General features: G+C 39.0%; 7 protein-coding genes across 11 annotated transcripts; 5 read left to right on the top strand and 2 right to left on the bottom strand.

Annotated features, from left to right (window-relative positions):
- The first annotated feature begins 10,354 nt into the window (after nt 1–10,354).
- On the top strand, nt 10,355–110,517 carry RIPOR2 (RHO family interacting cell polarization regulator 2). Of its 3 annotated transcripts, XM_087930962.1 has the most exons (23): nt 10,355–10,764; nt 74,820–74,946; nt 76,283–76,438; nt 77,315–77,393; nt 78,275–78,298; nt 78,910–78,963; nt 81,623–81,772; nt 83,073–83,136; nt 88,568–88,611; nt 89,381–89,506; nt 91,408–91,556; nt 91,919–92,048; nt 92,472–92,618; nt 93,489–94,160; nt 97,164–97,345; nt 98,365–98,533; nt 100,439–100,574; nt 101,408–101,569; nt 102,644–102,802; nt 103,748–103,953; nt 105,319–105,402; nt 108,104–108,194; nt 108,736–110,514. In XM_087930962.1, the coding sequence occupies exons 1-23, from the start codon at nt 10,413–10,415 to the stop codon at nt 108,834–108,836; spliced, it is 3,564 nt and encodes a 1,187-aa protein (XP_087787088.1). In that variant the 5' UTR covers nt 10,355–10,412; the 3' UTR covers nt 108,837–110,514. The 3 variants fall into 3 exon arrangements, with proteins under 3 accessions (XP_087787088.1, XP_087787087.1, XP_026555289.1); XM_087930961.1 differs by lacking the exon at nt 92,472–92,618 and having other exon boundaries at nt 10,358–10,764; nt 108,736–110,517; XM_026699504.2 differs by lacking the exons at nt 10,355–10,764; nt 92,472–92,618 and adding an exon at nt 47,616–47,732 and having other exon boundaries at nt 108,736–110,517.
- Nucleotides 110,518–111,396: 879 nt separating this feature from the next.
- On the top strand, nt 111,397–114,383 carry ARMH2 (armadillo like helical domain containing 2). The gene is made up of 2 exons (XM_026699617.2): nt 111,397–111,592; nt 113,898–114,383. Exons 1-2 carry the CDS (start codon nt 111,397–111,399, stop codon nt 114,335–114,337), a joined length of 636 nt encoding a protein of 211 aa, XP_026555402.2. The 3' UTR covers nt 114,338–114,383.
- A 1,902-nt stretch (nt 114,384–116,285) lies between these two features.
- GMNN (geminin DNA replication inhibitor) lies at nt 116,286–126,098 on the bottom strand. 2 transcript variants are annotated; one of them, XM_026699508.2, is made up of 7 exons: nt 125,845–126,098; nt 124,740–124,816; nt 120,507–120,605; nt 119,874–120,009; nt 117,892–117,974; nt 117,708–117,818; nt 116,286–116,722 (listed from the first exon to the last, which is right to left on the bottom strand). In XM_026699508.2, the coding sequence occupies exons 1-7, from the start codon at nt 126,062–126,064 to the stop codon at nt 116,546–116,548; spliced, it is 903 nt and encodes a 300-aa protein (XP_026555293.2). In that variant the 5' UTR covers nt 126,065–126,098; the 3' UTR covers nt 116,286–116,545. The 2 variants fall into 2 exon arrangements, with proteins under 2 accessions (XP_026555293.2, XP_087787094.1); XM_087930968.1 differs by having other exon boundaries at nt 120,507–120,602; nt 125,845–126,083.
- Nucleotides 126,099–135,889: 9,791 nt separating this feature from the next.
- C3H6orf62 (chromosome 3 C6orf62 homolog) lies at nt 135,890–144,022 on the top strand. The gene is made up of 5 exons (XM_026699509.2): nt 135,890–138,061; nt 138,591–138,767; nt 140,847–140,972; nt 142,070–142,204; nt 142,761–144,022. Exons 1-5 carry the CDS (start codon nt 137,933–137,935, stop codon nt 142,884–142,886), a joined length of 693 nt encoding a protein of 230 aa, XP_026555294.1. The 5' UTR covers nt 135,890–137,932; the 3' UTR covers nt 142,887–144,022.
- Nucleotides 144,023–149,213: 5,191 nt separating this feature from the next.
- ACOT13 (acyl-CoA thioesterase 13) lies at nt 149,214–152,486 on the bottom strand. Its single transcript, XM_026699511.2, has 3 exons — nt 152,176–152,486; nt 151,750–151,934; nt 149,214–150,193 (listed from the first exon to the last, which is right to left on the bottom strand). The coding sequence occupies exons 1-3, from the start codon at nt 152,257–152,259 to the stop codon at nt 150,031–150,033; spliced, it is 432 nt and encodes a 143-aa protein (XP_026555296.1). The 5' UTR covers nt 152,260–152,486; the 3' UTR covers nt 149,214–150,030.
- A 145-nt stretch (nt 152,487–152,631) lies between these two features.
- Nucleotides 152,632–166,878, top strand: TDP2 (tyrosyl-DNA phosphodiesterase 2). The gene is made up of 7 exons (XM_087930967.1): nt 152,632–152,913; nt 153,452–153,534; nt 157,083–157,256; nt 159,236–159,327; nt 160,021–160,139; nt 161,818–161,988; nt 164,522–166,878. The coding sequence occupies exons 1-7, from the start codon at nt 152,707–152,709 to the stop codon at nt 164,801–164,803; spliced, it is 1,128 nt and encodes a 375-aa protein (XP_087787093.1). The 5' UTR covers nt 152,632–152,706; the 3' UTR covers nt 164,804–166,878.
- A 1,649-nt stretch (nt 166,879–168,527) lies between these two features.
- Nucleotides 168,528–201,712, top strand: KIAA0319 (KIAA0319 ortholog). Of its 2 annotated transcripts, none has more exons than XM_087930964.1 (20): nt 168,528–168,646; nt 173,290–173,458; nt 174,459–175,201; nt 178,529–178,721; nt 181,823–181,920; nt 183,613–183,700; nt 184,723–184,770; nt 185,742–185,874; nt 186,657–186,885; nt 188,089–188,212; nt 188,729–188,861; nt 190,821–190,969; nt 195,516–195,667; nt 196,649–196,787; nt 197,763–197,922; nt 198,549–198,691; nt 198,826–198,948; nt 199,364–199,454; nt 200,436–200,527; nt 201,138–201,712. In XM_087930964.1, the coding sequence occupies exons 2-20, from the start codon at nt 173,404–173,406 to the stop codon at nt 201,314–201,316; spliced, it is 3,072 nt and encodes a 1,023-aa protein (XP_087787090.1). In that variant the 5' UTR covers nt 168,528–168,646; nt 173,290–173,403; the 3' UTR covers nt 201,317–201,712. The 2 variants fall into 2 exon arrangements, with proteins under 2 accessions (XP_087787090.1, XP_087787089.1); XM_087930963.1 differs by having other exon boundaries at nt 184,678–184,770.
- Nucleotides 201,713–202,307: the final 595 nt, after the last annotated feature.

The following is a 202,307-nucleotide window of genomic DNA, read 5'->3' as shown; positions in this document are numbered from 1 at the left end:
TACATGACAGAAAATTATAAAAGTATATCAACTTATTTTAATATGCACCAAAATGATATACAGGGTTCAACTAAAGTCAAATGTCAATATGATTATTGCACAAAATAATATTATATCATACTGTACATTGTGAGTCCTCATCTCCCTTTAACACAATGACATATATTCAATAAAAGGCAGGAAACTGAGTAAGTTGAATAAATAAAATATAGAGACCGAACAATGCTGGATGACAAAGTAGTATAAATCAGAACACAATATTTAAACATAAAAACTATCTCAATAATTTCTGCAAAGATAAATATTTGTTTCTCTTAAATCTAATATGGTAGTAAGTAACTCAAGCAATCAAGTTCCCATAATATATAGAAGGAGGTAAGTTATAAAAATTGTTAGGAAAATCAATACAAAAACATAACTAGTGCATGGAATTATGGAAAATGAAACATAATTAGTTCAAATAATGGTTCTCCTCCATGAAGAACCTGTCCGAAGAGGAGCAAATAAGAGGAACTTGAAAACCATTCATTTAAAAACTTTGCAGGTTTTTGAAGGTTCGACCATCATGTGGAAGAATTAGAAATGTTTCTGCAGTTACTAGAATAACTTTAAATTTCTTCCTAAACAGATTGGTTACTGAATATATACAGTACATAGAGAAGGCAAGTAAATAAAATTTGGATCTTTGAAGACTTAGAAAAAGGCTCAAGAAAGTTAACACTCATTAACATTTGGCGATTGTAATGGTTGCCTTAGTTTCACATCTAAGTAGCTACCTCCATAACTACACCCACAAATATCAGCTATGGATTAACTATGCCATTTGCCAGTTCTCTGCTGCTGGGTTAATTGTACAAAGTACTGTGAGATACAGCTCATTCCTTTGTTCCTGTATTTATAGAAATGAAGGGTGGCAAGTACCTTTTTAATGAATCCAAGCTAAGAATGTAATAGGCACTTCTTTGACCTCTATTTTATATATATATTGTGTGATAATGACAAATTGATAATGACACAACCCAACTTGGACACTGTCATTTTCTAAACCTCAAAATACTTTATTTATCTGTTTGATATCAAACATGAGTTTATTTTAGAATAAGCAACAATTAGGATTATTTTAGACTAAAATTCAAGTTGAAGTGATGTACTGATTTATTTACTCAGGGTTATCCCAAACAGTGAGATGGGCAGCAAATAAATTTAATAATAATGAGTATATATATATATATATAATACTATACAAATATATAATAATATTATTGCAAAAAGATTAGTATTAACAGTTTTAACATGGTATCAAAAATATAGAAACTGGTCGCTAGGTGGCAAAAGAACACCATAGTATGGTTAGATAAAATCCATGTCAAGAGAGATCTGACTTCTTTCAAACTTGTTTTATTTTAGGTATTATGTTATTTTACATGTCAGACACCTCATATTCAAAATGTTATCTTGCATTTCTATGCCATACAATATTTTCTGGTAGTTCTGCTATTTCTACTCCCCCTTACATTCAGCTTTCAACTTTGAGATTTTTTTGCTTGAAGTCCCTGCATCTACTACCTCTGCATAACCAGCCTTTAGAGAGAAGAGATACAAAACAGACCTTTGCTGTCAAAGCTGTTTTCAAGCTAGAGGAGGAGAAAAGGGTGAAGGAGGAAAAAGTGCTATGCTGTACCTTAGGCAAACTGTTTTCGTTCATGATGAAAGCAAAATGATAGAAGAATGGGGAAAAAGCTGAACAAAACTCTCAATAAAACAATCAATTAGGATTGATACATTGCGTTAAAGCTAGTTTATTTATTCTTACTGAATAAGCCAACATTTACTGAGTTCAAATAGAGTGCTGGACCACAAGCCATGGTTTACAAACTTGAATGTCTGAATTTAAACAACATATTAAACCATTAAGTAGAAAATGTGTTATGGTTTAGATCAGGCTTGTCCAACCTGCGGCCCAAGGGCCGCATGCGGCCCAGGTCACCTTGTAATGCGGCCCAGTGCCCACCCCAACCTTCGTGCCAGAGCCAGCGAGGAGGAGGAGGAGAAGCAGGCGCGAGGCAGGGTGAGGCGAGCACCAGGCCAAGCAGGAACAGAAAAAGCAGGCGCCGTCAGAGCGCCACCTCCTGCTGTTGCCACCACCGCCATTGCCGCCGCTTCTGCCCCTGCCGCTTCTGCCCCCGCTGCCACTTCTGTCCCTGCCGTCGCTGCCGCTTCTGCCCCCGCCGCCTCCGCTTCTGCCCCCGCCACCGCTGCTGCCTCTGCCCCCGCCGCCACTGCCCCCGCCGCTGCTTCTGCCCCCGCCGCTGCTGCTGCTTCTGCCTTCCAGTCCTGCCTCATCCAGCTGGGCCATTTGCAGGAGGAGAGGTAGGCGCGAGGCGGGCGAGCTTTCCCCCGCAAAATTTGGCCAGAAAATAAACCGTGATAAAAAATGTGATAAAAATAAGTAATTTTTAATAAATAATTAATAATAAAAACATCTCACTAACTTCATTTCCAAATAAATTTAATATGTTAACTATGTTTTCTATGGTTTTTTTGGATGATCAGGTATCGTTACTGTTATTTTATTTTATGTGCGGCCCAAACCAAATTTTCATCTTCTAATGTGGCCTAGGGAAGGTGAAAGGTTGGACACCCCTGGTTTAGATGCAACATATATAGGCCAAATAGCTAATGAAGTGCCATTGAACTACACTCAATTCCTGGTAACTACGTAGTCAAATGCTCATCCTTATGAACTGAACCTAACCACAATTCGTAGTTGTTCCAATAACTTTTTAGCTATGTCTTTGATCCCACACATCAGTCTTCTATCTATACCATCTTCTTCTATTTCCTCTCAACTGTACTTTTCATATATATTTTTTCTAATTCGTCATTCAGTTGCATTCCACATGCAAAGTATATGAGTTTCTACTTGTATTCATTGCTTAAAAATGCAGTCCAATTTAATTTGGTTCTGGATCGATTGATGGCTCTTGCAGACCATGGTACTCTTAGTAAAACATAGAAATATAATAAACTTCAGATCCATAATTCAGAGACATCAGTGATGATCCTTACATTTCTCTTCTTCAAGTTTTCCAATGCTCAGTGTTCAGCTTCCATATGGTAGTTTATTAACTTTCACTATTCTTCCAGCCTCAAATTAGAGAGAAGAGCATCATAGCTATATAGCTTCAATGGCCCACTCCCCATATTTTTTCAAGAATCCTCCCCATATATCTTCCCTTTATGTGTTTTGGTTGCCCTCACCTTCCCTTCATATGTTCTCCTCTGCCTACTCTCAGTTACACCACCTTACATCATCTCCATTCTTAACTGAGACAGCCACACTACGTATTTCATCCTCCTTCTCCATGCAATCTGAATACATGACACCAGGGAGTAAACACAGGAAGACCACAACAGGGTTGTGAGCAACAATTGTGATTGCTACAAAAATTGAGAAAGCAAGAGAATTAGGCAGCACACAACCATACTACCACTCTACTGCCAACGGAGGGCCTGAGAAGATGTGATCTTAGAGCCTCCTAGAATTCTTCACAACTGGTGCGACACTAGGCCTCACTATATGAAAGTCCACCAGCAACAGCATTTGCAGCAAGACAAATTCCACTTTTCTCTATTTTGTTTACTGCCTACCATGCCTGGACATTATTTGAGTCTATAAAAGGACATAAAAGCAGAGGTGGTCCAGTTGACCTTTGGTCAAGTCCCTTACCAAACGCTCTTTAGTAACCTTAGATGTGGATTTAAGAGTGCTTTCTGTATTGGTAGCTAGTGAAAGGACAAGAAACATAAGGCAGAAATAAACGGATACCAAGATATAATTTGTAGAAGTAGCAATTCAGACAAGACCCTTCCTTCAAAAATTCTGTTAGTATAACCTTGTCATAAAAGTAACATTAGCATGCATAATTTCCTAGCCTGTTTACCTTGAAGGATCGATCTCAAATCTTGGAAATCTGAATGCATTGCTTCCCTCCCTAGTGAGGGTTTTGTCTGAGATGCTTTCTCATATTACAGCTCTCGCCTGGACGTAGATTTCTTTGGTCAGACCATTGTCTTGGTTGCGGCTCTTCCACCTGTTTCTCAAGGTTATTCCTTCTGCCAATTGCTTTGGATGGGTGGATATTGTTTCCTTTTGTAATTTAAATTGAAACAATCTAGAAATTTAGATGGTAAAAAGCACTAAAGACTACTAGTAACTATTAAAACTAAACCTGAGGTGGGCAGAATCTTAGCTGTTTTTATTCACAGCTTATTCATTTTGCTTAAAATGGCAATAAGGCTATTTTTATTGGATCTGACCAGAATCAAACCTAAATAAGAAGCTATAATGCTATTATTTTCATAAATATTAATTATAATATACTTGCTTTTGATAACTGCCTTTGGCAGAATGCAACCATGTTTCTGTGTATTTCAGCTTATCTATTACTCTTTTCTACTACTATCTGCCATTTCCCACAGTTTCTGCATTGTGACCTCCAGCTTTTTATGGAGTCTGCTGAGCCACCCCATTTTGTCAGTTGGAAGATTGGCAGACTTGTGCATTTATCCAGGTGTCCATGAAGTCAATTTAACTAAAAATCCAGGTATATTTATGGGCACTTGCACATAATTTATCCTTTTTTTAAAAAATACTTCAAATCTTTATAGTCTGCCTATTCTTAAAAGAGTTCTTGAAAGAGATTAGAAAAAAAGTTGCTGGCAGTGACTTCAGTTGTTCTGATAACTGTCATAGTCAAGAATATAAGGATTAGAAGGATCCACGACTTACTCTGGTCTTATAAATATCAGAAATAAAAATGTAATGAGTATTAAATCTATATATATAAAAGTGAAAAAGCACTCATGCGTCATCACAAAATCTCCAGAACCCTAAAGCCTACAAACTTGAAATTTGGCACGTATGTTCCTCTTGGCTTCTAGGTACCTGCTAAGAAAGGATTTTTCGAAATGACTATCAGATCATTAGTATTTCTTATACAGAAATTCATTAACACTGATGATAAGGAGTTCTACTTCCCCTCCCTACCTGAAAGGAATTCTGTTCTAACTGCCAGTTGCCTTATATTAACACACTCCGATGCTAAGGAGTTCTACTTCCCCTCCCCATCTGAAAAGAAATCTCTTCCAATTTAATTGAGCTAAGCCATGCCCAGGCTCCTTGTTGTCTCCTTCTTGCTTACACAGCAAATACTGTTTCAGTTTCCAAACAGCCCTCATCTCTCTCATACGCTGACAGGACGCTAGCTAGATGAATAGCGATGGATGCTGGTAGACAGATGCAGCTTTTTTTCCCCTTATTTTCCTCCCCAAAACTTGCCCAATCACATAGTTTTGTAGCGAAGCACGGGTCCCCTGCTAGTAAGAACATAAAGAATCAAAAATTAGATTGAGAGATCTGAGTATTAGAGATAAAAAACCCCATAGATGACTCACATATATAGTATTTTAAAAAACAAAAATATGAAGGTAACATGTAGTACAAGAAAGAATTACTTTTCACATGTGTAGCAGTAATTGATTTTCTTGCTATTTTCTTCTGATAGACATTTCAGTGTGGTAAAATTTTAAAAGATGGGGTTTGAAAAGTACCACCATTAGATGACTCAGTTTTCTAGTGTTTTCTTATGTTTCACAATAACCTAAATGAGTATAACTTGTCTCAGCAGTTTGAATTTTCACTCTGTGACTGGAGGTCTCATTTGCCACATATTTTAAAGTAAAATTGTAATAAATGAACATGATGGTATTTCTAACCTTTTTTTCCCCTTTATATGTATATTATATTATGGAAAAATGAGTTGGTGGAAATAAAATAAAATTGAAAAAATTGAATGATATAACTAAGCTTTTCTGAAATTCCATTTTCAATCTGGAACTTAAATATTTAATACATGTATCAAATATTTTACATCATAAAAGTATGGTTTAGTCAATTATGTATAGAATACGTAACTTCTGCCAATACAAAACTAAGTATTCCTTAGCATGATTAACATCTATTACAAGAACAAAAATAGAGAACAACTAAAACAGTTATCAAGAAAACCTTTTTGCAAGCTGCATAGAGGGATACATCAATATACACACACATATTCTCTAATTTTTACTCACTGTGACTGTGAAATTTGTCGGAGATTGTCTATTCCCTTCTGATTTGGTGAAATAATTTATTATACTTATAGTGTCCAGCATAGGAACTGAGACATATTTACAGATTTAAGATGCTCTATAGATGCAAATTGCAGTTACATAAACCTATGTCTACAATTTCTTCAAATAGGAGCACAGCTTTTTTATATGCTTAATAGTAAGCGTTAACACCACATTAATGTGGCAAGATTAACAAGGTTACCTATCCGGTGATTGTTAACAAGTTTTTTTCAAGTGTGAATTTACTGAAGGCACTGGGGAGATATGTAAATTTGATAATGATCATGAATAAATTTACTTTACACGTTACAAGAATTACTCCTTACAAATGTTGTACTCAAATGATTTTTCCCTTAGTAAAAAGGAAAATTCTTTCTAAAACTTCACATAGAACTTCAGATTTATCTTGCTCATGAAAATCTTTGCAAAACTTTAAAAGCTTAAGACAGGACAACTGAATATTTTGACTCTTTAGGATATAAGGATCATAGAAAACTGCTTCATACAGTAACAGAGTATGAGTTGGAGGGGACCTGGGTGGTCTTCTTGTCCAACCCCCTGCACAGTACTATGTCTAATTATTCCATTTAGCTTAGCATATGGAGGGAGTAATCTTTCTACCAAAAGCTATGTTCAAAGTAAGCTTACAGGTAGATTTATTGCCCAAAGGGATGATTGTTTGGTGCATGTTAAATTCTAATTCTGCTGACTGCTAGCAGTTTGATTCTAGTCAGTTCAAGATTGACTCAGCCTTCAAGGTTGTTAAAATGAGAACCCAGATTGTTGGGGCAATATGCTGACTCCGTAAACCGCTTAGGACTGTAAAGCACTATGAGGCGGTATATGAGTCTAAGTGCTATGGCTATAGTGATCCAAATGTCTGTATTTAGTCTATCCATCTCACAGGTGGATGCTTTTTGTATTGCTACAAAACAAAGTTACATGTCCGCCATTATGTCACCTATTGGGTTCATCTGTTGTAATACATGTACATGTATGTCTATGATATGTCTTGCACATTCATATATGCTATTTTTTTTACCACTTCAATACCTTCTTCCATATTGGTTCTATGGCACTTTTCTGCATTAGATTTGGTCTCCGAGCAAGACTATTACTACTCATCTCTCCATTGCATGTAATTGAAAGCTTCTCCTTCTGATTTCTCCATCTTGATTTATTCAGGTTACACACTTTATAGCCGTAGATCTCTGCTGGTAAAACTATGGCATTGAAAGTATGTACTTTTACTTTAGTTTTCTCATCTATTATAAAATTGGTTTTCTGCAGTTAAAGCTGAGCCATACCACTTTTCTCTTGGCAAGTAGACGTAGGAATTGGCATCTTCTCTCATCTCATCTAGTTTCATGTCATGGTATGGGTGCTTCACAGATAAAATCACAGAGAATAATAAAATGATATAACATTGAAAGCAAACTTTTAAAAAGATGCCAAAAAAAGGAGCCAAACAGCAGGAAGGAGGGGGAGGGGTTCAATTACCTTTGCTAAAGACTTGGGTGAAGAGCTAAGTCTTCAAGACCCTTCAAAACACTAGCAGAGTGGGGCCATCGGGATTCTGGGGACAATCTCAATCCAGAGGGAAGGCTCTGCAGAAGAGAAGGCACAATTCCAGTGTCCTGACAGCTGGCATTATTTAATCAAAGGAAGCTAGAGTGCATCAACCAGCTGGCTCAAATCAGCCATGCAAACATTGTGGGAGATACACTAAGTCGTTCCTGAAATAACTTGGTTCTATGCTACATAGGCTTTATAGGTAGCAACTAGCACCTTGAGTTGCACTTAGAAACAAATTGGGAATTGGTGCAATTGTGGAGCAGAGGTGTTACATGGACATACCAAGGCATGGCTATCAGGGCCTGTGCCAACACTCTGGACCACGTGAATCTACCAGGTGGTCTTCAAGGGAAGTCCTATGGATTGCAGAAGTTAAGGTAATCAGGGCATGAGTAACTGATCTAGGAGACTGCAGCTGGCACAACACATGAAGTTGCAAACAGAAAGGCCTTTCCAGCTTCTCACTGAGCAAAGACTGTGAAGCCAGGAAGACCCTCAGATGCTTACCATTTTTGAAAGAGGAAGTGGAAAATCTGATCTGGGGAGGGGCAGACTTGGTAGGATTAAATCAGACACAGTTCTTTCCCATCCACATCTGCATAGCCTCCAGTATTAAAAAAGACACGAAAGAAAAAGAAGACATCGAAAGAGAGCCCAAATAGTAAGGAAATTGAGGAATTTATGGTCATATACATGTAAAAGCATTGTTTTCAAATACTGTTTGAAAACAACTGCAAAGGCCAGGAGTCAACAGGATCATTAGAAATGTTGGCAGAAAAGACAAATAGGATCAAAATGTGAACACTATAAATAAATTAAGATGAAGCTAAAACTGGCAGGAAGGCACATAAACAAAAACAAGAAAACACAGATATGGGTGAGTCAAAGAATGAAACAATGGAACAACCTACAGATTTAGTGAAGAAATGGAAACCAATAAAAAGACTGCAATAATGGATGCATACTATCTAGGTATATCAAAATTGAAAAAAAGCAACTGCAATTAAGAATGAAGAGAGCTGCTGGTCTCCAAGACTAAAGCCATTTAGAAAGCCAGATTTTCAGTCTGTTCTTCAACTTTGACAATAATGCTAGTGAGCTGTCCTGTCTAAAGAGGGCTTGCCAAGCACTCCAGTTGGTAGATTCTCCCACGATTTACTTACCCATGTGTGCTAGAACAAGCACCAATCACTTTCCTCTCTATGTCTTTGAGGACATGTAGTCTATATTGACAGATCTTCTCTATCCCATGTGTATGTGACACATTCCCATCCATCAATGGAATCCTGAAAAACAAAAACAGTTTTAGTGTTCTTCTTGTTGCTTGATTTAAAAGGGAAAACTGATTTCTTGCCTGTTCCACAAGTGAACTCAGGGAAAAACTCAGAACAACCTTCCCAACTCGCAGCTTTTACAGAGCTCCACTGGTGAATTTCTAAAAAGTGTGGAGTGCAGATAGCCCATCATATAACAGCTACAAAGAGCAGCGTGAGGGCCACACTGTATCAACAATATGGGCTCTATGGTATGGTTATACTTGCAAGGAGGATAGCACAGTAGCTAACTGGCATAGGCTGATTACACAGAAGCAGGGAAGAATTGCTTTTGATGTGGAACAAGAAAAAACAAGTGGAGATTCCTGTTTGTTATGAAGTACCTATTTATTAAACTTTCTTGCATTCTGGTCTTCAAGAGACAGTGTGGGGGGCATCCTGGCACTAGGGCAAGCGGAATGTCTCTGAAGAACTGTATGTGCTCTTCTCTAACCTCATTGCTATTTTGTCTTCCAGTCTCTCCACTACTTTCCTCTGGCAATTTTCCTCCCTGATTTCATTCAGGCTTTGCAAAAAGAAAAAGGAAGTGGGCCAGGAAGTAATAGGCTCTTTTCACCAGCTGAGAAGTCTTTTTAAAAAAGGCACTGCACAATAACCCCAAGCCATTCCCAATCCAAAACTAGAAACATTAGATGGCGTCCATTAACCATCAGAGTGGGTGGTTACTTGTTCCTTTTCGGGCTATTAACTGGAGGGGGGGATTAAATGTGTCTTTTGCTTTGGCACTAAACCTGAACTTTTCTCTTGCAGAAACGGATATATGTAATAACAAGGAGCATTTGTAACCATGGCATTGCAAACTATGAGGCATAGGAAATAAAGGACGGGGGAGATGCTCTTAACAAAATAAATCAGGATCAGTCTCGGATAGGCCTCTGTAAGTCGCTGTCTTGGCTAAATCATTTGTCTCAGCTCACCAGAGAAAGAAACCTTGAGATCTGACCTTGGGGCTCCGTCATCCGGCCCTCGACCTTGATCACTGCTGTTTTTAAAACCTATTTTAACGAACATTTCCAAAACACTGCTCGCAGCGTACCACCAGGGGACAAGTCGCCTGCAAACGGCAACTAGCCAGAAAGGTGTGCTTAGGCATATGCTATACAGCACCCGCCATTCACTGAGGAGAAAAACGCGCTCTCCCTGGAACGACTTAAGAGCCCGTTTCAGAAGGCCGGGAGTGGGGGGGGTTAAACACATCCCTTCCCCCAGAAACGTCTTCTTTGAATGGGCGGCCGCTTTCAGATGGTGTGACCCACCAGGCGAAACCTGAAAACAGCGCTCGCGGGCCGGGCTTCTGAAGATGGATGAAATTACGCGCCTCTCGCCCTCATGCATAAAACATGGCGCCGGAGGCGCTGGAAGCTGGGCTTCCGGAGAGTAGAGTCAAGTAACCAGGACCGATCACTCTTGTGTTTCCTCGGAGCTGTCCGCGGCGGGCTGTGCGCTCCGCCGTCGGAGAGGAAACTGGGGGCCAAAACTTCTCGCTGGGCGCCGGCCTCCTCCTTCTCCTCCTTCACGGCACGTGCAACCTCGCCGCGCCTTCCGCGCGACTTTTGGCGCCGCCGCTGCCGCTTTAGACCCTCCGCGCTTTTTTCCATGGAGCTCCGGACGGGCCAACGCTGTCGATGCTTTCTAAGGAACAGACCTGGGAGGCGCAGAACCGAGCGCCGGCGTTTCTGCAGTAAGTGGCCCTCGAGGCGGACATTTCGTTGCCCCTCGGAGAAGGCGGGAATTGCTTTTCCGCGCGCCCCTCCTTTCCTCACAGGGCTCGGTTGCGAGCTTTTGGGGGAGTTGCTTTCCGCTTCTCAATAGTCCTGGTTGTGAAGAAAAATGTAGCCTCGCCCTAGACGCCCATCTAAGATTTAATTCGCCTTAGGACCCCTCGGAGCTTTAAAGTAATTTAAAAGAAGGGTACAGATATTGGGTTCCCTCTCTGAAACAGAAACGGGGTCCATACTTCGTGGGAATCCTTACTGCCAATTATCCTCCTGTGCTACTCTGCTGTTTATCTGTAATGAGATAGTAAAGGGACGTGGCTCTGTGCCCAGTCTCCGTTCCCATGGCCTTATTTATTTATAAATAAATTTTATAAGCCGTCCATCTTACCTCATGATAAGCTACACCTCTTAAGCGTCTCTCCTGTGGGTTTTTTGGGAAGGAGATGCAGTGGCAGTGGCTGAAACTGGGCCTATTAGCAAATCTAATTTTTTTTTCTAGAGAGTAGTTGTATTGTTGCTAGAGAGTAGAAGACACACAAAAGTAGGGCCTGGGATCATTGTCTATGCCGATGTTTCTATGTGGGAAAGTCACCAGGTTGAGAAACCCGGGTCTATGCAACCGTCTAGGACTCTAGGCCTAGGGAGATTCTCAATCATCCAGGTTCTGGTTGTCCCAAAGGTGCTTTAATAAAGGAGCTTCTCAGATGAGAAGCAAAACGTTTTCAAAGAAAAAAACACCCAAGAAAATTCAATTGCCTTGTGGAAAAAGCCTTTTAGTCTATGCAGCTTAACACTATGATGGCTAAGCAACCCACAAACTACAACTCCCAGAATTCCTTCACATTGCTGAAGCTGACAGGGCCTATGGAAAGAAAGTTCAACTCATTTGGTTGGTACCACTTAGGTTTGAATTGCAACTGTGGTTAGTCATAGCATTGATTTCTGAATAATGCAGTGAAATTACCCCCACCAGTCCAGCAGCCAAAAATACCACATTGTATTTATAGAACCTATTAATCCAAAAAGTCAGGTTAAGAAGTATGCTCTTTCTGTCATGTGCAGCTCTTTTATCAAAAATTTAAATGTAATGCCCTTTAAACCCAGAGTAGCTATGAATTTAGGTTTATTGCTTTTAAGTTCCAAATATCAAAAGATCATTGATATTTCAAATATGGCAAGTTTTGCAACCTCTGCTTTCTGTAAATTTCAGGTGGTAGCTGCTTTGAGTTTATGTGATATGGTAAGTTAGGACTTTGAATAAAAAGCCTAAGGAAAAGGCAGTAAGTTGGCAATGCATACTAGTTAATAAATTTGTTGACTTAGATGTATTGGATAAACTAGGCAAGAAGTTAGAGGCAGCAGCCAGTTCTTGTGGCTATGATATTTCTTTAATCTCATGGACAATGAGATAGTTAACAGATAACAGATAATCAGAGTTGGAAGGGACCTTGTAGGTCATCTAGTCCAACCCCCCACCCAAGCGGGAGACCCTACACCATTTCTGACGAATGGCAGTCCAGTCTCTTTTTGAAAGTCTCAAGTGATAGCGCTCCTACAACTTCCGAGGGCAAGCTGTTCCATTGGTTAATTGTTTTCACTGTCAGAAAGTTTCTCCTTATTTCCAGGTTAAATCTGTCCTTGTTCAATTTCCATCCATTATTCCTTGTCTGGCGTACAGACGCTTTAGAAAACAGCTTGACCTCTTCCTCCCCGTGGCAGCCTCTCAAATATTAGAAGACCTCTATCATGTCTCCCCATGTCCTTCTCTTTACTACACAAGCGAAGCCCAGTTCCTGCAACCGTTCATTGTATGTTTTAGTCTCCAGTCCCCTAATCATCCCGGTTGCTCTTCTCTGTACTTTTTCTAGAGTCTCAACATCTTTTTTATGATGTGGTGAGCAAAATTGATGCAGTACTCTAGGTGTGGTCTTACTAAGGCTTTATAGAGTGGTATTAGTACTTCCCTTGATCTTGATTGTATCCCTCTGTTAATACAACTTAGGTTTGCATTAGCTTTTTTGGCTCATATTTAGCTGGTTGTCCATTAAGACTCCAAGATCCCTCTCACAGCGACTGCTATTGAGCCTGGTTTCACCTAGTCTATATGTGTACTTTTGGTTTTTCTTGCTTAAGTGTAGGGCTTTACTTTTCTCTACACTGAATTTCATTTTGTTAGATATGGCCCAATGTTCTAGTCTATCAAGATCCATCTGGATCTTGACCCTATCTTCTTGGGTGTTAGCTATTCCTGATAGCTTAGTATCATCTGCAAATTTGTTAAGTTCCCCTTCTATTCCCTCATCTAAGTCGTTAATGAAGATATATTGAAGAGTACTGGACGGAACCTTGTGGCACCCCACTGCTTACTTCCCTCCATGTAGACTTAGACCCATTAAGGACTACTTGTTGAGTATGGTTTGCCAGCCAGTTGCAAGTCTATCTAGTCGTGGTGCTATCTATTCCATGTTTTTCTACCTTACTAAGAAGTAGGTTATGGTCTACTATATCCACAGTATTTTGCTGGCCTACTAATTTAGTCACTGTGTTGAAGAATGAAATAAGATTGGTTTGGCATGATCTGTTCTTAACAAACCCATGCTGACTGCTAATTATTACTTTATTTGTTTCTAGATGTTGGCAGAACTGTTTTTTTTTACTATCTTTTCCAGTATCTTCGCGGGTATTGATGTTAGGCTGATTGGTCTATAGTTTCCTGGGTCTGTTTTTTTTCCCTTTTTTGAAGATGGGAACCACATCAGCTCTTTTCCAGTCCTCTGGTAGTTCTTCGGTGCTCCAGGATTTTTGAAAGATATGGTGCAGTGGTTCTGAGATTACCTCTGCCAGATCCTTTAAAACTCTGGGATGTAATCCATCAGGCCTCAGTGATTTTTTTTTTTCATCAAGATCAGACAGGTGTTCTCTTACTATTTTTTTTGCTTATTTTAACTTTTATTTCTGGTCTGTTTTTTACAGTTATGTTTTTGGTGGGTTGAGCTATAGTTTCTTTTTGCATGAAGACAGATGCAAAGAATGATTTAAGCAGTTCTGATTTCTTTCTGTTGCCTGTTACTTCCTTGCCGTCTTCTCTCTTTAGTGTACCAACTGTTTCCTTGATTTTTTTCTTGTTATTTATATGTTGGAAGAAACTTTTTTTATTATCTTTGACTTTTGTTGCAAGTCTTTGTTCATTCTGAGCCTTTACTATCCTGACTTCGTCTTTGCAGATTCTGGCTATCTGTTGATATTCTGCCTTAGTTGTACGTCCTTTCCATTTTTTGTACTTGTCCTTTTTTTCTTTCAATTTGCCAGAGATCCTTGTGCAGCCATGCTGGTTTCTTCTTGGATTTCTTGTTTTTCTTTCTCAGTGGTATTGTGCTGGTCTGGGCTTCTATGATCATACTTTTTAGAGTTTCCCAAGATTCTTGAGTTATTTTCCCCTTTAGGATTTTCATCCATGGAATCTTTCCCAAGTTCTCTCTGAGTTTATTGAAATCAGCTCTTTTAAAATCCAAGACTCTGGTGTCATTATATTCTGTTGCTTGTGTTTGTGTTATGTTGAATTCTAGTATGACATGGTCACTCTCACCCAAGGTTCCTGCAGTTTGAACTCCCTCTATCACTTCTTCTCTGTTTGTAAGAATTAAGTCCAGTATGGCTGTCCCTCTAGTTTCACCCTCTACCTTTTGGACAACAAAGTTGTCAGCTAGGTGGTTAGGAACTTATTTGATTTCTCACTTGGTGCAGAATTAGTTTTCCAATTGATATCAGGATAATTGAAGTCTCCCATTACTATTGTTGTGTGTTTCCTGCATATGTTTGTTAGTTGGCTGGCAAAAAGGACATCTATTTTTTCTGCTTGATTGGGTGGCCTATAATATACACCTATGGCCATGTCATTCTTTTTTTCTTTTATATTGACCCATATGCATTCTAGGAGGTTTTCATCTTTGGTTTCATGCATTTCTGTAGCAATATAGTGCTTTACAATATAGTCCTTTACATACAGTGCAACTCTACCTCCTCTCTTATGGGGTTTGGTTTTTTTGAATAGTTTGTATCCTTCTACCAGTATGTTCCAGTTTCACGGGTTTCATCCCACCAAGTTTCTGTTATTCCAACTATATCATATTTACCTTCATGTATTCTTAGTTCGAGTTCACCCTGTTAGTTCCCCAGACTTTGTGCATTTGTACAGTATATAGGCACTTGAGATCTTTATGTCTGACACTGTGTTTACTGTCTCCATAACCTGTGTTGTGCCTGCCTGCCCCTACTTTCTTGCCACTTGTTTGATTAATGCACTTGATATGGCACTCACTATTAAATACTTGGTTTTGGTTGGCATCAAGGTTGATAATCTTACCTGCACAAACATTTATTTTGCATGCACTGGTATCCTTATTAGTTTTAGGTAGGACAAGGCTGAAATGCAGAAGTGGTATTCAGCAGATTCTGACCAGTTCTAAAGAACCGGTAGCGGAAATTTTGAGTAGTTTGGAGAACTGGTAGCAGAAATTTTGAATAGTTAAGAATGCCACTTCTGACTGGCCCTGCTCCCATCTATTCTCTGCCTCCTGAGTCCCAGCTGATTGGCTGGGTCTTCTTTTGTTGCCCTGCACAGGAGAACGGAGCTGGAAAGCAGGTTAGCCGGGGTGGGAAAGAAATGGAAATTTTACAGTATCCTTCCCCTGCCACACTCACTAAGCCATGCCATGCCCACAGAACTGGTAGTAAAAATTTTTGAATCCCACCATTGCTGAAATGGAAAATTTATAATAAAAATGCCAGCATGCTTCTGTTTCCCTCTAAATGTTTTCCATAGATTATGATAACGAACATGAGAGAAAGAGACATAGCTCCTAGCTGCAAAGATTCCAGTCCTTTGTTACATTGATAAACCTTTTCTGAGATTTGAAATAGTATGGTTTTGCAGCCAGACATATTTCCCAGGATTTATTAAACATGATTTTAAATTGCTGCTGTGATTGGGATTGGGAAGACTATTTAGAATGCCTCCAGGCAGGTATCTGGAACAGAACACTGAAGGTTCTATGACAGGGGTCCTTGGGCCATGGTCTAGTCCATGACCTGGACAACCAAGGAAAACCATCACCACCCCGCCCCAGTCCATGGAAGAATTATCTTCCATGAAACCAGTTCCTGGTGCCAAAAAAGGTTGGGAACTGCTGCTCTATGAAATGAAGGAGAGATTAATGTTTGCTGAAGTCCAGAAGCCTGTGAGCTCAATTAGGTAGACCAGATTAAGAAATCAGCTCCATATGAAGACTAAAATTACTTTTATTGAAGTAGGCTACAATAATAGAATCTTGCAAGTCTTGATTGTGCCTATAGCTCATCCCCTTTTTATACATGAGTGAATGAGGGAGGTATCTGTCTGAATCAATTCTGAATGTTATTGGTCTGTTGTGACCTTAAAATATGTTTCACCCCTCACTGCGTTAGCAAAGCTCTTGCACATCTCTGTCAAGGTCATCTCCCTTACTTTCTATGAAGTCAGGAAGAAGCATATAGTTAGATTTTCCATCAATGGAAGATGACCTGCCTACAAACTGCAGAGTTTTAGTTTTGCAAACAGAAAAAAATGCCTTTGCAATTATTCTAAATCCACCACTGATTTGCCAAACACAGATGATAGTGGGAGATCGTGAAGATAGGGGCATTTTTTGGAGCAAAAACCCAACATCGAGGTGCCCTCTGTTCCATTATCGGTTTTTTTCTACAGAAACATTCCATTCTTAACAAAGCTACTTATATTCATTGACAGGCTTTGTTCTGGATTGCCATGCACCTCAAAGGATTGCATATGCTAGTTGCTATGGTAGCTCAGTCTAACTGTTCTCAACAGTCCTTGGGTGGTTAATAGGATGAATGCATGTGTATCTAAAAAGAAACTCATTTGCAAAAGCAGCCACACAATAACTTTCTTCCACCAACATAAGCTTGTCTGAAAGAACATTCATTTAACAGATGTGTTTGAGACATATCTAGATAAATGGTGCTACCTAAATTATAGTAGAATCTTCTTAGTTAATTTCTCTTTCCCTTGCAGTTTGCTTTTTCTCGGTTGCTTGTTCTTTTTTATTTCTTATACACTTGCCTATATGCCAGGTAAGGTAGATACATATATTTCAAATATGTTGCTCCCCTGATGTTTTTGTAATTGTAGTGTTGAGTCAGAGAAAGAAAATGGTGAATGAGAAACGTTCAATTGTTCCATTGAGAGAGAAAGGGGGCGGGGCGGTTAGTGCATAAGGCTTTGGCACTGTTGTGTTTGTTTCCTGCTTTGTAAGGGATTGGAGCTGGAATTCCAAAAAGAAGGTAAGGCCTGGGCTAAAAGAGCAAGCAGAATATATTTTTGTTTTAATCCCTGATATGTTCTATCGCTAATCATGATGTTGGCAGGAAGAAGCTTGGCCAAAGGTGGTGCCAAAGGACCATTCGTTAGCATCTGTTCAACTATGTGGAATGTTTTGCTTTTGTTTTCCCTTTTTGGACTTCCCTTTTTGGACTTTCGCTGTATTCAAAGTTTTTAGTCTGCTCGCTCGAAATATTTACTTGGAAAATCTTTTTGTTGGCATGTTTTCTAAACTGAATGTTTTGAGAATGTTTTGAGGAGATATGAGACTGTTTTGTAAATTTATGGTTCAGTGATCACTTCCAACATTCACTTCAAAGAAAGTGCAGGATATAATAAGTTTAAAGAAATCTTATTATAGAACAACTCAGTGATAGAGGATATAACTTGCATGCAAGAGATTCCAGTTTTGATATTTGGTACCTCTAGATTTTCAGCCATCTTATGACTGGAAAAGGTTTGCCATGCTTGAAATGCTAAAGATGCTTTCCCTATTCTGGTATCCTTTCAATGTATTGCTTCTAAGTATTCTTAGAAATCTATGGTTTTCAGTGTTCATGCAGTGTTCCAAGTTACAAATGATCAAACTTCATTGCAAGTTAACATTTATTATTTATTCGTTATATTTGTTTGCTGCCTATATTGCAATAGGGCTACTCTAGGTGGCTTACAATAATGTAATGGAGGAGCCATCTGATTGGGTACCCTCCTCTCTCTTTTTTCATTATTAAATTTGGTATGAAATGAGGTAGCCACACAAACTGGAGATTGTGGTAAAATAGCATCCATCAGATTTAAACAGAAGCAGATAGGACATTATAGTATTGGTATCAAATGAAGACGAAATGAACTAGAGATGCAAAACAATATTTGAATTTGGATCTTGAGGGATTGCATAGGAATGTTGGAGATGAGATGAGAAAAAAGGAAGAAGAAAGTGTATCAAACTCAACTCTGGGAATAGTGTTTGAATTCAAAAATGGAATGGTATTTAAATACCTGTACCTTATTTAAATTGTTTTTGTTATCAAATTTTATTACATATATATGCATGTGTTTGTAGGATTACAAACATATGTACATTACACAATTTCCAAAGCATAATTCAGACTATTCAGCAGGTTGCCTAGCTGCTGCATCATTACTTCTGTTGCTGTCACAACCTTTATGGAGTGTCCAATGGCCTTTTAAGTTTGACAAGCAAAAAACACAGTAAATATTTCTCACAAATATTTTCCCTCTTCCATTTTGTGGTTCGATGTTTAACATACAAAATTATGTGCTATGTTACTATTCAGGCAGTTTGCAAACTTGAGTTTTTGTTATTGGAAGGCAACTCTTTAATTTGAAGATGTTGGTAAATTCTTGGTAATAAAATGGCAAGTAGAAAGGCTCACTTCTATTTGCCATTTAGAAGGGTTAGAAAGAACGAAAAAGTTAACCTTTGCTTTGTTTCAAATCTCCTTTTCTTGACTTGGTTTTCATAAAAAGTAGCTTTGGAATTGTGTTAAAGTATGCCATATATGTTAAAATAAAATTCTTTCTGTTTAAGTACAAGTATGCAAAAAGTTTCAAGATTAATCCAAGATGTTTAATGGCTTTAAATATCTGGGTGTTGTACTAAGGTTTAAGTCAGGTTTAACTCCAGCTGGCTGGAGAATTCTGGGAGTTGAAGTCCACAAGTCTTAAAGTTGCCAAGTTTGGGGACCCCTGGGTTAAGTAGAAAGAGGTTCCAGGTGAAAATATACCATGAATAGCATAGAGATGCTTGCTTGCTTGCTTTCTCTTAAAAGGAAGAAAAAGAAAGAGGGAGGGGTGGGAGAAAGAAAGAAAGGGAGGGAAGGGAGAAAGAGGGAAGGGAAAGGAATGTGAATGAGATATGGCTGGACGGATGGATAGAGGGAGGAAGGGAAAGAAAAAGGAGAGGAAGGAAGGACCACAACTCTGGCACTAGATGCAGCTTTAGAAGATGCTTAGAAACAGCGCGGCAATCCAGGGCTGGAAGGGACCTCAGAGGTCATCTAGTCCAACTCCGCACCAAGAACATTGTTAAAGTGAGTATCTTTTGACCCACCGAGTCATGTGACCACCAAGCCATGCCCAGCCAGTCATATGACCAGTAAGCCACACCCACAAATTAGGCTATGCCCATAGAACCAATTGTTAAGAAATTTGAATCCCACCCCTGCTGAATATATATCTGCTACATATATCAGATGTTTAGATACATTAAGCAGAGATTAATAGCAAAGCTGTCAATTGGAAAAATTTTGCCCAGCTACATCTGTGACAATAAGCATCTGGATAATGTATATATCCTGCAATTCAACTAGCAAAATCAATGCAAATAGTAATTCAGTTTGAAATAAGATATAACATTACCCAGTAGTTCCACGAAGACCATGATAGAATTATTGACACTATCTTCTCCCCATATTAGTGATGTGCAGAAGGAGGTCAGGGATCATGTGACAGGATGATGAATGAGTGGTTCTCATCAACCTCAATAGATGATACTCAATCTTGGATGCTCTGAGTTGAATGAGTGAGTGGCTGAGAGGTAATACTTCCCCTCAGAAAGTGGTTCAGTTTCCACCTTGACCATTTCCTCCATTACTAATTTTGATACCTGCATTTTGGAATATTCTTCATCTGTGGTAAGTGGGGTGTGTGTGTGTGGTGGCCGACCAGTTAAGACAGTGGATTTGTCAACTGGAAGGTCGGCAATTCAAGACCCAAGCACCATGTGATGGGATGAGCTTCTGTTCTTTTCTCCAGCTCTTCCCCACCTAGTAGTTCACATTGTAAACTGGTACAGTAATTAGAATTAGCTATGACCCTTATTCACAATTTTTTATCACACCCAGAAATAAACTGTGCAGCTGTCCTTTCTCCTTAGCATTCTGCATTTGTTCTCCATTGAACCTAAGGGAGAATCCAGGCTGGGCTGTCTCAAGTCTCGTAGCTCTGCAGATCGAGCTGAATTTTGAGGACACGCCCCGGCAACACCCCCAGTTCTTCATTTGTTCTCAGTGTGTTGAGACCACCCTAAAAGGGCTCTGACATATTGGACTTTATTGAAGAATAATTCTATTCCCTGGATTCCTCTCTTCAGTAGCTTAATAAAAAGGTTTGATAGCTGGCTGACTTTGTCGGTTCAGCTGCTTTTTGTTTTTTTGCACCTTTTTCCTTTCATGCCATTTTCTTTTTTCCCCTATTTTATTTTGATTTTTTTTTATTGTGTATTGTGTTTTTTGCTATTTTTGGAGTGAATTGTGGACTGTGATTGCCCCAGGAGCCTGTGTGGCCTGGGCTGGGGGCCAATTCTTCGGTCTGTCTCTGAATTTTTTTCCCTTTGTATTTGACAGCTGCGGCAGCCACGAGTTGCGTTAGACAGTCAAATTTACAAGCGGCTATTCCAGTCCTTCGCGGCAAGTCCTGCTTTCGGCCAGGCTTGCCTAGTTTGGGAGAATTTGGGACCTGGACATTAGGTCCAGTTCGCTTGACAGCCCCCAGAGCACCGGGACAGCAGCAAGATGCTTAAGCCTGCCTCTCTCTAATTGTGGTGGTTCCAGCGCTTTGGGTCACGAGTCGCTGATCCGTCAGGGCTTGTTGTGGGTTTAAAAGGGTCCACTTTTTTTCTTTTGGCTCTTTTGAACTGCCTCACTTGAGGAGCTGCACTGGAATAATCAACAGCTTTTTGGTTGCATTTGCCTCCTGAAGTGGTGGACTGCTGATTCAGCCAGAGCAGCCAGCCGTGGGCTAAAGGATTTTATTTTTGATTTTTCAAATATCTTAATTTTTTTCCTTATGTCATTGACAGTAGATTTTGATGGGCTCAAAATGGCAGCCGGGGAGCTGATCATGATTTGTCAGCTCCTCAGCAGAGTAGAGAGAGAGCTGCCAGAGGATCAGCTAAGCCCAGGTCTGCTGGTTCAGAGATAGCAGCCAGAATTAGAGCTAGGGTCCTAGCACCTAAAAGACTTTCTAGGACAGAGGAAAGACAGGCCAGGTGCAGACAGAAGGGCTTGGATAAAGAATTCGACAAGGCTCTGAGGGAATACAAGATGGCTGACATCAATGCCATATCTACTCAGATTCCCCAGGAAAGCATGCAGCAAGACCAATTGGCAAATAATAGACAATATTTGACAGCCTGGTCACCAAGTGGTTCAGTTAATCAAGATTTCCAAATTATGGCAGAGGCTGCTTATCCTGGTTCTGAGCAGTCAGAAGGGCTTATGGCTACTAGACTGGGAGGCCAATCCTCCAGTAGAACAAGATCTGTGCCAGAGGCCACTTTTACACAGCAGCAGGACTTCTCCCAGAGGAAGTTCAGGTGCAAGAGATGCCAGCCTTCATGAGAGCCTGGTTCTCTCAAGCAATTAGACAAGAAGTTTGAGCAGAATTCAACCAACAGCACTAGTTGTCATCTTTGGATGTTGGCACATTGAAGGCAGTGGACTGGAAGGAAGAGATGGCGCTCCTTCGGGCACATCAAGCCGACGCCTGGGCCATCAGAACCTCCACAACTGCTTCATTTGTACACAAGCCTCTCTGCAGTGGCTGAGGCAGTTGCAGGGCAGAATTCCACCTGAGGACTTTAGGGGCATCAGGATCTAAATAAGATAATAGCCACAGCACAATTGACAACAGATGCCATGCTCACCGCAGCCACATTTTCATCCAGAGCCTCCTCTGTAACAGCTCGTAGACTTCTCTGGCTATGAAATTGGCAAATGGACTCCAGAAACAAATGGAAGCTGGCGTCTGCCCCCTTTAAAGGCTCTGAACCCCTTTTTAATGGAGACCAGAGGCAAGCGAAAAATCCTCCTGTCTTGGGAGGCGTTTTGATTACTGGCCTTCGCCCTATTTCAGGAGGCCCTCCTTTAGACAGGGGGATGCTGTGGCAAGCTTTCCCCATCAAAATAGGCCCTTCTTCCAGAGATCTTTTTCTCAGGCAGGCAGGCAGGCCTTTATTGCCAGAGGACATCAGAGGCCAAGAGGTCTTTCCGGGGCTCCAGTAGACCTTTTAGATGCAACAGGTGATGCCATAGTCAGCTCTCCCATAGGGGGCCGTCTGGGTCTCTTCTTGCAGAAGTGGGAAGAGACCATGACAGATGCTTGGATCCTAGCGACCTTATGATCAGGGCTCTCCCTGGAGTTTCTTTCTTTCCCCTAAAAGCTTTTGTATGCTGCCCTGTCTCCAGGTTCCCGACAAAGAGGGCTCTCATGGAATTGGCGATCCAGCATTTGCTGGATGTCCATGCCATCCAGTTGGTTCCAGGGAACCTGAGGAGATGTGGGTTTTATTCAAGTTTGTTATCCCAAAGGCCTCGGGGGGTATGTGGGTGGGAGTGGCGAGCAATCATCAACTTGAAAGGGCTCAACAGGCACCTGATATACCGAAGATTCAAGATGCACTCCCTTCACTCAATCCTTGAGGGAATTTGAGAGGGAGACTTTTTGGCTTTGGTAGACCTAACGGAGGTCTACCTCCATGTGCCCATCCACCCAGACCACACCAGTTCCTGAGGTATTGCTATGGCGGCTGCCACTTTCAATTCAGAGCTCTTCTGTTCAGCCTGGTATCAGCTCCATGGACATTTACCAAGCTCTTGGTGGCTGTAGTGGCATACCTTATGTCCATACCCATAAGGATCCAGTGTTATCTGGACTACATCCTTGATAGCATCCTCTTCCTGACCCCAGATGGAGGAGGATCTGATAACAACAATCAGGATACTTCGTTAGCACTGGTTCTCGATAAACCTGGACACATGCCATCTAATCCCATCGACTCATCTCTTGCATTTGGGGGCAATCATAGACACTTTGCCGGGGCAGGTCTTCCTCTCTCAGGAGTGTCGGGACATCATAAAGACCGTGACAACACAGATCCTATCTTCCAGAAAGGTTCTTATCATCTTGCTGTCTCAACTTCTGGGCAAGATGATCTCGTGTATTGGCATTGCTTCCTGGGCCCGCTTCCATGCCCGGACTCTGCAGTGGTTCCTGCTCCCCTATCAGAGGGCAGGCTGGGGCAATTTAGCAATGAGGGTTCGAGTGCCTATAGCGGTACTTTGCTCGTTCCATTGGTGCCAGTCCCGGGCCATGGATCAGGGGTGTTTGTACAGGGAGCCCCAGAGAATTTCCATCACCACCAGCGCTCTCAAGGGGCTAAGGCAGGAAGTGCAGGAAAGCATGTCCTTCTCCTCACGAACAATGTGGCCACCAAGGCCCACATAAATCACCAGGGGGTCATCCGCTCCAGATCCCAGATGCAGGAGGTGACTCAAATGTGCTGGTGGGTGGAGAGACACCTGTTATCAATACAAGCGGAGCACATCTCAGGGGTCTCCAATGTGCAGGCAGACTGGTTGAGCAGGGCACAGTTGACCAGTCAGAGTGGCGCCTGCATTCCAGTCTGTTCCAGGAGATGTCAGAATGGTTCGGCTGACCGATTCTGGATCTCTTTGCCTCCCCAGAGGACTCACAACTCCTGAGGTTTTTTTTTTGCAAGGTTTCCGGTACTGGGGGCGGAAGGGGGCAATGCTCTCTGGTGCAGGTGGCCCCAGGGGCTATTGTATGCTTTCCTCCCCTCCCCCTAATCCCAGGGACAATCCAAAAAGTATTGTTGGAGAGGGAAGAAGTTTTGTTGGTAGCCCCTTACTGTTCCAGGAGATCATGGTTTGCCGATCTGGTAGGCCTATTGGTCGCCAGATCTTGGAGAATTCCCCCAGAAAATGTCTCCCTCAGCCAGGGTCCAATTGAGCACTCAGAGCCAGAATGCTTCCGGTTGACCGTCTGGCGCTTGAGCAAGGGTTCCTGAAATGGGAGAAGCTTCCAAAAAGGTCATCCAGACAATCCAGGCTGCCAGGCAACCTTCCATAACCAGAATATATGATGCCACATGGAAGATTTTCTGCAGTTGGTGTACCAGCCACTGATTGGAGCCTACTTCGGTGTCAGTGGCAGATGTGTTGGAGTTTCTGCAAAACGGTTTGGACAGAGGGCTATCCCCCAATACCTTAAAGAGACAGGTGGCCATGTTGGTCTTGGTGCTTTTATTTGGGAACTCAAATACTCTTGCCCAGGGAGAGAGCCTTCCTTTGGGGAGCCACAAATTTGAAGCCATTGGTGGTTACCCCACCTGGGACTTGCCGAAGGTCTTGCAGGCGCTGACTTCTTCCCCATTAGAACCTTTGCGGGAAGCCAGCCTGTGTCTACTCATGTGCAAGGTGTCATTCCTAGTGGCCATTGCATCAGCCAGGCATATCTCAGAGTTGGCGGCCTTATCAGTTAGAAAGGACCTTTGTGTTTTTCATTTGGGCAGGATGGTTCTGCGGTTGGACCCTACCTTTCTGCCCAAGGTGAACTCCTTATTCCATCGTTCCCAGGAGTTGATTTTGCCTGACTTTTGCCCAGAGCCTAGACATGCTCTGGAGTGCAAATGGCACATCTTGGACGTAAGAAGGGTCCTCCACATTTACATCAAGCAAATCTCTTCCTCCAGGAAGACTGAGTCCCTGTTCATCTCCTTTCAGCTGTCAACTTTGGGGCGCAGGGTGACACCTTCCACAGTGGGCCGCTGGCTCAGAGCCTATATTGCTAAAGCCTATGAGTTGCAGGCTCTTCCTGTGCCCAGGAGAATCACCACACACTTTACCAGAAGTGCGGCAATTACTGTGGCCTGGGCAACGCAGGCATCGGTTCTGGACATTTGTTGAGCTGCAACCTGGTCGTCTCTGACCCCATTCATCAGACATTACTGGATTGATTCTTTTGCCTCAGCGGAGGCGGCCTTTGGCAGGCGAGTCCAGCAGGGCATACATTTAGAGGCGGGGACTTCAGACCAGACCTTTTACCACCCATAGGACAGCCAGCTTTGGTATGTCCCAGCCTGGATTTTCCCTTCGGCTCAGTGAAGAAGGGGCATTGGTCCTACCTGACATGCTTCTTCTCAGGGAGGGAGGGAGGGAGGGAGAATCCAGTCCCACCCTGGCCTTCCCCGGCTCGGGAGGGAGAGGGTTTTTCCCACAACAATAATTTTTGGGAGGGGAGGGGGAACAAACCCCCCCCCCCCCCCGGCCCGGGCCCCACTAGCCGGCCCCCCCCCCCCCTCCCCCCCCCCCTCCCCCCCCCCGGCGCAAAAAAAAACCCCACCCCCCCCCCCCCCCCCCCCCCAGGGCCCCGGGAAGGAAAAATACCCCCCCCCCCTCCCCCCCCTTTCCCCTTCGTTTATTCCCCCCCCTAAACCCCACCCCCCCCCCCCCCCCCCCCTCAAATAAAAAAAATAAAAAAAAAAAAAAAGGGAAAAGGGGGGAGGGGGGGGAGGGACAAGACCAAAACCCCCCCCCCCCCCCCCCCCCCCCTATCCCCCTCCCCCCTCCCCCCCTCCCCCCCCCCCCCCCCCCCCCCCATATTCTCCCAAACCCAAAATATAATTAAAACAAAAAAAAAAAATATTAATAATAATAACACACAACCACCGACAATGATTCACGATTAGGCAAATCTACATATTGGAAAATTAAATGATGTATTTACATTTTTTTGTCTTTTTGGAGTAAATTATGTTTAAGGAAAAGCTTGCTCCAGAATTTTATTTATTTATTAAACTTGTATGCCGCCCAACTTGACAGAGGTTATTAGGTGGCTTACATCTATCCAATTAAATGTATTATAAAACATTGAAACAATAAATAAGGATCATAAACTTAAATTTCAATTAAAATAAAACTAATCAAGGTGGAGAGGGAGCGAGTAAAGTGTGCACAGGAAGGATGTGGTGTTACCTACTCCTTTAACCACCTCTAAAGTGCCACACCTCCACTGTATCAATGTATTTTAAGGGATTAGATTATATTTTTATCATTAGATTACTAGATTGCATTCTTATCACTCTCCTATTGACTAACTACATTATTTACTGAGTCCATAATGTAATTTTTATTCAAAGTAAAGTATGAATTCAAACATTCTAATTTGTAGATCATGAATTAATAGTTTTGCATTTTGTTTTAATATTATAATCTAAATCCCAAGTTATTATTGGTGGATAGCTTGTAGCCATGTCGCTTGGGAGAGCAGCCACCAGGTGTATTTGTAGCTAACCTGTGGTTGGTGATAGATATGCCAGGTAAACATACTTACTGATTGACATTACCTTTTTTAGGTTAGTTATGACTAGATTTCAGAATGAAATGAACATGCTAGTAGAATTTCAGTGTAAAATAAAGGAAACGGCATGCATTTTTAAGAACTCAAAGTAGCAGGTACTGAGAGATGAACCTGACAAGATGATCTCTATTGGACAGCAATAGCAATAGCACTTAGACTTATAAACTGCTTTATAGTGCTTTACAACCCTCTCTAAGTGGTTTACAGATTCAGCATTTTGCCAACAGCAATCTGGGTCCTCATTTTGCCCACCTTGGAAGAATGGAAGGCTGAGTCAATATTGAGCCTGGTGAGATTTGAACTACCAAATTGCCAGCTGGCAGCTGGCAGCAGAAGTAACCTGCAGTACTGCACTCTAACCACTGCACCACCACGGATCATAAAGCATCAGTTGTGATGAAAATGGATGACTTGTTCCTGGTACTTGGGAGATGATTTGAGAAACACCAATCTACTCAGCACTTAATATGGGGTGTTCATGCTTAGTATGGGTATATCACTATACTGTGATGAAAATGACCTGATGATTCTTCTCTCAGTACTAATGCTAGCAAGATTTTATAATTTTATTTTGAGAAGTGCATTAAGTTTTTGAAAATAATTAGAGGTATCTGATTAGAGCCCCAGCTCTAGTCTTAAGTGCTGTATGGGAGTATCCTGTGGAAGAACAAGAATTTTCCTAAGAAAATTATTTTGAGCTATTTCTAAGTGAGTAACCATTTGTTATTTCATGCTCAATCAATCCCTTGGTCCATGCAGAATCTGTGTTTTATTCTCTGAAACCATTTAAAAGTAGGGTTCTATTAACTCATACCTTTTAGAAAAAGAAAGAAAGAAAAGCGAATGACTTTCTTACTCTAAGACAAGCAATGAACCTGTGTTAAGATGTGCTTTCCAAGCTGAAGAGTCCTGGAATGAAACAGCAGATATTTAGAAGTCCCTATCATCTGTTTTCCATTTCACAATAATTAGGTATCAATCTAACAATCTCAGCATAATGTAGGAATATCATGATGTAGGGAAATATGTGTGAACCAAATTGACGCATTTGAGGAGCAGTTTAATCAACGGTGAGTTGCAGTCCCTGAAGTCAAAAAACATCTGTGGTTCACCCTTTGATACATCTGTAAAGGCAGTTGACTCAGATGGAAATTGTTGTGGTATCAAGCATTTTAAAATGTTTTTGCTTTACAGTATATTTACAAAAACAAAATGAAAGATGGTTGTGTTTACATTCAGCATTTCCCAGTGAAAATATATTGTATATACTAAATCTGGGTCATCTTAATTAGTTCCCTTTGTTATTTCAGCTCTAGTTGCTATTACAAACAAATTAATCAAATTTCTTTGGTGAAGTGAATATTGATAAAAATCTATTGTGATAGTTCCGTTCAGAAGCAGATGAGATTTCTAGTTAGAAAAACCAGAGGTTCCTCTTTTTCTGTCTTGGATAATTTATTGGGAAAATGAATGCTTTGCCTGGAAAATATATTTTACACGGTTCTGTGTTTCATACTGAACCAATTAATTTAGTAGTTAAGGCACTGGGCTGGAAACTGGGAGACTGTGAATCCTAGTTCTGCCTTAGGCATAAAGCCAGCTGGGTGACCTTGTGTCAGCCATTCACTCATAAAAAGGAGGCAATGGCACACTACTTCTGAAAAATATTTCCAAAGCAATTTAAGGGATTAATTCAGGCAGTCATCAGAGTCAATGTGGACTTGAAGCACATATCAAACTAGTAACTTTTTATTTATACTAGTTAAAATACCATGTTACATTTTTGTGCTCACACAGTAGTTTTATTTTCCTACTTCAAGGTAAGTTGTCAATTAGCAAAGATTACAGAATTTGGAATTTGCTGTAGTGTATATTTCTAAAAGAACCTGTTGCATTTTTTGGAGTATATATATTATACAGTGAATATTTGAAGTTGATATGATACCCATTTTTTCAAGGGCAGAAATACCTTACATTCCAAGTTGATGGTTTGACATTTCAGCTTCCATTCTTATAAACCTTCAGCAGTTTTTAGCTGTGCTATATACAGCATGTGTGTGGGAGCCTAAGAGTTTCAGATTCCTGAGGGAAACAAAAGTTGCTGTGCTGTAGTTTCACGTAAGCCTTTGTTCTTCATGTATGATTTAGGATTTATATCTATAAATATTTTATATAAATAGAATAAAACTGATATAATTTAAATTTTTTAGTTAAAGATACTTGTTCTTGTGGTTTGATTTTTAACAAATTTGACTTTTAACAAATTTGAGAAAGTTGAAAAATACCGATTAATTTTTTATTGATTTTTTAAAAAGGCCTTAGATTGTGTCAATCAAGTCAAGCTGTGCAATATGCTCAGGAAAATGGGAATCCTGAAATTTGATCATGTGATGGGGCATTGAAATGTCTGGAACTTCAAGGATGGGTCATAACTATCATTCATTCAGTGCCACTATAGCCTGGAACAATCACTGAATGAATGGTAATTAAGCATATGTATAAACCCATTGGAAAAGACCCGGATGCTGGGAGTGCAGACAAAGGAAAAGAGGATGGCAGAGGATGAGATAGTTAAAATGGTGTCATTGACATAATGAACATGAATTTGGGCAAACTCCAGGAGACTAGGGCCTGATGTGCTGTGATCCATGGGGTCATAAAGAGTTGGACATGATTTAGTGACTGAACAACAACAACCTGTATAAACCTTATAGTTAGGTTTAGTCTGCCATGTTGCATAAAATATGGTGGTTAATTTATGTTGTCTAATCGGAATCTGTCTGTCCTATATAGTACTTAACTTTATTGCCCAACCTCTGCCAATATGGTGTTAAATTGTTGTCTTCTTGTTTTTCCTAGGACAGGAAATCATTACATTCTCCGTTATACTGCTGTGAGAGTCCAGGACAATGACAGGAAAAACTCTGCCTCCTTCATCTTGGGACTGAGTCTGCCAAGCTGTTTAGACCCACCTCTGTTGCCATGATTACCCAGCTTTCAACTCAGTCCCTTGGCGGAGCTGGATGTGTCTGAGCTCTCACAGAGCATAACAAGGAATTCAAACCTTGATTCAAACTTCTGGTCAGTTTATTGGTGCTAGTCTTTGAATCCTGCTCACGGGCACCCGGTAGAGCAAGCACATTGGCAAAAGGGGGTTGGGAAGGGCTGGAGCTTCGGCTCCTGGCGCTGAGGGCACTCGAGCCACCATCAGAGACATTGTAAGTGATCCCGGCAAGCCCAGGCGGCTGGCAATTGGGTCATATTGCCTGCAGGCAAGCTAATTCCCAGATTAACGGCACAAGGAACCCTGTCTCGCTGGAAAGCCTCACTGCGGCTTTGCACCAACCAGTTGGCCATTTTCGGCGACAAAGCAGCACAAAGTACGGTTATTTACAGTCTCCTGCCCTTCAGTAAGGACTAATTTCAAGGCCTCACAACGGGATTGTTCCACTTGCCCGGCCATATTCAGGGGAGATGAAGATAGGGAGGCAGCCCAATTCAATCAGCTTCCTTGAGACAGTATAATTCAAAATGGAGGGTGCGAGAGACCTGTCGGTCGAATCAAGTCGCAAAGAAGCCCTGTTCCCTACCGTAGCACTGGCCTCATCTAAAAACAGGAGACGGGCCAAGGCCCAATCAACAGCTCAGGAGGCGGCAGCCAAGATTAAAGCCAGGGCTGTCGCAAAGAAGAAAAAGGCCAAAGCTGAGGAGAAAGTGGAAAAGAGAAGACATGAGGCCCTGGAAAAGCAGTTTGCCAAGGGCCTGGAACGAAGAGGGGAGGGGCCCACCGTTACCCCCTTCTGATGGTTTGCAGGACTTTCGCCATAATGTTGCCAGATCAAAATCAGAACTGGCTACATTCCAACTGCCACAGACTTGGTCTCCAGATGGGGCTGGTGAACCAAATTCCTCTATGACACAGAATCTTAATAGAACAGGCCCTAGCAACAGGCCTGCTGCTTGGGCAGAACCTTCTGCTTCTTGCTGGAATCAGCCAAATATATGGCAGAGGCCATCAGTTGAGGCCATTTTTACCCTAACTGCTGCAGGCCTGGGGGTTACCCAGGACAGATGTCCCAGATCATATGAGAAACATGATCTCTGTAGCTATTAGGCAGGGGATTGTCAATGGTATTCAACAGATCTTGGGTCCTACTGGGTTAGCACCTGGACTATTCAGAGCCGCTGTGCAAGCCTTGCCTCAGGAGGGACTTCCACTTGGGAGGGTGGTTATACTAGAACCCCTGTGCAGGCCTTAAACCCTTCCCACGATGAAGGGCTGGAATACCAGGAGACATGTTCCATGGGTCAATCCACAGCCATTCTTCTGGTTCTGAAGAGGAGGAAGGGGAAGTAAGGGATTCTAATTTGTCTGAAGATGAAGGTGTGAAGCCTGAACAACCAGTGTTCATGGGTTTATTTAAGCCCACATTGTTTAAATCTCTTTGTATAAGGCCAAGAACACTGCCCATCTAGCCCCAGATGAGGCTACTATAGAACCTCCTCCAGACTTGCAGTCCCAGGGAGACTCCTTTTTCCTGCAGCCTACTATACAAAAAGAGGTGTTACCATCATCCAAACTTTTTCTTGATGTGGTGCTTAAATAATGCACCTCTCCAGGCACTGGTTCTAGCCCTACCAACAATGACAAGAGTTTTATAATGTGGGCCCAGATTTGGCCAAGGCCTTACAAATGCCCACTGTAGATCCCCCTGTAGCTATTTCATCATCGACTTCAGGAACTCCTACAGAGCCAGAGGATGTGCTGAAAGGAGATGACATGTGGTCTGAGCAGACCCTGCAGAGGACTTAACAGGTGGCTACCTGGGTGGTCCAGGCCTCGACCGGGGCCTCGTTCTTCACACGGGCTTTGCTTCACTGGCTAAGACAATTACAAGAGTGCATACTGGGAGGGGATATCCGAGCGTACCAAGATTTAAATAAAGTCATTGTTTCCACTGAATTCACGGCAGATGCAACACTTAATTCTGCAAAGTTTGCTACCAAAGCAATGGCATCCTCAGTGATAGCACGGAGATTGTTATGGCTCTGCAACTGGCAGGTGGACTCTAAGAGGAAATGGAAGGTCGCTTCAGCCCTGCTCAAGGTGGACAAGCTCTTCAGAGATTCTCTGGAGCCCTTCTCGGTAGAGACCAGGGACAAGAGGGAGATACTCCCTTCCCTCTTCAAAAGATCTGAGACTACACTGTCTCCATACTTTTGTCCCTCTTCCTTCAGACAAGATTCTGGATCCAGATTTTTACACATTCAGAGGGCCTTTCCAGCCTGATAAGAGCAGCAGCCAGAGAGTTCAGGTAGACAACTACCACCATCTCAGGGCAAGTGGCCCTTTCAAGGTGGAGGGGGTCGTTCTTTCCAATGTTCCAAGTGACTGCATGTCTATCCCCCCCCATCAGAGGCTGCCTGTCCATTTTTATTTCTCAATGGGAGAATATAACATCTGACAGCTAGGTTTTGCAGACTGTGAGGTCAGGCCTTCACCTCGAATTCCTTTCCTCTCCTCCAAGGTTCTTTATACGCTGTCCCATCTCTCGGGACAATGCCAGGAGGGTCCTCATGGAAACCACCATTCAACACTTAGTGGATATCCAAGCTATCCACGCAGCACCAGAGGATCAGCAAGAGCAGGGATTCTATTCCTGGCTATTTGTCATCCCAAAGACCTCAGGAGGGTTGGAGAGCAATCCTGGACCTCAAACGTCTGAACAACTATATCTTTTACCGGCGTTTCAAAATGCAGTCACTCCAGACCATCCTAGAGAGTGTTCGGGAGGGCGACTTCCTCATGTCAATAGATCTGATGGAGGCTTACCTCCATGTGCCAATTTATGCCTTACCATCACAAATTTCTCTGGTTCCATTACAATCGACAGCATTAACACTATCGGGCCCTGCCATTCTGGCTTTCTTCAGCCCCTAGGGTATTTACAAAAATACTGGCTGCTCTGGCAGCCCTTGTATATCCATCCTCCCATGGGCTTGATTCCATGCCTGGTCGTCAACAATTGTTCCTTCCCTATTAGATGTCAGGCAGGAGCCATTCATCAATCAAGGTCCTGGTCCCTCTTTCGGTTATCCGATTCTTCCGGTAGTGGCAGCCCCAAGCCATCAGCAGGGGACAACTTTTCAAGGAGTCCAGCCGCATGGTTATCACCACCGATGCCAGCCTTTATGGTTGGGGAGCATATCTACAATCAGAGATGGTGCAGTGTCGGTGGTCTCAGTTGGACTGCACTCGACCAATCAATTGGCTGGCGCTCAGAGCCATTCACTTGGCCCTCAGGCAGTTTCGGGACAGAGAGCAGGGACTCATGTCCTAATATTGATGGACAATATGGCCACCCAGGCCCACATCATCCATCAAGGGGGAACCAGATCCAAGAATCTCATGCAGGAGGCAGAGAAGTTAGGTCTTTGGGCAGAGAGATACTTGCTATCCCTCAGGGTGCAACACATTTCGGGGGTCGACAACATACAAGCCAATTGGCTAAGTGGAGCCAAAATAGACCACTCAGAATGGTGGTCCGGTCTCCATCCGGACTTATTTAGGTAGATGACAGATTTTTGGAACACTGGCCATGGACTTGTTTGCTTCTCCAATCAATGCCCAACTGCCCAGGTACTTCACCAGGTTCACCACACCAGGAGTGGAAGGGATCAGTGCCCTTCGGAGCTAGTGGCCACAGGGTCTCCTGTACACCTTTCCGCCTCTTTTCATTCCAGCTGTAATCAGGAAGATGTCAAAAAAGGTGGAGATTTTGCTCCTGGACTCCCAGACATCCCTGACCCAGACATCCCTGGTTCACGGATCTGGTGAACCTATCAAGGACAATCTTGGAGGTTTCCCCCCAACAAGATCTCCCTCAGCCAGGGGCCCTGGTTCATCTGGAGCCCCAGTGGCTCCAGCTGGCCACCTGGCAATTGAGAGGGGATCTTTAGCGAAGGACAGTTTATCTTCCAAAGTAATTGCTATGATCCAGGCCTCTAGGAGACCATCAATTAACCGCATATATGATGCCACTTAGAGGACCTTTTGCCTATGGTGTACTAAGACTAAACATTTGGCCACTTCTTGCTTCTATAAGCGATGTTCTGGAGTTCCTCTAGGACGGACTGGACAGAGGACTCTTGCCCAACACTCTTCGCAGGCAGGTGGTGGCTTTGTCCTCAGTTTTATCTGCTGGTACTTTGGAATCTCTTTCCCACCATCCCTTGGTTCATAGGTTCCTCAAGGGAGCTACGAACTTGCGACCACCTGTAGTCCACAGGTATCCTATAAGGGACCTATCAAAAGTCCTACAGGCTGTTATGGGGATTCTCTTTGAACCATTGAGATCCATTGGCCTGAGGTTCCTCACAATCAAGGTGGCCTTCTTGGTAGCTATCACGTCGGCTAGAATGGTTTCAGAGCTGTCAGCACTCTCTGTTGGGGCAGACTTGTGCATTTTCCACCATAACAGCGTGATACTGAGGTTAGACCCCAAAAGCTGGTATTGCCGGACTTTTGTCTGAACTCTAGCCACGTACTTGAAAAGAAGTGACATACTCTCAATGTTTGCAGAGTGCTATGCTTCTCTGTAAAAAGGACATCTTCTTTCTGGAAAATGGAATCACTATTTGAGTCTTTCCAACCAGCCACATTAGGCAACAGGTTCTCTCCATCTACAATGGGCAGGTGGATTTGGTCCTGCATATCTATGGCTTATGAGACTCATGGTCTTCCTGTACCCAGTAGACTTACCACTCACTCCACAAGGAATGCAGCTGCAACAGCAGCTTGGGCTACTCAGGCCTTTATAGAGGAGACCTGCTGGGCTGCCATTTGGTCATTGCCTTCCCCGTTCACCTGTCACTACCGTCTGGACACTTTCGCTTCTGCAGATGCAGCCTTTGGCAGACAGGTGCTCCAGAGGGTTCTCTCGGAGCAGACAGATTTGGACCAGACTTAGCCCTCCCAGGGATATGCAAGCTTTGGTAAATCCCTGTCCTGGACTCTCGCAGCAGTATAACAGAGAAAGGGCGTTGGCTCACCTGAGACGCCCATTCTTGTTAGACTGCAAGAGAGTCAAGCCCCACCCTAGGGAGGTCTGGTAGGTCTCTGAGGCGGAGGTAAATCTTATTTTTTCACAGAAGTCACATCACGTCAAGATCACTTCGCCGAAAGCTGGGTAATCATGGCAACAGAGGCGGGCAGGCTCAGTCCCAAGACGAAGGAGGCAGAGTTTTCTCTGTCCCTATGCTGGACTCTCTCGCAGTCTAACAAGAATGGGCGTCTCAGGTAAGCCAATACCCTTTCCTTGAATTTGGCTACTTTTACTTTATTAATACATTTTAAAGTAAATTGAATCACTGTATAAACATTGTCTGAATAAAGTATATTTTCCAGTTTTACACACCAAAATACTTCCTGAGAAAAGTCTATTGCTTATGTTGCAGTCCCATCCTCCTATCTTATGTATGTATGTTCTAAAAACACAGATAAAGTGGCTAGAGGCTATGTACAACTAACTATGACTAGAAGATTTTGCTCCTAGTGACTTTTTAAGACTTCAAATGAGATTGTATGGTTCAAAATTGAGTTGACTCCCAATGGTTATAAGCCTTTCTAAACCACATGTTCCTAGTCTTTTGCTTTGCATGAACTAGAGGTCATGATAGCTAATATTTATGGGAACTGTAATAATCATATATCGGAATGCGCCTCTGGAAAAATCGATTGAAACATTTAAATTAATCTGTAATCAGGGGTGGGATGCCAGCGGTTCTGCCTGGTTCTATAGAGCCGGTAGCTCTGAAGAGCATCAGACACAGAACTGGCCCACCCACCTGCCTGGGCTCTTACCTGTCCTTTATTTCCTGCTTTTTCAACCTCAGCTGCTTTGGAGGCACAGCTGAGTTTTAAAAAGCAGGGAAAAAGAGGCTTTTAGAATGTCCGGACGGCACTTTTCAGCTGTCCGGACGGCACAGCCTAAGGTTATTTTACACGTGCACATTGGGCGCACATGTGCACCAAGCCGCATGTGCACGCAAAACGTAATCACCAAACCGGTAGTAAAGCCGGTTGAATCCCACCCCTATCTATAATGTGATATAAACATATGCATACAGAGCTGATGATTTTGGGGTAGATAAGAAAATGTTTGGTGCCTGATTGCCATTGGAAAAGAAGAAATTAAGTATTGTCAATTGAACTCCTATTATAAAATCCATATGATATTCGTGTCAATTTGCAAATCTGGTTATCAATTTTATAAAGTCTGGAAAGATTGCTATAATATTTTTATCATTTCAATGCTTTGTACATATTCTCAGTGATCTAGACTTAACTGGAAACAGCTTTGCAATTCAAAATATATTATAAGCATTGTTCCTATATTTTAGCAAGGTAGCCTTCCTAAGATGGTAGCATGTCATAGAATAACAGAGTTCTTCTGGAGACAATTTCAGATAATTCTATTTGTCTCCAGAATTATTCAGAATTATTCAAAACCATTGCCTTCCTGACGATTTGGACTCCACTCACAGAGTTTCTTGCTATTGGCCTTCTGGCTGCATTTGATGGAAAGTGAAGCACAAAAAATTATACTGTATTTAGTTTTCAAATGTGAATCCACATGCTCCGGGCAAAGCCAGCTCTTGCATTTTACATTATTGCATAATAATAAGATAACATAAAACAAATAGACCCATTGTAGATAAATAATATGCAAAAAACCTAATCATGTTTAAATCAGTCAGTCAATAAATAACAATAAAAGTAATCATATAACAATTTAATAGATCTATTCATAAAAGTAGTTCGGGGAACACTAGTTATAAAATATTTCAGATTACATTTTGAAGGTACTGCAAGAGGAAAATAATCTGTAATTGTAATAATCTTATTACATTAATGGAACCCTTCCAGGATGTTGGAGATCAGCAGATGCCCAGTGGTGGCCTTTACATACAACTTCATCCAGCTCTTTAAACCAAACATGTCTTTTTCAAGGCCAAGAGGACTTCAAGGAATTGGCCAAAATTATGTGAACACAGAGCTCCTAACCCCATACTCAAAATACCTATTAAACCAAAATGCTGTATGCTAAATGCTATGCTCTGTGTAGAGGCTGGATAAGTTTTATAGTCTTCTAAATGTCCTATGTGTGGACCGTCCACAGGATCTGATGCCAGAGGCAAAGTACTCATTGACTTCTACTGGCATCAAATACTTCTACATTGTAGAATGCCCTTCCCGTAAACATTTTCTGTGCCTATTGAATTCTTCACTTCAGAAAGTTGGATGATTCCAACAGTTCTGCTATTATTGTTTTAATATTTGGGGGGGATGGATTATTATGTTAGTTATTGCTATTTGATGCTTAACCTTACCTTGAATTTATATATAATAAATAAAACTAGCATTTTGGCCTGTTGTTCAAACATTTCAAGATTTTAGAATAACTTGTTATGGATGCTTTGCTTTCTATTTTTTTTTGTACACCTTAATTTTCACATGTTTTAGGTATATAATAACAAGGGACATCAAATCTGATTAGAGAGACCATAGTAACTTTATTCACACATTACATTAAGCCATAATAAGATTTGTCTGTTTTGGCTTAGTATAATTTGTGAAATCAGCTCCACAAGGTATGACCAACAAGCTGTTGTTTGTGTAGCTTGATGTATAATGCCACACAGCCCATTAGTAGAATGGTCCGGCTAGACTAGGCTAGGCTACAATTAGGTTAGGCTGTGCAAAGGCATTGTAATCTTCCTTTAAATCAGTTTCAGTCTCTGTTTATGTCACTTTGGCATAATTTAAAGTGTTTACCCCTTGGAATTAAAGGGAGACTTTAGTTCAATATGGATTCTCCCATTGTTATACAGTATTTTATCAATGGCAATGTTTCTCCGTCTTGGCAACCTTAAGACACTGGCTGAGGAATTGTGTGATTTGAAGTCGACACATTTTAAAATTGCCAAAGTTGAGAAACATTGATCTATAATAATTTAACACAATATAAAATTTCTTTTCCTTCACATTTCTAAAGAGCCTTGTAATATAAGAATCAGTTTTTCTGTTCAACCACTTGAGTCTGAAGCAATCTAGCTTTAGGATTGCAGTAGTTCCTAAAGTTCAAGTTTCTTTTTTTGCACATTTGTTACATTCAGAGGTGGGGGGGGGGGTTTGTCAGAATGGAAATTGTGCAGGGGGGGACATTACTTGTGGTTGGGTTCCCTTACCACAGGTTCCGTTCTCATGTGTATTCCTTATTTTGTGGTTCATAAAAAAAGGAAACAACAGCGCTGTTGAAATTATTCAGAAGATTCTGTGGACATTTGATGTAGCAACCATTGGTAAGTACAGAGAAAGGACATTTTGCATCACAACCATTTTGAAGTTTGTTACAAACACTAAGGAAAGTGTTTAAAACATTTATTCCCAAGTTACTGCTATGGAAGTAATGGAACTATTGCAAAGATTTAGAGAAATGTATATGTAAAATTTGCATTTACCTAGCCATTACATAGAGAAAAAACGTTGTTTAAGATTTTAAGGCTTGGCTATAGTGCAGAGTTTTGTTTATGTCTTATGAAACTTCTTCAAATGTACAAAATGTGAGGCAGTTTCTCATTTTCAACCAGAGTATCCATATAACAATAGTAAGGGAAAGTGCCAGTTAATTTGAAATATATTATAATAGATAATCATTCTGCATCTCACAATCTGATTGATTTAAAGTATTTATATAGCCATCCATGTCATGACAGGAACTCTGGGTTGTGGACAGAGTATTAAAAAGAAAAGATAATACAAAAATTAACTTAGTAATAATAAAAAAGAGAGTCTTCTCTTTTTTTACCTTGCTGACCATCTCCATTTTACATTCTTGTGATTTCACAGCTTTACTGTCACCCAAGTTTTCATATAAGATCTATTCTTGCTTGCTTAAATATATTATATCCACCTGTCAATTCTTATACGATGCAAATTATTTCATTTTAGTTTCTTTCTGTGGGAAGGAAGGAAGGAAGGAAGGAAGGAAGGAAGGAAGGAAGGAAGGAAGGAAGGAAGGAAGGGGAGCTCAAAAATTCCCTATTAATTCCGGCAAGAATTTCCAGAATTCCTCTGAGAGAATGCTGGGTGGGAAATCATTCAGTAAGCTTTGTACCTGAATTGGAATTTGAACAACTGTATCATCTCAACCATAACATCTAACTCTTAATAGATTTGACTTGATTGATACAGCATCCTCCTGGGAGTCACTGCCTAAATGGCAGGGTGGGAAACCTAGTTCTTCTCCATCGAGCTGCTCCGAGCATCCAGAGTGGGAGGTGCTCCAGTCTCTGCACTCACAGGCTGAGCTTTAATTGAGGAACGCTCCTCCCTGTCCATGTGACTCCCTCGGAGCGTTCCCCAGTTTTTAGCTCAGCCTCGCAAGAGACAGGCAGCATTTAGCAGACTTCCTTGGCCGATTCAGGAATCTAGCAAATTGTGTTCAGGTTTGAATTTTCCCTTTAGTCCTTGGCCCCTGCGCAACTGGGTTATTTGCTCATTGTAAGAGGAGCGTTTTTCTCGCCCTTGGGGGATAGAAACGGGGGAAGAACAGCACCTTCACGCCCCCCCATCCTCCTTCTACCTGCCGTTGCCTTGAAGCCGTGCTGCTTGCAAGCAGCAGCTTCCTTATAACGTGTTTCTTCGCGCGCTGTTGCTCCTTTCCCCCCACGAACGCCTTATGTAAAAGGAGAATGATTCCTCCTCTCTGCCCCTCGTTCCGCTGCGTTTTAAGCTGCTTTTTTTTCCTGAGGAGGCAAACTTTCCGTCCCTGAGCCTTCACGCCGGCCATCGGCAGCCATTTTGGGCATTGCCTCATGGCGGCCGCCATTTTCTTTTAACTAATTCGCTGCGGTGACTTTTCTGAGGCCCAAAGCAGGACCGGAGGCCTGTTTAGTGCCCCTTTGATCAATTAGGCATTGTGGCTCCTAGCCCTATTGCCTGTCATTGTAACTTGTTGGCTATCCCGCAGCCGGCTCAGAGGCGAAGTAGAGGCAGTACCAATACCTCCCATTTTGGCTGGGAGGCAACTGCACGAGGCCCACCCTTCTCTTTTATTTTTCTCTTGGCCTCAGCGTTCATTTGGCTAATTTGACTGCTTTCTCTAATTTATTTAGTGTGTTTTTCTGTCCATCTGGAATTAAATACTATAGTACTCCGGTACTCTAGTCCTTAATTGTTCATATTCCCATTTCCTTTTTTATTGTTATTATTTAATAATAATAATAATAATAATAATAATAATAATAATAATAATAATAATGACAAAAAAATTTTTTTTCCAAAAGGGGGACGTGGACCAACTGAGACATCCGGCCTTGTTGTAGGTCAAACTCCTAGGGGAGCCAACCGCCTTCTTTGGTTACTATCATACATTACTTTCGCTCTTTGTTATGGCAGAGGACAACCCCAGAGGACCTTCCTTGAAGGCCAAATCAAAGGCACACCATTTGCGCAGGCAGGCCAAGGGAACACCTAAGTCTCTCAGAGAGAGGCGTTAAAGCACCGCGTCCAAGCGGCGGCCTAGAGGTGGAGCTCTCACCTGACAATCAGGAGGCTCGTGAGTTCGATCCTAGGTAGAGGCTAATATTGAGAATATTGGGCTCCCCTGCTGCAGCAGGAGGTTGGACTAGATGACCTCCAAGGCTCCTTCCTTTTTTATTGAGAAGGAATTTGATGGACATTCAAGGGGCTCAAGCTCCATAATCCCAGTACTTACTTCTTCTCCAGGCCAGGTTTTCTCCTCACCCAGAGCCGTCCATCCGCTGTCACCAGCCACCCGGACATCCGGGGCTACCTTTAATCCATCAGCCACTGGCCTACAGCATGATGAACCATCTGCAGACCCGGTTCCAGACAAGATCGGAGAATGGATGCAGCTGGCTACCTGCCAAGGTATCGCAGAAGGTCTCCAGCAGATGACCAGACCAGGTCTACCATCAATGGTTCCTAATATCGAAGCTGTTTCTGGCAGAGCTTTCCCCAGACAGAAACCTCACTGGGGTCAGATACTCCCCAGGGGGATATCCCACCCCCTGAAGGGGAGAAGGCGGAGGAAGAGGAAGCAGGCCTGGGTCACTCAGGCAAGTGGAAAAGGTTAATATGGGGTCCTTACACTACTCTGAACTTTTTCAGAGGTGGACCCAATGGAATTAGGAATATCGGAGGATGTGGGTATTACCCCCTCCCAGCCCACATTCATGGGTTTGTTCAAACCCCACCTGTTCAAGCCCTTTTTGTTTAAGGCAAAGATATTCTGGTCTGGGGTCACAACCCTCTTACTGCCCCAGCAACCTCTGGTAATCCAGAGAAGTCCATTTTCAGACTACCGGTTGTGGAGGCTGAAGTGATTCCTACTCCACCCATTCTTCTAACCTGGTAGCAAAACAATTGGCTTCTGTAGGGGCGCCTCCCGCCCCCTCCAATCGGGATAGGAGATTTTTTAATCTCGATGCAGAGTTTCCACCCTGTTAGAGACTCCCAACGTTGACGGGTCCATAGGGGGGTTCGGACCATCCCCTATCCCAAGTGATGCTCTGGAAGCCTTAAAGCCAGAGGACAATTGGGCCAAATTGGCGTTTTGCCGGACGCATCAATCTAATGCTTGGCCCACTTGAGCAGCCACCGCTGCTTCCTTCTTTACACGGTCCTCCATTAGAAGGCTCCATCAATCAAAGCAGCATGTCCCCCCATCCAGTACTAGGCCACACCAGGACATTGCCAAGCTTACGGCAGCAGCAGATTTCTCAGCCGTCGCTACTCCATGCCGTTAAGTTTCCACCGGGGCTATTCATCCCAGGTCACAGCCGGCGTCGGTCTTGGCTTCAACGTTGGCAAGCAGACGTATATATATAAAAAAATAATAATTCAAAAGAAAACAAATTAAATTGGCTTCTGCTCCCATCTCGGGGGGCAATCTCTTCGATCCAGCCCTTGGCCCTTATTAATGGAAAACTGATATATTAAATAAAATAAATAAATTAATTTCTTATGTCTCTCTTTCGCAGACCTGAAGGCAGAGTATCCCAGCCCTTTCGGAGGGGACCCCTTCGAACGTCCTATCAGACAGCTTTCTCTCCCAGGTTTCAGAGAAGCCCTGCCTCCCGGCGGGCCCAACTCCAGGATCGAACCGACTCCCGGTTCCAACTCCAAGAAACCCCTTCGGGGCACAGGCAGTAAACCTCCCGGCACCCCAGATAAGTCCCTCACTTCTCATCCCATTGGCGAACGCCTCAAACTCCTTGCCGAGGATGCCTGGGTTAGGGACACTATCAATTCAGCCTTTTTTCTCCTGAATTTCAATCCCCTCCCCCCGAGCATTTCAGGATACCCCCTCTCCCAAGATCGCACCAAACGTGGACTAGTAGATGCCGCTATCCAGCATCTTATTGAATCAAGGCCTACCGCCCGTCCCACCCTTAAACACTCCGGAGAGTAGAGGCCCATTTTTGATTTGAAAAGGATCAACCGGTTCATTCTCCAGCATAAATTTAGGATGCACTCGCTACAACCTATTCGTCAGGGTACCAGGAAGGGAGATTGGCTCACTTCCATTGACCCCTCTAAGGCATACCTACATATCGTTATTTGACCCTCCTGTTTCAAAATTCTCCAATTCGCTACCACAGTCAACACTTTCTATACGGGACCCTTCCCCTTGGCTTGACCTCGGCCTCGAGAACCTTCATCAAGAGCCTCGTGGCTCTGATGGCTCTCCTTAGAGTCTTCCCCATCCGCATTCACTATTTCTGGATGACACTCTTATCCTGTCCCCTTCCAAACTCCAAGCAGAAAGGGACACCAGAACCTCACAACGCCTTACGTTGTCAACCTCCCTGCTCTCCAGATGCATGGGTCCTCGTTTATTGGCTAAAAAGCCGGTTATCTCCATCCACCCAAATAGCATCCAGAAATCGGTCAGGGAGACCAGGCGGGCACAATAAAGGTAGCATTACTGGACTTAGTAAATTGCTTGGCTTCATGTATTCCATGAATTGGTTTCATGCATTTCATTTTTCCTTGGGACTGTCTGCATCCCAGATCCCTTCAGTGGTTCCTGCTTCCAAGCAGCGATCGAGAGGTAGCAACCCAAACTCCATGGCGAAGGCACTTCAGAGGTCCTCGTGTCCCTCCTCTGGTGGACCAGACCTGCCATCGACAGAGAGCATTACTTCAGGGAACCCCGGTGGGTCTCCCTCGCCACAGACGCCAGCCTTCTGGATAGGGCGTTACCTCCACTCGTTCTCAGCTCAGGGCACATGGTCAGCAGCCAAGCTATGGTGCAGCATAAATTGGCTGGAGCTTCACGCCGTATACCTGGCCCTACGCAGCTTCCTCCCCCAGGTACGCGGACGCCACATCTTCATTCTGACAGGCGCACGTCATCAGACGGGGACACACACCCATTTGGCTCATGAGGGAGGCTAAGCGTCTCTGTCGCTGGGCAGAGACCAACCTCCTTCCACCAGGGCAGCTTACATCGGGGGCCTCAAACATTCAGGCAGACTGGCTGAGCAGGACCACTATAGTCCAGTCAGAGTGGCGCCTGCTCCTCTCCCTGTTCAGGGAAGCCTCAGCAATATCAGGCCAACCACTAGTGGTACCATTTGCATCATGTTCAATGCCCAGCTCACGAGACTTTTCTCGAGGTACCCCGCTCTGGGGGCGGAGAACCACACCGCCTTACGTTGTCCCTGGCCCTCAGGGCTGCTTACGCATTCCCCCACTTCCGTTGATCCCCAGGGTGATCCTAAGGCTGATTCGCGAGAGGGCGGAACTCTCTCGGCTACCCCACACTGGCCCAGGAGACTGTGGTACACAGACTTCGCACCCCGTCAGTGGCCCTTCCCTGGAGAATCCCACTGGGCAGAGTCTCGTTATCCCAGGGACCCCTCCTGCATCCTAACCCGCAGGGGCCTCATCTGGCTATCGGAAGGTTGAGCAGGACCGCTTAAGGAAAGAAGGGCCTGCCAGCCAGGCCATCTATACCATTCTGACAGCAACTCGGTCCTCAACCACCCGTACGTATATATAATGCCACATGGGACATTTTTTTGGTAGATGATGCCGCGATCACATAGTGATCCACTCTCTCCATCTATTGCACAAATATTAGCCTTCATGCAAGGCGAACTGGATAAAGGGCTAGCTCCTAACTCCTTGAGACGACATGTTGCAACCTTATCAACCGTCATCTCCTGTGGCAATATTGGCTCGCTTCCACCACCCTCGCATCCGAGCATTCCTTAGAGGAACTGCCAGCTGGCATCCTCCAGTGGTACACCGATACCCAACTTGGGATCTTAATGGGGTTCTCCTGTTACTGCTAATCCTCCCTTCGAGCCCTTAAGGGAGACATCACTTCAATGCCTAACGTTCAAACTAGTGTTTCTAGTGGCAGTCTCATTTGCTTGTCGGATATCTGAAATCGCAGCTCTATCCGCCAGAAGGATCTCGGCGTTTTTCACGCTGATCGGGTGGTCCTACGACTGGACCCTTCCTTCCTTGCCCAAGGTTAACTCAGCCTTTCACGGATCGCAGGAACTTTTTCCTTCCTAACGGTTGTCCCAGTCCCTCTCGAGAGAGAGGGAAAGACACTGGCATTCTTCATTGTCAGGTATGCGCTTTGTATTATATCAGCCGCACTCAGCCTTTCAGGTGGTCGGAATCATTATGCTGTTCGTTTCAACCTAAGACGCTGGGTATCAAAGTATCCCCGTCGACTGTAGGCCATTGGATTAGAGCTACACTCTCCAAGGCCGACTTGGTTCAAGCACTCCTGTTCCCAGAGGAATAACCGCACATTCCACAAGGAGTGCGGCTACCTCAGCAGTTTGGGCAACTCAGACATTGATCAATGACACCTGTCGAGCGGCCATCTGGTTGTCCCTGTCAACTTTTCATTCCTCTTTACAAGATTGATGGTTTGCTTCAGTCGAAGTGTCCTCTGTCAGTCGAGCCCTACAACAAGTTGTTTAGAAACCAGAGGAGATTCCGACCCAGACGGAGTCCCTCCCATAGGACAAGCCACGCTTTGGTATGTTCCACTCTGGATGCTCGGAGCAGCTCGATGGAGAATGGGCATTGGTGCTTACCTGATACGCCCTTTCTCGTCGAGCTGCGTAGAGCATCCAGCCCCACCCTAATTTAGCCGTCTGGTGGGGAATCCTGTTTCGGCCAATGAATCAAGGAGTCAGAGATTAATGTTTTACAATGGTCAGGATGAGATGATAGTGTTTGTCTTCTCGTCTTCGTAAAACTGGGGAATGCTCCGAGGGAGTCACATGGACAGGGAGGAGCGTTCCTCAATTAAAGCTCAGCTTGTGAGTGCAGAGACTGGAGCACCTCCCACTCTGGATGCTCTACGCAGCTCGACGAGAAAGGGCGTATCAGGTAAGCACCAACGCCCATTTTGGTACTAGGTACTAGTTTGGTATTTTGGTATTAACTGCAAAATTCTAGAATTCATTGCTGTTCTTTAATACTGGGTACAATACCCATGTACTTTATTCACTTTCACACTTCAAATTTTATTATTCTATTCATCTGGATAAAGTTGATATCCAAAGTGATTGCTTGTAACGATATTTATATTTGTTCAGTTTTTTTGCTGCGGTGATCCAGTTGGGGTTAAGATATTTTTGTTGTCCATCTCCATCATCTGAGAGTTTATCCAATTGGGCATATGTAATTATACGGTCATCACTGTATTGCACTTGTGTCAAATTGATGTCAGATGAATGTACAATGCATTCCACCAATTTATATATCCATGTTAATGCTATTATTATAACATTTTTGAAGTTAGTTTGTCATCAGGTTTCTTCTGATAAAACTTTAGCATTCATCTTTCACGTCATGTTGTAGTTTTTGATGGTTGTAAGTTGTTGAGAATAACACAAATTGTACAGTATTAGTTGCTGATTTTCCCGCTTTGACAAGCTGCACTAGGAAAGTCCCCCTATTTGAAATATTCTCTAATAATTTCTGTTAGACTAGAAATATATTCTGACCTACTGTGTGGCAACTTTTTATGTTCTTTGAATAAGAAAAAGAAATGCAGAAGATTTTTCCAAACAAAACTTAAGGTATAAAAGCTTGAAAATAGAAAAATCTTAGAGCAGTGTGCAAAAGAGAAATTGACAATCAGCTCAAAAAAGAGACAGATTTAAACAATCTGTAGATAATTACAATTGGGAAACATTTTTTTTCCCTACAATGTCATCATCTTTTCTCTGTGTCTGTCCTCCTTTTGGGTCTTTGTGTGTGTGGGGGGGAGGTTTGTTATATTGTAGATTAGATTGCCATTTAAGAAAGGAACAGAGAGACTTCTTAAGGGTCTTTTGAATAAAGAACTTGAGTCAGGGCATTCGTCACCAGGGTTGTGTGTGTGTTTATGTAGGTGACCGTTTGTTTTCCCCAAAGAAAACAGCCTTTTGATGCTTTTTTTAAGTTGTGAAAAAATAGCAACGAAGTCTGTCAAGAGAATAGACCTCCGGTGCTTTGAAAGTGATGTATGTAGAAAACTGGTCCAAATTCAAGGGAGACCTAGTGTAATAACAAGAAAAGAACTTCTAGGAGTTGATTCATTCTTTAACATTTTAGAAACAGTGTAAAATGTGTAAACATTTCTGTGCTGTATTTGAAAATGATGCATAGTGACTTCTGCAACAGAACAAAGAAATCAAGTTTAAGAATTAAATAAATCAGAAATACAAAAGCTAAAATTTGTCTTTGAAGAAAATATATTTCAAAAGGAGGATACTGGAAGTCATCTAGAATTTTGAATGCCTCTGGACTTTTCTGTGTCATGCTATGACATAATGTTGCTGCTTTGCCTTTGATCTAACTTGTTGCACTAACCCACACATGAATAGTTTTAAATTGTATTATATAGTTTGCCATTCAACTAGAGTTCATTCAGTAGATGACTAACCATAGCTCAATGGATGTCCTTGATGTTCTCTGAGCTGGTTATTTGCTTATAGGCTTTTCATTGTCTGATTAGCTGAAGACCATATTGGAAAAAACCTCTTAGAGTCTAGTTGGCTGGCAAAACTGACTAAAATGGCAGATCACATCTCCATAGATCAGATTTTGATTACTGTTTGGTAGGAAGAAATAAAATTAATTGCCTTCATATCCTGTTTGTGGGCCTCAATTTTTTTTTTAAAAAAGAGGCTCCCAACCAAATAAAATTACATATAGTCATCATTTTATTGTTCTAATCAGTATCATAAACGTTATTATTAAGCAACCCAGTTGTATGTCGAAAAACCACGACTGCACCACTTAGTGACAGCAGTACTGATTGCCTTCATTAAACAAGGATCACATAGGTCATTAAGCGAGGAACTCATGTGTCTTCTGATTTCCTCCTAGTTTCCTCATTGACTCTGCTTGTGGGAAGCCAGCAGGGAAAGTTGCTAATCACAATCATGACTGCTGGATGCTATGAAAACCATAAGTACAAGGTCAAATTTTAACTAACACTTGTTCAGCACTGTCATAAGTTTGAACAATCATCAAACAAGTGGCTATTAAACAAGAACTGTTACCAAATATTCACTAGCTTTCTGAACATTCATATTAGATTTCTTCAATGAGAATGTGATTAAGAAAGAACTTGAGAAAACATTGATTGCCATAAGTCGATCATGGTAAATTTGTTTGATATTGACTTCCCAACTTATGCACAAACCATAAATTGCATGCTGTTTATACATGAAGGTTTACATGTAGATTGCAAGTTATATCTCAGGTTGCAATCTCTTCTATGCAGTATAACAATATTAAGTTATGACGCAGTAATATATGATTATATATCTGATACATGTGTGAACATTCAAACTTTACAGAATTTGTTGGGTGAAATACTCCTAATTTAAAAGAAACAGCAAATTAATACAACCAGGTTTTCTCTTTTTAACAATGTGCTACTTATGTAACACAGTTCTTTAGAGTCTTTTAGAAACGGATTAACAGTGAAATTGATTCATTCTTCATTCTGAATCCTTGAGTTTATATTCTTAGCCTTAGAGGAAATAAGTCACTTCAAGTCTCAAAAGTTACAGAAAAGGGGAAAAGAAAGCAGAAACTACCATATGTATGTAAATGAGACTGCTCTAATAGTGCAGATGAGGAAGTTGTTACAACCAACAGCAGAGACGAAGCTCATGCAAGGAAGTAGATCTGTTGTAGTATTGAAAGCAACCCTAACATTCAGTAGCTGTTCAGCTTACTCATGATCATGATGCATTTGGAAGAAGATCTATTTGTGCTTGATGAAGCGGATGATACCATCTGTGAAGGTAAATTACATTCCATAACACTGTTTTTTAGCTGTTACATGCTGGTTGTAGGTTAATGGCACATTACTGATTTCTTAAAGGTCCAAATGTTGAGTATAAGAAAGCTAAGGATAAACCTTTCACAAAGATAAGTTGTCTCGGTTAAATAAAGTGCTAGAAGAATATGCAAAACAATAAATTAGATTTATAATAAGTAGAGAAATGAGTTCTAAAAGTATTTTTGCAAAGAAGTTTTCGCTCAGAAGTAGGACTCAATAGGGGAGTTACTCTATTAAATCTACACAAGATTGCAGCTTAATTTGTAATCCAAATTCAATTATAATTACATTCCATAGTAATTATATTAACATGAGCTATCTGTGATTGCAATCAACAAACTATTCCAGCAACTATAGTTGTAACTCCTGCACTAATACAGTTTTCATTTTCAGCAGACAGGTAAAAAAATTGCAATACTGGTAGTTTCAGTACAGTTATTATGTCTCTTCAGTTTCAGAATGAAAGATCAATTTTCAGATTTTTTTTTAAAAAAAGACAATGGATATAGTATTGATAGTTTATCGGCTTTTGCTCTCTGAATTGTCAACATATATAAAATTTAATGTTCACTTCCCAGTTGAAATTTTAGCTTGGTCATAAGCAGTTTGTGGGGGTCAACAATCATACTGGTATCTTTTAACATCAGTTCCTCATTTATTTTATTGAGCTCATACCACTCAACTACCTTGTTTATATATTTCCCCTTAGAGAAAAAAATGTATGTAGATAATGCCTGGCTTTCTTTGTATGGATGTTAAACATTTGTGTTAGATAAATTAAGTTTAATTAAATTTAAAATGCATTTTAATTTAAAAAGTGACATCCTGGAAACTATTACGAAAAGCAAAATTGTATGAAGCATATGGGTGAATAAAGTAAGTGCAGGAATAATGCAGTTGTGGGTTTCCCAGACTTTCAAGAGAACATGCATTAAAAAGTGGCAAAGAGTGTTTAGACTGCTGCAGTGTTTTGTTCAAGTACGTTAGAAAGTCAGAGGCAATATGCACATTATTGTCATGTCTTCATTGATGAATATTACAATCAGCAGGACAATTGTACACCTCCTTTAGCATTGAATTTCTGGGCTCTTAACAGCAAACTTACTAGAAGGCCAAGGGGTGTCAACTGGAATCATGAGCATGGATGGAGATTTCTATTTACAATATGTTTATAATAATAATAAAGATAACATATTTATAAACTATATACAGTATATTACTTCACTGTACAGGTTGGACTTTGGTTAACAATAGTAGTTGGGACCAGAATTTCTGTTTCTAAACAATGCAGTCATAAAGTGAAATGTCACATAACTACATCACTTAGGGCAGCGGTCCCCAACCTTTCCAGCTTGGCGACCTAGCCTGGTGCAGCAGGGTGTATGTGAGTGGTAGGCACATACACATGCACATAGCTCCATTGTTGCGAGTGGCAGCTGGGTATGGCCTCCACTCACGCCAATGGAGCTTCATGTAAAAGCAGACATTTGCTCACAAGCACAAGTGCTCTCCGCTTAAATGCTCTCTGCTGATGCAAGTGGAGCTTCGTGTGTGAGCGCAAGGACCCACTGCTCCCATGAGTAGCACTTCGTGCACACACTTGCCTGCCACTTGCCCATCTCACATGCAGACCGGTTTCGAACAGGTCATGGCCCCGTAGTGGGCCACAGCATTGGGGTTGGGGACCCCTGACTTAGGGAGAGCAATTCTGGCAATCCTGGTTTCTGCTGTTAACCAAATCCCATCTGATTATTAGGTGAGGACTCATCTTGATGGAAGCCATTCCTGGGTAGTTCTCTCCCTCCCCAAGCCTCAGACTGCCTTCTTTGCATCTCTATCCCCCCATCTCTGCCCTTTTGGCCATACCATACTCAGCTGCCTTTGCCAGCCCTGGTCTCTCCACCTGATTTTTGCCATCATTTTCCTCCTCCTGCTGACAAGGGGCACCTTTGCAAGGTAATTTCTGGATGTGCCATGCCTTCTTTTTGAAGCTGCATGTGCCTTTATCCAAATTATGTGTGATCTTCAAACAGCGGCAAATGGCAGAGATGCAAATACTTGCACATCAGGAGTTAAAGAAACTGCAGAAGATAACTTGCTGAATTTATTTACTTTGACAGAATGAGGTTACTAAATAATGTTCTACTTTTAAGAGCAGTAGTATTTTAATTCTTATTGTAAACACTTCTGTATTTTTCTGCTATCATGTAAGTAATTTGCACCTTTTCAACTCAGAGCACCTTCCATATCCATGAAAATGTGTTGACAAAATTTGCATTTATTCCTTCTTCAAAGCATCAGATTTTTATATACATTATTTTACTTTTTGTAGCTGGAAGTTTTGTGGAGATACTATTTTTCAGTATAATATACTACAGGTGAAACTCAAAAAATTAGAATATCATGCAAAAGTTCATTTATTTCAGTAATGCAACTTAAAAGGTGAACCTAATATATGAGATAGACTCATTACATGCAAAGCACGATAGTTCAAGCTGTGATTTGTCATAATAGAGATGATGATGACTTACAGCTCATGAAAACCCCAAATCCACAATCTCAGAAAATTAGAATATTGTGAAAAGGTTCAATATTCTTGGCTCAAAGTGTCCCACTCTAATCAGCTAATTAAGCCATAACACCTGCAAAGGGTTCCTGAGCCTTTAAATCAGGGGTGTCCAACCTTTCACCTTCCCTGGGCCACATTAGAAGATGAAAATTTGGTTTGGGCCGCACATAAAATAACAGTAACGATACCTGACCATCCAAAAAAAACATAGAAAACATAGTTAACATATTAAATTTATTTGGAAATGAAGTTAGTGAGATGTTTTTATTATTTATTATTTATTAAAAATTATTTATTTTTTATCACGGTTTTGTTATCATGGTTTTTTTATCATGGTTTATTTTCCAGCCAAATTTTGCGGGGGCGGAGCTCGACCGCCTTGCGCCTACCTCTCCTCCTGCAAATGGCCCGGCTGGATGAGGCAGGACTGGAAGGCAGAAGCAGCAGCGGCGGCGGGGACAAAAGCGGTGGCGGTGGTGGGGGAAGAAGCAGTGGTGGCGGGGGCAGCGGCAGCAGAAGTGGCAGCGGGGGCAGAAGCAGCAGCGGGGGCAGAAGCGGTGGCGGGGGAAGAAGCGGCGACGATGGTGGGGGCAAAAGTCGCAGCGGGGGCAGAAGCGGTGGCGGGGGCAGAAGTGGTGGCGGTGGCGGCGGCAGCAAAAGCAGGAGGTGGCGCTCTGACGGCGCCCGCCTTTTCTGTTGCTGCTTGGCCTGGCGCTCGCCTCGCCCCGCCCCGCCCCGCACCTGCCTCTCCTCCTCCTCGCTGGCTCCGGCACGAAGGTTGGGGTGGGCACTGGGCCGCATTACGAGGCGACTTGGGCCGCATGCGGCCCCTGGGCCGCGGGTTGGACAAGCCTGCTTTAAATGGTCTCTCAGTCTGGTTCAGTAGGAATCACAATCATGGGAAAGACTGCTGACCTGACTGTTGTGCAGAAAACCATCATTGACACCCTCCATAAGGAGGGAAAGCCTCAAAAGGTAATTGCAAAAGAAGTTGGATGTTCCCAAAGTGCTGTATCAAAGCACATTAATAGAAAGTTATGTGGAAGGGGAAAGTGTGGAAGAAAAAGGTGCACAAGCAGCAGGGATGACCGCAGCCTGGAGAGGATTGTCAGGAAAGGCCATTCAAAAGGGTTGGGGACTTCCACAAGGAGTGGACTGAGGCTGGAGTCAGTGCATCAAGAGCCACCACACACAGACGGATCCTGGACATGGGCTTCAAATGTCGTAATCCTCTTGTCAAGCTGCTCCTGAATAACAAACAATGTCAGAAGCGTCTTACCTGGGCTAAAGAAAATCAGACCTGGTCTGTTGCTCAGTGGTCCAAAGTCCTCTTTTCTGATGAGAGCAACTTTTGCATCTCATTTGGAAACCAAGGACCCAGAGTCTGGAGGAAGAATGGAGGAGCACACACTGCAAGATGCTTGAAGTCCACAGTCTGTGTTGATTTGGGGAGCCATGTCATCTGCTGGTGTTGGTCCACTGTGCTTCATTAAGTCCAGGGTCAACACAGCTGTCTAGCAGGAGATTTTGGAGCACTTCATGCTTTCTTCCGCAGACCAGCCTTATGGGGATGCTGACTTGATTTTCCAGCAGGACTTGGCACCTGCCCACACTGCCAAAAGCACCAAAACCTGGTTCAATGACCGTGGGATTTCTATGCTTGATTGGCCAGCAAACTCGCCTGACCTGAACCCCATAGAGAATCTATGGGGCATTGCCAAGAGAAAGATGAGAGACATGGGACCGAACAGTGCAGAAGAGCTGAAGGACACTATTGAAGCATCCTGGTCTTCCATAACACCTCAGCAGTGCCACAGGCTGATAGCTTCCATGCCACGCCGCACTGAGGCAGTAATTGCTGCAAAAGGGGCCCAAACCAAGTACTGAGTACATATGCATGCTTATACTTTTCAGAGGTCCAATATTGTTCTACGTACAATACTTGTTTTATTGAATGCACGTAATATTCTAATTTTCTGAGAATGTGGATTTGGGGTTTTCATGAGCTGTAAGCCATACTCATCTCAATTATGACAAATCACAGCTTGAATTATCTTGCTTTGCATGTAATGAGTCTATCTCATATATTAGTTTCACTTTTTAAGTTGCATTACTGAAATAAATGAACTTTTGTACAATATTCTAATTTTTCGAGTTTTACCTGTAGTTCAGTGTAGTGTTGTAACACAGCTATTTTATATGTTTTTCACTGCATATACTTAAGCAAATACTGAGTGTGCAGTTTGTTACCGTGTTTCTCATATAATAAGGCTGGGTCTTTTTTTTTTTTGAGCCCCGAAAAAATGGCTAGGCCGTCTTTTGGGGGGGTGACTTATTTCCCCCCCTTGCATCTTCGGGCGGGCGGCGATGGCTTGGATGTTGACCTCAGCGTTGGTGGGGCACTTCGTATCGGGGTCAACGCAGGCAGCACCATATCCGGGTGTGCAACAAAAGTACTTCCTAATGGCAAGCCCCCCCACTATTCCCCCCCATTTTGTATGTTTTAATATAGGCCTTAATTTTGGGGGGAGGGGCTTAATTTCATTTCATGCCTATAAAACATGCTGGGACTTCCTATTGGGGGAGGCCGTATTGTTGGAGAAACAGGGTATTAACCGAAAGGTTCCAATAATTTGTTTAATAGAAGTAATTCATGCCTTTGAAAATTAATGTAAATAAGTTTTCAGTATTTCTTCACTAGAATTACAGAAACGCGCAATTTAAACAACAATACAATTTTCTTCCTCCCTACCAGGATTTTGTGGTGAACGTGTTAACCAAACTGCTGCTTGCCAGAATAAAGCATCTGATTCATTTTGATATTCCTAAAGCTCATCCCATTAACCAAAACAAAAAACCACATTTGTATGTGAACCAATTTACAATATTGATGAGTACTGTTTTCAAGAGGGAGATGAAGAGTAACAGGCAGAGAATAATAGAAAGGTATAAAAATGGAAAAGGAAGTTCAGAAGAGGGTTTGGCTCAAGAGAGTTACTAGAAATGAACATAACAATGTATATAAATAACACTATCAATATTCAACCAGTTAAATTTGTGTCTTCATGCTTCAAACAATGCCTATTAAAATTCATTTGTTCAAATGCTAACTTAAAACTCTTTAAAGTTGGAAAATTTATATCATTTCTGAATGTTTGGATTTCAGTATTGATGGATCCACAATGGGAAAGAGTGATAGACTACCTCTGTCTCTAATCTATGCAAGTAATTTTTTGCCATTGGATTTTTGGATCAATGCAGCCAAATTTTGTTTTGCTTTCAGTTAAATAGTGTACGTCAGAAATGAAATGAAATGAAATTCCATTGAATTTCAATTTATCCAGTTACATTGATAATGTAATTTTTTTCTCCTTTATTAGATATTATGACTTAATTATTTGAAGTTTTCTAGGTACTTCAGGAGCCTGAAATGTCTTTTTAACCAGAAAATTATATTTGACTTAATGGCTTTTTCTCACTCACAAAAGATTATGGGTGAAAAAGAACAGGATCTTAGATATCTCACAGGTAAAAACGAGGGAATCCAAGAGTTCAAGACCTTGGAAACTATTATATCTCAGAAGACATGGCATCTAAATAAGTGTGGATGATAGAAACACTTAAAAACACTGCAAAATGTTGCAAGTGCATTCTGAACATGAAAAGACAAAGAAGAAATGGTGCCAAGGGAACTACTTAAACTAACAGAAGCATTAAAAAAATATAAAAATGGAAAAGTTAAAATATTTCATAAAATATATTCTGAATTTGGCTTACCAGATATTTAAACTTTTATACTTAAATTTCTCTATATTGTCAGCCGAATAGAGTTATTATTAGGTGTTGCTACCTCCTCAGTTTCAGTGGTTCATAGTTCTTACAAATATTCTATCTTTATAAGTTCTTGTAACCTAAAAAGGTTACAAAAAGGTGCTGCATTTCCACTCTGCCTGCTCTAGTACACATTTTTTCTTTTAATCTGAAGTGCTCGACAGCACAGCCTTTACCACTTAAAGAAGGCTGCCTGTTCTTCAATTATTCCATTCCAAATAGTAAATGGTGAAAATGGAAGAACTTTTATGAAATTACTAACTACTATGTACATAACTATGTACATAAAAATATTATTCTATTGAATCTGGGGTAAGAGATGGAGAGTGTCTTCAAATATTTTGTATATCCCCTAAAAGATAAGTGCAATATATTTTACTTAAATTGCAATGATGTTCCCATATTCAGTTGCATCATTTGGTGCTTCTTCCTTTCTATGTTCTTCCTGTATGCAAGAGGAAGTAAGGAGGTGGCAAATTTCTGCAACTAAGTTAGTGCCAGAACAAATTCTAGTAAAGTGCTTTTGCAATTCATTCTTCCCATCTAACCTCCACTAAACCATTGCATTCTGTCGTAATAGGAACGCTCAGTGCAAATAGAAATCTTGCTGTATAGGATTATTTGAACAAATTTCTGAATATTAATTAGCATTTCATTAGAATTGCAGTGTTCCTGCACATTCCATTTTCATCACTCAAATCTATTTTACTAGTCACTAGAAATTAAAACGGATTTCATGAAGAACTCATATCTTGCTCCTAAACAGTACCTGCTTCTTGAATCACCAGCACCATACATTGACACAGCATATTTTCAGCTATTGCTAATGACTTCAAAAATATTTGAAACTTTGGATTCTGAGAAAATAATAGTTGAATTGATGATAAAATATTAGGGGGAAAAGGTTCATAAGAAAATACATTATTGTGTTGTCACTTTTCCGCTTTTGTAATATATACAATATATTCAGTTCAAACAAACTGGTCTGTTAGTTTAACAAGCCATATTGAATACAGTGTTTTGTATATTGCTCTGGAGCAATGTGTGCTTCAAGACAAAGGATGCTGTAGCATACAGTAAGTGATTTAAGAAAAGGTTTGTTCCAAATCTGACAATTATGAAGAAACTAGGAAAATAGCATGTGATAAGATCTAAATATTTTATTGTTCAGAACTGCCTACTTTTTGACAAAAAGGCAAAGCAATATTGGTACAGGTGTTTTTGCATAATTTTTCAGTAACATTGGGAAGTTTTTTCCATCTTATCCAGGACAGTTTGAAAAACAACTGAGATTGCCTGAAGTACAAGGTTTAAGAATTGGCCTGGACATTCTATTCTAAGAATAACTGAACTTTATCAACTTAAAATAATGAGAATAGGAAGTAGCTCTTTTGAGTATGAGATTTTGGGTCAATAATGATTTGTATCATGTATGCATAATATTTTAAAGTTAATGATTTTATTCAAGCATTTTTAAATTAGCTTTTGTAACAAATGCCTAAAGCAGATCAAGGCTATGAACATCATGTACTACGTATCGTGTGGTTCCTTTTGGGATAAGCAATACTACACAGTGCAGAGAAAACGTGTATAACAAGTTGTGAGCTTAAAAAATTACTGGCAGGGAAGGTAAGGGAAAAAAATTTCAATAAACCTTGTTTACATGAATCTCAATCACTATACGTCTACTTTTTTATTGAAAACTATTCTTGCTTCTACAACATCCATTCTATGAATTTATGGTCTACAATTAAACTTACATTTCTCTTATGCAACATGTCATCAGTTGTTCAGCCTCAATTCCTTTCTATCTATTTACTCTTTTTCTTATATTTGCTTTTCAATAAGATTCTCATTAATTCTCTTTACCTAACTAAAACACTTAAAACATTAATTCATAGTCATATTTCATCTTTTTTTTTATCATGCTTCTTCAATAATCTATTACTGCTACATACAGATTAACATTTCCAGGTCTTATTTCAATATGACAGTAGTAGAACAAATTATTATACAATATCATTTTTGCTTCCTTCAACAAAGAGACCACTATTATTACATATCTACCAACTTATATACTATAAGCATTTTCAAGTTTTATAACTTATAATCCATATTCTTATTTTCAAATCTACCAAGATACTCAGATGCTTTTTCATTATTTCTGTAAAATTTGCGTTTATTCACTTTATTCTCCTTCAACTCTACTAATTTGGTTGTCAGTACTTTTTGAACTATGTTAATGTCCTGGAAACACGGCATTCAGACAAATATGCAATAGGCATCAATAGACACATAGAGATAAATCACATTTATACACCATTCAAGAGACAATAAAGCTAAGAAGAAAACAAAGACAAGGAAACAATGCATCCTCTCCAGCAGCCAGGTAAGAAGAAATTAACACTAGAGAAATGAAGCAGATGCCCTAATCAAGGAACTACAAATAAACCCCACCCCACCAAAACTGGAAGATACTGGAAGAACAGTGTCCATTGGGGGAAAGTATTAAAGGCAGATGTAAACTTGACCACACAATAAGAGCCCCACTGTGTTGCACATGTATCAGTGTTGCACAATTATGTAGCTCCCATTGCCTGGATTAGGGAAATTGGGCATTTTTTTTAAAGATACGATTACTTTTTGGAAAATTTTCCCCATATTTAATAATCTTTTTCTTTAGAAATGAATGAATTTAACAGAATGTACTTAATATCACTGTTTCACTGTTTTAATTTCTTCCATAAAAAAAAAAAAACTTTCTGGATTTATGGAAGTTTAATTGTAAATATATTAAGTTGTACATTTATAGTTATGCCTTTATATTATGCCTCGTACATTATAACCCAACAACTAAAATAGCTTTCATAGTTAGATTTTATTTTGCCACATAACAGTTCCTATTGCAGAGACTTAATTAATGCAGCTGAAATGACAGAAAGTGTTTCCCATCAACTTTGCTTTTCTTTGGGAGCAAAATAATTGCAGTTTGCAAATGACTTGCACCTTAATAACAGTATAGGAACAATTGATAAAACTTCACACTGTTCGTGTGTTCATAAAAATCCCAGGGTACTATCTGATCTGTCAGATTTTATGATACTTGAAGGACTACAAAGATCTGCAAACCTGTTCATTAGACGTGACATTGGAATGAATGCACACACCATGAGGATATTTCATATCTTCTTCAACTGTCTGCAAATCTGCTTCCTGTCTCCAATCCCTATTTATCCTCCCACACTAATATTTCCAGACATATATATATTGATAAAAAAAGTCACCTCGTACATACCAGCTTAGCCAGAGAAAATGTTCTGGCCTTACTTTATATAGCTTAGACAGATCACAGGGAGGGTATTATTTTACTAAGCATTTTTCATAATCTCTGTTTAAGAGTATTGGCTTTGGTGGTTACATTATACATGTTGCTTTAGTTATCCAGGTCTGACAATCTTTCCATTTGTTTTCTAATAATAACGCCAGCCTTATAAAGTAAGTTAAGTTTCTGCACATTCAGTTATATTTTGTTTAAGCAAGACTCCAGATTTGCCAGTGGTAAAATTAGCAGTGCTGTATTAGTATTGTTTCTATTTACCTATTTACATGTTTGTTTGCTGTATATTCTTGCAAAAGCTAGATAATTAACAATAAAGACATATGAATACCCCATGAAACTACATGCACATATAAGTATAACATTTAAACAAACAAACAAAAACCCACAAATGCTATAGGGCATGAATTACACTTTCAAGTCAGACTACCTTTCTGCAATGTAGAACTGACAGAACTACAAAACTTTTGCCAAAGCCTAGGAGGAATAAGGCTGACTCAATTCCTACTGGGAGAAAGTTCCAAAGAATAGAGAGAGCCATTAAGAATGCCTACCTCCAAGGTGATACTCCCATTATGGGCGTAATTCCCAAAGGGAATTGTCCCTTTTTGATCTAGTTGGATAGGCATTTGGATACAGAAACAGGTGGATCTTCAGATAACCATGTCTGGAGTTACGTAGGACCTTAAAGGTAACATCTAGCACCTTGAATTGCACTTGGCAGTTGACTAATAACAAGCGCAGTTCCCAAAGCACTGGGGGTTACCCAGACACCCAAGTATATTGTATATCTATCATTGTCCAAACCATTGCATTCTGCACTAGCCGTATTACTCAAATGTTCTTTGAAAATACATAGAGTACATTGCAGTAATCCAGTTGGAAGGTGACTAGAACAGGAGTCACTAATGAGCACCTCTCTTAATTGGCACACAGGATGTAACACTGTAAACCTTTTTAGCCATAGCTTCCATGTGCTCCCACAGCACGTGCTGTGATTTAGAAGGACTCCCCAATAGTGGAAGGTGTCTATAAACAGGGGAGCCAACCTCTATTCATGGCATTTTCCTGGAATCATTCTGGCCACAAATCCAAAGCCCATTCTTCAAATGAACAGCAAAAGGAGGATTAGAATGTTGATTTTTGAACATTATAGATGGACTAATGGATTTGAAATAAGATTTTAAAAGTAATTGTGATAATCTTCCTGTGGGAAAATGTTACTATTTCAGTACTTAAAAAAAAAATAAGATGGGATTTTGCAGGTGGGCTACTAGAGGAAACCAGAAGGTGAATTAAAGATTACAATTAAATGAGAAGAGTACTTAAATTTGACTAGCTAATGACAGAATAGAACAAAATACTTTAACGTTGGACATAAGTTAATTTTAAAGTGTCTGCCATTATAGATAGAGTGTGTTTGGAAGATGATGTGGAAAAGAAGCAAGTTTTACTGGAAAGGAATGAGTCTGATTTGAAAGTGGATCTAAAAATGATGAGCTATGTGGAAGAAGATGCTACCCTAACTAGACAAATGCAACTGATTGATTTTTTTACCAAACAAAAAAAAGTAAACTTTCTTATATTAGATTTTTAAAAGGGATCTATTAAAGTTGTGAAGAATCTTGTGAGAAGGGGAAAAGAAAGAAAATGAAAAGAAATGCGATAAGCTTTATTATTTGTAAGTGGATAAAACATGAGATATAGAATGAATAGAGTTTTGGTTGAAATATTAGAGAAGATGTCAGGCTGTTGAAAATGTATTTGTTTTGATGAAAGGGGAAGTTCTTTCTATTCCTTTGTTTAGTTTCTTTTTTTGTATGTGTTTCCTCCTTTCCCCACTCCTCCTTCCTCCCAATCATACTTCCATTTTTTTCTGCTTGTTTATATTTTCCTTGTTTGTATTAGTTTTTTTACCTTTGTAATTTTAAAATTCAATACAAATTATTATTTAGAAAAAGAGTAAATGAGATGAAATCAAGCTGCAGGACTTTATTTGAGGGGATTAAAGGTCAAGATTGTTAAAAGTAAATAAAAGAAGTATAAAAATATTACAATTGTTAAAAGTAAAAGGGAGGAATATAAAGTTGGTTTATTTGATCAAGGTAAAAATAAACATGTTATTATCTGTGGACTTTTGCTGACCTGAGCAAAACAACGATACTTTAAAGATTTGTTTAAACATAAGAGATTATGGGAAGAAGAGATCATTTGTTGATAAGTTACTAATTTGGTTGTGACGTGTTATGAAAGGGAAGTTATTTCTTTAAATTTTTTCCTTTCCATTTTTTTCCTTCTCTTCTGCAATTTCTAATTTTTATTCATTATTTTTACAGTTTGTATTAGTTATTTTAACCGTAATGCTTAATAAAATTATAAAAAAGAATTTATCACTGCACATGAGCAAAGAAAATGAAGCTAGTTATTTCAGAACAGTAAAAGTGAATGATGCTATTTCATATTATATAATCAGGTTTTTCACCTCAGTTTTAAATATTTGTTCTTCATTAAGAACTTAGGGATTTTTAAAATCTATTTTACCAATGGTTGGAAAAAAGGGGATGGAGATTAAGAATGTAAATTTGTATTGTTAAGCACATGAAATACACAGACAACATGATGTTTGTTAAACACTAAGAAATGTATTTAATAGAAAATCAATTAAAAAAAAGAACTTAGGGATTTTTAAGTCAATTTCTTTATGACAGGATTCTATTTCAGAATGCTGGTTTTGATGTGTAAAGCTCTTTATGGGTTTACTTTAGGAAATGTTAGCGACTATCACCTCCTAGTGGATTCTGTCTTTCTGGATTGTTTCCAGAGAGATGCTTAGGATCCACCTGACCACTGAAATCAAGACAATTTTTCTCTGGTGATCCCTTTGTGGTAGAACACCTTGTCCTTGGTCATCCTCCTGCAAGGTTCTTTCTTGGCCTTTTAAAGGGCCATCATCAAAATGATTTGATGTGATCTTAGTTTTTGGAAGGAATTTTGGATTTGTAGGATTTTTTTTCTTTTTCTTTTAGACTTTTACAGTTAAACCAGGCTGCCATTGATATTTTTATTAAAATTTTGTATTTTGATATAACTATTTCATAAGAGATTTGAGGTGATGGATTGTGAAGCTTAGATTCCATTTTAAGAATCTTATAAACTACACAGGAGTCTTGTGAACTGGGCTCATAAAAATAGAGTATGTAAATAAGTAAATATCTGTAAACGTTTACCAAATTTTGTTTCAGAAGACCAATAGTTTCCAGACAAAATTTCCAAATGACAAAATGAAAATTTGCACTATTAGAGGAGTTATAATTTTACATTTGAGAAGCAACAGATTGAAGTAGTAACCTGTAATATTATTTACTATGCTTTGAATATGTGATTAAGATACACATGGCCCCGACTTATAATTTCACTTATGCTGAGAGTTGCTTACGTCTCCATCCAAAATTGCCTTGTATGTTGCCTTGTAAACACAGGAGAACAGGGAAAACAAAACCTAAGAATATGTTTATAAATAGATCTCATGAGTATGGTTGCATAGATCATCTTTGGACATCTCTCATTTTTTAATTTTAGAATATAACTGGTTTCCAGAAATCATTCATGTGCATTCATTATACTAGTACAGCTCCCCCCCTCTCCCTCCCCCCCCCCTCACAGAGAGAGAGAGAGAGAGAGAGAGAGGGAACGCCCAAAGAATCCTCTTGCCTGCTCTGGTTGCTAAGCGTTAGGAGAAATGGGAATGTGCAGTTCTGTGAAGCCCTCTTGTGAATTCTTTCCTTCTGCCATAAAAAGGGGTGGGGGAAGGGAGACAGAGTATTACAAATGACTGCCATCATAAATGCATTATTTGCAAGGCCACAGAGCTGGAAAACCAATGCCTAGGGGGCATAGAAAAGTAAGGTTGCCTTTTCCATCAGAAGGATCATGTTTTGATCAACTGCAGTCCATGTTCCTGTATTTTAAAATATATCTTATTCTAGATGACAGTAATAGAAATCAGAACTGATTTTAAAGAACATGATGTTTTGGGTAGTGAGCTTGTCAGATGTGTGGCCAAGATAGATGTACAAGGAGAAATTGCGCTCTCCATAATGGCCTGCTAGCTTGGCTCATTAATACTCTAGTCTAGACTAGAGAGAAGCCATACATCAATATAGCTAATAACATACTGATAGCATTTTCTAATAAATACAAAGCATTTAGTAAAGCAAAATTAATTTAAATTTAAAGCAACTCCCCCCTTTTTAAAAAAAAGTCATTAAAGTCATTTTTAAGTCATTTAAGACATTTGATAGTATTGTTAATGACCTGGTTTTTATGGAGTAGGAAATTACTCCTCAGTAGAGGATATAATTTAATAAGGATAGAAGAACAGTGGAGTATGTAGGGCAGACAGAATTGACAAGATGGTGAGTGGAACCTTGCAACGAAAGCTTTGCCCTACATTTTCATAAAAAACCAGATCATAGATCACAATTCTCCGTCCACCATCTTGCCAGTTTTGTCCCAAACCCCTGGGGATGCTGCTGGCAGCATGATCCTAGTAGCTCTGCAAGACATATTTTAATGTGGGTTGTTGTAAGGACAAACCTTCTCCAGTATTGAAGAGATAATGTAAAATAACTTTCTTCAAACACAAGGCAAACAAATGCAATAAAACCTTCATTTAGTGGATTAGTTTGGAGAAAGAGTATCTGTTGCATTTCTCTATATTCATTAAATGGTATGTAATTGGCATGATTTTTATCATTTGTGTAGTAGGGTAATTATCATTTTTATGTCATTTCCAAGTGGAACACTAGGGATGACAGAAAGAAGCAAAAGACTCTACATTTGGTACTAGAAAATCTACCCAGGAACAGCTTAGATGGCACAAAGATAAGCAAGCATTAGCAGTACCATTATAGAATTTATCTCACAATATGCACTTCATGAAAAGTTTGTGCACATTGCAGAATTTACAGCCCAGATGTACAAGATAAGCCAATCAAATAACAAATTAAAAATAGGTTTTGTTTTCTTGTTGGATCAATCAAAATTCTGATTGTATGGGATTGCTTCCACCAACAAAGTTCAACACAATGACCATCACCCCAAATCAATAATATACTATCACACACACACACACACACACACACACACACACACACACACAGGTTTGGGTTAACTGCTATATCACCTCTGGCACTGTGTAAAAAATAAACTCCAGGCTCCAGTGAGGAATGGAGGACTTGCATTACATAAATATTTTTAGAGGAAACAAGAATGTTAGAGTGATCAAATGAAGGGATAAGGAGAAGATCTTCTCCCCATACAGTAGCTAGTTAAGTCTCTGACAAACAGCTGTTTCACTGATCCTTGAACTCTCAGCACAGATGATGCTGGAGTCAGACTGTGCAACAGCCTCACGCTCCACACACACACACACACACACAAACACACACATTCTTTCTTCTCTGTACTGTAACTTTACCAGGGAAACAGAACTGATGCTTCTGCTGGCAGCAGAGTGAGTCAGAGCAGCTACTGATTGAGCACAAGCTGGTGGCTGCTGTTGCGGTCGTTCCCCCACCCTCTTCTCCCTCCATCCCCCTTCCACTGTACGGTAGTCTTTTTCTTCCTTTAAATGAGGACCACTCAGCTAGGATTAGCTGCATAGGAGAGACAGCTGTGCAAGCTAAACTAGTCTTCTGTGATTTTACGACAGCCAAATGTAGAAGACAAAATTTGGGTTTGCAATCCATTGTTTTCAACCACCATACTATGAGAGTGGATCAGTACATTTAGGTGAGTGACGTTTCCCCTTTTGTTTAATTTTTCTCTTGTCACGTGGACTATTTCTCGTTCCTTTGAAATATTGTAGTGCTAGGTGTACAGCTATACTGTCATGGCATGTTGTGTCAAAGTTATTTCCGCGTGTTTTGGCATGGTATTCATTTTTGTGATGTTCAGATGTGAATTTCTGTTAATAAAATATTTACCTGTGAAAATATTGTGATTATTGAAGAATGTTCAAATGGCATTTCACATTAACAGCACTGTGTTTTGCAGATTGAGAAATTGTTCAGTTAATTGCAAAACAAATGATAAGGTTACCTATCAAATGCAGCATAATTGTAAGTGTTTGAATAGCATTATGTCTCTATTTTTATATAATAACTGCTGTTTAAAACATTTATAATTTAAGTAGTCAGTGATGTGAAAAGACATACTGAATATAGTAAAGTTACTTTTTCATATTAAATGCTAGGTAGCCTATCTCTGTCTTGTGCCTGAAAAGGCACATGTACCAACCACATAGGGGAAAATATTTGAAATTCGTTTCATGGGTATTGATTGAAATAATATTTTCAGTTTTGATTTTATTTTTTCCAATAGCAAAATTAGTAACTGCATTTATAAAATCAGTTGATGTTTTAGCCTGCAATGCACCTTGTTTAAGAGGAAATCTTAACTGAATAGACTTGCTCCAACTTTAGAATAAATGTGACTGATAGATTCTAATTTTTTATTTTCTGAAGTTCATAGAATAGACATATGAGATCCTGTTGTTATTAACAGAACACCCATAGGATATGAAAGAAGGTAAAGTAATACATTGCAGCGTTGCAATTTTTAGCACAATTTGCCAAAACAGTTTCTAAGTCAAGCTTCCATTTTCAAGAAAATATCATAATTAATTAATTATGTTCTACTTGATCTTTGAAAAAGCTGTTTCGATGCATTATACTTCCTCTACAAGCAGACTGCTTATTTAGAGAACAATATTTGAATTATGAATCCTTCAGTGGAGCTTGTTCATCATACCTTCACTAATTAGTTTTAGATTTTCTTATGCTCTGGCCCTTCAAATTCAGGATATGGATAAAATCCTTTCATACACTCATAGTAATTTCTAACATAAAATCATATAAGTATGTGAGTTTTATCATTCTTCTACTCTGACAAAGAAGAAATATGTGATCTTATTATACTAGTTATAGTCCTATGTCTATCGTTCCATTTTCCACCATTTTTTCATAATGTGTATCTCGAAGCACTTTGTATTATTTAATTATTGCTATTTATTTATTTATTGTTTGTGTGTATATATGTACGTGTGTGTTTATGGAAATGGACAGAACCATTGGAAACATTATCATTTGCCTTTGCCCATTGCCAAGTGGAGTTCAGATGCAGATTTTCTAAGGAAACAAAGCAGAGATAGCTTTCAGTGAGGATGGTTTTCCAAAGTTTGAGGAAAACACAGTGGCTAAAGGAAAGAAATGTGTTGTGTGAGCAAGTCAATGGTATTAAGCTGTGATGGCTAGATAAGCATAACGTGTTTAGTTAAAATTCAATAAAACTAAGGAGTTTAATGTTCCTCATAAAAATATTACTGATGAAAGTAAAGGAACTTTGAATTAAACATAAAATATTATGTTATACCTACATAAATTTGTAACTCTTCTGTTGAAATTATTTCATCGTTTTCTCCGTGAAGGAATAAGTATTCTGAAAGATATTTGAGAAACATGGACTTGGCCATAATACATGCCAACAGATTACCATATTACAGCAAAAAGAATGGAAGAGCTAACATTATGCATGTGCATTACATTGTTAACTATTGTACTGAATTTTCAAAACAAGCAGTTTTTATGAGGTAAAGTAAAATAATTGATTGTCATAAAGGATTACCTATACCTGAGAAATTGTGTGGATTGAAATAAAAAAATAAAATAAAATAGATGTTTTACTTGCCTTTTGTTCCAAAATTATGAATAAGGAAGTTAATTTTAATAATTACTTCCAAATATAGGGAAGTTAGGGATTGCTCCCATTTGCTTGTCTAAGCCATTCTATTCTTGTGTTCATGAGTATTCAGTGAATAAAGAACTATAGCTGACAAGAGACAACAAAGCAATTGAGTACTGTAGTGCCTTCCAAGATGCTGTCATATATATAGTAGCAGAGGCATTCCTTAAAGTCGATTGGGAGACTGCTTTCATTAGACAATTCTCTTAATGAACAGGAAGGCATTCTGAGTACATAGTACTTTGAAAACGCCAAGGAGCTAGAGATTTTGGTTACATTCGCTTTGTTTCATTACTTAAAAAATTATCCAGCAAAAACCAGAATTTTCCTTTTGTAATTTAAGCCCATTACAAATGCATGTTGTTATGGGCTGTATTTTTTTAGGTACAGAAGAGGTCTGGGCGGGTGATGGAGTGCAGTAAATGGGCTGTTCCTTATTTTTTTGATTAGGAGAGACATTCTTACTAAATATCTCAAAGTGTGGAAGTGATTAATTGGCTGAGAAGTTATCAGTGGGAAAAAAGGTTGTCCATATTTGGCTCTGCCCTGATTGCTCAACTTAACAATAGTTCATTTGGTGACTGTTCAAAGTTACAGTGGCATTGAAAAGTATTTGTATTTTTTCTTTTTTCAAAACAGTCAAAAAATGAAGCCAACCCTCGCCCCCCAAGTCAGAACTCAAGAAATTTTCTACATGTTTACCTACTTGCAATTATAAGACACTGTCAAGAAAATAACCAAAGTGTTAAGTTACTACAGAATAGTTGTACCATTGCAGGCCCTGGTTAGAAACAAAATGAGGATTTTAGCAGGATAATAGAGTTAGAAAGGACATTGGAGATGGGAACCTTCCTTTATTTCCTTGCACAAAATTGGCATAATAGAGAAAGGGGATTTATGTAAAGCTTTTTTTTCTTACGCTGTAACAATGCTCACACTTTGCTGCTCTTCATCCTTTATATAGGCTGTTATCTGTGTTTGGCTAGATTAATTATTCATCTTCTTCCATTAGGTGTTCTTAGGCATTTGATCTCCTGAACTTGTTCTGAAAACCAAGAGACTCTCCAGAATCCACAGATAGGGAGAGGACATATAAGAGCAATCCAATCCTAGTCTATTTTCATACTCTCAATCCAAGTGACAATGAAGGTCTTAGCCAAATTGCGCACCAGACCCTCAGAAAAACCTTTGCAACTCTACATGGTCTATCAGATACTAAAGGTGGATCAGTCAAATGAGTCCTACCTCCCTCAGCAGGGAGAAACTGTAGTAAAACAGTAAGGTAATGTGACAAAGAACTGACCTTAGCATCTCTCGCATCACTGTTCCAAGACAAAAGGAGATCTAAATGCTATGTGCTTGATGACTTGGGTGAAATCCATGGTGGCTGTGGTACAATTAACCCTCAGGATGCCTCTGGCCACACACCCAGAGGAAGTATCTTAAAGTCTCCCGGTATCATAAGTTTGGGAAACTCTGCCCCTAGCCAGGCCACAGAATTGAGCAGTTAAAATAGGGAAGCCCGGAAGTTGGTACAATAGCAGCAATCAGAGGGCTTCCATTCAACTACTTGGATGGCAACAAAAACAAACAAGCCCAACCAGATGGCTGGTCTGGCTCTTCAAGTCACTTCTAAACTGAGTCCAGAATTCCACAATCTTTAGTCCCACTTATCTAGCCCTTCCCCCCCCCAACATGCCATCCTTCACTTTAGCAATAAAGCAAATTCAAGATAAAGACTGCAACATTCAGTGATCAGGAATACTATCAGATTTGGTTAATCCATATGTTGCTTATCCTCATGTCCCTGTATTGAAATGATTTTTTTGTTACTAATCCTGTGGCATATGCAGATTACACTACCATACCTTACATTTGAAAATGTATGTGTATCTGCAAATCAGAGTACTGCTACAAGCACACACTGATTTTTTTCCCTATTTAAACTGTATGTTAATCATCTTTGTTTTATACATGCAGTGATGCTAAATCTGCTAAATTCACATATTTTAGCACTTACAGTGAAGTATTCCTCCTGAGGTTTTCACCCCTTTTATGTTTGCACCCATTTTCTGCATCACGGTTAATTCTCACCTATTGTTTCCATATTAATTTTCCTTTAGTATCTATGTGAAAGAAATTCTTAAAGAGTTAAGAAATGATGGATAGGATTCCAAAATCTAACAAAGCAGTAAAATTCACAAGATCAGTTACAATATTAAGGCAAAACAAACAAGAGTATTTGACATGCATTTGAAGCTGGTACCCATTGATATTTTGGGCTGTCATAATTTCACCGTAGCAAAGAAGTATGAGATATTCTGTATAGTTTTTAAAAATGAACTTTTAGAGTCAAAATATTTCCACTTGTTTGATAAATATTGCGATTCTTAATTGGCAATAGCATGTTCTTACCTAAACAAATGTAGTGGACAAATTCATTGAAATATCCTTTTCCAGCAATAATACAATTATTACTCACTATATTTGCATCTTTCATAGGTAGCAATTGTCTTCTTGAATGCAAGTTACTACGGTAACCCACATGCATTCCCTCAGTGCCTGCCATTGCTGTATTTCTTCATTATAAGAGCAGATTGATTTGCCTCAATTAGCTAATTTCTCCTGGTCCTAAGCAACTGGTAGCCTTAAGCTAATCCTTAAAAATACTGCAAAAATGTACAAAATTTGATGTGTATGCTCCATTTTACATGCTGGTCAAAGAGTTAGTAGTTGCATTTTGGATCAGTTGAAATTTTCATAGGTACTTAAAGGCAATCTTATGTACAATGTATTATCGTAATGTGACCTTGGCATGAATAAAAATGGCTAATTGTAATTTCTAGAAGAAGTTATATTTAGCACACTAGCTTGTTAAAATATTTCCTTTAAAAATGTAATTATGTATACCGTAAAGAACAATTGCAGATTGGGATTATCTCTTTTTTAGGAATGTAGTCTTTCAGGAAAGAGAAAGTCCTTTAATACCGGTAAATCTACAGTTATAAAATTGAGGGATTCCTAAAATATTTCCATTTTACTTTAATTAAACCTTTGTTCTTCCAGTCAAGTAACTACAGTTCAAGATCTTTGCTATTTCTCCAAGTTCAAGATAGAAATCAAAGAGAAATTTGATTCCAGACTTTGAGATGATCTTACCAGCAGCTTCATTGGAAATCTAGAGGCACCCAAGCCATAGAAAAAAGCATAAATCTCATCTTCTGGGATCACCTTCCTAGGCATGGCCTAGAGAAATTTCAAAAGCTTGACTTTCAGATCTAATATGGAATCAGTCTCAACCAACACTTTTTATTTGCAGATTCACGTACAGACATCCTCAGTCATCTATGCAGTAAGGTTTTGTTGAAGATGTATTGTGCGTACAGAGATCAGTCACAGTAATTTGGATAGATTGTTTTTCCTGGATGGGATAGTAAACAGGAGAACTTGAAAGAAAGTCTAGTCAATGGGAGTCAGATCTCTCTATCTTTATCCAAGAATGCCAGTCTTATTAAATACAGCTAATGAAATTGAAAGAAAAAGGACAAAGTGTGCTAGCTTCCAGCAATAACTTTATTTCTAGTTATGTAGTATCAATCCTAATAGTAATCATCTTGAATTTGTGCAGCAGTTGTTAAAGTAATCATGGGAGCCATATACTTAAGTTATAGAAACTCAGAGTCGCTCTAAAGTCAGATTGAGAGCATTCCTGATACATAAAAGGCTGTAGTGGAAAAATTCAAGTGATCTTCTCCAAGATCTCTTCTACTTCTTAAAACATTTATTGAAAAGAACACTGATTTGTTAATTTGCATAGCAATATGTCTATGACATTAGTCATAATATGTCTATGACATTAGTTATGTTGCTTCTCTTTCAAAAAAGTGTATAAAAACTTCTTGAAGTTTTTGGCTTCAAGCAAATGATAAGTGTGTGTGTCAGAGACAGAGACAGAGAAAGATCTATAACTCTGGAAGATCAATGTTCTCTTCCTCCTCTTTTTCTTCTTCAAGCATGTACTGTGTCACTTTTTTATTATAGCTCTGCAGTTTTAGAATTCTTGGGGTCCTTTATAATAAGAATATTTTGTGAACTTAATCCAGTGTCTCATAGAAATTGTATTATATGATCCATCTAAACCAAAGCTCTGAAAAGATGCCATCATGCATTTACAGGTATTTACCTAATTGCTTCACTTGAATTAGCCAGTCTGCTCAAACATCCTGTTTCACATGTGAAATTAACTTCTCCTCAGATCACTAATGTTTTTGTTCATAAGGGATTCAAGGATTAGAGCAATTATTGAGCCCTCTTTAGTCATTTAACAGATTGTATGGTGGCAAACTGGGCAAAAGAAAGGCAAACAGGTGTACATATCCCCTCCAGCAACCTGATTGGTAGCTGGGATGGGAGGGTTTCAGTGGCCTGTGCAGTTTTAATTCTCCATGTGTTTATCTGAATATCTCAAGGTGGTTTATTAAAATGTAGTTAGATTAAATTTGGCGCAATTCTATCATAATTATAATAATCAAGGGTTTCGTAGTAACTTAGATGTTGTATATTTACAACTACTGCAATTTCTGATCATCATTGTGTTACATAGTATAGAATTATAGATGAGAACGTACGACTAAGAGCTTCTAAGGCTTCTTTGCTAAGCTGTACAAGAATATTCATTTCTAGTAAATGAATTTAAGTGTATGTAATATTTTCAGTTCTTCAAATCCTTCAGAAGGATTTTATAGCTTTGACTTTTAGAGTTGTAATTCTATTAATTAGCCATAATCAACAGAATATAAACATCATCATAATTGATAGGACAGAACAGTTCAGCCTCTTCAATTTATTACTTGCAAACTCTCCAAGGGAAGAAATAGAATTAAACCTTTTATTCAGAGTCTTCATTAAATAGATGCACTAGTGTAGGAATAACAAAGAATTAAGAATGAATGCATGTGATTATTTCGGGGAGTTTCATACTCATACTAAAAACAGGATCAACTACAGCCATAAAAATGCATCATCAGAAGGAAATTAAACAGCCATATATTAGAATATCATCTGTAAATGAAAAATGGTGGTATTAATTAATTATAGTCATGAATCCTTTCCTGGTGTTTCTGATTTTTGTACTGAATTAATACTGTATTTTGCACTTATGGCCATATAGGATACAGTGTTCTATTAGCATGAATGCTTCTATCCTTGCAGATTTCAGTAGATGTTATGGTTGAGAACTTGAAGGTAATGTCGAAGTAGATGTACAGTGTGCTCCCAGAAGGCTTTCCTGGGGCCCAGGAAGGCAAAAAACAGAGCGCGGGGAAGCAGCACCCCTCCTGCACGCCTCTTTTGGCCTCCTGGGCCTCGGGGAAGCCTCCTGGGTAAAGCAGTAAGACAGCGAGGGGGATCCCAGCACAGCTGATCATCGGAGCAGCTGATCGTCGGGAGAGGTGAAAAAGAAATACCTTAAGGAGTGACTGGATGGGGGAGAATGCAGTCAACGATGTCATGCATGCATGCAATGTTGTGCATGCACGATAAGGACTGACTGGGCGGAGAGGGGTAGGGCCAGCCAGGGGCACAATTTTCTGGTTCTCCAAATTGCGCAGAATCATAACAACCGGTTCTATAGAACTGGTCTGAACCGGTAGAATCCCACCTCTACATGCTTGGATTTAGGATCAGGAATGGTTTGTGATTTCATGGTTTCTATGATCACCATATCAGCATGGCCTGACATCTACCTGGGTTTACATACTTGATCTGTTTTTACTTTGGAGCAGGGAGAATATAATATGAAAGTACAAAACTTTAACATCGTATCTTGATCATGATCAGATCAAGACTTAGTAGCAGCATCAACCTCTTCGGGAGATGGTTCATATTAAGCATCTTACGGATCTGATTTCCAGCAGAGTTCTTTTGGAGTTTACTACAATCTGGTACTCTGCAAGACTGTAGAATGTAGAGGAATATATCCCTAGAATATATTGTAGAGATGACAAAGATGTTGGATTGGATTTTCCCCCTATGCCTTCTCTCTTGTGTGTGGTTCCTGGGATGCACCTTAGTTTACTGAGACCTTTTTGAGAAATGAAATTCTACAAGAGCTCCCTGGACTGGGGTTAGCAAAAATGAAAAAGTACAACCAACCACACAGATCAACTTAGAGGGTGCTCCAGTGATGGTAAGGGTAGTGAAAGGCTATGAGTTTAAAGTAATGGAATGCCATTATTTTACTGTAGGAAAGGAATGTCTCAGAAGAATTATCTACTAGCTATTGTAATCTTTTTGCTAGATATTTTGCAAATAGGATCTGCATCATATTTGTTTTCAGTTTGAAAATGAATCATTTTAAGGAAGTAAAATCTCTAGACCAATTATGTTCAAATTCTATTCATAAGGATCCTAAGATTTGAAAAAAATATTGGAGATTTCATCTAAAAAAATTAAATCATGACAACTGGATCAAAGTTTGTTAATTTGAGATGTTTTGTTACTTATCCAACTAACTTCATCTGTCAAAATTAAAAATTAGTTAGGCAGAGAATCAGAGTGTCGTTGGAATGTATTAACTTTTGCCACACCAATGCAGGGCTTTCTCCCCAAAATGTATATCAATATGTCTATGAAGACTCAATCATCCAGGCCAAAAATATCTAAAAAGATTAAATCATGGCAACTGGACCAAAGTTTATTAATCTGAAACATTTTGTTACTCATCCAAATAACTTCATCAGTCTTCATTGACATATTGAAATAGATTTTGGGGAGAAACCCCCTGCAGTTGGTGTGGCAAAAGTTGGTACATTCCAACGACTCTCTGACTCTGCCTAACTAATTTTTATTTTGACTGATGAAGTTACTTGGAGGTTTCCATAGTGGAGTTTTCTTTTCAAGGTTAGGTCCTTTCTTTATGAAATGACTCCTTTAACTTATTAGATTACTAAGAATTTAAATCTTGAAAATTAAAAAAAAAAAAGATTTAATATGACTAAGAAAAACTAAACACTTAAGTGTAAAGCTTGTACAACAGCAATAATTTTTTTTTAAATATAAGGACATAGTTGAGATATATGACATTAGAGGTTACATTATATGCATGCAAATGTATGTAGGTATTCTTTTGCCTTTTTTCTAGTTTTGGTTCTCCGTTGATGATTACTTCAATTGGTTTTATTAAATTTATGTATTTTCCTGTACATAAATTATTCTGCTGATTTTTCACTCATTATCTTGCAAACATCTCTCTTCAGTTTGGCAGACACCCATTTTATAACAACTATGAGTTTCTTGTTCCTTATGTGCTTTAACAGGAACATGATGGAACACATGATGTTGGCATTGTTTTATTTTATTCTGACAAGAAGAGGCTTTGACTGTGAAGCAGCTTACCATATGCAATTTAGCTCTTCATGACTAACAACCTTTCCTGATTATCCTTCTGTTTTATGTGCTGTAGAAATTCTTGCCATTGAACTAGTACAAGTTGACAATGTTTTTAAGCTTTTTTTCTTAACAAATCCATTTACAGTAAACATTTAAGAGAATGCTCCTCATATAAGCCAGGCAACAGCTCATGTGCCATACTGTGACCCTAAATAAATTTATATTTGGAATCTGTTGGGAGTTTAAGTTGAGTTGATATAGGAATCCATAGGTCTTACAAAGAGTTACCCATTTTGATCTATTTTAAGATCAAAATTAGATTGGAAATTTGAATTATAACATGATTAATGGATTTATAGTATATGGTAGTATACTATACTATGGATATACTATTGTATTAAATTTTTATGGATTTATCTACTATATAAATAGTAGTAATGTTGACAATCTCAGAAAAACCCAGTTTCAGCTGTCCTAGGAACATCTTTGAGCTTATAGAACATCTTATATAATTCATTTTAAAATGCTGCTTCTGTCATAAAAGTTCCATTGCAATTTTAGAACTGTCACAACAGTAATCAAGCTTATCCTTGATGTCTTTAAAGTTCCTTTGAATTCAGGACAACTTTTAGGAGCTTATTTTAGAAGTACAACCAAAATAGTACGAAATACTAAGAAGCCAAAGTGTTACAGTTTCTTTTAAGATTCTGCATACTTACATCTCTAAATGAATATGGTTTGAATGATAACAGCAGTACGGTCTCTACAAGGTTCTAGTTCTCTTTTTTATGTCCAAAACAATCTAAATTTGCCCAAAGACATATGTATTCAGTAGAGGTACTTCAAGATTTTATTTTATTTTCTATCCGTAAAATCCCATTACATCTCTGCTGATAATTGAACTATTAGCCATATGTCACCCCTTGTGCAGAAACGGGTGGGTGGTGATCTATGTAGCATCTTTCATGTTGCTCTGATACAAACATAGCCCTCTAGATTGTTTTTCAGACCCCTCCGAGTAGCAGGATCATCATAGGGATATTTCTCCTTCATTTCTTTTTATGATTAAAATACTATTATCTTCTACTCCAGGCAGAGCCAACTAGGACTAGATCCCTGTGATTAGCAACAATGGTTAATATAAGAATCATTAGAGTTCCGTCTCAGTTGTCAAGATGGCCAAGTTGCCAAGATGGCAGGCAAAAAAGAGCTGGGCTTTGATTGCATGGTTGCTTAAGCCGTCTTAACTTTTTTCCGTCATGCCCCAGCAGATACCTCTGTCTTCTTTCCAGGACTAAAGAGTGGTTTGCTTTTTCTTTCAAAGCCTCTGTTTAGAAGTGTAGCTATATTGCATAGAAAGAGTTCTTGCCTGATATTGGTCATGAGATAAATATAAGGTTTGTATTAAATAGGAGTTAGTTATCAATTGTTGTTTAGGAATTCTATAATGTTCTTTTAACTTTTGTAAATTCTCTATATATTTTTTCCTCAGCAACTATATAATTAGGCTCCTTTCTCAGCACTTTCAAGAAGTTAAAATATTTTATAGTTTGCTAATCTTACAGTCCTATATATACTTACTGTGATTATTTTCTTCTAAGTAAGCATGTAAATAACTACTGAAAGTCAATATTTAATTTTAATGTCATAGTTTTAAGTTTCTAAAAAAGAAAAAAAGATTCTTCTTTCTTAATATCTGTGGACAAGAATTTCTATTGTGTAATTCCAAATGGTTCTCGATTTAGCACCTAAGCCTACGTTTTACCCTAATTTTGTTTAGGGTGGTTTGCGTTATCTTTAATGGATGTAAAGATTCTTAAGCAAAATAATCTGTCAAGCTTGAATTTCTAGTTTATGGTTTCTTAATCTAATAGTATATGGACATGGCTTTAATTCTAGCAGTGTATTGGATATGCCATTGATACAAATGCTATTGAACAACTGAACTTGTTAATCCACTTGAATACAGTATCAAGCCCTAACAATTATATTTATTATATATTTATAGTTGTTTTATATATACATACATACAAATGTTTGTTGTTTGTTTGTTAGGACTTGATTTAAACCCACTTGTATCTTACCATTTTGGTTGATATTCTTACTGTTGTGTCTTCCAGAAATACCTTCACGATCCCCAGAAATCATGTCAGTAGGATCTCATTCATTCTCCCCAGGAGGCCCTAATGGGATCATTAGAAGTCAATCCTTTGCTGGTTTCAGTGGTCTTCAAGAAAGACGATCCAGGCAAGTATCATCTCAAAAGTCAAGCTGTAAACTGAAGAAAAACTCATGAATCTCAACCACTTTAAGCTCTGGAGATCTGTTCTCATTTCAGTGGTATCTTTGCCTCTGTTATAAATCTGACAGTCTGTTTGTGATCAAAATAGCCATTTAAACAACTACTAGACAAGCTTTGTCAAAGGTTATCTACTTGATCTAATCTCCTCTTTTACTGCAATAAGCTTCCATCAGCTCTACAGGATGGAATGGAAAGGTGGGCTGAAAATGAAAACATCCTCCACAATCATTAAAAGATAAAAAAACATAAGGCTGAGTCAGACTATTTGCTTTGTTAAATATTTTGATTCTTTTTATACCTAGTTATACACTAGGTCCAAGTAACCATTTACAGCAATATTTCATAAGGCTGAGTGGCTACATTGATCTGAATAGATCTCCTTATTAAATGTCATTCTTTATTTAATACTGAGCATATTAGATCTCCCACAGTGCTCTGTACAATGATATGTATGCCTTAGGGAAATATATGATGATTAGATCAAGAAACATGGCTGCAGCCTGTTACAGTCCACCACTTTGCAAGGATATCTGCCTAAACAATTTTCAAACCTACTGCTGACCCTGTCTTTTGAAAGTCATGTATATTATTATGTTTTGAGAAAGGGTTTACCTCTAATTCTATGTTTCTTGCACTGTGCTTTTTAAGTGATCGTTCATTAATACTAAAACTCTTTCGCTTTTTTTGATAGAAGTTTTACAAATCTTTGGGGTTTTTTTAAGGCTGCATTTTGCAGCAAGGATTAAACTTGATGCTGGCTGAAGCTCCCAGGGAATCTCCCTGCACAAGTTTAATTCAAATGGGCTAAGCAAATTCAAAGTTGCTTAGCTCATTGAGATCATGTTTTTGTTTTTAATTAGAGGTCTGCTAAAAATGAGTTAAAATGGCTAATGGCTACTAAAGCCTGTGATGCCACTTACCATTGTAAGTGACCAAGCAAATAATAGTTGTTCATCAAGCTTCTTAATTTTATTGAATATGTATGGTGTATTTTAAGTTGTTGTTACTTCTACTAAATCTTTACAATGGGTCATAGTACAGATCTAAGTAAATAAATGAACTGAATGATAAAAGCACTTGGACTCATTATCAAGCTAAATATCAGGTGCTGACTAGCCAATTGCTACGATGGCTTCAGAACCCATCAGCTTTTACTTCACTGGCAGGCAACTTTATTTTTTGCTTGGAAACATTAGGAAATGCTGCTTAGAAAATATTAAAATATTCTACAGTTAAGGTATTTGTTTCCAAGGCAAAACTCTTTCTATTTCCATTTTGCAGATGTAATTCCTTCATTGAGAATTCCCCTATACTCAAAAAACCCCAAGCCAAAGTGAAGAAAGCACACCATTTGGGGCACAAAAGTAACAGCTCAGCTAAGGAGCCGCAACCTGAAAGAGTGGAGGAAGTTTACAAGGCCTTGAAGAATGGATTGGAGTAAGAGCTTTATTACTGCTGGATGTACTGCTCAGAAAGGAAAAAAAAAGTTCTGTGTGATAAACAAGAACTTATCTTCTGATGTCAAAGATAGCTAATCAGTTTCCAACCAGCAAAAGTACCTAGTTTGTTGATAGCCTAAAGATAGATTTGCACAATCCATAGGTGTTTAGTCATCTGGATAGTTTCAGTCCAACAGATGCCTTTTATCTTTGGTTTTAGTGCATAATAGCTGCAAGAATCTCTGCCTTTTGTTATTTCAGCTGATGTCCAAATGATTCTGTGTTTAATTAACTCTAGGGGATATGGCATGCTATGCTAATGTCTTGCATTTAGCATGGTTTGTAACAATAATGAGGAAATTCTGTTTCTAACAGTGTTTCTAAAAATGTTGGTCAACTTACTTTAGGGATTGGGTGAGAGTAATGTTACAGTATCTAGGGTTTTGTCAGTTGTCTTTGAAACCTAGAAAGAATAGCATGTCCATTGTGATCTGGCCACCTTTAACTGATTATTATAAATACCCCTTTTTTCCAATCTAACCTGTCGCAAATAATATGGTTGTTAAGCAAACTGAAATGTGATTTTGATGCGAGAGGTTATTGCAGCTTTCTGTGGTCCTCTGAGGACACGGTGAACCTAAATGAGAAAGTTTTATGCATATCAGTAATTTTTTTATTTATATTTTATAAATCACATCTGCAAAATTTGACTTTTCTGTCTTCCTTTTCACGGGTGAACTGTATTTATAAGTAAAAGTATCTATTTCAGCCAAATATTTACTCTGTAAAGAAATAATGCTTCATCTTTAAAAACTTACGTTTTATTTATTTAGATTCGTATGGGAATATAACATTGCTGTTGTTTTCTTTACAGTGAATATTTGGAAGTGCATCAAACAGAACTGGATAAATTAAGTACTCAATTGAAGGACATGAAAAGAAATTCACGACTGGTACGCTTGTCTAAAGTTTCAAAACAATAGAAAATTCTGTGCTAAGCAAGGAAATCAATAATTGGGTTTTAATGTTGGGATGCTGCATGTGAAACTAAGGGCTAATTATGTTTTATAACGAATACAATACATATTCTGCCACTTCAGGCATTTGATTGTAAATATCCCCATATTACCAGATGATGTTGATATACCAGATCTCTGTTTTCACAAATACATTTCCCTATTTCCCTGTATCATGCTATTTCAGCATTTACTGCAAAGGCCATTGTTAGTGAACAATGTATATTATTATTTTTGTATAATAGTAATAATTTTGCAAAGTGAAAAGAAGAAACTGCGAGAAAAGACAGATAATCTATTTTTAAAAACTACAGTACTCAAATCAGTTATTGTAACCACTTTTCTCAAAAAAGACAATTATGGTTGCATTTTTTTTAAAGATTAAATCTGTTTTAGATAGCGTGGGCCAGAGTTCAGTCTTTACATGAGTGATTATAACAATGTCAAGAAGCCATTTTATCTATTTGTCTATGCCATGGGTGTCAAACTGCCACGTCATGTTGCCGTCACGTGATGTTTTGCGATGTTTTCCCCATTCACGGAGCTGGGATGGGCATGGCCTGCATGTGAGGCAGCCAGCTCACAGGCCACCAGTTGCATGTAAAAGTTTTCTCGAAAATTTAGAACTAAATTTATGTTTCCCTATTTCTTCTCATTCTGGACTGTCTGAAAAAATATAATTTTAAAAATGATATTTATTTACTGCAGTTGATTAATTTTGGCTCAATTTGTTGGGGTACTATATTTAAAACTATCACGTCTGTCTTCATTGAAAGAACATCTTATTTTTAGTAATATATTCATTTCATTCATTTCAGGGAGTGCTGTATGAACTTGACAAAGTAAGTGATTTGTAATAAATATACTTCAGTAGAAAATTCTACTGTAATCTCAATTTTGTGTGGTAGCAGAAAATCTCCCTGGTCATTGGAAGTTGTGGGTGTTGTAGTCCCAACACATCTTAAAAGCTGGAGAAGGCTGCAGCGTGGCATCACATTAGTTAGAGGACTCAAAAAATCCTATCTATCATTTGTCCTCCACTTGGCAAATGTCACTTTCAGTCCACAAAATCAATTTCAGTAAAATGATTTGAAAATTCTTTCCTAAGGTGATTACAGGGACATCTCAGTAAGTGCGTAAAATATTTATTGAGTATGTGGTTTGGAACTCTGTTATACGGTAACTTGAGATACATCTAATGGAACTGGGAAACCCTGTTTTGTCCAAAACCATTAGTGATTATTTTGTAAATTTAGAATGAAATTAAAAGCACTATAATTCTGGTGTTTTCCTGCCCAGTTAGAGCTGAAGCTTCTCACTTTTCAAAAAAAGGATTGAATCACTTTTGAATATCAAACTGGTCTTATGTGAAAATATTAGACATACAGAAAAGTATCCATTGATTCAGCTAAATTCAGATATCTGTTCTTATTTTGATTATTTTATTTTTCAGCAAATGAAAGCAATTGAAAGATATATGAGAAAGCTTGAGTTTCATATCAGTAAGGTAATTAACTTCCTTTCATTCTATTTCCAACTTCATTTCTTCAAAAAAGCCTACACCAAGTAATACTGTATCTGGTAGTCTAGAGAAACCATCTCACAAAGCAGTTATTTAGATAAACTTACATTAAGGCTTCATCTTATGGAAATGAGCAGAAGACGCTAGTAAAGTCTGCAAGGGAATTTGCCATGTCCCTAAGGTGTTCTCACTCATAGCAAGTCTGTGTCAAACTGACCTGGAACAAGAGGAAATGAGGTGAGATAACAGAATTAATGTACTATTAACAGCCTTATCTTTCCCTGCCTCAAGGGTAAACACATTTCTAGATGGAAGATTTCTATTTTGACAGAAGCCTTCAGTGGCTCTTAATTTTCATCCAACTATTAGAATATTTATAATACCCTTATAGAGTCATTCCCTATTAATAATTCATTATCTCCCTGTCTGTATATTTGCATGATACATAATATTTGTATGTGCATGGAATCACATTGAGAGAGTTCTTGCTCCTCTTTCTTTTGTACAATAAAATATTTCACACCACTAAGTGCAACAAAGCACTTTATTCAGTCATGCTGAGTGCCTATTGCTGAAGGCCATATTTTAGGACATGAGTCTCTATTGCTGCCATTTCTATTTTGAAAATGGCGCATGTAACTGAAATGAAATTAGCTAAGACTGCTACACGAGGCTGACCTGCACTTAGATTATGTTCCCCTTTTTTCTATAATAGTAGATGTCAAACAGTATGGGACATTCAAAATATCGCTCTCATTTATGTTATGCTCATAAATCAAATATTCATCAAGAAAATAAATCCAAAATAGCATGTTTCCTTACTAGCAAGCTCATGCAGTGGGTACTTTGTGTTTGAGTCCCTCCCACTCAGAACAAAGGGATTTCAGTGTTTTACATAAGACTGAGTTGCTACAGAGCTAAATCCACATCCAAATTGCTCAGTATGTCAGCTTGTTGTTCTGTAACCCATGGTAACAAACATGGAGAACTTTATGTGAAGCAAGGCTTTTAGAAGAAAACATGAGCAATTGTAATTGAAAACATTTCAAGGAAAGATGCACAACTTTGATCACTACGACAAGCATTGCGCATTAGGCTTCTGGTGAAAGCTGAGTCTTGAATTTAAGTTTTGAAAGGGAAGTGAAGGAAGGAAATGTGGCCATGACAGTTTTTGAATATCACAGATGGCTTTGCGGTAGATCTGCTCAAGTTGACAAGGGGAAAAAAAGTACCGTTTTGTGGTACATGTACCGCAGTCTTGTTAATAGAAGTAAATACTGTAACGTGACTATTTTTATGGTCAGGTGTTCTGATCTTCAGATGCCATACTAAACCAATAGATAATAGTTTTGGTAGTTACAAAGAGTTTATTTAGAGGCATCTGTATCTTACAGGAATCTACACATTTTTCACTAAGTATATCCTACTGCTGGATCTGGATTGTTTCAGGCTACCATATCTGAGCGGCTAGTGCCCAAAGTTCATACATGACCATCAGAACTTTGAATCAGGTCATAGGTAGCCCCAAGATGGATCCATCAGAACTTCGAACAGTCACTAAACAACCAGTCGTAGGTCGAGGACCTCGTATACTCATGTTTTGAATGCTTTGTTTGGGTTTGTCTAGTATGTAAAATCTGCTGATAAGTCTCTAAATTCAGTGCCCTTGCATCCAGTTACTTTTTTGTTATTGTTCCTGGAAACTATTCCCATGCATATTAAGGATACTATTAATTTTCACTCATTGCATATCTTTGTGCTGTATCTTATAATGTTTCAGAAAGTCTTCTAATCATTAGAAAAATAGAAAAAGGTTAAGAGTACAATGGGGAATCAGTAAAAATCAAGCCCCTAGCTTCCTGTGAGTGGAAATGTTTTCTACTTATACCGAAGTGTCATTGTACATAATGTACTGTAAGAAGTGATAATTGTGTTATTTTGTCTTGCAAGAAATATATTGTACATACATAGAAGGAACAAAAGGATTCTTTTGCTATTTAAATGGCAGAACAATTCTGTGCAGAGTTCTTGGAACCACATTTCCTTTTACTTCTTGTCTGGAAGTTAGTGCCACTAAGAATGGTCAGCCTCTGTTCTGAGGAAACAATCATAAAATTAATCTGTAATAATTTGTCCAGTAGGAACAAAATATTTGGGCTTTGACTTCCAATTTTTGCTCAGTACTGTGAAGGAGATCTTATATTGGCAAGAACGTAATATTATTCTCCTTTTCTTCTTAAGTAGACTTTTTTATATACTACAGTAGCATATTGCAACTGTGTTTTACTTATTCTGAAAATTAAATCAAATTATCAGAATCAGAAATTATTAAATGCAGATGTTATTAGTGTTGAAAAAAACCTTAATGAAAAAAATGTTTGCATAAAATTTAAATAGCTGACTATAATAATTGTTGGTTATTACCCATTGTTCATTGGGGAAACTGAATGAGAGAATGATTTTATTTATACAAATAATTTATTTTCCATACAAAGACACCATCAGCACTGAAATTGTTTGCCCACTTTTCCCTATGAATTACTATAATCTCACTTGAATAATTAAAACACCTTTTGGTTGGTTTTGATTTTTTTTTCTCCTCTCCCCCCAAACACCTCAGTTTTGCTGTTTTTCTTCTTATCAGGTAGATGAACTCTTTGAAGCCTACTGTATCCAAAGGCGGCTTCGTGATGGTGCCAGCAAAATGAAGCAAGCATATGGGTTGTCTCCTGCTAGCAAGGCAGCTCGAGAGAGTTTATCAGAAATCAACAAAACCTATAAAGAATATACTGAGGTATAAAACGATCTACTTTTTCTTTAGGCTTCCTAGATTGAAATTTTGCAATTACTGTAATAGAAAGATTCAGCTGTGAAAAAAAATAGATTATGGATTTTTTTAAAAAATGTATAGAATTTATTTACAGTGATAATTATTACTTTTATACAGCATTGTGTATTCTGTCATAAAAATACCTTGTTTAGCACATGATGTTTGATTCCAAAAAAGTGCTTTAGAGCAAACTTAAGAAAGATTGTAGGAATGAAACAAACAAAATGTTAAAAAGTTATGATATTTATGTAATTACTTATCAAGCAAATCTAATTTCTATTAAAGTAACCAAAATATCTTTACAATCCCCAAGGCACGTCACATTTTTTGAGTAACCCTAATATTTGGAAATTGAAAGTTGAAAAAATTTGACACACCCAGTAGGAACCTGGCAGAATCCACCTGGAACTCATTAAAGCCACTGTATCTATTTTCTAGAAGAATGCTTCTACGTTTTGCAGATGCTGCATAATCCCAGGAAAAAGCACCATAGTTTTAAAAGCTGTAGGCCAGTGTACCATTTTAAAATCAAATCTGAAACATTGTGTTGAATTCACTGCACAGTTAGTAGTTTGTAAAACAGAAGTCCCCTTCCAGAATACAGGATTTTGGGACATTTGAGTAATTCAGAGTGGAATATTAACATTCCTGCAGATATTAGACAAGATTTGCTTCTTCATCAAGCCATGACTATTTTAGTAATTTTAATTAAAATCAGTTTCTTAAAATTTTCTGTATAGAATTGATCAAATATCATGTTTTCTTAATGAAATTAAATGTCTTATAATATATGATGAATGTACAATAATTTATAATATAACTTATGATTACCACAATGAACAGCACTTTGATGTGGAAATTAATGCAAATGCTTAGTCCTATGTATAAAGAGTGCCTGTGTTTGTATTTCATTGGGTATCTTTGCAACTGAAAGCAACTATTCAACATAGTTTTCCAAATGTTCTGCTAGAATATTTGAATCAATCGACAGAAAAAATGGTTGCTTATATTATTCATTTTAATAAAACTCAGTGATCTTGAAGAAACTATTGGATTTTCATCCCTGGGTAACCAGGAAGGCATAATTTCCAAGAGAGCACTGGATTTTTTTTCCCCACCCAATGCTATTATTGTATCCCACTTCAGAAATCACCACATTATAATCAGTGGTGATGAACACAGTTCATTCAGTGTTTTTAAGGTACCTTTATATAGTTCATTTGAAATAGTTGATCTGATATTAGTTTTCTGTTTTCCTACACAGAACATGTGCACCATTGAAGGAGAGCTGGAAAATTTAATGGGGGAGTTCTGCATCAAGATGAAAGGTAATTGTCTTGCCTCTTATGCCATTTTCTACACAAATATCTCAGCAAGGGATCTATCTCTGTGTGTGGTTTCTGACAGCATAGAGAGGACAGTCAATTCAGATAAGAGGCTTGTTTTCTTTCGCTCACCTCTTGGGATATAAAGTTTTCCAAATATTTCTGTTTTGTTTCTAAAGCAATCTAAACATCTCATGTTCATTGAAATAGCAAACATTTACAGCGAATTTTATAAAGATTTTTGTCTTGTTAAAGATGTCGGTAAAAAGGTTAAAATACCTGTTAAGATAAGAATCAAATTATACTTAAAAGATGCTTATTCTTTGCATACATTTTATTATACCCTTCTAGGATTTTTTTTTAAAAAGTCTCATTACTAGAAATTATAAATATTGATATTGATCCGTGAGATCAATATTTGATTAATTAAAAAGACAAATACTTTTGGAACATACTGTATACTTATAATTGCATGAATAAATAGTTGGGCAGGTATTGAAGATATCATATCTCTGTCTCAATTTATTAGTGTGAGTGGAACAGAAGCGTCTTTAGCAGACAATATTGCCTCTTGAGAAATTTGTGAATTTATAATTTAGCATTCTTCTTCCTTTGAAAGTCACTTAAATTCATATAAATACTGAATTTTGTACACCAATAGCAAAGTCTGAAGATTGTTAACTTGGAGCATCCTAAGAGCCCCATGAATATCTGTTGATACTTTGAGGGTTCTTGTTTTAGATTTTGGCTATTGTGCTGCTTTTTTCCCTTTCCTCTTCCCCCTTCCTCCTTTCCTTTCCTTTCCTTTCTTCTTTTTTGCATGTTGGGAAATAAAATGGAATACCACCACAAAACTAAAAAAAGGGCATTTCCTTCCCTGAAGACTTAATTTCTATCTCTTTTTTTAACTTTTCAAAATCAAAAGTGTTGATCACCCTTTTGCTGTTTATTAAAAAAAAAAGATTTAAAATCTTAAACTTGTATAGGTGGTCTTCAACGTATGATTGTAACTGAGCCCAGAATTACGGTCATAAGTCATGGAGACCCCCTCATCTTAACTAGCCCCTAATTAACCCATAAATGAAAAACTGTGGGATTTCCTATTGCAATATATTACTTACAATAGGTATCCAATTATGAAATTTTGATTGTCCAAGGGGAGAGTTACATTTATTTGATACTAAATCTAGTGCCAGCAAAGTAGTTATTTCCAATTGCGGACAGGGCCATAAAATTATTATTATTTTTTAGAAGCTTTCTCCCTGAAGTATTTGTCTGTGTCACATCCTGTTGTACCAGAAAAGAGAAGAATGCACAATATCAGTTTCAGCAATATTACTTATCTTTGATGCTTTCATTTTTCAAATGGTACTTTTTATGATTGCCGTAAATGAAATGAAATGATTTAGGCTACATTTTCTGATACCTGCTGAATATATAAGGATCTGTTTCTCAACATCTGAGTGGCCTGTTCCCACAAGAGGATGGATACTTTTCTTCTCAGCATATTCTTATTGAAGAGGATTCATTTTTCTTTCAGCATTAACCTAAATCATGCATTGCAATAAAGCGAGCTTACAGATTTCCAGCAAGAGTCGGAATGAATGTGAACACTAGCAGCAGGCACATTTGTAGGAGCCTAGATACTGAAGTTTTAATCTTAGCAATACCCAGCATGATTTAATATGAAATATAAAGCTTCAAGTGTTAACCTTCTAGGTATGTTGGAGCAGTTCCATAGCAAGTTAATTCAGCAGCATTTCTAAGATCAATGTACCTTAAGGAAAAATTCCTTATTTGTTTTAATTGGTTTTCTCCCCATTCAGAATATATGTGCTTATGGGCAAGTAACAAAAATCGAACTGTAACATTAAAGTATCAAGAGGAAAAGACATCTGCAGAATATTAGTAAATGTTTAAAGTATAAATACTAAATAAATAAGAATGTTAATGTTAATATCAACCCAATGGAAAATATTTTGTTCTGGGATTTAGACTGCTGCTGAAAGACTTAAAATATGATACATACTCCTAGGTGGAGGAAGCTATTTTCTTAGCTTTAAAAAGTGCCTAAGAATCTCATTTGCCCAATAAATGCCTATAGTTTCCTTGCTTGAATAAATATGTGACATTAGAAAGAAAACCAGTTCATGTGCATTAACAATCCTTGGTGTCAGAAAAGCTGATTCTTATTTTTGTCTGTGGTCTAGAATTTCTTGGTGAATATTTCTTGATAAAAATAATTATTTTTGTACTGCTGAATACTTAAAAGGGTACTTTTGTGTGGGAGAGGTCCTGGACTTGGGTTGCTAATACTATATCTTGTCAGTTTTCATGAGGTTGTGCCTTTGAAAATACGTCTATTGCATTTTAAATAACATAGCCAAGTCCCACCCATCCCCACATTATTAATAGTATTTCCATTGTATTGTTAGCTGTTGGCATAAGCCACGCACAGCTTTCCAGGTGTTGCATTGTATATCCCATAGCCCTGAATGAATTTGGAGAGTAGTAAAGATTGATGGGAATTGCACTGTTAATATCTGCTAGAGAAACAGTACGCTGTTTATTAACATGGTAGCTATTTATGAGCCACACCTGCATTTTGTGCTTTCATAGTGATAACAAAAAGTGAGTATCTAATGACTACTTACTAAAAGGCTTGGTAAAAGAGTAGATTTACTTTCAGTCTCCTCAGTCATTCCTTTTTTTGATGCAAATATGGCACTTTTGGAAATCCCTGTTCAGTTATGAAATTTGCTATGTTTTAAAGCAGTGTCCCCCAACCTTTTTTGTGCCATGGCCCGGTACCGTCATCACAAAATGATCCACGGCCCGGTACCGGGATCAGCATGCATAACAAGGCAAGGCGAGCTGAGCGACCGGCCAGCCAGCCGTCCCCCGCTTCTCCCCGCCACCTTCAACTCCTCCTTTGTACCTTTGTCGATGGGCTTCGCTTCGGGATGGCTTCAGGATGGTCGCTCGGTTCGCCTTGCCTTGGGTGCTGAAAGAATCCTCGCGCCTTAGTTTCGTTCGAAGCCCCCCCCCTTCGATGAAACTAAGGCGTGAGGATTCCTTCAGGACCCAAACAACGCTTTCCAACTGGAAAAGCTCACCCAGAAGCACTTTCTCGTCAAACAAGATGGCGGTGCCCAGCAAACCGGCGGCCCGGTAGGAAATGTTCCACAGACCGGTACCGGTCCGCGGCCCGGTGGTTGGGGACCCCTGTTTTAAAGGACATCTTGATGTAAATGTAATGAGAAATCATGGTTTCCAACTCTGTCAATTAGATTCATATCCCAAGCCTTCTTTTTGCATAGTGTGCCAAACGAAACTGAAAACTTTTGTTTATAATCTAAGTTAATTTTCCATTAATGCCAGCTAAAGGAAAGTAATTTGTTTAGGCCAGAGGAAGATAACCTGGCTACATGTCCAGGTGTTCCCATTCTTCTTTTCTTACATATCATCTTGTTTATTAAGGCCTCAATTGCTGTTACCCCAGCCATTTTCTTAACAGGCCTCATTTCAGATGGATGTATAAATCATGCCATCTGATTCTTTTGTTTGACTTTAAACAGATTCTCTTCTTCTATGCTGGACTAGCATTTCATGCAAGGAATAGGCATCCATAGAATTGCAGTACAAAGGCAGGTTGGTCTACTGTCTAAGGCACCATTTTAGAAACAAAATCAAACAAACAAACAACCAAGAGTTCTAGTCCTGCCTTGGACATAGAGCTAGATGGGTGATATTGGACCAATCAGTTCAGCTCTAGGAACAAGGCAGTGACAAACCACTTCTGAAATCTTGCCACCAAAACTCTAAAATTGGCCAGACAGTTGCCAGGAGTCAAAATTGACTTGTAGGCACCCTCTTCCTCTCATAAAACAGCCTTATTACAAGATAGCACTAAAAATTAAATGGTTCCAATAATTACAACACTGAATGTCTGGGAAGAAGCATCTGAACCAGGTTTACTTCTCATGGCTGCTGTGAGCATGGGAAAATGCTTATTGAAACAATTGGGTATTGATTAAATGGTGAATGGTGTCTAATATATCATTATCTTCATCATCTGTAACTGTTTAATTATCTGCAATATTAAGGGCATTCACTTATGAACATACTTTTTAATAGACTTCCCCTAAAGTATTGATTGAGCTTAAAGAGTAATTGTAATTAATGTAGATTACAAATATTTTAAAAAACTAAACCATTAAAAAAAATCAATCAGCAAGAATTTATGAGGGACTGCTGCCACCTAGAGATCAAAAAGTTTGTTCCAATGTCAATAGGAAATTGAGAGAGAGAAAGAGACGGGCAGACAGACAGACAAACTCTTAGATGAAAGTTTTAGTAGATATTCAGTGTTAAGTCGCGAAAAGTCATGATTTTTCTATTGTGCATTGGTCAGATTGCAGCTAGAACATTGAATGCAATTCTAAACACCATATTTCAAAAAGACATTGACAACCTAAAGCTTATAGGAACTAAACTGATAAAGAGCCAGGAAAGAAAAAAAATCTGAGGATTGTGTAGAGTATGTGGGGTATGGTATGTTGGGAAGCTGAGCCGATTAACTGTAGAATCAGTTGTTGCTCCAGAGAAAACACTGTGAAAATAGTTTGCAACTCAGGAATTACAAACTAATGGTTTTTTCAATGAGGAGAACTCCCAACTCTTCTCCTTCCTATCTCTTGAAGTTTCTCTTCATCTCTGGAGAGCCCCCCCCCCCCCAATGTTTATATCAGGATTTCACACCTTGAGTTCTTGAATTTTCAAAGGAATTAAATATAAAAGTAAAAGAAGGTCCATACTAATTGGGTTTAATGTGTATTAAAAAATAAACATAGTAAAAAGTGTCTCTTTCTGCTCACATTAGGTTTATATAATGATATCTATTTCCAGGGACAAAGTTGTCCAAAAGTTAACATGAGAAAAAGTTAAAGTGAATGATATTACTTCCAATGAGAAGTGATAGCTAAATGCATCCCTTATTTGAACAGAATTCAGTTTCTTCATATGAGTTGGAAAGTTACATTTTAAATGGATTTGTGATTTTCTAAGACATTAATACTCAGAGTGTGCTAATTGGGCATGCAGAATTCAAAAAGTTAGATGCTGATAGTTTAATACTGTTCTCATGCATTATATTAACTCTTGCAACAGCAAACAATCCGGTTTCAGTCACTACTATCACTACTATTCCCAGTCCTTCAGAGAAGGTGAATGGGGGAAACAGTCATTTCTGTTAATGAAGAGAAGAGAATAAAATGCACTCTGAAAGTTGCTCTCTTAGATTCCTAAGTGCTCTGACAACATTGTAGGATGTTGTCGTTAACATAAAAGGGGGCAACAAAAACATTTCATGTGAAACCCTTCTCAAAAATAAGCATTTAATCTGAAACAGTTTTTAAATGTTATTGGCTTCTAGGTCTGGCTGGCTTTGCTCGACTTTGCCCTGGAGATCAGTATGAGGTAAGTAACTTGTAAATGTCATTTTCCATCATGCATTTCTTACTGTTCTCATGTCCTGTACAGCAAGAAAGGTCCCACTATTCTCTGTTTATGGATGAATGCACTCTGAACAGTTCCCACATAAAGACTGTGAGATTGGTCCCAGAGAGCTGATTGATGCCTTCCAAGATAACAACAGATCTTTCTTTAGCTTTGTCTTGGAAGCATGTCAGCAGGCTCTAAATATTTTATTCTTGGCATACGTCCTTTCCCTCTTGAGGCTCTCAAATCTAACTAGGACAGGCTGAGTTGAGCAGATCAATACTTCAAGTCGACTATCCCCCTTTTTTCTCCAAAGACAGATACTTTATTTTACCAACAAGTAGCAAGGTGGAAATTTAGAACAAAGAACAAGAACAAAGTCATATCTCTAGTCTGAATGCTTTGTGATTCTGCATTTATGTGTCATGTTGTAATGCTTAATGAAATAATATTTATGTTAACAACCTTGTGTAGCTATTATTATTTATTTATTAGATTTGTTTGCAACCCATCTCACTTTAAGGTGGCTCTCTTTTCTTTGTGATGTTCTTGAGCGATGTACTAACAATTCTATCCAGTTTTTTCCTTGGAAATATGTGAGTCCGATCCAAAACATAACCACTTCTGTAAATGCATTGAATCCATTAGTTCTGTTGGGTTCTTCACTCATTGTGATTGATTCAGAATGGTAGAATGAGAACAAAGTATGTATGATCATGATAAATGAGATCACATTTTGTTTTCTCAGATTTTCATGAGGTATGGCCGTCAAAGATGGAAACTAAAAGGCAAAATAGAAGTCAATGATAAGCAAAGTTGGGATGGAGAAGAAATGATCTTCCTCCCCCTTATTACTGGGCTAATCTCCATTAAGGTATTGATGTATTATTTACTTATTAAAGACATTGCCTGCCTTTCTGCTTACAACAATTAAAACCAAATGCAAATATAAAAGGTGACCTCAAAGTAGGTGAAGTTAAAATCAATTAACACTTAAAGGCTTTAGAAAATAAATGGATTTTCCTAAAATGGCTTTCCTAAATATAACTGTAATATAACTATAATATTGTCAACCCTCTCAGGTAAATCAAACAGGAAACAGGATTAGGTGAACTATGGGTAATTCTACTTATTCTAAGGTTGCATTAATAGAAACTTGCAAATCTGAAAGTACGCACCTGCCATTTTTAACTGCCTGACCTAGGAGGGCAGGTCTTTCCTCAGTTTCTTTCTCTGCTGTTCACTGATTGCAAGCTCCTGCTTTTCTTATCCGATTGTTTCCTAGGCAGCATCTCTCCTCTTTCCTTACAGCCACTAATGCATTCCATTAGAAATATGGAACTATGGAGAATAAGCAATGTCATTCTGGTTTCCTTTAATTCACGGAATGTATTGATAATATTTTACTGTGAAATTCTATTGAGAAAAAAACTAGTCAGGGAAGGACACTAGTGCTTTGTAGCTTCATTTATGTAGATCAGTTTGCTGTAATTTTCAAGAGATTACTTCCACTTGGGAATTTGTTCTTCTACACAGATAATCCTCGATTTATGACCATAATTGAGCCTAGAATTATGGTTGTAAGTCATTGCGGTAGTTGAGTGAGTCACCAGTCCTGTTTTTTTCAGTATTTTTTTCAGCATTAAGTAGCCATCGTAATTTTAAAATTGGATTAAGTAGCTTGGGGGGGTGTCCCAGACTATCAGTATTACAGAGCACAATTGGAAGTTTCATATATCATTTCTAAGATTATGCTTATCAGTTGAATATTCAAATGAATTATTAAATGTAAAAGAATCAAGTAATAAAATGGTAAATGTGTATGTCAAGTAAGCCCTTTCAAATGAATCAATAGACACAAACTTCTTTCCATTTTTAAATGATACTTTCAGTCCATTTTATTTGAGTATATAAAAGAGATTCTGCAATGTATACTTTTTTCTTTCAAATTATTTTATTTTATTCTATCAAACTAGTTAACAGAAGAAAAATTACATGTGTATTAACAATATAGTGGAACATCACTATTAATAATCAAAATAATATGCTTAAGAATTTTTGTTCAGTGACAACTAAAAGAACAATGACTTTAGTAGTGTCATAAGAGACTAAGGTTTTTATTTGCAAACTGTATCAACTGCATATAAAGAATATTCTTTATATGCTATTGTTCTGGTAGATAAGTCAGGCAGGATTCGTTTAAAGAGGAGTTAGAAATGGTGGGAATGTTTTGGAAATGCCAGTCATTAATACAATAATTAATGTCATATTCATGACCATTTATTATTATTATTTTGTATAAAACCCAACCACTTTGTCCAGTTTTTAAAAACAATACCTTTTGGGACTCTTTACCTATGCCTTGGGACTCTTTACCTATGCCTATGTCTTACATTCTAGATTTTCCCCCTATTCTTCATTCATTGAAGTTTTGAAGTTTCCTTGAAGTTTCCCACAAATAAATTATTATTATTAGCTTCTTTGACTCTGAACTGTGTAAATAATATCATTAGTAATATATTGTAAGAAAACTGAGCTAAATGTATCAGTGGTTTGTAGCTTTCTGTTTATGGAAAAAAATAAAGTACCATCCATGCAAATATGAAGTCCTGTGTAAATCTGAAGCAGTATTTCTTACTCTTTTGAACAAACAGTGTTAAAAGGATTAGTATACAAAACAGGTGAATATTTGGTATCTGAAGATGCTACTGATATAGTGAACTATTAATTGACAATTATTTTGTTCCTAATTATTAACACTAATTTATTCCAAAGGTCACAGAAGTTAAAGGTCTTGCCACTCATATTTTGGTTGGAAGTGTTACTTGTGAAACGAAAGACTTGTTTGCTGCTCAGCCTCAGGTTGTCGCTGTGGATATCAATGACCTTGGCACAATAAAGCTGAATCTGGAAATCACTTGGCAGTAAGTAAAGCTGGTTTTCTGGGGAGACGTCATCACTTCAAATCAACTGTTGTTCCAATAACAACAGCAACAGAAAATAAAATTATGGGATACACTTCTACTGAACTGGCACACTAGAGTATTTAAAGAGCTAGATCGTATTGTAGGTTAATTTTTGAGTTGGCAGCCACAGATAATATGCACTCTTCTGATATGAAAATATGAAATGAAAATATATACAAGAATGCTATTTTGTGAACCTCTTTTACAATGTACAGAATTTGCTCGTGCTGTACTATCTGAAGTGAGAAGAAAACCTTGTAATTCAATAGAATAACAGTTTAATGATGATTCAGTCTAATAATAGATTTATACTTTTGCAGTCCATTTGATGTGGAGGACATTACCCCATCAACGGGCAACACGAACAAAGCATCAGCTATTCAGAGAAGGATGTCCATTTACAGTCAAGGCACCCCAGAAACACCCATTTTCAAGGATCAGTCATTCTTTGTAAGTGATAGCAAAAACAATTAGTGGCTAAGTAGCACGGTCTGCTCAATTTTCTTTGACGTAACAGAAATAGAGGCAAAGGAAAAAGGGAGAATTGGCAGAGGTTTATTTTTTCTAGCCTATTCCTTGATCCAGTGGGGAAGGTCCTGTAAATGAAAGGAACTTTCCATATGTGATATGACTAATGTGAATACCACCATTTCTTTTTTTTTTTTTAGGAAAGAAAGTGTGATATTTTCCCCCTTACAGATAAAGGATCATTTAGGTGTGAGAAGCTTCCATAAATCTCATTTAGTGTGCACGTTGGTTTTGAATATTTGCACTAAATTTTCTTTATCAATCTATACTTTGTACACTTACAGTATATTTAAAAGACGATGGAGTCAACTAATTGCCCCATTTTTTTTGCCTTAATACTTCAAGAAATGGCGACATCCTTCACAAGACAGTCTCCACTCTGCCATTTTAGAGACTCTGCAAGATGCTTTCTTTGACAAGCTACGTCGCAGTCGCTCATTTAGTGATCTGCCATCTCTCAGGCTGAGGTCTAGAACAGGGCTAGAACAATATGTGAGTCCAGATGGTGTGACGAAATATCTTACTGCATTTCTCAAGCAGTTCCTCTGTTTTTATGCATGTCCTAAATCTGATATTTCTCTTTAAGATCTATCTTGTTTGCTGACTATTTATTGAGCAAATAATTATTGGCTCAAGTTGCTTATGTAGTCAAATAAAACTCTGACTGGCTTTAGTTTTGCAGATTCTTTTTAGAGAAGAGGCTAAAATAAGAAAGCCCTTATTATTTGAAATATTTTATAAACATATTTATATATGCACATGGTTTGAAATTTGTCCATAAACTATTTTTGGCAGGAGACTAAGAAAATAAATTCGATGCAGTCTGAAGTGAAAAATTTATCCATTGATTTCAGGCTGCAATATTGAAACTGCTTAGTTATCTTTGAGAAGTTATGTTTAAGGATTTGAAACTGTATTTCAGCATTGCTGAATAAAAGGACAAGATAATCCCCAGTATACTTATGGTGTAATCTACTATACTGTAATACCAATCATATAATGACATGTGATGTTCTCTTAGTGTGCATTTTGTTTCTTCAGCTTATTTTCAACCAGAATAAAAGATTCTAATTTATTCATAAAGATAATGAGTTTGCAATGCTCAAAAAAGCTTCATAATTGGTTTAGAATTTTTCGGTAGATATTCTGGGCTATTTCTGATCCTTCTTATTTTCTGGCTTTTGGACATTTTTTTTATCTTCCTATCACTTAGAAAAGATCAGTAGCATAAAAGCTAAATGAATTTATTTTGTAATTCCAAATAACCTAGTTTCACAGAAAGTAGCAAATTGTTTCTTTAAAAAAATGCTTGACATCACCTCGGTAATATTTTAATTGAAACTATTTTTATTATATTTGCAGTCAAATTTACCAGATGATGTTTTTGAAAATGGAACAGCGGAAAATGAGAAAAGTTCATTATCTTTCAGTTTCATTGACATTACCAGTGAACATTGTACTACATCATATAGTTCAACGGACTCGTCCTTTACGATAAATAATTCCAATCCTGAAATTGCCATAATCCCAGATCCCAGTGGGAAAAGGTTATCCAAACCTGACCCTGTATACAATATTCATTCAAGATGTGAGGACTCCACATCTGAATCCAACGACTTAACATCACAAGAGCACGGTGAAAATATGATTACAAATCTAGATTCTGAACTTTGCCAAACTTCTCCTCATTTGAGAGGCAACAGTGTGATTTTAGCAAGTAGTGCCTCAGAGTCACTTCTTCCGGATACAGATGAGTTATCAGATGTCAAACCTGTAGAGCTGGATACCTTTGAAGGCAATATCACAAAGCAGCTGGTTAAAAGACTGACATCTGGAGAGGGCCCAATGACACCTGAAAAATGTCATTGTGAGGGGTCAATTAGTGGAGAATCTGAAGGCTATAAATCATGTGTTGATGGAAGTCTAGAAGAAGCATTTCAGGGGCTTCTGTTAGCTCTTGAACCTCATAAAGAACAGTTTAAAGAATTCCAGGAATTGGACCAAGGAATTATACATCTAGATGAGATCCTAAAAGTAAGTTCAGTTTCAAATAAATCTCATTCATTGTGAATAGAAGAATGGTTATTATATAATCTTCAGTAATAAAACTAATTGTTTGGATAGTAGCTTTCCTGACACCAAGCATCATTTCACCATTTACATTCAATATAGAATGATCAAGAAAGAAATCACAAAATGGAAGAGCCAGATCAAGTCTTGGTCTAATGAAATAATTGCAGCAAACTATTGCTGAATTATATTTTTGGCTGTTAAAATCTACAGTATAGATGTACTTTCCACATAACAAAATTAAGCCTTAAATGGAACAATCATTAGATAAGCTAAAACAACAAAATTGTGGAAACTCTGATGCATTCTGCCCTCCTATTCCAGTAATATATGTAATAAGATATTGTGAGGAGCAGATCCACCAACTGAAATCTCAAAATCAGTCAGGTATGGATGGTCAAGCTGAATTGAACTACAGTTTTCCCCCCCTTGTTTAATCTAAGTTGGCAGATGGTTGGATAAACTTAAATTTGATAAGTTCACAGACATCCTGATAAAAGTTTTCTTAATTATAATACAGTAATGGTTTGTTAATATTCTCTACTACAATGTTTTTCAAGTATCTGTTCCAATTCTGTATTTTTTCTCATGGTCTCTCATGTAAATATTAACTAGTTCCAATCCTGCTTATTGTTTACTGCTTTGCTTGTTTTTAAAATTAATTATTCCTTTGCCTATAGTAGAAAAGTTTGAATTTGAAAGAGATTTTACATTTTCCTTTCCCTTCCCTTTTAATTTAACACAACAAGACTGACAGTTAAGTAATTCCATGTTCTGTTTTGATATACAGCAATATGCAGAACTAAGTCTTGGTTCCAAGTCATAATAAATTGGCATGCCAAATGAACCAGTGCCAAATCAAATTAGTGATGTAATTGTGGAAATGCTTCTTATATGATAGAATACTATAGGGAGCACTAAAGTGCCGCTATTACAGCTATTTTATTAAGGTATTTGGAAATTGAATAGTTTAATGATAGATGCTATTAGAGAGATGTCTGGAGATAATGCTTGGCATTTTTTTTTAAATTTAATTCATTTTTTAAACCCATTTCATCCCATTTAACTGAAATGTATATTTATCAGTGAATATTTTGGATATTATAATATTACAATATTGCTGTTTGAATAGCTCTATTTTTAGACTAGTGTTACAGAAGCTTTTCAGTGAACACATTTTTTCCAGATTTATAATTGGGTACTTCGATGGAAATGCATTAGCACTTCATTGGATAATCTTGGGTTAAATTTGTACTCATGTAACACTAGCATTTGATTTCAACTAAAATGTACTACAGTAATTACCACAGAATATGACAGCTCTAATAAAGACCATTAAATGTTAAATTTATACTAGTTTACGTTACCAGATACAGTTTTGTTTGTACAGGAAATGTAATTTTTAAAATTATCTTTATTAAATAGTTTTAAAACACTAAATAATTGAGTTTCTGATCTTCATTTTCTTCAGCATATTTATGTGCAAAGCTAGTAGATTTCATTTTTTTTAACGTACGTCACTCTTTTAAAGCCAATTTTCTATAGGTAGCTTACAATAATATTAAATCACAATTTTAGAATTAGTTAAAATATAATTAAAATAAAATATATAAAGAGTAAGAGAATATATATTCAATATTTAATAAAGCACCAAGCTTAATCATACCTTTTGAAGTTTGATTACCTAAATTTTATTTTGTTTCAAGACTCACCCTAGGCTGTCATTTTGACAGGAGTCACAGCTCTAAGCCATGGTTTGTTTAATAAAATGCATATATCCATGCAGAAAAAGACAAATTAGCATATTTTAAATCTCTCTCATGCACATACACACCCATCTTGTATGTGCCTGCCTCTGTGTGTGTGTGTTTGTGTGTTTGACTTGAAAATCAGCCTTAATAATTTTGGAAATAACTGATAGTGATCAGATGCAAAATGTTGACAATTTTTTTCACTTAGTTGTAGGAGTTTTTAAATCTTATCAGTTTCAAATGTGAACAAAGTCAAATTTTCTTCTAAATTTATGGTAATGTGAGGATTAGTTAATATGGACAGCAGTTGTCATGACATTGGGGGATAGACATGTTAGTTTAACCTTATTTTATTTGTTGTTTTATTTAATATATATAAACAGTCTTTAACTTATATCCATTTGTTCAAACTTGTGTCTAAACTGTAAGGGGGACTTACAACTGGTCCGCAGAGTTCCCTTTATCCTACCATCTCTTCAGTCACATGATGGCAGTTACTGACAGTAACTGGCTGGCTTCCCACAAACAAAATCAAATGGTAGGTAAGCAGGAATTGGAAGATCTTCACTTAACAACCGTAATCTGGGACTACTGGAACTGCCATCATTAAGTAAACTAGAAGAAAAAAAAGTAGCACCCATCACATGATAATCACATTTTACAATTGTATCATTTAACAGTATTCCAGTCTCTATGGCTATTTTAACCCAAGGGCTACCTGTGATTTATACTCCAATGAACTCAGTAGGGTTCAGGTGCGTTATGTAAATTTAGGTCTGGATTGAGTTATACCTAACCCCAAATACAGTACTTTCAAAAGTCAAATAATCCCATTTTGGAATTTCCTCATCACATCTCAGTTGACCCAGTGAGCATGTCAGGGAAGTGAATTACTTAGTGTTTTTTCAGGGTAGGGTTTTTTCCAACAATGGAAATCTCAGTTCACATAGATTTGATTTTTCTAAATCTCATCGCAACTGCATCTATCCTTTCCATAAGTTAGATCCTCCTCAGTTCTCAAAATACATGAAAAATGATATCCTAAAATCTGGAAATTAAGTGATGGGAGGACAAGGCCAAACAAGCCAACGATAGGGAATCATTGATGGATTTGAAAAGAAAGTCTCACCCCAATTTACCTGGAATATTCTTGAAACCAAACCATTTTGAATGGCTGAACTGTTCTTCACGTTTTGTTTTGATTTTGCTCTTGCAGTGCAGACCAATAGTAAGTCACAGCAGGTCATCCAGCTTAAGCCTAACAGTTGAGAGTGCACTGGAAAGTTTTGATTTCCTCAACACTTCTGACTTTGAGGATGAAGGCGGTACTGATGAGCTTTGCGATGGTGCTCGTGGTGCAGACTCTGTGTTCTCAGACACAGAAATCGAGAAAAACAGGTAAGAACACCAGCACTGAACGCTGCTCAGGTTTATTCCTTTCTGCCTCCAGATACCAAGGCAAGATCTCCAAGGCACTGCAAGCTTGGTCAACTTGGGATGGAGATGTGTAACTGAGTATCATTTGCATATTTGGGACACCTTACCGTATGCCATCAAATGACCTCACCCAGCAGTTTTATGTAAATGATAAATAGAAGTGGAGAGAACGTTGAGGCATTTGTAGCACCTCACAAAAGCAGGCATTGCAGGCTAACGCCTCCTATCAGTGTGATGGGTATCTACCCCAGGGGATGGAGGAAAAGGGGGATAAAACTTTGCCCCCACAGGAACCCCCAAAGCTGATGTAGAAGGATACCATAATTGATGATATTGGAAGCTGCTGAGTGGTCAAGATGTCATTAAAGTTTAAGAAATTCCTTGACTTACTTAGTAGAATGAAAAAGGTGTTCAAAGATTTTTGTATGCTGTGAATAAAGGAAAGAGAAAATTGGTGTTTGTTTTTATGACTCCCTTTCCAACAGATTCTCCCTCACTCTTACTTTTTAATATTTTTTAGCTAGACAATTAATCACATGTCAGGAAAGGACTGACATATTACCTCTTAATTGCATAACTTTTGAAAACCACAAATCTATAGTTCAGTTATATCCACTGCGCAGTTTGGCAAGGGATGTTGTCAACAAAGCGAGGTGAAAAGGAAAAAAAAGGAAAAGAAAAGCTATAGCAAAGCTTGATTTCAAAGACTTCTTAGGAAGACTTCCTTATAAAAAAGTGATTGTTTCAAAGAAACAAGTAGGCTAGTGTGGTAACGATATATCCTTTAAATGCAGGCACTTTTTTTTTTTGGCACTTTTTACCTCATGCTACTGCCAATTTGAGATACAATGTATTCATTAAAAGGTTACTGGCCTATGAAGAGCTGTTTGGTTACAGGAGAGTGCTTTCAACAATTTCTCTTGTGCACTGCTTACATGAAAAGAAAATCAAACTGCTCACTTACCTCCCAGCTTGAACAGTTACAGGTCAGAACACCCAGAAGGCAGAGGGCATCTCAGCGAAGCATTGACGGAAGACACGGGCGTTGGAACCAGTGTGGCTGGAAGTCCTCTGCCGTTGACCACCGGAAGTGAAAGCCTTGATATCACCATAGTCAAGCACTTGCAGTACTGTACACAGCTTATCCAGGTATCCCATAAGGCAGTGGTGGCTAACCTTTTGGGGCGCCTGTGCTGAAAATTGCCCTCGCGCTCGTGTGCCAGCACCCAGAAGGCAATGCGCACGCCCCCCCCAAGTATACGCACACAATCCCCCCACACGTGCTGCGTGGCTCCCCATGCGCTACGTGTCTGCACATGCGTGCGTGCTCCCCATGCAACGTGCATCTGCGCATGCATGCGATACCCCCGCATGCGTCTGCGCATGTGCGCACGGCTCCCATGCACCCCTGCGCATGCGCGCCAGATGCCCGACAATTAGTTGGTGGGCAGCATGCATGCATGTGCAGTAGACCTGTTCTGGGCAAGGGCTTGCACGCCGGAGGTAATGGCTCTATGTGCCACTTCTGGCACACATGCCATAGGTTTGCCATCATGGCCATAGGGTTACATGTTTTTTAAGAGATTATTAAGACTCATCTGCTCTTGTTTTTTGTGTTGTACACACAGCCTTATTTGTTGGAACTTAATTTTCTTTGTACTTTTGCATAAGCATAAGGTGAAAAGGACAGACACTGGGGTTGGGAAAAAAAACTAGCAAATGTGCTTGTCCAAAGAAGCTATAGAATGTGAAAGGGTTTTTTTTTTAAATCCAGAAAAAACCTAATTCTCTTCAGAGGTTTCCAACAAGAGATGAAGGCCCAAACTTTATTGCTATTCTCCATTCCAGAAGTTGGGGGAAGGGCCATAATTCCCCACCCCTGTTCCATGCCAATCTCCATTTTAACTCTCATCCTATGTTCTCCATATATGACTTTATTTGATCATGGTCCACTTAAATCTGAACAGAACTCCTGTTCACTCTTTGCTGTCCAATGTGGCATGGCCTGGTACCAAATTGGTAACAGCACTTTGACACTGTAGGAGATGAAGGCTATATATTCTCATCTGACCCAGACTTCTTGACAGTTTGAGTTTTCCTAAGTTGTTTTAAAAAACAAAAACAGGGTTTTAACTGTGCAGAAAACCTAACGAGATGACTATGTTTTAAGTCAGACTTAAATTGAAGATGTAATTTTATATTCTTCTTAGGGTTAAAGTACTACTGAAGTGAATGAGACATATTTCCAAATAAGTCAAAATTGGAAGTTTGGGTCTAGTGGTTAAGGCACCAAGCTAGAAGCCTGGAGTCCATGAGTTCTAATGCCACCTTAGATACGAAAGCCAGCTAGATGACTAGGTCAGTCACAGTTTCTCAGCCCAATCCACTTCACATGTGTGTTGTTGTAAGAAAAATAGAAGGAAAAGGGAGTATTACATATGTTTCACTGCTTTGGATTATTTATAAAAATAATAAAGGTGGGATATAAATAATAAAATAACAAATATTTATTTTGCTCATTGCTCAGCCTAAAATCATATAAAAATTGTAATTCCCCCCTCCTCCCAGTAATTGTTCAAGTGGATTATTGTGCATATTCTGAGACTAAAATAATACTGTGGAAGTATTTCCCCCCCGTTTTTGTGTATAGTAATCATAAACTTAGGGTTTTCTTTCTATGAAATAAATATGACATATTCAAGGAAAATACGGCATATTCAGAGTAGTGTAGTGTAGTAAATCTGTTTACTGAGCTTTATCTGCTTTGCTGAGAACAGAGATCACTATTAGAAAAACATACTAAATCCCCTGTATTCTCAAAGTCAAAATAATAGAATCCAACACACAATCCAATATAGCTGGTTAGCAATTAACAGAAACACATGATATTTGAATCCCATTTTAAAGTGTATGACAAAGATCATGTTTGTAAAATACATAAAGTTATAACATCATTCTTTGATAAATTTGCATTCATTCACATTTGGGATTGTGACCTAATTAGTGATGGTTTTGTATGAGGAATATTTACACTGTTCTTTCCTATTTTACCAGCAAATTGTATTCTCTAGCAGAACTCCCTTTGTCACAAGGTCTCTTCTGGATAAACTATCCCAACAAATTTTAGTGATTGAGAATCTTGCAGAGATCAGCAGTGAGACCCTGGGAAGCTTCAGACCTATAAGTGAAGGTGAGAAATAGCATAGACAATATTCATGTGAATATATGATTATATATTTCTGTTTCTTACTCTAATCTATGCAGTACTTTTCTCTGCATGTTCAGATCTACTCTTTTAAGGCTGCTTTTGTACAATTAGTTATCCAGTGTAAACCTGATTAAATACCATGAACTTTGTTGAAGTAAGCCTATGAGGGGAATAGGCTATAAAGTTTCAGCCCCCTGCAGATTTCCTTGGTGAAACATATTAATGAAACCAGGGGAATTTCTTTCTGAGAAATATGTTCAAAATCAAGTTGGATAAAAAAGGACAGTAGCTCGGGCACAGAACAGTGGTCTGCACATGTCAACTATCCTGGGCACAGAATTCTAAGTTATTACAAGGAAGGACATGAAGAAAAAACAGTTTAAAGCCACAGGGAGATGTTGTTTGAAGAGGCAGGCAATCTGTGACCCCCTTTCCTAGTGAACATTCTTCTAGCATGAAATCTTAACCTCAACAGCTAAAGCCTTCTTAGCTTATATTTATCTCAACCTCAGCAATGCTAAGGTCCAACATCTAGTCCAAGATCCAGATATTAGCCAGGCTAGAGAATTCTGGGAGTTGAAGTTTACCCATTTTAAAATTACTGAGGTTAAGAAACGCTGATCTAGATCTTAAAAATGATAGACGTAATCAATAAATTATTATCTTTCCAGTCAAGGAAAAGTATTTTTGTTCCATTTTCCAAGCAAATATAACTCTCTACTAATTTCTACCCATTTCTTTGCAATTTAGAGCTGATTGCTGTCCAATTTTAATTTATGCTAATAATTCACTATTATGGTATTCTTTTCCATTAGCAATTCCAGAATTTCAGAAAAAGATATCGCTTCTTTCTTTCTGGAATAAGTGTACCAATTCTTCTGGGTTGTATCACACCTCTGCAGACAAAATGGTCAAACAACTGGATATCACTTTTTCTACAGTGGTGAATGGCGAATGTCCAGGGCTTTCAGAAACAGGTACAGTTACCTAATGTGCTTTAAAAAAAGTGATTGCAAAGACCACAATTGCCAGTAATTAATCAGATATCTCAAAACATAATAACTGGTACTTTCTGCTGAATGTTTGGTCTTTTAAGATTCAGACATTAGGTCTGTTACATAATTTGAGATTTAAGTCCTATATATAAGCATTTCATCTTGAAGCAAATCAGCGTGGGCCTTAAATTCTGTAACACCATGGATGTGATTGCACTGTTATACAATATTATGTAATATTAGTATAAACAAGTAAATGAATAGCTTTCCAGAGGTATAAATTAATTTTGATTGAAAACTGTATATATATTAAAATGTATATATTACAGCCAGGACCATTTTTGTATACAAGGCACAATGAACAGGCAAAGATAGATAGCTACAATGGCAATATTTTTAATGTTACTGAAATCCCAAAAATCTTTTGTCAAATACAATACATTATCTCATTTTTCAGTACAAGCTAGTTGACTAAATATTACTGGACCTACTTAATATTGAAATAATTATATATGTAAATGGGGATGGACTTTTAACACTCTTATAAGATTTTGTCCAAAATTTAATTAAAAATCTAGTTTTAAAAGTTGCTGTTTAAATAAATTATTTTGAGGTTTTTTAAACAATATAATTTTGGTTTGCAGTTCCAGATTTCTTTAGACCATGCCCATAATAAAAAGTGAATATGTTCAACCAAAGTCAATCACTTTTAAGGTGACTTCCTGTCATATCATACCAGTAGCCTATTCTCTTTCCATTTGTTCTGCTGGGGTATGATAGAAATATAATGACTTTTAAATTGAGTGTCATTGTAGAAGAGGTACCAATTAGTTTCCCCGAGATTGCCAATATTCTAAAGTTTTCATAATCTCTAATCATTGTCATACTAATTCTTTCTGGAAATTATAATTCTAAATTTCTAGAAAGTATGAAGTGATCTAATTTTTTTTCTACACAATTACCCTTTCTAAAAATGACTTACCTCCATTAATTTTATGTTGCTCTTATTAATGGGGATTCATTTGCTAACTAATACTTTTATCTGGTTATATGCAGTGTTCAGAACTTTGATTTCTCATATCTTGGACCGTACAGAACCTCTCCTCTCCTCCAGTCTGTCCTTGGAAATCATAACAGTTTTTCAGTATTACAACTATTTTGCTCATAAAAATGTTAGTGATCTGGCTAACTATTTGCTTCAGCTTGCAAGAGAAGGTAAGAAACAGGCTCTTCAGAAGTTCAAATTCCATAATGCAGCAATACTTTTAGTAGGAACAACTAAAACGGTAGAAAAAAGATCTGAAAATTGTTGAGGATTCCAGAACATTTCAGAAGTGTTCTATACAAAAGACAGTTTTGTGGTAGTGTTCTTTATCATTTTGAGGGTGTAAAACAGTGGTGGAATTCAAAAATTTTACTACCAGTTCTGTGGGCGTGGCTTATTTGGTGGGCATGGCTTGGTGGTCATGTGACTGGGTGGGTGTGGCTTAGTGATCATGTGACTGGGTGGGTGTGGCTTGGTGATTATGTGACTGGGTGGGCATGGCTTGGTGGTCATGTGACTGGCTGGGTGTGGCACATCAAGGGGTGCCTTACCTGCCCCCTCCACTCCCATTCATTCCTTGTCACTCAGCCTCAACTTATCTATAGTCTGTAAAAATGTTGTTCACCTTTTTTGACTTTGTTATCTGCATACTATAGATGTATTTTCATGGACCACTGAAAGGAGGAAATGGCTCACATGCTTTACTCAAGAGTGTGATATAGGCAACAGGCTTTTAAGGGGCTGCCACAAAGAAAAATATGTGGTAGCCCTGGGCAAAAGAAAGGCAGTAGAATCATTCTAGGTGTAGGGACAGTGTAAAATATTAACACATGATAATTAAAAATAATAGCACAGAGTTTTCTCTGTCTCTCTTTCCCTTCCTATTTCTTTTCCTTCCTTTCTCTTTCTTTGTCTCTTTCTGTCTTTCTTTCCCTTCCTTTCTTTTTCTCTCTCTCTCACACACACACCAACTCTCTCTCTCCCTATTTCTTTTTCTTTCTTTCTCTTTCTTCCTCCTTCTTTTTCTCCCTCTTTCTTTCTCTCTTTCTTTCTTTCTTTCTTTCTTTTTTTCTTTTTTTCTTTCTTTAACAAATTGTTAAATGTCTTTGTTTTAGCTTTAATGGTACAAACTCTGCAGTCTTTAAGAGATGACAAGTTCTTGCAGAATAAGGCCAATTTAACCTCCATAAGTCTCTCACCTCAACAAGAAGTGCTGAAATCTTTGGCTGTCCTTCTGACTGAAAATAAAAGGGAAACCTATGAAGCTGTGGCAACAATATTGTCAGCTGCTGCAGCAGAAAACAAACACTTCAGAGAAAAGGTAAGTGTTAGAAAAAACCTATTAGACAAAAGTAGAATTACCAGATTTTAGATGTGTTTAAACTTCATGCTAAATAATTGTTTGGACCTGGTTTATTGAACAATTGCAGTTGGCTGGATTTATATTAACATGCTGAGCATACTACAGGGTTGGATTACCTTGATGAACCCAATAGATTTTTCTCTCCCTCAATAGTACAGAATTTGGAAAAATAGGAGCACTACTCAGATTTTCAGTAGCTACAGGAAACTGCTGAGTATATACCAATATGCTAATAACACTCAATTGATTTCTTTATATCTTGAGATAATAATAGAGCTTCTCAGAATGCCTGTGTGCAATTGAGGTTGGACTAGATGAGAGATAATAAATTGAAGGTGACCACCAATAAAAATAAAATCATATTGCTAGATCACATTGCTCATTGTTCCAGGGAGGTGGTAAATCTTTCAGTAAAAGAAGAGTGTGGTTTTAAATCTAGTTCCTGCTAGGTCAGGGGTGTCAACCTCGTGGCATCATGACAGCGCCATGTGACATATCACGACTTCCCCCTTTGCTAAACCGGGTATGGGCATGGCCAGGGTGTGACACATCTGGACCGCCCTGTTTGACACCCTGTTCTAGGTCTTCTCTGTAGATGTGACAGCCAGAAATCTTTCAATCAGTGTCATCCTTGCACATCCTGCTTTTTGCTCTCAGCGTTGGTGAGATGCAGGCCAGATTGCCTGAAGTGAACGGGAATATTTTCTGGAGCATGACCAACACTCTCCTGTCGAAGGAAAGGGCTAGGATACTATGAGGATAGGAAAGCTGGTGGGCCATTATGCTCTGGGAAGATTCGTGGGGTAAATGGTCCAGTGGGGTATCCCTCGCTGGGAATAGCTGAGGGGGATGAGAACAACAGTACACAACAGCCTTCTTTTCTCCCACTTTGCAAGGGTGGCTTTTTCCTCCTCCTCAACCTCCCTAATTCCTTTTGCCTAGAATAGCCTCACTTTAGGCCAGGCACAGATCCAAATTCTCAAAACAAATGTTGTGGTTTGGGCATAACCTCAAAGCGGATTTTTCCACACATAGGATGATGCTTCATTCATAGAATATTTACACATCTCTGATTGCATCCTACACAGGAATGGTTGTGGCAGGAAGTAAAAACTTTTGTGGTAATTGGTTGCCTCCCCCCATCCCCCTTACCTATTATCTAAACAAGCAATGCTCTCTTTTCAAAGAGATGAATACTGCTTTGTTTTTTATTTGGTGAATTTATTTTTCCAAGCAGAAGAAGATTTATTTGATTTTACTTTATTTGCTGTTGTTCTAAAAAGGTGTTGCTCCGCAGTCTCAGGGTGTCTCTTTGTCTTCCAGGCTTTAATTTATTACTGCGAGAGCCTTGCCCAACCCAGTCTCCATCTGCAGAAGGCTGCTTGCCTGGCCTTGAAATGCCTTCAGGTAAACTTCTGCCCTCTTGATTTTCCCATGAACTACAAAAGGCCAAGCCAAGCCAAGCCAAAACAAAACAAAAAAACCCAACCACCAGAGGTTTCAATAACCCCTCTTGAATACACAACAAGAAGAGCATTGTTCTCTTGACTTGGCTGTCCAGATATTACTTTACCAAAATGGGAGGGATTTGATACATATGCTTTAACAATATATTTGGAAACGGGGCTGTACTCTATGATTGATATTGTATGATGATTAGAAGAACATGGGAAGGTGCTATTTTACTGGGTGGGTAGGATTTTTCCCATGTGCTGTGTATACAGTCATATTTCTATTACAAAAACATTTCTAAGACAAATCCTTTTTTTCCTCGATATTTTTATTAGTTCATCAGAATATAAATAGAAAAATACAAAGAAAAATGAAAATAATGGGAAAATAGGAGAGGAAAAGGGGAGAGGAAAAAGTGTAAGGGGAAAGAAGAAGTAGAAAAAAAAAAGCATTGACTTCTGACTCCTTTTGGTGCAGAATAACATACAACCTCAATTTTATACATTTATATAATATGCTAGCCATTTCTAAAAAACCAAACCTATCTAATCAGCAAAGACCAAAATCAAATATTCATTTTTTTCCACCTTTAGCACAAAGTCCAAAAGCAGTTTCCAAGTAAAGTAAAAACAAATTAATTGTATTCTTTTCTTTAATCAAAGCAGTCAGTTTTGCCATCTCTCACCCATCAACTTTTACAGATTTTTAAGACAAATCCAGTTGTGCGCAGCTCATCCCTTCTGTCATGGAAATGTTTCCTGGGCTGAAATTAGGATCGATGTACCTGTCTTTACAAATGGAGGCAAATATACGTATCCCAGGATAATGTTGTAGGATCCAGTCTGGGTTGGTCACTGGGACCAGAGGTTTGGTTTTCCAACCTTTTAGACACACAGAATGTGTCCACCATCTGGTGAGAGAGAAGTTCCCTGAAGATGGGCTTCAGCACAAGTCCGAAAGCTGGGAAGACTAAACCTCAGACCCCGGTGACTGACCCGGATTGGATCCTGTCTGTTTTTAACTGGAAGAAATTATAATGGGAAGAAAATGCAACCATTTAGTGAGGAAAGTTGATCAAATAGAAAAGAGAATAATTCCTTCCGTTCCCCCATCCTCTTTAGCATAGATTATAGTCAAGTACCCTCCACCCCCATGAAATGGGAATATCTAATTTGGGACACTGGAGGATAATTGTGTCAAGATAATCTGTCATACTGTTCGTCACTGTCAACAGATTATTTTTAAAGTTAACTGTTATTGTATATATTTTCATAAGTCATTTGAGAGTACAAATAGCCCTCGACTTAGGCCACAATTCAATCCAAAATTTCCATTGCTAAGCAAGACAACTGTTAAATGGAATCTTGCCCATTTTATGACCTTTCTTGCCACAATTGTTAAGTGAAACACTGCCATTGTTAAGTCAGTAACATGGTTGTTAAGGAAATTTGGCTTCCCCATTGACTTTGCTTGTCAGAAGGCTGCAATAGATTAGGGTTAACATGACCATAGGACACTGCAACCATTATAGTGTAATTTTGATCAAGCAACCAAGGGAATGCTTTAATGGTCATAAGAATGAAAAACTGTCGTAAGTCCCTTTTTTTCAGTTCCATTGTAATTTTGACCAGTCACTAAATGAATGGTTAAAAGCTGAGGACTATGTGTACATATAACATAAAATGTAGATAAATAATAGTGTCTAATCATTCTTATATATAAGGTAATCAGTCTCTCTATGTGTGTGTATGTATCAGTGGTGGGATTCAAAATATTTTACTACTGGTTCTGGGGGCGTGGCTTGGTGGGCGTGGTGGACGTGGCAGAGGAAGGATACTGTAAAATTTCCATTCCCACCCCACGCCAGGGGAAAGTTACTGCAAAATCCCATTCCCTCCCCACCTCACCAACCTGCTTTCCAGCTCAGTTTTTCTGTGCAGGGCAACCAAAGAAGACCCAGCTGATCAGCTGGGACTCAGGAGGCAGGGAATAGATGGGGGCAGGGCGAGTCAGAGGTGGTATTTGCCAGTTCTCTGAACTACTCAAAATTTCCGCTACCGGTTCTTCAGAACCGGTCAGAACCTGCTGAATACCACCTCTGGTATGTACCTTTTAGCATTGCAAATACCTTTAATTTTAAAACATGCATAACTAATAAAAACTAAAATGCATTGTGATGTGCTGCTTTGTAAAGAATCTTTGTATAAACCAAGTATCTCAGCTGAAAGCATGACATCAGTTGCCTCCTTTGGAAGACCCAGGAAGTTTCTTGGGAGGACGTTTTCAGACTGGTGCCCGGGGTTGAGCGAGATTGAGTTGTGGAGGCACGTCCAGATGGCTTGAGAAAATGCATGTTTTTATATTTTTTAATTGTGAAAACAATCAGTGGAACAGCTTCCCTCTGGAAGTAGGGGGTCCTACTTCCATTGGAGGTTCTTAAGAAGAGATCGGACAGCCATTTGTCTGGAATGACATATAGGGTTTCCTGCTTGAGCAGGGGATTGGACTAGAAGACCTCAAGATTCCTTCCAACTCTGTTATTCTATATTCTGTACATAGAGGCTTAAAAACTCAGGTGTACTATTAATCACTAGTAAGAAGATTTTCTGTATTACAAGAAATGGGTTCCATTTTTATTTCTTTCATTGCTCTGTAGGCAACTGAAAGTATTAAAATGCTGGTCACTCTTTGCCAGTCTGGCAATGAAGAAGTTAGGAATACAGCTTCTGAAACCTTGCTCTCTCTTGGTAAGTTAGGTTTTTATGATTTCCTGGCATCTTGTTTTACTCCAGATGAAAACAGAAATCTAGTGAACACAACAAAATATTAATATGAGAAGGTTTAATTAAAAAAAAAACTACAAAAAATAGAAAGGAGATAGTGGCACCAAATTTACCAGCCCTAATCTACTGACATGAACATAGTGGTGTAATTAAGTGATTTACTGTATAAAAACTTGTACTCCTTTCACTGTCACTGGAATTCTCAGGAAGGGAGAGGCCAAAAGTAAGGAGCAATTTCTCTGTCTCCCTTTCCCTTCTTCCTCCTTATCTTTTGAGAGGGAAGGTAAGATTTTAAATAGAAAATTGCACTACACTAGGAAGTAAAAATAAAAATCTTAAAGAAGCCCATGACAAAAAAAAACCTATTACTGTTGTCAAAAATATTTTGAAAGGCCACTTCCATGAACTCAGAAGACTGCAGGTCATCTCAAAGGAGACCCAATCCTTAGAACCCCAAGTTAAAAAGATGAAGCATTTATTGTTGTTTTCTTTTGTTGCTGTTCAGGAGAAGATGGACGGCTGGCATACGAACAGCTAGACAAATTCCCCCGTGAATTTGTTAAAGTTGGTGGTCGACGCACAACTGAAGTGGCTACAGCTTTTTAAATGTTCCATTTGTACTTTAAAATATGCCAATTTCATCTGAACCAAGATGGTCCTGTAAAAAAACTGGAAGTTCAATACTCATTATTTTGAAAATTGTTTTGTAACTTAGGAACTTACCAGCGTTAAAAAAAGAGAGAGGATTTAATATATGGGCTGCTGTTGGCTCTTCTATGTAGTGTATAGTGAAATATTGATTTGTTGAAGAATATGATAATCTTGTTTTTTTGTGAAATCCATGTAATTGATGTAAAGCTTTGGAAAAATGAGAGATGTTTTGAAATTGTAAGATATGTTAAATAGAGCAGTGTGTGTTTGGTGGGCATAATTGTGCCAGTTTGCAATATGTGATACTGTGTTGAAAACATTGAAAAGCAAACATTTATATAAGAGCCACAGTGGCGCAGTGCTTAGAATGCAGTACTTCAGGCTATTTCTGCGGACTGCTAGCTACCTGCAATTTGGCAATTCGAATCTGCCAGGCTCAAGGTTGACTCAGCCTTCCATCCTTCAGAGGTCGGTAAAATGAGGACCCAAATTGTTGGGGATAATATGCTGACTCTGTAAACCGCTTAGAGAGAGTTGTAAAGCACTGTGAAGCGGTATATAAGTCGAAGTGCTATTGCTATTTAAAGCCGTTCTGGCTCCCATCCTCTTTGAATCTCATCAAGTATCTGCCCGTCTGGTTTTATTACTGATAGCCATCTAGGTTAGCATAAGCAATACTCAAAATTTGGCCAAACTAAGGATGTGAAATTCCAGATAGTGTGATTTATGTCCCGTGTTTAAATATCCATTCTTCCTTTTTTTCCTGCCCTTCACTCAGAATGCACATTAATGCTAGACTACATTTTCGTTGATAACCAATTGTGTAAGTTGTGTAAAGCAAGTGAAAAATTAAATTTGCTTTTTTCCCCCCCATACAGAGAAGTATAGAGTATATACTTAATGACAGGTAAGCCCTGAATTTCCAAAATTTCAGGGAGGAGAAATTTACCTGTTACTTTTTAAGACCTTGATTTATTTAATTTTATTTTTCAATATGACAAATGATAACACATAATTTGTGGACTGCCTTATAGAGCGTAAAGTGATCAAGATAATTTATAGCTTAATATGACATAGACTTTTTCTGAAGAAAATCCTCTTGAGTTTATCCTGTTTACTTTCAAACAAGAAGGAATAGAATTGCAGCTCCAAAATGTTTAATGGAACTCCGTGCTACTATTTTTGTGGATTTATAATTATGAACACAATTAGTTTCTCTGCTACAGTTGGGGCCTACAAGCAGAAAAAATCAATCAAGTATTCTCTGAATCAGGTAGATTTTGGAGTTTTGTTTAGAAATATCTAATAAAGTCCTTCTTTTGCAAATGCATGGTTAAGACATTATTTTTGTGAATGTATATATTTGTATATTTATAAATCACATATAAGTATTACTTGATTAAAATTACATTTGTACAGTTACTGAAAAGTCTACTGAAAAAAAAACCAAGCATTTCTCATAACATGAAAATATTATGTTCAGGTTTTTATAGCACATTCCTCACATGAGCTTGCAATCTTTTATGGTCGTCTTTTGTACTGATTCTTGACTTATATATGCCTTCTAATTTTGTGGTATTTGTTATTTCTGGTATTTACTGCTTCCTTTAAGTTATAATAAACATTATTTTTGAAATACGAAATAGCATGTGATAAAGTTTTCTTGCATTTATTGGCAATCAGTTCCTGCAAAGATATGTGGAAATGACTTTGGGAGGCAGGAGGAAGAGCCGCAGACTAGACAACTAGCGTGTAAAAGATTTCTCGGCCCATAGGGGGGAAGGCATAGGAAATGTTTCAGATGAAATTATCCCATTTTTCCAGAAAGGAAAAGGAAGAGGGGAGAAATATGTTTCAGTCTTGCAAAATTCTGTTAATATACAATAAAGACAGAGCTTGTACTTTTACTCTGGACTACCTGTAAGGGCTCATGGGTGTGTAAGGCTTTCAAAGCAGGGTTTAGACATCTTCCTGCAAATATTCCTGGACACTGAAATTGTTAACAGTTGAAATGTGTGCTCCCAGATGATGGAAGCTATGATTTAATATTTAGAAGAAAGCAAACTCTTTCCTTCTGTTTTAAAGCTTCCCTTGGTGCCTGATCACTTTTGGTAGAATGTATTTTTAAAAGGAATTTTAACCATCAACTTCGCTAATTCTAGAACACAGTTCAATTAGCAAGTGCTCTTAAATATTGGATTTTTCCAAAGGTGAGCTACAACTTGCTGTTCTGCCATTTATTGGAATGTGGAGCTGAAGAAGGTATCTTTTTAATTAAGTGGCGAATGCAAAATTAAGAGAAATGCTTTTTAAAGGATTTAAGTAAACTAGAAAACACAGGAATAGCTCTGTGTATGACATCGTTAAGAACTTGTGCTGTTACATTGCACATTCTGTTTACAGAATTCATTACCTAGTTACCAGTTATGAGTGTGTTTTGTAGTAACTGAATCAATATATTGATTTTTCCAGCATTTCTTTACTTGATGAAAGAAGGCATACTTCTTTAGGCAATATGGGAATTGTATTTAGTGCACTAAAAACTTGTTATAACTTCTATAGGAGTGCAAAGGAACCAGTTTTGAAGCTGATAGATCCAGTCTTCCACCACCACAAAATTAAAATATATGCCATGGATCTAAGAAATAGAGAGCTGCCACTGGAAGAAAGAGCCAAGGCTGCATTATATATAGGCCTACTGGCTTATACAGGTACGCATAAAAGATTGAGCTAAGTTTGGGATAAGAGATTCCAAAGGAGGAGATTAACATATTCTACATTCATCGAAATAAGATGTAATATATTATCCTTAAAGGTGTCAAAGGTGACATGCTACATTTTGGGTGACATGCCAGCATTCACCAACCAGCTATTTTTAAAAGCAACTCCATTCTCACAATTTTTAGGCTGTGAAGGCTGCATGTAAGTGGGGTGTATTCTTGCATGACCTCCAGTTCCTCTAGAATTCACGTGGGGAGGGGGACAATACAAGAACGGGACGTGCTTTTGCAGAGTTTTTGGAGGCTGCTGAAGAACATTCTACAAGAACAGGCCTTGTGTAATCTGGAGTAGCCTCAGGTCAGAGGGGCTGTCAGCAGAAAGAGAGCACAGTCTAACAGTAAGTGATACTGGCATCTCATGGGGACTGCTGGGCCATGGGGCCAATTACACCATTCTCCAAGCTGGTCTTTTTGAGTGTCAGCAGTGTCCCTAAGGTTAAAATCGAGGCCTGGGTCTCAACTTCAGGCCCAGTTTTGGTGCTGCCAAGTGGCACTATTCACGTGCATACAGGGGGGAGGGGGGGAATATTTCTACTTTGTTCAGGGTGGGGGTGAAGCATCAGCAGAATCAGGTTAGACATTATGAATTTTTGATACACACAAAGCCTGAAAGGTTTTGCCATTGTTCTCCTAAATATTAAGGAAGCAGATTTGATTAGACTAGAGTCAGCTCGAGATACAGGTATTATGGGGTCTTCAGCTACAGTACAACCTTTGTACCCTTGCCTGTTAGTTGGGACTTAGAAGAGATGTGGTTTAAAATTACTGCGTTGTTAAAAAGGCCGGAAAGTTATCATTATTAAAGTTCCCAATTGCTCAATAAAAAATGGTGTTTAGAAGCAGGAATGGTAATTGTTCCTTTTTCCTGTCATACCCCATCTTTTTAATCGTGAGAACAAACTTTAAAGCCCATCCTTCCAATTTCACTCAAAGCCACATATGCAATGGAGCAAACACGCAAAGTACCATTTACCTGAAAATAACACCTAGCCTGTTTTTTTTAGCATGCTAATTTAAGCCCTACCCCCAAAACAAGCCCTAGTTAAGGTGGTCATCAATGGAAGGGGCATGGCCAGCACGGGAGGCAGCAAGGGCATGGGGACCAACCATGTCCAGCAGCAACCACAGCCTGCACAGCACAGGTGAGTTGATTACCTGTCCAACAGGTGGAGGCAGAAGCGGGTGTGAGGCACACAATCTTGATGTGCCATGTGGGACACAGGAAAGCTGAGACTCAGTGGGGAGGAGCAGACAGGCAGGTGGAGGAAGCTCATTCGTGCGATGGCACCAGCAGATGTGCTGGGGGAAGGTAGGTGATCCCATCGTACTGTGCAGGCTGTGGGAAAGCTGAGAGACATGAAGATGAGCCCCCCGCGGCTGGCTGGCTGCCCACTTTGTCCCATCTCTCGGCTTACCTGCTCCATTGCAACCAGACTGGGTCAGCGGCCATGCAGGATTGCTGGTGCCGCTGCTGGGAAGTTAGGCAGGTTTCAGGGCATGGCTGGCTGGCTGTGGGGCCCTGAGATATGGGGCACGTGGGGCAGCTCCATCCCCTGCCTCACAGCAGTGGCACTAGTGCACTGTACAGTCTCCTACCCCATTGTAGCTGTGAGCAAGAAGTGGGCCTCCCATATATGGAAAAAATGACACCCCCCACCCCCAATAAGCCTATGCCCAAAAATATGACAATGTCTTATTTTCGGGGAACCACAGGTAATACATTTTCATGCAGGAAAAGTACTTTAGTTTGTTTATGCTATTTTTTTTAATTCAGAATTTTTTTCTACTTGACATTTCTTCAAATAAGATTTTATTTTAGAAACTGACCCATGTAAGAGCTGTGCAGGGTAAGAGTAGACTGCCATTTAATTGCAATAATATACCCATTACAGATCCTTTTTTATAGCAGATACTTCTGCTTGCGACGGTAACATTTCCAGTTTCAACTGTTGCCTTCTGTGCAGACACGTCCAACAGATCCTGTTCTGCTGTACTGGACTTGGAAGAGATTGCTCTGGGTTAAACCGAGAAGCAGAAATGCCATTTTGGTGGCTGCTGTTTGTTTCAGGCAGCAGTGATAATACTTGCATTCAAATCATTTGAACAAATTCTGCAAGTTGAATGAGGGCAGGAAAGGGGGAAGAATCTGCTTCATCTTGTCACTTATTGAAAATTTGGGAAATACCTTTGTTTAATGAGAAGGTGGCTCAGAATTTACAAACTGATTACTTTACAGGTGGTGTTGGTGCTGGAAATCTTTCTACACAATATATTCAGGACATGGTTGATATTTTGATTATGCCAGATACATCCACCAAAGTCAGAATCTTAGTTTTAAAAGGACTATCTAGTGTATGCTACATTAACCCTGTAAACCAAAACGAAGCCAAAGCTCACCACCTTCCCGAAATTATGCTTTCCTATCTTGAAGAAGAGGAAGACTCTGCCGAAGCGGATCCAGATGTAGTTCTAGTGAAATTCTGGGTTTGTTATCTTATGACTGTTGTCTGCTGTAATAATATGTCTTATATTAGATTATTTCATGAAATTGGTGGTCAAACACTAGAGAAAAGGCTGGAATATCTCTCTAATATGGAATGGTTTGGCTGGCCCCAAAACTATGCTACATTAATGTACATCTTTATGGGATATCCAAGCACGGAAGCATACAAATAGAATTACGGGAATATGTGTTAGAACAAATAATTCTGCTACTGAGAAGCACTAGGTCTTTCTTACTTCAAATATTTTGACACAATAAAATTACTGCTTAGTGTTTAAATTTATGTTTAATTCTAAGATGTATTCAACCAATAAAGAATTAAAAAAGGATAAACATCCAGAGTTAAACTCAACAGAACATTTCTTTCTGCCTGGACGTTCAACTTATTAGCCTAGCATCTAACCCTGATGTCTCCTAGCGCAGGGGTGGGCAAACTTTTTGGCTTGGGGGCCTCATTGACTTTTAAAATTTGACAGACGGGCCGCCACCTGGTGTCGAAATGCCTGTCATTACAAGTCAAAATCAAATGAATGCAATCATTCACATCAAACCTTAATTCTGTACCAATCTTCAGCAGGCTGGATTAAAAAGACCAACGGGCTGGATGTGGCCCCCGGGCCGTAGTTTGCCCACCCCTGTCCTAGTGGGTCTTTCGAGAACTATTCACATTGAAGTCCCCTTAGCTATTTTTGAATTCAACCAAGATTGGCTAGGTGATGGCACCTGCTTTCATTTTGCTACATGCTATCAATCTGAAGAAATGCTTTGTGAAAATGGTTTTAAGAACAATAAAAATGGTTTTAAGAACAATAAACAGCGTTCAAAATACAAATAAACTGTTATACAAATAACACCTCATGCGCTGTTAGTTGAAAATTATTGAAAACTATTAGGAATCCCATTAAGCTAAACATTTGATAATCCATCATTGGTCTTAGATTGGGAAGAAGTCTTACCATTTGTAGAGAAGATAGTTTCAGTTTGATTGACTGAGGTGATGGGGCTGTAGATTACTTTAGCAGGGGAATACCCAGTTGGAAACGGCTGTAATCCCTATCCCATGTAGTCCAAACTTCAGAATAAAACTATTTTTAGAAGTTTTGTCTAGTAAGTAAAAAAATGAGATCCACAGCAGAAAAGTAACTTTAATAAAACTAATCAAAATGGCACAATAAGCAGCTCTCAAATTTTCTTGAAATCTTTATCAAGTTAGTTACAAAAATCAGAAACAAGGCAAAAAAAAAACAGGTCAGGTGATGTACAGGTTAAACATTTATGCAAAGTGAAGTGGCCAGGGCAATTCATTTCCCTGTGAAATGATTAATCTATTCGGCTAAACATAACCCAGTGGAATTAAATATGTTCTCTTATACTGCACTAATTTTATAAAGGTTTAACAATACTTAGAAACAAAACATGGTAGTTTTCTTCCAAATAGTGTCTATTCCAGTGGTGGCGAACCTGTGGCATGCGTACTAGAGGTTGGCACGCAGAGCCCTCTGTGAGCACACGCTTGCCATCGCCCCAACTCAGCTCCACTGTTTCTCCGTGGCGTTTCTCTCCATCATTTCCAGGGAACAGAAGTTTCCCTGCAAATGATGAAACAGAAGCTCACAAAAGAAAAAGATATCACCTCTTCAGAGCTGCCACTGTTGGGATGCCTCGCCTCCCACTGGCCAGCTGGTCTTTGGATGTCTGCTGCGCATGCGCTTGCATGCCTTGCAGTTTGGGCATGCGGGCATGTACACACACACTTTGGGCACTTGGTGTCTAAAAGGTTCGCCACCACTTTGTCTATTTCATGCACAGGGCTAATTAGAGGGTAAGTTGAGGGGTCTCAAGCTGTGGATTTAATAAAGTCCTTTGAAAAAGTGTTTTACATTCAAAAGACATTACCTTTTGAGACAAGATAAACCTGCAAATTAATCCTGAAAATCGGAAACAGAGGCATGTCTGGTTTGGGAAGAATTGAAGAGAAATTGCTTGTTTCAAAATACTTATTTGGGAATTGTGCTATAATGGAAGAGGTCTCTAAGCAAGGATAAAGATAAGCAAGGATAGAGAAAACTAGAGTATGTAATATGATGTATCAAGAAATAAGGTCCATTTTGAAAGCCATAATTGTGTGGGTAGATTTATTTGGTAATTACAAATGTCATAAATGAATAAAAACTTATTTACAAGCTGAAATACACAGTATTTCCAATTAATAAGTGACTACATACAATCTAATACTTTTGTTAAGACTGTTAGTCACTCTGCAACACATTAGTAGTGAAATCCCATCTTCCAAATCTTAGATAAACCTGTAGTTTTCAGAGGATTTCTTGATTGCTCTCTCCCCCCCTCCCCCCAGCCCAACACTTTCAGAGGTTACTTTCTCAATTTAAAGGCACATCTGCAACTTCATCTGTAGAACTGTTGGGAAATTTTGAATGTTCCTCTTCAGATTCGCCATTTAAATCTTCCTCAGCAGAATCATTTTTTTCATATTCAATTTCTTCCAGATCTAAACCTTTCAAAATGTCTAGGCTTTCGGGTGCTTTTCCAGTTATTTGCTAGATAAGAGAAACAATGGTGTTAAAGACATTCTATTCTTGATAAATTTAGCTTTACATTTCAAATTATACCGGTATAAAATTATAAACAAAATACATACAGATGGTCCTTGAGTTATGACAGCAATTGGGGTCAGAATTTCCATCACTAAGCAACCTCAGTGGTGTAATGCAACATTACCTGACCACATCACTCAGTTGAAGGCAATCACAGAAGTCCTTGTTGCTGTTGCAATGCTAGGACTGCCTGGGTCATTAAGTAGGAAGAGGCAAACAAGCTGTTAGGTAAGAGCCCTGGGCAAGGGAGGTGCTGCAGATGGATGCTACAGAATGTAGGTGAGTGTGTGAGGGCCACTAAAGGTAGGTGCCACAGAGTGCAGGTAAGCACTGATGAGATTTTTGAGGTTGCTCCCTTACTAGAATTAATATTCATTTCCTATTGTGCGTTCTGTTTTTTTAAAAAAAATGATTGGATTTATATATTATTTTTTAAATTTAGTATTGTACAATGCCCTGAGGCATTCCTTGTGCTGAGCAGACATATACATTTGATAAATGAAAAGGGTCTAAGGATTAACAACACATAGACTACACACTGCTCATCCTCCCTGGTGGCACAGTGGTTGGAATACAGTATTGCAGTCAAACTCTGTCCTCAGCCTAGAATTTGATCCTGAGGGAGGTTCAAGGTTGACTCAACATTCCATCCTTCTGAGGACTCAGATTGTTGGGGGCAATATGCTGACCTTGTAATCTGCCGAGAGCACTATGGAACAATATCAAACTCCAAGCGTTATTGCTCAACCTCAAAGTTGAAAAATCAAGATCAGGGTTCAAAAGATCATATCTGCCATGCAAAGGAGACTTGTAGCAGGATATTCAAGACCGCGGTTTCCTCCACCCCGCATAGATTAATCATTTACTTACTTTTAAATTTCCAAAAGGTATAAACTCCAGTCAACATCTTATCAACTGAGCAGCTTACCTCTATCATATTTGCCATATAATGAACATGGCCAGCTAGTTCTGCCAGTTCTTCATTTTCTTCTTTTAGACGAGCAATTTCACTAGTTTTTAATTCAATTTCTTGATGCAACTAGAGAAAAAAGTAGATTTTAGATAATGGAGATTTCCAAAGCATGTCTTCTGTGACTTCTTTAGAACGTTACCTTTTCATTTTCTTGTAAAACCTCATGCAGGGCTTTCCTCCTCTCCTCAGCCAATTCCTTCCAATACTGGAATGAAGGATTGCCTGGGGGGAAAAAACCCTGATACTAAATCCAGCACATAATTTATTGGAATTACTGTAGCAACATCAGACCTAAGTCAACATAAAACAGGGGTGGACAACCACAGAAACTTTACAACCTGTGGTCTTCAACTCCCAGAATTTCTAAGCCATCATGTTGACTCAGGAATTCCAAGAGTTAAAGTCCACAAGTCATAAAGTTATCATACTCGCCCACCAGATATAAAGTATTATTTTAACAGAAATCATATGAAACACTATGGTAACAGGATTCTTTAAAAAATCTACTCGATTCCATTACCACAATTTTAAAACCACAAAATTCCTCATGGTAGTGGCAGATAGGGAAAAAGACCACCTCCACCCCCAGATTATTCCAGAGGTATCTTGAAGGCTGACTGAGCTGGAACCACAGGCTTGACAGCTGGGGTAAAGCCTCATTTATTTACCATTTTTTAAATTTGCTTTCTATTCTACCTTGTAGCTCCTGGTTCGGTTACATGTCCATCTCGAACAGGAGAATGTCAAGAGTGTCTCTATTCAAGCTCAACTAAAATTACTTGCACTTAGGTCACAATCTCTCCAGTATCTGGGTGCTCTTATTTTTCAGTATCATTCTTATTCTTTACAGGACTCTAAACGGGACCTTATTTCTGTGCCTCTTGCTGGAAGCCCAGTTCTAGGCTGTCTTGAGACCAAGCAGCTATATGCCCCTACAACACCACGTTATACCAGTGCTCTACATGCTGCACGGGGTTGCCAGGGGTGCTTAGAGGTCCAATTAAGATGCTGGTTTTGACGTTTAAAGCCCTTCATGACATGGAGCCATGTTATCTGCGGGACCACCTGTTCCTGACTGTATCTGCTTGTCCCACCAAAACTGGCAGAGAAGGCATGCTTCAGGTCCTATTAAGAAATTACATTGGGCAGGTGCCAGAAGATGGGCCTTCTCTGCTGTGGCATCTGTGTTATGGAATCTTCTTTTCAACATTCTCCAAATGTCTCAAGACTTGGCTATGCCATCAGGCTCTTGGGGATCCCAGGGAGATCCTGTAACAACCCCCCTTATTATGGCTAACATCATCCTCCCTGCTCATGTGTTTAGTTTTTAATGATGACAGTTTTATATAGTTACTGGCTTTTTTAGTTTTCTGCTGATATGATACATAAATGAAATAACATCAAATTGGTTTTCATGAGAATAGTCACTTAACCATCACTTCCACCCTTTCATAATAGTCCCAATCAAATACCACTCTAGATCTGTGCCTGCACAAACATACTGAACACAAAAAGACCAGTGACTCTCAATTCTCAGCTGTTTAATTAAAAGTCCCAATAGCTAAGTTTTCTTTCTATATAATGCATTAAACATAACACATAAGATCAGATAATTCTTAAAAACTGCAGCTCTCCATGTTCAGCAGTAAATACTTCTAAATATTATTACTTGATTATAACTCCAATTCAAGAGCTCTTTCTTTTGTTGGGGGATTTCAAAGGCCTCTAGCTAGATGCTACAGAAAACAAGATGATGGCATTCCATCTAACACAGGGGTCCCCAACCTCTGGGACACGGCCGGTTTGAAACTAGACTGCGGGAGAGATGGGCAAGTGAGTGCAAGCACCCTTCCCTTGTGCAAGTGGAGCTTCGTGCACAAGTACCTGCTGCTAGCATGAATGGAGCTTCATGCACAAGTGCAAGCAGCTCACACATGAAGCTCCATTCGGCCAAGTGGAGGGCACGCACACCCACTGCTCACAAATGGAGCCGTGAGCGTGTGCCCACCACTCACATGCCCCTTCCCCACAATGCCAGACTGGCAAGCGGAAAGGTTGGGGGGGGGGCGCTGATTTAATCCAGTATGATAATTTGCTATGGTAATTATAAGTGGAACAAACCTTTTGCTGTAAGATCAGAAGGTTGGATCACTCCTCTTATGTTTCTGTGTTCTACTTTATCAGCAGCTTCAGGTTTGGATACTTTTGAGATAAGCTGTTCATTGCAAAATTTCTTCTTGATTGAAGACTTAGCCTGCTATAAATTATGAGCAGTTTTAATTGTTTAGATCTTTGAAGGTGAAAGACAACCTATGCTTCCATCCATTTAATTAAACTTAAAACGAAGAGTCCAGAAACAATACCCTAATCAAAGAACCACCAAGGAGAAAATCACAACTCCATCCAAACTGGGAAGCCACTATATAAAAATAGGAAGCAACCTCCTCCCCACCTGCATTGATGATGTTACCTGGGTACTGAAATGTCTGCAACCAAACTCTCTTAATTTAATGTTCTTGGGGTAATGAGAGTGCAAAGTGGACCAGGTGCAGTGATCTCCAAGCTTGCTGTACAACTTGGTCTGCTTCGTACTTCAGAACTGTTGTTTTGTAATGTTGCCCACCATTTATTTAGGACTCTTATACATACTAAAGTAGCAGCATAATTAGTTTAATTAAAAGCAAACTACAATTCATGTGTCAGCTCATAATGGACTGACTTCTAACTAGATTCTGTTCCAAAAGAAATTCATACCTCATTTGCCCTGCCCACCAGGCAACCTGTAATAGATGGCTGTATCATCTTAAGGGTCTGCCTCTGTGATGTGCAGTTTGTATTATTTGTAGAAACCTGCTGGGAAACAACATATAGAGGAAGCTAATTTTTAAAGTGGACTATATTAATATTTAAACACTACCAACACTTCACATTTAGTAAGAATGTTATTATATTTGATGGGAACTTTTTCTAAAAGTTACAAAATGTAAAGTCAGTACTTGTAAGTTAGGCCAAAGAACCTCCTGGCACTGCCCTCCCATGATAGAAATCATAATTAGACACCATCAAGAAACCATTGATTCATTCAGATGTAGTTTTACTCTGCATTATTTTCAAGTCCAGAAATAGGTTGATGACACCTAAGCAGTTATAAACATTCAGGTTAATTTATACACTGTTAAGTCTACCTTTGAACTTCAACCAGCTACTACACAATTCAGTCTTATATCAACAGTAGTATTTACATTGTACCTAGTCAGAGTGGAAGTTAACTTCAAAGTAGTTCTGTTTATTATAATTTCATCAATAATATAATTACTAAAGAAAGCTTGAGAGAGAGGTTTACATATACAAGTAAAATACTGCATAGAATATATTGTTCTAAAGGTTCCTATTTGTTTAAGAGACAATATACTGAACTAGCCAGAGCACTGGTTTTTTGGAGGTTGGGGGGAGGAAGAAAAGAATGCCTGGCACCCTGTCATGTGTAAATAGCAATATCCTGCATTCTTTTTTTTTTTTTTGAAGTTACACTGCCACCATGAGACAGTAAACAATAGTAGATAATCAAACAGGGATAGCAGGAACATAATGTCACACTAGCGTGAGAAAGTCTGTGATTCACACTATATTTCACATGACAAGTGCTAACCTTTCCCACGGTAAAGTCTCTGCTGCCAATTAATTTACTGTTGAACTTGAGGACAACTGCCAGCGACTTTGGGAACAAACACTGCACTAATTTCAGATTATTACTGTAGCTATTGAATTAGATTCAAGAAATATTCACAGCCATCCCTTGCTTGGATTAACCTATTACTTGCAATATTTTATGTTTAACCAAATAAGTACCGATGAAGGTTAAAAAGATAGCAAGTACAAAGTAAACACGAAGAATATTGATGAGCAAAGAACACATTGGTCAGATACCCATTTCATCTCAAGACAATGTAGGTCTTCTTTATCTAATTATTATTCCTTCTTCTGTACTTTGCCAGTAGTACCATAATAAGTTTCTGTATACTTAGTACCCAAGCTCCAATCATTACCTTTTAGGTGAACAAGGAGACAAGTTCAAAGGGCCAAGTTTCACCTCTGTAACTTAAGATGAAACTGGACTTAAAAGATACTTTAGGTCAGGGCTCTCCAACCTTGGCAACTTTAAGACTTGTGGACTTTGCTGGCTGAGGAATTCTGGGAGTTGAAGTCCACAAGTCTTAAAGTTGCCAAGGTTGGAGACCTCTGCTTTAGGTTATTCCACAACTCAACCACTTTTGTACAACTTTGTCTTGTGTGCTTTCCTGGATCACAAGACTCTTACAGTCACTCATACCTTAATGATTTCCGATGTTTATTACTGCAATGTGCTCTACATGGAGCTAACCTTGAAGAACGACTGGAAGCAACAACTGGTCCAGAATATGATAGTGCAGACAGTAATGAACTATCAATCAACCAATCAAAACTAGCACAATTTTTTTTTCAAACTACCTAACAAATTGCTAAGGGACAATCAGCCTCATGAATTTATTATGCAATTTTTTTTAATAAATCTGATTTTGGCAATGATATGAAATGCATTTTTCTTTCTTTTTACAATTCAAGTACATTCACAAGGATAATTTTTTCCTTCTACAAAAATCTGCAGAAGATGGTCTTAGGACAGGTATTTTGAATAAATCTTTTGAACATAAGAGTCAATTGGAGCTGGGTGATATCAGCATCAAACAAATATACAACTGACATCTTCCAGATGTCATCCAGGGAAAAATAGTCATGTTGTGGGAATCAAATGAGACACGTCAATAGTCTGTTCACTACTAACTTTTTTCTTGCACTACCATGAAAGGTGGTCAATATAGAAAACTTAGCATTATTCAATGACATTGTTTATGTGCACATAATGTTGCTCATTAACTCCCAATTCCATGTTAATTTTCCCACCCCAGCAATGCTTGATAAACACACAACTAGTATAGTTAAAGACCTGAGAGCTAAACCCTGAAATCCAGCCCTGGAATAGCAAGGAATATTAATGTATAGAAAATATTGCTAGATGTTTTAATCACTAAATCAGTTAGTTAAACATTTTGGAAAATAGTAAGCAGAATTTCAAAAGTGACCCTTGACCCTGTCTGAAATTGTTATAAAACATTTCAGTAACAGAAAATAATTTAAGTATAACTTCTTGCTTTTAGGATATTGATATTTTCACAATGAACAAATGTAACATAATTGTTCAGTTAAATATATACTTTCAGCAATTCAAAACTGAATTCCAGAAATGAAAATTATTTTATGTTCATCTGTTGACAAGCTTATTGAGAACAGCATTAAGTATTGAAATCCTAATTTTGGATATTATACCTTCACATTTTGTCCAAGATAAAATTATAAAAATCAGCCATGTCATACAATGTTGGAACAAAGAAGTGAATTAAAGGATTAAGATGACTAGGATGTTCATATCATGCTAGCAGTCCTAAATATACAAACTCATTTAGGAAAAGTTCTGCATCATGTATAACAATGGTAAAAGGCTCTTTTTGGACTTTAACTCTCATTCACACAATCAACATATAATTGTACAGGATATTTGTTACTGGACTTCCTATAGATTCTCTTTCCTATCGCCACTAAATTTGGCCAATTTGATCTCAGAAGTATGAAGCAATTAGCCCTCCACTAGCTATTCCTTCCCCTGCTCTTAGTTAAGACATTAAATAACTTTAAATGTCAAATTTATGTCTATTGAATACCCTGAAGTTCAACAGAAAATGAACTTCAGTAAAATTGTGGCATTTGTGTATCTTCTGTCAATGCAACTTGACAGCAGAATCTCTCTCAAATGCTAAATTAGAACTAAAGGGGGAGGGGATTTAAAAAACAATTACTACCCACCTGCCTTCAATTGAGGGCCTATTTACTGCACGAGTCAAAAAGAGGGCTGTGAAAATATTTACAGACCCCTCACGTCCCGGACATAAACTGTTTCAACTCCTTCCCTCAAAACGATGCTATAGAGCACTGCACACCAGAACGACTAGGCACAAGGAGAGTTTTTTCCCGAAAGCCATCACTCTGCTAAACAAATAATTCCCTCAACACTGTTCAACTATTTACAAAGTGTGCACTACTATTACTGTTAATCTTCTCATCATTCCTTATCACCCATCCCCTCCCACTTGTGACTGTATGACTATAACTTTGTTGCTTGTAGCCTTACGATTTATATTGACTGTTTCCTAGTATGATTTGTTGATTGTACCCTTATGACTATCATTAAGTGTTGTACCTTATGATTCTTGATTCTTAACGAATGTACCTTTTCTTTATGTATACTGAGAGTATTTACACCAAGACAAATTCCTTGTGTGTCCAGTCACACTTGGCCAATATTCTATTCTATAAAAATAGTTTGAACAAGTGTTGATTAATTTAACATGGAATTGTGCTTCATATATTGAAATGAAATTTATCAGCCCAAGTCATTAGTTTTATGCACAAAATACCAGTTTACTATCCATGTATTCTATGACATATGTTTATAGGAAATAACAAGAGTATATGAATAGCAACTGATACAGGCAGTCCTCAACTTACGACCACAATTGAACCTAAAATTTATGTTGCTGAGAAATTTGTTAAGTGAGTTTTGCCCCATTTTACGACCTTTCTTGCCCCATTTGTTAAGTGAATCCTGTGGTTAAATTAATAACCTGGTTAAATGAACCTGGTTTCCCCACTGATTTTACTTGTCAGAACATCACTAAAGGGGATCACAAGACCCTGGAATATTGCAACTGTCAAGCATCTGAATGTAAATCACGTGATACTACAATGGTCATAAGTGTGAAAAGGGGGTCATCAGTTGCTATTTTCAGTGCCATTGTAACTTTGAATGGTCACTAAATGAACCATTGTAAGTCGAGGACTACCTGTATAATTCATAAGTGTTGCCCTTAGCACTTTGTTAACATGTTTAGTTACCTTCACTGAGGGATGCTTTTCGGTATTTGATTGCGGCTTCATTTTAGAATTCATGTCTTTGTTTTTAAAGCCAAAACCTAAAACAAGCACAATGAAAACATTAACACAAACAGAATTATCCTGCACAGTCAAAAGTATCTCAAGCTCCTTTTATTCAGGCATCCGGCTAAATTTTTCAACCTAGTCATTCTAACACTGGAAGCTTACAAATGAAAAGAAACTTGAGGACTTTGGAACAAGAATTCAAAAAACAACAAACAACCCAACTGTTCTGAAAAGGACAAGCCAGCCTCATGTTGCATCTTGCACAGGTATCCTCTACTCCTAGGTGAAAGCAGGTCACCAACAAAAAGCAACACTTGCAGCTACATGTTTATGCCGCCAAGACTAAAACAAGCCCTCCGGCTTTATTTGCATGCACGCTTTTTTAAAAAAAGTTTATTAATGGGCCAGAAAGCCTCATTTAGAAAGCATCTCAATTCCTCATTTAAGTGACCGAAGTGTTATTTGATAGAAACAGAAACTATTATTATTATTATTTAGATCAGGGGTCTCCAACCTTGGCCACTTCAATTCCCACAATTCAACTTCAATTCTGGGAGTTGAAGTCCGCAAGTCTTAAAGTGGCCAAGGTTGGAGACCCCGGATCTAAATAGACCCTTCATAAATAACATTAAAATTTAAATACTAAGCCCCGCTGAGCATAAGTAGGTTTGGAGCCCTGACTTCTGAAGTCCCAGCCTATCTTTTAAACCTTGGCTCGCACCGAATCTGTTTTTAAAGGGGGAAAAAAAACCCAAATTTAGGGGTGATGAAATGGGAGGGCAGCCTCGGGGGATCCCTCAAGAGGATGGACTCCAATTCCCGTTCTCCCCGGGAAGGATGTCGGTTGAAAACTGGAGTGGTGGGGGAGGGAGAGCTGGGCAGCGCAGGGACCCCAGGAGCGACTCCGGGGGAGGCGGCTCGCCCAACGGAAAATGGCTCCCCTTCCCCTCCTTCAGCCACCGGCAAAGCGTGTTGCCGTTCCGAAATGACACCCCCCCGCCTTAGAAAAGCGCCTCTGAACCCGTGAGAAGCGCGGAAGGCAAAGGGAGAAACGGCAAACCTGGGGGGACTCTGGGGCTCCCTTTGAGAGGCCGCGCGCCGATGTTCCAACCGCGACTCCCGCGCTCGCTTGAAACAAGGAGCCTTTCGCGCGCAGCCCTGAAGCCCTCGCAGCGTCGGCGGGCGGGCCTTGTGACGCGAGTCAGCCCCGCTCCAATAGCCGTCCGCCGGCCCGATGTCTCCAGCCTATCAAATCCCGAATTCGGAAAACCGAGAGCCATTCGGGGCTTTCCTTCCTCTAAACCTGCCCCGCCCCGCCCCACCCCCATCCACGTGAGTCGCGCCTTTTGCCTATCTGATGTTTGGAGGAAAATGTCTGTTGGGGGGCTTGGGGGTCTGCTAGAAGAAAAGTTTCCGGGCGTGGCGCACTCTTTGCGCATGCGTCATTCAAAAGCAAACATTCTTGAGTTCAGTCTTAACGTCTGGCTTGCTTTCAAATCAGTGAGTTACATCTACATGACATCTTCGATCCATGGGAAGGTCCGCCCTGGCTGAAGATCCCTTAATTCATTGATTTGACTTTATTTGTAGGCCACTCACTTCATAAGAGTCTGCTAAAACACAAGTAATCGCCTCATCGTCTATGGAGTCCCTCAGTCATCCAGGTCATGGTTGTCTCAAAGGTGCATTTTCAAGAGGCTACTGGACTTTCTTGTTTTTCTTTGAAGACCTTTTGCTTCTCATCCAAGAAGCTTCTTCAACTCAGAGCTCAAGAAGCTTCTTGGATGAGAAGCAAAACATTTTCAAAGAAAAAGCATAGGTACATAAAATCATGTTACAACGTCTTACCAGTTAATTAATATTTCAGCTTTAACCTCCAACAACACGAGCGCACAACAGATATAAACTAAATGTAAACCACTCCAAAGTTGATTGCAGGAAGTATGATTTCAGCAACAGAGTGGTCAAGGTCTGGAACTCACTACCTGATTCTCCTGTCACCTGCTCAAACTTTCACTCTTTTACCCTGAAACTAACCTCTATTGACCTCACCCCATTTCTAAGAGGTCTGTAAGGGGTGTGCATAAGCGCACAATCGTGCCAACCGTCCCTGTCCTATTGTCCCAAATTATTAGTTCCTATTTCTTACATTAAAACTTATGTTTATACTTATTTCTATTGCATTAGTGGAAAGGGAATTTCACGAAGGCAGTAGTGTCACAAAAAAACAGGAAAAGCCCAAGGGGAACATCAGGTCAGGCAGAAAACAAACTTATATAGGAAAAGGAATCAAATAAAAGTATTAAAGAATCCCTATAGACAAAAGCCTAAGTAATTAAAACTAGACAAATAGGAAAAGGAAACAAAAGATAATTTAGAAAACCCTTACAAACACAGGACATACCAAATAAACAAAACAAAGAGACAAAAGACACAAAATATAAATTACAAAAGGGACAGACAGAACAAATATGACAAACTATCTTAAAGCTAAAAGAGATTACAGAAAACCAATAATACAATCTGGCCACCCCGCAGAGTTTGCCCTCCAGTGGAAATTAAGACAAACTCAAACAGGATTTGAAACATTAGGCATAAATACAAACACTCACACAAAATCAACTTACAAAGGAAGAAAAGGGTATAAAAAAAACAGGGACTTACCATAAGAAGCTAGCTAGCCCAGGAACACAGACTTCTCGCTGTTCTCCGCCTTCCTGAAAAAATAAAAAGATCCAGCTTTCAAACAGTTGTCCGTATCCTTGCGCTGGAGCTCTCCCAGTGGGAAAATCGAATCCTCGAAAAAAAGGCATTTTGACACCTTTTAACATATTGTAAGCATTTGACAAAATAAAAATAAGATAAAATTTTAAAAAGGTCCAGTTGCCTCTTGAAAAAGTACCTTTGGCACAATAGCATATTCAAAACTCCAGCTGTAAAACGTAACATGCCTGCAAATGATAAAAGCAAGTGAAAAAAAGAATGATAATCCCACCAAAGTCCATGGCATCAAACACTGGTTAGAGATCTAAATAAGAACGGAAGTGATACACAGACAGTGGTTGATTTAACAACAGTTCATTTAGTGACCACTCAAAGATATGACAGCACTGGAAAAAGTGACTTATGATCGCTTTCCACACTGACGACTGTTACAGCCACTCCATGGTCAGGTGATCAAAATTCAGCCGCGGATCAACTGGCTCGTATCTATGACGGTTGCAGTGTCCCGGGGTCATGTGATCACCTTTTGTGACCTGACAAGCAAAGTCAGCCTCATTCACTTGTTACTCCCTTGACAACTGCATTGATTTGCTTAACAACCACGGCAAGAAAGGATGGAAAATGGGGCAGAAGAACTCACTTAACCAATGTTTCACTTAGCAAAAGAAATTTTGGGTTCAATGTTGGTTGTAAGTCGAGGAGTATCTGTACTACTTTCATCCAGGTACATTTTTTATAAATCCTTCTAAATCAATTCCCATATCAACATTAATGCGAGTTTAAACCACCGTGTTATCTTGCTCAGTATTTTCTGAATTTAGGGCTGGCAAGTTTGGGAGAGGGCAGTGAGCGCATTTATATTTTTTGTAGCAAAGTGGTTTACAGTCAGAGGCCTATCTGTTCAGATTGGGGGGGGTGTCCTGAGGCAGCCCCTCTTCACAGAACCAATTTAGAATCTTTTCCAGTCTTTCCTGATTTTTATATTGGATTCAGGATTTTTTATATAAAAACAGGGGACCCATGTTTGTCTCCATGCTTAGCCATAGATGTTCACGGGGTGACATAGGCCAGTCAACTCTCTCTTAGCCCAACCTACTTCACAGGATTTCTGTAGGGAGAAATGGGTGGAGGGAATGCTATGTTTGCCACCTTGTGTTTTTGAATAAAAAATGGTACAGATAGCCCTCAACTTAACGACCACAATTGAGCCCAAAATTTATGTTGTTAAATGAGATTTGTAAAGTGAGCTTTGTCTCATTTTACAGCATTTCTTGCCACAGCTATTAAGTGAATCACTGCAGTTGTTAAGCTAGTAACCCAGTTGTTAAGTGAATCTGGCTTCCCCATTGACTTAGCTTGTGAGAAGGTTACAAAAAGTGATCCCATGACCCTGGGACACAGCAATCATCATAAATATCAACCAATTGCTAAGCACCTGACTTTTGATCACATGACCGTGGGGAGGCTGCAAAAGTTATAACTCTGAAGAATAGCCATAAATCACTTTATTTGGTCCCCTTGTAACTTTGAATGGTCAATAGAATAGAATAGAATAGAATAGAATAGAATAGAATTCTTTATTGGACAAGTGTGGTTGAATACACAAGGAATTTGCCTTGGTGCAAATACTCTCAGAATATATATAACAGAAAAGATACATTCATTAAGAATCAAGAATCATAAGGTACAACACTTAATGAACTGTTGTAAGTCGAGGACTATTTGGATAAAAATGTAACAACAAAAAAGGATTCTTCCACCAAGCCACCCCATTATGAATTCCAACATGAATAAAGTCAATGTCATAGAAAGAGTAAGATGATCAAAAAGAATCTTGATTGCCTTTTTCAGATTCATGATAATGGGAATAAAAATATCACAGTTCTAGTATACCACTTGGGGAAATTAATCTACAGATGTTTCCCCAGCTAACTTACAGCCATGAAGCCTCTGCTTCCCTTAAACTGGAAATAGTGCAAACTGCTCCTTCAGCTAAACTAAGTATTCATTCAAATAATTTCCCACATGCACTATACATTAGTGCCATCAACAAATAATTACATTAATATGCATTAAATCTAAGATAAGAGCATTTTACATTTATTTCACACCCTTAATTAAATGCTATTTAATTAAGAATGCCTATTCCAGAAATTTGTAGAACAGGCTTTTAGAACAATTGGAACAATCATGGTAATAATATCAATTATAAACTTGAGCTTGTTTATTTTCCTTTAATTTGTTTTTGGCTCTGATACCTCAGTCAGGTGTTCATAATAATAGAGGCATTCCTTCTTCACCTCATGTAAAAGGTTTACTGGACATACCATTATGATTCAATCAGAATTCTCTTTAATTTCTTCAGCCATGAATCATTTGCAAAGAAGCTCTTGTTTCAGATCTGAAAAGGAGCTTATTTTGCTAATTTAGATAGAGACATTTGTAAGAACTATTATATATTATTACTGTAACACCAGGAATCCAACAGAAAGGCTTCAAGTTACACCCTCTTTTTTAGCCCACTAAGGGCAAAGTTCTAGTACGTATAAAAACATGTTGTGACATTTACATTCATTTAAACATTTTGCCAATCTCAATATTTCCTGTGTATCAGAATAGATTTCAGTTTGTCTTCTTCAGAACAAATCTCTACATCTGGTATTATGACTGTTTGCATTTCAAAAGTAGCTTGAACAAATATTGAGGTTTCTTATTGGGTTCAGCAAGCTTGTTTTGAATGTTTGCTGTGCAAAAGGATGTGTTATTTGAAACATGGCATAGAAAATGTCCTCTTATATTTTTTTCATAATATAAGAGTAGAATCACTTCTTGACTATAATCAAATATCTCTGGGTGAATGGTGCATCTCTATGTGTTTGTTTTGGAGAATGCATTGGAAACCACATTATCTATACACTGAATTGTCTCAAGGCAGACTGTGATCAGTCATGGGAATCCAATATCATTAAGAAACACATCAGTTTATCCAGGCTTCCAAAAATGAGACTCATAGCCATATACCACCACAACTCTCAGGTCTGTTTACAGCATGTTGGGACCCATGACTCAGGTAGGTGGGTATGGTAGGTAAGTAGGTAGGAAGGGTGAAAGGGAGCAAGGAGGGAAAGAAGCATATACTAAGGATATTTTTGAGCAATTGAATCAGAAGTTAATTTTAATAGTGTCAACAGTTAATAGTCAATAGTGTCAACAGAAACATCTGCTTGTATGGAGAGATTGTGTCTAAGACATGTCATGGAAGAGGAACAAGTTCTACCTGACAAGACTGAGACTGAGTTGAAAGTAGATTTACAACTGACACGGTTGTACAAGAATGACATGGAAAAGCATGTTACATTAGACATGCAAAAGAAACCAAATGATGTCTTAATAATTAAAAGAGCTATACAAACAACAAGCTAAGATAATAATCTGGATACTTTTCCTATATTGGATTTACCAAAAAAAGCTTGTTATAGCTTGAAGAATGTTGTGAGAAGAAACAATGAAAAAATGAAAAGAAATCAAGTTCTATGATATTATTTAAATAGTAAAGGTTAAGATTGTTAAGAGTAAGGAGGTGATAAGTTACTAAAAAAAATGAAACTTGTGATGAAGATGGGCAGTCATCTGTTTACATATTTCTTTTAAATATTCTTTCTTTTTTTCCTATTTTCTGCACTTTTGTTCTTCAGTTTTGTTCAGTGTGCATTAGTTTTTATTGGTATAATTATAATCTTTATTAAAGTTACTATTAAAAAAAATTGCAACCACTTACCGAAGAGCTGTGGGATGCAATAATTGCATGTTTTACTTTGAACTTTTTAATAACTCTCTGAAAGTATTATTTTCGAAGTAATTCCCTATTCCTTGGGAACCTGTATCCAAGAAAAGGCACTTTTGACTGTATCCATTTAATGGGCTGAACCAGGGGTGGGTTTCTACCGGTTCTGTCCACCTCTGTAGAACTGGTAGCTCTGAAGAGCAGCAGACATAGAACTGGTTCTATGTCTGCTGATATTTTTGCCCACCAGCCCACCCGGGCTCTTACCTGATCTTTATTTCCTGATTTTTCAACTTCAGCTGCATACGAGGCACAGCTGCAGTTAGAAAAGCAAGAAAAGAGGGCCGTTTCAAAGGCTGCTTCTCTGCAGGCAGCTGCTGCTGACGATTTACAGGCGCGCGGCTCGCAGCCTGCAGGGAAGCTCGTAAATTCCGAACCGGTAGTTAACCCTGTCGTATCCTACCCCTGGACTGAACCTGAAATTTCTAAGAAGGAAGGTGGTTTAATAACAGATTTTCATCCCCCTCTCCTTCCTTTTAGCTGTCCATCTCTCCTTTAAAAAGGCTCTTTGAGGGAGGAGCGTTCTTAGACATATATTGGTAGAAAAATTCAGAAGGTTGATTGAATTGTCCATAAGTAGGGAATCTTCTGGTTTTGACCATCTCTCTGTCTACTGCTAAGCAGAAAAAGAAAATTTGGAGCATCTTAATCTGAAATCAGAATAGAGCTGGAAGGGACCTTCGAGGCCTTCCAGTCCAACCCCTGCTTAAGCAGGAAACCCTATACCACTTCAGACAAGTGGTTGCCCAGTCTCTTCTTAAAAGTCTCCAATGATGAAGCACTTACAACTTCTGTTGGCAAGCTGTTCCACTGGCTAATTGTTCTCACTGTTAGAAAGTTTCTCCTTAATTCCAGGTTGCTTCTCTCCTTGATTAGTTTCCATCCATTGTTTCTTGTCTTGCCTTCTGGTGCTTTGGAAAATAAGTTGACCTCCTCTTCTTCGTGGCAGCCCCTCATTTAAAAAAGCACGAGCAACTTGTTGCAAAAATCCAATGTTACCTAGAAAGGAATGAAAGAATTCTAGAGAAGAACACATAATATGGCCAAGCTTTGTTGAGAAAATATGCATTTAAAATTAGAGTTTAAATATTTGTTAGTATTTTAATTGTTATATAATCTAAATGTTTATAAATATATGTGTGCCAATCAAACTAAATGCTATAATAAACAGAAAATATTTCCTTTATCACTGAACTTGGATGGAAGTCAGTGGCAGCTTCCACTAGATGGCAGTCTAACCTTAATATTAAAGCTCTGTTCTTCAATGCTAAAACAGTGTTTGCTGAATTAATCTTCTTAACCTTGGCTTGCACAAAATATCCAATCATAAACTATTCTGCCATCTTTTAACATAGTATGTTGAGGAAATATAGCTAATGAGCATGACCAAGAACATGTGAAAATCCACTATGTTAGAGCCACCCCCATGCAAAAATCCAGACAACCACTGGCTGGCTGCCAAGAGACAAAGATTGTGCAAGATTGATGTCAATCCCTCTAGATCAGGGGTCGCCAACCTTTTGGACCTCAGGGACCACCAAACTCATAATTTTAGATCCCAGGGACCACTAACCGGGTCTGTGGGCATGGCCTAATTTGTGGGTGTGGCTTGGTGGTCATGTGACTGGCTGGGCATGGCTTGTATGTAAATATTTATATTTATAAATAATATATATTATTTATAAATATAAATAATATTTATAAATAATATAAATATTGAATTTTTGATAAAAAAAGAGCAACTTTTACCCAAAATCAGGCAAAGCAGGCAGGCAGATTGAGTTGCTCACAGAATCACAGATTCATTCAGAGATCTATCTATCTGCCATTGGCTAGCTCAGTCTGTCACATAAAATTTGCTTGCAAGCAAACTCATAAAATTAACTCACAACACACCATGCATGTAAATATTTAAATTTTTTTATAAAAAAGAGCAACTTTTACCCAAAATCAGGCAAAGCAGGCAGATTGAGTTGCTCACAGAATCATTCAGTGATCTATCCATCTGCCATCGGCTAGCTCAGTCTCTCAAATTTGCTTGCCATGAGTCTGCACTGAATTTGCTTGCAAACAAACCTTCAGTCCTAAGGGAGGTTTGGCTATGCTGAGCCGAAGATCTAAAGACTAGCTAGAAAGCAAGAAATCCAACCATTTCCTGCTTCCTAGCTAATCTAAATCTCCCAGCGCAGCAGAACAGATGATGGTTGGAAAAAGGAAAAATAGCAATTTAGCAGGCAACTTTACTGGGTAAGGAGTAGGCGGGGAGGGTTCCCAGGGGGCCATGTGGACAGCGCAGCCTTGTGTTTCTGCACAGCCTGGATTAATTGCTTTGTGGGGGTGCTCTGGGGATGAGATTTCTCTGCGGCCCACGAAAATTTTCTCACGGCCTACCAGTGGGCCGTGGCCCACCGGTTGGTGACCGCTGCTCTAGATAGACCAGACCAACAAATCAACACTAAAACTGTTTTTTTTATTGATACTGGCTAAAATAATAGAATCTGCCAAGTCTGATTTTGTTGTTCCTATCCATCAATCCTTGTGTTTCATGAGAAGTTCTTGAGAATGAAATACGTAAAGAGGTACCTGAAGTGATGCTAGCAAAGAATAAGGATTGAATAAGCTTATGTTTTAATTAAACATGTCAGGTTTTAAGGAGTCTCTGGTTGTTCCATTTTTACAAGGGAAATGAAAATAGGTTAGGAGAACTGTCCCAATGGTGCTCTCCGCCCCCGGCAAAGGCAATTGGACTTTCTTGGTTTTTTTTTTCTTTGAAAATGTTTCTTTTCTCAACCAAGAAGCTTCTTCGGTTCTAAATGATGGGTGGGGAATGGATGGATTTATATTCTTTGCAGTCCCACTCAAACCATCTATTCCCACCTGTCATTTAAAACCGAATTAAGTTTCTTGGATGAGAAGCATATTGTTTTCAGAGAAAAAAACCCAAGAAATTCCAGCTGTCTTTGGAAAAAGCACCTTTGGGACAATCGTGACCTGGATGGTTGAGAATCTCCATAGACAGGAAAACTGACTTTTTCAGTAAAGATTTCTTAGCTGTTTTTTCTCAGTTGTGCAACATTTCCCCCCCAAGTCATTAATTCAAACTTCCACTGGTTGGCTGTTTTGACAGGTCCAGTAAGGCTTTGTGTTTACACAGTGTGTTTTATCCTATCTGGCACTGCCTTTGTGCCAGAACATAAACTCTTTGGCACCAAATAAACTAAAATTACGGCTACAGTAGTTAAGGGTGGCTCTTTTTGAAATAAGCTTCTACATTAGGCCAGAAGGTTAAGGAAGGAACTAACTTCTCTCATCTGCTAGTTCTTTTCACACACAGGAGAAAAAACAGACAAAATAATTTGAACAGTCATTTTTGGACATGACTTATGGAGTTAACCATGACCACATCTGGATATTATATTGATTGGAAACCATCAGGGGACTCCAGGACTGTGAAGTTGAAAAACACAATGGAAGAAAATAGCAAATCCCTTCCATATGCTGCCAGAAATTGGAGCAGAGTTATACTAGAAGACTTTCCCCCTATTTTATCTGGCCAGGAGAAAAAAAACTCATCTATAGGTGACCCTTTGAGTCCAGATGCTACAGAAGTCGAGGTTAAACAAGACATCCATATAACTAACATGGATAACATTCATTTTAAAATGCCTGAATTTCTTAACTGGGACAGGATGCTGGTCTGCCTTTAACACAAGTAAATGTGATACTGATGTAAACAAGCCTTGATAATTCAGGAGGTTAATATATCCTCCTGCAATTCATGATGCAAAGCACTAGTCGTTACAGGTACCAGTAATCGATATAAGGGGAAAGTTTGACAGGACTTTGCTACATGTAAAAAACGCCAATACAGGCACCCAAAATCTTGTAACAAATTTACAGTAAACAGCAAATGAAAAAAAATGCAATTATTAGCCGTCAACTAGAGAAACGTGCAGATAAACCAATATTCCCAACTCTGTACTTAAAAAAAGATAAAAACTCTCCATGCTGATAAAATTGCGACTCAAAATGTTCTTATAGTCTGGGGATATCGGTTGAGTGAATTTCACCCTCGTTTATTTGAATCCAGATGTCTGGATTTATACGAACGCTGAACTATTAACTAACTCACTTGACGGGCTTTGTTAGTACGCTCGAACCACAATTAGCCTGTGATGCGAATTCGGTCTCTGGGTTACGCCAAGCAGGCACCGCCTGTGCGCAAATTAAGCTTACGGTGCCAGAAACCTCGCTGTGTTCATCATTGGGTCATACTTATCGGCGCGGGGGGTTAAGGCTGCAGCCTGAAACGCCTGCAATTGTGAAGAGTACGCAGCCTGCTGTATTCCGCATACAAGCGCGCAGTCCTCCACTCTGTAATCGCTAGTCTCCCCTGCGAATCCCGACCCCATCGGGCTTTCCAAACTCTCTCCCTTTCCTTTCTCTCCTCCCCCGGCGTGTTCGTCAAGTGGTAAAGTCCGCCGCAGAGCGCTTGCGCCGCGGCTAGAAAGGCGGAGCCTATCCCTGTGACTCAGGCGAGAAAGAAAGGCGGCGGCTGCCATTTTGAGGGGTTTTTTTTCGCTCCGACTGCCGCTTCCTCGTCGCCTCCCGCTTCCTCCGGACCGAGCACCTCCTGCGCTCGCTATTCCTTCGCCTGAGAGGGGACAGGAGGGGGGGCTTCGCTCGCTCTCTTGCCTCCTGCCCTTTCCGCTACCGGAACCTCGCAGCTCAGGGTCTGCCCGGCCCAGCCTGCCTTCGCCTTCGCTACTTCCTCCTCCCTCTCCTCCTCTTCCTCCTCCTCCTCCTCCTTCCTTCGCCGCCGCCACCATTTGCCCTCCCCCGGCGGCTCCGGGGCGCCGAGCTTAGGCTATGGGGACCAGGCTGCTGGGGCTGAGCAGCGGCAGCGCGGGCGGCCCGGTCGTCGTGAACAGCGCAGAGGGGATGGGGGAGCTCGGCGGCTTCTTGGTGGCTTTATCTTGACATGGCTCCTACCCGTGCTGCTTGCAGCGCCGCCGCCGCCACCACAGCCTCCACTGCTCCGCCCGCGCCCGCCGGCTGCGGATAGCGAGTCCAGGCCACCCTCTCCGCGCTCTCTCGCCGCCTGCGCCTCCCGCCGAGGTGAAAAAAAAAAAAGAGGAGAAATTAAACTTTTTTTTTTTTTTCTATGAGGGAAAGTTGAAAGAGGTGAGGGAGGGCGTTTGGTTTATTTTTTTTTTAATTATTATTATTTAAAGAAAAAAGGCGAACTATTCGAACAGCCACGAAAGGGACGGGCGGGGTAATCTCCCCCCATCCCCTCCTTTTTAAATGATTTGATTCGGCTTAGCCATCCTCAACGCAAAAGCCCCAATTGGCCCAAACGGCTCTTTTTGTTCATCTACTCTTTTTTTTTCCCCCTCCTCTTCCCTTCCCCTTTTTGCAATTGAGCACTTCTGGGCTTCCTCCTCCTCCTCACTTTTCCTTTTGGAAAGGGAAGAAAATTAAAGCCCCCTTGAATGCAAGAGAGCGTCCCGGGACTGTGGGCCGAGTCCCCTTCCCTCCCCCTGCGCTGAGCCCAGGCCCTTCTCTTCCTCTTCAGGTCGGTTAAAGGGAAGAGAGAAAGCAACGCTGAGGAGGCGACATCTCACACCAGCCATGCCCAGCCCCAACTAAACGGTGGCGGAGAAAGGAGGATAGTTGATGGGGATAGACAGCTATTGGAGTATGTAGGTCTCTTTCCCTGCTTAGGGGACTGCTAGAATAGCCTGGAGATCTTTAGGCCGGCTTCTCCCTTTTGGCTTCCCTTTAAGCTTTGATTGATGGCCACCATGATCCCCGTTTTCTCTAACAGAGACAGCCTCGGGGCTACCCTACGCCCAATTAGGAGTGCGATGAAGCTAGAAATGACTCTGCTGTTTTCCAAACTTCTTGCTCTTGTGCAAACCAGCACTCTGTTGTCTGTGGTTGATGATTTTGTTAGTAGGGAAATGTCTTGCCTCCTAGGACATCCGCTCCTCTTCTGCACTCCTTCCTTTGCTTTCTCCCAAGTCTAATCATCCTTGAAAATTAAGCAGGCAGTATAGCAATAGCAGCAATCTTGGTAATAAATCAGCAGAGTCATGAACCTGGGGGTGATAGAGTACTGTCTTTAATTTCAGTTTTTTTGTTTGGGTTTTTTTGGGAGGGGGCGGCTTGGGGCAAAAAACCACCCAAATGGATTGGGTCCATCCCCTTTATTCCTTTTTTTATGCATATAAATTGTGATAAGGTTTTTCTCCTGTTCTTGCCCCTTTATTCCTGTGGTTTAAACTGTGTATATCAGTGTATTTTCTTCAAAAAAAAATCTTTTGGGGTAATATGTGCAAACCCTTTGTCCAGTAATGGTTGGACAACTACTTACTTTGTTTTATGACCCCTCTAGTAAGACAGTCTTGTAAAACAATTGCCTGAGGTGCACTTTTGGGGTTTGCCTCTGTTTTATAGATTCATTGGTATAAGCAGGAATAAAATGACTTGTTTCTGTTGCACTTGAGTCTTATGAAAAAAGGGCCCACAGTTTAGTGACAGTTTCCAAAGGCTTTTGTACCATCTGTATTATAAAATGGGGGACCCAAACTCCCGGAAGAAACAAGCTCTGAACAGACTTCGTGCTCAGCTTAAAAAGAAAAAAGAATCTCTAGCTGACCAGTTTGATTTCAAGATGTATATTGCCTTTGTATTCAAAGACAAGGTAATCTTATTTCTGTTTGTTATTTCGGCATATAAGATGCATATTTAATGATCTTGAAAGTCTTAGAATCAAAACATGTAGAATATATATCAAAGGCATAAGCTTTTCTTGGCATAAAAATAGACTGAATTATTTGTTTATTGACTACATTTCTTAATACACATAACCACTAAGTACCATATCTTAGTGGTACTATTGTAAAGTTCCATTGTGTTAGTAAAATTACAGGTGTTCAAGTGTACAAGAATAATACTATTTTACATTGTGTGGGGTTTATACTGTACATGAGAGAACTGAAACAAACTGAATATAAAACAAAACAGCAAATTGTGTTTTTCAGCCAAAATCAGCTTATTTAAAGACCCTGTTTTTAACATTAGTATCTTTCATTGAATTAAGAAAGGAATTTTGGCTTAGCATACATCCTTTTAAAACTAAGGTTTGAACTTCCTGATAATTAAATTTCCTAAATTTTATATTTAGGCTTCAACATTTATTTAATAACAAATGTTTCTTTACTTTTCTTCAGAGAAAAAAGTCAGCACTCTTTGAAGTGTCTGAAGTGATACCAGTTATGACCAATAATTATGAAGAAAATATCCTGAAAGGTGTGCAAGATTCCAGTTATTCCTTGGAAAGTTCCATTGAGCTTCTTCAAAAGGATATTGTACAGTTACATGCACCCCGCTATCAGTCTATGCGCAGGGTAAACTTATTTTTTTCCTTCTATTTTCGACAGTCAAATGTTTTTCTTAACAGTCCTTGCTCCAGCTGTGCTTTTGGATCAAAGCTTCAAGGTCAAGTAAAATTTTAAAAGAAGAAGGTATTGATTTTAGTAAGAGAAGTATTTCTACAAGGAGCTTCCTCCTTTTCTAATTCACCTTTAATATTAATATTCTGTATGTCTTTACTGATGTCGAATTTATTATGTTACCTAGTAGAACTTACTGTGTTTCTTTTAAAATCTTTGGGTATATAAAAAGACATGCAATTTTTTGAGATTATACTCATGAAGAATGTTTTATAGGAGAATATATGTATGGTTTGTCCGTATATAGTTTTAATTTTCCAAGTCTTACCTCACTTACTTTGTTTTCTTATATATAATTTTAATAAGGTAAAATCATTATTAAAATGTATTAAATATTCAAAAGTGTATCTTAATCAGCTGCTTTGTCTTTAATTTCTCCAAAATTATCTTGTTCTGAGTTATCTATGAATAGATTTTGATCAAATGAAGGATCCTGTCTTGATGTGACAACAGTATCATGTAAAAATTGTGATTTACCTATTTGTGTCAGCATCAGGTCACAAGTATGTAATTGCAGTTGGATGATATGCATGTATTTCATTTTGGCACCATCAGTTTTTCTGTTGCCCCTGGATTCTCCTAAGAGAAGTGAGAGAGATTATTCTCACAGGGTGTCCTCGAGTTACAATCATTATAGAGCATGCCCATCATGGTTGTAACTTGTGACGGTCATAAAATGGATTGGTCATGTGACCAATTTTATAACATTTTTTGCAGCAGTTAAGCAAACATGGCCGTAAAGCAAATGCCATGCTCATAAAGCAAACCTGTGATTTGCTAGAGGGGCAGTTTTGCCGAAAACTGGAAGGAAATGCCGTTTTTCAGCAAAAATCCTGTTGTAAAATGTGGTCACATGACTTTAGGATAATGCGAATGGGGGGGTGGGGTGGATGGAACTTTGAATCCAGGTCATAGGTACTTCCAAATAGACCCTTTGGAAGTTGAGATGGTCGCTAGACGATTTGTCATAAGTTGAGGGCACCTATATTGTGTCCTTTTCCTTCAGCTTTCTGTACTCATTCAGAGAATTTTTCAGTCCAAAATTTCTTTTTAAAAAAATTCACAGAGGAGTAGTATCTATAGAACTCATCTTCATTAGCAGGAGATAGTTGTAAAAAGATTACTCACAGGATGCTCTCCAAAACAGGTTCAAGATCAAAGCCTAACAGATTGGTCCTGACACACAAAAAAAACATCTTAAATTTTATAAATTATGTGCTGGGTTTTATTAAAGAAGAAAATATTAATATTAAAAAATTGTTTGAACAAGAGAATTCTGTGGTTCAAAACTGAATTATATGTGATGACTAAGTTTGATGTTTTAATTCGGGTAACTTTGTGCGAAAATTCTCTTTTAAAATTTTCATGCTTGGATGCAACAATTGGATGGGGTATGGGTGGTCCTTGACTTACAACCACAATTGAGCCCAAAATTTCCGTTAAGTGAGACATTTGTTAAATGAGTTTTACCTCATTTTACAACCTTTCTTGCCATAGTTGTTAAATGAATCACTGCAAGTGGTAAGTTAACCCGGTTGTTAAGTGAATCTGGCTTCCCCATTGACTTTGCTTGTCAAAAAGTTGCAAAAGATCACACGTCCTTCGAACACAGCAACGGTCATAAGAATGAACATATCTGAATTTTGACCACATGGTCAGGGGATGCTAAAAAGATCATAACTGAAAAATTGTGATAAGTCATGTTTATCAGTGCTGTTGTAACTTTGAACGATCACTAAATGAACTGTTGTAAGTCAAGGACTACCGGTACATGTGAGCTACATTTTAAATTTGAAAGAGATTTGAGTTTGAGATGTCTTAAATTTGGGGGAAAATGTACTACTTAGGAGAATAAAAAAAAATCTTAATACAGTAAGTGTATAAATTATTACATGTACAATTTTAGTGAAGTTACTAAATACATACTTACATGCTATGATATTGGATGCTATTAAATGATTTTTATCTCTTCAGGATGTGATTGGCTGTACACAGGAGATGGACTTCATACTTTGGCCTCGGAATGATATAGAGAAGATAGTCTGTCTTCTGTTTTCTAGATGGAAGGGATCTGATGATGAGCCCTTTAGGCCTGTTCAGGTATAGCATATGCAGATAAAACTCAAGTAAACATGATATTTCAAATGAAAATCACTGCCTTTTAATGCTGATCAGATTTGACTTTTGGATGTTTGAAGCTGCAATTAGCAATCCTGTGCTTTAATGTTACTTTGAATATGACTTCCATGTGCTCAAATCAGCCTGGACAATAATTGGCAATTATGGGGTTTGTAATGCAAAGTATAGAATGCAGCAGTTGTCTACCTGACTTAGTGTTGATTACAGCATAAGAGATGTGAGGATGCATGCAAATGGATCTGGATGACCTTGGTAGCTGTGATATATTGAAAGTTGAATTCATGAGGCATTCCGCCATTTTTTAAATATTGCTTTATTTTTTTGAACCAATCTCCTAGTTCGATAAGCTTATTTTGATTAACACTGTATAACAAATATGCATAAATTGGTTGTGAGAGTTCCATATTTATTGGCACACTGGGTGCCATGCCCCCCAATATTTGAACAACACTTAGAAAATATGCATATTGACAAAATTTCCATCTGGATTACAAAAGGCTACAGTGCTTGAATCTGTACATATGCTGTGCCGATACATTAGGACATCCTAGGTACTTGGGAAAAACCTGGTGCATACGAAGGCCAGTACAAGCTAAAGAACTGGCAGTTGTATTTTCACACCCCAAAGTTCTAATATAATGGTTTAACAGTTGAAAAAAATAGTTTTCTCAATTGCTAAATTTGTTAAACTTGCATAAAATAATAGCTTGCAAATTGGAATGGAGGCAGCAAAAGAATTGAGTACTTTTCTTCAGACTCCAGGATTTAGTATTATTTGATTCAAAAATAATTTCATTTGCCCATAATTCAATTGGTGAATCTTAGAAGGCAACCCACGTTCCTTTCTTCTTCTTTTGTTCCCCTCTGGGTTTAGTTTCTTTGTCATTCTTTTGTTCTGCACTGGTTTTTTTTTGTTTGTTTGTTTAAGTGGGGTTTTTTGACAACTGTAGGCCACCCAGCGTTACTGGGCATCAGAGAGCATGTAATAGTTCAAAAAAAATGTAAGACTGCTTAATTTTGAATTAAAATATTTTTTTATTGTTGAATATTTTGAATAGGCCAGGTTTGAATTTCATCATGGTGACTATGAAAAGCAGTTTCTGCATGTACTGAGCCGAAAGGACAAGACTGGAATTGTTATCAACAACCCTAACCAGTCAGTGTTTCTTTTCATAGACAGACAGCACTTGCAGGTAAACTTCTTCCAGTGTATAATAGTTGCTTCATTTGTTATTAAGCAGCTATCTTTGCTTGTATGAAATCAGAATATTGAAGCTAGATAATATGGTATATACAACAGGCATTAAGCATAATATATTGTGAGGTATAACATATCAGGTGTTCTTTGTGTTTTGACAATGTAACAGACATTTAACATCCTTTTAAACTAGAATTGAAAAATGTAGATTTGATGCACACAAGCAAATGTAAGTTTGCTTGTGTGCATCAACTGTGTTTGTTATTGATGGTAGTACTGAGTCTCTACTGAACTCCTTTTAAAGTGTCACTTAATGTAGCCTTGGGAAAAGCATGTTTTCTGAGAGAAGAAGTATAGAACTCTGATAAAGGTGCATATCCAGTAAAAAATATTATAAAGTGACAGATTTTTAGTCCCATTTCCCCCCCTCCCCCAATGCTTCAAGTTCCTAAATTATTTCTGAAAAAACAAACTGGGAGAAATGTAAAGCTTTTTTTTCCATGCATAAGGAAACCTCTATCCTTGATTTTGAAACTATCTGTTTTTTACAGACTCCAAAAAACAAAGCTACAATCTTCAAGTTATGCAGCATCTGCCTGTATCTGCCACAGGAGCAACTCACCCACTGGGCGGTGGGTACCGTAGAGGATCACCTCCGCCCATACATGCCAGAATAGGGCTCTGGCCAGCAAAATGGGGAAAATCACAGATTGCAGGAGTGTAGTTTCCACTTTCCTCGCCATTTATTCTTTCGGAATAGAAGAAAATGGACACATGCTCAGAACACTATCCATCGTGAACCTTGATCATCCTGGATTATTTTCTGTTATCATTTGTATCTCAGAACTTTTTTTTAAGATGTTTTCTGCATGGACTTTATGAAAGAAAATGCTCTGCATATTTCTGCATTGCATGAGCATCTTACCAAAATGTGAAATGAAGGGACTGTTACACACTGAAAGAAATGTTATCTGAGAGCACAAAGCGATCATTTATGGTGGTGTGTCCATTTGTGCCGGTCATGTCCCCTGTTTCAGTATTCATAGGGTGAAAAGTGAATGTAAGGGTGTAAAAGCCTTCTAAGCGTTGCTTTTAACATGATTGTATCAGAGCTGCGTCAGATTCATTCTGATGAGTTCTCTGGCTTGCTACAGTAGATGGCTTACTATGGGAAAGATATTTTAAGGAAGAAAAGCATCTCATTCATTTGTAGGCGTTAATTGCCTCTCTTATTTTGCTTGGCCATATTCGAGTTTACTAGCATTCTCATTTTTTGGATCTCTTTCCCCAGTTTGCTGTATAACTAAATGTAGAATGTTCTGCTAAGTTGAATACATTTTACAGACCTGGGGTCTTAAGTAGCCTAAAGCAGCTACATTAAAAATAGCAGCTGCAGAAACCACGTTGGCAGGCGATTGCTTTTATTTGACTTGTAAAATGGCTGGTGAACTGAGTAGGAAATACTGGTTTCCAAAACATTTCTGACATGGAAAACCCTCTGACGTTCTTGGGGGTGGGGGTGGGGAGGAATAAGATCTAAAGCATTTGTGGATTTAATTGTAAAATATTGTTTGGAGTGTCAAAGTTGGTTTTGACAGAGCATTTTGTTTAAGATTGTGCAATGAACATAAGAAAGACTACTGTATAGTTTTGGCAAAGAACGCTTTGCTTATGGGTTGAATAATTTTACTGAAGTAAATCTGTATAAGCCAACTCCCTTTGGGTAAATCTAGTGCTTATCTGTTTAAAATTTGTATTTAGCTTTTGTTTGGAATTGGAACAAATGAAAATAAACAAATTAGTTGAACATTTATCTGCTCTGTTAAGTTATGAAGTCCATGCTAGTTGTAAGGTATGCAGGCACTAAATTGATACCGCAATACAATCCATAACAGTATCAACTGATACCGTAAAGTAATTCTAGAATGTTGAATTGGTATCGGACAGATTCAGTGAATCTCACTGATCTGGACAGTCACTCTATAATTACCTAGTGATAATTATTAATATACTTTTGGAGGAGAGTATGCTATATATGCATGTGTATAAATGTGTGTGAAGAAGAAACCAGGAAGCCAGCATTTTTTAGGAACAAAATCTATTTTTAATCTTTTTTTCTATTCAACTCGGGGTTACTTGCTAATTAAAATAGCAATTTATTAAAAGGATTATGCAAAGGGAAAATATTTTTTTATATTTACTTAATTATGATAAAGTATATATAATGTTTTTTACAGGACTTTACTGAAAGGGGTTAGCAGAAATGACATTCTTTTCTTCCTGCTTCTAACTTGATGGAAAGAAATTAGCCAGATGAAATAGAATTAACTATTGATTTACAGAGACCAAACATATAACAGAATTAATACTGGTACATGACATGAAGTAACATTGAATGTTTAAAAGGAATGGGAGTAGCCGTAACATGAACAGTTAAAAAAATCCAAAATCCTATTATCCTTGAACCCATTGAAATACATGTAAAGTGTGGCGCATATAGGAAAATTACGATCTTGTCTCAATAGCTCATTAAACTGAAATTTTCTACAGTTCCTACTTCTAGCAACTGCTAAATTTATTTTTAAAATTCAGTTCTATCAGAGTCTCCTTAACCAAGACCAATTGCTATAAAATTACAGTTTGTGATCATCTCCGTTTGGGTTGTTCCTGCTCTGTAGCAATATTCTTTGTTGTAGCCATGTTTGGAAATATAGCCATGGTCTAGAAAACCATCTCTGGAATCTAAGAATTCTAGTTGGTATTATGGTACTCTGCATACATTAATTTGCTTTGCTTTATATTATGAAAGAAATCTTTATGTGAAATACCTACAATTTAAGGGGTTTTTTTAGGATACAGGATACAGAAATACACTTGGTGTTATATAATGTTCTCACATTGCCTTGTTACAAACTAGCTTGAACCAGTCAAGCCCATGCAACACTCTTATAAAAGGCTGCTGGTTTGATCTTATTCCTAAATACATAGAACTTATCTACACTTTTTGTAAACATGTGACATGTCTTGCATAAATATACACACTTTAATTTTTAAAGATCTTTAATTTTAAAATCCTAACACGAATGAAAAATTCAGTGTAATTACTTGATTTGTACAAGTGGTCCTTTCCTTATAACTGGTCGCTTACCAAACATTCTAAGTTACGACAGATCCAAAAGAAGGGTGCTTACAACTTGGCTCTGAACTTATGACAGTTGCCTCCCCTGCAGCCACGTGACTGTACTTCGGGAAATTGGCAACATGGCGACATTTGTGGCCATTTGCAATTTCCTGTAATCACATGATCACGTTTTACAATGGTTTTGCAACACTATAAAGAACAATGGATTTACTTAATGACCACAGCATTCATTTAATGACTCTGATGTTTGTTTTATAGTCCCAGCATTTGCTTAATTTGCTTACCACAATAGGTTATAGCATTGGGTCAGCCATGCAACTATCCTATTTTACGACCAATACTACTGAAAACCATAATGTGTAGGTTCCGTTATTATCATTCAACATATCTGTATAGCTAACCATCTCACTATGATGTGACTAGGTGGTCAGCAACAAAAAGTCCAACATGACAGCTTATTAAACCTAGAAAGGCTAAAAATCAGTCTACAGTAAATCAACCCCCACCATATAGGTTCCTAGTAAACATCCAACCTCCATCCATGTCTTCAAATCCTTCTAAAAAGCTAGTAGGGTCCAATCTAATTTTGGAACAGGTGGAATAGGTGTGGTATTGCAAAGAACAGGCACTGCAACCCAAACAGCCCATTTTCTGGTTCCGATAAGGTGGCGTTTTTCAATCAATGGGGACTTACAGCGTGCCTCTTCTTTCAACCTGCACGGATAAATAGATGCAGTTGGAGAGGGGGGTCTGTCAAGTAATCCAGTCCCAAAGCATGGGTGCCTTTGTAGGTGGCAAGCAGCAACCCAAATTGCATCCTAGGAACCCGTGGAACTTGGGGAACTGAGGTATTAACATTGGTGCTCCAAAGTGTACCTGTTTTGTTGCATTCTGGGCCAGCTACAGCTTCTGGATGTTGTTCAGGAGCAAGCCCCACGTAGAGCTCATTATGGCAATCCATTTGGGACATACCAAGATACGAATAAGTCACCTAATTCAAGAAAGGGTGCAACTGGCACACGTAGCAAAGTTGGGTAAAAGCACTTCCATCCATAGTTGTTACTGGCTCTTTGAACGGGAGCCTGTAGGTTAAACCCCAGAACTGCAGTGGTTCTGTTTGAGGCAGTCTACTCTTGTCTAGATCCAAAGATGGAAAATGACCCGATCCAGGAAACCCTAAAATCCAAAACTACTCCTTGCTAGGATTAAGTGAAGCCTGTTCTCGTCCAGATTCTCACTGCCTCCAGACAGCACTCAACTAGTCCAGCTAGGGTGGAGATGTAAAGCTGAATATCATCTATAGATAGTCCTCGACTTAGGACCACAATTGAGTCCAGAATGTCTGTTGTTAAGTGAAATGTTTGTTAAATGAGTTCTGCCCCCATTTTATGGCCTTTCTTGCCACAGTTGAGTAAATCACTGCAGCTGATAAGTAACCCGGTGGTTAAATGAATCTGGCTTCCCATTGAGGTTGTACAAGCTGATCACAAGACCCTGGGACACAGCAATGGTAGTCATAAGTATGAACCACTTGCCAAGCATCTGAATTTTGATCTCATGAACATGCGGAGGCTTCAAAGGTGGTAACTGTGAAAAATGGTTGTAAGTCACTGTTTTCAGTGCTGTTGTAACTTTGAATGGTCACTAAGTGAACTAAGTGTTGCAAGTCAAGGGCTAACTATAGCTCACCTTCTACTGTTGAATGGTTGACAGCATCATGTGAACGTTAAATAGGAGAAGAGTGTCTAGCTATGAGGGATCCCCATAAATTAATTAGTTAATGGAACTCTGGAATAGAAATATTTTTTAAAAATACATTATTTTCATCACTGGTCTTCATAAGAGGAAAAAATAGTTTCGATGCCTCTCTTTCTCCAAGAGCAAAGGAGCCAATGTTATGCTGGCCAACTACTGAATACTGAACATTAAATTTCCTTTCCCCCGTAACTCCAAATCCACTCCAAAGGGTAGACTCCTTGGAAAAGATTTGAGGAAGGTTATCTGGTCTGCTATCTATCAGTGCCCTTTCTGACACAATGCATTCGTTTCAACTTTGGGGTTTTTACATATTCCATCTTTGTAATGATGCTTCCCAAGCCAGTTATTTTCTATCTTTGTGCAATTCTGTTCTGTTTGTTGTTCGACATGCTGCCTTCCTTTTAACAACTCGACTGGCTTCCCTATAGGATCTCTCGTATTTGTTTCCCCTCCTGCTCAGAATGAGGACAGGGAATAACCACTGAAGTCAAAACTGGTAGCAATTGAGTCATTTAAATTGCAAACAGCCCACTTAGGCAATTCCAGTTCTAGAAGATGTTTAACAAGCATGATAGCTTCGCTGTAGGGAGCACTAAGGAGCTATTTCATCCCCTGCTATTTTACTGTATGGCTTTATAAGCACTTTGCACAAACTAGGTCAAAAAGTTGTAGCGCAAGGGCAGATGATTGCTTCTGGAATATCGTAGAGGAGTTCTGTTAGTCGATGGCAATAAACCAGTCAGAAAAGTGGTGGTACTTTTTCAGGCCATAGCTCACCAAAGTTAATGCCTTTTAACATAGTTTGATAGTCTAAACATTTACTATAAGGCCCCGGATGTTTGGATTGTAGAATACTATTCTTTCATTCCATCCAGATCTACTATGGTCATTGATTTCCATCTATTTCTATCTAATCTATCCAATCCTGGTAGATTTCACTGATGCAGGCATCAAATCTCTGAATAAGATGTAATGATGACGCTGCTCTTATAAAATGGAGAGGGACAGCCTAAAAAGGCAAAAGGCAAACACGGCAATTTGCTGAAAACCACAAGAGGCATATTTACCTTCAAATCAAGCATATTCACAACCAATGAAGTAGTCCTGGGGGTGCGTCAGTGTGTCAGAGAGTTGAGTGCTCAATTGAAGAGATGACCCAATAAGAGAGTACCACACTGGAGGTGGCTGCTGGATTAATTAGCTGACCGCATCCCCCCCACCAACCCACTGTTTCCTGCTTCCCTCCACCCATCTTTTTAAATTCATGTCATTGCATTTTCCTTGTTTGGTTTTCTTGTTTCATTGCTTGGTTATTGTTATATTTACATTTTTTAAATTACTTTCCCCATTTTACGGTTGCAGGCTGGCCACAGTAGTCTGGTGGGGAGATGGGCAGCAAATAAATTTAACAAATAAATATAGCCTGGAGCCCTGAAGTTTCCCAATGTTCTACCATCCAATTCCCAAATAGGATCCTACTGACCCTACTTAGGTTGTTAAGTTCTGCCACCTGCTGCAATAAAACATTGAACCCAAGCAAAACCACTAGGGAGAAGCCGATCAATGTAGGGAGTTTCTTCCTTTTAGAAATCTTTCTAGAGATCATCAGAGTTATGGGATCATGAGCAATGGAAAGAGCAATTCAATGTCTGAAATATAATTAGCCAAGCACCACAAAAGAACTGACCACCCTACAAAATCACAATAGCCAAGCCACCACCATTTTTTATTTTTATATTATTATTATTATTATTATTATTATTATTATTATTATTATTATTATCATCATCATCATCATCATCATCATCATCATCATCAACCACCCATCTTATCCATAACTCTGCTTTCTCCTTCCACCACTTAGGCTTTTTTTGCACTCATCTACAATCAGTGCAGCTGATTCTGGGATAGTTTTTAAATAAAAAAGTATAAGAAAGTGTGCAAAAGTAAGGAATGAAATCTTCTTGCTGGTGGTGCGGTATGCATAGCAGAAATGATTCTACATTGAAATTGATATTTTCTAAATCAAAATGTTACCGAATAGCAGCATCCACTCTTTTTAACAAGACAAATCCCTTTGGAAAGAATACTGCCATTTAAAAGATTTTGGACTTTCACTTAGTTTTATTAGGTGGTCACTCATTCGACACTGGATTAAAAAAAATATACATTAAGGTGAACCCCGTGGCTTAAAGGCACAAATACAAAAGGCATCTGCAGCCCCTGCAAACATAATGGGTTGAATCCCACATTACCTTTTTTAAAACCCTCCTTCTAGCGCCTAGCATTGCGTTTTATGTTCTTCCCAAAGGTGGAAAATCGCTTCCCTGAGTGTTTTGTTCCTCCCAGAGCTGCAGGGGAAAAATTTCATTGGGGGAAAACAGCTTCTCTTCTTGATTCAATCCAGTGCTTGGAACAATGTCTCTCAACCTCAGCAACCTGCAGCTGTGTGGACTTCAACTCCTGCAATTCCCTGGCCAGCCAAGCTTAAAAAGTTGCTTGAAGTTGAGAAACAGTGGCTTAGAAGCTGTCATCACCTACAAACTTTAAGTTTCAGGAAAAAAATCCTATTTTATCTGCCTCTTGTCTTCAGTGCTTCAAGGATCACTTATATGAGCTCCACTGTACTATTTTTCCTAGCAGAAGAAACTATTTCTTACATGTATGTTCCATTAACAAATAAAAGGCAGACCTCATCCGTCTACCCTAGACATGTTTGTACATAAATATAAATACCTGTACAGACATGTATGTACATTTACACACCAACAAATCTGACCCTGGGCCAACAACTTAATTTAAACAACAGATTTCAACACTGCAATATTATTTCATTACCCAATGGCTGCACTTCAATTTTTGAAACTTGCTGGGGTACACTCCTCCATCCTGCATTTTTCCCAGGATTTAATTTTATTTTTTTATGACCGGAATCCCAAGTGCTTGGTGTGCCTCCCTTGAGCTATCAATCTTCCTGTTGTCTTATCTGTTAAATTCACATTGGCAAAACCCAGAGTTTTTCCTTGCTTCAGAACTTCAGCAGTGATCAGGATTTCTTCCCCAATCTTAGCTGATGACATGTACCTAGAATACAGAAGAAGGGGGAAAGTATTGACTATATGTACAATACATCTTTAAAGGTAAAGGTTTCACTCGCACATACATGCTAGTCATTTCCGGTTCTAGGGGTGGTGCTCATCTCCATTACAAAGCCAAAGAGCCAGCGCTGTCCGAAGACATCTCCCTGGTCATGTGGCCGGCATGACTAAACACTGAAGGTGCACAGAACGCTGTTACCTTCCCACCAAAGTGGTCCCTATTTTTCTACTTGCATTTTTACATGCTTTCAAACTGCTAGGTTGGCAGAAGCTGAGACAAGTAATGGGAGCTCACTCCGTTATGTGGCACTAGGGATTCGAACTGCCAACTGCCAACTTTTCTGATCAACAAGCTCAGCATCTTAGCCACTGAGCCACCATATCTCTAATACATCCTTACAACTGTCCTTTACGGATTTTGAGGCAGAGAGAGATAGAAGAGACTAAATCAAAGTCTGAATTTCCTGCCTATGAAACTTTTTGACTGTTTAATAAAAGGAGTCCTGAATAAATTGTTGGATATCTTTTGTACCTGCTTAGCCGAGATATTTGCAGAATGACCCAATCCATTATTTTTAGTCACTCTTATCCAACACAGTTTTGGGAAGAGCAGAATGATAGATGCCACCATAAATTTCTTAATCCCATTTTGCTTATATAAAAATCTTTCTGTATGACACATACTTTAAAACAGAATACAGTGAAAAGGATGTGGCTCAGAGTGACAGGTCTGAGGACTTTGAATCGTAGGCTGTTCATATATAACAGACAGCTTGGAGAAGCCTGCAGACTTAAGAGTAAAGTGTATATATATTGCACCCAGAGAGTCCTCATCCAATCTCCATTTTTTTTCCTTTTAACAACCCTGTATTCCCTTGCATCAGGGTGGAGTCAGGGTGACTGAACAGAGCTGAGCACTTACTGACTGGGTGCCCTTCCTGATGCCTACGAGGAGCTCACAGCAGATAGTTTTCCCTTTGCATCCAGAGGGAGAAATCTCTGTTCTACCTAGAATTGAACTCATAGACTCCTGGTTGTGAGGCAAGAGTTCCACCTCTAGGTCATCATGCCACTCACCTTATCCAATCTCCAATATGATCAGGAAAAGGTTCTACCTGAAGTTGGAGTGCTACTACATGTAAATATGGAATACTAATTTAGAGAGTGCAATAATCTGATTGCTATAAGGCAGATGTTTCTGCTATCAGTTCTTTCACTTCTTACATAGTAATAGTAATGAATAGTAAAGGCCTACTACAAAACTAAAGCTAAAATAATGGCTTGGGTAGCTCAAAATTAAAAGCATGACTAATGAATGTTTCACTACCTTTTAGAACTCCTAAAGAATCTGGATACAGAAGTCCAGTTTTCCAAAAAAGTATTTCAGCAGTTAAGTGTTAAAAATTTACCCAGCTTAGTATCTAAGCACTGGCCTGATGCTTTCTTGGAATTAACACAAGTTGGATTTGCCCTTACTCAGTGAAGAATGAAGGCTCTGGTAAAAGCAAACAAGCATGAGAATACACCAAACTTGATACCCACGTAATATTCATGTCCACACTAACACCGGGTGCTCCTCTTTCAGTGTACATTAATGCAGCTGTTGACACAATGTCTACTAAAGTTGCTGTCAGGCCCCCATGCAGCGTTCCTCCTCTGTTTGTATGCTGTTCTTCAACTTTCATTTCACAGACAACTTTTCCAGGGTTTGCAGAGACAACCTTCATCTGGGTTAAGAAGAGAAACAGAAATCTAGTTCCATACTGTCTGAAAAGCGTCTTACCAGGCTCCTGATTTTTATTTTTAAGCTAGCGCAGAAGGTTAACGAGACTTTGCTACTCCAACGCCCTTGCAAAAGCGTATAGTATTAGGCCGCAGCATTTACAGGAGCTGCAGCCACCTTTCGCTCGACCCGTTCAAGGTCATCCCGGGCAAATCAGCGACACGACACTAACACGGTACTCATACCTTATTCGCCACCCGATCGAAGCCGGGCGACTCCAACATGGCTTTCATCACCTCGCGAACCGTTTGAATGGTGAGGTGAGTCATGGCGTCAAATCCTTTCAGGGCAAGAATGGTAGCCGGGTCGCTGATTCCTCCTCCCACGCCTCTCCAGTTCCGAGTAGCTTCGAAACGAAACGCGGCTACACCTGAGGAACAACCTACGTTCGGTTTCCAAAAGAACCTAGACCAGGGGTGTCCAACCTTGGCAACTTTAAGACTTGTGGACTTCAACTCCCAGAATTCCTCAGCCAGGTCAAAAGCAGCTCCCGGGGAAACGTTCCCCCCGTCGAACGTTCCAGCTCCTTTTTCGAATCCCCTGCCCGCCGCTTTGCTACCTCCGCGTTCCGTCGGCCTGGCGCCACGCCTGGGAAACGCTGGGCGCAGGCGCAGCCTTGCCTCGTTTCGACGCCAAGCGACCGGTGGGTTGGGAAACGCTTGGCGGGCCTGGCGTCGCTGCTTGCGGGCTCTTTCCCAAACGACTGTTCCCGAGAGATGGAGGGCGGCTGGGCGGGCAGGGAGGTGGAGCAGGCGGCCTCCGAGGCGAAGGAGCGGCAGCGCGTGGACTCGGCGGAGGAAGGAGGGCCGCGGGAAGAGCTGGAGGAGCAGCGGAAGCGCCTGTGCTTGGATTTTGCCTCCGTCAGTAATAGCGGTGCAGCCGCGGCTGAGCGCTACCTGGCCGAGAACGGCTGGGATATGCAGGTTAGCTGCCGTTCTGAGGCTTTCTCCCTGCCTCCGCCACGATACAGGTGGTCCTCGACTTGCAGCCGTTCGTTTAGTGACCGTTCAAAGGCAGAAGGGCACTGAAAAAGATGACTGAGGACCGTTGTGCCTTTGCTGCATTCCCCATGATCATGTGATCAAAATTCGGAGGCTTGGCAACTGGTTCATACTTAGGACCATTGCCGTGTCCCAGGGTCATGGGATGTTGCGACCTTTTGACAAGCAAAGTCAGTGGAGAAGTCACCATTCATAAAACAACCGGGGCCCCTAACTTATCAACTGCAGTGATTCACTTAAGAACTGTGGGAAGAAAAGTTGTAAAAGGGGGCAAAACTCATTTAATGAACGTCTCGCTGTGGTTGTAAGTCAAGGATCCCCTCTAATGAGAACCAGTTTGGTGTAGCGATTAAAGTGCTGGCTTAGAAACCAGGGGGGACTGTGAGTTCTAGTCCTGAGCTGCAGAAATTTGGGGCTCAGTTGTGGTCGTAAGTACCAGGTTTTGACTTTTCTTTTGTAGAAGGCGCTGAATTCGTACTTTGACCCGCCTCCTGAGCAAGATGTCGACGGGATGCCCCATCCAGTTCCCGCCACGGGGGCTCCGTAAGTGATTTATGCGAAGGCTTTTTGTGGAGAAAAGGAGGAAAAATCTTTCATTCGCCCCCGTTATGTGGCCATGTCAATCTCTTTTCTTTTATTTCTGTTGTTTTATTTATTTGTATCCCACCTTCATTATTTTTATAAGTAACTCAAGGTGACAAACCTATCCAACACACCTTCCTCTTCCTATTTTCTTTACCGCAACTTTGTGATGTGATTTGGGATGACAGAGAGAAAGACTTTTCACTCCTCATTTTCAAATTTGTTAAGGGATCTTTTTTTACAGCCTCTGTTTATAGTTATGAGGTTGAAAGTTGACAGAGAGATGAAACTTGGTGTTGTGTGGAGCAGAACTCAGTTCCCCATACAAAATGACATACCTCTAACCCTGTTTGCTGACTTGTAAGGTTGGACCCTATCTGATCATTTTCTTTGTGCCTGAATTTGGTATTTATGCATAATTTGTGCATATGTTCTAATATGGTGGGTTTCAAAAATTATTGCATGCTACTGCATGGAGTTAGTTCAGTATGATTGAACTAACCAACTTTTGTGGTTAGTTGGTTCAATATGGCTGCAGTGACCATTTGCTTCAAGTCTAATGGGGTTCTGACTTTTCTGTATTTGTAGTGAATCCCTTACAGATTGGAGTACTTTAATCAGACTGATATACTTGAGATGTTTGGAATTTCGCTGCTACTTGACCATTGGCAAGGGATTGTAGGAATAGTCTAAAACACTGGTCGCCAAACAGTGGCCGGGGACCACTGGCGGTCCGTGAGAAAATTTTGGTGGTCCGCAGAGAAATGTCACCCCCCAAAGCAATTAATTCAAGCTGCGTGGGAACACAAGTTTGTGCTGCCCACATGGCCTGTGGGAACACAAGGTTTGCATCACTTGCATTGCGAACAACATGAGGTAGTGAGGGTAGGGGGGAAAGGGAGGAGGGGAGAACTTGCCCCACATGCCTGGCCTGGCCACCAGGCTGTTTCTTTCCTCTTCCTCCTTCTGCTTTTGGCTGCACACAAGGAAAGCAGCAAAAGTCTTTCTTTCTTTCCCCCAAACTCCGCCAGAAATGAGTCTTTGGGACCCTGCAAGACATCCTACTCCAAGAGGCATGACAAGTCTCACAAAGACTCATTTCTGGCAGAGTTTGGGGGAGAGAAAGAAAGACTTTTGCTGCTTTCCTTGCATGAAGCCAAAAGCCTCTCCCACTTTCTGTCTCCCCTGAGAACGGAGCTGGAGACGGAATCCTGCGATCCCAAATAAAGAACGATCAATCAGTAGGAAAACAGGGTGGGGAATTTTCCTGCAGACTTTTGGGGGGATTTTCCCAGGGTCTCTGGTCCACAGGATTTAGAATTATGAGTTTGGTGGTCCCTGAGGTCCAAAAGGTTGGTGACCCCGGTCTAAAACATGGGCATCGAACTTTTGACTTGCGTGAGCCGCGTTGATTGAAGAGGAATTGTTTAGAGCCGCACATAAAATATATAATGTAGTTAATGTATACAGATAGTCCTCGACTTACAATAGTTCATTTAGTGGCTTTAAAGTTACAACAGCATTGAAAAAAATGATTCATGGCTGTTTTCACACTTACAAATGTTTCAGCGTTCCTAAGCTCACAGGATCAAAATTTAGACACTTGACAATTGACTCATATTTATGTCGGTTGCAGTGCCCCAGGGTCCTCTGATCATCTTTTGCGAACTTCTGACAAGCAAAGTCAATGGAGAAGCCAGATTCACCTAACAATCATGTTACTAACTTAACATCTGCAGTGGTTCACTTAATAATTGGGGCAAGAAAGGTCGTTAGGTAACAAAACTCACTTAACTATCTCGCTTAGCAACAAAGCGAGGCTTTGGGCTCAGTTGTGGTTGTAAGTCGAGGACCACCTGTATAAATAGCAAACTTCCTTTCTTTTTATATTTTTTAATGATCTTGTGGGGCCACATTACTAGCTGTCCAGAATTGGTGGACATGCCTGGTCTAAAATATAGAGGGGAGGGACTCTAGTCTGTCTATGTCTTATCTATGTCTTAGGTAGAAATAGTTGTGCAGTGGGTACTATCCCCTGAATAATTGTTCAAGCTACTGTAGAAAATTAAAATGGTAGCACTGATTGAGAGCTCCCATTAACATTTCTTAGCTTGCTTAAAAGTTTATAGATGGATACATGTACACCAGTGGTGCTATTCTACTGGTTCTGGTGTACCGGTAGTGCCGAAGATCAGCGGAGAATGAACTGGTTCTCTCTGAGGAGCTGCTGTTGGGCCCACCCGCCCGGGCTCCTGTACTGACCTTTATTCCCTGCTTTTGAAGCGCAGCTGCTTTGCGCGGCACAGCTGCTTTGCATGGCGCAGCTGCTTTGCACGGCACAGCAGGTTGCCGTGCGTAAGTTGCTGAAGCGACAGGGAGAGTGCAGGATTGCAGGAGGTGAGTCGGAAAGCCTCTGCACGTGCACGAAGTATGCGCTTGGCACACGTGCGTGCGCAAAGTGTGTGCACGCGCAAAGCACGCCCACCAAGCCACACCCACTGAACCGCTGGTAAACTACTTTGAAACTCACCACTGATGTACAGGTGGTCCTTGAGTTACGACCACAATTGAGCCCCAAATTTCTGTTGTTAAGTGAGACATTTGTTAAGTGAATTTTGCCTCATTTTACGAACTTTGCTATCTTAGTTATTAAGCGAATCACTGCAGTTGATAAGTGAGTAACCCTGTTGTTATTTGAATCTGGCTTCCCTATTGACTTTGCTTGTCAGAAGACCGCAAAAGGTGATCGCAAGATCCGGGGACACAGCAATGGTCCTAAATATGAACCAGTTGCCAAGCATCTAAATTTTGATCACATGATCATAGGGATGCTGGAAAGTTCGTACGTCTGAAAAATTGTCATAAATTACTTCTTCAGTGCAGTTGTAACTTTGAACCATCACTAAGTGAACTGTTGTAAGTCAAGGACTAACTGTAATGTGCTGTGCCATATTTTTCCCATATAGTTGAGCAAATCCAGGTAGACCTCAACTTTAGTGAATGTTTGAACTTACAGCTGCACTGAAAAAGTGACTTTTGGCCATTTTTCACACTTATGACTGTAGCAGCATCTCTGTGGTCATGTAGTAACTGTGCTACTAACTTAACAACAGCAGTTAACTGTGACAAGAAAGATCATAAAATGGGGCAACACTCACTTAACAACTGTCTTGCTTAGCAATAGAAGTTTGGGGCTCAAGTAAGTTGAAAACTACCTATAATTTATCTGGTTCAGATAGTATGAAACCAATAAATCGTGGCTAACAACTCACACTTGATAGATTCACACGCCAAGCTAAAACCTTAGGGCACCATAGGGAAATCGATGGCCACATACCTTCAAGCCTGATTTCTGATGTGAAAAAATAAATGTTTCTGCGACAACCACTGCATGGACCTACTGCAGATGGCAATTTTCTAAAATGACTTTTTAAAGCCTGTGGATAAGTAAATGTTCTGGAGAAAATTGCTTTCGGCAATATGTTTAATTTGTTGTATGTGCATTCCAGTGTTGAGCTAATTGATCATTCGACTACCAACACTGTAGCTGCTGCAGTAGTGGAAGCTGCAGGCATCTGCCCACAAGACGATAGCACTTTTTCTTTAATTACTTGGAATATTGATGGCCTGGATTCAAATAATCTGCAAGAAAGAGCACGAGGAGTCTGTTCCTATCTAGCTTTGTAAGTATCTATCACAGTAATCCTATGGGCATCTAGTAGAAATAAGCCCCAGTGAGATTATAGAACAAGCATGCTCTGGACACATCGTCAGGCATTTGTTTTGTACTAGCTACTTTTTCATAAGAATTTAATACTTTTGTAATACGGTGCTAAAATATGCATGCATGTAAGTCTATAAGTAGCAAAAAGTTTTAGGTTGTCTAAGTCTGCTACAAAAATGTGTTACCTTGGTGCCAAAATGCTTTCTTTGTATCAGGAAAATACAACTATTCGTTTAGACAGTGTTATTTTGCATGAACTGGAGATAAGTTACTGGGCTTCTAAAACATGAACTTTAATCTTAAACTTGTGTTTCTTGGTGCTTTTTATTCAGTCATTATTCTCATATATATGATCTTAGTAATTCTAGAATGCTAATTGAAGCATGTTTTGGAGAAGGAACCAAGCAAATTAAAAGGACATAAATCAAAATTACTATTGCAAATTTTCTGACAAAGACAGCCCTCAGACCACTCCCATTTTAGCCATTTTCTGTATTTGGATGATGATTTAGGGATCCAAGTTGATAAATATTGATATTACCTAGCACCAAGACATTTTGGCTATTTAAGGTTAGCATCTGAAGTGTTAAGGTTATCAACTGAAATATTAGTACCACTTTATAAAACCCTACTAAGACCCCACACCTGGAGTACTGCAAACAATTTTGGTCACCATACTACAAAAAAAGATGTTGAGACTTTGGAAAAAGTTCAGAGAAGAGCAATTAAGATGATCAAAGGCCTGGAGAGTAAAACATGAGGAAAGGCTGCAGGATTTGGGTTTGGCTAGTGTAAAGAAGAGAAGGATTAGGGGTGACATGATGGCAGTATTCCAGTATTTGAGGGGTTGCCACAAAGAAGAGGGGGTCAAATTATTCTGCAAAGCACCAGAGGGCAGGACAAGAAACAATGGTTGGAAACTAACCAAAGAGAGAAGCAATCTGGAATTAAGGAGAAATTTCCTGACAGTTAGAACAATTAATCAGTGGAAAGCTTGCCTTCAGAAATCATGGGTGCTCCATCACTAAGAAGAGACTAGATGGCCACGTCTGAAAGAGTATAGGTTCTCCTGCTTGAGCAGAGGGCTGGACTAGAAGATCTCCAAGGTCCCTTCCAGCTCCTATTCATCTATAATATGCTGCAGTAATACATTGAAAAGGTTAAAAAATTGTAATGCTTCTTTTGAGTAGGTGCAGTTGTTAGCAAGTTACTTTAAACTGATCAAAGGCATCTTATGTAATCCAACATATATACAGTATACTATACACACAGAGAGACACACACAAAAACATAGAAGTGCTATCAAATGCCCACAGTCATGCCACAGAGTTTAAGATTAAAGCAGTTTATCAAAGTTGCCACCTTAACTTTAGTAATTGTTAGTTGCATGTATCTGTAAGCATCTGAATATCTGGTGGAAATCTGAGGGCATGATCAGATTGCAATATTGTAATGAAATAAGCTACTTTCAAAGCATGAGTTTGAAACTAGATTCATTTAAGAAAAATTAAAGTGGTTTAAGATTTATATATAAACCTAGTCCATGATTAATTAAATAAAAATGTCTAGTCCCATAGCAACATTGCAGGGGTGCACAATTCTGTGAGACAGTTTGCTTACATTATATAGTTTTATAATATGCTTGAACATCATCATTGAAACGTAAGTAACATTCAGAAATAACTTTTGTGCGAGAATCATCACAAGGTTTTCACATCTCAAGCAACCCAGAATTTTTAGTATTCTAAATTAAAATCTGGGAAGTGTGAATTGATGCACTGGTTATTTTAAAAGGGATTAGAAGAAATTGACTTTGGAAAATTGCAAAGTATTCTCCATTCAGTTGCTAGCATCATAATTTTGTATGCTTTCTTGAAATGACTGCTTTTCTTTCTATGGTTACATTATGTATTTTATAAAAGCCTCTTTTTAATTTAGATACAGCCCAGATGTGGTATTTTTACAGGAGGTTATTCCTGTATATTTAAGTTATCTCCAGAAGAGAGCAGTCAGTTACACAATTATTCCAGGTAAATGAAGTTATCAACTTAATGCATAAAGTTATAGTAGTCACTCTCAGCTTAATGTGGCAACTGCAAATACAGTGATATTTTTATGATACTGTATAATGTCATTATATAGAACCGCAGAAAGTTGATTATACTAGCTTCCTAGGAAGAGGTAAATTAGAATGCATAAATGTGAATTAGTGAATTTTAGCGTCATTTATCCGGTGTGGCTGTATGTACTTCAGAAATTCTTGCTTTTAGCTAATTGCAATTTATCAGAGACTAGAAAACATGCTGTTAATTTTGACATATATAATCTCTTAAAACTATTGTGAGAACTTTCCAGAATACTCCAAAAGTTGTATACCAGTTTACTGTAGATTTAAAATGGGAAATTATTAAATGTATGTGAAATCACTGGATTAATTGTGCTTAAATAATATAAATTAAATCCAATTTACTTCCTTATCCATGCATAGCTTAGGGATTGCAGGTTTCAGCTTCCCATGCAAAATCCAAGTGTAGTCTTGGTCCAAAAAATATTAAACTTTATTTAAATGGGGTTAATTCAAAATGAGACATGAAAATAATGGTGCATACATGTCTGAAATTTCTCCAGATTTGAGGCTAGTGACTTCTATAGTGTGGAAATTCTGAGTGAAATGCCATGGTGTTGACCTTTCCTTTTCTTTTTTTGACCATCTGTCTCTCCAGGTAATACGGATGGTTATTTTACTGCCATCATGGTAAAAAAATCAAGAGTAAAAGTTTTAAAACATGAAATAACAATTTTTCCTACAACCTGTATGATGAGAAATTTATTAGCAGTATACGTAAGTGTGTTTTACCTCAGCTTTATGGAGAAAATTGTTTGGCAGCCTAAAGTGAAGGTTTTTTTAAAGCAAGTTAATGGGACATTAGTAGGGAAGGAAGTGGATATTCTCACTATTAATTCAAAACTGTTATTTTATTTTCACAAGTTAGCTTTGTATATTTGCTCTTTGTATATAGAATATAAATTTGGAGAAAATCAGAAAATATGAGAACTTTTCTGTCAACTTACAAGGGGATTTAAAAGCTAAGTTTTCACTTATTGTAATATTCAGTCTTAGTTCACAACTAAGTTTAAAACAGGATAGTTCTGTTATAGTTTAGCATAATATGTGAAACAATCAACTATACTAGTGTTTTGCATTGTCTCTTACACTTGGCAATAGCTTAAAAATAAGTATCCCATTACTATCCTGCATACTTTGGAAAAAACAATGGACCGTGGCTTAATATGTCACTATGCATATATTAACTGGGGTGACCTTTAGTATATTAATCAACCAATTCAGGGGCTCTAAAATGTGAGCATTGACCACCTAGGGCAGTGGTTCTCAACCTGTGGGTCACGACCCCTTTGGGGGTTGAATGACCCTTTCATGGGGGTCGCCTAAGACCATTGGAAAACACATATTGAACGAGACAAATAATTTTATGGTTGGGGGTCACCACAACATGAGGAACTGTATTAAAGGGTCGCGGCATTAGGAAGGTTGAGAACCACTGACCTAGGGAGTTGCAAAGAAATTTGAGAGGGTTGTGCTCATTATCGTTGTGCCTGTGCATGGTTAATGGGCTGTTGGCTTTGAACGGGCAGCGTATAAGATCCAGGCAGAGGGATTTGTTTTTGCCACCATTCTGCCACAGCCTAATTCTAAGTGTTTCCCAAGGTGACCCCCTAAAATCAAGGCACTCTTACCTACTTTCATATTCCAGTTCTATGCAAGAAAGTGAAGCCCCTCTGAAAAGCTATGCAGAGTTGGGAAACGGTTGGGAACACCATCATATATATATATATACCTATGCTACTGAGTGGGGCTGGGAAGTGAAAGGATCTAGAGCTGGGGTCCCCAAACTTGGCAACTTTAAGACTTGTGGACTTCAACTCCCAGAAAAGCTGGCTGAAGAATTCTGGGAGTTGAAGTCCACAAGTCTTAAAGTTGCCAGTATGGAGACCTCCGACCTAGAGAGTCCATTGGACCGATGGATCTCTGGGCACGATATTCCCTGCCTAAAGTGGGGGGGAAAAGCAATTGGGAAGTATCTCTCTTGGATCAATGCTGCCTCTTTGGCGGTTCTAGTCCCTAAAAATTCAAGTCAAGGCCTAAGAAAACAAAAGGTATACCCCACCAGCCCAAGGGCAGGAATATTACACAAGAGGATGGAGCTTGTGGGCAGAGCTTACTTCCAATCAAGCAGAATAACCAAGGATTCCAAGGCTGAGCCTCCTTGGAAGCAGGGGGGAGGAAATGATTGGCAACAAATTAATTCTTGTAGGTGATCATACTACCTAAAATAATTATAGCCTGGATTCCCATTTAGTTTCAATTTAAATTAAGGGCAGGTGGATTTACAAGCTTTTCAAGGCTTCATTTTTGTGATGATCAAACATAAAAAGTGGAATTGGAGAGCTGAGTAAACATAATCTATTGTTTTCACGCTTGGCAATTGTTTTTAAATCAGGTAAACATTTCTGGCAATGACCTGTGCCTGATGACTTCCCACTTGGAGAGTACTAAGGACCACAGCGAAGAGCGTTTAAAACAGTTGAAACTGGTGCTTGCCAAAATGGCAGAGGTACCCGAGTCAAGTTCTGTGATTTTTGGAGGTGATACAAACTTAAGAGACAAAGAGGTGAGCTAGGACAAGTGCCTTTTTCCCCCCCAGATCCTTTTTTTTTTTTTTTTGGCACCTTCTTTCCTGGTATCTACACATAGTCCTTAAGATACTAGTTGGGACCAGAACTTCCAACACTAAGCATTGTGGTTATAAAGTCCAGTGTCACATGACTGCATTGCTTAGCAATGGCAATCCCTGTTGCCATCATTAACCAAATCCCACCAGTTGTTAGTTGAGGGCCCGCTCCAATCCAAGCTATTCCGGGCTACATCCCTCCCAGTCTCAAGCCTCTGTTCAGGGTAAGGGACTGCCTCCTCTTCACTACTACCCAGCTATCCCTCCCCATGGCTGCCCTGTACAACAGCAGCCCCAAGAGCCACATCACTGTGGGGCTGCAAGAAACTTCTAAGGTGCCAACAGCCCCAGTCGTGCGCTGGAGCATAAAGCTGAGAAGCCCCAGCTGCTCCAGGAAACATCTGCAGCGTGGTGCAAAACTGCAGCCCATCAGCATGGCTCAAACCTCAGCTTTCCCAAGAGCCCCAGCCATCCCGGCAGTGTGGTATGAAGCTGCAGCCCAGCAGTGCAGCGTGAAGCTGCATTTGCCCGAGGGAGCCTCAACCCACCCCAGAGAACCCTTGCAGCCCCAGCCTGCTACCCTCATCCCAGCCCAGCAACTCAGCCCCTGGATGACCTGCAACCCCAGCTGACCTCCACCATATTTTTGCTCTTGCTCCTGACGGGCCATGAGCAATGAAAGGCCATTTTCCCCGGGTCTTGTGAAGAAACGATCTTAGGAAGAAAGCCTTGTGCAGCCCTTAGTTGCCTTACGAAGGGTGAGGCCGGGGATGCTGGATCAGCAGCAGGAGCAGGAAGATAGCAAAGATCAGCTAGGGCGGCGGTGGCTGGGGAATGCAGGGCACCAAAAAGGCATAGACGAGCGGGGGATGGAAAGGGGGGAGTTGAAGTACCTCTGCATTTGTAAGAGTAGGTGGGCTGCCAGATACCTGAAGTTTGATCATGTGACCACAAGGGCAGTAACCTTGGGTATAAGCCATACATAAATCCCTTCACTCAGCACTGCTAAAACTTCAAACAGTGATTGAATGAATGGCCATAAGTCAAGGACTATTTGTATAAAACAGAAAAGGTATTTTCCCCATATATAACATGTGTTTTTCCCCTCTATGTATCATTCGTATTCTTTACTGAGCAAAATATTGTTCATGGTTACAGATCTAGATGTTGGTTGTTGCAAAACTGTATGTTCCCAGTTGTGCATTCCAAAATTACTGTTGCTAAGGTCACCCGCCCCCCATCTGCTTGATCACTATTTGTCATGCCCCCGGTGGAGACAGACTCTAAAGAAGAGGAGGAACAGCCAATAGGGAGTGGAGGTGTGGCTCCGGAGGTTGTGGAGAAGTCTGGGGAAGGGCAGGGCCAGCTGAGCAGTCAGAGGAGGACCCAGGCCCATCTCCTATCCATCCTAGGGCACGCCGGGAGGAGAGGATCAGGGTAAAATGTGGTCTACTCAGGAGGAGAGGGCCATGATCCTGGTTGCAGGTGTGAGATTTGCATAAGAGTTTGGACCTGCGTGCTAACAGATGCTGGAGACAAATTAGTGTTTTATTCCTAAAGAAGGTTTATCTTGGCTGGCGTTCTTCCAACAGACTGTACCTGGTTATCTTCCTGAAGTTGGCAATTATCTATCCTGGTCTGTCAAGGAACTTTATTCAGTGCAGTTTGTTTTTGGTTTTTGTTTCGTTATCGGCTCTTTGTGAACTGTGTTTCTTGCCTTTGAAATGTTATTTTGAAAATAGTTTACTCCTCTACTGTGAACAATTAAACAGTGAAGCCAAGTTGAAGGCATTAAAGGACTTTTATTTACATTTTGGTTTTTGTTATATTTTTGAGATACTCTGGATCATCATACTATTCGTTCTCTGGTAGGATGGCCAGATCACCCATTCTTTGATGGCTAAAAGCATTTTTCTTAATGTAATCCTGGATTAGTTTGCTAGTTTGGTGTAAGGTTAGTTAGCACTCCACAGTCCAGACATAAGAACCAGCCCATACTTAGTCAAAGGCATGAGTTTTGTCTTCAAATTGATGCACAATGACCAGGAATAAATATTGATCTTCAAGTTGATAAAGATCACTTGGATAGGGCCACTGATTTTACAGACAGCATGAGAGTGGATTACTTTAGAACAGTACCCCCCAACCTTTTGGGTACCAGGGACCGGTTTCGTGGAGAGAGGGTTTTTTTGTGGACCGCAAGGGGAGTGGTTTCACATGCTGCCTGTATCCCATGGATGGGGCTTGCTTGCTTGGCCCGGTTTCTGGCATGCTGTGATCCAGCGCCGGGCCACGGACCAGAGGTTAGGGACTCCTGGTTTAGAAGACGGGTGTTTTTTGTTTTTCTGAAATTCTGTGTTAGATAATATTGTAGTCCTCCGAAATATCAGAAGAAAACATAATTCAAACTTGAAAGCAACAAAATTACTATGTTTACTGTTCTCTTATCACTTTCTGCTCTTATCTTTATCAGGTTGCTAAAATAGGTGGCTTACCTAACAACATTTTGGATATTTGGGAGTTCTTGGGCAAGCCTGAACATTGCCGGTACACATGGGATACAAGCCAAAACAGTAACTTGAATGCAAGATACAAGTACAAAAGTCGATTTGATCGTCTGTTTTTCCGAGGTGCAACAGCTGGTGGACAAATTATTCCTCAGAGTTTGGATTTGATTGGTCTGGATAAACTAGATTGTGGCAGATTTCCTAGTGATCATTGGGGACTGTTTTGCAATTTTGATGTGATACTGTAAGAGGAAAACATTTCACTTTCCTGTTCTTCAAAATTTTAAACCAGTTCTAATGTTAATTTTGATTCACAATCGTGTAAACTAAAGGAGTTCATTTTACTTGTTTGGGGAATTCTTGCTTAGGAAAAGTGAAACATTCCATTCAAAATATTAAAGTCTCGTGCAACGCAGAAGACATTTAGTTAATTTGTTTGGGGGGAATTGTTTTATGTTGTATATATTATTCAAAAGTTAGAATAGTTTATTAAACACATCATAATTTGTTTTTAATAAAGAATCCTTGTGTGTCCACTTTAATGACACTATGAAATTCAGGGAGAAAATGATAGATTATAATTTCAGTACCATTAACACATTGCTGGAATATCCTCTAATTCCTAGTTCTTCCCAAGAAGCAAGCGTTGCTAAGAGTGAACACACCCAGACCTGTTCTTCACTGAGTGCCCAGCCCCTAACTTTTCATGGTCCCACTGCTGTTTATTTGTTCCCTGAGCTTTCTAAGAGAAAAAAAAATCAAAAGTCAAGGAAGCATCTTCTTCATGTCATACTTCTTCCAGGAGAGGGTAAGGAATGGGGCCAGTTTTGTTCATGGCAGAAAGATGGAGGCACACTGAAGGAGAGACTTAATCAAAGCAAGGGCTGAGTTACAAAGGAACAGGGCTACTATTCCTGTTTTCAAGCCGAGGCTTTGATTAGTAGAGCTTATGGCTCCACTGTTAACTGTATTTTCAACATTTTCAGCTTTCTGATTAGCTAACAGTCCCTTTAATCGCTGCTGCTAATATAGGATATTCTGTTATATAGAATCTTAGTACCTTATTCCTTAGTCTAACCATTAGATGGTTGAAAGGAATGCATATTACAACTGAACGGAATTGAACGCTTTATTTGGCCAAGTGTGATTAAAAACACAAGGAAGTACAGAAGCAGGGTAGTTGCGAAGTAGTAGAGAATAACAATAAAAATAATGCAAAGAAAAGGAGGAACTAAAGAAGATAATAAGATAAATAATACTAATTGTATGTGTTAATACAGAGATTCCCAAGCCCCAGGCCACAGTCTACTCCTGGGCCTTAGCCTGCTTCAAACCGGGCTGTGTGAGTGATGAGCAAGGATGCGTGCACTTGCATGTGCAAAGCGCCAGTCGCGAGAGCAGTGGGCCCTTATGCTCATGTGTGAAGCTACTTGTGTGAGTGGAGGGTGCTTTGTGCACAAACACCCTCTGCTCCAGCACAAGCTCCATTTGTGCAAGCAGAGGGCACACACATGCACTGCTCACATCAAATAAGCTACACCTTTTTAATGATGGTTGTAATGTAAAGCCTCCATTTCAAGGCCCTGGGAGACTATAGAACCCCAGAACGTGAAGGATGCTACTGCTGCTACCGTGTTGTCAAATAGAGTAATAGAGTAATAATATAGTGAACCATTCTGTATCAAAAACACTTCAACTTGCTGGCTTTCTATTCTGAGCGATATAGCTTTACCAAAGGCAAGATGCACTAGTGAGGATGTACAGAAAAAGTATGAACAACTCACTTCTACCGGAGCATGCGTTTATCCATCAGAAGACTCAAATCCACTGGCACTGGCACAACATCTGGCGAATAACTTTTTCATTGCTAATGGAAAGCCAGATGCCCACACTGACTGCCCAGACATAGGGAGACATAAATGACCCCATAAAAAAGATGCCAGGCTTTGACTACTACATCAGCAACGGGCAATCCTGAATAGGATTTGCACCTCATGGTATCTATTGGGACTCTGTACAAATGAGGCATTGTATCCTCCCCTCAGTGTGATTGTGAGGTCCTATGTGAAACTGTAGATCACGTTGTGACCAGATGTGAACTGCGGGCATACACTAGTCCAATGTCTGATATATATTTTAATATAAATGATGCTGCACTTCAACGGTTAAATGGCCTTGACATTGATATTTTAACATAGATCTTTTTAACATTTATATTTTACTGTGTTTTACTAATCTAGATGAAATGTTAATATATATATATTGCTAGTCCATGTATGATATGCCATATGCTAAATAAGTATATAATAAATATAGTAAACAATGGGAAATAATGAGCTTGCTTAAATATAAAGTCGGTTGGTGCATGGTTTCTGTTGTGAAAGAGTTCTCCTGCAAAGTGATTTCTCAGCAGCCTTTTCTTTACATTGTGAAAAAATGCTCAGGATGCATAACAAAGAGTGCTATTATTCCCCTGCTGGCTAAGGAACTCTGGTAATTGAAGTCCACACATCTTAAAAGTTGCTGAGGCTGAAGAACAATTTGTCTGTTAGAGAGTGACAAATATCAGTATAGCCAAACCAGTATAGTTAATATTTTTGGATGTCCATATTGTTTTGAATTTGAACTATCCTTGAGCCTCAAAGGCTCAGTGGTTAGAGTGCAAGTAATGCAGGCTGCTTCTTCTGTGACAGCCTTCTTCTGCCTGGAATTTGGCAGTTCAAATCTCACCAGGCTCAAGCTTGTCTCAGCTTTCCATCCTTCCAAAGTCAGTAAATTGAGGACCCAGATTGTTGGGGGCAATAGGCTGAATCTGTAAACCGCTTAGAAAGGGCTGTAAAGCACTATGAAGCAGTATATAAGTCTAAATGCGATTGCGATACTTAATATCTGGACACTACAAATGGTTTCCTTGGCCTTTTTTTAAAAAAAGAAAAAACGGCTAAGGAAACCATTTTTTTAAAAAAAATATTCTTAATCACCAAGGATACAATACAAAAGAAAGAAAAAGAAAAAAAAACAACTAATAAACATCCAACACTAACAACAAAAAGAAAATGAGTACAAAAAAGGGGAAAACATCAAATACATTTAACATTAAACATAAAAAGTTCACCTCATCTCAATGCGGAAACCTCTCAAAAAAGTAGTATGTTCTTCTCCCCTTACATAACAAGTCTACAAATAGTTATAAACTATACAGAGAGAGAGAGAGTAGAGTAGAACAGAATTAGAATAGAATAGAATATTTCTTGGCCAAGTGGGATTGGACCTACAAGAAATTTGTCTATATTAGACAAATTTGTCTACCTTGGGTGTATGTATTTCCGTGCGTGTGTGTCTATATCTAAATCGATCAAATTTGATAATATTGGTTTTTTGTGCTTTCCCCTGTGTTAAAGCAGCAGCAACATTTATAACGGAGCGTTGCTGTCCCTTTCCGTGCAAGTATCAAATTACTAAAGTATCCGCTATAAAAAAAAACACCGACTGCTACCTCAGTTCGTCCTTTCGGTCTACAGATTCTCTTCCCCCCCTCCCCCGTTATCCTTAGCGCGCTCCGAGGCTTCCTCGGGTGGGTGGGTGTGGGCGGAGGCGGGGGGGTGTTCCTTCTGCGATCCCCTAAGGGGAGGGCAACCGTGGGCGCTCGGTGGCGGGGTTGGGCTTGGTGGCCGGCGGGGAGGCGACGCAGGCTTGGCGGGTCGAAGGGGGTCGGCAAGCGAAGCGAGAAGGGCGCCGTCCTCCCACCCCACCCGCCCCCCGCGCACGCCCAGAACCGCCTCCCTCCCACCTTCCCGGCAAAGCTCAGCATCTCCCGGGCCAGAGCATCCTTCGCTACTTGCCCCCCCCGGCGTGTCCACACCCACATTCCCCCCGCCCCCGGACCGCGCACTGAAGTCCTGGGGCAGAGAGGCGGATGGAGGCGGCTTCGTCCCCGCGGATGTCGCCGTCGCCGCCCGATTTCCGCCGCCCGTCGCCAGGTAAGACGAAGCAGAACCTGGCTCCGGTGTGCCCGGCTGCGGTGAGTGAGGGCAGCAGGCGTGAGCCGGTTGGGTTTGCCCTGAGATCTTTCTGTTGCGGGGCGTTTCTGGGTAAGATCCGAAGCTGCTTTTATGCCCCGCAGGCGGAGCGTTTTCCCCAATAGATGCCGCTGGGTGGTTTGCCGGGAAGGAAATGCGACAAGGCTCGCCGATTCCAGGTAACGCCTCCCTTCCCCGGTGCGGTCGGCCAAAAAAAAAGGCTCGATTCATCTCATCGCAGGAGCCGGTGATGCTTGCTCGGAGGCTTCCCCACTTTCCCCCCCCTCGCCTCCCCCCAAGATCGATGTTCCTTAAAAACATGGCAGATGTTTTCCTGACAAGGCGGGATGGGGGAAGCATATAGACCCGCCTAGGCGGCTGTCAGAAGCCCCCTGCGCCCCCCCCACCTGACTGAAGTTGAACACAGACAGACAGACTGACACAGACAGGCAGACAGGCAGATAGACAGACACAGACAGACAAATAGACAGACACAGATAGACAGACACAGACAGACAGATAGACAGACAGATAGATAGACAGACACAGACAGACAAATAGATAGACACAGACAGATACACAGACAGCTAGACTGACACAAACAGATAGCTAGACAGACACAGACAGACAGACAGACACAGACAGAGATAGACAGACACAGACAGACAGACTGACTGACACAGAAAGACAGATAGACACAGACAGATAGACAGACACAGACAGACACAGACAGACAGATAGACTGACAGACAGACAGATAGACAGGCACAGACAGACAGATAGACTGACACAGAGAGACAGACACAGAGAGACAGACACAGACAGACAGACAGACAGACACACATTAGGTTGGTTGGAAGGATGGGGGGGGACATACAATTGATTTGGCTTTGCCAAACGATAAATGTGGCTCTTGGTAACAGCCAGGCTGGCCAACAAAGGCTGAAGGCGAAGGATACGATTGCTTACTTGTAGGAGATGATTTATCATTTCATATATTGAATAATTCGCAATGTTTACAGGATGCATGGGATGCAATAAGAATTCGGGACTGGAGTTTTCCCTTTAAAATTGACACTAGGAGTGTTGGACTGAAATACACCCAAATACAGCAGACATCTATATTTTGGACAGCTGCATAGAGTGTCCAAAACTGGCAACTCTTAAACCTATTGTCAAGATCTAGCAGTGCAATCCGATGTGTGATGGGGAAAAAGTAAACAGCATCGAGTTCAGTGGTACTTACTCCTTGGGAACTGGAGCAGAATAGCACTCACTCATTTTCACATACAGTGTTTAGGAGTGTTTTTTCTCTTTTTGCATTCAGGGTTTGAGATTAGAGTAGTAAAATTTACTTGAGTAAGATGTATTTTCAATTTCAAAGTGCTTCTGATATGTGACAAACACTGCCGACAGACCTCACATCTTTTTTGTACAATCGTTTCTCGAAGATATTTGGTGCTGCAGTTTATATAACTGTTGTGCAATGAGGAGGAAAAAACAACATACATTTACACTGATACAACTTGCTTAAGAAGAGACAGTTGCAGTCTTTGCTGCATATTCTAGAGTTAGAATATTTTGATTTCAATTCTCTTTCTTACCTCAAAGATGTTTCATCCAACTAATGCTGTATCTCTAGGCAAATAATGTATTAAAAAGCTAATCAGGATTGTAACCCTGTTATGGAGTGGTACCAGGGGGAATGTGGAGTTTCTCTACTTCTCTACTTTCCCCAATTGAAGTTTTCCATTCCTGCAATAATAACAAGGGTCAATTCATTTGGCAAGAGCTCCATTTCTATTGTTTAGAGTTGAGGATCAGATGTTTCCTTTCTACTATTTTTAAGTCTGTTAAGTTACCTTTGGTATATACTGTGCATTTATGTTTAATCATGACATCGGTGATACATCTTCGTTCACGTCTACTTGAGTTCAAAGAGCTTCACCTGACTAAGGAATTGTCTGAGGTAATATTATTTCAGCCAATGCATAATGAGCTGGTTAACCGATTGCATGGTCAATCTTTTTGTAGCTTGGGTTGCATAGTTTGCTTGGGGAAATATGAGTACTAAGCTGCTTCATACAAAAAGTGTTAATTATAAAAATCCTTGTTAGCTGTCTTTGTCAACAGAGAACTGATGAATATAGTACTACAGTTCCACAGTAAAAGAGTTCTGTACACTATACATTGTAAACAGTGTGATGTCCAACTCTCTAGATCAGGGAAGAGCAATCCTCCCTTTCTGGTGCCAATATGCCCACAGTGTCCTCTGAGGCTGCTTCAAAGGATCCCCAAAGGAAAATAGTCATAAAACCCCCTTTTAAACAGTGGTAACCTTGTGTTGCAGTGGTCTCAGAAATTTCTCACAGGTAAGGTCTCCATAATCCCCTGAATTCTGGTGACCCAATGATACTTTTCAGATGATTTTGTTTATCTGCACCATCATGCAATGATAATTGTTCTCTGCTAGGGTTGCTAATGTTTTTGCAAACTAATTGTATTAATTGTATTCTGTCCCTTGGTCTGCTAAAGCCATGCTTCCCACTTGTGGTCTTATTTCCTTCAGCTTTTAACCAGAGGCATATATTATACACTCATGTTTTGCCTTTTTTTTAGAGCTAACCATCTGGAGCTTTGTCTGGGTGATGTTTATCTCAGACCTAGTTCTTACAGCAGTTATTTTGTTGACAGAATTACTATCAATAAGAATAGAGAAGCAGTGCAGAACTTGCCCTTCCTAACTGCCCTCCCCTTCCCCCCCGCCTTCATGTCAATGTTGACTCCTTCTTACTGCCTAGATTAGTTCCTTTAGGTTTTTTTTTGCAGGGTTTTTTGGAAGTAGTTTGCCATTGCCTCCTTACTCAGGCTGAAAGAAAGTGACTGGCCAAGGACACTCAGCTGGCTTTGTGCCTAAGGCAGGACTAGAGCTCATACTCTCCCACTTTCTAGTCTGATTCCTTAATCATTACACCTGACTATGTCTGTCTGTCTGTCTGTCCATCTGTCTGTCCAACCGTCCGTCCATCCATCCATCCATCCATCCATCCATCCATCCATCTATCTATCCAAACATTTCCATCTTTTGTAAGAAACAGTTTTATAAGAAACAGTTTTTACATCTCTAATGTTTGTTTCACATTCTACACATTTTTCCAGAATTAGTCTTTTAATTGGTTAAATTCTATTTTAGACTAGAAGTAGGAACATTGCAGGAGACTGGACTTTTTAAACCTGTTTCAAATGCTATTGCCAATCTTGACTGTTTTTAAAGATAAGGCATTGACTGCATCATTTCAATAAGGCATTCATTGCTTGTGAAAAAAATTAGTCTTTCCAGGTACAGAAGTGGAATAGGCTAGCAAAGAGGGACAACTGTTTCTCTTTCATTAATGTGCTCTGTTCCTTTGGGAAAACCTTAAATCTGCTTTTTATTCGTTTAGCAGGTGAATAAAGATACGTCGTAGTTTAATACAACATAAATAACAATAATAGACCAACAATCAAGAGATAAACAATACCCCTAATGAAGGAACTACTAACTCAAACGAAAAGGCTAACAGCAAACAATAGCCTAATTAAGGGATCACAAAGAACATGCCACCAATACTGACAGGGCAAGTCACTAGTATATAATATGAGAACAAAGCCCATTCCCTTCTAGCACTGATGATGTTACCTAGTTTGGTAATGGAACATCAGCAAAAAACAACTCAGGTCAGAAAGCATCAGGGATTCCACAGTTCAAACCTGAGCAACAAATATTCTCTTATATCAGTTTGATAACATTTGGGACACAAGTAGCGCTGCTTTTATCTCAGCCAGAGTTGGTAGTTTTTACTGTAAGCTGCTATAAAAATATTACTGCATGGTAAATCCCAAAGCAAATGTAAAGATATTAAGCTCTGACATTCAAGGCATTTAAAAACAGGAAAAAGGGCGACTGGGGAATCTTAAATATCTAGATTGTTTTGATCCCAGTTTGCCAGCCCGAGTTTATAGAAAAATTGTTAAATTATGGGCAGATAACCTGCAGCCTAGTTTTGTATTTAAATCTCTGTCTCCAAAAATATGATGCACAGAATCATCAGGAATCTCCCTCACATTTCTTACCTGCCACCACTGCATGGATTTCAGGAAAAGCAAGTGATCTAAAATAAGCTGCTGAAATGGAAAGGACAAGGGAGAAAAGGGGCAAGGGATAACTGCAAAGTTTTAAAAGTTGCCCTTAAAAAAACCAAAAACAAATTATTGCTTCTCTGCTTCAGCACCAGAGAAGTTTGTCTTGCAATTGTTAAAAGAAGAGGAGGAAGTTACAAGCTCTAAAACTCATTTAATATAGGTAGGCATCACGGTCTTTGGAGAACGGCCTTGAGGATTATTTGCCTGATTAAAATCATTTTCAGCAAATGATGGATAAACCACAACATATATTATATTGGGTGCAGATGCTTGTTAAAGAGCTACAGTCAAGAGATATTCATAATTTTAAAATTAGTATTAACAGTATATTATTGCTTGTGAAAGGTTGTTGCCTGTAGAACTCAAATTATTATCTTGTCCTTTTATCTTTCCTCACTTTTTTTTTTTACTTTCTGCAACTACAATTGTTCCTACTTCTGTAGCCAGATGGTAATAAATATTCTTCTATCTTCTTCTTGTTTAACTTTTCAACTAATATCCATGGCTTTCTTTTACTCCTTTTTTTTGGCCAGCCCTGCAGATTCCCTCTCTTGAAATCAGGCTGTGTAAGAAAAAGCTTGCGATAAGATTGTAGAATTTCCATCCTGCAATCTGACCAGAATTTGGCACTTCCAGCTTACGAAAGGATGTTTCTTTTGCCAAGTCTGAGAATCTTCTGTTTACTCTTGGTGGTTTTAAGAGGTAAGCCTTCACTCCTACTATTCCTGTTGTTAAGGCAACAAAGGTTAATTCTTTCTGAAATCGTTTAAGGAAAAGTAAGGATGTACTTAGCTAAAATTACCCACTGGGCATGGAAGCTGGCAAAACTGTTAGAAGTAGTGCTTAATCAAACCTTTCCATCTTTCCATTCTGACTTCCCACGTTCTGCATCCATGCATCCTAGACATTTGTAAATTACTGTGGATATTAAAAATAATAAGAACAGAGATACTGCAGATCCTTGAGTAGGTATTTTTCACAGAAGCAGCCCTAAATGGAACACTCATTGTTCAGAAGTAGCATGCAGGTTTCGCATGGAGAAAATTGCTGCTGTTCAACAAACATGATTCTTTTTTTGATGACTCAGCAAGTGGCTTTGTTATTCAATTTAGCTAAGGGTCCTACTCTAGATTTCTGTGGCAACTTAAAAATATATGAAATTTGATTTTAAAAAAATAGAGGGAGTTGAATTTCTGTTCTTTGGGTTTTAATTAGAGGTAAGTGTAATCTGCTAAGCAAGAGCTGAGTGTTCTTCTGGTTTTATTTGATAGTTCTCTTTAATTGGTTTCGGTCTCTCTCCACAGTTCCTAATTCTTATATTTCCAGAGGTGAAAGAGAAAGGGAAGGAAATAATGACAGAACCATTGAAAAAAGAGGAAAACTATGAATCGTTGCTATCTGCTATCTGTGATAGCCTTGCCAGCAGCAAATAATTAATCATGTAAATATTTCAAATAGCAACAATTGTAAAAAGGTCCATGAAAAATTTAACTCAGTCCCTGAGTTACGTTATACTATTGTGTTTCCCCCAAAATAAGACCCAACTGAAAAGTAAGTCCTAATGTCTCTTTTGGAGCAAAAATTAATGTAAGACCCCATCTTATTTTAGGGACAATGCAGTATATAAAATGTAAATCCATAATGATAAATTCCCCCCTCCCCTAAAATGTAGGCTTTACTTATACCAAAATCTATTTTTCAGGATGTTCCTGTCAGCAGTGCACGGAAGGCATCAAGTACACAGACGCAATACTTCCCAATTTAGAAACAACTAAAATTATGCGGGTCCCACGTGCTGCGTCCATGTTGGATTGCCTGGCAGCCTGTTGTGATCTTTCAGATTGTGATTTGGCCTGGATGTTTGAGCGGCGTTGCTATGTGGTCAGTTGCCAACCTAAAGGAAATTGTGAGCCCAAGAAAATGGAGAAGGTGAATTCCTATCTGACCTTCTTGGTCAGAGTTCCCCCGAGACCAGCCACCTTGCTGGGATATGGGCAGGTGCCATCCAATGTGATCCGCTCCATGGCATTGGCAAGTGACCCCTCTGAGGAAATTGGTAGCCTGAAGGAGCTCTCCTTCCTCAAGAAAGAGCACAGTCCTGAGGATTATACCAACGAATATGGTGAGATGGATCAGAATCCCTTTCAACTCGGCCTAAAGCCTGAGGAGAAGGAGGCCATTAACCATGCAGACTGGGGATCAGTGGTGACCACTGAAAACAGCTTCAATTCTTCAGGGCTCAGTAATGGAGACGAACAGGAAGAGGTGCCTCAAAATGAGGAAGTTCTTTTGGGAAGCCCTATGAATGTAAATACACCTGAAAGTATTCCTACCACTGAACGTCCTGAAAAGTTGACAGATGTTTTGGGCTTGCTGGATAAATCTGCCAATGATTTTGATTTTCATCCAACTAAAAATGAAGTGAACAGAAGCTGGGAGGAGGAGGTATGTGTTTTTACACACACACACACACACACATGCACACACACACACACACCCCTAATTATTTTCCATTATCATTGGTGCATCCTAAATCTTATGTACATATACTTTGATGGAAGGTATTCACAATTAGTGTGAATGTGTACATATTCCCATTGGGTTGGATCACAAATGTATCTAAATCAATACCAGCAATTTACCACTGTCAATAATACCTTGTTGACAGTGATCAACAAGATGCTGTTGGAAGGTGAACAACTACACAAAGACTGAACTTGGAACTGTAACAAATCTTCCCTACTCTCTCTATCTGTCTTAGGCCGAAAGAACGATAGTAGTTGGAATATAAAATATTCTACAAAATAATGAATGCTGAATTCCCTAACCAGTTTGGAAGGTTGCCATACAATGTGACAAATAGCCCTTGGCAGATGTAACCTTTATTAATTCAATTGTCACATTAACTATATCTTGTGGAAGCAAATTCCATAAACTAATACTTTCATAAAGCATGGTATGAGAAGAAGTATTTCCTTTTGTCTGTCTTCACACTTTATCTAAGAGCTGTTGGCGCGGTGCTTAGAGTGCAGTACTCCAGGCTACCTCTGCTGCCTGCTGATTGCCAGCAGTTTGGCAGTTCAAGTCTCACCGGTTCAAGGCTGACTCAGCCTTCCATTCTTCTGAGGTCGGTAAAATGAGGGCCCAGACTCTGTAAACCAGGGGTCTCCAACCTTGGCAACTTTAAGGCTTGTGGACTTCAACTCCCAGAATTCTCCAAGGTTGGAGATCCCTGCTGTAAACCACTTAGACAGGGTTGTCTGTAAAAGCACTGTGAAGCGGTATATAAGTTTAAGTGCTATTGTTAAGTGCTATTTCTGTTTTTGGGTGTCGCATGTATCCTAATGACCAGGGCTGAGTGAGTACCGCAGGTTCCATGCTAGCATATTTGATCCTAGTCAGCATCCAGAGGATTACCAAATCCCTACCCAAATGGTTAACTTTAAATAGCGGCAAATTTCTTCATTCTTGATGAAATTCTAAGCAGACAAAAAAAAAGGCAAAGCAGATTTCTTTAAACATCCTCTTGTGAGTAAAGAAATAAGTGTGCACGTATGATAGGAAAAAGATCCAGTCACTTCCTAGCTTATACACTGAAGCTTCCTGCCATATAAGTACATTAACCTGAATGAAGCCAATGTAATTATTCCATTTTGATTGCTCTATTAAGAGGCTGCATTAAAACAAAAAGAAATTTTGTTAGAGAGCTGTGGGGGCACATTGGTTAGAATGCAGTATTGCAGGATAATCCTGCTGACTGCCAGCAGTTCGATCCTGACTGGCTCAAGGTTGACTCAGCCTTCCATCTTTCTGTGGTAGGTAAAATGAGAACCCAGATTGTGGGGGGCAATATGGTGACTCTGTAAACTGCTTAGAGAGGGCTGTAAAGCACTATGAAGCGGTATATACGTCTAAATGTTATTGCTATTTCTAAATCACTAGAACGGCTGCTTGAACATTCAGTTTTTGCTAATCACTAAAAGAAGAATGAAAGGGATAAATCTGTGTATATAAAGGTGTTACCCAAATTAAAAACAATGGAAAGGGGTTAGAAACTATTGCCTCTTTTAAGGAAATATGCAATCCTTAATTCATTTATTTTATCACATTCTTGGGACCGTTTAAAACATGAGATTATTATTTTGACTAATACAAACAGGTGTTAAAGAACCCTATGTATTTATAAACAAAGCATAACTCTTGATAAGCAAAACATAGTTCTTTGAAAATCGATTAGCATTTCCTATATATAAGTGGATTCTCTATGCACAGGTATTTTTCTGCACACCTTAAAAAGAAACATTTAAACCACCAAATAATATCTGAAACACAGTCTTTGGAAGCTTGCCCATTACCAATAATGGTTAAATCAAGTAAAAATTCATCAGGGAACAAAAGTTTAATAATCTAGATTTTGTTAGTTGCTACTCTAGTATGCCAGAGAAGATGATAAAATTTAATTTTTGCTTTCAATTCTAAGTTCATACCAGAGGAATAAACAGGGGGGCGTTCTAGCTTGGCTACAGCAGTCAACTAGAGTTTAAGGTACAGGACACTTTATTGTAGCTATTTTTGATGATGGAAAGAGTCCAGTTGGAGCAATCTAGATGTTGTGCCACAAATAGGAACAATCAGAAATTTCTGAGTCCAGGCATATGATGATGATGACGATGCGGTGATATTACAGAAGAAATGAGAGTATTTCTACTCAGGTTTTAATTCTCTGATGTTTATATGCCAATTCTGTGCATGGGTTTGCTCCCAAATTTGGAAGCTAAAAATCTTTGGAGGCTCCAGTGGCATGAAAAAGAAACTTGCGATATTATTTAATTTGAATTGCCTAATTATAATAAGGACAAAAAAAATAGTGTCAGAAAATAAATATGTTCTGCTAAGATCTTTAGTAAATGTAGCTTTAATAGCTGCCATATCTTCTCTTTTGTGGAATGTAGCAGATGAAAAGAAATTTTAAAAGGATGTTCTTAACAAATTTAACAAATAAAACAGCAACTATGGTTCTTTTTTGCAAGGATGTCATTAGCACTATACTGGGATAAAATTGCTAATTATATGTAAATCCAAGCCTACTACAATAATGGGGTTTTACCCTAATATAATAAGGCAATCTTTGTTTTTGCAGTCTTTGTTTGATGGTTTAACTGTGGTGATATAACGGTTAACTTTTCAGGTTTGAATTAACCACACTAAGTGTACTTTATGAAAGTTGGACAATTCATACAACGGTGCTTTGTTTACACATTCTATTTCTTATTATTATTTTGCATAGGGTTTTTTCCAGAGCAGCTCATATGAAGAAGATATAATGGTACTATGTCCATCTCATATGTAAGCATGTTGTCAGATCAAAGGCATTTTTAATATTCTGTATTATTTATGTAATTTCAAGTCCAATATATATTTTCCCGTGGCTCTTTTTTTCTTTGTTTTCTCTTGCTCCGATGGAGTTCTTTTTTCTTTAGAGTTTGCAGACATATTGCACATTGCCAGGGATGTCACCCAGTTTCAGTCCAAGTTTTGTAACAGAATTGGAAGCATCCCAGAAAATTGCTTGCACAAATGCATAATATGTGCAATTCTTGGGAATTTGGGAACATATAGTATTTTTCCAGACTTTGTTGATAATATTGTTGATTCTAGCAAGACTAGAATTTTGAATCTAGATCTTCCAATACATTCTTATTTTTCAAAGTTGTATAGCAGAATGTGAAAAAAAAGTACAATAATGATACATTCCTTCAATTTGTCTTGTAGATTGTAACACCTCCCCATAATCCTCCTTCTTCAGGAATTCTGGAATTTCTCTCCACCATCCCAGCACAAACTGAAGTGTCAAACCCAGATAATTTCATACAAACTAAACCTACAACATTTCCCACCAGCGCTCATAGCACTGCATGTTGTGCTGCAGGCGAAGTTACATTTTCCACAACGATCCCCAAAACAGGTAACATGGTTTCATTATGACTGAGATTTTGAGAGCATGTTCATAATCCAGATCTCTTCATTTGTTGAAATAGTCTTCAAATTATGGTTGAAGCCCTTCCTGATTTAAGACAGTGATGTTGGAAGAACATTTCTCGGTTGAATGGCCAAAAATTAAGATTTTCCCAGAAGTACTTCTCCAGGTACAGCTGTTGTTGAAGCAGGTGGTTACCATGGAGAAACCATCGTTGTGTGATACTTTTCCCTGAGAAGATCTTGCTAAGTATTAAGACACTGGAGATATCTTTAATAGGCCAAAACCTATTTCCTCCCACATTTCCACAAAATTTAACTTTAATATATAAATAAATTTTAAATTTTATATATTTTATGTGTTGTAGTCATTTTTAATCTTTAGTTTTACTATGGACAGCCATTCCATTATTCTTGTTGGCTCCTGTTATATTTTAATGGAAATTGTTTCTAAATGATTAAAAATAAATAAAAGGATTGGCTTCAAGCAAACAGATAGAAATCTTGGTTTAAATATTCAGCCAAATGAGATAGTCTGTGTTCTTTTGGTTTGACTTTGAATTTGTACTGTTTGTTTATTTAATCTTTCCCCAATTTTTTTTTAATTAAAATGAGCACGTAATGAAGAAGGGATGTAATCTATCCTGTTTATTGGTTTGCTTTGTTCTGTTTCCAGGAGACATTTATTTTCTTGCTGTTGTTGCTGGGGTGGATGGGGGTATTTTAAAAACATTTTTAGAGATATTTTAAAAACACTTTTTCAGAGGGCTGGAGGCTAAAACATATGAAGAATGGTTGCAGGAATTGGGTATGTCTAGTCTAGTGAAAAGAAAGACTCGGGGTGACATGATAGCAGGGGTTACAATATTTGAGGGGCTATCACAAAGAAAATGGGGGGGGGCGCTCAACCTATTTTCCAAAGCACCGGAAGGCAAGACAAGAAGCATGGTTGGAAACTAATCAAGGAGAGAAGCAACCTAGAACTTAGGAGAAATGTCCTAAGAATGAGAAAAATTAACCAATGGGACAGCTTGTCTTCAGAAGTTGTGGGTGCTTCATCACTGGAGGCTTTTAAGAAGAGACTGGACAGCCACTTGTCTGGAATGATATAGGGTCTCCTGCTTGAGCAAGGGCTTGGACTAGAAGACCTCCAAGGCATGTGCACGTGACTCCTTGTGTGCCACACATCTGCGCATGCATGCACAACTCCCCCTCGTGCACTGTGCATCTTTGTGAATGCGTGCGCAACTCCCCCTCGTGCACCATGAATCTTTGTGCATGCACGTGCAACTCCCTTGTGCGCCGCACGTCTGCATGCGCGTGCGATTCTCCCCTCACGCAAAGGGTATCTGCGCATGCATGTGTGTTTCCCCCTCTCACGCTGCGGGCACAATCCCCTCGTGTGCAGTGCGTCCCTGCGCATGCGTGTGCATCTTCCACGCACCCCTTCCACTCCCTGAGCATGCACACCAGATACTTGATAATCAGCTGTCGAGCAGCGGCGCACACGCATGCACAGTGAGGCTCTTCTGGGTGACCTCTCATGTGCTGGGGGGAAATGGCTCTGCATACCACTTCCGGCACGCGTGGCATAGGTTCGCCAACACGGGTATAGGATTTACCTCAATCTTAACATAGAGCCTGTAGAATTGTTTCTTGGCTAATAACTTTTGACGAGCATTATGCAAGCCTAATTTAAACAGAAGAGAAACATCACAAGTTAAATTCAAAGTGAGAATGGCAGTAATCAGACACTGTTTCTGTCTTGAAAGAAAATGGCTGCATGTCGGAATAACCTAGACATCTAGGGGATTCCAAATCAAACCGTATCACTTACATAGAACACCAAATCAAATCAAATATCTTTATTATGGTCTGTGAGCAATAAAAGAGTAGAAACAGAAACATTCTTGTAGGACATGGAAAAAATAATGAGGTAATAAAACAGCATATCTAATTAAAAATTTTATGCAGTTGTGTAATTTGGTGAAAATATATATGTCCACCTATAGTACAGGGTTAGCATCTCTTAAAAAATAAGAAATATAAAATTTATCTGTATTGCTCTCGAATTTGGAAATGATTGGGGCAATGAGAGCACATCTTAAGGCAGAGGTCGCCAAGCCCCGGTCCATGGATCGGTACTGGGCCACAGCATGCAACCACGCCGTTGAAACAATTTTTGTCAATTGCTTACAAGATAATAGGTATAAGTAAAAACATAGCTATGAATACATGGATACATATAAGAAAAATAAAAAAAATAAAAAAACAATAAATAAAATAAAATAAATAATAAATAAAATAAATAAAACAATAGGACCGGGATGGTAGGCACGTTGGTGCGCTTATGCACGCCCCCTACAGATCTCTTAGGAAAGGGGTGAGGTCAATAGTAGACAGTCTAAGGTTAGATGTGATGCATGTGATGGAGGCTGCATGCAAAACCATACACCCTCCAGTCCACAGAAAAACTTTTCTCCATGGAACCGGTCCCTGGTGCCCAAAGGTTGAGGAGTGGCACTGTCTTAACGGATCATAGGAAGGGATGTGAGTGAGAGTTTCTTCTCTGGAACCACAAGGGCAAAGTCTCTCTCAGTAGAGCTGATGGAAGGGCATTAAATCAGCCTCTAGAAAAGGGCTTCTTCATAGTCCCTTGGCCTAAATATTCAGGAAAGAGACCAAATCTGCAAAAGTCATGTGCCTACATACAACACGCTGCAAGTGGGATGGAGATTTGGAGCATACAACTGCTGGAATAGATATCCCTAAAATTACTTAGCTCATAATTTATATATATATTTTTTCTCAAGGTGGTGTCTTTAGTTTCTAGAATTCCAAGACCATATAATCAGGAGATACCATATGAGGTCCTTAGAGCTCCCTGAGCTTGGTAGTTGTTTTGCAGTTGTTTCATTACTAAAGTAGGTAACTTCATCAGTGCTGAGAGACCAGGTCTGGCAAGAAAGTCTTGCATGGTATAAGTTATAGGACAAGGGGAGAGTTACAGTTCCTCTACCATATGAAAGTGATTGGAACTTGCATAATAGCAGGCATAATTATTTGTTCTACGTTTTCTTTATTGTTTAGAATCAGAATATATATCCGAATGGAGCTTGATCAGTTACCCTGACAGCTACAATGGTGAAATGAAGGATAAGCACACACCAACTCTAAAACTTTCTCAAGTGAGTAGGCCCTTGCCCACTCAAACTTGTGTAAAGTACTGGAAGTGTTTACTTTTTCTGATATGTGTAAGACTCCCTTAATGGTTTATATGGTTTTTCTTCTGAAAACAATCATATTTACCACTTGAAAAAGAGTCCCAGTTGATAAAGCAGCTATTCCAGTGGTGGGATTCAATTTTTTTTTAACTACTGGTTCTGTGGGCGTGGCTTGGTGGGCATGGCAGGGGAAGGATACTGTAAAATCTCTAGTCAGAGGTGGGATTTGCTGGTTCTCCAAACTACTCAAAATTTCCGCTACCAGTTCTCCAGAACTGGTCAGAACCTGCTGAATACCACCTCTAAGCTATTCATATGAGATTCCTGATTGATGGATGTGAACGCCAACACAACCAACCATGGCTTCCAATCATGGAACCCAGATGAATGAGATGTTCAACTAGTTGGAAATCAATTGTCTCACTTTAGAGAAAAAATTAATGTGTGGTGATGAGCATTCATCTTGTTATTTTTCAGATTTTAAATGTTCAGAACATTCGCCAATAATATAAGAAGAGTCCTGCTGAATCAGACCATTAAGTTCAGCATTCATTGCTACGGATCTACTAAAGTATAGTAATTGCTAAGTTGGGAAAAACCAAAAGTTTTCTTCATTAGCTTTATGTTTTTTTAATGGAAGTTTTATTAAGTTTTATTACAGCATAAAATACAGTGAAAACAAAGATTAAAAGTGGAGGAGGAGAAGTACAGGCTTAAAATAAAGAAAAGAAAAAGTATTGATTCTGATTCTTTTCAACACAATAAAATACTAACACATTTATAACCTCAACTTTTTACATTACCTATAATTGTTATAAGCCAGCTCTATAATTACACAATTATTAAATTGTTAATTATTAATTCTAAATTTCATTTTCTTTTCTACTTCAAGCATTAAAAACCAGAGGCAATTTCCCAATAGAAACAAGACCAAGTAAAAGTTACATCACTATCTTAAACATATCCATTTTCCCCCTGTTGTGGGAAATCATTCTTAGTTCTATTCACACTTATTAATCTTTGTAAATATTGTAAATATTTGTAAATATTAACAAAAACCCACTGCTGTTTGGAGGACTTAATGGGATGATTCTTGGACTCGCCCTAACCCAGAAAAATCATATAAATTTAGGGAATTCAGTTCCCTGTTTATACATTGAAAATGCTTTGTTCCAGAAAGAGTTTCTCAGACTGGTCAATCAACCATATTTACTGGGGAACCAATTTCAGTTAGCTTTCTATTTATACTATGACAATTGTCTTACTATGACAGATAATTGTCTTAGCGGACTTTACATTGAGAAGGTGAGAATCTGTCATATCAAAAATACTTCTAGATGGTGTAAATAAATTACATTTTTGTTCTAAATATGGCTTTGGCAGACTTTCTTAAACTGTTTTCTTCCTAATTTGCTGACTAGTCCGGGTAATAGTCCTGGTCTACAGCAGTCTTCTCCATCAATACCGATTGGGAATTGTGACAGCTTCCACACTTCTGGAAATAATTGGCAAGCAAGGTTGTGCTAGGCATATTCGTATTTTGGATTAGATATGAGTAGGCTCACCCTTCTTGGAGTGATTTGAACTATGCCTTTAAGATGCCCTACATCTATTTAAAATTAATGCACCCATATCAACACGCTGTTTCTCTACCAGCTGCCAGAAGGTACCTATGTCTTCAGAGTGACAGTTTCTGCTGAAAATGCATTTGGAGAAGGATTTGTAAATGTTTCTGTCCAGCCAGGTAAAACTGCTTTCCAGATCGTTCAATTAATTTCTACTTTGGTGGATCTGAATTAAATTCACTGTTGATATTTTATTATTCCTAAATGTTATCAAATAAGGAATAACAGTGAAAAATTCCCATCCCATCCTGTCCCTTTCCTTGTTTCAGTTTAAGATAGAAGAAAGTTTTCTTGGGAATTCATTCTTGTAATTTGTTATTATAAAATGGAAGGCAATTCTCCGGTGATCGCCTAAAGAAATTTTGCCTGCTTTAAATGTTCTTCTTTTGCTCTCTAGTACTTCCTAATTTTGAAGCTACAGGAGGAAAAAAATCAAGTTGCCAGGCATACCATTTATTTCTAGCTGAATTTAAATATGGCTAGTTCTCAAATTACACCCACCATTAACCCCCAAATTTCTATTGCTAAGCAAGACTGTAATTGAGTTTTGCCCAATTTTATGATCTTTCTTACTGCAGTTGTTAAGTTAGTAATGTGTTTAAGGGAATCTGGCTTCCCCATAAGTTTTGCTTGTCATAAATTCACAAAAGGTGATCACATGGGAGTCTGCAACTGCCATAAGTACATGTCAGTTGCCAAGTGTCCAGTGGTGGGATTCAAATGGTTTTACTATGGGTTCTATGGATGTGATTTGGTGGACGTGATGTAGCTTGGTGGGCGTGGCTTGGCTTGGTGGGCGTGGCTTGATGGCTGTGGCAGGGGGAAGGATACCTCATTACCAAATTCCCAACACAATACAATTTTCTTCATTTGGACACAAGATGTAGTGTGTTTTTTTCGAATAGTAATTTGTATTCTGTTTTTTTTTAAAAAAATGTGATATTGGTCAAAAACTAAATTTTATTTCTCGTGTTAAGAATTTAATGCTTTCAATGGTCAGGAGGTGGTTACTGGTTGTTTAATAAGCATGGGTTTGAAATGCATGCAGTGGATTTATTTAATTATACAAGGTATTCTGATTCTTATCTTTATCCAGCAATCCGAATAAATCAACCTCCTGTTGCTATTGTCTCTCCCAAAGTACAGGAGATTTCTTATCCTATTACTTCTGCCTTCATTAATGGAAATCGTAAGTACCAAGTTGCAATTGTTGTTTTGCATTATAATTTAGAGATGTGGAAATCAGTCCAAATCTGAGCCATTTTGGTATGGAGTATTCCATTACTTTCCATTATTAGCCAATTATAAACATTTTTCCACACTTAGATAAATGGATTGATAGATAAAGAATGCAGTTTATCCTAATTCCCATACTGCATGTTACTTCTTCACAAAGACGCTCTTCTTCTAATACAGCTTTTTCCAATTTACTTTTAAAAGTAATGTTCTTAACCCTATCCTGTTTATATAAACAGTCTGTCATGAGATAGACGTTGGCACATTCTGTGAGCTGCCAGCATCTCACTGATGTAGAGAACCAATATAATTAATCATAGGGAGTTGGGGAAAACTGATAAATCATAGGACTACATGATTAAAAAGTTCCCTCTAGATGGCTTTGGACCAGGCGCTATTCATCAGCTCAAACTACTTCACAAGGTTGCTGTTTTTAGGAAGAAAAGTTGACAAGAAAGTGCTTTTTATTAATCTAGTACCACGATGGCAAACCTATGGCATGTGTTGCAGAGGTGGCACAAAGAGCCCTCTCTGTGGGCATGCGAGCTGTCGCCCAGCTCAGCTCTGCTGTACATGTGCGCGCACCTCCTGCTGGCCAGCTGGTCTCTGGGTCTCTGCTGCACATGCACAGGGGGCAGGGTGTATACGCGGGGGATTTGTGGGCATACGCAGGGGGAGTGTGCAAGTGTGGGGAAGACGTGCACATGTGCAGGGGATGCATGCGTATATGCGGGGTGGGGCACATGAGCAGGGGCATGTGCAGGGATGCACGCATTACATTATGGGGATGTGCATGCACATTCACACTTTGGGCACTTGGTTTCAAAAAGGTTAGCCGTCACTGACAAGAAATACCCTTAGTGTAATAATATGTACTCACAGAGATTTATTGACCTATGGCTGTGATATTTTCTTCAACCACAGAAAGTGTAGATGATACTAAAATTGTGAGTTACCACTGGGAAGAAATTGAGGGTCCCTTGCGGGAAAAGAAGGCATCGGCTAACACACCTGTTTTATACCTCTCTAATCTTATTCCTGGCAATTACACTTTCCGGTGAGTTATTCTAATTATTGCTTTCTCAACAAAATAACAGCTTAAGACAAGGAATCCCTTCTTCTGCATTTAGGGAAATTACTTGATTCTTTATATTTAGAGTTAGATCCAGACTGGACTTTCCGTCTTCTATTCATGGAAAGAAAAAAAATATTAAGTGGAAGATCATTAATGGAGAAACGTTTATGGTTTCTCATTCTTCTCTCAGACTGTTCTAGAAGAAATTCTTCAGAATAAACAGATTGAGTAAGATAGGAGATCAACCCCTTAGCCTTATTCAGTTCTTGCGTAGTTTGAATCTTGGGCTTCATAGCTTCAGAGACAGGTTGAGACAACTAGCATTTGTCTTTTCTCAAATGTGTTCTGAGATCTTACTATAAGTAAACAGAAGTAAACAGAAAATCATAAAGTAAACAGAAAAGCATAATTTTTTATTCTTATTGTGATTATGAACATAATATGATCTAATACATTGGAATCAAGATTATACCGTATATTGCTATTGTATCAATGTATATCTTGATTCCAATGTATTAGATGAGGAGGAGATGAACGGCCATCTGAAATTGGTCAAAGGGCCAGATCATGTCCAGTAATGCACAGCTGTCAAAACTATGAGTGAGTGTTCAGATTCAGTATCATGAATTTGATCACGATTTTTGTTACCGGTTAAATATGCATGGAATTATACGTACATAGCTAGGAGATATGAATAGGAGAAGGGCACATTTTTTGGTATATGAATTCTCCATGTATTATTTTTGTTGTTTTTTGTTGTTCAGGCTAATTGTCACCGATTCTGATGGAGCAGTTAACTCCACCATAGCTTCCTTGAGAGTCAACAAACTATTGGATTCTCCTCCTGTTGCCAGTGCTGGACCGGATCAAGAAATTAGTCTGCCCCAAAATTCAATCACATTAAATGGAAACCAGAGTAAAGACGATCATGAAATTGTCAGCTATGAATGGTCCCTGAGTCCCAAAAGTAAAAGCACAATGGTAGCCCTGCAGGTAACTGAAGGACATCTTGTTTTATGCCAAAGCATTTGTGTTATATCTGAAACTAGTTTTGAAAAGGAATTTGTGGTACTTCTGAAAAGAGGACACAAAACACTGAAATTAGTTGAGATGCTTGCTCTGTGCCTGGTCCTGTGTTGACTATCTAAATACATTTTAACTTTTAAGTTTAGTAAAGAGGATTCCTTCTGATTTTTCGAACTTGACTTTGAAGCATTTGTAAAATAACCTGCAGGCCGCTTGCTACGGTTGGAAAATAAGGAAATAGATACGACCAGGAACAAAAATGTACAATAAGAGCATATTTGAAGGGCTCCATCTTGTTATGTGTGAATTAAAAATAGAGGATCGCCTGAAAGCATAGAACAATTAGTCTTCTGAAGATGAGCAAGTTTGGGTTTGAACTGAATTGAATTCTTTATTGTCATTGTACATACATACACAGTATACATACAATGAAATTCACATAACACATACCATAATATAATAATGTTTGGATAAGAGCTTCCCTAGAAAACCCACACATATTGCCTTGAGATCCACAACAGAAGAAACATAGAATATTCTATATTCTATAGAATAAATATAAAATATAGATGAACAAACTCTATAAAAGAAATAAGGATATAATTAAACTTGCCTGTAGTTCCAATTCCTTTGGGATAGGGCTGCATATACATTCTTTGGGTATTCATTCAACCACAAAAGGTTAAACTGTATTAACATGGCAGTGAATGTTACAATTCAATGGAACTTCTGCTACAGTAAGACTAATGGACGTGCCTTATCTAAAAGTTGCCAGTCAAGTATTAAGCCGAAAATTGCACAAAACACTCTAAAATTTATTTGCCTATTATATGTAGAAACATTTTGTGCTTTTAGTTTTGATGCCCATTTGAATTTATTTGAAAGGTTAAAAGCTGTAAGAATGTGTTTGGTTTCATGCATACTAAAGCCACAATTTGCTGCATTCACACAATCTTCCAAATCATAAATCCTAGATTACAAAACCTGATGACTATATCCTTAACAGTATTAAATAAGCCACATGTTGGTTAATGCAATGTGTACACTCTGTATATTAGCACTTACAAGGAGGTCAACAACAAATTGTGCTCTTCACATGGAAGAGCACGCACCATTATATTGCACTTGTTTTCAACACCTCTGATTTATGTTCTCCGTGTGATTTTCTAGGGTGTAAGGAGTCCGTATCTTCAACTGTCTGCAATGCAAGAAGGAGAATATATGTTCCAGCTGACAGTAATGGATTCTGCAGATCAGAAGTCAACAGCTGAAGTCACAGTAACAGTCTGGCCTGGTAGGGCATCATATAGGCCTGACATAATAGAACATCTGGGCTCATGAACAGATGCACCTGACTTGGATGTTAAAAATAGGAGAGAACAATGGCCTGCTTTGCAGTGTCCATCATAGGTGCCTGTAGTGAATAGAAATTGCACCCTGGGCATTGAATGAATATAGCAGGTCTCCTATATGGGAGCCTTGTGAAAAAAATATGGCTTGTAAGAATGAAGGGGCGCACAAAACTCTTGACTTTGGAATATTTGTAGAAAAAGTAAAAGAATTTTGTAGAAGAAGACAATAAGGCAAGAAAATAAAATAATCTATCCATTTTCCCTAGCCCTAACCCCAACCCCAACCCTAATCCCAATCCTAACCCCAAACTTTAAACCTAATCCCAGCTCTAACCCTTTCTGGTCTCTTTACTGATCTTAAGGTTCATGTAACTCCTTAAAGAGGTGGAAATAGATCTCACTGAGGATACGTATATAGAAAAAAACATTGGATTGGATTGTTTTTGACTTTCTTACAGGGCAAAACAAGCCTCCATCAGCCATGACTGGCCCCGATAAAGTGTTGACCTTTCCTATCCGGAGCACAAATCTCGATGGGAGCATGAGCACTGATGACATAGGGATTGTTTACTATCACTGGGAGAATATCAGGTATTTTGTACGGAGGGAAGATGCGCGCCAAGGCATAGGTGACATCAGGATTGAATAATGCTAAGGACTGGAAAAGTTTAAGGAAGACAAACTGTGGGGTGGGGGTGACACAAATAGTGGGGGAAGGTTTAAGAAAAGCTCAGGGTGGGAACTTTGCCTGTGTAGTTGTAACCACCACTTGATCGTTACCTTTTTTGGACACATAATATTATAGATGCCTATGTTTCAATTCTTCTGATTGTATGATTTGAATAGGAAATCTTAGTCGCTCTTAATCACCTCTTTCTAGTTTAAAATATTATCCATGCTGTTTCCTACAGAATTGTGACCGCTTGGAAAAAATAACGTTTCCAGAGCAGTTCATGGTGAAGTAGGTGCCAAACATGCTACACTTTATATTAATACTTGTCCATTAACTTTGTTATGTTGACAAAGTCAGGGAAGGGTGTCAGGATTCCGGCAGTTACTCCAATTAAATCACGAGCCTCGAGCCACACTGCCAAAACTAAAAAAGATTTATTTGAAGTTAACATTCTACATCCGGCAGTAACCTGGGCGTAGCCAACTCTGAGATTATGTAATTCACTGTCACCCTTTATCCTGTTTTTTCCTCCACCCCTCTGGGTGTATCATCCAACGAAAATCGTCCATAGCCAAGAGTCATCAATCATGCTCTCCAATTAGGTTTTTTCATGGCAGAAGCTTCAGTCATCTAATCAGTCTTTGAAGAAAATATGAAGGGAATGTCCTTTCGATTCCACACTGTTGCCTGCTCTTTGAAACTCCCCCTCCTTCTTTCTGTTGTTAACTATAAAACGTGTATACAAAATGTTTTATGAGTTGACAAAGGGGAGATGTACCGGTAGTTCCCGACTTGCAACTACTTGTGTAATGACTTATGACCGTTTCTCACACAAGCATTGCAGCAGCATCCCATTGATTATATGATTAAAATTAGGATGCTTCCCAACTGACATGCATTTATGATAATTGCAGCGTCCCAGGCTCATCTGATCACCTTTTGCTACTTTCTGACAAGCAAATTCAATGGGGAAACCAGATTCAACCAGTAACAACCTTGTTACTAACTTATCATATGCAGTGATCCACTTAACAACTATGGCAAGAAAGGTCGTAAAACGGGGCAAAAGTCACTTAACAACTGTCTTGCTTAGCAACAAACATTTTGGGTTTGGTTGTGGGTTGTAAGTCAAGGATCACCTATAATGAGAACTAGTTGGGTGTAGTGATTAAGGTGCTGGCCTGGAAACCAACCAGGAGATTGTGAGTTCTAGTCCTGGCTTGGGCAAGAAAGCCACCTGGGTGATCTCGGTCCAATCATTCTCTCTCAGTCCAACTTACTTCACAAGGTTATTCTTAAGGGGAAAATAGAAAGAGGAAGGCATATTTCTGTATGCATACCTACCACCTTGAGTTACTTATAAAGCAATATGGGCAGGATAAAAAAGATCTAAAAAAATTGAGCAGTGGTTGTTTTCATAATTCAGTTGGGATGAATCTGCTTAAAACCAAGGATTAAAATACTTGACACTTCAGTCCTCTCCTGGTATGCCCCAATAGCTTGCAATATTTTTCAATAGTTGTTCATTTGCTAAGTCACGTCTGAATTTCATGACTTCATGGACCATAACATGCCAGGACAGTTCCCCATTGTTTCCCAGAGTTTACCCCAAATCAGGTTCATTGTGTCAATGACACTCTCTAACAATCTCATCCTGTGTCATCCTCTTCTCCTTTTGCCTTCAATCTTTCCCAACATCAAGGGCCTTTTCCAATGAGTCCTCTCTTCTCATTAGGTGGCCAGCATATTTGAGCTTCAGCTTCCGTATTTGTCCTTCCAAAGATCAGTCAGGGTTGATTTCCTGGCTTGTAAATAGTGCTTTTACATTTTGAGCTAAAAGTGGATCCAGCATTATGGGTTGCTTTGTTTTGCCACAGTGGGCCAAGTTCTTTGCATATGGAGAATGCCGATAGCGCCGTGGCAACGGTCTCAGATCTACAGATTGGAACCTATCATTTCAGACTGACAGTAGAAGATGATCAAGGGCTAAGCAGCACTGCCATACTTTCTGTGATTGTTCAGCAGGGTAAGGTTTTCTCTTTCATGTTTTTGAAGAAATTTATTGAATAAATGCAGAGGTGGGCTGCTGGGGGTTTGCAGGAATTCGGGAGAGCCCCTAGCTAAGATTCTGTGCAGTTTGGAGAACCCACAAATCCCACTCCTGGCTGGCCCCACCCACCCCTCTCCTCCCAGGAGTCCCTATGTGGCCCGTTTTGGATGCAGGTAAGTGCAGGGCGCGCGCAGAGGCTTGGGGAGAGTGAAAAATGGGCCTCCCGGAAGTTCAGGAAGGCCGGAAATGGGCCTGTTTTTGCCCTCCTGGAGGCTCAAAGAGGGCAAAAATGCCCCTCCCCACCATGGTGGCTGGAGGCCGAGTAGGCCACACCCACCATGGCCAAGACCACCCAGCCACCAGACAGAGAACCCACTGCTAAAAATTTTTTTTTTTGAAAACAATTTTATTGTTTTTTTAACAAACAAACAAACAGACAAAACATAAAAACATCAGCTCTCATCCGTACTTATGTACAAACAGTATGTCGGTTGGTTCATCAGTTTTGTGCATTCATTTCGTAGTCATAATTACAATTACCTTACATAATAAGTCTTATTATCAATCCAAACTTATATATCATTATATAAAAAAAAGATTTGACTATACTTTTATTCAATCATGCCTTATGAGATAACTATGATTAAAGTAATTTATTCTATAGCAAATCATATAATCATACCAATTCTATCCTAAAAAAAGAAAAAAAAGAAAAAACATTTTATAAATATCAAATACAAGAAGAAAAAAGAAAAGTAAAATCAATAATATTCCTTATTGTCTAACATTCTAAATATTCTATTTTTGTATTTCATCATCCAGCCATTGATAGAAAAGGTCCCAAATTATATAAAATTGTTTATCTTCTTGCTCTCTAATTTCAAATGTCAATCTACTCATCTCAGCACATTCCAATATTTTCTTGATAACTTCTTCCTGCAATGGAATTTTCTCATTTTTCCAATTTTTTGCAAATACAATCCTAGCCGCAGTTAATACATTCACAATCAAATATTTCAAATCTTTACTATAAACATCTGGTAAGATTCCCAATAAGAAAAGCTCCAGTTTCAAGTCTATATGTTTCTTTGTCATTTTTTCCAACCACATGCGGATTTTAGTCCAATATTTTCTAGCATCCTCACAAGTCCACCACATATGGTAGTATGAACCAGGTTTCTGATGACATTTCCAACATTTTTCCAATTTGTTCTTGAACATTCTTGCTATCCTTGTCGGAGGAAAATGCCACCTGTAAAACATCTTATACAAGTTTTCTTTATAGGCTGTAGACATTGTCATTTTATAGTTTTGCAACCATAATTTCTGCCATTTCTCTAAGTCAATCCCATATCCAAAATTCCTCCCCCAGGCAATCATAGTTTCTTTAACTTGTTCTTCCTCTAGCTTAATTCCCAATAAGTAACCATATAATTTTTTAATCACCTTTTCATCAGTACCCATCAAAATCTTATCTAAATCAGTCTGTTTATCATAGAAACCTTCTGTTTTAGAATCTTTATCATACCTTGAATGTATTTGCACATATGAAAACCAAATCATCTGTATACCTTGTTCCTCTAATTTTTGTATCGATTTAAGTTCACCCTTTTCATCTAGTAATTCCCCATATCTAACTGTTTGTTCCTTTTTATAGATTATAGGATAAGAAAAAGCTTCTATCGTCGATAACCAAACTGGAATTTTCAAATAACATTGTTTTTTTATCTTCTCCCAGTTTAACCACAAAGACTCCCGTATATAATGTCTTCTAAAATAGCCCTGTGTTTTGGTTCCCTTATACCATAGAAAAGCATGCCAACCCAACAGCAAATCATGACCTTCTAATGTCAACAATCTAGTCTTCCTTAATGTTATCCATTCTCTAACCCACATCAAATTTGCAGCTTGATAGTACAACTCCCAATTAGGCAGGCCAAACCCTCCTCTAGTTCTAGCATCCTGCAAGAGCTTTAACTTTATCCTTGCTTTCTTACCTTGCCATATATACTTCAACACAATTTTATTTAAGTCCTCAAAATAGTCTTTTCCGAGCCTAATTGGTATTGTTTGAAACAAAAATAGGATTCTGGGTAGAATATTCATCTTAATTGTTGAAATCCTCCCTATTAATGACAATTGTAAGTTTTCCCATTTCTTCAAATCTAGGGCTATCTGTTGTTTAAGTTTAATATAGTTATTCTCTTTTAATGTACTACATCTTGGTGTCAAATATATCCCCAAATACTTAACCTTGTTTGTGACTTGGATTTTCAACAATTCTGCTAATTCTTCCCTTTGTCTTAGTAACATATTCTTTGGCAAAATCTTTGTTTTATCTTTATTTATTTTCAGACCGGCCACCTCACCATATATCTCTATCTTTTCCAGCAGCTTCAAGGCTGTCTCTATGGGATCTTCTAAGATAAAGACTAGGTCATCTGCAAAGGCTTGTAATTTAAATTCTTCCTTTTTGATTTTCATTCCTTTTATAGTTTTATCTTCTCTGATATTTCTATTCAACACTTCCAAAGTCAGTACAAATAACAAGGGAGAAAGGGGACAACCTTGTCTTGTGCCTTTTCTTATATTAATAGAGTCTGTAAATTCTCCCTCCATCATTACCTTAGCTGTTTGTTCATTGTAAATTGCTTCTATTGCCTGAATAAATCTTCTAGCAAAGCCCATCTGTTCCATTAACAGTAACATAAATCTCCAATTCACATTACCGAATGCCTTTTGGGCGTCTAAAAATATCAAGGCCATTTGCTTTTCAGGATGCGCCTCATAGTATTCCAAAGTATCCAGAATTACTCTCATATTGTCTCTAATTTGCCGCTTTGGCAAAAACCCATTTTGATCTGGATGAATAAAATTATTCAAATATTTTTTAAGTCTTTCTGCTAATATAGAAGCAAAAATTTTATAATCTGCATTTAATAAAGAGATCGGTCTGTAATTCTTAATTTGGAGTGGATCCGCCTCCTCTTTTGGAATAAGTGTAATATAAGCCTCTGACCATGTTTTAGGTATCATCTTCTTTGACATAGCTTCATTCATAACTTCTAACAGTGGAATACACAGTGATTCTTGAAACGTTTTATAAAATTCTACAGGAAACCCGTCTGGACCTGGTGCTTTCCCGTTATTTTGTTTCTTAAGTGCTTGACTTAATTCTATCATTCTGCAGGTACTGTTTAACTTTCTCCTCATCAATATCTTCTTTCTTATATAAATGTCTATAAAAGTCTTTAATAATTTCTTTTTTCTCTTTACTGCCATAACAAATTTGACCTTGGTCATCTATTAACTGCAGTATTTTCCTCAACTCTTTCTCCTTTCTCAACTTATATGCTAGCCATCTACCTGGCTTATTTGCATCTTCAAAATAATTCTGTTTAGCATTCCTAATTTTCTGTGCCAGTTCTTCTTTCTCTATTAAGTCCATTTTATGTTTAGTTATATCCAGTTTCAGTTTAACGTCTTTTTTCTGAGGCATTTTCTGCAGTTCCTTTTCAAGTCTTTTATACTCATCCTCCAAGGCTTTAATAGCTTGTCTTTTCCTAATATTCTTTTTTCTTGTATAGTCTATTATCAAGCCTCTGGCATATGCCTTCATTGTATCCCAAACATTCTGTATTGAAGTGTCTTCTTTTCTATTTTCTTTAAAAAAAAAGGCCAGTTCTTTCTCCATCCATTGTATAAATTCTTTCTCCTTTAGAATAGTATTATTTAACGTCCATCTCGATCTTTTTTTTTTGTCCCTTCCATTTAATTGTCAATGGGTTATGATCAGCCCAAGTACTTGTTTCAATATTTACTTCTTGAACACTAGATATTAAATCTGTTGAGATCCAAATCATATCTAGTCTGGACCATGATAAATGTCTATTTGAATAGAAAGTATATTGCTTAAGTTTAGCATTTCTTTCTCTCCATATAGCTTTTAAAGTTAGTTCATCTATCATTTTAAAAAAGGATTTAGGAGGTATCTTTCTGTTGTGCTTTGCCGTTGTTGCTATATAGTCCAATTTATTGTCCACAATTCCGTTAAAGTCTCCCATCATAATTATATTAGCATAGTCCAGTCCAGTTATTTTCAAATGTAGTTTTTTATAAAATTCTTCTTGTTTATCATTTGGGGCGTAAATTGCAGTCAAAAGTATCTTTCTATTGTTGTCCATTATTTCCACCATTAATATTCTCCCATCTTCATCAGCATCTGCTAAAATTTTTGAAGCCCACCCCTGAATAAATGGCCTGTGTTTCTTTTCCTCTCCTGTGTTTTACATATTTGGGGCTTCCATTTTAATCTTCCTGGTCCTGATCCAAAGTCTAACTAGGAAGAGGCAATTTGGGGTTTCCTAAATGGTTGGGGCTGTTTTGATTCATCATTACAACATTTAAATTTGAAAATTTTGCATTCTGAGAACCGTCTTAGTACAAGGTTTATATTTGGGCTACGTCTGTATTATAACCCTCTTTTCTTGTTTAAACAAATCTCCCCCTTTGTTGTATTTAGGTAGCAACTCTGCACCAAAGGCCCTTGCAGGAGGCAAACATATCCTTGTTCTCCCCAATAACTCTATTGCTTTGGATGGATCTCATTCTGTTGATGACCAAAGAATTGTGTCTTATCTTTGGATCCGGGATGGCCAGAGTCCAGCAGCCGGAGTAAGTATTTCAACTGTCTGATTGGGCCAAATGGAACATTTTTTTTCTGAGTTTATTTTTTTTAATCAGGCTATCTGTTTACTGCTAATAGCGGCTAACATGATCCATCAAATTGAGAGTTTAACTAGATTTGGATGGAACAGCTTCAGGCAAATCAGCTGGAGATACTCCTGTTTTGAAAACAGGAACAAAGAAAGGATTCATGGCTTTGAGAGAACATGCTTCATGGTGTACCTGTTAGCCAGTACAGGTAGTCTTTGATTTATGACCACAATTGAGCCCAAAATTTCTGCTGCTAAGTAAGATAGTTGTTAAGTGAGTTTTGCACCATTTTATGATCTATCTTGCCACAGTTGTTATACGAATCGCTGCCATTGTACGTGACCTCAGGACACTACAACTGCCATAAATATGAGTCAGTTGCCAAGCATCTGAATTTAGATCATGTTACTGTGGGGGAAGCTGCAATGGTCGTAAGTCTGAAAAACGGTCCCAAGTTACTATTTCAGTGTCATTGTAACTTCAAACGGTCACTAAATGAACTGTTGTAAGTTGAGGACTTACATGTTATGTCCTACCTAGACCACGGGTGTCAAACTCGATTGCGTCACATGACATCCCGTGGTGTATTGTGACTTTTATTGCCTTTGTGGAGCAGGGTGGGCATGGCCTGCGTGTGATGCATTGGGCCTACAGGCCGCCGATTCGACACCCCTATCCTAGACCAATTTTATGGCATTCAGGTTGAGTGTCACTGCGAGTTGCAAAGAGAGAGATACTTATGGGACTTTATGCCTCACATGCCCTAGTAACTCCGTTAACTGTGGGCACAGTGAATCTTGGTTGGAGTGAGCCTGAATGTAGGTGAAGGCAACTACTGTTTGAGAGATGGTTCTGGTAACAGAGACATCAAATAATTGGCTTCAGAGAAGAATACATTTGGATGTGGTCTTCTGAATGCCAATTTCTTTGCTTTTGCAGGATGTGATTCTTGGCTCCAACCGTGAGGCTGTCTTACAGCTAACCAATCTTGTAGAGGGGAGCTACATGTTTCACTTGAAAGTCACTGATGTCAAAGGAAATTCAGACATCGACACAGCTGTTGTGGAAGTATGGCCCGGTAAGCTGTTTTCTAAGACATTTATATAGCCTAAGCCAGGCATCTCAAACTCAATTTACCTGGGGGCCTCTGGAGGAAGAGTCTGGGTAAGGCTGGGCCGCATAAGGGATTCCACAAAAAACGTTAAAAAAATATCCTCAAATGTCATCAACAGTTAATGATTTCTCCAATACATGAACTGTCCTGAACACATGAATGGAACATTGAATGAAGATCATGAACAGTTCCTCAGAACATGGCTTCTCCAGCTTACTCCTTGCTGCCAGAGACTTGACAACGCTTCCTCTCACATATCTGAGCCACATTTGGCTTGAGAGAGGAGGCACTTGAGACCCTCAGTATGGCTTGAAGATGATCATCAGTAAGTCTGGACCTGTACTTGGACTTGTTAAAGTTCAGGGTGGCGAAGAAGCACCATGAGGAACGGCGGGCGGGACTTCCTTCAGAGGTCCATTCCCCCTGCGGGCCACACTAATATTATACTTTCATATCACGGTGGGGGCCACAGGATATCGTCCTGCGGGCTGCAATTAGCCCACGGGCCGCGAGTTTGAGACCCCTGGCCTAAGCTATTTCCTTGCATTGTTCCCAAATCCCTTTCCTTTGGCAAAATGGTTGAAGACGTTCTCAATTGATACAGAGGTTTTAGGGTAGCTTTCCAAACTTTCCACTGCAGTTCATAGCACATGCTTAAAAGCATATCAGAAGTATCATTCAATCAGATGCTTTGAACTTTTGTTAACTTATGGGCATTTCCATGTGGTATGCAACAATATAGAAGTGCTTGCCGTCTTCTAAGATGTTTTTTTTAAAAAAAAAATTCTTAGCTTGAAATCTTGGAATTTCCTGGCATTTCCTCATTTAAGTACCCAACTAAGGTTAGCTAAGTGTTACCTCCAAATATGACTGCCATGTTGTTAGGCACTATATGACAGGCTCTCAGGAAAGGCATTATTATTATTTTTTCATTTACAGATCCAAAGAAAAATGGGCTTGTGGAATTGATCTTGCAAATTGAAGTTGGTCAACTGACTGAACAACAGAAAGATACCCTCATCCAACAGCTAGCAGCACTCCTGGATGTCTTACATACAGACATTAATATCCAGAAGATACATGCTTATTCTGATATCAGGTACAAGGAGATGGGGGAAAATAAGGGTTTTTACACAAACACATACACACACAGAGTAATTACTGTTATTATGTACACATCTACTTAGATGTTAGTCCCATTGAACTTATTCAGAGTAGGTGAGTAAGATTGGGCATTAAACCTTAATAAAACAACCTTATATATGCATAATTTTATTTATGAATAAAATCCGATGGTTCTGAAACTTTATGCTTTGTAATGTCTAGCTTCCATTTTATTTTATGGGACAGCTTTGCTGGCAGCCAATATAGAAGATGACCAGGTTGAGCCTGAGGGAGGAATCAAATGTGTCATCAGTCCTGAGTCCCTTTGCGCTCACAAAAGATCTGAGTCCAGCCCATCTTTAAATCCTTATCTACTGTCAATTTCCTTTGGCCATTAATAGTTGATTCTTGTAGAGAATTTAAGCTTGCAATAAATCCTTATACCCATTTGAACTGCCTAGATCTCCCAATTTCCCTGGCACTTGACGGCCAATTATATATTTACAGGGTTATTCTAGGAAGAAAGAACAATCATTAGGGTAGGTGGCGTTAATCCCAAATAAAGATTTATGATTGCGATAATCAATCTATTGATAGTTAATCTGTGCCTCTTCCCTTCAGCACTGCTGTTGTGTTCTATGTTCAGAATGGGCATCCTTACAAAATCATAAAGGCTTCAGATGTGGCCCAAGTGCTGCGTTTGCAACTCTTGAAGAAAAAGCCAGATTTTCTACTTTTTAAAGTGCTTCGTGTTGACACAGCTGGTAGGTATTTAAATGCCCTCTTCCATGGCAGGAAATACATGTATATGTATATAAAGGGGTAGCTTTCACTCTTAAAATTAGCCCAGAGTTAATTTTAAGTACATAAATAATTTCAGTTGTCTTGTGATTTCCAGCTTGCCTCTTAAAGTGTTCTGGACATGGAAGCTGTGACCCCATCACAAAGCATTGTATTTGCTATCAAATGTGGATGGAAAATTTGATACAGCGATACCTAGGCAATGGGGAGAGCAATTGTGGTGAGTTGGGAAGAACTCAATGATGTTTCCCAGGAGTAACCTATGTCTGTTAAGGTGTTATATTAATATTGATAGTGCACTGCAGAAGGAAATAGATGTCTTGTGGTAATAAAGTCTATTAAATCAAGAATTTCTCAAGAGTGGTATGAGGATTCCTGCCCTTGAACTTAATGACCTCAATCCTCCCAAGCCCATTTTTCATATTTACATTCCAACATTAGACGCAAGTAGGTCATGGGGTTTGCACCACAGTGACATAATCTGGAGTTATTTTTGGAGGATGGGCAGCTATAATTTATTTTGTTTAATAAATGAAATGTTTTTTCTACGTGCCCTGCCCTGCCTTGCCTCTCCTCGTAGATACCCAAATGGGTCCTTTGATTCTAACTTCAAATGTTCCGATTTTGTCTTCTAGAATGGAGTATACTCTACGTATCAGCATCCGCTTTCATTGGAATTGCATTGGTGGTTGGGTTAATTTGGCTTTGCATCTGCTGTTGCAAAAGGTAATATTCCTCTATTCAGTTTAAACCAAGGATGAGGAAAGTCAGAGCATTTTTTAAAAATAAATAAATGTTGTTAGCAGCTGGCAATGTGATAAAATTATGTCATGCAAATGGTGGCCCTGATTTTCTTAGTTTCTTTCTTGCTTTCTTTTTTGTAATAGCTCATGTAGCATTAAATCGATCCAAAGGCTTATATGGCAATTTGAGATTGCTGTGAAATTAACAATGCTTATGTTTGATAATTTGCTACTACTTGTAGTAATGTAACTAGGGCGAGCTTTGGGGCCACCACCACCCCCCAATAGAAAAAATTGCAAGTTTGGGCTGTAGGCTGCCCATCTTTGGTTTCAGATGCTCACTAACACACATTAGACAAGACATATTTAGTTAAAAAGATGTTTCAAAAGGATAGGACTATCCGCTCTTTAATCATTCTATGGATTTGGAAAGTTACTGAAGTTGTTGCAAGTGAGGCATCCTGGCCAGCTAATTTCAACACATCTTAAAGAATCTGATGAGAGAAGATAATTTAAATGTTATCTCTCCCCTATCTTTATTTGTCATTACTCATAATACGGTAGACTAAACAAAATCTGCAATAAGCTATTTAGCTGGATCACATATCACATCAAGCTATGGTATGATTTGCCCTGGCTTTTAAATGCTAAACCCCCATTATCAACCATGTCTTATAAAACACATTGGTTGCTTCCACAAAGAGCCACAGCCAATTCAACTAGTTTTATGTCTGTGAACAGGGTGAACCCAATCCTTTTGGGCTATGACCATCATACTCTAGACACTCCTATAGACTTGGTTATTTGTAAACGAACAGGATTATGCTGGTGTGGTCATATCTCTAGGGCAGCTGCATTTGCCAAAGGACATGAATAGCAGTTTATGAATGAGGCCCATGAACAAAGATTTGCATTATGAGGAAGTTGGTTTCTCAAAACCTAATCAATTCTCTTTAATTCCTAGCCAAAAGAGGACCAAAATAAGAAAAAAAATGAAATATACAATTTTGGACAACATAGATGATCAGGAAAGAATGGAGCTCAGGCCCAAATATGGTATGATGTTTCTTTCTTGCTTTCTTTTTTCATTCCATAAAATAAAGAAGGATTATGATTTTACTATTGAGGGGGGAATTGCACTTGATGGAACAAGTTGGTAATAAAAATTCAGGCCATAAAAATTTAGTAATATTAGAAAACCATAAAGATCTTCTGCATTTTTCACAGATAATCACTGTGAAAAACCCCCACTGATTTTATAAATTTATTTCAATCACTTTGAATCTGTCTCCACTAAAGTTTAATAACTTTAATTTATTAAAATTAAATTTGTTTTAATTTAACTGTTTAATTTGTTTTAATTTAACTGTTCCTATTGGGTGATCCTTTTGACTGTTGTTAATTAATTATTGCCATTAATTTATATATCATTTTGGACTGAAATCATTATTTCTATGGAGACAGTTGCTTGATTTACAGATTGCATTCAGTCATAATGCAGTGGTTTTATTTTTGAATCTGTCTATGAATTCAGCCAAACAATTGATTAAAACAAAACCTGACTTAGAGACTAGTTGAACATCATATGGTTAGAAAGATGTCCTAACAGGACTGCAATGCAACTGTAATCCTAATCATCACACAATAAATCCTTCTTTCCACACAGGTATAAAACACAGAAGCACTGAACACAATTCCAGTTTGATGGTTTCAGAATCTGAGTTTGAGAGTGACCAGGACACCATATTTAGCAGAGAGAAGGTTGAAAGAGAAAACTCCAGAAACCTCATGAATAGTGACATGAAAAATGGGGTCTCCTTCAGCTACAGCTCAAAGGATAGATAAATCGATGCACTGCTTTGTTAGGAAAATGGTACTTTAGTGCACTAAAGACTGGATAGGTCTCTATTTTCCTAAAGTCTGAAATGGGAAGACAGACTCATACATTTCCAGCATGGAAAAGGAGGAAGACCATGGATATTTTGCTCTGTTCTTCAAGCAGCAGCTTTTAATTTGCCAGAGTTTTTCAAGCCTGTTTACTAGACATGGCATTTACATATGTCTCATAGACATCTAAAAGTTTACAATTAAAATCTTAGCCAAGGCTCTTACATTACAAGATCATAGAGGAAAACTTCCTTGTATTAGTCTCCTTAGAACAGAGTGACTTTGTCTGTTATAGGAAGCCAATTCTATCAATAGGGGAATTTATCAGTTATTAAAACTGACATGTAGTCAAAACATTTCTCTTAGCTTTTATTTGCTAAACAAATGAGAGGGTATGAGTGTGGGAATGAATAGGTATCAAGTTATATATCTGCTAAACTCTGCTTCGAGAATATTGTGTTAAACATAAATTGTATTCAGATTTATGACAGGCTGAGAATTGGCCCTGCCTTGCCTGAGTTTAAGAAAGTAAAATAGTTGCTAAATAAAACATACAACTATTGATTAGTAGTAATAGTGCAAAATAAGATGAATATATGGAAGGAATATATATCCAGATATGAATATGTTTTGGAAGGAATAAAAATCTTGCTTCTTGTCAACCTGTGGGAGTGAGCACACAGCTTGTTTTACCTCCCCGTTGGATGCAACAATTGGAAAACTCCAATGTCAAACTATCATTCTATCTAGAGGCTCAGTAAAATATAATCTGGGATAATAATCTAGTATTTTCCTTAAGTGGTTACCATAAAAATATTCTTAACTTTTTAAGGTTTGAATTAGCTGTTGAATAATTTCTTAGGGATTGTATCATGTAATCTAAACTTGTGTGAAATTATTTACATAAATAGGATTATACATGAAGCCAATAGCAGACCTGTGTGCATCT

Source organism: Pseudonaja textilis, chromosome 3 (assembly GCF_049901715.1).
Source record: "Pseudonaja textilis isolate UNSWEBS1 chromosome 3, rPseTex1.2, whole genome shotgun sequence".
Taxonomy (NCBI): domain Eukaryota; kingdom Metazoa; phylum Chordata; class Lepidosauria; order Squamata; family Elapidae; genus Pseudonaja; species Pseudonaja textilis.
This window is presented reverse-complemented; position numbering and strand designations above follow the sequence as displayed.

Bases quoted from the DNA above. Each gene is read 5' to 3' on its own strand.
- RIPOR2 (XM_087930962.1), top strand. From the start codon at position 10,413: ATGCATAAAACATGGCGCCGGAGGCGCTGGAAGCTGGGCTTCCGGAGA. The intron at 77,394-78,274 runs GTACGCTTGTCT...CATTCATTTCAG, and splicing joins TGAAAAGAAATTCACGACTG to GGAGTGCTGTATGAACTTGA. The intron at 101,570-102,643 runs GTACAGTTACCT...GGTTATATGCAG, and splicing joins TCCAGGGCTTTCAGAAACAG to TGTTCAGAACTTTGATTTCT.
- ARMH2 (XM_026699617.2), top strand. From the start codon at position 111,397: ATGGGAATTGTATTTAGTGCACTAAAAACTTGTTATAACTTCTATAGG. The intron at 111,593-113,897 runs GTACGCATAAAA...ATTACTTTACAG, and splicing joins AGGCCTACTGGCTTATACAG to GTGGTGTTGGTGCTGGAAAT.
- GMNN (XM_026699508.2), bottom strand. From the start codon at position 126,064: ATGGCTCTCGGTTTTCCGAATTCGGGATTTGATAGGCTGGAGACATCG. The intron at 120,010-120,506 runs GTATGAATTTCT...CATAATTTATAG, and splicing joins TGGTGGGCAGGGCAAATGAG to CAGGCTAAGTCTTCAATCAA. The intron at 116,723-117,707 runs GTAAGCTGCTCA...TCTCTTATCTAG, and splicing joins ATATGGCAAATATGATAGAG to CAAATAACTGGAAAAGCACC.
- C3H6orf62 (XM_026699509.2), top strand. From the start codon at position 137,933: ATGGGGGACCCAAACTCCCGGAAGAAACAAGCTCTGAACAGACTTCGT. The intron at 138,768-140,846 runs GTAAACTTATTT...TTATCTCTTCAG, and splicing joins GCTATCAGTCTATGCGCAGG to GATGTGATTGGCTGTACACA. The intron at 142,205-142,760 runs GTAAACTTCTTC...TGTTTTTTACAG, and splicing joins TAGACAGACAGCACTTGCAG to ACTCCAAAAAACAAAGCTAC.
- ACOT13 (XM_026699511.2), bottom strand. From the start codon at position 152,259: ATGACTCACCTCACCATTCAAACGGTTCGCGAGGTGATGAAAGCCATG. The intron at 151,935-152,175 runs GTATGAGTACCG...TTCTTAACCCAG, and splicing joins TCGATCGGGTGGCGAATAAG to ATGAAGGTTGTCTCTGCAAA. The intron at 150,194-151,749 runs GTGGGTATCAAG...TCTGTATTCTAG, and splicing joins AGTGTGGACATGAATATTAC to GTACATGTCATCAGCTAAGA.
- TDP2 (XM_087930967.1), top strand. From the start codon at position 152,707: ATGGAGGGCGGCTGGGCGGGCAGGGAGGTGGAGCAGGCGGCCTCCGAG. The intron at 152,914-153,451 runs GTTAGCTGCCGT...TTTCTTTTGTAG, and splicing joins AGAACGGCTGGGATATGCAG to AAGGCGCTGAATTCGTACTT. The intron at 153,535-157,082 runs GTAAGTGATTTA...TGTGCATTCCAG, and splicing joins GTTCCCGCCACGGGGGCTCC to TGTTGAGCTAATTGATCATT.
- KIAA0319 (XM_087930963.1), top strand. From the start codon at position 173,404: ATGTTTCTTTTGCCAAGTCTGAGAATCTTCTGTTTACTCTTGGTGGTT. The intron at 188,213-188,728 runs GTAGGGCATCAT...ACTTTCTTACAG, and splicing joins CACAGTAACAGTCTGGCCTG to GGCAAAACAAGCCTCCATCA. The intron at 199,455-200,435 runs GTAATATTCCTC...TTTAATTCCTAG, and splicing joins TGCATCTGCTGTTGCAAAAG to CCAAAAGAGGACCAAAATAA.